Raw genomic sequence first — 288358 nt, 5'->3', positions numbered from 1 at the left:
ACAGTGGGAGGAAACCGTAGTACCAAGAGAAAACCCACGAGGTTGGACAGGCAACCCTACTCCTTGTCACCTACAACCAGGAAATCGAAACCACACCAGTAGACTCAATGACAGACCTTATGATACAGCGTGCACATGCTAATCATTTTGCCACCATCATCAAAGTAAGATAAATGGCCGTTCATATTCGAAATGCATGTACATGCCAGAACGAAGCTTATAATTTGGGTTTAAGACGATCAGATCTTCTGATCCAACGCGCATTTGTTATCCATTCGACCACCCGACTCCCCACTTTCATAATATATGTGAACAATTTCTTTTGTTGTGCTTTTTATATACAAATGTATAAAATTTCATTTCATGTCATATTTTGTTCCCCCTTGTCTAGTGTTGCAAGAAGGGGAGGGAATCAGCGTATATGAGATGTTGGCATGTAACATCCTTTATAGTTACTTTCTTGGCAATCTGATTACAATACAGATCTATATTTCGTTTCATTTATTTTACTTTCGATGGCCTACACTACATGAAGGTCTGACCATTTGTAGTGGAAGGTCGCGTCAGTTGTCATGCGAGCGGCTTTAGAACCTATGACGTCAGACATTCATTAATCAATCGATGTTGACGTTTCTAGTGGCTTAACCAAAGTTTTGTGCACCTCACCCCAAAAAGTTGCCGTAACAGACTGTTTCATTGGCTAATCACTCATATCATTCAGAACGCGGGTTATATAACAACTTTTCCAGATCCTAGTGTAGTAACGACAAGTAAAACGGAATTTTGAACTATAAAAAAAGGAAACGAACGCGGGTTATATAACAACTTTTCCAGATCCATGTGTAGTAACGACAAGTAAAACGGAATTTTGAACTATAAAAAAAGGAAATGAAATACGATCTGTGTTTGTCAGATTGCTTTCTCAGCAACCGCAGCTCAGTTTCAAAGGAGTACAACCCACATTCAGTATAAACATTTATATACATGAAAAATGGAAATGCCAAGAACTTCATTAGTAAATTCTTTCCATAATATTTTCAGAGCCAATGAAAAACTATATCTAAATCATCTTCTTATAACTGGTCCAACCTCGTGGGTTTTCTCTGGGTCCTCCGGTTTCCTCCCACCGTTAAAGACCCCTACACACAAGCGAATTATTGAAATAAAATTAAACCATATGTTAGTCCTGAAATGACCTAGTTTGTGTCGAGTGGACGTTAAACCCCATTTCTCTCTCTCTCTCTTACAACTGGTAATTTAATGTGGATAAAATTCAACAAGTGTCAGCCACCTGTGGAGAAAATCTATCCAGGAGAATGTTTTCAGAATATAAAAACAAATAGAGAGAGACTGGATGTTCTCAACTAAACTATAAACAAATAGAGACGGGCTGGATGTTCTCAAAAAAACTATAAACACATAGAGATGGACTGGGTGTTCTCTACTAAACTATAAATATTATGCTATGTCTAGTGTAGAATTTGATCCACTCGCAGACACTTTAGTAAAATAACGTTCAATAGTTTGTTATTGCACGTGTAGATTTACTGCGTGTATTTACTGTGTATATAAACAATAAATATCTCATACATACAATATATCTACCTGCTTAACTTAATTATTTATTTAGGAAATAAACTAATTTTGATAATGTTAATGTTTCGACAAACCAGTATTTATTTAGGAAATAAACTAATTTTGACAATATTAGTGTTTCAACAAACTACTATTTATTTAGAGAATGAACTAATTTTGACTCTGCAGCTAACAATATTAGTATTTCTAATATAAACGGAACTACTATCTTCCTAATTATTTATTTAGAAAGAAAAAAAACTAATTTTCACTCTGAAGCTACGAACTAACAAGCTAGTGGAACTACTATGACCAATGTGTAGGTCATAAGTTATATTATTATTTTTTAATTCTGTTTTTAATTTTGGATCTATATATTAATATTCATTAATGCTTGGTTAGTCATTATAGGCAGACGGCAATTAATCTGTCAGTCAATTTCAATTATTATAGACTGGCAACTAAAGTGGTTGATCTGTTATGTTTCTTCTAACTATTGTTTTAAATGCTAAGTGCTAAGATGGGGGGTCGGCAGTTTTTGATCAAACTTATGGTATGACACCCCCTAGGGGCAAAAGGTAACATGCTGAAGTGGTTACAGTCTGATGTCGCTCTAAAGGACTGTACAGGAATTATTCATTTTATGGGTAAAATTGCGGTTTTCACATGTGTATTTATCACCTTTTTTAAGCACAGACTGCATTCTATGGTGTAATAGCAACCTTCTAATTTTGACCCTGTCTGATAAAGCGGGTGGTCAACTTCTACCCCAGCACTAATTTGAAAAAAATCAGTACATACTAATTTTGTGTGGACTTGTTTTAGTGTACCATATTCACATTGTCCTTATAGTGCAGAAAAAGATACACTGTAACTTTTTCTTTCATGGTCGCAAGTAGAATTTCTTTGGATGGTTTTGAAGTGCTAAGCACATAGTATCCATAGGTGTAAAAAAAATGACCGGAATGCAACATACTTAAAATATACAGCTTATTGAAAAGTGCTAAAAGAAAGCTTTTGTGATACATTTTTGCGAATTTAATTAGAGAAATAAAATGTTTGACTTTTATACGTTTTCATCATATCCATAGCTATTATTTGTACCATGTTGTACTCTATATAAGTGTGTATTTCTATTTATTGTATATTTGGTATTGTCGTATTGTCCCTTTAACATATTTGTTGTATTGTCTCTTTAAGATTTCATTTTCAAACAAGTTACCGAAAATGGCTACAAAATGTTTAATTTCAGAGCATGTTTCCACTATTCATTTTGGGACACATCCACTGATTTCTACAATACAGAAATGTGGAAGCTTAAATATTAACGGCAACGAAGCCTAATTGCGTCGAAGTGGGTGACATTGAACAGTGTAGTATGGTAGCTACAGCTCTCGGGCACCGTCAGCTGCACCTTCAGGGCCGAATTAGAATAAGAGAGGCCCTAGGCAAACCCCCTGAACAGGGCCCACGACATGGACCTTGGGGACCTGGGACAAGCAACTCGCTGAGAGGGTGGGTCGGGGGAAGTCATGCGGTTGGTGGTTCGAATCTCACTTTTAGGTGAATTTTTCATTTTCGTTGGATTGTTTTATTTAAAATAATGTCTATTTGAGAGTAATGGATATGTTTGTTAAGATTTAGCACGTCGAAACTCCAATGGAAGGTCGTGAACAACTGCAGAAGTCAATTCCCGTTGACGCCAGATGAGCCATGAACGATTACAGGCCTTTGAAAGTATTTTTTTTCAAGATATTTTTATAAAACAGATACTAATGTATTTTAGGGCTGGTAGTAAACACCATATGAATGAAAAGGAAAACAAATTGTTAGGTTTTTTTTATCTACTACGGTTAATTATTTCCAAAATAGGGAAATTACAGGTTAATTTCATGGGTTATTGTTTCCTTTACCTAGTTTTTGTCAAGTCGATTCCGGTCATTTTTACTTTTTGTATCAAATGTTAGGAGGTTGCTTGTTCACGTGAGCATAAATTTTTTAAACCCACCCCATGAAAGAAGTAGCTATAGGGCGTCAAACTTTGGGTGACGAAAAATGGGGAATTTAGACAGGCTTTGATATCCAGTCCGTATACAGATCTCGTTCGCCAGAATCGTCTGAAGTTAATATTGGGGTAACAGCACCTAGTCATCGATAAACTGTGTGAGTTTGGTCTTTCTGTTACGTATAGTAAAGGTGTAAGGACTTGCCAAAGTTGGTATTTGAGAAAAGACAGATTTTGGCAATTTCACCATATGAAAAATGTTTTTTCAATTTTCTCATACAGGAATTGAAAGATTTATCTAATATTGCACATTTATGTGTTTTGGGACTATCCCAACTTATAAACCAAATTTGGTCAAAATCTGTGATTGAAGCCTTAGCACCTTCTGCATGGTTTTCTCGCGGACACGCTCTTAAGTCTTAAACCTTCAATAATTATATGTTTATGTCAACACCTTTTATAGTAACTAATTTATATAAATAGACAAATGTATTTAAAACGATTCATGAGTTGGAGAGACCAGCTTAGGGAACCTATATACTAGTCGGAGGTCCGATTGATAGGAAATTATAAGTTTTTTAATTGTTGCTGTTATTTGCTCCTGAAATAAATTGTTGAAGATCTATTCCAAGAATCTGTATTCATTTCCAATACTTACAGAACACACGTTAGCGAGCCACATTCCTTGAAAGTTGCACGATGTTACTATTATCGTCTTAATTTTTTATTTAGAAAGAAACTGTAGCAAACAATTTTCATGATTCTACGAAAGAAAGATAGCTAAATTTCACCCTGCAACTAACAACAACTTTTGAGATTCTACAAACTATCGGAGCCACGGTGGCTAAGTGGTAAGACGCTGGCTCGCTACCGTGGAGGTCGCACGTTCGGTCCCTGCATTGGCCGAGAAAGTTCATCCAGATTGTCAGTGGTGCAGGACAGAGGGCCTGACAAGGACAGATGTCTAGTCAAGGGAATGGGACTAAAAACTGAAGTCCTGGAATACATTGGGGTGCATGTAAAAGATCCCTTGGCAGTTGGAATTTGATATAAGAGTAGGCCTTAGTGCCGCTGCCCGTGCAAAATTTCCCTCCATAGCACACTTTATGGCGTATGCCCGTCTTCATTAGCCCAGTTTAAGACCAGGTAGAACGTTAAACCCTATTTCATTTCATTTCATTTCAACAAACTAGTGGAACCAGTACCTTTTTAATTATTTATTAAGAAAGAAAGCAAACTAATTCTCAATCTACAGCAAACAATTTGAGTGATTCTACGAACTAGTAAGTTCGACATATTGGTCGATATCTTTATTATGATACGAAACAGCAGGTTTATTTATTCCTTGAGGGGAAGAAAAGATAACAAAATATAAACACAAGCAGTCTAATGAGTAGAGAATTAAGATGTCTTAATTGACAGGATGATTGTATCTACTTCCTATCTTCATTTAATTACTTCCAGTCTTTTACAGTAATCACCTCTCTACCATGTAAAAATCTTTGGATCAAACTGTCAGTTGTGTTTACTGATCTGCCATCTGGTCAGACCGTTGAAAGAACAACATCTTTAAAACGGCTTAATTGTCGTTTGTATCTTTTGGACAAGATCTATTTTTTACGACTTAAATGTATTAAAATTTATTCAAATTTATTTTTTAACATTTGATTAAGGTGGTCATTTTTATTTTTCGGACAAGATCTACTTTTTATGAATTTATTCTGTCTTGCATAGATCCGTTGTCTCTTGAATCGCTTCCATGTCTCTGGTGGTCAGATATATTATGTTATTTTCATATAAACTAATTTAATCGAGAGAAATCTAGGAGGACGGCTACCCACTTATAGATAAATAAAATAAAGAGATTGGAATAGTTATTAGCGGATGATTTAACTGCCAATACAACTACTAATAGGCTACCAATACAAAAGGAGAGAGAGAGAGAGAGAGAGAGAGAGAGAGGACTGCTGCGCCATTGACAAGGGCGCACCATGCCTGATGAACTTTCTCTGCCAACACTTGCAAACCTGAGACCTTGAGAGAGAGAGAGAGAGATGGGTTTAATGTCCACTCGACACAAACTTGGTTCAATTGTATTCCAATACTTCGCTTGCACGTATAGGTCTTTATCAGTGGGGGGAAACTGGAGGACCCGGAGAAAACCCACAAGATTGGACAGGCTACGCTATTCCTTATCACATACAACATTGGAATCGAAACCACACCAGTTGACTCAATGCATGTGCTAACCATACGGCCATCCAACCCCCCCACCCCCAATACAAAAGGAACAGTTTTTAGAGTATGACAATGTCTTACCATTTGAAGATTTAACTGCCAATACCACTACCAGTACCAATACAACCATGACTAATAAAGCTAATAATGTGATCAGAAGACCCTCCAACTTTGTTCTCTTTCCAGCCCATGTTGGTGATGGACTTGACCTGTAAAAAGATGGAAAAGAAATAGAAACAAATGAAGCTAAACATTTTGTCATTAATCAAAAAGCAGAGCACAAAAAAATGCATCTATTGTCAAGTATGCCCTACATAACACATTTTGGATCGTGCAATTCACCGCCTATATTCCAAAAGCTATTTGTTTGGTACTCAGAGGTTTATCCGGGAAAGAAGCCTTTGACTAACCCCAAACAAGAACAATGGAACAAAAAGATTGGATCTTGAAAAAACAAACTCAAAAACATAAATGTCAGCTGATTTAGGCTTACATATCCCAGTCATATTGCCTTTTTTTGTTTTTTGAAAAATGTAATTTTTCTATGACAATTTATAACTATTGATTTCCCTTGCTACTGCAAGATCAAAACCTCACATGGCTCACAGAACAGTCTAAGGATTGATCTTGGTGTTGGTCAAAAAAGTTCCTCAGGTTTTTCTACCCTGGACAACCCTGTCAGTGGTGCAGGCCAGGGGGAAGCAAGGGGATGGGGGGGGGGGGGTAAGGAACAGTGTCTAGTCTTTCAAAGAGAGAGAGACACACACACAGACAGAGAGACAGAGAGATAGAGAGGGTTTAACATCCACTCGACACAAACTAGGTCATTTTTGGACTAACACATTGTTCAAACTCATTTCAATAATTTGCTTGCACCTTTGGTCTTTAGCAGTGGGAGGAAACTGGAGGACCCGGTGAAAACCCACGCGGTTGGACAGGCCACCCTGCTTCTTTACTTATTGTACTCAATGGCGAGCAAAGAGCCCTTGAAAGCAGAAATTTGAAATAAAATGTGGGCTGTAGTGCTGCTGTCTGGTCAAAATATGCCTCATTAGCACACTGCATGCTGTATGCCCATCTTTATTAGCCCAGTTAGTGCCAAAAAGTAGGACATTCAACCCCATTTCATTTCATTACATTTTCAATAATTAATTGAAAATAACATATTCAGTAAATATTTCAACAAAGACACGAGTAAAAGATATATTTTATTTACTCACCCTGCAATTATAACATGTGTTTTACCCTCCTCCGCGGTTCCGCTCATTGTTTTCTCCGTTGATGGCTTCAATTTTATTGATGGAGAATTCACAGGCACAGGTAGTTGCTCAAACGTTTCTACAGAGAAAAGAAAGTGAGATGAATCTCTGAATGCGATAAGTAAATATCCTAGAAGTTAAAAGAAATTTCTGATTCCAATAAAGCGTGAATTTTTTCCTAAGAACACAACATTTTTTCTCCCTTTTAAAAAGATTGTAAATGTGTGTTTAATGAGTTGAGAAAGTAACCTCACAAATTGTTTTACTTTTAGAGACAAAAGCAATGCTGATTTCTCACATTAAAGCGACTCATTTGTGTAAAATCCAGGCCAACTGTTTACAACCTTTTTAAACAAGGATGGCATCCATCCAATTTGAGAATATGATTAGAAATTATACAATTAATCTCAATGAACAGTCAGATAGAGAGAGAGAGGGAGAGAGAGAGAGAGAAATGTGGTTTAACATCTACTCAACACAAACTAGATTATTTTGGTACTAACATATGATTCAATTTCATTTCAATCTCATTTCTTTAGCAGTAGGAGGAAACCGGAGGACCCGGAGAAAACCCACCAGGATGAACAGGCTTCTCTACTCCTTGTCACGCACAACCAGGGAATCGAAACCACGCCAGTTGACTCAATGATAGACCTTATGATACAACGCGAACGTGCTAACCATTTGGCCATCCAACTCCCCCAATACAAAAGGGGATCGGAATAGTTTTTCGAATATGAACAATGCCTTACCCCCGCCTACTTTTTAATACACTACACTATCCACCAAATATGAAATCAGATGGGGTTTAACGTCTAACTGTTCTGCTCCGACTGGGCTAATGAAGTGTGCTATGAGGAATATTTTCCCCAGGTAGCGGCACTATGGCCTACTCTTATATCAAATTCCAACTGCCAAGGGATCTTTTACGTGCATTCTAATGTGTACACAGAACCTTGTTTTTTTATCCCATCCAAAGACTGGACAGCTGTCCTTGTCAGGCCCTCCGTCCTGCACCACTGACAGGAGGAAACCATGTGATTCAATGTCTGAACACCAAAAATGAAATGAAATGAAATGGGGTTTAACGTCCTACTTTTTACTCCTATACTGGGCTAATGAAGATGGGCATACACCATACAGTGTGCTATGAGGGAAATTTTGCCTGGGCAGCGGCACTATCGCCTACTCTTATATCGAATTCCAACTGCCAAGGGATCTTTTACGTGCATTCTAATGTATACATGGGACCTCGTTTTTTTGTCTAATCCGAAGGACTAGACAGCTGTCCTTGTCAGGCCCTCCGTTCTGCACCACTGACAAGGGGAAATTAGTCGGAAATTCCAGATGAACTTTCTCGGCCAATGCAGAGAACTGCTATACACACAATCCTAACAGTGATAGCAGGAGGACCGCTATACACACAATCAAAACCGATAAGACAAACCTGCGGACGACACAGACATGGCAAGAACTAGACATAAAATATTAAAACAAGTGAATGGATCCAGAGTATCTAGTTTAAAGTAGCTAAGTCTCTAACTCAATATCATCCAAAGTCTTCAACATTGAAAACATGAATTATTTGTGAACTTAAATCAACACTGATGTTGTGATCTTACCAGGAAAAGATGGGCTTCTGATATCTAATATTTAAGACCATGAATTGTGTACCATGATGCGTTTCAACGCCATTTGTAACAAGGTACTCAAAGAACGAGGCTAGATATGTTCCACAAGCCATGTCAAACAGTGATGCCATATTCTTATCTGGAGAGCATGCACAATAAATACTATCGGTGTAGACTGAAAAAAACAGACTCTAAAGATTGCCATTCACATGAGACTTGTGGCGTATTTCGCCAAAGATAACTGATCAGAAATTACAGTAAAAATCAGAAACGATTGAATGTCAATCAGTTTATATACAATCAGATTACATTATTATACGTGCTGCGACCCATTTGTGTCAATTTCTAAGTCCCAAATATTTGCGATTTAGCTCCTTTAAGGTCTTAGCAGACGCAGCATGTCCGGAGATACAGGGAGATCCTTGTGTGATTTCTAGGGCTGTTTATTGCGTGCAAAAACCATATTGCAATATTAATGATTTAGCTCCTAGTCTGAATTAGATGTAGAATACTATACAATATTGGCACTCGTTTCTTTTTCTCTATCATTTATTGATAATAATATATCTTTATGAGATTAAAAATAAATAGACCCCTGATTATTAATGACATATCCTCAGATAAAAACATCAAAAATACCTAATTTAACATATTAGAAACTTAATGTTTTAGCGATAACTTTATTCGGTACATTAAAGATGCCTTATAGTAATCTACAAGATAACCCTGCGGACAAGACAGAAAATAGACATTGCACCAAATAAACAAATATCAAATCAAGTGAATGGATTCGGGGGCCAGCCGTAAGCGTCCACTGCGCTCTCCAGTCCCGGGTGTAAGAGATAAATCTGCCAACTGCAGGTTTTTATTTTGGCTTCATATGTTATATAAACTATTATTTTGCCATCTGTCTGATCTGCTGTTCAACGTCTGTTGATGATTTTAATCAACGCAATAATGGATAATCGAGATTTTGTTGATTATCGTGACAGCAGTAATAATGACAATCGAGACTACAGCGGAAATTTCAACCGCTTAGTTCTCGGTTCATAGTGGATCAATTTGAATGAAATTTTCAGCATATTCCCTTCACATAATCTAGTTTTTAACTATTATAGTTAGAAATGTCAACTCTTTATCTAGTCTCCCATAATGTATCTTTAAGTGATGGATCTTTAAGCCCATAATCAATCCAATACCGATGTTACGATAATAAACAATCTACGATACATCTTCCAACAGTCAAAACTTCGCTCCGATAAAGTAATTTGAATGAAACTTTCAATATATTTACCTTTCATTATCTATATTTATACTATTATAGCAAACACAACATAATGCATCTCCAACTTAAATGCAATACTTGTCTGAACCAACCAGGCTTATAAAGACGGACATATGCCATGTGGTGTAATATAAGAGAGAGAGAAATGGGGTTTAACGTCCACTCAACACAAACTAGGTCATTTCGGGACTAACATATGGTTCAATGTTATTTCATTAATTTGCTTGTGCGTAGGGGTCTTTAGCAGTGGGAGGACCCGGAGAAAACTCACGAGGTTGGATAAGCGATCCTACTCCTTGTCACGTACAACCGGGAATCGAAACCACGCCAGTTCACTCAATGACAGACCTTATGATACAACACACACGCACTTATGATACAGCACGCACGTGCTTACCATTCAGACATCCACCCCCCCCCCTCCCCCTTGAAAAATAAAACCTATTTGGTGAAATGAAATTGTGGCTCCTCTCGTTTTTTTTTTTCATTTTTCATCCCATACAAAGAACTATCTTCTTTAATCAATATCAATTATGAAAATATTCTCCCATATTTGGAGTGCATGTGAAAGGACCCTTAAAAGATGGAATTTGAAATAATTGTAGATTGCAGCCTTGCTGTCAGGGCAAAATTTTATTATTATTATTGTTGGATTTATATAGCACTTCATTAAACTCCATTTCATTTCATTTCTCACTGTAGGTTTCAGTCACGGGAGTTGGATGGCCAATTCGTTAGTGTGTGTGTGCATTGTATCATAAGGTCTGTCATTGAGTCAACTGAATGGTTTTCGATTCCCCAAGGAGTAGGGTCACTTATCCAACTTTGAAATAAAATTGAACCATATGTTAATCCCGGTTAAACTCTCTCTCTCTCTCTTTCTCCCCCTCTCTCTCTCTCCCTTCTCTTCTCTCCCTCTCTCTCTCTCTCTCCCTCTCTCTGGTTTCATAGACTAACAACATTAAATCAAATTTATGTATTTCTTAAAAGGACACCTACTTTATAAAGCACTTAACTCATACTATACTGAGAGAAGTAAATGTCCTTGTTTTAAAATACAACAAATTCTTTTACACTGCTGACCGACATATCTTGAAGATATTTTTTTTATGTTGTTTTAGTTCTAGTTTTTAAAACTATCAATTATGTTAATTACTTCAACACATGATCAGAATTTTCTTTGTAAAGATCTTTTTTATGATATGAAACTAAACAATAACATTCATGTTTACAAATGGCCGCATCACTGCCATACAAAATGTATCTTTGCACTGACGGTGACCTTTATCTGATGAAATTGACTGTTCATATGTTGTCATAAATATCTACAAAATATTCCTCAAAAATTTTCAAAGTGGGGGGTTGGATGGACGAATGGTTAGCGCGTACACGCTGTATCATAAGGTCTGTCATTGAGTCAGCTGGCGTGGTTTCAATTCCCTGGTTGTACATGACAAGGAGTAGGGGCGTCTGTCCAACCCCGTTGGTTTTCTACGGGTCCTCCGGTTTCCTCCCACTTCTAAAGACCTCTACATGCAAGCAAATTATTGAAATAAAAATGTTACAGCAGAAATGATCTAGTTTGTGTTGAGTGGATATTAATCTCTCTCTCTCTCTCTCTCTCTCTCTCTCTCTCTCTCTCTCTCTTTCTTTGTACTGTTGGTTTGATTTTTATTCCCATCATGAAACACTTGCTTTTAAATAAATATGATATCTCGACTGTATCAATATATTCTTGAAATATCATCATTATATATCGTCTACAAGAATAGATTCTAGAAATGTAGATATATATACGAAACTAATTTATTTCTGTATCATATCATTTATAATTGTCGTGGTATATTTGATATTCAGTGAATTAATATTGTTTAAACCAAAGCAATAACTACATGTAGCAGTAAAAATTGGAGACCTTTGTAAACTATTGTAAAATATGGGAGATATTTGTAAATTGATATACAATATAGTTGTTCGGATGGGAAGGAAAACCGAGGTCCTGGTACACATTGGTGTGCATGTAAAAGATCCCTTGACAGTTGAAATTCGATACAAGAATAGGCCGTAGTACAAAATTTCCCTCATAGCAATACCGTATAACGTATGCCTGTCTTCATTAGCTCAGTTCGGAGCAGAACAGTAGGACGTTAAACCCCATTTCATTTCATTTCATTTCATTTCATTTGTATATTGTACAATATGTATACTAAACCACAGTTTTATGTCCCATTCGAAAAACTAGACAAGAGGCAGAGGCAGGAGAGAGAGAGAGAGAGAGAGAGAGAGAGAGACTGCTGCACTATTGACAAGGAGGCACCATGCCAGAAAACACTGAGGAACTTTCTCTGGCAACACTTGCAGCAAACCTAAGACCTTGAGGTAAGCAAGCAAGAAACTTAGTCACTGATCCACCGCAGCTTCGAGTATCATCATCATCCTCATCATCATCATTATCATCATCATCATTATTCAGTAATCATATCAATTTGCAACCAATAGCGGAATGGGTCTTAAAAGCGGCCCTGACAACCTTCGCCAGTCAGTTCGTTATTTATTACTTGTTAGGAACCCATTTGTTACCTTGCAGCACACTGAGCGGACAGCTGTCCTAGTCCATAATATGGCCAATCCTCCCCTATTGGTAACAAACTTTATATACCAAATGGAAAATTCATCAGCATTAAATTCTGTGCTTGATTAGCCGTCTGAGTATAGAATAATATAAACATTGTTAATAACGGTGTTTATTTTTACGTTAATATCCAACTAGTATGATAAGTAGATTACCAGACACGATGTATGCTCCATAAACTCCGAGAATATAAACACGCAATCAACATACCATAATATTATGATTTGGTTTTAATTACTGGCAATCAAACGGCTCTTCAGTCTACTCAATAACTTCTCTGTCTACTAGCTAATATACCAATGATGTTAGGCCTACTATAGGATACGATACACAGTAGCAACGCTGTCATTAATTTATGAAACTAAAATGAAATGAGAGAGAGAGAGAGAGAGAGAGAGAGAGAGAGAGAGAGAGAGAGAGAGAGAGAGAGAGGGAGAGAGAGAGAGAGAGAGAGAGAGGGAGGGTGTTTAACCCCCACTCAACACAAACTAGGTCATTTCGGGACTAACACATGGTTCAATTTTATTTCAATAATTCGCTTGCGTGTAGGGGTCTTTAGTAGTGGGAGGAAACCGGAGGACCCGGAGAAAACCCACGAGGTTAGACAGGCGGCCTTACTCCTTGTCAAGTACGTCCGGGGAATGTGAGTCAACGTCCTACTGTTTTGCACTGACTGGGCTAATGACCTACTATAGGATACGATACAGTAGCCACGCTTTTATAAATTTATGAAATGAACTAAAATGAAATGTGAATTTAACGTCCTACTGTTCTGCACCGACTGGGCTAATGAACACAGGCATACGGCATAAGGAAATTTTACATATACAAGGAGGTGGGTACTTGAGTCTGACTTAAGTTGCATCAATGACCCGACTTGCAACTCGACTTGAAATATTTATTGCGACTCGAGACTCGATACTTAATTCGGACTCGGCAGTCATGACTACTTGCGACTTGAAGGGGGCATAACTCTAATTTACATTATTTCCAATGAATTGCTAACTCATTTGAGGAACTGGCGACTTGAACATGACTTGGGATATGTGAAGACTTATCTTCATAATTCATATCAACAAGCTTACAGGGAGTCACAGGGGCTCAGTGAGTACTAATGGTGTCAGCTCGCTAACTTGGTGGTCCCGTGTTTGATCCCTGCATTAGCCGAGAAAGTGCATAAGGATTTTCCAGCGTGGTTACCCCCCTTGTCAGTGGTGTAGGACTGAGGGCCTGGCAATGGAGAATCCTACTGTCGTTCGGATGGGATGAAAAACCAAGAATTCTTGACGATTGGAATTCAATATATAAGAGTAATTCATAGAGCCGCTGTCAGGGCAAAATGTCACTCATAGCACACTGCATGGCCTATGGCCGTCTTCATTAGCCCAGTAAGAGCAAAACAGTAGGACGTTAAACACATTTCATTTTTTCACATGCTTACAACAATAAAAGTTTCCCTTAACACCTTCATTTATTCAAGGTCATGTTAAGCCAACGTAAATCCAACGAGAAGTCATGTTTGATAACATCCTAATCAATTAATTATTTCCCCCGACCCATCTCCAAACATCAAAGTACGCGATAAAACCTGACTATTCCTCGAGGAGTTGCGGTTAAAAGGCAAAGTGATTGCCACTTAGTTTTGATATGATTTAAAGAGAAGGGAATCATTCACTCATTAAATAAACGGACATGGAATGGCATCACCTTCGTTTATTACAAATACAATCCGTTCGTTTACGACCGCCATAAAGTATTAGAAATCTTGTGATGTTTTATCAGCTTATATAAGCCCTGTTAGATTCTGATAAACTCGATTAGAATATGTTAAACATACATTATGCAAGAACTAAATTTGCCTATTGCAGGTCTTTCTTTAGGCCTGAAATGTTGTATAAATTATTAATTAGACATTTATTAACAAAACAAGACCATAATCAACTCTCGATGGAATCGGATACTCGAGATTTTAACTAGATTAAAATGGTTCACCATTTAAAAATTTAATTCAAAAATGGGAAAGCGAGGCTAAGTCCCGATTATACCAGTGCCCTGGTTACCACTGTGCGCACATCTTGTCAAAACTACAAACAATGATAACTTGGCTGAGAATGAAGTAATTTGAATGAAATTTTCAATATTTTCTTTTTTTTATCATCTATTTTTGAATTATTATAGTAAGAATGACCAACTCTTTATTAAACTCTTAACTAATGTATCTTTAAGCTACCAGGAATAACCGTTAAAAAATTTATCGCCTAAATATTTATCCTCGGTGGAAGTCAATTATAATAAGAGAATAATAAACAATATGGCGCTAATTACCAATCTGTGAACGAACAAACAAACCAATAAATAAGTATTTGATTTGATTGGAGGAACGCACCATACATAAACAAGGCGATTATGTTTAATCCGACTCCCTTAATTATCACCAAAAAAATACTGAACACCCATTTTAACTCATAGCCCCCAAAAATATTCATGAGTTAGGGTTATGATTATCAACGTGCATGAGACTGACCTTTATGTCACAAAATCCTCTGTTGTAATATCATTAATATAATGAGAAGGTAGTCGGATGAAAAATAATCACCAATCAACAATTAAACAAGGCCCTACAGACACGATACACAGACATTTCAACTAATAAACAACTAACTTATTATATATATCATTATCAAGTCAAATGAATAGATTCGGGGGCCAGCTGTAAGAGTTCAATAAGATATCAAACCTTTCTACCACGTTTATTTTATTTCAAAATATTACCTGTCGGTCAAATTGTGATGTAATCCTGTATTTTGGATCATTATTTCCAAAGAATGGCACGTGCAAATTCTTGTTAACAAAAACCTACTTTTATACCTAGCTAGGGCCTAGCCTATATATATATATATATCCTGTAGATTCAAGTCTTTTTACACGTAAAAACTATAAATTGAACTTCATTTAATATGTGTTTTAATTACCGCTACATCTATTGGATGTTCAATATATGGGTTTACCAAGGAGAGCTCCATCTTGGTTGTTCCCAGTTCAGCAGATCATCACATATGAATTATATAGAAAAAGAGAGTTATCTCTCTTGTTTAGCCTAGTTGATAATCTTAATAAACTCTACAACAGAACTGAATTTCTTGCAAAACCCTTTCCAACCCAGACCCTTTTTTCTTTTCTTCTTGTTTTAACCATTTTACTGTTAAGAACGTTTTTCTATATTTTCAGGCTACTTGACAATGGCATATGTTTCCCTGAATCTAATGGGATGATGGAATAAGCCAAATGGAAATTAACTTAATAGTACGTGCAGGAGGACCAGTCACCACACTACAGAACATGCAAACAAAACCGATAAGACCAACTACACATGACACTGCAAGAAATAAAAAACAAAACCTCTCAAATCCAGTGAATGAATCCAGGACCAGTTTTTTCAACAAAATTGTTCAAGACAACAAATACATGTACCGGAAAGTAGGACTATTGTTTCACCACAGTACTGTTGAGGTGAATTGGTATGGAATGGAGTATAGGCTACTTTTAAGTGCCAATTGAATTAGATGATATTCCTGACTTGATTCCCAGATTCTTAGGATCAACCGATCAAGTCAAAGAAAATTCCTGTCATAACCCAGGATCACCTAATAATGTGTCCAAAATCTGAAATTATTGGTGTTTGTTAGTTTCTGAAAGATTAAAATTTGGTATGCTATGAAATAAATTAACCCAGTCGGAGTAGAGCAGTAGAACGTTAAACCCCATTTCATTTCATTTTAATACATGTATTTGTTTGATGTTCTTTCTTTAAATAATTAAAATTTTAATTGCATTATTTGCATATTGCCTATAAAATGATTGACAGGTAAGATCACCAGGTAAGTTCACCAGCCAGTTTATTTCACTGCCAATTAGTCAACAATGAATGATAAAACGGGAGAAGCTTAAATATCTAAAGAATTTTATTCTTAATAGATTTACGATGTTTTATACAGCTCTATTTTTATGAACCAGCAGATTATTAATTCTCAAGTCTGGCATATACATGTACACGATGTACTAGATTTTGGCCAAATATCATAATATAATTATTGTATGCTAAATGTATTATAGATGTTTTTCTATATAAACATGAAAATAAAAGTACTACAAGAGTTGAAAAATAAATTAATGTATTTTGTGCAGTGTGCAGGCCCAAGTAGCATGGGATACAGCCAGTACATCGCTTTGGATGAGCCCCCGATCTGATTCCATGTGAGGGAAGTGGGGCCAAAATATGTCTTGTTCTGGAACATGAAAATTGTCTCGGTGGCCCTGACTGTGTGGGATCTACCACTGCAGCACTGGCTAGAGCAGAATCAACACAAACTAGGTCATTTTGAGACTAACATAGTTTAATTTTATTTCTGTAATATGAGTGCCCGTAGGGGTCTTTAGAAATGAGGAATCCAGAGAAAACCCACATGACAGACAACCCTACTCCTTGAAATCCTTATACGGCTTTTAGTAACTGAACACATGATATAAAACACAAATTTATATGGAAAACAATCACTGGGTTTATTTCACACTACGTTTCAACAAAGTTCCTCTTGTCGTTCTCAAGTTTTAGACCCTACTCCTTGCAACGTAAAAGCTATGAATCGAAATCAATGACAGACCTTATGATCTAAATTGCATGTGTTATACCATTTGGCCACCCAATCCCATGAATTATAGAATTGGTAATTCACTCTATGCACATAACTCAGAATCTGGCCCCAGTTTCACGAAGCATTCTCAGACTTAAGTTGAGAATCTACTCAACTTTCAATCACTGTTTATGAGAAATATCTTTTATCCAGAAACACAAAAATTTGTACATAGTTTCTTATTGATGTATTTGATACATTTAAACAACAAAAGTTTAATAAAGGGCGATATTTAAGTTAAAATAAGGTGAACAATTTTGAGTAAATTCTTAAACTTAAGTCTGAGAATTCTTTGTGAACTTGGGACCTAATAACATAATATCAGAGGTCCAATAACAGATTCTTAATGGATACCCAACAAACATTGACCCTATTGAATTAACTGTTTTAATGCAATCAGGCTATCAAGACCAAGTTCTGAACCATTGAAATTTGCTGCTACAAATAATTTAAAATTAAACCATTTGTGGTAGTAAAAGAAATGAAATGAAATGAAATGGAGTTTAACGTCCTACTGCCATTTCTGGAAAAAGTACTATCTGTAAACGCTCAATACCACTCTTGTAACTGAATAATATGTCCCAATCTTTATTCTGGTCAACAAATTGCACTATTTTACAATATTCCAATTAATTGATGATACAAATTTCATCTTAACACCTAATTTAAAAAATTGGAAAAATTCAACTAAATGATTTGAAAAGCCTGACGTAAAGCTTTTCAAATGTGACTTGGATTTAAAAATATTGTTGATCCCTCTGGACAAGTAAAATAGGATTTAATGGATAATTTACACAACAGGTAGGACACTAACACATCTAGTACTTAGAATAAGGCTATTTTTTATTTTTCTGGAGCTATCAAGCCAGCAAGAGTGTTATTGTCCCTTTAAAGTGCATTTAGTGAAAGAGATATATTATAACAAACAGCTTTATGGATAACATTCATTGGATTATTAAAGATACATTACGGAAGATTAGATAAAGAGCTGGCAGTTCTCACTATAATAGTTAAAAACTAAATACTGTTAAGGGAATATCCTGAAAATTTCAATTAAATTGCATCACAATAAGACAAGGAAACCTTGTTTAAAAATCTCTGTAGCCTCGATTGTCATTGTTACCTCTGTCACGATAATCAGCAAAGTCTCGATTATCCATTTTTGCGTTTAATCATCAACAGATGTTGAACAGCAGATCGGATTCAAATCCAATGAAAAAACACACATAAGATGGCATCGAGAGTTGATTATATTCTTTTCATGTTAATTAATGTCTAATTAATAATTTAGATAACATTTCTGGCCTAAATAAAGACCTGCAATTGGCAGATTTAGCTCTTGCATAATGTATGTTTAACTGCAATGTTTTATTGTGGACACTATCATTGCTTGATAACAGTGAGAATGTCCTCATTGAAACGTTGCAGTTAATAAACTGCTTGAATGTTATCCATAAAGGTGTCGTTATTCTTGTAAAAGTACATTGGGTATTTGAATATCTCCTACAATATCTTTAAAATGTTACAAAAGCGTGATTTTTCTTAAATGTAGAAAAGGCAAAAAACATCAGTTGCACAAATACTTTGTTAATATCAACATTTCAGAAATTTGGTTATCTTTTCACAAATCGTGTCAGGTTTTTTAACAACATTACATTGTTTCACCTCATCATTACAAAAGCATGATTTTTCTTAAATGTAGAAAAGGCAAGAAACGTCAGATGCACGAATACTTTGTTAATATCAACATTTCAGAAATTTGGTTATCTTTTCACAAATTGTGTCAGGTTTTTTAACAACATTACATTGTTTCTCCTCATCGGGAATTGAGAGACACAAAAGATAAAAAAAACCCATTTAATTGTCAATTGTAGCCGCTTGTCGAATAAGTTTGTTTTTATTCAACCATATATTTAACCAGACCATGGAGATAATAAACATTTTATAAATATTTAACAAGATTTAAGGTCAATTTATCTCACATTGCCCTTTGAGTTTTTTTCATTGAAAACATTCTTTAGATTTCCAGAATTTGCTATTTATTGCGTTTTGGAAAAGAGCATTCCAAATGGAACAAACAGAAATTGAAAACTAGTTGATAGGCCAGACCAATTTTTCAGTTCCTCAAGGTGGTCTTGATCAATGATAGTCTGGAGGCTCAATGCGGGGGGGGGGGAGGGGGGGGTCCATCAAATGGGCACAAAACCAGACCCAACTTTTCTAGAGTAAAATTTTGCGTAGAATACGATGCTGAGTGGTAATCAGTCCGCCGTTGGGGCGTTTTCGAGATATTCGGGGTCAAAGGTCAAATGAGTTCATTTGCACTGAAAGTGAATTCGCAGTCATTTTTGTATTATGAAAAGAAGCTGAAAATGATCGAAAGAACAGTGTAGTCTCAGCATGTAAATAAATATCTAATTAATGATTTATATGAAATTTAAGGCCAAACGAAAGATCCGCTCTTAAATAATGAATCCTTACCATTTTTCCTGAAGAAATTGGGAGGCAGAATGTTTAATAGAAATTGAAATAGGTGTGGCCTCATAGACAGACCAACAAATGTTAAGTTGTAATCCATATCTTGATATTTAATTAAGAAAACAAAACCAAAATATCAGAGGTAAATATTCTCCTGGCTTGAATTCCAATTAAGGAGACACCCATCAAAACATGTTAGGGTCAACGTATAGATAGCTTTGGATTGGAATATGTTCAAATCACCCCACCTTTGTAAATACCTTAATTAAGAAAACAAAATCAAAATAATATTCCCAGAAAAAAAAAGGTCCATCAAAAGATTTTAGCAAAAACTACAGGTGACACTGGCTTGTTTTGTTCATACCATAGACAGAGGGTGCAGAATATTTACAAATTTTACATTCATCATATCTTTATAAATACTGAACAGAGTTGAGAGACAGAGAGAAATAGGGTTTAAAGTCCACTCAACACAAACTGGGTCATTTCGGGACTAACACGTGATTCAATTTTATTTCAATAATTCGCTTGCGCGTAGGGGTCTTTAGCAGTGGGAGGGATCCAGAGAAAACCCACGAGGTTGGACAGGCGACCCTACTCCTTGCCACTTACAATCGGGGATTCGAAACCAACCAATGACAGACCTACTCCTTGTCACGTACAACCGGAGAATCTAAACCCTGCCAGTTGACTCAATGATAGATTGTATGATACAGCGCAGCGCGCACATGCTAACCCCATTCGGCCATCCACCCCCCCCTCCCCGAACGGAGTTAAACCATTTTAAGACTGACATTTACAACGAATGATGACCAGGGGCATTAAATATTACTTCTCATTAAATATACCTTCATTTATATAACAGCTCATTAAATATACCCTTGTTTATATAACAGCTCATTACACATACCCTTATTTATATTACAGCATATTACATATACTCATTAATTATACCCATTTATATTACAGCTCATTGAGTATACCCTTGTTTATATTACAGCTCATTACATATACCCTTATTTATAGTACAACTCATTGAGTATACTCAAATTTATATTGTCGCTCATCAAATATATTCTCATTTATATTACAGCTCATAAAATATACTAATTTATATTACAGCTTATCAAATATAACCTCATTTATATTACAGCTCATTACATATACCCCAATTTATATTACATATACCCCAATTTATATTACATATACCCCAATTTATATTACATATACCCCAATTTATATTACAATTCATTAAATATATATAATACCTCATTGAGAATATCCTAATTTACACAGAAACTATGTCAAACAGAACTAAACATTACAAATCAGGGATTAAAACCAACAGCTCACCACAATTTGTATAATGAAATGTTTATATGATATCCTTTTATAAAATGAGAATAAATCTCGAATATCCGATAGTCAGGAATTCATTGTTCTATGATCTGTCCTAGTGGTTTAATTCTTAAATATAACAACTTTAGGCCATACAAAATAAATATTTTGGTTATCAGATAATCCTTACTAAAAATCTGATGCAGAAAGGAGGCTTTTATTGGGGCTACTGGCCGCTAAATGACTTCTCATAAACATCACATTTCAAGGGACTACATTTATTTCATCTTGTTGTGGTGAGAGAGGGAGGGAGGGAGGGAGAGAGAGAAATCGGGTTTAACGTCCACTCAACACAAACTAGGTCATTTTGGGACTAACATATGGTTTAATTTTATTGCAATAATTCGCTTGTGCATAGGGTTCTTTAGCAGTGGGAGGAAACCGGAAGACCCGGAGAAAACCCATGAGGTTGGACAGGCGACCCCTACTCCATGTCACGTACAACCGGGGATTCAAAACCACGCCAGTTGACTCAATGACAGGCCTTATGATACAGTGCACGGTAGAGGGAGAGAGAGAGAGAGATGGGGTTTAACCTCCACATGATACAAACTAGGTCATTTTGGGACTAACATATGGTTCAATTTATTTCAACGTTAGCTAGGGGTTTGTAGCAGTGGGAGGAAACCAGGGGACACAAGAAAAGGTTGAACAGGCGACCCTACGTACAAGCAGGGAATCGAAACCATGCCACTTGACTCAACGACAGACCGTATAATCAAATGTGCATGAGTTAACCATTCGGCCTCCCAATCCCCCTGTTATGTATAGGATATGATTATTCGGTATAATACTGTCATTCAACCAGGTTGTGTACCTGATAAATGAGCCATCACTATTTCCTATAACTGGGGTAAAACATTTTTATAGAGCTATTTCCTATAAACGGGGAAAAAAATTTATCTGAATACGATCCATGCAGCCCTTTTTAAGTGAGACAGGATTATCTGAGAACCATTGTCTACGTTATCCCCTTAGGTGGAAATGGACGTAAAACTAGAAACAAACGAACGAATTTGAGAACCAGAACATTTTTTTATATATGGCCTTATATGGTGACTTTACATGTGGGCATTACATTGATAAAAGTGCATTAAACATTTTATTCTAAGGAGGATTCTTTTACACACACGCCAGTGAGTACACACACATGGACCCTTGTTTATTTTCTCTATCTTAATCATTTGGCAACCCTTCCTTTAAACAACTTGTATTCCATAATTGTGTCATGTGTTTAACTCTTTCCTGGTCAATCCCAAAGTAGTAATCACGGACCCTCATTTTTTCCCCATATCTCATTAATTAGACAACTCTTTCCTATGAGGAGCCACAGTGATTGAGTGGGTAAGACGCTGGCTCGATAGCCTGGAGGTCGCGTGTTCGATCCCTGCATTGGCCGAGAAAGTTCATTGGGATTTTCCGCCGTGGTGTCCCCTTATCAGTGGTGCAGGACGGAGGGTCTGACAAGCACACCTGTCTAGTCATTCGGATAGGATGAAAAATCGAGGACCCGTGTATAAATTGGCGTGCACGTAAAAGACCCCTTGACAGTTGGAATTTGATATAAGAGTAGAACATTAAAATCCATTTCATTTCATTTCTCTCCTTCCTTGTCAATCATAGCGGAACCACAAGCAGTAAAGATAGGTTGCCAGGCAACGAAACATACACCTACGATGAAACAAGGGCCACAACACATTTCAATTTCAAAACAATCAGATGATAAATATAGTCTGTAGAGTGTTCCGTCCTATCTCAGTAATTAGACAACTCTTTCCTTGTCAAACCAAACGGTGTCAAACCCGACAAGTAGTAACAAAGCTTGTAAAATCGCAAACTACATCTCGGCCCAGTATCTGTACCACATGACTAACATAGTTCCCTGTAATATTCAAGCATGGGAATAAGGCACCTGTCACAGACAATGTCAGGAACCAATACAGACACTAAGCCTCTGGTGCCTGTCATTTTGTCCGGCACTGATTTGTCTTTTTTATTCATATTATAAATACATGTCCGGCACTAAGTTGAAAATGTCAGGTACTATTTAATTAGTGCCTGACATTTTGTCGGGTTACATCTAAAATCGTTATTTCCGGGCCTGGTAATATTATAATTATAGTAGACCTATATCAGATTTTATACAAAAATAAAATAGGAAAACAATTTTTGTTATTTCAAGGCATTTAATAATATTAAAATCATCCTATTTGACTTTCTCTTCTTTTGAAACACCTGTAAAAATATCCCTTATTAAATTATTTCTTCGAGAAAGAGATTTATTTAAAATCCAAAGGTACTTGGTTGTGCCGTTCGAAAGCTTTTAGTCCCAAAAGCTTTATAAGTTTTGAACTTTAAACAAAACAACTTTCACATGATTCAATTGGCTTTCTGTTTATCAGGACATCAAAGAATACAAAATCAAATTGGTTTAGTCTTAAAGATACATTATGGGAGATTAGATAACGAGATGGCAGTTCTCGCTATAATAGTTAAAAACTAGATAGCGTAAAGGTAATTTGCTGAAAATTTCAGTCAAATTGATCCACTATGAGCCGAGAAAGAAGCGGGTGAAATTTTGGCATAGTCTCGGTCATCATTACTAAAATCATTAATATAAACAGCTTAGTCTCGATTATCCACTTTTATTGATTTAATTATCAACGGCCGTTAGCGGCATATAGGAATCTAATCCAGCCAACATCGAAGGCTGGCCTTGACATCGAGAGTTCATTTTGGTCTGGATAAGTTAATTAATGTCTAATTGATAATTTAGATAACATTTCAGGCCTAAAGAAAGACTTGTAATAAGCAGATTTTGCTCTTGCATAATGCATGTTTAATTCTTTTTTTTTTTTTTCATAAAGAATATTTGATTAAAGTTGAATCAATGTACAGACATAGCCTATATATCACCCCTCCACTATACTATACTCTACAAAATAACACATAATAATATTTGTCGTATTTCTAATTAATACATTTAATTAAAATAATTACCTCTAACTGTGAAATAACTTTTCTTTCTAACGTGATCTTTTAAGATCAAGCATACACTTTGATTGTCGGCCATATTGTTTAGTTATTTGTCTATTCTAGTTTATATCTTACGTACATCTCTATCAAACGCTCTTTCTTAGGGCATAAAAGTGATGTCATAACAAATAAAGTAAACGTTGTTTTTCCTATTTTTTGTTTTTACCTGATCGGTATCAGTACCGACGTATTGTACAGGTACAACAATAGGTGGACAACATTCATTGAAGCATGGAAATGGGATGAACTTGGGTGTGTTTTGTCTGTCTATAAAATGTATGTGCACAGGTAAGTACAGGTCAATTACAGGTGTATTCTAACTAATTGAAATGAAATGGGGTTTAAAAGTCTAGCTGATTTTAACTAAATAAAAGGGATGAGCACAGGTGTGTCTATAGAATATACAGGAATGTACAGGTATTAAACAGGTTTATTTTAATAAATTTTAAAGTTAACCTTGATAATATCTACCTTTTTTTATTGCACCAAATATTGTGATGATATCAAAAGTTTATTGTTAATACTTTAGAAGTAACAATGCTTCTTAATGGGTGTATGGTTCTATGCTTTGGAACCTTAAAATAGACAAAAAGGTTCTAAAAGCACATATTAAAGATACATTATGGGAGATAAGATAAAGAGCTGGCAGTTTTCACTGTAATAGTTAAAAACTAGATAATGTAAAGGCAATTTGCTGAAAATTTCAGTCAAATTGATCCACTCTGAACCGAGAATTAAGCGATTGAAATTTCAGTCTAGCCTCGATCATCATTACTAAAGTTTGTACGATAAAAAACATAGTCTTGATCATCCATTTCATGATTAAATTATGAATGGAAGTTGAGCATCAAATGGGATCATAATCCAGTAAATATTGCAGGCTAGCGATGCCATCGAGAGTTGATTATGGTCTGGATAAGTTAATTAATGTCTAATTAACCAGTTATAGAACGTCCTGGACAACTGCCACTCACTGTGTGTAGGGCGTAATATAACGCCTTGGAGGTATTTTCCCCAACCTATTCTTAGAACATAGTTCGTCACTTGGGGGAATCCCTTTGGAATTCCCCCACCATCGCAGCATGTGTAGGACATTATATTACGTCCTGGACAACTGCCACTCACTGTGTGTAGGGCGTAATATAACGCCTTGGAGGTATTTTCCCCAACCTATTCTTAGAACATAGTACATAGTTCTTTGTCAATTCGTCAAATTAATTAAACAATAGGGGATAGTTAACATTTCAAAAACGTCACGCTTAACGGGTAAATAATTTATATAACATTTCAGGCCTAAAGAAATACCTGCAATTGGCATATTTAGCTCTTGCATAATGTATGTTTAATGTAATTTGAATGTATATAAAGTGATTTATTATCAATTTTTAAAAATTTGTTGTGATTTCTAATCAATTATGTTCAATGAAATACATATAAACAATTCAAACGGAATGACAGTCATTTACGCCTCCACTACAATAATCCAGGGGCCTGTTTCACGAAATTTTAACAAAGATAAAATCCAAATTTTAGTAATTTGATTGGATAATACTAGATTGATTTTAGTGCTTAGCCAATCAAAATTTAACTATCTACTAAAATTTGGATTTTATCTTTAGTTAAAATTTCGTGAAACAGGCCCCTGGTATCATTTATCTTTTAGTAGGAGTTTCAGTATTTAATGTTTAGTTTGAAACCGATGTTAGAAAACTGATCAAATCTGTTGAGAACCATAGAAAACTATTGGGTTTCTACTGTTGTGTAGTTTAAAATGTCTGGTGTTTAGATAGATAATGAGTTTTGGGTTTATAACTGTTTAGTTTCTACAGCAGTGTTGAGTAATTAATTAGTCTGTTAATTACTCAACACTGCTCCAGAAACTAAACAGTGGCTTTAACTACACAACAGTAGAAACCAAATGAGGTCTCTATCTTTTCAGTATTTCGATATGTAGTTTTTTTTTTTGATAATTAGTGATAATTTTTGGTATTTAGTGATGTTTTTTGGTATTTATTGATTTTTTGGTATTTAGGAGTTTGTTTAAGGTAATTAGTATCAACATTTTTTTTTTTCTGGGATTTTTTGGTGTATTTTCAGTACTTTTCATATTTAATTCGATATTTATTTTTTTATTTTGGGGAAATCTCAGTATACTTTACAGCACCTGACACCTTTCACCACACCTCACCCAAAATATATCTTAAGAGAATGAACCCAAAATATAGCTAAGGGAGTTGAAACAGGGAAGCTACACAAAGACCAATACCCACACCAACCCTCACCAAAAAGTGTCTTCAGAAAAGCTACCACAGTTCCTATAAGACAAATTTATATAATGTGTTTCAATATCCAGCGACATAAGCCGTTTTGTGTGAGAGAGAGAGAGAGAGAGAGAGAGAGAGAGAGAGAGAGAGAGGGGGTTTAACGTCCACTCGACACAAACTAGGTCATTTCGGGACTAACACATTGTTTAATTTTATTTAAATCATTCGCTTACGCATAGGGATCTTTAGCAGTGGGAGGAAACCGGAGGACCTGGAGAAAACCCACGAGGTTGGACAGGTGACCCTACCCCTTGTCACGTACAACCGGGGAATCGAAACCCCACCAGTTGACTTAATGACAGACCGTATGATACAACGCGCGTGTGCTAACCATTCGGCCATCCAACCCCCCAAGCCGTTTTGTCACTGGATACAACTAGATTTGCGAAATGTTTAGGCATTTAGTGTTTTCTTCAGCTCTCCTTTACATCATTTATGTACATAAAAATGGCCGAGGACTTTGTCGATAGCAACTGGACAACAAACACGTATTTATATTTAAAGAACAGATCATACCACGCAATAGCAGAACCAACTTTTAAGACATTTATTGCGAAACTTAGACGATAGCATCACCATTTTGTACTATCACATTGGTTTTCATTTGGTTTCTTTGACCTTAATTTGGGCCAGCTTGGTCAGTGGCTTACGATTGTAGTCAAGTGGTCAGTATTACCAGAGGCACACTCTCGCATCGGATTGCAAGGGCTGCGTAAGTGGGACTTAAGAGATCTAGGTCACATCGGATCGCAAGGGATGCATAAGTGGGACTTTTGAGATCTAGGTCGCCAGCTGCTGTGACATTTCCTTCCCACCATCTTCTTGCTCTCCTGATCAAGCTTATTGGTTCACATCCTTTAATTTTACAATCTGATTAAAACACAGATTCTATTTCGTTTCGTTTTTTATAGTTCAAAATTTTGTTTTACTTGTCTTTACTACACTATGCGATTGGGAAGAGTTGTTATATAACCCGCGTTCTGGATGATGTGAGGGGTTAGCCAATGAAACGGTCTGTTACGGCGAATTCTTGGCCTTTTGATGCATGGAACTGTGGGTCAACCACTATAAACGTCAACGCTGATTGATTAATCAATGTCAAAAGCCGCTCGTTTGACCCCTGACCTGAACGAAATATAGATCTGTACTTTAATCGGATTGTTAATTTTATCGCTGGGAACGTAAAAGATCCCTTGACAGTTGGAATTCGATATAAGATTAGGTTGTAATACAGCTGATCAGGCAAAAATGTCCCTCATAGCAAACTGTATGCCCATCTTCATTAGCCGAGTCACTGCAGAAAATTAGGATGTTAAACCCCATTTCATTTTTAATCTTCTACAGACAGAACTGACGTGTCAGCAAGATCAGATAATGGATGCCCATTTTGTAATTTGAAAAGAAAGAAAATCCAATTTAGTATATTGATACACAACATGTGCAGTGTAATTAGTTTTAAGTAGCTAATTTAAATTAATTGCCCTTAGGAAAAATAAATACACACAAGTATAAACACAAGCAGTGACTTCCTGAAATTCAATAATAACTGAAATAGAAGCCTACAGTCGGGATATTAGCTGGTCAACGAAAGTAGGATAATCTCTTGCACTATAAGGTAGTGCTTTGAATTCTGTGCATGAAAACATTACTGATACAGTAAACTATTATATGAAGTGAATTTAGCCCTATTGGGACTGTAACCCAGGTATTATTCAATCTTGTGTATCAGGAAATTAAATGCTTATTAATTTCAAACGGAGCTTTGATATTGAATGAATGTGAAATAAATTTGGGCTAAATACACAAGATAAAATGATACCTGGGTTACAGTGAGGGTGTAGACTTTGAGTTTTAATATGAGGTGAATCTCGCCCTGGGACTTAAATCCATTGGATATTTGACCCATGCCATTTCTGTATAGGAAGAGATAGAGAGCGAGAAATGGGGTTTAACATCCACTCGACACAAATTAGGTTATTTCGGGTGAATGGAGAAACTCGATGTTTTAGGTGAATGGAGAAACTCAATGTTTTAGGTGAATGGAGAAACTCAATGTTTTAGGTGAATGGAGAAACTCAATGTTTTAGGGGAATGGGGGAAACTCAATGTTTTAACAGAATGTTTTAGGGACGTGGAAAAACTCAATGTTTTAGGAGATCAATATTTTTGGTGAATAGAGAAACTCAATAATTTTTGGGCTGAAAACTCTATGTTTTAGAATGGAGAAACTCAATGCTTTAGGGGAATGGGGAACCTCAATGTTATAGGGGAATGGAGAAACTCAATGATTTATAGGAATGCAGAAACTCCATGTTTGAAAATGGAGAAACTCAATGTTTTAGGTGACTGATTAAACTCAGTGTTTTAGGTAAATGGGGAAACTCGATCTTTTAGGTGAATGGACAACTCAGTGTTTTAGGTGAATGTAAAAACTCAATCTTTTAGGTAAATGGAGAACGAATTGTTTTAGGTGAATGATGAAACTCAATGTTTTAGGTAAATGGGGAAACTCTATCTTTTAGGTGAATGGAGAACTCAGTGTTTTAGGTGAATGGAAAAACTCAATCTTTTAGGGGAATAGAGAAACTCAGTGTTTTAGGTGAATGCAAAAACTCAATGTTTTAGGTAAATTCAAAACTCGATGTTTTAGGGAGATAGGGAAACTCAATGTTTTAGGTGAATAAAGAAACTCAGTGTTTTAAGGGAATAAAGAAACTCAATGTTTTAGATGCATCTAAGTAGGCCAGTGGTTCGTTTTTTTTATATTTATCGCGATCGTTTAACTTAAGTGTTATTGTGAAAAAGATACTACATAACATTAATTACATTTACGTTCTGGATAAAAGTGATAACAATAACTCTTTGAATTATTTCTGTAATATGAGTGCCACATCAGTTTATATTTATTTCATCAACCATGGGGCAATTTCTTATCAGAAGTAATCTATGAGAACTGGAAATCTAAATTAAATCATGAGAAAATTATTATATAAAACACGTTATCAAAAATATAATTTCTTCATTTTTATAAAACAAAAATTTAATCAATTTTATAAAACAAAAATTTAATCAATTTTATAAAACAAATATTTAATCAATTTTATAAAACAAAAATTTAATCAATTTTATAAAACAAATATTTAACCAATTTTATAAAACAAAAATTTAATCAATTTTATAAAACATAAATTTGTTCATGTTTATAAGACAAAAATTTGTTCATTTTTTATAAAACAAAAATTTGTTCATTTTCATGAAACAAAAATTGGTTCATTTTCATAAAACAAAATTTTTTTCATTTTCATAAAACAAAAAATTTGTATAACAGGCACTTACCTTTTTTCTAAATATGATATACGTAATTATAAATCCTCACGAAATCTGTATACAAAATAATTAAACAAACAAGATGTCTAGCTTAATCCGTTTTGGTAGTTATAACTTGTCATCCACTTGATAATAATATCCATTTTCTATTTGAATTGATCAGGAATTATAGAACCACGAAGAATTATTCACAAACTGAGAAAAAAACAATTAAATGGATGGCACTTTTCAATCATCACCACATAAGAGTTTCAGATGGTACTACTCACTTTATGTCTTCCAATTGCGTCCATCTCTATGTAGTGGGAACTTTTATGTCAGGCACTCCGTTTCTAGTAATAATTACCTTTAGTTATTCTTGTGAGCTGAAAATTAGAAATACATTAGACGCTGAACAATAGTCTGACACTATATACAGGAGAATACGTGTAATTAGTAAGCACCTCATAAATAAAGCTTTATCATGGAGTAAACCAAGAGGAATTAAGATCTTGCAGTAGGAAGATAGGCCCCGACAGCGTAGATGATAACGGTTGATAAAGCCAAAGACAATACCTCTATCACTGGCACAGTAGCAGACACTAGTGGCAAGCTGTTCCGATTTGATTATAACGGCTAATACAGTCTTGTCACATCCAAAACACAGGCTTGAAGGAGATGGGTATGAGTTTGCCATCAAAAACACTTGGGACCTATCATTAGACTTAATTGGTCTTAAGGGTATCGAAGTAGGAACTCTGTGTAGTTTTAGTGAATAAGGTCAGATTTTCGACCATCTGAAGAATTTCTCTTCAGTTTCTGGGTCTCTGGATTTTAGATTATAAAATGGAATACTTGAATGGACTGTTTAACCACTCAATTTTATTCCCTATAGATCATTTCACACTAGCTGTTATAAAAACAACTTATATACGTACAATGAAATGAAATGGGGGTTGAACAAAAAGAAAAGTGAAGAGAAATTTTTGCAATTTACTATTTTGTTAATGTTCTAGAAAATTCGACAGAAATATTTAAAATCTACCTTTTAAGTTAGATTCTAGAAATGTCCATAGAAATATTTCAAATATAAGCTTAGTATTTAAGTTACTGGTAGTTTCTAGAAAAATCTACAGAAATAATTAAAACCTACTTTTTGAGTTATATTCTTGAAATTTCATAGAAATATTTCAAATATAAGCTTACTATTTAAGTTACTTTGTAGAAAAATCCACAGAAATATTCAAAAACTACCATTTAAGTTACATTTTATTAATATTTAAAACCTACTATCTTATTCATGTTCTAGAAAATTCTACTTAAATATTTAAATTATATTATAGTGTCTAATCAATAATTATGATACTTTCTCGAAAAGTCCACAAAATTATTTAAAATCTACTATCTAATTTACGTTCTAGAAAACCGAAAGAAAAAAAAGGATGCGTAAAGTAGAGCGGGGAAATTGTCCCCGTAATTGTCAGACATGAATCAATATTGTTTGACGGACCACTCTCTCTAAAACATAATCACAGTACAAGCAGAGCACCTGCTAAATTTACACAAATCTCATTATTATAGCCATAGCATTCACATCCAAGACACCGTGAGCGTAATTTATAAAACACGGCCTTCGCTCTCCTCACTAATAAATAAACTGAAGAATTTAAAAGAGGCGATCTACAAGTAATTGAATTATTTTTAATTATGGTAGAGTCTGCAGCACACACATTATCAGATAAACTTTTCTTTATAAAGCTTATTCTAGTATTAGTCGTAAGTTTGGAAGCACATTTATAGAGTGATAAAGGCTTTTTCTTTTCTTGAAGCATATCAAATAAAGATTCTCAAAGAACTGTTTTGTGTAAAAAATCTTCAGACGATCTTATAAGAGACATTGCAATGATTTTTCATACTGAAAATTTGTCCTTATATTCAAGGGTATTAAGATAAAATTGTCTGCTATACTGAATAGGTCTAAAAAAAAAAATACAGGGAGAGAATGGAGCACAACACCCACTTAACACAAACACAATCATTTTGGTTCAATTTATTTCAATAACTTGCTTGCAAGTAGGAGTCTTTAGCAGTGGGAGGAAACCAGAGGACACACAGCCTACTATTATACATGTATAGAATTCCAACTGGCAAGGGTATGTTAATGTGTACATGGAACCTGTTTTTCATCTTATCCGAACGACTAGACAGCTATCCTTGTCTGGCTCTCTGTCCTGCAACACTGACAAGGAGGAACCCTGCTAGAAAACCACCTTGGAAACTATATTTCTTCCTCAAGACAAGAGGCTTTATTTTACATACATAAATTACGGTGAAATCTTTTTAAAGGTTTGTGTGAACATGATATGGTGATTGTTCATTGGGATTTTCCGACATAGTTTCACTTTGTCAGTGGTGCATGACAGAGGGCCTGACAAGGACAGTTGTCTAGTTGTTCAAATGGGACAAAAAAAACAAGGTCCTGTGTATATACTGGAACGCACGTAAAAATCCCTTTTGCCTGGGCAAAATTTCCCTCATAGCACACTGTATTAGCCCAGTCTGCGCAGAACAGTAGAACTTTAAACCCCAATTCATTTCATTTCATGTTATCCATAGAACTGTGTTATGTTATTGTGTGTTATATTGCATTATGTTATGTTGTGTTATATTGCGTTATGTTGTGTTGTGTTATATTGCAGTATGTTGTGTTATATTGCATTATGTTGTGTTATATTGCATTGTGTTGAGCTATGTTGGGTTATGTGATGTTATGTAATATTGTGTTATGTTAAGTTCAATCATTAAAGGCTATTAAGAGACTATAATCAATGTAATGTTTCTTCAATCTCTGTTTAACTTAATATAAATTCTTCCTGACATTCCTATTAATCTACACAGGTATGTTTCTTTGTACCTGGATATAAATATCCTTATTAAAGAAGCTAAGTCTCTAACTCAATATCATCTAAAGTCTTCCACATTGAAAACATAAATTATTTGTCAATTTAAAGAAGCTAAGTCTTTAACTCAATATCATCTAAAGTCTTCGACATTGAAAACATAAATTATTTGTCAATTTAAATCAACTTTGATGTTGTGATCTTACCGGGGAAAAGACAGGCTTCTGATATCCAATATTTAAGACAAAATAAACATTTTACCATTGGTACACCAATCATGTACCATAATGCGTTTCAGCACCATTTGTAACAAGGGACTTGAAGAATGAGGCTAGACATATTCCATAAGTCGTGTCAAACGGTGACGCCATATTCTTATCTGGAGAGCATGCACAATGAATACTATCAGTGTAGACTGGAATAACTAGATGCTAGAGATTGCCATTCGATTGAGACTTCTGGCGTATTTCGCCGAACATAATTTCAACTGATTCGAAATTAGAGTAAAACGGAAACGATTGAATGTAAATCAGTTTATATACCTACAAATTACATCATTATACGCGTTGCGACCCATTTGTGTCAATTTCTAGGTCCCAAATATTAGCGATTTAGCAACTTTAACCTCCTACTGTTCTGTTACAACTGGGCTAATGAAGACAGGCATACGCCATACAGTGTGCTATGAGAGAAATTTTGCCCGGACATCGGCACTAAGGCTTAATATTATACTGAATTCCAATTGCCAAGGGATCTTTTACGTGCACGCAATGTGTACACAGGACCTCAGTTTTTCAACCCATCCAAACGACTAGACAGTTGTCCTTGTTAGGCCATCCGTCCTGCACCACTGACAAGGGAAAACCCCGCCAGAAAATCCTTAGCCATCACTGAGAGCGAGCCAGTGTCTTACCCACTCATCCACTGTGGCCCCTAAACTACTAAAATGAAAAAAAATCCAGATTATTGTATAAATCAAAGCATTATATTCTAGCAGATTTTATCTGAAGAAAATCTCATAAAATATTAAAACACGTGCCAGATTTAAATGTGTTTCAATGATTGCGCTCTTGACGTCATCATAGCGAAGAATTTTCTCCTGGGTATCATTGTTTTATAAATTTTTTGAATACAACAACATTTACTATTCATAGTTTATGGATTCACAAATCAATTATGTGTATTTGAGCGATTACCCTATGTCTTACGATTCTCGTATCTCGTAGAAGCTTCGTGCCCAGGGGATTACAACAACATTCTATTATCAACTCAAGCTGTCTTTAGCTGTTATTTCTTAGAACGCATCGGGCTTGACTAATTCCGATGAAAATCAGTTATTTATGTTTCAAACAAAACCAGTAGACTATGCCTGTATATATAGACTGGTTTCCAAATAAATATACCAGATTTTTTTGTTTTCGTTTCTCCAGCGTATGAAAGGCTTACATTAACAGAACTAGAAACGGATTAAGCTTTCAGTGGAAACGAATAATTGAATTTAATGAATTTCCTTCGTAATGTTCTCAGTAAATTTAATACGGAGACCATGCACTTGAGAATTTATGTATGCCTGTCCTTTGTACGCAATCATTTTCATGTCGTGATGCAGTAAACTTATAAATTAAGTCCATGCTTTGATCTTGTTTAATGTCTATCTCATTTCACATTACCAAGAAACCTCACCTCAGGCATTCCGTACTTTGATGCTAGAATTTAACAATGCAATCTAAGCTGGGTAAAGATCAGCGAGCAGAAAGTGCAACTCTGAGAGTATGCTATTGTCTTTTAATATGTTCCATATACACGATGGTATAGGTGATATATATTTAAATATAAAATAAATGTAGTGCACATTTGATAAATGTCACTGTGTCATGAAATTTTTCTCATGGAGAGTTTTGAGGTCACATGTACACAGAATTTTACCTATTAGCTTATACACGTACAATATATGAATTTGCCATTTTAGCCCCTGCCTTCCACATCCCACTCAACTCCCTCATCAAATTGAAAGATCTAAGCAAAAATATATTTAAAAAACACAACCCAATTTATATGGAAATCAATCACTGGTTTATAGACATTTAGCAGGATGTTTCAATAAATATTCTCTTATTGTAATCAAGTACGAGTTTTCCTCTCTTTTACTGTGATTTTGAACAAAAGAAACTTTGTTTTTATATATTTTTTGTTAATGTTCAATCATTTTTTACGCTACAAATGGATGTAAAATTGCACAATCCCTTACATGAACATAATTTCTTCTCAGGACATATGTGAATAAAAAACTTATTTCCGATGCATACTGTAGAACCACTGCAAGAAAATGTTAATGTACCAAAAAACCAAGGCAAGATAATGTCAATAAACTGAACAACCACTGCAGTGCAACATTAATGTACTGAACAACCACTGCAATGCAACATAAATATACAAAACAACAACTGCAAGGTGACAATGTACTGAACAGCCATTGTAACTTAACATTAATGTATCAAACAGAGAGAGAGAGAGAGAGAGAGAGAGAGAAATGGGGTTTAACGTCCACTCGACACAAACTAGGTCATTTCGGGATCAACATATATACTTCAATTTTATTTCAATAATTTATTTCAATAATTCAGAGAAAACCCACAAGGTTGGACAGGCGACCCTACTCCGTGTCATGTACAACCAGGGGAATCGAAACCACGCTAGTTGATTTAATGAAAGACCTCATGATACAGCGCGCACATGCTAACCATTCGGCCATCAAACCCACTCAATGTATCAAACAACCATTGCAGGGTGACATTACAACCATTGCAGGGTGATATTACAACCACTGCATAATGACATTACGACCATTGCAGGGTAACATTACAACCACAGCACAGTGACATTACAACCATTACAGGGTGACATTACAACCATTGCAGGGTGACATTACAACCACATCACAGTGACATTACAACCACTTCACAGTGACACTATAATCATTGTGGGATAATACAACCACTGCAGGATGACATTACAACCACTGCAGGATGACATTACAACCACTGCACAGAGACATTATAACCACTTCACAGTGACACTATATTCATTGTGGGGAATACAGCCACTGCACAGTGACATTACAACCATTGGAGGATAACATTACAACCACTGCAAAGAGACATTATAACCATTGGGGGGGGGGGGTAATACAACCACTGCACAGTGAAGTTACAACCACTGAAGGGTAACATTAATTTATCATAAAAATTATGTAGCAAATGTATGACTACAGAAGAGAAGTTGACTCTCTAGGGTTTCAAACAGCATTATATTCCCAACAAAACCCAATTCAACCCAATTTGTTAAAGCATTACACCGGAACCTGTTACATTTCAAACTCTTTTTGTTGCCCTATAAAGGTGTGGAAATTCATAATGTAGTTTTGATATTGCGTAAGAATTAAGAGTATATGTTCGTCTATCTGTGTTCTCGTTAATGATACTAATGACTGATAAAATACATTAAAACTACATTATTTTCTAATAATGATGCTGTAAATGGAGCCAGAATAAATGATAATCGTATTCTTGTTTAATATGAGTGAAAACAAGAAATCAACCGCCTGACACAGACATTGCCAGAAACAAATTCAGGATTCGTCATTTTTTTTCTCAGGGACAGATTCGCCTTTTTTTTTTCTCAAGTACAGATTTGTCTTTATTTTCTTGAGCACAGATTTTTATTTTTTTCTATGTTTTTATTTTTTATTAATACGGTCATGTCTGTCACATGTCAGGTGAAGAGAGAGAGAGAGAGAGAGAGAGTTTAACGTCCACTTCAACACAAACTAAGTCATTTCAGAACTAATATACCGTTCCACTTTATGTTGATTGTAATGAAATGGAATTTAACGTCCTACTGTTCTGCTCTGAACTGGGCTAATGAAGACGGGCATACACCATACAGTGTACTATGAGGGGGATTTTGCCTGTACAGCGGCACTACGGCCTACTCTTATATCGAATTCCAACTGTCAAAGGATCTTTTACGTGCACACCAATGTGTACACAGGACTTCGGTTTTTCATCCAATCTGAACGACAAGACAGCTGTCCTTGTCAGGCCCTCCGTCCTGCATCACTGACAAGGGGATAACCACGCCGGAAAATCTGGATGAACTTTCTCGGCCAATGCAAAGATCGAACACCCGACCTCCAGACTAGCGAGCCAGCGTCAAATTCAGTATGAGCAGATTTTAGTTCAAGTTTTTAACGTCATAGAAGTTTTTAACATCATACTAGTACCATGAAATGAAATGGGGTTTAACGTCCTACTGTTCTGCCATACTAGTACAAGTTTTTAACATCATACAAGTACCATTTTTTAACGTCATTCAAATATCATATATAATCTGGGTGCATATTCAAACGAAGAATAGCCCTGACCGTTGGTGATACAAGTACCAGTTTTTAACAACATACTAGTAAATGTTTTTAAAACCATATAAGTATGAGTGTTTAACAACATACGAGTACCAATTTTTTAACAACATTGGACTCCCTTCATAAAACTCATCAGAAAACTTTCACAGACATGCTACATTTCCAACAGTCCATCCTGAATAATTACAAGTGTTCGATTTTTTTTAGTGTCACAACACAATATGGTGTCTATGGATGTTCTGGAGCTAGTATAATGAACCATTGTCTAGGTGATTGAAAATGTCATAACCTTATGTTCATCACAAAACTTGGTCTTGTGTTAATCAATGGTCGCGTCTCTTACAACGACAAATCCAATATTCCGACACCCAATTTTCATCAAGTAGCTATTCTTCTTTTACTTTTTTTAAACAGTAGTATTATTAACTCCAGTGTTCATTGAAGAGAGAGAGACAATATATTCATTGGAAATGTCTTCTTCCATCCAAAAAAACCCTGTCTGGCAAAATCTTGAACTGTGTTTTGTATCGTGTCCTGTTTCGTTTATTATAACATGCAGCTGGAATCAGGGAATGGTCGGAAGGGTGGAGAGAGAGAGAGAGAGAGAGAGAGAGAGAGAGTTTATCCTCCACAAGAAGACACAAATTAGGTTATCTTTGTTCTAACTAACATGTGGTACAAATTCATTTCATTAATTTGCCTGCATTTAGAAGTCATTAGCAATCAGAGGAAACCAGAGTACCCAGAGAGACCCCAAAGGTTTAGGCAGAATGACCCTCGTGTTCCTGAAGCAACGACTGCAAGTTCTACAACATCTAGCTAGACATTTCAGTTGGAAAACGCGAGACTGGGTATTCGTGATGATATCTTCAATTGAGGAATCTGAGAGGTCGGGAGCTGGGTCAATGACCAATCGAAATTAGTGACGAAAAATATAGAGTATGAAGGCCTTGATAAGATGTACAGAGTTAAAGCAAAATAAAGCAGTCTATTGAAGATGGGGGACCCTACTCTTTGTCACGACCCCCCAACTCACCTATTGACATTTGAGGAATTTAGAATCCTTTGCTGAATATAATATATATTTCTTCCATGCTTATAATATAACCATATATCACCCAATAATATATATAACGCATACAATAAGGTAATGTGAATGTATATAAACTAATTTACATTCAATCGTTTCTGTTTTTACTAAAATTTCAAATCAGTTATGTTCGGCGAAAATATGCCAGAAGTCTTAATCGAATGGCAATCTCTAGCGCCTGGTTATTCTAGTCTACACCCATATTATTTATTGCGCATGCTCTCGAGATAAGAATATGACGTCACCGTCTGACATGACTTATGGAATATGTCTAGCCTCGTTCTTGGAGTCCCTTGTTACAAATGGCGCTGAAACGTTTATTTTGTCTTAAATATTGGATATCAGAAGCCCATCTTTTCCCGGTAAGATCACAACATCAATGTTGATTTAAATTGACAAATAATTCGTGTTTTCAATGTCGATGACTTTGGGTGATATTGAGTCAGAGACTTAGCTACTTTAAATAAAATATTATATGTTAGTCCCCAAATGACCCAAGCAAAGTTTTCATTCTTTTTCTTATATATAAAAAAAAACTAACCTATAAAATATTATATGTTAGTCCCCAAATGACCCAAGCAAAGTTTTCATTCTTTTTCTTATATATAAAAAAAAAACTAACCTATATTCGATTTCAATAATTGACACAATCAAAGTCTTGATTTTTATATGAAAATGCTAGCCGATATTCAATTACTTTAAAGGACTCAAAGCAAAATGCAAAGATTTTTATAAGAAAACATTAACCTATTTCTGCAAATGACACGTGTTTAGAAATGCATAATGTGTTTGGTTTTTAGCGCCTGAAAAAAAAAATCTCTTTTCATTTATCCAAAGACAATTCCGATTATAATAAATTGATAATTGGATGTAGGACAATACGAAGATGTAAAAAAATATAATCTATCACATTAATTGTTTATAAAGGAAACAACCGACCTATTTAATACAAATATTTATTTTCCACTCATTAGGCCAAATCTATTCAATTTTTAGTTCTTCCGGATTTGGGTCGATAAATCGACTCTTGATTCTTGTGAATGATGTTTTATTTCAATTTTTAAAACTTCGACAGAGATAGAGAGAGAGTTTAACGTCCACTCAACACCACAAACTAGGTCATTTTGGTACTAACATATGGTTCAATTTTATTTCAAGAGAGGGAGAGAGAGGTTTAATGTCCACTCGACACAGAGAGAGAGGTTTAATGTCCACTCGACAGAAACTAGCTCATTTCGGGACTAACATATGGTTCAATTTTATTTCAATAATTAGCTTGCACGTAGGGGTCTTTAGCAGTGGGAGGGAACCAGAGGACCCGGAGAAAACCCACGAGGTTGAACAGGCAACCCCAGTTGACTCAATGACAGACCTTATGATACAACGTGCACGGATAACCATTTAGCCATCCAACTCCCCTTGAAAATTTGAAACTAAAAGCTTTTTGTTTTTATATTACAAATAGAAAGAAAAATGCTCCTGAAGAAATGAAATGGGGTTTAACATTCCACTGTTCTGCTCCGACTGGGCTAATGAAGACAGGCATACGTCATACAGTGTGCAAAGTGGGAAATTTTGCCCGGACAGCGGCACTTCGGCCTACTCTTATAATTTATATTAAACTTCAACTGCCAAGGGATCTTATACGTGCTTGCCTATGTGTACACCGGACCTCAGTGTTTGTTCCCATTCAAACGACTAAACAGTGTCCCTTGCAAGGCCCTCTGTCCTGCATCACTGACAAGAGAGAACCGCACCGGAAAATCCTGCACCACTGACAAGAGGGACCCACACCGGAAAACCCCTATGAACTTTCTCGGCCAACGCAGGGCAATGTTTTACTCACTGAGCCAGTGTGACTCCTGTTCCGGAAGAACAAAAACTCAAACTGCTTTGGTCTAAAGTATGGCATTCACACCATTATATTGATGTTAACTCTTTTATAATCAGAGTTTTAAATATTTAATGATTGTTCTAGTAATATGTGATCTTAACACGAGAAATCTCTTTATTCTCGTGCTCACATTATATGAATGGTTGGAAGTGCTTTTATTTATTAATTTGTATCTTGCACAAATCCTGTAAACTACAACATACAGTGCAAGAGAGAGAGAGAGAGAGAGAGAGAGAGGGTGAGAGATAGATAGTGGGAGGTCGAGAGAGAGAGAGAGAGGGCGAGAGAGGGAGAGAGAGAGAGAGGGGGGCGAGAGAGGGAGAGAGAGAGGGTGAGAGATAGATAGCGGGAGGGCGAGAGATCGAGAGAGAGAGAGAGAGAGAGAGACAGAGAGAGACAGAGGGTGAGAGATAGATAGCGGGAGGGCGAGAGATCGAGAGAGAGAGAGAGAGGGTGAGAGAGAGAGAGAGGGGGAGGGAGATCGAGAGAGAGAGGGAGGGAGAGAGAGAGGGTGAGAGATAGATAGTGGGAGGGCGAGAGAGGGTGAGAGAGAGAGAGAGAGGGCGAGAGAGAGGGTGAGAGATAGATAGCGGGAGGGCGAGAGATCAAGAGAGAGAGAGGGCGAGAGAGGGAGAGAGAGAGAGAGAGAGAGAGATTAACCTCCATTTAACACATTTTAAGTCATTATGGGACTAACATATGGTTCAGATTTATTTTAAAAATTTGCTTGTATGTTGGGTCTTTCGCTGTGGGAGGACACTAACCCATTAGGTTGGACAGGCGACCCTACTCCTTGTCATCATCCAGAGAAAAGGTATTGAACCTACGCCACTTGACTAAATGACAGAAATGAAATGGGGTTTAACGTCCTACTCTTATATCGAATTCCAACTGTCAGGGACCTCAGTTTTTCGTACCATCCGAACGACTAGACAGCTGTCCTTGTCAGGTCCTCCGTCCTGCATCACTGACAAGGGGGAACCACGCCGGAAAATCTGGATGAACTTTCTCGGCCAATGCAGGGATCGAACACCCGACCTCCAGGCTAGCGAGCCAGTGTCTTATCCACTTAGCCACATGATCCCCGACTAAATGATCCAACGTGCATGTGTTTATCCAATCGGCCACCCAACCCCGAATAATTTCACACCTGGGCTAATAAAAGACAGACATCTGCCATGCAGTGTCCTATGAGGTAGATTTGGCTCGGACATTTGCGTTCCCATCTACTCTTCCTCAACTTCCAACAGGAAAGGGTTCTCTTAAGTGCATGCCAACAGGTTGTCAGAACCTTGGTTTTTCATTCCATCCAATGAACTAGACTTTGTTTCTTGACAGGTCCTCCATCCTGCATCCATGACAACAGTAAAACAATGATGAAATTCACCCTGAGACTTCCTTGACAGGTCTGGTCCTCCATCTTGCACCCAACACAACGATATAATGACGATACCCCCCCTCCCCCGGGTTCTCTTTGACAGGTCCTGCACCCTAGACAATGGTAAAATCATGATGAAACCCCAGACAATAGGTCCTCCATCCTGCTCCCTAGACAGTAGAAAAACCACAAAGAAACCCCATCCCCTGAGACCTCCTTGTTACCAAGCCGGTGTCACACTCCCTGAACCACTTTATTATAATAACAAACCTTATCAATTGCTTCAGGACTGAGTACATCCGATTCCTCCATTGGTGTGACCCACAAAAGTAAACAATCAAACATTCTCCTTCCTTTATGAGTTTTCAGGAAAAGACATTAGTAACTGGCCCGTAGGCAAGATAGAAAACATGGAACTGTTATTAAAGAGAATCTTGAGTATAAAACTGACCTGTATTATAAACACAGTTATAATTATATCCTGTCAATAACCGATCCATCTCAAGGTATCTTTCTAATGGTAGACAAAAAAAATAAAATAAAATGGGCTTTAATGTCCTACTTTTCTCGGCACCAATACCGAAGAAGGGATGAAGAGAAAGTCAAAAGAGTTTGGAAATGAAATGAAATGAAATGGAGTTTAACGTCCTATAGTTCTGCTCCGAACTGGGCTAATGAAGACGGGCATACGCCATACAGTGTGATATGAGGATAATTTTTCCCGTACAGCAGCGCTATGCCCTACTCCTATAATGAATTCCAACTGTCAAGGGGTCTTTTACATGCATGCCAATGTACACACGGGATCTTGGTTTTTCGTCCCATCCAAATGACTAGACATCTGTCCTTGTCAGGCCCTCCGTCCTGCATCACTGACAAGGGAAAACCCTGTAGGGAAATCCTGATCAACTTTCTCGGCCAATGCAGGGATCGAACACTTGACTTGTAAATTGGACACTTATTATCAAAATCAATAAGTCAGCTTTAAACTGGACACAAGTACAAATTAGATGAGTTTTAGTGATTTTAAATGATTTTTACAAGGTTTTAAACAAAGATTTGATATTAAAAGAATGTGAAAGAAATAGATAATCTCCTACGAGTCTTTTTTGATATCAAGAAATATCAACACAAGTCGATAAAGTAAAAAAAACAGGGCTCTGCCAAGTTTTTTTTTCTTTATCAATGAGTGTTGATATTTTATTATATCAAAAAAGACAAGTAGGAGATTTTATTTATCACCCAATCCTTTCTTACATGCACAAATAAATAAATATAATTCTTTGCTATAGATTTAACTTTTACTGAACCTGATTACATTACGGCGTAGTAATACATCATTTTTTGACAGTAATTCAACCATTGCAAAGTCCTTTATATTGACCCAGTGTTTCCATCAAAGTCAATTAAATAAAAATAGTTCCTTTTTAATAAAAATAAAGTTACTTTTAATAAAAAATGAATTGTTTTTTGAAAAAAAAAGGTAGTTCCTTTTTAATTGACCAATCAAATTCATGAAAAGCGATTTCTCCTAAGGAGATATCGCAGTAGAATATGAAATTTATCACACAAATGATATTTGCTGTAGAATGTGTTATTGGGTGATAAATTAGTGCTAAATGCACAAGATTAAATGATGTTCTGGTTACAGTGGTAGTTCCCAAAGAATTCAAAATCCTCAAATAACGATCAGAGATTCAAAAATTCAACAGAATTACATTGATCATTTTTCCTCTGTTTTTATCTAAATAAAATAACTTACCATAATTTCTAGTTCTGCTCTTGTTAAAAATGTCTAAATGATGATAATTCTAACCCACAGACACACAAAAAACGAACATGAAAGCAACGTAACAGACCTACATCTACAAAGCCAAATAGACTCAAAAAAATTTAAAATGGTTCTAAACAATAATATTGGTTATTTCCGCTTGGTCAATTGACTGGTTCACAGTTCATTATCACTTTTGACCTTTCATTCGATACTTCAAACCACTGAAAGATTTATCACTAAATTGACCTTTTAAAAAGATAATTTGATAAAATAGTTTAAGTTACTAGTGATCTATTAGGTTTAGAGAATTCAATATAATAATTTTTATAATAGGGCGTGAATCTAGTTGTTTTCCTGATTCCCAGGTAACGAACGACCAATTGAAATATAAAAACATGAGAAACTAGTACAACAGGGGGCTGTAATCTGTTCATGAGCTAGATCTGAAACGAGTACATCGCCGAGATGTAGTGAGCTAGATCTGAAACCAGTATGTAGTGAGCTAGATCAGAAACCAGTACAACATCAGGATGTAGTGAGCCATTTGTGAGCTAGATCTGAAACCAGTACAACACTGGGATGTAGTGAGCTAGATCTGAAACCAGTAGTACAACACCGGGATGTAGTGAGCTAGATCTGAAACCAGTACAACATCAGGATGTAGTGAGCTAGATCTGAAACCAGTACAACACCGGGATGTAGTGAGCTAGATCTGAAACCAGTACATCACCAGTGAGCTAGATCTGAAACCAGTACATCACCAGTGAGCTAGCTCTGAAACCAATACAACACAAGGTTGTATTGAGCTAGATCTGAAACCAGTACAACACCAGAATGTAGTGAGCTAGATCTGAAACCAGTAGTACAACACCGGGATGTAGTGAGCTAGATCTGAAACCAGTACATCACTGAGATCGTTATGAGCCATTTGTGTGTCATATCTGAAACCAGTAGGCTTGGCCCCACTTTCTCCATAAAGCATTCTCAGACTTAAGTTAAGAATTTACTCAAATTTCAATCACTGTTTATAAGAAATATCTTTGATCCACATAGTTTCCACATTGAGTTATTGGATACATTATAAAGGGCTATATTTAAGTTTAATTTATAAAATAAGGCAAATAATTTTAAGTAAATTCCCAAATTAAGTCAGAGAATGCTTTGTGTAACTGGGGCCAATACTGGGAGTCTGCCATTAAATTTTACATTTCATTATAAACATGGTTAAAACAGAAACCAGTACTAGTAGTGATGCTAGAGCAGAGTTCAGGGAGATTCAAGAACAGGGGGGTTGGGTGGCCTGTCATCCAAGGTTTGTCATTGGGTCAACTGGCTTGGTTTCGATTCTCTATATACCAACGCTAAGAATACTACAACTATGCTGTTTACAAATGGTAGAACATGCCTATACCATAACTATGCTTTGTGACAAATGATAGAACACGCTTTTAACATAACTATGCTGTGTGACAAATGATAGACCATGCTTATACCATAACTATGCTGTGTGACAAATGATAGAACCAATATGATTAAAATACAGATCTACATTTCGTTTCATTTTTTTATATACTTTCGATGGCTTACACTACATGAAGATCTGACCAGTTGTAGTGGAAGGTGACGTCAGAGGTTATACAAGTGGCTTTTTACCCTATGACATCATATATACAAATAACCAATCAGTGATGATGTTGCTAGTGAATTACCCACAGTTCCGTGTACTTCACGCCAAAAACTCACCATAACAGACCGTTTCATTAGCTAATCCCTCATACTAACCAGAACCTGTCTTATATAACAACTCTTCCAGATCCTAGAGTAGTAAACACAAGTAAAAGGAAATTTTGACCAATAAAAAAACGAAACGAAATTAGATCAGGGTTCCCGCGGCTTCGTCAAACATTTTTTCAAGGATAAATATACGTCAAATTCAAGGATTTTCAAGGACATTTTTTAGCCTAAAGTTACAATTTTTCATCTTAAAAATAACCAAAACATTACCAACTATCTCTATAATCTCATATTTAAAAGGAATTGAAGACTTTTGAAACAAAATTAAGGATCTCAACTGAAATTCAAGGATATTTTCCTATTTCCGTGAAATTCAAGGATATTCAAGACCTTGAAAATGAAATTTTAAATTTAAGGATATTCAAGGATTTTCAAGGACCGCGGGAACCCTGTAGATCTATGTTTTAATCAGATTGTTCAATAACCGAACCATGAGATGATTATACAAATTACCTAAATGATCGGTCAATTATTACAGATGTAAACCTAGTGTAGTAAACACAGGTAAAACAAAATTTTCAACTATAAAAAATGAAACAAAACAGGATCTGTGTTTTAATCAGATACCATGCTAAGAAGATGTCTTTACTGTCTGACAATTGATAAACCAAATAAAGTAGACCTATTTCATGGTCATCCAAAATATAAATTATTTATAGAAAACAACAGATCACAAAGAATATAATAACTCTCACATTATTAATTCTAACTCACTCTCAAATTCAAAGGACAGTTAAGCCTACCTGGACAAGGTGTTTGGAACAGAGTGACAAGTATTTAAAGCTTCCTACATTATTAATAGTTCAACAGTGATAATTAAATATCATATTTTCACAGTTATTTCAGATAACTGATAAACTTAAATTCTACAATAATATCTAAAAACATCGACGCTGATTGGTTAGTCGAATATGTCAGATGTCAAAGGTTCAAAAGCTGCTCGTATGACTTCTGACGCGACCGTCCGTCAAGGGTTCTTTTACGTGTATGCTAACATGGGGCCTTGGTTTGTCAGACCATCAGGGGGTCACGGTGGCTAAGTGGGTAAGACACTGGCTTGCTAGCATGGAGGTCAGGTGTTTGATCCATGCATTGGCCGAGAAAGTTCATCCAGATTTTCCGGCATGATTCCCCCTTGTCAGTGATGCAGGACGGAGGACCTGACAAAGGACAGCTGTCTAGTCGTTCGGATGGGACAAAAAAACGAGGTCCCATAAAAGATACCTTGGCAGATGGAATTTGATATAAGAGTAGGCCATAGTGCCGCTGACCAGGCAAAATTTCCCTGATAGCACACTGTATGGTGTATGCCCGTCTTCATTAGCCCAGTTCGGAGCAGAACAGTAGGACGTTAAACCCAGTTTCATTTCATTTCATTTCATTTCATGTATTTAGTGTATCATTTTTTGTCGAGAAAAATAATAGATGATTAAATTCCCGAATTAGTGTTATTCATTATTTTCAAAGGTTTAGGTTTCAAGTGTATCAACGTTTGTTGAGAGAGAGACACGGAGGACCTGAAGAGAACCCATAAGGTGGGACAGGCGACCCTACTCCTTGTTATGTGCAACATGGGTATCAGAACCACGCAAGTTGACTCAAAAGCATGCACTAACCATTTGGTCATGCAACACCCCGAAATGCCTTTCAAATCAAAGTTACTAACCTAAAACCCCCAAAAAAATTATATCACAAAGTATCGGTTGTCTGTGATCAAATTTAAAAAAAACTAACATGACACTTTAACACTCAAAAAAAAAACATTTATCACATCAGTACAAAGACAGGGGAACTGACAGAATGATGAGCTGGCTGTTATTACGACAGTACAAAGACAGGGGAACTGACAGAATGATGAGCTGGCTGTTATCTTAGGAGGGAAAAGTTTATTGATTAAAGTCAAGATTCTTCATTGTTCTTTTAACCTTGTTCCGAGTCTTCGGAGATTACTTCTCATTACGGCAGACGTGTCAATTGGTCTACGAGGAGTAGTCTTGGTCGTGTTACTCGTTGATCACCGATCGTGGCAACGTTAGCGTTAACTGTGCGATTAACTCGGCTACTAAGAGATTAAATCTAATCAATGATTAAAGAATAACGGAATCTACTCAAGTCCAAGTCATATTAGCCAATCAATCTCGTAAAGGTCAATGTCTATAACTCATGATATCAGTTTGTGTTTAAACGTGGTAAATGGTTTTCTATCAGAGATTCTTTATAAACTTCTCAAATGTATCAAGAAAAGATAAAGAGAGAGAAATGGGGTTTAACATCCACTCGACACAAACTAGGTCATTTCGGAACTAACGCATGGTTTAATTTTATTTCAATAATTCATGAATCTTTAAGCAGTGGGAGGAAACCGGAGGACACAGAGAAAACCCACAAGGTTGAACAAGCGACCCTACTCCTTGTCACATACAAGAAATGAAATGAAATGGGGTTTAACGTCCTACTGTTTTCATCCTGACTGGGCTGATAAAGACGGGCGTGTGCCATGCAGTATGCTATGAGGGTAATTTTGCCTAGAAATGGTACCACTACTGATGTCTCCCGCCTTACTCCAGCGTTTAAAGCTACATATTTATCATCTATTGTATTATATTTTTCATGAAGGGCAGGATGGTAGAAAGGCTCCCACAGCCTAATCCTTTACCATTCTTAAATAAAGATATTATTATTATTATTATTATTAAATTTTGCCCAGCTACTGTTATGTCGAATTCCAACTGCCAAGGGTTCATTTACATGCACACCAGTGAATGTGTACACAGGACCTCTGTTATCCTTGTCAGGCCCTTCGTCTCACACCAGGCACATGGAAATCACACGGGGAAATCTCGACCAACACCGGGGCCAGTACCTTACCCACTGACCCACTGTGACCCCCCTCAAATATATCAAACGCACTGCAATATTGCAATAAGGTATTTTAAATTTTAAAAGAATATTCTTTTTCCAAATTATAACTAAAAGGAGAGAGAGAGAGAGAGAGAGAGACAGAGAGAGAGAATGTTCCGCGATATACGCCAGAAGTGTCAATCGAATAGCAATCTCTAGCGTCTGGTTATTCCAATCTACACTGATAGTATTTATTGTGTATGCTCTCCAGATAAGAATATGAAGTATTTGTAATATTTTTCAGATTTTTTTCTGTATTTTTCGGTATATATTACAGCCAGGTGTGGGTTGTCGTACACCTATCTTCTGTCTGAGAGAGAGAGAGAGAGAGAGAGAGAGAGAGAGAGAGAGAGATATCAATGTCCACTTGACACCAACTAGGTCATTTTGAGACTAACTTATGATTCAATTTTATTTCAATAATTTGTGTCCGCGATTCGTTCTGTATTAAAAACACAAAAGTAAAAGCATTAAAACACAATAAAATAAAATAGTGGTTAATGTGTTATGAGGGAAATTTAGTCTGGACAAAAGCGCTACAGCCTACTTTTATATCGAATTCCAACTGTCAAGGGTTCTTTTATATGCACCCCAATGACTACACAGGACCTCTGTTTTTCATCCGATCCGAATGACTATACATTGTCCCTTGCCAAGTATAGTTTTAGCAAAGGACCAAGATATTCTTTCACTACAGGCAGTTATCTCATTTATTCACATCATGAGAGAGTGAGAGAGAGAGAGAGAGAGAGAGAGAGAGGTTAACAGAGAGAGAGAGAGAGAGCGAGAGAGAGAGAGAGAGAGAGGTTAACAGAGAGAGAGAGAGAGAGAGAGAGAGAGAGAGGTTAACACAGAGAGAGAGAGAGAGAGACTAGAGAGAGAGAGAGGGAGAGAGAGAGCGAGAGAGAGAGAGAGAGGTCAACATCCACTGACACAAACTAGGTCATTTCGGGACAAACACATGGATCAATTTTATTTCAATAATTCGTTTGCGCGTAGAGGTCTTTAGTAGTGGGAGGAAACCAGAGAACCCTGAGAAAACACATGAGGTTGGACACGCGACCCTACTCCTTGTCACGTACAACCAGGGAATCGAAACCACATTAGTTGATTCAATGACAGACTTTATGATACAGTGTGCACGTGCTAACCATTCAGTCATCCAACTCCCCTTCACATCATATGGAGTAAACCACATGCTTCAGCTTAAATCTACATAATCTGTACTTAATAATCCTATATATTTATGTCAATATAAAACTTGAAAAGAAATATGTACTTACATCACATGCTAACGGAAATCAATAGTGCTATTTCATTTATCCTTTCAGTGTGCAATTCTAGTTTACACTATAGCATATACACCGATGTATGTACATGCGAATTCATAGTAGGTACGTGTAGAAGTATGAAACGGGTGAAGAGAAACACATCATTGATTATGTCGTGGAGGATACATTCATGAAGAAAATAAAGTTGTAACTGAAATCAATGAGGAACTGTTGTTCTACCCAAGGCAGTAACATTTGGGCGTAATTTAATGATGTATGTCGAACATAGGAATCAATATTGGTGGGTAATGAACTAGGCTAATCATGATACAAGTAACCTTGAGTTGATCAACTACATGTCTAACTTCATCATAAAACATTATTCATTATAGTCTAAATATAAAATGTCCCAGTGCTGAGAGAGAGAGAGAGAGATAGCGAGAGAGAGAGAGAGAGAGTTTAAGTCCATGGTGAACCTTATAAATGCTTTTGAGCAAGAGTTTGCCACATGATGCACCATCTGTGGTAGAAAGGTTCAATTCCATGAAAATTTGGGAAAAAGTCAGAGTCGGTCAAAGAGACTAGAGAGAGAGAGAGAGAGAGAGAGAGAGAGAGGGTTTAACCACAACTTGACACAAACTAGGTCATTTTGGGACTAACATATGGTTCAATTTTATTTCAATAATTCGCTTGTGCGTAGGGGTCTTTAGCAGTGGGAGGAAACCAGAGGACCCGGAGAAAACCCTTGAGATTGGACAGTGACCCTTCTCTTTGCCACATTCAACCAGGGAATTGAAACCACACCAGTTGACTCAATGACAGACCTCATGATACAGCGTACACATGCTAACCATTCGGCAATCCAACCCCCCTTGTTCCAGTGCCAAACCTGATCTTGAACGTTAAAGTAGGTATTTAGTAGGGGATCACGCCGCTAAGTGGGAAAGACGCTGGCTCGCTAGCCTGGAGGTCGGGTGTTCGATCCCTGCATTGGCCGAGAAAGTTCATCCAGATTTTCCAGCGTGGTTCCCCCTTGTCTGTGATGCAGGACAGAGGGCCTGACAAGGACAGCTGTCTAGTCATTTGGATGGGATGAAAAACCGAGGTCCCGTGTACACATTGGCGTGCACGTAAAAGATCCTTGACAGTTGGAATTCGTTATAAGAGTAGGCCGTAGTGCCGAATGTCCGGGCAAAATTTCCCACATAGCACACTGTATGGCGTATGCCTGTCTTCATTAGCCCAGTTCGGAACAGAACAGTAGGACGTTAAACCAAATTTCAGTGCATTTCATTTCATTTCAGGTATTTAGTGTATCATCTTTTGTCGAGAAAAATAATAGATGATTAAATTCGGCAATTAGTGTTATTCATTATTTTCAAAGGTTTCAAGAGTATCGACTTTTGGTGAAAAAGTTAGATAAATTATTATATTTGCCAATTAAAATTATTCATGCCGATTCCAGATTTTCAAAGCAAGCCTCAAGTGTATCAGTTTTCCGTCGGAAAACTCATATAAATTATTAAATGCAGCAATTAATAGGGTTTCATTGTATCACCTTTTGGTTGAGAAACTTGGTAACATTATTAAATTTAGCAATTAATATTATTCATGTCACGTTCAGATTTTCAAAGCATGTATTCGATGTATAATTTTTCGGCTGAGAGAGAGGGAGTGAAATTGCGTTTAACATCCACTTGACAGAAACTAGGTCATTTCGGGACTAACATATGGTTCAATTTCATTTCAATAATTCACTTGCAAGTAGGGGTCTTTAGCAGTGGGAAGAAACCGGAGGACCCGGAGAAAACCCACAAGGTTGGACAGGCGACCCTACTCCTTGTCACGTACAACTGGGGATTCGAAACCACACCAGTTGACTCAATGACAGACCTCATGATACAGCGTACACATGCTAACCATTCGGCTATCCAACCCCCCTTGTTCCAGTGCCAAACCTGATCTTGAACGTTAAAGTAGGTATTTAGTAGGGGATCACGCCGCTAAGTGGGAAAGACGCTGGCTCGCTAGCCTGGAGGTCGGGTGTTCGATCCCTGCATTGGCCGAGAAAGTTCATCCAGATTTTCCAGCGTGGTTCCCCCTTGTCTGTGATGCAGGACAGAGGGCCTGACAAGGACAGCTGTCTAGTCATTTGGATGGGATGAAAAACCGAGGTCCCGTGTACACATTGGCGTGCACGTAAAAGATCCTTGACAGTTGGAATTCGTTATAAGAGTAGGCCGTAGTGCCGAATGTCCGGGCAAAATTTCCCACATAGCACACTGTATGGCGTATGCCTGTCTTCATTAGCCCAGTTCGGAACAGAACAGTAGGACGTTAAACCAAATTTCAGTGCATTTCATTTCATTTCAGGTATTTAGTGTATCATCTTTTGTCGAGAAAAATAATAGATGATTAAATTCGGCAATTAGTGTTATTCATTATTTTCAAAGGTTTCAAGAGTATCGACTTTTGGTGAAAAAGTTAGATAAATTATTATATTTGCCAATTAAAATTATTCATGCCGATTCCAGATTTTCAAAGCAAGCCTCAAGTGTATCAGTTTTCCGTCGGAAAACTCATATAAATTATTAAATGCAGCAATTAATAGGGTTTCATTGTATCACCTTTTGGTTGAGAAACTTGGTAACATTATTAAATTTAGCAATTAATATTATTCATGTCACGTTCAGATTTTCAAAGCATGTATTCGATGTATAATTTTTCGGCTGAGAGAGAGGGAGTGAAATTGCGTTTAACATCCACTTGACAGAAACTAGGTCATTTCGGGACTAACATATGGTTCAATTTCATTTCAATAATTCACTTGCAAGTAGGGGTCTTTAGCAGTGGGAAGAAACCGGAGGACCCGGAGAAAACCCACAAGGTTGGACAGGCGACCCTACTCCTTGTCACGTACAACTGGGGATTCGAAACCACAGCAGTTGACTCAATGACAGACCTTATGATACAGCGTGCACGTACTAACCATTCGGACATCCAACTCCCGCCACTTTTGGTTGAGAAACTCGGACAGATTACTAAATGCACAATCTGACCGTACTATTGCAATCTGATTAAAACATTGTACACCATCCTTCGCTTTCTTAGGGGGTTAGATGGCCAAATGGTTAGTGCATGCACGTTTTATCATAAGATCTGTCATTGAGTCAACTGGCGTGGTTTGAATTCCCCGTTTGTATGTGACAAAAAGTAGGGTCATCTGTCCAACCTCGTGGGTTTCCTCCCACTGCTAAAGAGCCCTATGCAGAAGGGAATTATTGAACTGAAATTGAACCATATGTTAGTCCCAAAATGATCAGGTTTGTGTCAAGTGGATATCTCTCTCTCTCCCTCCCCTCCCTCTCCCACACTGTCCCTCTCTACCTCAGCCCTCTCTCTCCTCCCTCGCTCACTCTCCCTCTCTCTCTCGTTCTCTTTCCCTCCCCCCCCCCCCCCTTGGTTCTTGTTGTAAAGGGAATATGGTATTAGTACAGAATAGAAATGCAACTAAAATGATCAATTTTGAGCTTATAAATGAAATTAAATACTTTACTTCATCAACCAACTGGACTAATGAAAACAGATGTGCATCATGTGATAAAAAAACAAACGTCCAGGAATTCTTATTAATAGTTATTAAAAGATATCATATTATCAGTTTATCGGTATTAATTACATAAATATAATCTTAGAATTTTTTAACATGCCCTGAAAAAAACAAATATGGGTTGTCAGGCAGCAAAGCGCAAACTCACAGCAGGCAAGTTTCCAAGCAATCTATAAAGGTTTTCAATTGAATGAAATGAAATGATGGAGTTTAACATCCACTCAACCCCAACTAGGTTATTTTGGGACTAACATATTGTACAATTTTATATCAATAATTCACTTGTGCGTCAGGGTCTTTAGCAGTGGGAGGAAACCGGAGGACCTGGAGAAAACCCCCAGGAGGTTGGACAGGCGACCCTACTCCTTGTCACATACAACCAGGGAATCGAATCCATGATTAACCATTTAGCCATCCAACCCCCCCACAATTAATAAAATACAAAACCTCTACAACAGTTTATGTGTAAAGATATGCAAAAAAAAAACCAGGACAGCATCCATGTCATGATCACTCCTTTTGATGCTGTTTGCCAGAAATGAAATGAAATGAAATGGGGTTTAACGTCCTACTGTTCTGCTCCGAACTGGGTTAATGAAGACGGGCATACGCCATACAGTGTGTTATGAGGGAAATTTTGCCCGGGCAACGGCACTCTGGCCTATCCTTATATCGAATTCCAGCTGCCAAGGGATCTTTTAATTTGCAGGAGGAAAGAAGTTAATATTGGGGGCTGATTAAGCCATGCTGATGTCATCCCTATCAGTGATTGTAGCAGCCTAGTGAATATTCACTGCTGATCAGTGTGATGTCATCCCTATCAATGATTGTAGCAGCCTAGTGAATATTAACTGTTGATCAGTGTGATGTTATCCCTATCAGTGATTGTAGCGGCCAAGCGAATATTCAATGCTGATCAGTATGATGTCATCCCTGTCAGTGACTGTAGCAGCCTATTGAATATTCACTGCTGATTAATGTGATGTCATCCCTATCAGTGATTGTAGCAGCCTATCGAATATTCACTGCTGATCAGTGTGACGTTTTGTTTATGTATAATGCGGTACTCCTGCACTTCCTATTACAATACGTTAACTGACTAATCAATCTTTGATTCCCAAGGTAATGATAATATATATACGCCCACCTAAAAACATAAAAAACTGACGGCACCTAAAAACTTGGCAGTAAAACGAAAGACAGCTACTCTATTAAATATTTTTCTCTTCACATTTTTTTTCTATTTCGTTAAAAAAACATTATTTCATTGATTTGTATGCCATTAGCAAATAATATTATGGAAAATCAAATTAAGATTGGAATTTAACATTTTACAACATTTTTTTTTTTTTTACTTTCATATCACTCAGTTTTTAAATTGAAGTTCATTTAATATCAAAGGATTATAGATCTTGCGATCACATAGACAATTCGTATTAAATCAAGTATTCACTATTCAAATTATTGACAGATTTATGGAGGGTTTATAATATGTTGTGTGTGTGTGTATCGAGATTGTTTCCAGCCTACTTCCTCGTTATCATCAATTTCCAAACCACAGTATATGTGCTAATGGTTTGAGAATTAAATATTTATGTTCAAATTACGTGTTGAAATTATCTGTTGCCCTGGTGTCTAGGAATTGCTCTTATTATTATGGCTGTCGAGTAATGCGTTCTTCTGCACCATTACTACAGACACTTAAGTGCAGCGTTTTTTATGTATCTACTTTCATTCTGATTAAAGATTTTCAAATAATAACACTTGAATAATGTAAGTATCTATTGATATATTAAACACAGTTCTACGCACCACACAACCACTAATTAAGGTCAAATATAAACCTTTTTTTTTCTATATTCATATAACTAATTCAAGTTGCCCCAGATAAAAATTTACCAATTCATCTAGTTTGTGGGTATGATTATTGTATCAATCGGTTGGGGGAGGGTTGGGGGAGGGAGGAAGGGAAGGGGAGGGGGGGAGAGCAGGAGGGAAAGAGGAGGTTTAAGGTCCAGGACTGAGTGTATGATTAGGTGGGGATGGACTATGTATATGATTAGGTTGGGGTGGACTGAGTGTATGATTAGGTGGGGATGGACTGTGTGTATGATTAGGATGGGATGGACTGAGTGTATGATTAGGTGGGGATGGACTGTGTGTATGATTAGGATGGGATGGACTGAGTGTATGATTAGGATGGGATGGACTGAGTGTATGATTAGGTTGGGATGGACTGTGTGTATGATTAGGTTGGGATGGACTGTGTATATGATTAGATGGGGATGAACTGTGTGTATGATTAGGTTGGGATGGACCGAGTGTATGATTGGGTGGGGTAGACTGAGAGTATGATTAATTGGGATGGAATGAGTATATGATTAGGTGGGGATGGACTGTGTGTATGATAAGGATAGGATGGACTGTGTGTATGAATAGGTTGGGAAGGACTGTGTGTATGATTAGGTTGGGGTGGACTGTGTGTATGATTAGGTGGGGTAGACTGAGAGTATGATTAATTGGGATGGACTGAGTGTATGATTAGGTGGGGATGGACTGTGTGTATGATAAGGATAGGATGGACTGTGTGTATGAATAGGTTGGGAAGGACTGTGTGTATGATTAGGTTGGGATGGGCTGTATGTATGATTAGGTTGGGGTGGACTGAGGGTATCATTAGGTTGGGTGCACTGAGGGTATGATTAGGATGGGATGGGATGGACTGTGTGTATGATTAGAATGGGATGGACTGGGTGTATAATTAGGTGGGGATAAACTGTGTGTATGATTAGGTGGGGGTGGACTGATTGTATGATTAGGATGGGATGGACTGAGTGTTCAGTTAATTGGGGTGGACTGTACGTGTATATGATAAGTTGGGATGGATTGTGTGTATGATAAGTAGGGTTGGACTTTGTGTATGATTAGGATGGGATGGACTGTGTATATGATAAGTTGGGATGGATTGTGTGTGTATGATAAGTTGGGTTGGACTGTGTGTATGATAAGTTGGGTTGGACTGTGTGTATGATTAGATTGGGATGGACTGTGTGTATGATTAGAATGGGATGGACTGTGTGTATGATAAGTTGGGATGGAATGTGTGTGTATGATAAGTTGGGATGGATTGTGTGTGTATGATTAGGTTGGGATGGACTGTATGTGATATTGTAGGTTAGAGTTAGCCGAGAATTTATCATGTGACTCACTTTAAGAGTGAGTGAGTGAGAGAGAGAGAAATGGGAATTAACCTCCACCTAACTCAGACTAGGTCATTTTGGGACTAACATATAATTTTATTTTATTCCAATTTTTATTTCAGCTGTGGTGGGAAACCAGAGGACCTGGAGAAAACCTAAGAGGTTAGACAGGCGACACGTCACGGACAAGCGGGAAATCAAAACCACACCACTTGACTCAATGATCTAACACGCATGCTTAAACCATTCGGCTACCCAATACTCCTTGACTCATTTTATGACCTCAGTTTTGATAGAGTTGTCAATGAAACAAATAGAAGACAAAGTATTGACGTTATTGTCATGGACAGACATATTTAACACTGTCTAAGTTTACACACAGAATCTACAGCTTTCGTTAATCTTCCTCGACACCACAGAATACCGGTAATAACACTACTCATTTTCTCTACAGTCCCAATACTAATTAACACCTTATGCAAATCGTTTCACAATAATTACAGCAATTATTTCTATTACCCGGTATGTAGAAAATTTAACAAGATCTTGGTAAAATAACATACATTTAGACTGTCAACATATCAATCAAATGTTTTTTAATTATCCCATGATTATTCTCGTACTCTTCACCTATATAATTATATTGTTGCTGCTTTGACTAGTAACGGTGTAGTAATCTTTGGAGGGGGGTTGAGAGAGAGAGAGAGAGAGAGAGAGAGAGAGAGGGAGGTAATTTCAATTCAATAATTCCCTTGCATGTGAGGATCTTTAGCAGTGGGAGGAAACAGGAGGACCCGGAGTAAACCCACAAGGTTGAACAGGTGACCCTACTACTTGTCACATACAAACAGGTTGCTTTAGCAGCGGGAAGGTTACTGTAGTAAAAAACATGTGGTTGGGCAAGTAGCCATCTTGTCTTTTATAAGGTATTGATTGAAACCACACCACTTGATTCAAGAACAAATCTTATAATCTGAAACCTATGAGTTTGATTACTTAAAGATATATTATGGGAGATTCGATAACGAGTTGGCAGTTCTCACTATAATAGTTAAAGAGTAGATAATGTAAAAGCAATTTGATGAAAATTTCATTCAAATTGATCCACTATGAACCGAGAACTAAGCGACTGAAATTTTTGCGTAGCCTCGATCATCATTACTCAAGTCGGTACAATAAACAACATAGTCTCGATTATCCATTTAATCATTAAATGATGAAGGAAAGTTATGCAGTAAATCGGCTCATAATCCACTAAAGATCGCAGGCTAGCGAAGCCATCTAGAATTGATTATTGTCTGGATAAGTTAATTAATGTCTAATTAACAATTTAGATAACATTTTAGGCCTAAAGAAAGACCCGCAATAGACAGATTTAGCTCTTGCATAATGTATGTTTAACCACCGACTAAGTCTCAAATATCCATTTTATCATTAAATTTTAAAATCCAACAGGTGTTCTAATCCATTTAAATCTCAGCCATCCAACGATCTAGTGATTGTCATGTGAATAAATGTCTAAATAATGATTAATACAACATTTAAAATCTCAGCCATCCAACGATCTAGTGATTGTCATGTGAATAAATGTCTAAATAATGATTAATACAACATTTAAAATCTCGGCCATCTGATGATCTAGAGAGTTGGTTATAGGCTCGTCATGTGAATAAATGTCTAAATAATAGTTTATATAATATTTGAAGCCAAAATAATGAACTGCAATTGGCAGGTTTAGCTCTTACATAATGTATGTTTAATAGTCCCCGGTTTTTTTCGAAACATGATGAAATCAACAAATAAATGTTATGATAAATAAATGTTATGTAAAACAAGAAATGAACAAATAAATGTTATGAACAAGTAAAGTAAATGTTATGAACAACAAGAAATCAAAAAATAAATGTTATGAAAAAGTAAAAATGTTATGAACAAGTAAATATTATAAACATGAAGAAATTAACAAGTAAATATTGGAGACCGCTGCAAACTTTCAATTCTGGTTTCCAATCGAATTACCCGCAAATATGTCAACATTTTCTTATTCCGTCGGCATGGATGGTCTCGTGAAAGGATGAATCGAGATCAAGTGTGGGCTATTCGTTAGGATGCAAGTGTTGAAAGTTTGTGACAGTCCTTTATGAACATGAAGAAATCAATAATTACCTCCCTTGGTTATTCCTTACAACATCAGAAACATGTGTTGGTCTACTGTTAAAACAATAGAAAGTGTTAAAAACATCATTGTCATATTACTAAAACATAGAGTGGTGTGCATCCCTAATTTATAGCTTCCACTGTTTGTTTAAATTCTCTTGTTACGTTTGTTAAAAGCTTTGAAACAACAATGTTAACCTTCAGAAATTTCCATTTAAAGATGTATATATATATATGCACATGTTGTGAACATTGCCTCGAATAGTATTTACCTAAGGCACATCTTGTCTCTGGCTGTCTTTCATCTTTCGTGGAATTTCAGTTCTATTAGCAATCCTAACTAACCTCTGGCCCAAGCAGCAGACAAAATCCATTTTTAAAAATCTTCACTCACATATGGAGTGACAGAAAAAATCCAGAAAACACAAAATTTAAGTTTGTTATGGAAATCAAATGAATTCTTTCAGTACTTCCTAAGTTCATCAGTTTTACTTTTGTTTTATGGCAATGACTTGAAGAACTTTAGGATCAAACGTTGGTCTTAACCCTCTTTGATGCGAGGTTAAAATATCTAAATATTGTGAGTGGATCGGGTTTAATTGAAAATAATTCATGGAGATAAATACAAAACCTGTCTCATGAATTATTGTGACCTATGACCTAGTGTGACCTTTGACCTAGTGTGACCTTTTACCTTGGCTTTGCATTTCCGACATTTTCACCAACCCATGTCAGTCTGATTAAGTCTGTAGCACTGAAAATGTCTTCTTCCACCAAAAACAACCCTGTCTGGCAAAATCTTGAACTGTGTTTTATATTGTATCATGTTTCATTTATTATAACATGCAGCCGGAATTGGGAAAAGATCGGGAGCATGGAATAAAGAGAGAGAGAGAGAGGGGAATAGGGTTTAACGTCCACTCGACACATACTAGGTCATTTCAAGACTAACATGGTTCAATTTTATTTCAATAATTCGCTTGCATGTGGGGGGTGTCTTTAGCAGTGGGAGGAAACCAGAGGACCCGTGTAACTAATTGTCATGTGTAACCTTACTTATGATATAACGCGTGCGCGCTAACCATTCGACCCTCACCGCCCTGCCCCACCCCCCACCCCCTGGATGGAATAGAGAATTATTCATATTTGAATGAACGGAACTGAAATGGTGATTAATGTTAGTGTTTATATATGGCCATCTGGTAGTTAAGATGAAGTACACAGCAGCGTGCAGAGAAGGGACAGAGGAACGTCCACTAACCATTCCACCACACAACCCCCCAATACGAAAAAGGAGGGAGAGCGAGAGAAACAGGGTTAACATCTGCTAACCATTCAGCCCCACCCCCTCCCACCCCCACCCCCACATTTAAAAGGAAGAAACATGATAGTTTATATATAAATATCTATAAAACAGAACAAACCAATTTAAAAATACAAACATAATTTTGTTTAATTAACACAGAGACAACAATTATTTAATAATAATATAATCAAACGATAACAGACCATTAGTTGTATATAACATATTTATTACAAGACAAACTAAATAATAACTTATTAGATCTCCTGAGAGTCTAACAATAATGGATAGTTTTAACAAAATAATAACTTATTAGATCTTGTGAGACTTTCATGTTAATGACCAGTTTTAACAAAATAATAACTTATTAGATCTTGTGAGACTTTCATGTTAATGACCAGTTTTAACAATATAATAACTTATTAGATCTTGTGAGACTTTCATGATAATGACCAGTTTTAACAATATAATAACTTATTAGATCTTGTGAGACTTTTATGTTAATGACCAGTTTTAACAATAAAATAACTTATTAGATCTTGTGAGACTTTCATGATATCACCAGTTTTAACAATATAATAACTTATTAAATCGGGTGAGACTTTCATGTTATCAAAATAATAACTTATTAGATCTTGTGAGACTTCATGTTAACAAAATAATAACTTATTAGATTTTGTGAGACTTTCATGTTATCAAAATAATAATTTATTAGATCTAGTGAGACTTTTATGATAATGACCAGTTTTAACAAAATAATAACTGATCAGATCTTGTGAGCACTAAAGGCAAGCAATACAAACTAAATCTTGAAATAGCTTTGAGTATTCAAAGTATAAATTAAGATAGGTTGCCAGTCAAAGAAATATACACCCACAGTAGCTAAGTCATCACAGAAGTCGATAAATGCTGTCACATTTTTATTCTTTTGAAGTTAATCGTCATCTAGCTCTATTCTTTGGGACTGTCAAATAGACGAAAATCGGTCTAAAGAGAGAGAGTTGAACCTCCACTCGACACAAACTAGGTCATTACAAGACTAACACATGTTCAAATTTATTTCATTAATTCGCTTGCGCGTAGTTTTCTTTAGCTGTGGGAGGAAACCAGCTGACCAGGAGAAAATCCATGAGGTTGGACAGGCGACCCTACTCCTTGTCATATACAACTGGGGAATCGAAACAACACCAGTTGACTCAATGACAGACCTTATGTTGTTGACAATAACTTTTTCCTTAAAGGAACAGCAACACAGATGATAACTTTTGGCTCTGTACTCTTGAGCGTCCACACGATTTTTTAAGTGATCGAAAACAGTATCAGTAATCGTTGAAAATCAATAGACTTTTTCGTCTTTTTCACATAAACGTACATAAATTTCAAATAACCCACCGACAGACATGGGTGATGACAATATATGATCACATTTCTATGTAGGCATATAAAAATATGTTGAAATTAAATATACTTTTGATATTAAACATCAAAATAAAGTAGTAACCAATTAAACAATATGGAAGAATATTAAATATTACATTTTTGAGAATGACTTATTCTTAATATTTAGTGTTATAAATTAAATTAACCAAAATAATGATCATTCATAAGATACTCAGTATGAGATAAAAATTCTCTAAACTAAATCACATACTTATAGAAAAACAATTACTAATTTATTTGGAGGATGTTTAGGAGTGAATTTTCTCAAGTAACGCTGCTGTAAAATGTCATTGCTTTAAATGAAATGAAATGAGAAAAACAATTACTAATTTATTTGGGAGATGTTTTGGAGTGTATTTGCTTAAGTAACGCTGCTGTAAAATGTTGTTGCTTTAAATGAAATGAAATGAAATGGGGTTTAAAGTCCTACTGTTCTTCACAGATGCTTTAAAACGTTGAGACAATTAATTTTGGTAATTGTACTTCTATAAGTATGTGTTTTAGTATATTGGTCTATCCAGTAAAAAAAATTCTTTTAGAGCATCATAAACAAAAAGAAAAAATACCCATATAATATTTTTCTTAAAAGAAATAAAAAACCGAGAGAATTAATAAAGTCTCTGAACGTCATAGGAGAGATTAATAATCTTTTCCAAACTATATTATTGTGAAAGTTGAATCTCTCCAAAAATGTAAAGTTCCGTTTAGTATTTACAAAGATAAGATGAATTGAAAATTTGTCAACATTCGGCACAACCTCTGCAGACGACATATATCGGATGTAGTCAACACAAGTCTGTTCCTCCTATAATTTCCGATGAAATCTTTTGATGAACCGATATATATGGAACCGATTTTTAATCTACCGGGTGATTATAATCTACTGATGATTTTTGAATTTGTTTTTTTTTAAACATACACATACATTATGTAAGAGCTAAATCTGCCTAGAGCAGGTCTTTATTTAGGCCTTAAATGTTAAATAAATTATTAATTAGACATTTATTAACATGACAAGACCTCAATCAATTTTCGATTACATCGCTAGCCTGCGATTTTAAGTAGATTAAACACGATTTGGTTACAATCAATGCACACATCTTATCAAAACTACAACCTTTGATACCAGTACCGTGGTTACAATAATAAATAATCAATGCACATATCTTGTTAAAATACAAACAGTGATAACTATGCTCAAAATAAAGTAATTTGAATGAAATTTTCAATATATTCATTTTGCGTTATCTATTTTCAAACTATTATAACGAGAACAGCCAGCTCTTTATCTAAATCTTACATAACGCCCCTTTAATTAAATGTTAAAAGATCCATTTGAGTCCATTTTAGTGTGGATTAATTCCTGGAATCTTTGATATTTTGTGAAATTTACAAATAACGCACAGAGACTTTTAACAAAAAACATCAACTAATGTATATTATATATAATGCACACTTAGTTTTCATTGTAATACATACCCTGTGTTCATTGACGCTACGTGATCCTGATTATTTATTTTGGCACTATCTATATTATGCGTAAAAGAAATAAGTTGATTTGATTAAATTATACATTTAACACAACCTATCTTGGGAAACAATAAGCCACATGTAACTAATAATAACTAATAATAATAATAACTAATAATAACTAATGATAACTAATAATAACTAATGATAAGTAATAATAACTAATGATAAGTAATAATACAAATTTATTTACCCTAAATCAAGTAACAAACATCTTAATAACCAAACAATATCTGACTAAATACGGTTCCGGATTTCAAGGTTTTTATGGTGGGTATCTTACAATTTTTAAAAATTATTTCAAAATTACGTTAACTGGAAAACAAAATTATGGTAGATTTGAAGGAAATAAAAAAAAAACATCCCCCAGCAGGTATCGTAACTTATTTAAGTAGTTGTGGTTCTTTTAAAAGGCACTTTAAACAAGTGCAAGGGTAATTACCCATGAAATCAATTATTGAAATTTCAACAGATCTATTCATAGTCATTTGGATGATACTCAGAGAACCTGGAGCTTCCACAAGAAAGACTTTTTAAAGAAAACAAGAGAAAAAACTTGTCAAAAATAGCTTCTTCATCTCATTAAAATAAATGCTCCATGCAAATTTCAAGTCAACTGGCCGCTAACAGTAGCCTCTAGAGCAGCCACAAGATTTTTTAACAGTGATAAAGGGCAACAAGTCTTAAAGCAAACATTAGAAATTGTTGAAAATTCAAGAATTCTTTAATTCGTTGCTCTAACATAACTAATGCATATTAATTTCAATCAAGCAATCAAGGGCAACAACACTGATAGTAATTATGTAAAATCAATGAACACCAACACTGAATAAAGCTGGCTCTACATTGATCAAGGGCAATAACTCTGGTAGTAATTATCTAATATCAATAGGCTTTTTCTTTTTATGAACGCAAATGCTGAATAAAGCTGGCTCTACACTGATCAAGGGCAATAACTCTAATATTAAAAGGCTTCTCCATTTCATGAATACAAACACTGAATTAACTGCTGGCTCTGCAGTGTCAACAAGAAATTGAGGACCATGGATGGCCAGACTGGCTAGATGACAATAAATACCACCACATTTAAACATGGACGTATAAAAAGGAATATTATCACAAACTGAGTTGTAAGCATTTCAAATTCTTTCTTTCGCACTCAATAAACAACACCATCAAATCAGTTGATATCATCACCATTACTGTCATGCACTATGTCGGGGTCATTCATTGTCATATCACACTAAACAATGGAAAAGGTCAGCCGTACCTACTTTGATTTTGCTAAAATTTGGTTTACATGCTGCATTTCGCTTAAAAAACAAAACCATGAGGTTTGACAGGTGACCCTACTCCTTGTCAAATCAAAACCACGACAGTTGACTCAATAATAGACCTTATGATACAGCATGCACGCACAAACCATTCGGCCATTCCCACCACCACCACCCGCAAAAAAAAAAGAAAACAAATAATGGCAGATTTGGTATCATGGATGCTGTTTGGAACCCTGGTGAAATTAACATTCGAATCGGTTACTGATGAGCTATTTTTATTTGAATATTGGGTCCCATTTTGACCGTATAATTGCCAAAAACTGAATAGGCCATAATCTCGGGAACCCTCCAAAATAAGTGAGAGAGAGAGAGAGAGAGAGAGAGAGAGAGAGAGAGAGATGGGGTTTAACGTCCACTCGACATAAACTAGGTCATTTCGGGACTAACATATGGTTTAATTTTATTTCCATAATTTGCTTGTGCGTAGGGGTCTTTAGCCATGGGAGGAAACCGAAGGACCCGGAGAAAACCCACGAGGTTGGACTGGCGACCCTACTCCTTGTCACGTACAACCGGGGATTCGAAACCACACCAGTTGACTCAATGACAGGTCTTATGATACAGCACGCACGTGCTAACCATTCGTCCATCCAAACCCCCCAGTAAAATTGAAGCGGGTAGGGTTTACATTATGGGTGATGGGACTAGTCGAATGACCTGTATACCAAACAAAATAGTAATCAAAGCTTTTGATCCATTTGTGCAGTAAGGTCAATATATAACAGAATTTATAACAGTATTTCTGTAGTAAGGTCAATTTATAACAGTATTTTTCTAGTAAGGTCAAACTATAAAAGAATCTTTTTTTCTAATCTTTACAAATATCATACATTAACTAAAACACAAATTAATAAATATTTATATATACATTGACTGTATTACTAAAAGTATACAAATAAAATCACAAATTATATTTATATTGCACTTTACAGACAGAATTTGACAAAACCAGGCACAAGCACAAACTTCCAACACGACCTTCTCATTTCTTATTAAACCTATCACATGTCCATTTTAAATGCTTGTTGGACAGAAATTCTTGTCATAACTTTTTAATTGACAATTTTTGAGAGATTGAGAGAGAATTCAATTCTGGAACATTCTAAACTTGTGTCCCATAAAGTCCTGAGTATTGACCTTGTGACCTTGTTTTGTCGAATAATTAGCTATTACTATTCTAATACGTACGTATATATATACATTATTTTTGTTCACATTGGCCCTGTAACATAATTTGTTCACATTGGCACTGTAACATATCTTGTTCACATTGGCCCTTTAACATATTTTATTCATCTTAGCAGGGTAACATATTTAATTCATACTGGGCCTATAAAATATTTTGTCACATTGGCCCTTAAACATAATTTGTTCACACTGGCCCTGCCACATATATTGTTCACATTGGTCCTGAAACATTTTTTGTTCACATTGACCCTGTAACATTTCTTGTTCACATTGGCCCTGAAACATAATTTGTTCACATTGGCCCTGAAACATAATTTGTTCACAGTGACCCTGTAACATGTTTTGTTCACACTGGCCTTGAAACATAATTTGTTCACACTGACCCTGTAACATTTTTTGTTCACATTGGCCCTGAAACATATTCTGTTCACATTGGCCCTGAAACATATTTTGTTCACAATTGGCCCAGTAATTCTTTTTTTTTTTTTGTTTACATTGACCCTGTAACATATTTTGAATAAAGATAAAAAAAATCCACTGGTTCTACTATTTACACAAAACGTAATAGTTCTAAACCTGGATTACAGAATAATTTATTGTAAAAGTTACATTTAACAAATAAACAAACTAAAACAAAAAGAAATGTTATGCCTTTTATGATATTTTTGTTCGTATTGCAAAAGAACGACATGTGATTTCGGACTCATTTGGCTGATACAGATCAATTAACATAAAATCAAAGAACGCAAATATAACAATACAACTTAATATACACGTTACTGAACATACAATTCTTAATGTTTCAGCCCATTCAATTCCTAATTTTTAAAAGCACATACAATTCTTAATGTATTAGCACAGTCAATTCTTAATTTTTTAAAAGCACATACAATTCTTAATGTTTAAGCATAGTCAATTCTTAATTTCTAAAGCACAAATAATTCTTAATGTTTTTTTTTTAGCTCATACAATCTTAAATCAGGAATGTTTACGGCAAAAACATTTGAATATAAGTGTAATTATAATACAAACTATGATTTGACAATAAAAAAAATGTTACATAAAAGAACAACAACAAAACACGAACATGTGTACATTTATATTGAGCAATGTGTTGGCCTGTTTACGTGATAAGCTTTAAAGTTTCATAACGTATAAACATGTACGGTACTGTAGCAATGGCTTTTTTACTTTACAAAAATACTTTGGTCGACAACAAAAAATACATGAATATATAGAATGCTTAATATTTAAATCCTTAACTGCGTAGTTTTTAAAACGTTAACTACCCCCTATTGTGTAATTAATTTGACGAAAAACGTAATTTTTGGACCTTTTTATTCCTGAATACAAATTTTAGTAGTCTCGAACCATATTAAAACTAACGGTAAAAAGAGTTGTCTCCCTTCAATTAGATTTCCTCGACCAGGCGTAATATAACGTCTTACACATGCTGCGATCGTGTTCGGACAATAGGTTGGGGAAAATACCTCCAAGGTGTTATATTACGTCCTACACACGGTGAGTGGCAGTTGTCCAGGACGTTATATAACGCCCTACGCAGTTAACGGGTTAAAGTCGGTCATGGTCATTTCAGGGATGTTGTTGAAGTTGAATCCTTAAAAAAGAATATGAGTTCAAAATGTTTCAACTCCGTTCAGTATTTACAAAGATATGATGAATTAAAATTTCTGCAACATTCAGCATTTTTGGACTAATATTCCTTTTTGAGATTCAATTTTCACATTTTAGTTTTCAATGGATTTCTAAATTGCTGAAATGCCATTCCGAGATTTTAACCATATGCATTTAATAAATTAGGACTTGTGAACAAAACGTGTTAATTTTTAGAAAATGAAGCCAGCACTAAGCACGTGGTACAAAATAGCAGTATTTGCAAATGATCTTGGCACTAAAAAGATAAGTTTTTATGTTTCTTTACTACTGGCAAGTTATAAAGTTGTTCATACGCGCGCATTTTGTCATGATTGAAAACAACGATAGTATTTAAGATAATACATATTGGCGCCACCATTCCAGAAGATTACCTTACTTCATTTCTAGTCAAGTTGAATTTTGGCATCGGAAATGCGAGATTGCTTTTTTTTATCACTTGAAGAACATTAATAATAGTGTTTATATCAGAGCTTGAAGGCAGCCATATTACATTCATAAATAATCCAAAATGGAGACTGTATGGACAATATTTTGTAACAAGTTTTGTAATATAAATATATGGATATGAAAAAGCAATAAGCTAATGCCAGTGGGACACTCGGCAAACCTCAGCAGATTCCAGTACCCTACATCTAGCCTCGGCTGTATGACGAAATCCGCCATTGGAACTACTTTCAATTTCCCGGATTACCAACGGCGTTGCCCATGACGACGTCTTTGAAGAATGTTTTATCATACAAATATTTCAAAGTCTGAAGCTGTTTTTCTTTCAAGTTTTTCCGATTTTCTTCAAACAAGGACATCTTTGCACTAAAAATTCTACACACGCTTCGAATGACGCAATTTTGATAACTTCTTTTTAAAAGCGGCAAGTTTTCCTAATAAGTAAACCGATGCCGCATCGCAATTGTATAGGCGTAGGTACATATCACTTACCGTCATACAGCCGAGGCTAGATGTAGAGTAACGGAATCTGCGGAGGTTTGCCGAGTGGCCAGTGGGAATAACTTGCTTCCTTTAATTAACCTTTACTCATAGTAAATATAGTTTAGACTCTTGTATAGAATACTTTCTAATAATATTCCTTTGTTTACGCCACAATAAATAAACACTGTAACCCAGGTATCATTTAATCATGTGTATTTTGCACTATTTTTCTTTTACATTCATTCAATATCAAATCTTTGTTTAAAAATTTGTAAATAATTTAAAATCACCCCAAATCATCTAATTTTTACTTGTGTCCAGTTTAAAGCTGACCATTTAATTTTGATAATGAGTGTCCAATTTACAACATTTTAATTTCCTAACCACTGTTCAAGAATTAATCATTATACATCAATAATCAATTAGTTTTTTTTTTTTTTTTTTGAACAGTGATCGAGAAATTAAATACTTGTAAATTGGACACTCATTATCAAAATTAAATGATCAGCTTTAAACTGGACACAAGTACAAACTAGATGATTTTGGGTGATTTTAAATGATTTTTTCAAATTTTTAAACAAAGATTTGATATTGAATGAATGTGAAAGAAATTAGTGCTAGATACACAAGATTAAATGATACCAAGGTTACAGTAAACTCTGTTAAATATAAAACCGTTTTTCAAAATACATAAAACAGGAATTAGAAATCTTTGGAATTGAGGCAGTGATATGCATGACATAAATAATTCATTAATTCATAGAAAATGACTATAAATTTGATATAATCATATTGTACTGATATCTGATTGGATGATTATTCTTCTTCTCATACCACATGACCTACAGATGACCAATGAAATCCAGAGATGATCCTTATATGAATTTATCTATCGAATAAATCTGTACAATTATTGCCCTTTTGAATATTATACAAACATCATCATACATCTAAATATTTTCATCTTAGGACAAACAAATTTAGTTTCCAGTTTCTCAGAGTCTTGATAAAAAGCCCCTTGAAGCACGTTTAGCTTGATAACAATACAAGGATACTTGTCGAAATGTCATGCTTTAAGAATAAAGTCAGTGATTCTGTCCCATAAAAACTGTGTTCTCTTCACATGATAAAGAGGTTTTGTTTAAAATATCAAAATTTACAAATTTAGAGAGAGAGAGAGAAATGGGGTTTAACATCCACTTGACACAAACCAGTTTATTTCGGGACTAACATATGGTTCAATTTTATTTCAATAATTTGCTTGCGCGTAGGGGTCTTTAGCAGTGGGAGGAAACCGTAGAATAGCACAACCAAATAATTTTGGTTATTAAATAAGACTTTTTCCTGGATAAATAAAAATGACAATTTTAACTCGTGTTCCCAAAGAAACTGGAGTGACGTAATTACTCTGTAATTCGAGGATATCATTTAATCTTGTGTATCTAGCACTAATTTCTTTCACATTCATTCAATATCGAATCCTTGTTTAAAAATTCGTACCATTTAAAATCACCCAAAATCATCTAATTTGTCTACTTTAAATCTGACCATTCAATTTTTATAATGAGTGTTCAATTTACAAGCGTTTAATTTATCGATCACTGTTAAAAAATAAACAACCCAATTGATTATTGATGTATAATGAATAATTTTTGAACTTGTCAATTAAACACTTATTATCAAAATTAATTAGTCAGCTTTAAACTGGACAAAAGTACAAATTAGATGTTCTTGGGGGAATTTTACAAAATTTTAAACAAAAAAGATTTGATATAAAACAAATGTGAAAGAAATTAGTGCTAGATACACAAGATTAAATGATACCCAGATTACAGTGATATTGCCCTCTTGAATATTCAACACACATCTAAAGATTTGCATCTTATTAAAGTTATAATTCTATTTTCTACAATTGAACGGGACGGACATTAAAGCTATTTGGTTTGTACCAGGAATAAAAACAACATTTTGGCAAATTAAATTAAAATAAACGATTTGAGTACACTTTGTGGATCTAGCACGTTACAAATGGACATTTATTATTTTAACTATGAACAACATGTATAGAGTAAAAATAAGTCCTAAATAAACAACCATGTGGATGTATACATATCAAATGTTACTATTTTACACAGAAGAAAAAACTTCCTCCTATAAATGTTTTTTTCGCTTCCGTTTGATTATTATGAATTCATGAAATAATCACATGTATTTACAACATTGTTCTTTTGTTCTGTTACGAACAAACAATATATCACACAAACGCAATCAATTAAATATCGTCCATCTTCGGAACACTTTATACCACTTCTTCGAGACAGACAGAACAAACATCTTCACCAGACTTCACATTTCTTCTTTGGGTTCATGGCCGAACCTTTACGACATTTGTACAAATCAGCAAACACTTTGGAATTAGATAATGTTCCCACAACTCTGTTTAAAAAAATTGTATGATTACGGCATCATTTTAAAAAAAAACTTTCCATGAGACCTGGTGACCAGAATCGTTTCTATTATTAGACTAGCCAAGGGGGTTTTTTAACATCCACTCGACACAAACCAGGTCATTTCGGGACTAACATATGGTTCAATTTTATTCTTTCTTTAGCAATGAAAGTAAACTGGAGGACCCAGAGAAAACCCACGAGGTTGGACAGGCGACCCTACTCCTTGTCACGTACAACCGAGGAATTGAAACCACACCAGTTGACTCAATGACAGGCCTTATGATACAGCGCACACATTCTAACCAATCGACAATCCAACCCCCGACAAAAATTCTGGTTCTCAGATACCACTTAATAAGGGCCATCTGACCTGGCCCCGGTTTCACAAAGCATACTCAGAATTAGGTTTTTATTTCAAAAAATAAAATCATTCTTATCCATCTGAATGCTCTCATTTCACCAGAGTATTAAAGCGAAGTAACTCTATTGAACTTGTCTTGTTGAAAGCAGAAGTAAATTTTAGCAGTGTAACACTAATTGTTGAAGTCAATCTCTATCAGAGAGATAGAGAGAGAGAGAGAGAGAGAGAGAGAGAGAGATTGGGTTTAACACAAACTAGGTCATATCGGGACTAGCAGATGGTTCAATTTTATGTAAATTATTCGCTTTAGCTGTGTGAGACTAAAATTATAAATTATTAAATACGGCAATTAATAGGGTTTCATTGTATCACCTTTTGGTTGAGAAACTTGGTAACATTATTAAATTTAGCAATTAATATTATTCATGTCAAGTTCAGATTTTCAAAGCATGTATTCGATGTATAATTTTTCGGCTGAGAGAGAGAGAGAGAGAGAGATTGGGTTTAACACAAACTAGGTCATATCGGGACTAGCAGATGGTTCAATTTTATGTAAATTATTCGCTTTAGCTGTGTGAGACTAAACCGGAGGACCTGGAGATAATCCACGAGGTTGGACATGTGACCTACTCCTTGTCATGTACAAGCAGAGATTCAAAACCACGCCACTTGACTCAATGACAGACCTTATGATCAAACGCCTCCCACCCCCATCAGAGAGACAGAGAGAAGAGGTTAAGGGTCCACTAGACACAAACTAACATCTGGTTCAATTTTACTTCAATAACTATAAGCACAGAAACCGGATAAAACCCTGGTAAAATATTCGCAGATGAAGAGATAAATGAAGAACCTTGAAATGAGATGTTTGTTACTAGTCATTTAGTACTGTGATCCTTTAAAGAGAGAGAGAGAAATATGGTTTAACTTCCACTCGACACAAACTAGGTCATTTCGGGACTAACATATGGTTCAATTTTATTTCAATAATTCGCTTGCGCATAGGGGTCTTTAGCAGCGGGAGGAAACCGGAGAAAACCCACGAGGTTGGACATCGACCCTACTCCTTGTCACTAACAACCGGGGAATTGAAACCACGCCAGTTGACTCAATGACAGACTGTATGATACAGCGCGCACATGCTAACCATTTGGCCATCCAGCGCGTAGGTGTCTTTAGCAGTGGGAGGAAACCGGAGGACCCGGAGAAAACCCACAGGGTTGGACAGGTGACTCTACTCCTTGTCACGTACAACCGGGGAATCAAATCAAAAAAGCTGGAAGGATTGTCTGGGAACTGGTATATATTTATTTGGTGAAAGAAAAAAGCAGGTCAGAAAAAATTACCTGATGTTAGCTGGACTATGTGGATCTGATACAATCTCTAAATGATCAGCTTCTTTAGTACTGGATGAGCACCATACCTAGAAAATATAACATATCAACACAAACTAGGTCATTTCAAGAATAACACATGGTTCAATTGTATTTCAATAATTAGCTTATGTGTAGGGGTCTTTTAGCAGTGGGAGGAAACCCGACAACTCGGAGAAAACCCATGAAGTTGAACAAGCAACCCTATTCCTTGTCGCCTGCGAATCGAAACCATGCCAACTGTCTCAATGACAGACTTTATGATCTAGAGTTCACGCTCTCATCAGTGCTGCAGAACAGAGGGTTTGACAAGGGTGAGATGTTTAGTCATTCAGATTGGATCAAAAACTAAGGTCCACCCGCATAATAGAACCCTTGACAGGATAACTTTGATGCCAAAATTTCCCTCATAGCACACTGCACAGCTGATGTCCATCTTTAATAAATAAATAAATAAATAAATAAATAAATAATAATAATAATGCGCTAAAAATCACATCACAATAGGGATGTGCTCTAAGCACTGAAAACACACCTAGCACACTACAACACATGACGCATACTAAACACCCTATTTCATTTTACAAAGACTTCAGAGATTTGACATCAATGATTCTTATAATACAATTATTCAAGTTGTGAATTGAAATGGTATGATAGTGCCATTAGTGCCAAGGGTTTTTAGTCTGACCAGTGGGCAAGACCTCTGAACATATTCTTAATATCAACTTACTTGAGCAAATGCTAAGAAAAACAGTTGTTTATGTGACAAGCCTACAGCTGGCAGTGGCATTTCATCTCCATTCGCCTCGATCCAACTTAAATAGGCCTAAAAAACAAGTAGAGAAATGATCAAATGCATAAGCATAAAGTAATCTCCATATTGTAAACAATGCATACACATATCGTAAACAATGCATATCAACTCTAAAACACTGACAAAGGGCTTGTTGTTGTGTGTTCCGTGTACACATTGGCGTGCACGTAAAAGATCCCTTGTCAGTTAGAATTCGATATAAGAGAAGGCCATAGTGCTGCTACCCGGGCCAAATTTTCTCCATAGCACACTGGATGGCGTATGCCCGTCTTTATTAGCCCAGCCAGTGCAGAACAGTAGGACTTTAAATCCCATTTCATTTTATTTCTGTTGTTGTTGTTTGTAGGGTTTAAAGTCCGCTTCCATCAAGATTGATATCGCAGAAGTGGTTTTATTACTTGGGGTCTTTTCTGTTGGATGAAATTGGAATACCCGGATTAACGCAACAAGGTTTAGAAATTCTTAAACTATGCATCAAAACAATGACCACAAACCACAGGTGACCGGCCACTACAATATTGTGATTGGGGAGAGAGAGAGAGAGAGAGAGAGAGAGAGAGAGAGAGAGAGAGGTTTAACGCCCATTCGACACAAACTATGTCATTCCGGGACTAACGTGTGGTTCTATTTTATTTCAATAATTTGCTTGTGTGTAGGGGTCTTTAGCAGTGGGAGGAAACTGGAGAACCCGGAGGGAGAAAACACACGAGGCTGGACAGATGAGCCTACTCCTTGTCACATACAACCGGTATTGTAGTTGGCAAAGGATTCCTATATCGCTTAAATCACATGTAACGATTTTAATTATTAAAATATTTACATTGTATGCTGATTTGAGACCACCGTTATCAGCTATGTTCTCTCCTAGGGTCTGTTTTCCTCTTATCTACAATAAAATGCATTAAAATAATCATATCAAATTATTGTAAAATTTACTCAATAATAGCCTAAACATAGGTTGCAAGACCTGGAAACATATGCCCATGCACGTTAAGGAACCCATGACAGTTGCAATTTGAAGAAAAGCAGGCCACACTCCGGACAAAATTTCCCCCATAATAGTCAGAACATAGGTTGCCAGACCATGCCCACGATTGTGAAAGAACGCTTAAAGGGACAATAACACTCTTGCTGGCTTGACAACTCCAGAAAATAAAAATAGCCTTATTCTAAATACTAGATGTGTTAGTGTCCTACCTGTTGTGTAAATTATTCATTAAATCCTATTTTACTTGTCCAGAGGGTTCAACATTTTTTTTAAATACAAGTCACATTTGAAAAGCTTTACGTCAGGCTTTTCAAATCATTCAGTTGAATTTTTCCAATTTTTTAATTGGAATATTGTAAAATAGTGCAATTTGTTGACCAGAATAAAGATTGGGACATATTATTCAGTTACAACAAGAGTGGTATTGAGCATTTAACAGTTTCAATTTGAAGATAGGCAGACAGACACACCACACTCTGGGCAAATTTCCCTCAAAACACACTGTATAGTGAATATATCAGTCTTGATGAACTCATTTGGCGCAGAAAAGTAAGACGGTTAACCCAATTTAAAAAAAATAAACAAACAAGCCAACAGTGAGGCTGATATGCCCCATCCATATCAAGTAATTGATGATGTGATAATTTTAAAATATTCAAATCAAACCAATAAGTATTTTTTTTTTTTAAGCTTCAATTACATTTCAGTAACCTAATCTGATTAAAATATAGATCTATATTTCGTTTGTTATTTTTTTACTTTCGATGGCCTCCACTACATGAATATCTGACCAGTTAGGTGGGAGGTCGCAACAAGGATCATACAAGCGGCTTTTGGCATATTAAGTGAGACATTGGATTAACCAATCAGTGTTGATGTTTCAAATGGGTATTTGGAAACACAACTTTTACTTCGACTTTGCTGCGAATGTCCACCCACAGTTCCTTGCACCGCATGCCAGGAACTCGCCACAACAGACAATTTCATTAGCTAATCCTTCACATCAACCAGAACATGGGTTATATAACAACTCTTCCAGATCCTAGTGTAGTAAAGACAAGTAAAACAAAATTTTGAACTATAAAAAAAACGAAATGAAATAGGCTCTGTGTTTTAATCAGATGGAATAATAACAAATACCGGACATGTGTATAAAAAACTCACATTTTCACCATTTAGTTTATAAGCTGAATACTGATTACTGACACAGTCGGCTCTTTCATTGAATTTAGTAACAGAATCATTGTTCCACCAAGGTCGTAAGTTACCATCTTTATCAAATTCACGTCCTGTAAATCAAACATACAACATTTCATACTGGTGCTGGATAATCTGGACAAACATACATTTCATACCCTGTGCTTGATAATCTGGACAATTTTTTTTGGCAGACATCTATAGATATCTATCACATGTACCTTAGTCATTATATTTTGAAGACTACTATTAAAAGAGAAATCGGGGACATTCCTTAATGAAGCAAGAGATGAGTTATATGAGAGTAGGTCATTTCGGGATTAACATATGGTACAATTCGTTTTCATTAAAGAACTTGTGCATTTGAGTCTTTAGCTATAGGAGGAAACCGGAGGACAGGCGACCCTACTCCTTGTCACATACAAATGTGGCTCAAAACCACACGACTTGACTCAGTGATAAACCTTATAATCTAAAGTGCATGTTAAACCGATCTGCCACCATCCCTAAAGGATGAGAGATAGAGAAAGAGAGAAATGGGGTTTAACGTCCACTCGACACAAACTAGTTCATTTCAGGACTAACATATGGATCAATTTTATTTCAATTTTCAATAGGGGGTATTTAGCAGTGGGAGGAAACCGGGGGACCCGGAGAAAACCCACAAGGTTGGACAGGCGACTCAACTCAGTTGACTCAATGACAGACCTTATGATACAGCACACACACGCTAATCATTCGGCCATTAAACCCCCAAAGATGAGAGATGTGACAATACACCTCTGTCACTAAAACAAACAATAACTACTCGTAGTGTTAGGTTTAACCTGTATCGCCCTTAAACAATTAATCTTTGCTATAAAATTTGAAATCAGCGTATCTAGGCTACACATAATTCTGGAATTAAAAGACATTCCATGTATTAAAGGTAAAGGGAAATAACTCTTCATTAAAAATAAGTTAGTAAAGGTTTATACAAATATTAGTAAATTTAACTACACAAATATATGAATGGTCTAAAACCATTTTGAAATCAAAGAATTATTGATATGATATGCTATTGTAATTTTAACAGTGCCTCGGAACACTTAAGAGATGGATGTCATGAAATGAAATGAAATAGGGTTTAACGTCCTACTGTTCTGTACCTACTGGGCTAATAAAAATGGCGTGTGTAATCCAGTGGGCTAGGAGGGAAATTTTGCCGACAGTTGCGCAACGGCCTACTCTTATATCAATGTCCAACTGTCAAGGGTCTATCTGTTAATTAAATGTAAGTTTGTTTGTTTACAGGTCTATTTTTCAATTAAAGGTAAGTCTATTGGTTAATCAAAGGTAAGTCTATTTGTTAATCAAAGGTAAGTCTATTTGTTTATTAAAGGTAAGTATATTTGTTAATTAAAGGTAAATCTATTTGTTGCTTAAAGGTAAATCTATTTGTTAATTAAAGGTAAGTCTATTTGTTAATTAAAGGTAAGAATATTTGTTAATTAAAGGTAGATCTGTTAATCTAAGGTATGTCTGTTAATTAAAAATAAGAAATAGAGTCTATGTAATAAACTTGTGAGATTAGACAAGTTGAATCGTTGTCATATAAGAGAAAATATTACGAGTAAAAAATCTTGAAATCTTGAAAATGGAAATTTTTACCATTAAGAAAAAAAATGACAATTTTTCAAATTTATGCTTTATTTCTTCTCTTAATATGACATCGATTCAGCTCCATGGTCTTAGGCTACTAAAATCAAAGATATTCAATTTTTTTTTCAAAGTAAAATTTTTTCTTTAAGTTCTTAGTAAGCAAAAGTGATAGTCTCTTCAAAGATCTAATCCAATTCAACGTTTATATGTCCCATCCAAACAACTAGACAATGTTCATTGCCAGGCACTCCGTCCTGCATCACGGACGAGGTCAAACCAGGATGGAAAATCCTTAGATACTTTCTCAGCTAACAATGGAATAGAATTCGGGATCTCAAGGTTAGTGAACCAGCGCCTGATTCGTGGTGTCACCTTGACTACCTGACTGATAGATCAAATTAAATGAATCAGCTTCTATTTCCAGATATTATTACGCTCACCATCTTTATTATTCTTTTGGGTACTTTCTAAAACAAAAGATTAATTTACCATCCACTCGACACAAACTAGGTCATTTTGGGACTAACATATGGTTCAATTTTATTTCAATAATATGCTTGTGCGTAGGGGTCTGTAGAAATGGGAAGAAACTGGAGGACCCGGAGAAAACCCATGAGGTTGGACAGGTGACCCTACTCGTTGTCACGTACAAGAGGGTAATGGAAACCATGCCACCTGACTCAATGACAGACCTTATGATACAGCGTACACGTGCCAACCATTCGGCAATCCAACCCCTTCTCTTTATATCTTTCTAAAACGCTAGATTCTTTGAAGAGACTATAACTTAAAGTTATCCCAATCACCTTGATCATCAAAACCGTGAGTCAGTTCATGACCCATAACCACACCCATAGCACCAAAATTCAGTGACCTGTTAAAATAGGCAAAAAAAAGCAATGAAGCAAAGCAAAAAGGATTAGAAATAAAAGCTGCCGATCATCATTGGCCTTTTTAGGACAATATCTAGATACATTGTGGGAGATTAGATAAAGAGCTGGTAGTTCTCACTATAATAGTTAAAAACCAGATAATGTAAAGGCAATTTGCTGAAAATTTCAGTCAAATTCATCCACCCTGAACCGAGTATTTAGCGATTGAATTTTGGGTCTAGCCTCGATCATCATTACTAAAGTCGAGTATTTAAAGGCTCAATGCATCATTTCCATTTTGGCTAGTATATCAAATTTCTCATGACTAAAAACATGTTAAATATGTACTCAGATTGATTATTTAAGATTTAATTAAGAAAACAAAATCAAGATACCAATGCTAGATTATTCGTAATAAAAGATGGCAGCATCTTGCTATGCTCGAATAGCAAATTTGTGTGACTTCAAGCATTCTTGAAGGAGGTAATTAATGCATCAAGAGGTTATAAGCTTTTAATATTTTAAGCATTAATATATACTCACTATCTATGGGTAACAATTACTATGGTTTATTACACTGTGATGTTTCAATAAGATTTCGCAAGTCATTAACAAGCATACAGAACATCAAAAATTAAATTTATGTGCTTGATAACAACTTGTTATACTAGTGTATTTAAGGCGATGTTTCGTAGAGTATTCTCTTAATGTTAGTGTAAGCCTTTGATCATGTTGTTGCTAAGTATGGCTTTGGTTATGTTGTTGTATTTTGTCTATATATATTTGCCTCATACCTGTTTTACTGTATTAGCTTGATAACGTTGAGAGAATACTCTACGAAACGTCGCCTTAAATACACTAGTAGCTGTTTTCCATAAGTATGTGTTTTGTTGTTACTCTACCCAGTTACTAAATGTCATTTAAAGAACAACTCGTTGAATGTCGTAGTGTAATAAATTTCTGTAATTGTTATCCATAAATAGTGTTTTAATTGACCAATAAAATATTGTAATTGTTATCAATAAATAGTGTTTTAATTTACCGATAAATCATAGTAATTGTTATCCATAAATAGTGTTTTGATTGATTGAGCCCCAATTAAATGCTATTCAAAGAAAGTTACTTACTTTGGGAATCTTTGATCATAATAAGGAGCTTGTAGTATTCCTGCTGGGAATACTATTTCATTTTTAGCAGGTGTGTAGTAAGCGTTAATAGTAGCTGGTGTCATGCTCCACCTATTAAAATTAATATCATATCATGGTAATAATGTCTATATATTATATCATGGTTATAATGTTTATATATCATGGTAATATTGTCTATAATAATGTCTATATATCATATGGTAATAATGTGTATAGATCATGGAAAGATAATAATGTGTATATATCATGGTAACAATGTCTATATACCATGGTTATAATGTTTATATATCATTGTAATAATGTCTACATATCATTGTAATAATGTCTATACATTACATCAATAATGTCAATGTGTTGTTTAAATTATTAAAGGACAATATTGGTGCCAGTCATTATCACAAAGTTGATAGAGCTGGTTAAACACATTCCAAATATAATTTTAACACAGAGATCATTGCTACGATAGCTGAGTAATACAGGTTTCCTGAATCGGAAGTGACAGTCTCACACAACAACTTTTGGTCTTGGAAGGAATCATTAGTGAGCAGAAATTCAGTCAGTTATATAGAGGGATGCCTAATGTTTTCCTTTGGCGTTCGTCACTTCCTATTCAGGAAACCTGTATTACTCAGCTATCGTAGCAATGATCTCTGTGTTAAAATTATGTTTGGAACGTGTTTAATTAGTTCTATCACATATGTGATAATGACTGACACCAATATTGTCCTTTAAATAAAAGCTTGGAAGCTGTAACCATTCACAATTGCTTTGCACATAAAGAAATTTAAATTATGCTCCAAATGAAATATAACATTGTCAGTGATATTACCTCGGTAGAAGCAGACATTAAAGCAATAATTTCATATTTTCTAAGAAAGTTAAAACATAATTATTTCTATGTCTTTTGCCCAGTAGGTTGTCAATTCACTATTATACGATCATAGGTATTATTCTCCCACCTAAAAATCCTTTGACCTCGGAAATAATAACACAATTACCTCCCTTGTTTTTCTATTCCTCCCATGGAATAGCTATCTTCAAACGTTTGAATTTTAAGTTGAAAATGAAAATGATATTTTTGCCAATTTCTTAACTGGCAATAGTGAATTATAGGATTAATAGGATTATTCTTTAACAAGGTAGGACTGTTTATAGATACCATCTATTTTAAGGCTTTATTTTAATAACTTTTAAAAATATAACTTAAAAATATGAAATTTCAACTTTAAATAGAGCTATTTCACAACTAAAATCACATTCTTCTCAATTATGTGTTATATACAAGACAATTTGTGTGCTAGAGTTTACAAGTTGTAAATACATATAACAGAAACTGTGCTTACGCTTTCGTCTTTGGAGGTTTCCTGAGAATTTCGAAGTTCTTCGCTAGTTGATATTTGAGATTCCTGACATTGTTATAGAAATATTCTGATCTATTTATCAATAACTGAAAAAAAAACACAAAACGAATCAACTCAACATTATGATGATTTACAACCACGGAAAATATGAAATATAAATTATAATTACTTGAAAAAGATATTTAAACATACATTATGCAAGAGCTATTGCAGGTCTTTCTTTAGGCCTGAAATGTTATGTGAATTATTAATAAAGACATTAACTTATCCAGACCCTAATCAACTCTCGATGTCAACGCTAGCCTGCAATATTTACTGGATTACGATCAGATTTGCTGCTCAACTTTCACTCATAATTTAATCATGAAATGGATAATCAAGACTGTTTTTTATCGTACCGACTTTAGTAATGATGATCGAGGCTAGGCCGAAAATTCAATCGCTAAAATCTTGGTTCAAAGTGGATCAATTTGACTGAAATTTTCAGCATATTGCCTTTACAGTATTTAGTTTTTACCTATTATAGTGAGAACTGCCAGCTCTTTAATTAATTTCCCATAATGTATCTTTAATACATGTGGCTATATGATCGAGAGTGAGACATTAAAGGGGAAGACCAACGATTTTCAACAAGGTTTCCATAAATCTTAAATATATATTCAGAAATAGTGCCCTTCGTAACTCAAGCATACAAGTTTTTGTAAGCGAGAAATTTAATTCTTATTAAAACCAGAAGTGATGTAGTTGGTTCAACACGCTCATTGGTCTCTATAGAAAGCATACCCAATTGGCGTATGTTTACCGATCTATTCACACATCGTCGTTACTCAATATGTACCTTAGTCTGAGTGGCATTTCAATATATGATGCGAGAGAGAGTGAGAAATGGGGTTTAACGTCCACTCGACACAAACTAAGTCATTTCGGGACCTACACAGAGTTCAATTTTATTTCCATAATTCGCTTGCGCGTAAGGGTCTTTAGCAGTGGGAGGAAACTGGAGGACCCAGAGAAAACCGACGAGGTTGGACAGGCGACCCTACTCCTTGTCACGTACAACCAGTTGTCAGTTGACTCAATGACAGACCGTATGATACAGCGCGCACATGCTAACCATTTGGCCATTCAACCCCCCAATATATCATGCAATGTTTAAACAACTTAAAACACAGACACCATCCTGCACATGTATTTCTACGAACTCGTCATGCAAAAATCAAATCCAATCTTTAAACTCGTATAAAATAATGTACGTTGAATACATTAACCCCACCCCCCATTTGTTATCAAACGATATTTAAGGGGTTTGGGGGACTGAATGGTTTAATGTGTGCGCTTTAGATCATAAGGTCTGTTTTTAAATTAAGTGACATGGTTTTGAGCCAACACTTGTACGTGATAGGGAGTTTGAGTTCAGTTAAACTCTATCTCCCTCTCTCCCTTTCCCTCTTTCGTTAGGTATCTGTCTTCCCCTCTTACTTCCACCTCTCTTGGGGGTGGAGTTGGATGGCCGAATGGTTAGCATGTGCGTGCTGTACCATAAGGTCTGTCATTGAGTCAACTGGCGTGGTTTCGATTCCTGGGTAATATGTGACAAGGAGTAGGGTCACCTGTCCAATCTCGTGGGTTTTCTCTGGGTCCTCCAGTTTCCTCCCACTGCTAAAGACCCCTATGCGCAAGCGAATTATTGAAATAAAATTGAACCATGTGTCAGTCCCTAAATGACCTAGTTTGGTCCAGTGGATGTTAAACCCTCTTTCTCTCTCTTTCTCTCTCTCTATCTCTTTCTCTCTCTCCCCCCTTCCACTTCTTTCCTCTCTACTTACCTTAGAATATTCTTTATCTAGTTGTGTAGCGTTGAGTATATACTGTGGAAATCCAATCATATCAACTACAGCATCAGCCTGTCAAAACAATCAATCACAATCATTCCGACACATAACCAAGCTTTTCATAAAATAAGGAAATGTAATGGGGTTTAACATGCTACTTTTCTGCTCCATCTGGGCTAATGAAAAACGGTATATGAAATCGTTCATATAACATGCGATGTGGTATGATGTAAATTTTGCTCAGATAGTGACGTTACGGCTAATCTTATTTCAAATTGCAATTGTCAAGATTTCCTTGATGTGCATAGCAACAGGTACACAGTATCTCTGTTTTTCATCTCAAGGGGAAATCATACTGGAAAATCTTAAGGAACTCTTTCAACCAACACTGGGATGGACCCTGGGCCTGTTTCACAAAATTTTAACTAAGGGTAAAATCCAAATTTTAGTAATTTGATTGGATAATATTAGATTGATTTTAGTGCTTAGCCAATCAAAATTGAAGTATCTACTAAAATTGGATTTTATCTTTAGTTAAGAATTCAAAAACATAATCTTATCGACCTTCACACAAAACACGAAAAAAAATTGTACCTTTTCAATAGCAGCCAATCTGGTTTCTCGATCCATCCACGTCAAATAAGGTAGATTACTCTTGAAAGCTTTTTTAACCATTTCTATCATTTTCTCTGCCTGTATACAAAAACAAACAAACAACTATGAACAAGGAACCAGCCATCTTGAAATTGTAACCTTGTTTGTATCAAAAATCGAAGTCCGTCAATCATTGCACAACTGTCCAAAGAACAAGCATACTAAGTGTCATGTGGATCGTACTCGATTTGGAGGAGAATTTAGACTCATTTTTCAAAAGTGTCACTCCAAAAAGGAGAACAATAAGCAAAGGCCAGCTTAAAGGGACCTGGGCCGTAGGCTAGACTAGAATCATGGGGCTGCTACCACTACAAAAAGATTATTTTATATGATTTTGATTGGCACACATATCCAATTAACACATGATTAAAAGGTCAGCAATACAAGAAGAAATTACATAATTACAGGTTAGCCATGTGTTGTAGTGTACGTGACTGGTGAGGTCCTATGAATAGCTGCTCATAATTAGAATTCGAGCCATCATGGGTTTCGACCAACCATAGAGAAGGCTGTGACAACAAGATTATGAAGTGTATGGCAACGGTTCCTGGTTTATATATAACAATTTTACCTTCAATTGAGTCGCCTATGTCCATTTAACACCATTAAGAATTAATGGTGTGTAGAGAGAGAGAGAGAGAGAGAGAGAGAGAGAGGGGGGAGGCAGAAAGAGAGGGGCAGAGGAAGAGATGTCAACAGTCATCCATTTCAGGGGGCATTAAATCAAGTTTTTTAAATTTGAAATTATCGCTGTTTATTAAATTGTACAAGCTTAAATTTGAATTTATCGCTGTTTATTAAATTGTACAAGCTGAGTATTAGGCCCAACTTGAGTCTTCGGGGCATAATATCAAGGAGTTAACCCCTTGTATCACCAACCCTCTGCATGCTACTCACAAATATCCAATACTTTTCCATCTGGGGCTACAATTTGTATAAATTATCAGTGTAGGTAGCCCTTACCTTTATTTTACTGTCTCCGTGGAAAGTTTCTCTTACAAACATGGCACCCAGAGCAAATCCTAGAACACTATTAGTATCTGTTATACACGATCTCCATAATTCATCATTACCACTAACACCTAGAAATATTAAATATACATCAATATATATATATATTGAGAGAGAAATTGGGTTTAACATCCACTGTCAAGGGGAAACCACGTCAGAAAATCCTGATGAACTTTCTCGGCCAATGCAGGGATCGAAAACCCGACCTCCAGGCTAGCGAGCCAGCGTCTTAACCACTTAAACACCGTGGCTCCCATAAATTTGAAGCCAATGAGATAACTTTAGCCTCTAGAAAGTTCACAAGCAATTGTGGACACTGGGCCGCTGGAAAAGGCCCACTACAATAATCGACCATGTGGCCGTATAAAATCTGAAAAAATGCTTTTACCTGTAATCGCCTCAGAAAACTGATCTTTTGCCTCTCGGAACTGTTTGGATAATAAAGGTGCAAAAGATTTAATTACATGCCATATAAGGTAGTTCTTCACAGTTCTGTAAAACATAATATGCATAAATATTTCAAAAGTTAGGTCCAAAAAAAGCAAAGTATAAGGTGTATACAACAGACAATAAATACCCCCCCCCCCACCTGACCCGACCCCACAACATAAAATGACAGCTATGTGAACTTCCCATGATATCAGTTGTCTCTATATGACATCAGTCAGTAGCTTACATCAGAGGAGAGAGAGAGAGAGAGAGAGAGAGAGAGAGAGGGTGATGTCCACTCACACAAACTAGGCCATTTCGGGACTAACATATGGTTTAATTTTATTTCAATAACTCACTAGCGCGTAGGAGTCTTTAGCAGTTGGAGGAAACCGGAGGACCCAGAGAAATCCCACGAGGCTGGGCAGGGTACCCTACTCCTTGTTACGTACAACCAGGGGAATCGAAATCACAGCAGTTGACTCAATGACAGGCCTTATGATACAACACACACGCGCTAACCATTCGGCCATCTAACCCCCCCATGTATAAGCAGAAGAAGAATACATACTTGATTCCATTATCATCTTGTAGAGCTGTTTTAAGTATCTGGGTGAGATTCTTTAAATAAGATGGAGAATAGACAACTATTGGTTCCTTGCTAGTTACGGATATATTCACAGTATTCATCAAACGATTAAAATAAGATAACCATTTTAACTGTAATATAAAATAAGATAACCATTTTAACTATAATATAAAATAAGATAACCATTTTAACTGTTATATAAATAGAGAATCTCCTACAAGTTTTTTTTTACTTTATCGACGAGTGTTGATATTTTTTGATATCAAAAACGACGAGTAGGAGATTTTATTTATCACCCAATCCTTTCTTACATGCACAAATAAATAAATATAATTCTTTGCTATAGATTTCACTTTTACTGAACATTACGGCGTAGTGATACATCATTTTTTGACAGCAATTCAACCACTGCAAGTCCTTTATATTGACTCAGTGTTTCCATCAAGATCAATTAAATAAAAATAGTTCATTTTTTAATAAAAAAGAAGTTACTTTTAATAAAAAAAAATGAACTGTTTTTTCAAAATAAAAAAAAGTAGTTCCTTTTCAACTGACCAATAAAATTCATGTAAAGCGATATCTCCTAGGTCATTTCGGGACTTACATATGGTTCAATCTTATTTCTTTCAATAATTCGCCTGCGTATAGGGGTCTTTAGCAGTGGGAGGAAATCGGAGAACCCAGAGAAAACCCATGAGGTTGGACATGCGTGCATGTGCTAACCATTCTGCGGTTCACCCCACACACTCCCCCACCCCCCCCCCCGATACAGAAATCAAAGCCTGTCAAAGTCTGTATTTTTTTAAAAATTGTATCAGAATACAGAATAGGAATTAGGAAACAGGTACGGCCTATATTAGACCCCTCCTATTCAAAGCCTGTATGAATAAAAAACGGTCACCATGACATTCTACATCTAATAAAACCAACAACTATATATACTGCTTACTTCAGCTAAAAGTTAATTAAAATGGCAGACGGTCATTTAGTTTTTAAACTGAATAATTAAACATTTTAATTAAACTTGGTATTTATACACACAGAAATCAGTCAAATAATCAATGAATAAATTGATTAAAATACAGATCCTATTTCATTTGTTTTTTTATAATTCAAAATTTCGATTTACTTGTCTTTAACACTAGGATCTGGAAGAGTTGTTATATAACCCACGTTAATGTGACGTTATCTGCAAGGTTTAATGGTGTTGAGAAGGTCTCTAAGGTATTGAGGTGAAGAATTGTCATTTATAGCAGAATACGTAATAGACAGTATTTTAAAATTGATACGTTGAGACAACATTGATCATCTGTCGCTTTTATTTTTGTTACATAAATTTATCGTCACACAATTCTTTTTAAAAATAAACCATGACAGCAGAGTAGATAATTCTCTTTGTGCAGACTGTCATTCTTTTTGTAGTTTTCATGTACCATTTCAAGTATAACTGCAGTCCCAAATGTTAAATATACATCGAGATAATTTTTAAGACTGATTAAAATACAGGGCCCTGATTCACAAAATCTAAACTAAAGATAAAATCCAAATTTTAGTAGACAATTCAGTTTTGATTGGCTAAGCACTAAAATCAATCTAATATTATCCAATTAAATAACTAAAATTTTGATTTTATCTCAGTTAAAATTTCGTGAATAAGGCCCCAGATCTATATTTCGTTTTTTTATACTTTCGATGGCCTACGACACTACATGAAGATCTGACCAGTTGAAGCGATAGGTCACCTTAGACGTAATACGAGCGGCTTTTGACAATATAACGTCAAACATTTGATTGACCAATAAGCATTGTTATTACTAGTGGATTACCCACAGTTCTGTGCAAAACACGCCTAAAGCTCAACGTAACAGACTGTTTATTTGACTAATCCCTCACACCATTCAGAACACGTCAACGATAACAACTCTTCCAGATCCTAGTGTAGTAAACACAAGTAAAAACGAAATTTTGACCTATAAAAACGAAACGAAATAGGATCTGTGTTTTAATCAGATTGAACTTTTAATTTATCCATTTAAAAAAATAAAGACAAAATATTACCATGGGAAATTCTTTCTGTATCTGGTCTATTGTCATTTTATGATATAGCTTCTGAATGCCTCGTCTTTCTGATGCTGGTACTGTAGCCTGTAAATAATAAATGTTTCTAGAAATAAAAAATTCTGGCAGCACAGTCGGTAAGCTGCTGGTGCGTTGTATCATAAGGTCTGTCATTGAGTCTGTCTTGATGATCCATTTTTACGGTAACGGCATCCACCAAAAAATGTATTTAAATCTACTAAATATTGCTGGAATCCAATGGCATCAAGAGTTGATTATGGTCTTGTCATGTTAGTAAATGTCTAATTAATAATTTAGATAACATTTCAGGCCTAAAGAAAGACCTGCAATAGGCAGATTTACCTCTTGAATAATGTTTAATGATAAATAATTAATAGTAATCTTACCTGAGCAAGTAAAGTTTCAAACTTGATAACTTCGATCATATTTTCTCTCGTTTCATTTCTCTGTTCTTCCTCGCTACCAGATAACAACATCTGAATATCCACCATGTACTTTAAATATGCTTTTAATACTTTATCTTCAGATATAGATTTATTTAAATAATAATCCCTCTCGGGTAATCCTAATCCTCCCTGATCCAGCTACAAAACAAACAAATATAATAATCAAGCAAAATTCTACACATTTTTTTAATCCATTCATCTGATTTGATATTTGTTGTTTATTTGTTGCAATGTCTGTGTAGTTTGTCTTATCGGTTTGTTTTGGTTGTAGTGTGTGGTTGCCCTGTATTTAGTCCTTGAACTTATTACCGAGAGAGCTGAGAGCAATGGTATGGGGTTTTCTAGAGAGAGAGAGAGAGAGGGAGGAATGGTATGGGGTGTTTTAAAGAGAGAGAGAGAGAGAGAGAGAGAGAAAGGAATGGTATGGTGTTTTTTAGAGAGAGAGAAAAAGAGAGACAGAGAGAGAGGGGAGAGAGGAATGGTATGATGTTTTTTTAGAGAAAGAGAGAGAGAGAGGGAGAGAGGAATGGGATTTAACATCCACTAGACACAACCCAGGTCATTTCGAAGACTAACACATGGTTCAATTTTATGTAATACTGTTAATTTATATTACTGAGTGATGTTTCGAATAATGAGAAAGAGTACCCGGAGAAAACCCACGAGGTTGGACAGGCAACCCTACTCACTGTCACGTACAACTGGGGAATTGAAACCACGTGTGTCCCGAAGAAACAACCAATTAAATTGCTTGGCTTATCCTAAACAGAAAATGTTAATCATTGAACTCTGTCATGTCATGATATAAGAAATAACTACACTAACAATCTACCTCAATTAATAGATGGGTGTTCCCCAAAAGTGTGACGGGCGAACTAAACGACAGAAATGGAAAGACAGTCTTATTTAAAGAAAATATTTGAACATTACTTACATGTAAGATATTTTTAGAAGAATTTTTATCATCTTCACCGACCCACACATTAAACAGAGCGTTGATATCTAACAGATGAATTTCCTCTACTAAATCCTGTATTTCCCAGCCAGAGTTACTTTTATTTTTGATTATCATGCTGAGGACACGTTTTAACGGTGTTGCACCTAGACTTTCTATTGTCTTATTAGCATCCATACAGGATTCGTAATATTTCTTAGCTTTTCTTTCTGCTTCACTATGCATACTTTCATCTGGTTTTTCTACAATCAGAGAAATGAAATGAAATGGAGTTTAACGTCCTACTGTTCTGCTCCTAACCTGGGCTAATGAAGACGCGCATACGCCATACAGTGTGCTATGAGGGAAATTTTGCCCGGACAGCGGCACTACGGCCTACTCTTATATCAAATTCCAACTGCCAAGGGATCTTTTACGTGCACGCCAATGTGTAAACGGGACCTCGGTTTTTCGTCCCATCCGAACGACCAGACAGCTTTCCTTGTCAGCCCCTCCGTCCTGCATCACTGACAAGGGAGAACCATGCCGGAAAATCTGGATGAACTTTCTCGGCCAATGCAGGGATCGAAACCCGCTCCTCCAGACTAGCGAGCTAGCGTCTTACCCACGTGATCCCCCTACAATCAGAGAGAAATATATTACAGGGAACGTGAGCTTGATTGTCAGATCGAATATTATTTGAAGTGAACGCAAGACTTAAAGCCTTTTCGTTGTGGTGGTGAGGGGTGCGGAGTTGGATGGGTGTGCGTGCTTGATTGTCAGATCGAATATTTTCGAAATGACGGAACTAAAATTGAGTGACACAGAATTGAAATGAAATAAAATGGGGTTTAACGTCCTACTGTTCTGCTCCGAACTGGTCTAATGAAGACGGGTCAATCCAAAACCATTCAAATGACAATTAGTAGCATCAGATTGGAACATTCGCAAGTTTAGCTTTTTACTGCCATGAGAATTTTTATATAAAAACTAGATTACATTCATAAAAACAAACTTACCAACTGCATTTTTCATGACTAATTGATTTTGTTGCCATAGATCTTCAAATGTTCCCCAATGGGAATGTCCAGACGGAATGGGATGCGATTTTATCCAACCACCACAAGCATATTGGAAAAAGTCTTCACATGGATCAACAGTTTTGTCCATGGAGGATAATAAATTACTAGCTACAGTTATACATTCTGCTGTTATACAATATTCTAGAAGAAAAAAATAAATAACATTTGAAATTAATAAATAACATTTGAAAACAATAAATAACATTTGAAAATAATAAATAACATTTGAAAGCAATAAATAACATTTGAAAATAATAAATAACATTTGAAAGCAATAAATAACATTTGAAAAGAATAAAATAACATTTGAAAATAAAAATAATAAAATAACATTTGAAAATAATAAAATAACATTTGAAAAGATTGAATGACATTTGAATTTGAAAATAAAAAAATAAAATTAAAGAGAATAAAATAACATTTAAAAATAATAAAATAACATTTCATTTGAAAATGATAATTTGAAAATAATAAATAATAAAATAACATTAAAATTTGGATTATTTGAATGTCCATTGAAATTTGGATTATTGAATGTCCATGAAAATTTGGATAATAGAGAGAGAGAGAGAGAGAGAGAGAGAGAGAGAGAGAGAGAGAGAGAGAGAGTTTAACGTCCACTCAACACAAACTAGGCCATTTCGGGAATAACATATGGTTTCATTTTATTTCAATAATTCGCTTGCGGGTAGAGGTCTTTAGCAGTGGGAGGAAACTGGAGGACCCAGGGGAAACCCACAAAGTTGGACAGGCGACCCTACTCCTTGTCATACCCTTAAAACAATAAATGTTTTTACTTCAGATATATCATTAATACTATTTGTAACATGGATGGAAAATCTTCCTTTGTTCTTTTCGTTGAATAAACAGATTGTTTTTCCTCTAGTACATTGGCTGGAGCTTAACCGTACAATAACTAGACATTTTCAATGTTATTGCACACTTTTGCTTGTTTACGCTAGTTTTAGTAGAAATCATATAGAGAAGTGGGTGGGTTTTCTGTGCAATAACAACAAGCATGCTTCATTCGTTAACAGGTTTAACCCCTCAGCCTTTAGCCGTGCTATAAATATATATATAGAGTGAGAAATGGTGTTTAACGTCCACTCGACACAAACTAGGTCATTTTGGGACTAACACATGGTTCAATTTTATTTCAATAATTCGCTTGCGGCTAAGTGGGTAAGACGATGGCTCTCTAGCCTGGAGGTCGGGTGTTCGAGATAAAGTTCATCCAGATTTTTTACGACGTCAGTGATGCAGGACGGAGGGCCGAAAAACCGAGGTCTTCGGCGTAAACGTAAAAGATCCCTTGACAGTTGGAATTCGATATAAGATTAGGCTGTACTGCTGCTGTTCGGGCAAAATTTCCCTCATAGCACACTAGCTGTATGGCGTATACCTGTCTTCATTAGCCAGGTTGGAGCAGAACAGTAGGACGTTAAACCCCATTTCATTTCTCAAGCAAGTACAAATGTGTTAATGTTTTCCTCTCGACCATTATACCACATTTCTTTGTATCAAACATCAAAGCTTTGTTCTTTAATGGTCTCAAGCCTGTATAAATATCCATTATATACCATACTTATATATTATCAAACATCGGGGGTGGGGGTTGGATGGCCAAATGGTTAGAGTGTGCGTACTGTATCATAATTTCTGTCATTGAGTCAACATCAAAGCTTAGTTCTTTCATGGTCACCAGCCAGTAGTATAAATATATTAATGTCTTCCTCTCGACTTGGATGGCCAAATGGTTAGTGCGTGTATGCTGTATCATAAGATCTGTCATTGGGTCAACTGGCGTGGTTTCGACTCGCCGGTTGTATGTGACAAGGAGTAGGGTCGCCTGTCCAACCTCGTGGATTTTCTCTGGGTCCTCCAGTTTCCTGCCACTGCTAAAGACCCCTATGGGCAAGCAAATTGTTGAAATAAAATTGAACCATATTTTAGTCCAGAAATGAACTAGTTTGTGTCTAGTGGATGTTAAAACCCATTTCTCTGCCTGTCTGTCTGTGTCTGTCTCTCTCTCCCTCTCTCTCTCTCTCAAACATCAGAGTTTAGCTTAGCTAGTTATAATTATATCATTGAAGTAAATTATATCAATCATTACTATCTCGGAGGAATTCAGATTACCTTTGAGATGTTATAATGAGAGATTATATCCATCAAAGTTAATATATATTTCTCCTATTGAGTCTGGAATAACGTGTAATCACATACATCTAAAACCATTAACTCTCCACATACCACCAGCTTACGATGTAGACTCAAAACGATTGATTTAATTTAATGCATTTGAATCTGGGCGATACAGACAATATACACAGCATTCATGATCAAGACGGTAGGTTTTTTGTTTTTAATGGGTCGATATCACGCTCTTAGTTGTTCACTGTGTAAGCTAAATAGAGGTTTAAATGATTGCAAGAGAGCGAGAGAGAGAGAAATAGGGTTTAACGTCCACTCAACACAAACTAGGTCATTTCGGGACTAACATATGATTCAATTTTAGTTCAATAATTCATTTGAATGTAGGGGTCTTTAGCAGTGGGAGGAAACCGGAGGACCCAGAGAAAACCCACGAGGTTGGACAGGCGACCCTACTCCTTATCACATACAACCAGGGATTCTTAATGTACCATTTCATAATATTTTTATAACTGTGGCCCCGGTCAGATTTAAATGTTAAGGCCACCTGTAGATTTTGTCAAGGTCACGAGATTTAAATAGAGTTAGGGCATGTGATTGTTGCAGAGAATTGTAAGATAGGGTTAGGGCTAGGGGTAGGGTTAACTAGTCTAACTTACCGTCCAAATAAGAACTTTTTTAACCATCCGAAGGACTATTAAATTTAATACTAATATTATAAATACCTGGTTGAACATTAACTTGTCTAATTTCTGTTTGTTTCACTGCCAATAAAGATGCTATAACAATTAAAGCTATTGATAATATAACCAACAACACTAGCAATATCCTCTCTAACGCCGTCTTTCTCTGCCAGACAGTCATTCCACCCTTAAACATTATTCCTGGCGCAAAGTCCATTGGTGGTGGGGTGCTGCCACCATTTGATAAAGTGTCCTCATCATCGAAGTTTGTTCTTTTATACCTTTGACCAGACATCTGAAAAATAGTTTTTAAATGTGGGTTAACTAGACATAAATAGCTTTAGGAAAATGATGTGTGCCTTTAGATTATAATGTCTATCATTGAGTCAAGTGGTGTGGTTTCAAATCCCTTGTGTTTATTTTCCAGTTTCCTCCCACAGCTAAAGACCTCTACAATAGGTTTGTCATGAAGTGAGAGAGAGAGAGAGAGAGAGAGAGAGAGAGAGAGAGAGAGAGTTTAATGTCCACTTGACACAGACTAGGTCAGTTCGGGACTAACATATTGTTTAATTTTATTTCAATAATTCGCTTGCGTGTAGGAGTCTTTAGCAGTGGGAGGAAACCACAGGAGCTGGACAAAACCCACAAGGTTGGACAGGCGACCTTACTCCTTGTCACTTCCAACCAGGGATTCTTAACCCCGCCCCTTGACTCAATGACAGGCTTTATGATACAGCGCACACTTGCTAACCATTCGGTCACCCACCCCCCTGTTTGTCATGAAAAGCACTGAATGGATTTGAACCATATTCAGCTTTTACAATATTGTAGTTGGTAAAATTGCAAGAGATTCCACAATCCCAAAATGGCGATAAGAATGATTAATTACACAATTCACAATAGCGCTGATACGATATATTGTTGAATCAATGTATCGGGATTCACCTTAAGATTTGTGTATTTAATAACCAGATGCTGGATCAATGTGGGGGTTGGATGGCCGAATGGTTAGCATGTGCGCGTTGTATCATAAGGTCTGTCATTGAGTCAACCCCCGGTTGTACGTGACAAGGAGTAGGGTTGTCTGTCCAACCTACTATGTGTCATTATTGCAATGCTATTTAAATATTCGATTCAATTTCAGATTCCTAGATATCTTCTTTTATCTGTTATTTGGTATCGAAAAACTCACAGCCAAAAAAAAAATCCGGTTAAATATCCTTGAAAAACAATTTGAATTCAATTGCCTAAAAAGGCAAGGAAATTAGAAAGAGAAAACATGAATACATGAATAAAAAAATTGATGACATCTTTGTATAAATACCACTGACAAATAAAACAACTTTGCAGAAACACAGCGCCTACACATTCCATCAAATCAATTTAGATTTTGACAAGATATGTTGATCTAACAGCTGAGGGGGGTTGAACAATCTTCACTCACGTCACATTCTTTATCTCACATGAATCTAATATTTTAAATCTAAAAGCAGCAACTCTTTTATCATCGAGAACAACCAATATCATCTTGATTTATCTAAATTAAATGCATGTATCATCCACACTAAGGTCAGGGTTGGGGTTAGTGGAGCATTCTATATTTTCTATAATAATAAATCAGTGGATGGACTTTCAGCGTGGAAATGTGCCCTTTCTATTTCTTGAGAAAAAAAATTTAAAAACTAAATTAAAAGTACCTTTATTTTTTTAAAATCCGCTCTACGTTGAAATGGGTCAGGGTTGGGGTTAGTGCATCATTCTATATTTTCCATAATAATAATAATAAATCATTGGATGGACCTTCAGCATGGAAATGTGCGATTTCTATTTCTTTGAGAAAAATAATAATTTGAAAACCAATTTAAAAGTACTTTCAGTTTTTTTAAAATCCGCTCTTGGTTGGGGTTAGTAGAGCATTCCATAATGATAGTTATAAATCAGTCAATCGATCTTCACCAAAAATTGTCTAATTTGTACTTGTGTCCAGTTTAAAGCTGACCATTCAATTTTGATAATGAGATGATTTTTGTGATTTTAAATTATTTTTATGAATTTTTAAACAAAGATTTAATAATAAACGAATGTGAAAGAAATTACTGCTAGATACACAAGATTAAATGAAACCCGGGTTACAGTGAGTGAAATCTCGATTTTCATTGATACCGTTGTTAGAATAATAAACAAAGTCTTGAATTTTAATTTTCTAAATTAAATTAGCTATATTAAATCGTTTTTCAATCCATTAAAAATCAGGACCAACCTATGGTCTTAAGAGCCAAATAAACTCCTATGTAAACTGCACCAGAATAATCCTCAGTTGCCATTTTTCAGCTCTGAATTTTCAGAATTTTCGTGGGGAGGCCTTACCCCTCCCTCCCCGCCCCCGGATCTCCCGCAGCCACACGCAGCCACAGAATCTGTGCTACGAGAATTTAACAAGTTAATATCTAACAAAGGTTAGATGTTTTATTATAACCTTTTAGCGTCTATGTGTGTCATTTGGTTTTTTCAGATCGGTGACATTAACAATGAAATCAGTAAATAAAATTAATTGGGGGAATTTATCACATCAACGCAAATAGTTTTTGTCTGCAAATAATATGTTTTAGTGCTAAGGGAATATCGACAATCTAGATGTCGCAGGAAGCCGATTTCTGAAAGTGACAGAAATGGTTAGAATATTGATCGAAAAGTTACTTAACAGAAAACTCCAGGGTTGAAAATTATTGTAACATAATTTGAATATAATCAGATACCGGTTGCGGAAATAAGCACCAGCCTTATTATGGCGTAATGATGGCCGCGTCAATCTTGATTCTTTTACATCCAGTTTTTTTTTCTCCTCACTGATCAGTCGAAAATCGACTTTGCTTTCTACAGATCTCCAATGAATCAATAATGTAATGGTAAAATTATTAGTTAGGGCATCAAGAAATCACGTTCAAGTAGGTTTCGGTCATTCATATTCTCTTCCACGAAAAGATTCTATTCACACTAATATGATTATTGTACATTAGGAGAAATACCAACGGGTTGGCATTGTTTATTCAAGATGACGGATATTAATCCGGCTATTAACGTGCATGACTGACTTGACCACCAATTTTGTCAATAATTTCATATCAATTTGACCTTATGGTCTTTGGGAACATCTATTTAAATTGTACGACATATTACCAGTTTTAAGAAGATGATTTAGATATTCTTCTCTTTTGTTTTTATAAGTAGTTTTCCACTGGCTCTAAAAATATTGTGGAGAGTGCGAGGGAGAGAGAGAGAGAGAGAGAGAGAGAGAGAGAGTGTCCACTCGACACAAACTAGGTCATTTCGGGAATAACATATAGTTCAATTTTCTTTCAATAATTCGCAAGCATACTGGTCTTTAGCAGTTGGAGGAAACTGGAGGACCCAGAGAAAACCCACAGAGGACCCTACTCCTTGTCACGTACAAGCAGGGAATTGAAACCACGACACTTGACTCAATGACAGACATGTGTGACCGCGAGGTCCGTCAGATATTACAAGAGTCTGGAATGGTTCTTCAAATCTTTAATACTGGAAACTTATAACAATTATCTACATACACTTACAGGACCGCGGATAACCGACTCGTACCTTATGCTACTAAGTCGGATAGACCAACGTATGACTGACGTATGAAGTACAATCACATATTTATATCGAATTACTTCTAATCACTTGGGTAGATCAAGTGTTGACATAAATGCATTTATGTAATAATGTACAATATAAGAAATAAAACAATGGTAAATAAAACAATTAATAGATTAATCATACGATTGGCATGTTCACCAGACAGGCCATATTGTCAGTAACTTTCTATCTTTAACAGTTTTATAAACAACAAGGGATTATAATAAATTAACATTTCACCCTTGGCTAGTCACCTTTTAATAGCACACATACAATTAATGTTTTAAAGGAATAGAATAGTTTTTGTCCCGAGAGTTTAAATAAATTCAATTTGAAGGTTTTCACTTTTAAAATTAAAGATACATTATGGGAGATTAGATAAAGTGCTGACAATTCTCGATTTAACAGTTAAAAACTAGATAATGTAAAGGTAATTTGTTGAAAATTTCAGTCAAATTGGTCCACTATGAACCGAGATATCAGCTTTGTAAATTTTCGCCTAGCCTCGTTCATCATTACTAAAGTTAGTACGTTAAAAAGCATAGTCTCGATTATCCATTGTTTTGATTTAATTATCAATGAGCGTTTGCAGCATATAGGATTCTAATCTAGTCGATATTGAAGGCTAGCCTTGACATCGAGAGTTGATTATGGTCTGTATAAGTTAATTAATGTCTAATTAATAATTTAGATAAGATTTCAGGCCTAAAGAAAGACATGCTATAGGCAGATTTAGCTCTTGCATATTGCATGTTTAATAATGCATTATCTTAAATATTCAAGATTTAAATTATAACATATAACTACTATAACCTGCACGGTTATACATGCATTAAACTATTCGGCCAACAAAGTTATTTATGAAGACCCAACAAAACTAAAAATTAAATTATAGGCATTATAGTCTAAACCTTGACTCTCATACCAATAAACCATTTGGTACTATTTCGTACCTATTTCATTTTAAACCCCTCGGGCGCCATGTTGAATCACACAGTATTTAACGTTCTAAAACCTAACTACTTCACGGAATCAACCACAAATCTAAACTTGGGCACTCCAACCATTTTTATTTTTGTATAAAAATTAAATCTGTTTGGCCTTAATCAAAAAGTAAGGCACAATCTCTTCCATTTGCTTGATTATAAATATAACCTTCTGATTATAAATATAAAATATGACTGTCTGATTACGAAGATGATTGGCATTTATTAAATGTAAACGGTAATCATAATGAATAATTTAAAGCCACTGAACGTCATTTGAGGGATTACGAATACTTTTTAAACTACAATATTGTGACAGTTAAATCTCTAGAGCAAAAATCGGCTTAAAAATAATTCAATTCTGCTTAGTATTTACACAGATGACGTATTGACATTTTCATTAAATCTGACGTCATCTGCAGATGATATAAATAATACAACAACATCTCATGATATTTTTGAATATCTACTGTTGATATTTTTTTTTTGAAGGGGGGGGGTTGCTTTCTTAAAACAGGCTAAATAAAATTAAACATGCATTATTCAAGCACTAAATCGGCCTATTGCAGGTCTTTCTGAAGGCCTGAAATGTTATATAAATTATAAATTTAGACAGTAATTAAAGATATAAGTGGACTCAAAACATATTCAAACTAATTAATCTATCAAACGTTTGCTTCAAATACTTCTCAAAACGTTGTAATTGTCAATGAATACCCCTGCTATAAAAAATCTATTTAAAAAGTCATGTTTGTGTCACGTGACTTGGCTGACCAGGTACCTAGCAATGTTGTCTTTAATCGCTGTCCATTTATCCTAAATATCAAAGCCTAATTAAATTCAGGGGGGTTGGATGGCCGAATGGTCAGGACGTGTGCGCTGTATCATATGGTCTGTCATTGAGTCAACTGGCGTGGTTTCGAATCCCCGGTTGTAAGTGACAAGGAGTAGGGTCGCCTGTCCAACATTGTGGGTTTTCTCAGGGTCCTCCGGTTTCCTCCCACTGCTAAAGACCCCTACGCGCAAGCAAATTATTGAAATAAAACTGAACCATATGTTTGTTTTGAAAAAAACCTAGTTTGTGTCAAGTGGACGTTAAAACCCATTTCTCTCTCTATAACCTGCATACACAATGTATGCTATAACCATGTACATTTAAAATGTACTGCGGGGGGTTGGATGGCTGAATGGTCAGGACGTGTGCGCTGTATCATATGGTCTGTCATTGAGTCCACTGGCGTGGTTTCGAATCCCCAGTTGTACGTGACAAGGAGTAGGGTCGCCTGTCCAACATTGTGGGTTTTCTCAGGGTCCTCCGGTTTCCTCCCACTGCTAAAGACCCCTACTCGCAAGCAAATTATAGAAATAAAATTGAACCATGTGTTAGTCCCGAAATGAACTAGTTTGTGTCGAGTGGACATTAAACCCCATCTCTCTCTCTCAGTCTCTTTCTCGCTCTCTTAAAATGTACTGGAAATTAAGATTAACAATTTAAGGCTGGATGGAGGGGTATCATGTTTTTTAAATTACCAGGCTTGAATGGTATACTTTAGCAATAATACTCTTTGGTTATCGTCTGCCACGGAACCAAGGTGTAATTTCAATGATTACACACCTTCATGGACCACATGTACGAATTCCATTTGATCCTTACTGCTAATTTATTTTTACAGAAAATGAATCTCCCACACATTATTGGAAATAGCTCTATGTTCACACATTGTAGCTGACTCGAAAAAATCAACTTTCAAGGATACTGAACAATACCAACAGAAAACGTTGAGTAAATTGACATTTTCATAGAATTGTACAAATTCAACGAATTTAAAGCATCTTTTTATCAAATAAAAATCAGCTTTAACTTTGTTGTATTTCCTTTATTCGTTTTAAACCACTGATTTTAGCAGCCTTATATTAAAGGGAGTAGGGGGAGAGAGGGAGAGAGAGAGGGAGAGAGAGATGGAGAAGAAGAGAGGGATAGAAGGAGGGAGAGGGCAGAGAGCAGAGAGAGAGAGAGAGAGAGAGAGGGAGAGGGAGAGGGTTTAGGTCTACTCAACACAAACCAGGTCATTTCAGGTCAAACATTTATGGTTTTTCGGATTTCAACAATTCGCTTGTTGTACACAGGGGACTTTATAAGCGGTGGTGGAAACCAGAGGACCCTTAGAAAATCCAGTGAAAAAGAGAGAGAGAGAGAGACAGACAGACAGAGAGAGAGGGAGAGAGAGAAATGGGGTTTAACCTCCACTCGACACAAACTAGGTCATTTCAGGACTAACACATGGTTCAATTTTATTTCAATAATTCGCTTGCGCAAAGGGGTCTTTAGCAGTTGGAGGAAACCGGAGGGCCCGGAGAAAACCCACGAGCTTGGACAGGTGACCCTACTCCTTGTCACGTACAACCGGGAAATCGAAACCCCACCAGTTGACTCAATAAAAGACCGTATAATACAGTGCGCATGTGCTAAGCATTCGGCCATTCAACCCCCCAAACCCAGTCAGAGAGAGAGAGACAGACAGACTTTATGGTCCACTTAACACAAATTTGGTCATTTCGAGACTAACACATGGTGCAAATGACCCAGAGAAAACCCTTGGGATAGAAACCATGTCATTTGACTCAATGACAGAGTCAGCTTGTTTACAAATAGGAGTCTTTTACAGTGGGAGGAAACCAGAGGTCCCAGAACAGACCCATGAGGGTTGCCATACACAAGCTGGCAATAGACTCAATGACAGACCTAGATAACAAACCTCATCTCTCAACCCTACGTGTTTTGAGATAAGTGAGGGTTGTATATAGTTCCACATAGCAAAGTCAAATGCAAATCACATCGGGCCTCAGTAAGCAAAATTGACAATATTTTTCGATGATTTTTGTTATTTATAACATTTCTGTCACATCCAACTAAAATTAAGCATATAATCCTACCTGAAACGGGTATAAATCATTGTATTTAAAATCGAGGCGTTAAGCTGTTTCTATAGGAACACCATTAATTTAAACACCAATATTTAGGGTTAGGCGATAGTTGGGCCACTACATTGGCCTCTGTAAGTTTAATTAGTCATAATAGTATAAAATTATCTTATTTTTAAGATGTTACATGCATTAATAAAGAAACTGAGTTTGCCACCCAATCGTAGCTAAAAACAAACATATTAGTATATCTCAACGTTTTTAGCTATGTTCTCGTAGGTATGACAGACCTTGTAATATAACTCCCATGACCACTATAATTACATTGTTGATTGTGTTGCCTTGTTAGACAGTAACTATCTACTAACACTATAAACATCTACATTACATTCACTTGATAAAAATAAATCAATTCTTAGACAAGAGAGGATTGTTTATATCACAGTTTGGGCACACTAATTGGAACACCTATTAAAAAATAATTTAAAAAACAAAAATACTTTGTTGATCTTCTCAAAAGCTTTTAGTTGGACTTTTATTAAAATACAGATATATATTTCCTTTTTCAATAATTCACTTTAGCAATTGGAGGAAACTAGAGGACCTGCAGAAAACCTACGAGGTTAGACAGTCGACCCTATACGTTGTCACGTAAAAGTGCAGAATCAAAACCGGATTATACGCGCACAAGTTAACCATTCGTCACCAGTTTCCTATAGTGACATCAGTGACTAACGGTAAACGTTAGCCTGGTCCGCCATTTATTGATTTAATTTTAAATGAACGACTGCTTAAATCCAAACTGTATCCAAGTCATCCGTACGAGTTGATTTTGAGCTTGTCGTGTAAATAAAGTCTAATTAATAATTTCTATAACATCTGAATCCTAAATAAAGACTTGCAATAGGCAGATTTAGCTCTTGCATAATGTATGTTTAAGCAACTGATATAGAAATTTTCACTGTAATTTGTGATATCAAGTGCCTGTTTACCAGACATGTTTCGGGAAATACAAGCCTGGTGATTTAATACGTTTGTACCTGAGGCTGTTCTGTATTAACAATGACGCCCAGGTTAGTTAGACGAAGATATCTCTCACGTCTAATGATCAGTTTAAACTAGTTATATCGCGCTAGGCTATGATATTGTGGCCAGTGTACTGACTGGTAAGTCGTCTGCTCTAACAATACCGCCATCAATCATTGGCTAATACAGATTGTTGCCTTCTGGCAGATTCTTCATCAAAGCTGGCCATCGTCACAGATTTATCACACTTTAATAACCTGTTGTGGTCTTATACTATAAACAATGAGCTGTATCCTATAATAGCTCTCTCTCTCTCTCTCTCTCTCTCCACAATATTTTTAGAGCAGGTGGAAAACTCCTTCCACTGTGCAAAGGACTTATTGAAATAAAATTGAAATATATGTTAGTCCCAAAATGACCTAGTTTATGTCGAGTGGAGGTTAAACTTCCTCTCTCACTCTGCCTCTCTCACTCTCTCTACTATTACTTATAAAGGACATCTACCGGTTCTTTTAAACTCAATCTTTACTGGAGAATTTCCCTAATGGCATACATCAAAGGTATGTTGACTTCATTAGCCCAGGTGGTGCAGATAGATAGGACATTAGAACCCATTTCATCTCTCTCTCTCTCTCTCTCTCTCTCTCCCCGAAAAATTTCCCTCATAGCACACACATGGGGTATGTCAGACTTCAATAGTGCAGATATTTATGTAGGACCTTAAACCCCTTCCTTTCATTTCATTTCTTCATATTGGGTTCAAATTCTAGCGTGGGCCAACAACATTCTTTAGGATTTTTCAAGTTTGGTTAGAATCATGCCACTGATTGTCATTTGCATTTTTGGAGAGAAAGAGAGAGAGAGAGAGAGAGAGAGAGAGAGATTCACTGACACAAACTAGGTCATCTTAGGACTAACATGGTTGAATTTAATTTTAAAAATTTGCATGCGCATATGAGTCTTTAGCAGTGGGAGGAAACCGGAGGATCTGGGGAAAACACATGAGGTTGGACAGGCGACCCTACTCCTTGTCACGTACAACCGGGGATTCGTAATGAAAACAGAATGTGCTGAAAATTTTAGTCAAATTGCGTCACTTTGAACCAAGATATTAGTTATTCAATTTTAGGCTAGCCTTGGTTGTCATTACTACCGTTGGTACAATAATAAACAATGCTAAACCCCATTTCTCTCTCTCTCTCTGTTTTCATTATCTATTTTTTAACTAGTATAGCAAGAACTATCAACTCTTTATTCAAACATACATTATGCAAGAGTTGAATCTGTCTATTGCATGTGTTTCTTTAGGCCTGAAATGTTATCTAAATTATTAATTAGACATTAATTAACCTATTTCAGACCATAATCAACTCTAGAAGGCATCGCTAGCCTGCGATCTTTAGTGGATTATAAGCCGATTTACTGCATAACTTTCCTTCCCGATTTGACGATTAAATGGATAATTGAGACTATGCTGTTTATAGTACTGACTTTAGTAATGATGATCAAGGCTAGGCGGAAATTTCAATCACTTAGTTCTTGGTTCATAGTGGATCAATTTGAATGAAATTTTTTAGCAAAGTGCCTTTACATTATCTAGTTTTTAACTATTATAGTGAGAACTGCCAACTCGTTATCGAAACTCCCATAATGCTCCTTTAATCTTACCTAATAGAAATGCCCCTTTAAATGAATACATATTTTAGAATATCTGTTAAATGACGAAATGGTAACAGTTACGGCAATCTGCTGATTGATTTACGACAATAATTGTATTTGGTAACACGCCTGCCTCGTGTGTAGCATACCATTGCAATCATATCACTGCTTTTCTCGTAATCTTATTACATATAAAATAAATACGGGTGTAATATGATAAGAAATGCAGACGGCTTCTAATCCAGTGGAATTGCGTTGCGGAGATATAAAGTGTAGAGATTGAACATGTATATCTGGAAGACAAGGTCTTCCATGCACGGTGTAGTGTACATACACATCAATACATTTACAAAGAAAAACACACTGAATGAACAGAACACACTACAGCAAATACATGCACAACAAAATCTATAGACAGGCATAGATTGTTCAAAGCAATGGAGCAGAAGACATTTTTCAGCAGAGAGATAAAAATATAAACGATGGTGGTAATGAAATAACGTTAAAGAAGCTTACTTCAGTCACAAGAATCTTGTCATCGAGTCAGCCTTGCACAAACAGTGAGATATTGATTCCTTCTGGATGTGGACCGGAAGTTAAATTTAGAGGCTGTCTGCATTCTCTCAGAATATATCAGATCCATCAAACTGAGAAGTAGCGATGTCAACACTGTGTTCATCTTTATGCCTTAAGCGTATTTAATATTATCACCATAACGATGCCACTTTATATATAAATTAATATTAGGCAGAAACGGTAGCAGTTATATATCTAATTCCACGTTAATATTGATAAGAGATTTTATATAAATTAAAGATACATTATGGAAGATTAAATAAAGAGCTGGCAGTTCTCACTATAATAGATAAAAACTGGATAATGTAAAGGGATTATGCTGAAAATTTCAGTCAAACTGCTTTATTCTAACCTGAGAAAACCTTATTTTAAAATCTCTGTAGCCTCGATTGTCATTGCTACAGCTGTCACGATAATTAACAAAATCTCGATTATCCATTTTTACGTTTAATCATCAATGAACGTTGAACAGCAGATTGGATTCAAATCCAATGAAAATCGGACACATGAGATGGTCTTTTCATGTTAATTAATGTCTAATTAATTAATTTATATAACATTTCAGGCCTAAAGAAAGACCTGCAATAGGCAGATTTAGCTCTTAAATAATGTATGTTTAACATTACAAAGAAACGGTAGCAGCCATCTAATACCCATAAACATTGATAAGAAATTAAAATATCGGGGTAAAGGTTATTAAAAATAATAGATTTTAAAACGACACCATAATCAAACGCATTCGGTCTTTTTTTTTAGATAAAATTAATGATTGAAATAATGTAGAAAATTTGAGTCCGCAAAAATCATTTTTTTATGGACGGAATAGTTTTGGATACATTGATTGGTTTAAATAAATAAAATGAAATGGGGTTTAACGTCCTACTGTTCTGCTCCGAACTGAGCTAATGAAGACGGGCATACGCCATACACAGTGTGCTATGAGGGAAATTTTGCCCTGACAGCGGCACTACACACAGGGATCTTTTACTTGCACGCCAATGTGCACACTGGACCATGTTTTTTTGCCCCATCCAAACAACTATACATTGTACCTTGCCAGGCCCTTGATCCTGCACCATTGATCACCTATTTACAGGGGGTGTAACTCTGTCTGTAATATAATAGGAGGCGCTTAATCATCTATTTAACAACAAAGTGGCAATGGAAAAGAGATACTAGATGATCGTGACAAAACTCGGTACTTTTATTTTATTCAATCAGTATCAAATAATGTATCGTTACGCGTGAAAAAAATGATCAAGTTAGTCGTTTAATAAAACAAAAGATTAATTAACAGATAATCCCGGGTTGATTGTTATTTTTACATTTCTTGTTACCTGATCAGTGAGGGTCCAGTTAATTAACTACTACTCACGGGATTAGCGGGGGTGTTACCAAGAACGACAAGATGGTATCATTCAACAATGGCCATTGAATGGGCGATGTTTTGTTGCATTTACATGTATTAGTAAAATAGTGACCGCTGGCCACGTTAGAGGAGTGACCGTTGAATAAAGAGATGAAACAATAGAATTTTTACCGAGGGGGGGGGGGAATTTATCGTGACCGCTTACGAGGAGATTTCGCTGAATAGGAGTGGCTGCTCATACAGATTCTACTGTAATTACTGTTACTGATTTTTTGGTATTTTGGTATTTTTCTGATTTTTTTAGTATTCAGTGTTTTTCTGATTTTTGGGGTAATTAGTATCAGAAAATATATTTCGGTATTTCTCAGGGGTTTTTTTTCTGTAGTTTTCAGTACTTTTTTAGAATTTTTCAGTATATAGTCCAGTCACTATTACCAAGATGGGAAATTTATGCATTTATATTCTTCACCTTTTTTCGAATTTGTATTAAAGAATATGAGTCTATGCATTGTTATAACCTGCCAAAGATATAGGATATAAAAACTGTCACATCAATGTTAACATAATGTCAGGAAGTTTCAAGATTATTAGAATTCTGTGCATGTTGAAAAAAAAATATAAAAAAACATGTAATGTTGTGTGAAAATTCTCACGGTATATACGATACAAGAGTTAATTTCAGCTTCAAGCATTCTTGCAAATTGCGTATTGATTATGTAAAGACAGCAAACTTTATTGACGCCCAACGCACAATCTGAATAGCTGTCACATCAAGTCAACACATACTGTACCTTCAACTAGTCTTCGTAGAGTTTTATACAGGGTATTGTTAAATTTGCTTAAACGCAATTAAAGAATGATATATTCGCGGGATCAATATTTATTGTTTAGAATTCGTCGAGATGATGTCTAATGACAAACGAGAACATGGCAATTACAAGAGAGAAGAGAAATGGGGTTTAACATCCACTCAACACAAACTAGGTCAATTCAGAAAAACTGTTTAATAACACCATAAATCATTTAATTTGTACTTGTGTCCAATTTAAAGCTGACAGATTAATTTTGATAATGAGTGTCCAATTTATAAGTGTTTAATTTCTCAATCACTGTGACAAAATAAACAACCCAACTGAATATTGATGTATAATGATTAAATTTTGAACAGTGGTCAGGAAATTGAATACTTGTAAATTGGACACTCATTATCAAAATTAATCAGTCAGCTTTAAACTGGACTCAAGTACAAATTAGATGATTTTTGGTGATTTTAAATGATTTTTAAACAAAGATTTGATATTAAACGAATGTGAAAGAAATTAGTGCTAGATACACAAGATTAAATGATACGTGGGTTACAGTGTTTATTACGATGTATGTAATTTTAATTGCTTGAAACTATAATAATGTGAAATATCAGCTCAAAATGGTTGAAAACTGTGTTTAGAACATAAATATAGTACCAATGGATTGGGACAAAAGTTACGAAAATTACTGATGCCTACCCTCTCTAATACATTGTAATTGACAGTTGAAGTCGTACAATTGATATGGAAAAAAAGAAAGGAAGAAAAAAGGAAGATAAAAATAATGTTGTGGTAGGAAATACCATTCACTTGTATATGTATGGGTCTTCAGCCTTGGGAGGAAATGAAATGGGGTTTAACGTCCTACTGTTCTGCTCCTAAACTGGGCTAATGAAGACGGGCATACGCCATACAGTGTGCTGTGAGGGAAATTTTGCCCAGGCAGCGGCACTACGGCCTCCTCTTATATCGAATTCCAACTGCCCAGGGATCTTTTACGTGCACGCCAATGTGTACACGGGACCTCGGATTTTCATCCCATCCGAACGACTAGACAGCTGTTCTTGTCAGGCCCTCCATCCTGCATCACTGATAAGGGGGAAACCAAGCCGGAAAATCTGGATGAACTTTCTCGGCCAATGCAGGGATCGAACACCCGACCTCCAGGCTAGCGAGCAAGCGTCTTACCCACTTAGCCACGTGGTCCCCCCGTGGGAGGAAATCAGAACCTTTAAAATATAACCAGACTTCAACAAAAAATAATTCTAGATGATTTGTTATGTAGAATGTTATTTTCTGAATAGGCTAATATATATATATATGATTACCACAGAAAATAACAACAAACAGATACACCTGTTCATAATTTTTAAAATAAAATTCACGTACCGGCTATCCTGAATAAATGACTAGTCTATAGAGATAGGTAAATATCTAACTTTATTATAACAAGCTCTCAGAGGAGTGAAAAGTACTTTAAAAATGTTAAAATATTATCTAAAGATACATTATGGGAGATAAGATAAAGAGTTGACAGTTCTCACTATGATAGTTAAATACTAGATAACATAAATAGAAGATGCTGAAAATCTTATTCAAATTGCTTTAATTTGAACCGAGATATTAGCTTTTGAATTTTAGGCTAGCCTCAATCATCATTACTAATGTCAGTACGATAAAAAACAAAGTCTTGATTATACATTTTTACATTAAATTATCAATCACAAAATGTATTCAAATCCAGTATCGCAGACTAACGATGGCACCAAGAGTTGAATATGGTCTCGATGAGTTAATTAATGTCTAATTAATAATTTAGATAACATTTCAGGCCTAAAGAAAGACCTGTAATAGGCAGATTTAGCTCTTGCATAATGTATGTTTAACCACTGTTAAAAAAAAGCTTGTGTCGACATGCCTTTAATCGTTTTACCGTGGAACAATGTAATGCAGCTTTACAGTTGTGGTAATCTTTTTGGATTATAATATCTATATATATATATATACTCTTCAAAAAAAGTAGGGGATATTCAGAAACAATACAAAACTGCGGAAATGCACTGCTGTTTTTATTAGAGGTAACCAGTGTATGTTAATAACAGGCCAATTGCCTACACATGAACATAAACAGTTCATATGGGCGGCTTATCTCACACTCGCAAAGAGATACACTGTCAAAAGTGAAAATGGACGTTTTTGATTTTTGTCTTAATAATGAGTAATTGCTCCATCAATCCTCAGATATTCAGCAATTCATCGTGGCATGCTCCTAATCAACCATCCAATCGCAATTTGGGGCAATCTGACCCACTTCTCTTGCAGTGCCACAGTCAATTTTTGCAGTGTTGTCGGCTGACGCTGACGAACACGTCTCCCGATCAAATTAAACGTAACACTAAAGTAAAGATGCGCTTAACAGTAAATCTTATGCAAGAACCGATAGGAAAGCAAACATGGATAGGATAAACCAGCACGCGGCAGTTTTCATCAACCCTTCCTTGAAGTGTCAAATTTGTCAATGAACCCCTCCCACGTATATGGCGCTATTGTGTGTCGCACGTGCAGCTCAGTGGTTCTGTTAGGGAGAAAAGTTCTTCATCTGTGAACATACTCTCAAAGCATGTCAAGTGTCCATGACTATTTATCATATCGCAACCTGCATAGGTATTTGCATTTCAATATTCCTTACTTTTTTTGAAGAGTATATATTTATATAGATGTGTAATCATGTTTTATATCTGCTTAAAGATTAGTACCAGTAATGGAAGAAAAATCAATTTATTTCTGTCAAGTACAAATATAGACAATTTATATTTACACGCTATCTAAACACATCCACAGCAGAAATTGACATTTTAAACAGTTCTGCTATAGGTAGAACAATAGATCTACATGTACAATGTATATGTCACCTGTGACAGCAGAATGGGTCTCAAGTTGCAGGTCGAAATAGGCTAATAATATCAAAAAAAATTTAGTTTGCTTTAATTTAAAGTTTTACCTTTCATAATATCTTCAGGCTCATTTTGCTTTCACAGAAATGAAATGAAATGGGGTGTAACATCCTACTGTTCTGCTCGGACTGGGCTAATGAAGACGAGCATACACCATAAAGTGTGCTATGAGGGAAATTTTGTCCGTGCAGCCACGCTACTAATTACTCTTATATATCGAATTCCAACTGCCAAGGGATCTTTTATGTGCACGCGAATGTGTACATTGGACCTCGGTTTTTCATCCCATCCATATGACTAGACTGCTGTCCTTGTCAGGCCCTCCGTCCTGCACCACTGACAAGGAGAAACCATGCCGAAAAATCCAGATGATCTTTCTCAGGCAATGCAGGGATCAAACACGCAACCTCCAGACTAGCGAGCCAGCATCTTACCCACTTAGCCACCGTGGCTCCCAAATACTTTGGTCATTTTGAAACTGAAATCTATGGTAACAACATGTGCAATATGTACGCAGGTCAAACTTAGTTTTTATATCCCATCTGAACAACTAGTCACACAGAATAACCTGATTAAAACACAGATCCTATTTTGTTTCGTTTTTAACAGTTCAAAATTTTGTTTTACTTGTCTTTGGAAGAGTTGTTATATAACCTGAATTCTTGTTGTGTGTGATGTGCGGAACTGGGTATCCAACTTGAAACATTAACGCTAATTTGTTAATCAAATGTCTGATGTCATAGGGTCAAAAGCTGCTCGTATGACCCCTGACGCGACCTCCCTCTACAACTGGTCCGATCTTCGTGTAGTAGAGGCCATCAAAAGTATAAAAAAACAAAATATAGATCAGAGCCCCGTTTCTCGAAATCTTAACTAAAGATCCAAATCTTAGTAGATACTTCAATTTTGATTGGCTAATAAGCACTAAAATCAATCTAATATTATCCAATCAAATTACTAAAATTTGGATTTTATCTTAGTTCAAATTTCGTGAAACAGGCCCCCTGTATTTTAATCCGAATGACAAATCGTAAATGTTTCTCTCAGCTTACGCTACGATTTAAGCAACGAACAATCTAACTGAGGGACTAGTGTCCTTACCACTTGACAACCTGAGATATTTCTGAAGTTCAAGGGCAATAACTTAGAGAATATCTGAAATATCATGTAGAATACAAATTCATCTTAGGTCACATGGAAATCAGAATATATACAGGGCATTAATTAAAATTAGAAATCATATCAGGTTCAACATTCTACTTTTCTGCACAGATTGGGCTATCAAGATCAATCTGATATTTCGTTTCGTATTTTTTTATACTTTCGATAGCCTACACTACATGAAGATCTGACAAGTTGTACTCGAAGGTCGTGTCAGGGATCATACAAGCGGCTTTTGATCCTATGACGTCAGACATTGATTAATCAATCAGTGCGGACATTTCTAGTGATTTACCCACAGTTCCATGCTTTGCATGCTAAGAAGTCACCATAACGAACCATTTCATTGGCTTATACCTCACGCTATCCAGAACGCTGGTAGCTTAATATAACAACTCTTCCAGATCCTAGTGTAGTAAAGACAAGTAAAACAAAATTTTGAACTATAAAAAAAGAAATGAAATAGGATCTGTGTTTTAATCAGATTGGCTATCAAGATGTGCATGTATAATTAGAAATCTACTTCTGCGACTTAAGATTCATTTTGTTATCACCGGTCACATATGTCATGCAGTGTTTTATGAGGGAAACTGGTGAATTATAAGAAATATATAAATGTTAATATATAAATATTTACCTGTTTCAGTTGAATCCCAAACATTCTGTGACCAGCTATGGTAAACTGTTAAATTAAAATTACAAATTTATATTAACAAAAGACAAATTACAAAAAATGAAATAGGGTTTAACATCCTACTGTTCTACTCTGACTGGGCTATTGAAAACAGGCATATGCCATACAGTGCGCTATGAGGGAAATTTTGCCTTATCGAATTCCAACTGCCAAGGGATCTTTAACGGACACGCCAATGTATACACACAACCTGGGTTTTTTTTTGTCCCATACAAACAACTAGACAGCTAGACAAAATCCTGATGGACTTTCTCAACCAATGCAGGAATTGAACACCTGACCTCCAGGCTAGCGAGCCAGCGTCATTGTGTTTATAGTTCAAACAATTACTCTCCTCAGATCACCGGAAATCACAGAACTAGTATACTAAATCAGAGATATTTGACATACTTCTTGTTTCCGTTGTTTTAAACAGTACAGGTGCTAATAGGCGTAATTGATATACCACGATTGTCAGAGAACTCTACACCATGTTTTGAAAATATAATATAGTTACTACCTTAACAATGTAATTAACCCGTCAATGCATAATAGGCCAAACATAAAAATATTCTCGTTCTCAGACAAATATTAAAAACTTAAAAGAATTCTAATATTATATTAATTATATTATTATTAGACCTATACAAAACTTGCCATACTTTTAAATAGAAATAACTACCGGTACAATACCCGATAAATATTTTCGTGGGAATATTCATCTTTTAATTTGAGGTGACCTTACTCAAAAAAGAGAGAGAGAGAGATGGGGTTTAACCTCAACTCAACATAAACTAGATCATTTCGGGACTCACATATAGTTCAATTTTATTTCAATAATTCCTTTGTGCAGTGGGAGGAGACTGGAGGACCCGTTCGACAGGCGACACTACTCCTTGTCACCTACAACCAGGGAATCGAAACCACGCCAGATGACTCAATGCCAAACGTAGCATTGACTATCTATATTCCAGTTGAAACTCTTTAAAATGTCCGTGGAGTTCTAATCTACTTAAAGTTACAATTTCATATTTTCTAAGAAAGTCAAAACGTAATTATTTCTATGTCTTTTGCTCAGTAGGTTGTCAACTCACTATTATACGATCATAGGTTATCTTTCTCACACTTAAAAATCTTCACAACAGAAATAACAACACAATTACCTCCCTTGTTTTCCTATTCCACCATGGAATAGCTATCTTCAAACGTTTGAATTTGAAGTTGAAAATGATATTTTTGCCAATTCAACTGGCAATAGTGAATTATAGTATTAATAGGATTATTCTTTAACAAGGTAGGACTGCTTATAGATACCATCTATTTTAGGGCTTTATTTTAATACATTTTAAAAATATAACTTAAAAATATGAAATTGTAACTTTAAAATCGGAGCCATCTGATGCCCAGAGAGTTTGCTTCTCATTTAAATAAATGTTTAAATAAAAATTTATATAGGCTAACATTTGAGGTAAAAAATCTACAAGACAAATTTAGCTCTTACATAATGTCTCTTTAACATCACCAGAAGAACATCATCATGTCCCTTTAAATGTCATTGTTTCACTAATCACAAAGGAAATTGTTACAGAAATCAATAAATTTATCTTTCCGGTCAACATTAACATTTTATATTACCATTTACTTTATACACTTATATATATATATATATATATATATACACAGGGCTTTTAGTATTTAGGCCACATCAGTTTAATTTTCTGTGTGTTGATAAACAAATAGCAACTTAAAGGAGCTAAATTGCTAACATTTGGGACCTAGAAATTGACAAAAGTGGGTCGCAACGCATATAATACTGTAGTATGAATGTATATAAACTGATTTACATTCAATGGTTTCCGTTTTTACTCCAATTTCAAATCAATTATGTTCGGCGAAATAAGCCAGCAGTCTCAAGCGAGTGCAAATTTCTAGCGTCTGGTTATTCCAGTCTATATACGCCGTTTGATTTGGTGCAATGTGTCTAGCCTCGTCCCTCGAGTCTCTTGATACAACTGGGGCTGAAGCGCATTATGGTACACGAATGGTAAAATGTTTATTTTGTCTTAAATATTGGATATCAAAAGCCCATCTTTTTCCGGTAAGATCACAACATGAATGTTGATTTAATTTGACAAATAAATCGTGTTTTCAATGTTGAAGATTTTGGATGATATTAAGTTAGAGACTTAGCTACTTTAAACATGCCTTATACTGATCTCCAAGAAAATCATCCGAAAATCTTCACACAGAATCTTATAATTGCATATTCTAAAAATAAAAATCTGAACGACATCCTAGTGCACAGTAAATTAGACTAAATAACACCAGTCGTCAACCTAACCCTAAGCAAAGAATTTATCAAGCCCTTAACCCTTAGTTAATAAAATCAACTAGTTATAAGAATCCCTAGCCCTAACCACGGGATAGTGAAAAAAACCTCATTTTTAGAAAATCCAATCCTTATTAAAAAAAACACTAATGTGGCTCTCACCCGAGAGCCTCAAATTTATTCCATTTTTTTCTTCTGAAACCAGAATACCACAAGCAGCACCAAAGGAAGACCATCAGCGCCCCCAACACAAAAAACAGCAAAACCAACTTTGTATATTAATCTAATGTATTTTATGTATTTTTTAATAAAACTAGGAAATATCACGAACCAAATTTACATCATCCTTGGTCAGTGCTTATGTGGAGACTTGACCTCTCCCTCAAATTCTTAAACCTAACCTACAATCTCGCCAACAATCATGTGCTCTAACCTTATTTACATCTCAAAATTGAGCTGGCCTTAACAAATAGATTTAGCCCATGCATTATGCAAGAGGTAAATCTGCCTATTGCAGGTCTTTCTTTAGGCCTGAAATGTTATATAAATTATTAATTAGATATTAATTAACTTATCCAGACCATAATCAACTCTCGATGCCATCTTGTGTCCGATTTTCTTTTGATTTGAATCCGATCTGCTGTTCAACATCTGTTGATGATTAAACGCAAAAATGGATAATCGAGACTTTGTTAATTATCGTGACAGTGGTAACGATGACAATCGAGGCTACAGAGATTTTAAAATAAGGTTTTCTTGGCTTAGAGTGAAGCAATATGACTGAAATTTTCAGCAAAATCCATTTACATCATCTAGTTTTTATCTATTATAGTGAGAACTTCTAGCTCTTTATCTAATCTTCCATAATGTATCTTTAAATCACACAAAAGTTATTTTGTTTAAAATTTCAAAACTTTAAATTTTGGAACTAAAAGCCTTTGAACCAAATACTTTAGGTTTTTAAATTAGTCCTTTTGCCGAAAAAACAAGAAGGACAATTTTTACAGGTGTTCCCGAAGAAATAAGAAATACAATTTTTACAGGTGTTCCCAAAGAAATAAGAAGTACAACTTTTACAGGTGTTCCCAAAGAAATAAGAAGGACAATTTTAACAGGTGTTCCCGAAGAAATAAGAAGGACAATTTTTACAGGTGTTCCCAAAGAACTAAGGAGGACAATTTTTACAGGTGTTCCCGAAGAAATAAGGACAATTTTTACAGGTGTTCCCAAAGAAATAATAAATACAATTTTTACATATGTCCCTGAAGAATTAAGAAATAAAATTGAAGAGCCCAGGGGAAGAATGATTTAAGTCACTTTTTCAACGAACCCCAGTTAATGGCTCCATCTGGTACCAAATTGTATAAGCTTTCCGTGGAACAATCAATTTCAGGTAAAAACAATCGAAGTCACATCAAACCAAGGTCCTTCTGAAATGGCCTCCCGGACAAATACAAGTCCATCGTACCCTTTATTTAAAGGCTCAATACCACTCTTGTTGTAACTGAATAATATGTCCCAATCTTTATTCTGGTCAACAAATTGTACTATTTTACAATATTCCAATTAATTGATGATACAAATTTCATCTTAACACACCTAATTTAAAAAATTGGAAAAATTCAACTAAATGATTTAAAAAGCCTGACGTAAAGCTTTTCAAATGTGACTTGGATTTAAAAATATTTTTGAAACCTCTGGACAAGTAAAAATTGGATTTAATGGATAATTTACACAACAGGTAGGACACTAACACATCTAGGCTATTATTTATTTCTGGAGCTGTCAAGCCAGCAAGAGTGTCATTGTCCCTTTAACCTTAATTTGCCTGAAAAGTTAAAGTCAGTTGTACTGGTAATTATGGTCTGTGTTAAACATCATTTTGAAGTTGTAATTAAACCCACTTGTTGTTCTGTTCGTGTCAAGCATTCTTGTCGAAAAGTCTGTTTTGGGTTTTATGCAAAGAGACAAAAATGTGACGTAGATCGTTCTTCCCTAGGGTCCTGTTTCTCGAAATCTTAACTAAAGATAAAATCCAAATTTCAGTAGATACTTCAATTTTGATTGGCTAAGAACTAAAATCAATCTAATATTATCCAATCAAATTACTAAAATTTGGACTTTATCTTAGTTAAAATTTCGTGAAACAGGCCCCTGGACTCTTCAATTTTTACATGTGTTCCCGAAAAACAGAAAATAAAACTGGTGTGACCTAATGGTACATTACACAGTCAATAGTGGAAATAACAATATCAGCCAATGAATACATTAGAATAAAATTAACATAAAGTTAACATAGAATCAGTCAAAATAGATAATCGTTTAAATGCTAATACCAATACGAACAAATTTGGACTGCAATATTTTATAATATATGAGTCAAAATGAGCTTCATGTAAAAGCTGTTAATTATACTTCAGTTCTACATTGACAAGACTAATGAAGACTGGCATACGCCATACAGTGTGCTATCGAGGAAACTGCCTGGACAGCCGCGCTGCGGCCTACTTTTATTTTGTATTCTGTCATGAGTTCTTTTACGTAAATTCCAATGTGTATATGGGAACTCAGTTTTCCGTCCCGTCCGAACATCTAGATACTGTTCTTGACAGCCCCTCCATCCTGCACCAGGGAGAACTATGCTGGTAAATTCTGAAGATTACCAGTGTGTTTCTCACCTTACTGATACAGAATCGGTTTTATTTGCGAACGTAACCGTAGTATAAAATTTAGTCACAGCTTATAAATGTCATTTTTGAAAGAGTTTTTCCACATATGACCTTTCTTAGCATTACCCCAATTTTCTTCGAGTGATTTTAAAAACAAAAAATATAAATGTAATGATTAAATTCTTTGAAAGTCTAATTTCATAAAGTGTTTATATTGACTAGCCAGTCAATTTGAATACCAGTTAGTCAAATCTGACAATAGATATGACTGTAACTAGTGCCCACCCTTGTGGGTTTCCTACGCGTCCTCCGGTTTCTTCTCACTGCTATTGAATGGAATTGAACCATATGTTAGTACCAAAATGACCTAGTTTGTGTCGAGTGGATGTTAAACCCCATTTTTCTCTCTTTCTCTGTAACAATTGCCCTGTTTTAAAGATACCTTATACAGGATCTAAATTTGCCTATTGCATGTCTTTCTTTACGCCTTTTATTCAATTCGATTAAAGACAGACCCATCAAAACAATCTAACCAAGAATTGAATACAGGTTGTGATGGTTTTTTAACCATGTGACATTTATGTCGTCTGCAGCTAGAGGCAGCCTAAGTTGTCAAATTTTCCAATCAGCATACATGTATCTTTTTAAATTCTGAATGATTTTTTTTTTTTTTTTGTGGTATTGCTTTTAGAGATGCACCTTTTACAATATTTTAGTTTGGAGGGGCTTTCCTCAATTTTTGAAATGACGTTCAGAGATTTTACAATATTCAAAATATTAAAATCAGTATTTGATGTGATCACTAACAGCAGTCCACCATAACCTGGTGTTTTCTATACAGGGTTTCAGATAGAAATCGCACATGGACATGTGACTGAAGATATTAACCATATTTGGTAATAACTGCTAGGCAAGTCAATGAGATCAGGGCATCGAGACTTTAAGAGACTATTATGACTTCGAAGCCACGAATGAGATAATTAGGTAGCACAGTATGTTTCCTCTCTTTTCATCTACCCTTGTTTGCTAAAGACAGAGAGAGGGAAAGGGGGAGAGGGAGAGGGAATTAAGTCCACTCAACACACACTAGGTCAATTTGGGACTAACATGTGGTAATTTATATTTCAATAATTCGCTTGCGTGTAGGAGTCTTTAGCATCGGGAGGAAACCGGAGGATGCAGAGAAAACCCACAAGGTTTGGCAAGCGACCCAACTCCATGTCACATATGTTTGCCTTGAGTTGAAACCATACCACTTGACTCAATGACAGATCAAACACCCCTCTTTCATTCCCATTCTGATTAAAATACAAATCCTATTTCTTTTCGTTTTTTTTATAGTTCAAAATTTCGTTTTACTTGCTTTTGCTACACTAGGATCCGGAACAGTTGTTATCATTGACGTGTTCTGGATGATGAGAGGGGATTAGCCAATGAAACGATCGGTTACGGAGAGTTCTTGGCCCTTTGATCTACAGATCTGTGGGTAAACCACTAGAAACGTCAACGGTGATTGATTAATCAATGTCTGACGTCATAGGGTCAAAAGTCGCTCGTTTGGTCCCTGACGTGTACTACCACTATAACTTGTCAGATCTTCATGTAGTGGGGGCCATTGAAAGTATAAAAAAACGATACAATATAGATCTGTATTTTAATCAGATTGGTTCATTCCTTTATGATGGGGACAGCTTATTGTTGGATGTTGCTTATAAATTGTATTTTTGATCCGCCTCTTTTCAATGTGAATGAAGCCAAGGAAGCAGATTAAATGTTAAATGACAATATTGGTGTCAGCCATTATCACATATGTGCTAGAACTGGTAAAACATGTTACATAATTTTAACACAGAGATCATTGCTACGATAGATGCTTTATGAAACTTTTAAGAAAGGGAAGTGACGAACGCAAAAGGAAAACACGAGTTATCCTTCTGTATAACTGACTGAAGTAACGAGCGATAACAGATACACTGACGGATTTCTGCTCACTGAAGACCAAAAGTTGTTATATGAGACTGTGAGAGGAAATTTGACAATTCAAAAGAATAATTGAATGTCACTAGATAAGAGAAAATGAGAAACATAGAAATAGTCCCTACATTTGTTGTTCTTATTCATTCTATACTTAATAAAAACATGGTAATGCTCGAACTTTTTCTATTTTTTTTTCTATTTTTTTGTTTGTTTTTATTACAGTATCATCGTAGAAACTGAAAAATTTGATTTTAAATCATTTGAAGTTTAAGCGGCTTTGAAGTGGAATGCCCTGCCGTTAGCTTTAAAATCTGTTCCAACATTTTCAATATTTAAATTTAAATTAAAGATCACTCCTGAGTCCTGTTTTCTAAATATTAAAAAAAAACAAACAAACAAAAATTTGAACATAACCAAGAATTAACTTTGTGTGTGCTTTGAGTAGTCTTTATTGTTTATAGTTTAGGTTTAGTGCTGGCCAGTATATAACTTACAAGAATTCTAATACTATACTATTATTAGACCTATACAAAACTTGCCACACTTTTAATAGAAATAACTACCGGTACAATACCCGATAAATATTTTCGTGGGAATATTTATCTTTTACTTTGATGTGACCTTACTCAATAAAGTATTAGATTGTACATATAATTTGAAACAAATCTGTCAATTGTCTCCGACCCTATATTATTTATAGGCCCTATTATAGCCTACATTTAAATATCTCTTAATTTATGACTGAGTTGTACAGTGGGCAAGTCTACAGGGTTAATCTGAAAATGATCATGCTATTAGGCTACTCAAAATTAATTATTTTCATTTTCTCAATGCAATTGATAATGTCATTTAATCAAATACAAACAAAAAAATATTATTGTATTTATAATATGCAATCAATTTTGTTACCATATTCTCTAAGAATCTTTAATTAAGTCAGTGATTAATTTGTCATAAACAAACAATCAACTTTCATAGGCTTGAATAATATTAGTTGGTTATTTTGTATTTAATAAAAAGACATGCATTCATAGAATTTTTAATTTTAAAGGAATGATGTGTAAGGCCTAATCATTTATTTAATAAGTCTAAGTCCAACTTTTTTAATCAATACCAATGTTTAATTATTATTATAATAATATATGCAATTGTTTAATTACTTTTTTTTAATCAAGATCTAAATAATTCACCGTTTGCGTTTTTTCTCAATCTATTCAGTAGTCATTATTTACACTCAAATCGTTCTATTCGTCTACTTTGAAGCTCGGGTTTCTGCCAGGTACAGAAGTTGGTTGCCAATAATGGCACTACACTGGCAACCGATAAAATTACAATTTCCTTGCAGAAAATCGATAAAAAGAAGGCAATTATAACGCGAGAGTAATTGTCATTACTTACCATCTGATAAACGGTTGATGAACTTTTCTTAAATAGGATCTTACACGGAAAATTTCAAAAACAAGGCATCGTTTTTCACTAATGTGTTGGTGCCACTTCGCCTGCAAGATGACTTGTTTTGGTCGCCATTTTACCTCTAGTCTCGATTGTAGTCTTGTTGTACAGGTCTGAAAGTCAAAGAAGGTGCGCTTCATTCACAAGGTGTTAACTCTGACGTCTGTTAGCTAATTAGATGCATTATTTGACATTTTCATCGCAATCGGTCTTCTATCGTAAATTATAGATTAGATGAGGGAAAACACTGTGATGTCTCTTTTTAGTCGGCATCTTTTTGTAACCGTCTTTAATCGTTTGTAGCTCACTTTATCGAAAGAAAGAAAGCATGAAACGTCTGCGGCTCTTACTCTTAGTCTCATGACAGACTGTTTCTGTATTTCCACTATATTCTGGCGGGTGCGTGCTTACTCTCTTACGGTTACCATATATTCGCACGTTTCCCTGACAGATTCCATGGCTCCAAAAATATAATACACAACATTGTCAGTTTGTATCAATTATGGACTTTAAATTATGGGGTTTTTTTTAATAAATTAATAAATAAAAATGTTACCATCACTACAACTCAGGTATCATTTTGTTGTGTTGTTTTATCCGGAGTTTCAAGCTGTATTTAATGTTAAGTTTCAAACCATAGTTGAGAATCATAGAAAACGATTGGGTTTCTACTGTTGTGTAGTTTAAAATGTCTGGTGTTTAGATACCGTAGCCTAATTATAGTGTTGGGTTTATAACTGTTTAGTTTCTCAAAAGGTGTTGATCGTAATTAACAGACTAATTAATTATTCAACACCATGAATATCATTTCTCTCATGAAGTTCCTGAAGAAAGACTGAAATCAAGAGTGTACAGTATATAAATAAAAAAATAAATTATACTATTCTTTGATATTGAATGGATTTTAATTTTGCTTGGATGTATTTAAGGATATAGAGTTCATGATTACCTTTTTGAACAAACTTTAAAAGCATTTGCAAGATTTATATTTAAAAATCATTCATTATACAAAGTAGCCAACGATAAAATTAAACTAGCCAATATAAATAGCACTATATTGCAAGTTAAAGATACATTATGGGAGATTAGATAAAGAGCTGGCAGTACTAGATTAATGTAAAGGGAATTTGCTGAAAATTTTAATCAAATTGATCCACTCTAAACCGAGTGTTTAGCAATTGAATTTTCGTCCTAGCCTCGATCATCATTACTAAAGTCGGTACAATAAAAAACATAGTCTCGATTATCCATTTCATGATTAAATCAAGAATGAAAGTGGAGCAGCAAATGGGGTCCTAATCCAGTAAACATCGCAGGCTAGCGATGACATTGAGAGTTGATTAGGATCTGGATAAGTTATTTAATGTCTAATTATATATTTTAGATAACATTTCAAGCCTAAAGAAAGACCTGCAATAGGCAGATTTAGCTCTTGCATAATGTATGTTTAACAAAAGTGCCTTTTATAGTTGATTGGATAGTAGGACAACCAAGGGCCGGAGCCACAGTGACTCAGTGGGTAGGACGTTGGCTCCCTAACCTGGAGGTCCCTACTTTGGCCGAGAAAGTTCAACAGGATTTTCCGACGTGGTTCCCCCTTGTCAGTGGTGTAGGACGCAGGCGCCTGGTAAGTGACAACATATAGTTGTTTTTATGGGGCAAAAAAAACAAGGTCTTGTGTACACAGTGCCGTGCACGTAAAAGAACCCTTGAAGTTCGAATTCGAAACAAGAGTAGGCCACAGTTGCACTGTCCGGGCAAAATTTCCCTGATAGCATATTTCATGGCATATGCCCGTCGTCATAAGCCTTGTATAGGAACAGAACAGTAGTACGTTAAAACCCATTTCATTTCATTTCATGAAAACCAAGGTCATTGGCGTACCTGTAAGACACTGCATGGTGTATGCCCGTTTTCATTATCCTAGTTGGTGCATTTTAAGTAGAACATTACCCCCCCCCCATTCAGTGGGTGAATCGAGTATTGCACTGGCGCCTCATGGCGTATGTCAGTGTCTTCATTAGTTCAGTTGGAGTAAAAAAGTAGCGTGTTGAAACCATATTAACCATGAATTTCATTTCCGAACTGCGACATAACTGTGGTGTCCAGGGATCATGTTAAAACAATGGCAACTTTGGAAATTTTGATGAGAATGCCCAGTTTGCTTACAGGACACTAGTCTCTAATTCAATATTGGTCAATTTAAATCAACATTGATGTTATTACCTTGCTATGAAAAGTTTGGCTTCTTATCAGTGGTGGCGCCAGGGAGGGCAAGGGGGGGCATTTGCCCCCCCATTAATCTGGTCTGCCCTCTGTTTCCCCCCCCCCCCCCCAATAATTTTAGAAAATAAAAAAAAGTATTTGTGATACGTTTCGGTAATCAATACCTTCTACGGAGAATAAATCCCACGTCCCCACTCAGTCATAAACTTGCATGTTGTCGAGCATTTCCAACAGTCTATTTTTCAAAATTTTTTTGGCGAGGTCCCCAATGGACTCGCTATTTTGGCGCTCAAAAGGGGAATTCGTTGAGGTTTGCAAGTCCGTTCGTTTGACATTTTGTTCTCTAGTCGGATAAACAAGTGATCAGGCGACGGGTCAGATCTATTTATCTCGACGATCCGTGCCTGACAGAATACTGTAAGACAGCCTTTCCGGCAGTCTATTTTTCAAAATTTTCTAGGGGAGGACTGCCTACTTTGACGCTCATAAGTGGGCTTTTTCGTGATTCGCAAGTCCATTCATTTGACACTTTACCTCACCGATCAGTGCCTGAAATACTGCCAGGCTGCATTTCTGCCAACCTGTTTTTCAAAATTTTCTGGGAGAGGCCCCCTACCCCTAGTTGAAGCTCGTGCCTTTGCCCCTTAACCTTGGACTTTGCCCCAGCTTTGCCCCTCCAATCACCGACAGCTGGTGCCGCCACTGCTTCTTATATCTAATGTTTAAGACAAAATGAAAATTTTAAAATTGGAACACGAATCGCGTGCCAGAATGCTTCTGGGCATCATTTGTAATGATTAGACTCAATGAACAGGAGTCCGGATGAATAACCAGACGCCAAAGACCGTCATTCAATTTGGACTCTTCGTGTATTTCACCGAACATAACTGATTTGAAATTAGAGTAAAAACCGAAACAATTGAATGTAAATCAGTTTATATACGTTCATATTACATTATTATATGGGACCGCAGTGGCTAAGTGAGTAAGACACTAGCTCGCAAGCCTGGAGATCACAGGTTCGCTCTCGGCGGTGTTGGCCTAGAAAGTTCTTTCGAGTTTTCCGACATGGTTCCCCCTTGTCAGTGGTGCAGGAAGGAGGGCCTGACAAGGACAGCTGTCTAGTTATTCGGATTGGACGAAAAACAACGACAATGTACACATTGGCATGCACGTAAAGATCCCCTGGCAGCTGGAAAATCAATATAAAATAGGCCTTAGTGCCACTGTCCAGGCAAAATTTCCCTCATAGCACACTGTATGGCGTATGCCCGTCTTCATTAGCCCAGTAGGAGCAATACAGTACGATGTTAAACCCCATTTCACTTCCCTTGCCCTTCCCCGCTGAGAAGGGGACACCAGGCTGATATATGATGAGAAACTCTTCCGCCAGAACTGGGATTGAACCCAGGACCTCCTACTTGGTGAACCAGCTCCTTACTCTTACTGAAACAATGGCCCAAGATATCCCAGTTAATAACTGCCTGCAAGATCACTGGCCATGAATCTGGTGTGCTCACCATCTTTATAGCATTCTACAGGCCCAGATTATATAGGTCCCCATTACCTGCCCGGGCCAGGGTACCCTGACGGAGGCAATTTCCTCAAACAGAACGAGGACGGACTGGGACCCCACAACACTAAGGCCCGAGTAGGTGGCTTATAGTTTTTAATTCTGTGTACTGTCAGAATCAAATTCTATCCTACCCACATTCACCGGTTTTATTTATTTTTTTTACAATCAAGTAATCCCAGATCTTCTGCTTGGGTAAGGCAGGACCTTACCGAGCCACTGTGGCGTTGAGGTGGCAACTGGACCTTGTATGGTGCGAGGACCCAGTTCTTTTACATGTATAAGTGAGGCTGTAGATTGGGTTAGAGCAATACACCTGTGGATTAAAATACATTTTAAATGTGTTTATTCATATGAAGAATGTGGGGACCCTTTGGAACTAAATCTTATGAAATTGTATAGCCATTTGTTACGAAAGTTCTTAAGTGTAAATCCATTTTGATTTAAAATGGTTTAAATTATTCATGTCTCAGTCGAGATCACTCGCGAAAAGCCCAATTATTTGTTTCGTAACATTTCTACTTGCATATATCAGCCTTCTAAATGATGTTGTTGACTTTTTTTTCGCTTTTTCGGTGAGTGTATTATGGGCTATTTCCGAATAGGTTAATAGATGCCATTTCTCTTTTTGTTGAACCATATAAGCATGATAAAGATTTAGTTACTTGTTGGGAAAGATATAGAGTACAGTGGTTTTCATTCATGTGGATCATTAGATTTTATTTATTTATTTATGCAGGGTTTTAGGCTAAAAAGACATTTTGGGGACACCAATTTTGTGTTAAAGGAGCTAAGTCTCTAAACTCAATATTTTCCTAATATTCCAAATTAAAAACACGAATTAGGTTCATTATTGATCAATTTCAATCAATATTGATGTTGTTATCTTGCTGTGAAACTAGAGAATCCTAATATCCAATATATAAGACACAATTAACATTTTATAATCAGTACACGAGTCGTGTGCCCTATGGTTTCGGGGGCCATTTTGTAATGAACAAAAAAAAACATATCCTACAACACAATGTGGAAGTCATTATAGTAAAGGCCGATTCGCAAACGATAAAATAATAATTTAAAAACCGTGTAGAATGCACCAGAAGGCGTAAACGACTGCCGTTCAATTTGAACTGTTCATGTATTTCACCGAACATAATTGATTAGAAAATACAATATTGTTTCAAAAAATGAACATAAATCACTTCACATACATTCATATTACATTAATATGTGCTTTTAGAATCATTTTTGTCTATTTCAAGGTTTCAAAAAATAGATCTCCATACGCCCTTTAAATATACCCAATTTATTATGCATGTATATTGGAAAAATATTAAATTGACGAAATATATTGAATCTCCTCCGCATTCATATCCCTCAGTGTCACCATCCTCATTAGCTCGGTCGATACAGAAAATTAGGAAGCTGCACTGAACCCCATTTCATTTCATTTTCTTCAATGCCATAATACGTGAATACGTCTGGGGTCTGATCCCTGGCAGATCTTTGCAAAGTTACTTCCCCTACACACTCTCCTGGTTTAGGAGTAGCATTAAAGGTTTTCCGGTTTCAATCGCGAGGTAAGCGTTTTTATTTAGTTAATTAGTTTATTTAATTTGAGTCGATTATTTAAAATAATTTCGTCATATATCTACAATTGTAACATATTAACACTTTTGGCGGAGTAAAGAAAGTAATATCTATGTTCACATTAATCACATTTGTTCATTGTATTATTATTATTTAGTATTTGTCACATGACAATGTTATTGTATTTGTCACATTCTGAACATTGGCTTGCTGATACTCAGATTGCTGCCTTCAGTTCTTGTGTTTTCAGACAACAGATTTGCGGGATTGTGTAACCCTTCCGCTCCACCCTACCGAGATCAGTTAGCGTAATTTGTTATGAGTATCAGTATGACTATCATCTATCTATGGTCTATGATGATAGATTTTATGGATGAACCGCGTTTATAACGAATACCAATATTTTAAAAATCTTTTTTTATCATCTTTTTTGTAATTACTATAGCAAGAATGGCCAACTCTTTATAAAACTCTTAACTAATGCATCTTTAATATTTGACATTAAACATTTTTTACTGTTATTTTCTTTGCCATTATCATTATGTAATCTAAGACTGACCTGACAACGAGAAAGCTTCTCATTAGCTGAAATTGTTGTGGCAACCAGTCATGAAATAAATGCTAAGGTTCAGTCTGACATCATGTGCAGTAATGGATATTAAGTAAAAGAAATTGCGACAGAACAAAATATTTTGATCAATTTCTTTCAGCTGATGAAATTTGTATGACATTGACCACTTAATTTTCCTTTGCCATTATCAAATATCTGATGCTGATCGTCATTTTCCTAGTTATTTAATCGAAACTAACTTGTACTCAAATTGATTGTTTAACATTTTCAGTCAATGCTATCTTTGTAAATACGGAATGTAATTGAACCTTTATCTGTCTGATGTTAGTTGTAGATATCCGAAAAACACATTAAATGAAGTTTGCAAGAAATCTTCAGTCCCAAAATTAACAATTAGCAACTTGAATATAAACAGATATAGAGAATCTCCTACGAGTCTTTTTAGAAATAAAAAAAATATCAACACAAGTTGATAAAGTAAAAAAAAACCGAGGCTCTGCCAAGTTTTTTTTACTTTATCGACAAGTGTTGGTATTTTTTTATTTAAAAAAAGACGAGCAGATTTTATTTATTTCACTCAATCCCTTCTTACATGCACAAATAAATAAATATACATGTAATTCTTTGCTATAGATTTCACTTTTACTGAACCTGATTACATTACGGCATGGTGATACATCATTTTATGACAGCAATTTAACCATTGCAAAGTCCTTTATATTGACCCAGTATTTCCATCAAGGGCAATTAAACAAAAATACTTCATTTTTAATAAAAAAAAAAAAAGAAGTTACTTTTAATACAGAATGAACTGTTCTTTAAAAATTATAAAAAGTAGTTCCTTTTCAACTGACCAATCACATTCATGTAAAGCGATATCTCCTAATATCGCAGTAAATTATGAAATTTATCACACAAGCGATATCTACTGTAGGATGTATTATTGTGTGATAAATTGAATTAAATACATGATGAAAATTAACAAATAAAAGACAATCTGTATATTTTGTAATCAGAATAATTTTTTTTTAGATGTCGGACGATAATAGTCGAAGTCCTTATGAACAGGGAGAACTGGAATCAAGTCCAGAAATTACCAGAGAAAAACCCAGCAAAAGGAAGGAAAGAAAATTGTCTTTATCTCCTGGTAAAACTGAAACTATTGGTGATATTGTTGTTATAGATAGGTAATTTATTTATTTCATTAACTGTCTTCATTAGCAGAACACAGAGAGAGAAATGGGGTTTGACTTTCACTCAACACAAACTAGGTCATCTCGGGACCAACATGGTTCAATTGTATTTCAATAATTTGCTTGCGTGTAGGGGTCTTCTTAAGCAGTGAAAGGAAACCGGAGGACCCAGAGAAAACCTACAAGGTTAGACGGGCGACCCACAACCACACCACTTTACTCAATGACAGGTATTTGAGTCCTGCATTTGAAATCTTAGCATATGTGTCCCGTGTAGCAAGTCTTTTACGATATGAACTAAAAATATTATCCAATGAAACGGTCTGTCACAGCGAGTTTTTGGTGTGAGGTGCACAGAACTGTGGGTAACCCAGATTGGTTAATTGAATGTCTGACGTCATAGAGTCAAAAGCCACTCGTATGACCTCAGATGCAACCTTCCACTACAAATGGTCAGATCTTAATGTAGTAGGGGCCATCAAAAGAATAATCAGATTGTGTGTTTATTTATATATTACAGAGATTCTGAAGATGACACGTTAAATATTAAACCTCCTCAGTCGCAATCTGGTAAGAGAGAGCGCTCACATAAACATAAACACAAGGATGATAAGCGAAGAGTTCGAGAGAGAAGACAAGATCGAGATAGGAACCGGGAGAGAGAGCATGGTAGAGAAAGAGACAGTATGTATAATGATGACGGTTTTTAATTTTCTGCTGCATACAAATTTCCCCCTTCTCCGTTTTGCTTTATTTATGAATAATAAAAAAACATGGATGCATTAGTAATAATCTCCAAGTAACAAAGTTGACAAGACTTTATCTGTCACAGTCTTGACAAGACTTTATTCGTCACAGTCTTGACAAGACGTTATTCATCATGGTCTTGACAATACTTTATTCGTCACGGTCTTGACAAGACTTTATTCGTCACAGTCTTGAAATATATTTTAAAAGTTATGCCCACACACGTATTTTGAAAATAAATGTTGTTTTTTTTTACAATTGTTAGCTATATAAACATCCCAAATCAAGTTGCATCCCATGTTTTAGAAACAGTAGATCTACAATTTACATTATTCGTCTCTAATTTCAGGGCCTAGAGCTATACATATAGACAGGCATAGAGTTCAAGATATCAGATCCGAACGACCAGAGAGGCCACAAGATCGTGTCCATTCTAATCGTGACAAAAGAGATGTCCGAGACACTAGAGAGAGGGATATACCAAGAGAAAGACTGGTCATCGAAAGAGAAAGACTGGTCGAAAGAGAAAGAGAGAGATTGGTAGAAAGGGAAAGACTGGTTGTCGAAAGAGAAAGACTGGTCATTGAAAGAGACAGAGTGGACGAAACGAGAGAAGAAAGAGAGAACAAGGAGAGTAAGAAGAGAGAACATTCACAGATGGAAAGGTAATATCACATGGATTACTAACAAAACCTAGGTCCCGTGTATACATTGGTGTGCACGTAAAAGAACCCTTGTCAGTTGGAATTCGATATAAGAGTAGACTGTAGTTGCGTTATCCATGTAAAATTTCCCTCATAGCACACTGTATGGCTTATCCCATCTTCATTAACCCATTCGGAGCAGAACAAAAGGATGTTAACTCACATTGCATTTCCTACAATGAGATATTAGTGAATAAAGGTCGTTACAGAGATCCTTGTTTTCAAAATAATCAGATGGCCGTGGAAGTCGAGTTGTTACATGTAGGTACTGGCCTTGTGACTTAGAATCCTAGTTTGGGGTTATTCAAGCCTAGTGCTTACTCGTTAGTGCCTATGGAAAGTGTAGCTAAGTGAGTACAATGTATTCATAAATTGTTCACATGTAGTATTCACATGTTTTATTCACGTGTTCACATGTTGTATTCACATGTTCACATGTTGTATTCACATTGTATTCATGTGTTCACAGTGTATTCATGTGTTCACATCTAGTATTCATGTGTTCACATGTAGTATTCACATGTTGTAGAGAACGATTAGAAGAAAAGGAAAGACAAAAACAGAGAGAAATGAGGGCAAGAGAAGATAGACAGAGAAAAGAAGAAAGAGAGAAAAGAAAAATGGAAGAAAAGAGATTGCAAGCTGCAAGACATGAAGGTATATTAATTTCCTCACTTACATAAGGAAAGGGGGTTGCTGAAGGGTTAGAACGTAGGTGCTGTATAATAAATTCAGTCAAATGGCATGGTTTCGATTCGCCGATTGTAGTGACAAGGAATAGGGTCGCCTGTCCAACCTCGTGGGTTTTCTCTGGGTCCTCTGGTTTCCTCTCACTGCTAAAGATCCCTACGAGCAAGCGAATTATTGAAATAAAATTGAACCTAGTTTGTGTCGAGTGGAGTTTAAACACTCTCCCTTTCTCTCTCCCTCTCTCTCTTTCTCTCTCTCTCTCTCTCTGAGGAAGCTTCTATTACTCAACACTTTGTCTACATAAACAAAATTCTTTTGGTTTGCATTGAAACATGTTTGGTAAAAGAGCATTAAACCTCATTAAGAATTTTATTTTGTTTCTATTTCATTTCACAGCCAGAGCTAAATCTCGCCAGGAGAGAGGGTATAGAAGCAGAAGTCGAGATAGAAACAGGAAACGAAATCCAGACAGGAGAGAAGAAAAGGCTTCACGAGACGCAGCAGAAAAAACATCAGGTATTATAATTATGTCTGTTTTCCACCATTTTATTATAAAGGGTATTTGCTAAAAATCGATCCACTCTGAACCGAGATTTTAGCCATTGAATTTTCGGCCTAGCCTCGGTCATCATTACTAAAGTCAGTACGATAAAAAACATAGTCTCGATTATCCATTTCATAATTGAATCAAGAATAAAAGTGGAGCAGCAAATGGGATTCTAATCCAGTGAACATCGCAGGCTACCGTTGACATTGAGAGTTGATTATGACCTGGATAAGTTAACTAATGTCTAATTAATAATTTAGATAACATTTCAGGCCTAAAGAAAGACCTGCAATATGCAGATTTAGCTCTTGCATAAGAAATTTGACATTTTAGCGAAAATACAAACTTTAATTATTCATTTTTTTAGGTCGTAAAAAAGGCCCACGAACACCAGAAGAACAATATATTGAACCCAAAGAAGAACAAATTGTTATCGAAGTGGATCCTCCTTCCTCTGAATTTGATCTACAAACTGTACACAGTGGATCTGAGGCTGGTACAGAATCAGAATCCGACACAGAATCAGGTATTTAAACGATCCGTCCTACGATTTACTTTTACTGAAATAAAATTGAACCATAAGTTAGTCCTGGAATGACCTAGTTTGTGTTGAGTGGACGTTAAGCCCCAGTTCTCTCTCTTGCTTTTGACCTATGACATCAGACATTTGATTAACCAATCAGCATTGATGTTACTAGTGGATTACCCTCAGTTTCGTGAAAAACACGCTTAAAGCTCGCCATAACAGACTGTTTCATTTGCTGATCCCTCACACCGTTCAGAACATGTCAATGTTAACAACTCTTCCAGATCCTAGTGTAGTAAAGACAAGTAAAACGAAATTGTGAACTATAAAAACGAAACGAAATAGGATGATGATATTATATATTATAGATAGCGGTGGTAGTAGTGAAGCTGTGAGTGATAATATAAACTGATGATATTATATATTATAGATAGCAGTGGTAGTAGTGAAGCTGTGAGTGATGATATAAACTGATGATATTATATATTATAGATAGCAGTGGTAGTAGTGAAGCTGACAGTGATAATATAAACTGATGATATTATATATTATAGATAGCAGTGGTAGTAGTGAAGCTGTGAGTGATAATATAAACTGATGATATTATATATTATAGATAGCAGTGGTAGTAGTGAAGCTGTGATAATATAAACTGATGATATTATATATTATAGATAGCAGTGGTAGTAGTGAAGCTGACAGTGATAATATAAACTGATGATATTATATATTATAGATAGCAGTTGTAGTAGTGAAGCTGTGATAATATAAACTGATGATATTATATATTATAGATAGCAGTGGTAGTAGTGAAGCTGTGAGTGAAGAGGATGAAAGTAAAGAAGAAGAAGATGAGGAGGAAGATGACGAAGATGAAGAAATGGCAGCAGATGATCATGGTCATGGTCATGGTCATCATGGTTAGTTAATTAGACCTGGGGCCTGTTTCACGAAATTTTAACTAAGATAAAATCCAAATTTTAGTACTTTGATTGGATAATTTAGATGGATTTTACTGCTTAGCCAGTCAAAATTGAAGTATCGACCAGAATTTTGATTTTACCTTTAGTTAAGACTTCGAGAAGCAGGGCATAGAGCAATTGAATTTTTATGCGGCCACATACAAGTGTGGGTGTGTTATGTCCATCCGGCAACAACAGACTCGTTAACACGATAGAGGTTACAGTTTTAAATCATTTTCCTTAAATTTGATGTGAAGCATTGAGGTCATCAGAGGTTTATTCTTATCGATTTTCAAAGCACTTCGACCTTTTAATCTGGAGTTATTTCCCTTTTCCGGAAACCTTGTTAACACAATAGTATAGTTTGAAACCGATTTCTTGCAAATTTTGTTTGGATAATCCTGTTAACTTTCAGCAATCCTTTTGGATAGTCTGATGTTTATACATAACTGCTGTGTGGACACTGCAGCTGTGTAGAATAAGGTCTGTCATTGAATCAACTGGTGTGGTTTCGATTCGCCAGTTGTATGTAACAAGGAATAGGGTCGTCTGTCCAATCTCGTCGGTTTCCTCAGGGGTTCTCTGGTTTCCTCCCACTGCTAAAGACCCCTGCGGGCAAGAGAATTATTAAAATAAAGTTGAACCTAATGTTCGTCCTGAAATGACCTAGTTTGTGTCGATTGGACTTAGGCCTGAAATGTCATCTAAATTATTAATTAGACATTAATTAACTTATCCACACCATAATCAGCTCTTGATGTCATATCTAGCCTGCGATGTTCATTGGATTAGGTTCTGATTCCCTGTTTGACTTCTGGCCAAAATTTCCCTCTTGACACACATTTACTAAACCCCATTTCATTTAGTTTCAATTGTTAGCTATGTGGTATCTGGTGTTCTTGACCAGTGGGTCGCCTGTCCAACCTCGTGGGTTTTCTCCGGGTCCTCCAGTTTCCTCCCACTGCTAAAGACCTCTACGGGCACGCAAATTATTGAAATAAAATTGAACCATGTGTTAGTCCCGAAATGACCTAGTTTGTGTCGAGTGGATGTTAAACCCCATTTCTCTCTCTCTCTCTCTTGACCAGTGGGCATAAATGCTCATTTTTGAAGTTAATCGAAATTTACAATTTCTGAAATCAATGAGATAAAGAGCTGGCAGTTCTCACTATAATAATTAAAAACCAGATAATGTAAAGGGGATTTCCTGAAAATTTCAGTCAAATGGATCCATTCCGAACCAAGGTTTTAGCGATTGAATCATATTACTAAAGTCGGTACGATAAAAAATATAGCCTCGATTATCCATTTCATGATTAAATTATGAATGGCAGTCAAACAGGAAATCAGAACCTAATCCAATGAACATGGCAGGCTAGATATGACATCAAGAGCTGATTATGGTGTGGATAAGTTAATTAATGTCTAATTAATAATTTAGATGACATTTCAGGCCTAAAGAAAGACCTGCATTAGGCAGATTTAGCTCTTGCATAATTTATGTTTAATGTTTTTTTATTTGTAGGTAAAGTCAAGTCGAAGTTTGATGAACATTCAGATCATGAAAGTGCTAATGAGAGTATATCCGATAATGAGAACAGAGCCTATATACAAGACTCACCACCTCTGTCTCCGATAGAACAGGAGATCAAACTACCCCCGTATCTCCCAGCTATTCAAGGTTGTCGTAGTGTAGAGGAATTTAGATGTTTGAATAGAATAGAAGAGGGTACATACGGAGTCGTGTATCGAGCCAAAGATAAGAAAAACGATGAAATTGTTGCCTTAAAGAGATTAAAGATGGAGAAAGAGAAGGAAGGTTTTCCCATCACATCGTTAAGAGAGATAAATACGCTGTTAAAAGCACAACATCCTAATATAGTCACAGTCAGAGTAAGTCTACTTACATCCTAATATAGTCAATGTCAGAGTAAGTCTACTTGCATCCTAATATAGTCACTGTCAGAGTAAGTCTACTTGCATTCTAATATATTCAGAGTAAGTCTACTTGCATCCTTATATAGTCACTGTCAGAATAAGTATTGTATCAGAAAATATTACTCAAAATTGTCCCCAACCCTGGGCCTTAAATAAAATACATATATAAAATATATATATTAATTCATTATATAACGGAATCAGCTATAGCATGACATCACTGCCTTACTCAGGTAGTTTTATTACTATGGTATCTGTTATATATTTTACAGGAAATAGTTGTTGGAAGCAATATGGATAAAATATACATTGTAATGGATTATGTTGAACATGATTTAAAAAGTTTGATGGAAGTTATGACATCACCATTTAGTGTTGGTAAGCTATCAATTTCTTTTAAAGGGTGTTTGGCTTTTTTCTTTCTTCATTAAAAATGGCAGCCGAAACCATAGAATATACACCTCGTGTTCATTGGGTCTTAAATGGTTAGCGCCTGCTCGTTGCATCACACGGTTTGTCATTGAGTCACCTGGCCTGGTTTCAATTCACAGGTTGTACTTGAAAAGGTTTAGGGTCACCTGTCCAACCTTGTGGGTTTTCTCTGGGTTCGTCGGTTTCCTCCCACTGCTGAAGACCCCTACGGTCAAGTGAATTAATTAATTAAAATAGAACCATATGTTAGTCCCGAAATGACCTAGTTTCCAATTTCTCTCTCTCACATAGAAATATGTCACTCTTATCATCCAAGGGTAAATGTTGACAAAACCTCGAACTTCATTCTTTTAATTCTAAGTTTACATGTTGTAGGTGAAACGAAAACTTTGATGAAACAGTTGATTAGAGCAGTGGAACATCTCCATGACAACTGGATTTTACACAGAGATTTGAAAACTTCTAATCTTCTCTTCAGTCATAAAGGAGTTTTAAAGGTAAAGTCATTTTATTATTTTCTAATCTCACATTGACAAGGACAGCTGTCTATTCGTTCGGATGGTGCGGAAAACTGAGGTCTTGTGTATACATTGGCGTGCATGTAAAAGATCCCTTGGCAGTTGCAATTTGATATAAGAGTAGGACAAAGTTCCACTGCCAGGGCAAAATTTCCCTCATAGCACATTGTATAGGGTATGCCCGTCTTAGCCCAGTCGAAGCAGAACAGTAAGAGGTTAAAACCCATTTCATTTCATTTAGAATGCTTCATCATTGCTTTAAAAGTATTATCAATCAGTTGTAATCTTTAAATACCATATTAACAAGGTGACAGATTCCACTGTATTTATCAATCAGTTGTTATATATAAATACCATATTAACAAGGTAGTCTTTATTAGTAGACACAGGCTATGAATAACGTGGCCTTTTGGTCTGTAGATGGGATATTTTGTGGACTGCTCAGATGATAATTGTGTTGTTCAAATTAGAAATGATTTAATAATGGACGTTCTCGCTTGAGATAAGGGGGCATAATTTATAGGTAATAACATTGAGCAGGTGGTCCCATGTGACCTCATTGTTTACCTTATAGCATTGTTTTCCTGTACATTCATATGAACTGGTGTGTTGACAAACGTTAGTTTTTGTTGTTAATATGGAATTTAATCCTAATACGTCGAAACCAGGGCTTCCACTGCCGATCATTTTTTCACTGCCGATCATTTTTGATAATGTACGAAAACTTTGCAAAGTAAATTCATATTTCGTGGGGTTTTTTTCATGGTAGGGTATTGTGAATTCACGTGTCTATACCACTTTGTCAGCATGGGGTACACAAAAAAAATTTCCGGCGTGCAAAATGATCTGGTTACGGTCATTTTTCATAGCCCTCAGTCCCGACCGGCATATACGGCCGACGTGGAACCCATGGTCGAAACACTGTTCTCTTACCATCAGTAAGGTCACATGGAACCAAGTTTTTACTAGCTACGCCTGGTGAGAATTTCTTCAGCGAGGTCGCCCATTGTAAACGGTGTATATCAAAATTTATTATTTTGTAGGTTGGAGATTTTGGTTTAGCTAGAGAATATGGTTCACCATTAAAACAGTATACACCGATTGTTGTTACCCTGTGGTACAGAGCACCAGAATTATTATTAGGTTGTAAGGTAAGCGATATTCTCTACCGTCTAATAAAAATATTCTATGAGAAATCAGTGTTGGCTTAGAAAGTTCCTGAAGATTTTTACAGCCTGCTTTTCCCATGTCGGGGGCACAGTGGCTAAGGGAATAAGATGCTGCTCGCTAGCCTGAAGGTTGCGGGTTTGCTGTCGGGGTTGGCCGAGAAAGTTCATAAGGATTATCAACCGTGGTTTCCCCTTGTCAGTGGTGCAGGATGGAGGGCCTGACAAGTACATTAATTAGACATTAATTAACTTACCAAGACCATAATCAACTCTCGATGCCATTTAAAGGATTTGAATACTTTTTGTGATAAATGATTTAATGTAAAAATGGATAATCAAGACTTTGTTTATTGTCGTACCAGCGGTAGTAATGACGATCGAGGCTAGCCGAATTGTATCGCTAATATCCCGGTTCAGAATGAAACAATTTGACTGAAATTTTCAGCATATTCTGTTTTCATTATCTATATTTTAACTATTATAGTGAGAACTGTCAACGCTTTATCAAATCTTACCTAATACCCCTTTAACAAGCAGTAATTAAATTTCTTAGAATTTTAATTTGTATATTCATTATTCCACCATGTGGAGAAAATGGGATGTTTAACCCCATTTCATTCCATTGTGTAGGAATGGTTGTTTATGTAGGTCAGTGGTTGTTTATCTAGGTCAATATGGTTGTTTATAAAGGGACAATATTTATATTTTAAGGAATATTCTACAGCTATAGATTTATGGTCGGTGGGTTGTATATTTGCCGAGTTCCTCACAAAGAAAGCGTTATGGCCAGGTAAATCGGAGATTGACGAGTTAAACAGGATATTTAAGGTAAGTTTTATAGCTACAGTAATAACACACCCTGTACAGCGCCAAACGAAGGAAGGGATATTGAAATGGCCTCAATTCGTCTTTCCATCAAGAATTTATTTTAGGAGTATATCATAAGCGGTAATATATCTTTGTGGGGGGGTAGATGGCCGAATGGTTAGCGTGTGCGTGGTTTATCATAACGTCTGTCATTGAGTTAACTGACGTGGTTTCGATTCCCCTATTTGTACGTGACAAGGAGTAGGGCCGCCTGTTCAACCGAGTGTGTTTTCCCCGGGTCCTCAAGTTTCCTCCCACTGCTAAAGCGTGTGCGCGGTATATCATAACGTCTGTCATTGAGTCAACTGACGTGGTTTCGATTCCCCAGTTGTACGTGACAAGGAGTAGGGCCGCCTGTTCAACCGCGTGTGTTTTCCCCGGGTCCTCAAGTTTCCTCCCACTGCTAAAGACCCCTACGCGCAAGTGAATTATTGAAATAAAATTGAACCATATGTTAGACCCGAAATGATCTAGTTTGTGTCAAGTTGATGTTAAACCTCATCTCTCTCTCTCTCTCTCTCTCTCTCTCTTCATCTCTCTCTCTCTCTCTCTCTCTCTCAATATATCCTTGTAAATTTATTACAGTTGTTGCTTCTCTTGCTAATTAGAAATTTCATTGAGTTATTACTATTTGTGTTTCCATGGACTTAGTTTTTGTACTGGCAATGGCCTAAATATTTTATATCAAAAACATCAAATTGAAAGTATTTATAATCGTTTTATTTTCCTCCCCAGGATTTAGGAACACCGGGTGAGAAGATTTGGCCAGGTGTCGGTGATTTACCAGGAATGAAGAAATGTACATTTACAGATTATCCGTACAATACTATACGTAATAAATTTGGCTCGTATTTATCAGATTTAGGTTTTGACTTGTTGAACAGGTAAGTTTATGAGGAATCCCTTGCAAACTACAATATTGTAAAATTGGAATCTGTAAAAGGATTATCGTGGATTGGTTTGGATAGGCGAATGGTTAGCCCGTGCACGTTCCATCATAAGATCTGTCATTGAATCAACTGGCGTGGTTTTGATTCCGCGCTTGTCATTGACAAGGAGTAGTGTCATCTGTCCAACCTCATGGGTTATCTCCGGGTCCTCCGGTTTTCTCTCACTGCTAAATACCGCTACGCGCAAGTGAATTATTGAAATATTGAACCATATGTTAGTCCCAAAATGACCCAGTTTGTGTCGAGTGGACATTAATTCCCATTTCTCTCTCTGTCTTAATTAAATGTAAAATCTTAGTCCATTTTAGTATGGATTAAAAGCTGTGAATAATTAGATACTGTCTCAAAAAGATGCTGATTTTAATTGTCTCCTACTTACTCCAACAGTCTCCCGCAAAAACAGTTAATTTGTGAAAATCTTGTTAGTACTCACAACGACAAAAGTTATACGATCTGTATGAAATATATGTGCATTATTAAGATGAAGAAGCCTATTGAATTAAAACAATTTCCATTGATCACCTCTTGTGTTGGGTGAATGTTGTGGGTATATGCTTACTGCGTGCCAACCTATATTTTTTTTTCATCTTGATGTCAGAGTCATCAATTGAACATAACATGCTTCCCATTTTTTGATTTGCAGGTTTCTAACGTACAGTCCCACCAGACGCATATCAGCAGAGGACGCTCTCAAGCATACTTACTTCACGGAGTCGCCACTCCCTGTAGATCCGTCCATGTTTCCCACGTGGCCGGCGAAAAGTGAGCAACCACGAAAACATGTCAGTTCACCGAAACCACCATCGGGAGGAAAAGCTTATTCACGATTAGTGGTAAGTAGACTAACATGTTGATAAAACATTGAACCGCGGAGCTGTAGTCTCGGTCACCCAGAACTGTTGTCAATATTTGACGAAAAGTTCCATTGCTCATGGTAACCATGAGTTTGGTTTTTTAAGTGGTTGATTATCCAGTATCTTTGGCTAAGTCAAGTAAGGGTTGCGCCCCTTCCCACAATAAATCCCATATTTCTAGAATTTATGTCAGTGATTCTCAACCAGTGTGCCACGAGATCTTCCTAAGTGTGCCGCGAAATTTTGAACGGCACACTAAGAAAATTTCTCACTAAAGAAGCCAGCTATTTGACTGAGTAAGTCCATAGCTGTGTTTTTCTATATTTAGTTTGAGTCACTCTATGTCTCTATGACTAGTCTCTGTCTACGGTTGTATACCGTCTATGACTTGCCATGTTTTTATTTTGCAAAATTCAAATATTTTTCATATATATTTAGCCAGGTGTGCCGCTATTTATTTCATGTGTTCCAAGGTGTGCCGTTGGCAAAAAAGGTTGATAACCACTGATTTATATAAACAAACGCGTGTGTGCGCTGTATTAAAAGGGCTGTCATTGAGTCAACTGGCATTGTTTTGATTCCCCGATTGTACGTGACAAGGAGTTAGGGTCGCCTGTCCAACCACGCGGGTTTTCTCCTGGTCCTCCGGTTTCCTCCCACTGCTAAAGACCAGTATGCTCAATCAAATTATTGTAATAAAATTGAACCATGTGTTAGTCCCGAAATGAACTATTTTATGTCGAGTGGACTTAAACCCCATCTCTCTCTCTCTGCAGGACGGAGGGCCTGACAAGGACAGCTGTCTAATTGTTCGGATGGGACGAAAAACTGAGGTCCTGTGTACACATTGGTGTGCATGTAAAAGATCCCTTGACAGTTGGAATTCGATAGAAGAGTAGGCCGTAGTCCCGCTGTCCGGGCAAAATTTCCCTCATAGCACACTGTATGGTGTATGCCTGTCTTCATTAGCCCAGTTCAGAGCAGAACAGTAGGACATTAAACCCCATTTCATTTTATTTCTCTCTCTCTCTCTCTGTGGATGGAGAGTGTACTATAATAGAATATTTTTATTATTTTCAGAGTGAAGAATGTGATCTGGGTTTTCACATGTCAACAGCAGCTAAAGGTGCTAGTGCTATGGGTGCTCCAGGATTTACTCTCAAGTTTTAAAAATACATTTCTTGTGGACCATCGCAAACTTTCCCTCATAACTCACTGTATGGCGTAAACCCAGCTTCATTAGCCCAGTTGAAGCAGAACAGTACGACGTTAAACCCTGTTTCATTTAATATTAATCGAATAATCATGGAACTGGGTTGAATGAAACTGTGGATAGAAAATAATAAATGAAATGTCAGTTATTATTTAATATTGAATCAAGAAGGAAAATATTTCAGTGTTTTCTTTCTCCGATGGCATGGGTGAGAAAGTCGGTGGGTCGTTGGGTGGGTGAGTTGCGATCTATCTGTGGTTTATTATTTGATTGGACGCATGTGTTGCAATTTTGAGATTGTCCCTGACATGAAGAGAAAAGAGGAAAAAATATACATAAATCTATGGATTTTAATCTTGTCCCGAGTTCACGAAACATTCTCAGATTTAAGTTAAGAATTAAGTCAACTTCCAATCACTGTTTATGAGAAATATCTTTGATCCAGAATTACAAAACTTTGCACATAGTTTGTTATTGTTATTTGATACATTAAAATAATAAAAGTTTTATAAAGGGCTATATTAATATTGGAGAAATCTGATGCCATTGAGAGTTGATTATGGCCAAGATCAGTTAATTAATGTCTAATTAATAATTTAGAAAATATTTCAGGCCAAAAGAAAGACCTGCAAATAGGCATATTTATGTTTAAGGCTGAGAATGCTTTGTGAACTTGGGGGCCTTGCGACTGTCCCTTACAAGTGAAAAAAAAACTATATAAATCTGTGCATTATAATCACTTTAAATGCCATTTCCATCTGTACATAATGTAATAATTAACCATAAATCATGAAATAAATCAGTATATTATTAGATAGATGTTATTAATTCTTTAATTAAAATCTGGGGGGTTGGGTGGCCAAATGCACTTTAGACCAAAAGGTCTGTCATTGAGTCAAGCAGCATGGTTTCGAATCACAGCTTGTACATGACAAGGACTAGGGACGCCTGTCTGACCTTGTGTGGGTTTTCTTCTGTTTCCTCCCACTTCACAATAAAATTGAACCAGAAATGACCTAGTTTGGTAATTAGCCCCCCCCCCCTTTCTCTATCTCTCTCTCTCTTGGACATCTAGTCATTCGGATGGGATGAAAAAAACCCCAACAAGGCCCATATGTATACACGCTAGTCAGTAGCATCCTGCACAACTTCTGAGTCGTGGTAAGTTGACAAAAGGACCTAGTTGTTAGGATGATACGACAATCTGAGATCCACCTATGTGCTCATTGGTGTGCACGTAAAAGATCTCTTTATAGTTGGTACCTGAGTAGGGGGATACACTGTCTTGGCTAAATTTTCCTTATAACACACTACATGGTGTAAAGATCCCTTGACAGTTGGGGGGTTGGATGGCTGAATGGTTAGCGTGCGCTGTATCATAAAGTCTGTCATTGAGTCGACTGGCGTGGTTTCGAATCCCCGGTTGTACGTGGCAAGGAGTAGGGTCGCCTGTCCAACCTCTGGGGTTTTCTCCGGTTTCCTCCCACTGCTAAAGACCCCTACGCGCAAGCGAATTATGTAAATAAAATTAAACCATATGTTAGTCCCGAAATGACCTAGTTTGTGTTGAGTGAACGTTAAACCCCATTTCTCTCTCTCTCTCCCTTGACAGTTGGAATTTGATGTAAGAGTAAGCCGTAGTGCCGCTGTGCACGTAAAAGATCTCTTTATAGTTGGTACCTGAGGAGGGGGATACACTGTCTTGGCTAAAGATCCCTTGACAGTTGGAATTCAATATAAGAGTAGGCCGTAGTGCCGCTGTCCAGGCAAAATTTCCCTCATTAGCCCAGTTCGGAGCAGAACAGATTGACGTTAAACCCATTTCATTAGCCCAGTTGGTAGAGAACAGTAGGATGTCAAATCCCATTTTATTGTTTCAGAAGTAGGATTAGGTTTTCAAAACAAAAAACACAAGGTATATTATGGATAGAAATATTTCTCTGATATTTATTAACGACTTTTTCTAACAGGTGATACAATAAAGGTGATATCAATTGATTTTTTGTTCTTTATGGTCTAGATAAATAAAAAGCCAAATGAATCAGATGAAAGATGTTGTGTTTAAAGTTCAAAATTTAAAAATTTGGAACTAAGAGCTTTTGAATAGTGCAAAAAAGTACCCTTGTTTTTTTTTTAAATTTTATTTTTCCTGAAGATATAAGAAGAAAAATTTTAACAGGTATTTTTAAAGAACAGAAAATCATTTTGTTGTGGCCTAAGGTGTATCAAGTCAAAATGAAGGGGGGTGGATGGCCGAATGAACGGAAGAAGAAAAGGAAAGACAAAAACAAATAGAAATGAGAGCAAGAGAAGATAGACAGAGAAAAGAAGAAATAAAAAAGAAAAATGGAAGAAAAGAGATTGCAAGCTGCAAGACATGAGGGTATATTAATTTCCTCACTTATATAAGGAAGAGGGGGTGCCGAATGGTTGGCGTGTGCGCATTGTATCATAAGGTCTGTCATTGAGTCAACTGGCGTGGTTTTGATTCCCCAGTTGTGTGTGACGAGGAGTAGGGTCGCCTGTCCAACCTTTTGTGTTTTCTCTGAGTCCTCCGGTTTCCTCACACTGCTAAAGACCCCTATGCGCGAGCAAATTATTGAAGTAAAATTGAACACATGTTAGTTCTGAAATGACCTAGTTGGTGTCCAGTGGACATTAAACACTCTCTCTCTCTCTCTCTCTCTCTCTCTCTCAGGACTGAAGGAAATATTCCAGATTCCCAGTAGACTATAAGAAAAAAAATCTTATGAAAAAGGAACAGTAAGACGTTAAACCCCATTTCATTTCATTTCTTATGAAAATATAAAATTTTCCCCAGAAATATCCAAAGGAACAACAAATCTGGCAAATTTTGGTGGGAGTTTGGAATTAACCACAGACACTTGAAGGGATTAAAATAAAACTTCTTACTACTGCTTGACTTTATATTAAGATAAATAGTCAAGCAGTAGTAAGAAGTTTTATTTTAATCCCTTCAATTGCCTGTGGAATTAACATATGAATTTCCTTGAAGTCAGCATATTTATACCTATATTGGTTAACAGTAACAATAATTTATAGTGATAATTATAAACAATTATAACATACAATAATAACCTCATTATTATAATTTATAGTGATAATTATATACAGTTATAATAACATACAATAATAACCTCATTATTATAATTTTGTTAGAGTTGAATCTAAAAGAAACATCTATCTGAAAATTGTTCAATTCCATTCAGTATTTACAAAGATATAGTGAATTGAAATTTGGCAGACGATATAATAGTCAATCCAACCAACGCGAGCTATGAGTTTCTCTGAAATCGCAGGGTTTTTTTTATTAAATGTTATATAGTCAACTTTGAGTCCATTTTAGAGTGAGTTTCATGTTTTCTGAAAAAATTCAAATGACACAGACTTAAAAGTTACAATGTATTTTTTGCTTAAATATTAAATTTATCACAGCTTTGATTCAGTCAGATTTAAAATAGGCCTATTAATAATAATAATAATGTACATTTATATAGCGCTTAATCCATCCATGAGCATGCTCTAAGCGCTGTAAGTTAATGGCTTCTGTGGATAATACATCGTGAACATATGCGTCTTAAGTCTAGATCGAGATTGAGCAACTGTTTCTGAACACTTTATTTTGTCAGGTAAGTCATTCCATAGTCCACCCACAACAAAATGGTGAGGTCTTATTACATAGGGAGCAATATAGAGCGATGAAATTTCAATTCAACCTATCTTTGTAGAAACAGAAGAAATTGAACCATTTTCAATCTTATTAAAATACAGATCTATTTTTTATATTTTCGATGGCCTCCACTACATGAAAATCTGACCAGTTGTAGTCATACGAGCGGCTTTTTGCCCTATCATGTCAGACATTTGACTAACCAATCTGCGTTGCCAACAGTTCCATGCAAACACTCCTAAAACTTGCCGTTACAGACCGTTTCATTGGCTAGGGGAAGATAGATCTAAGTCACATTTTTGTCTTTTTGCATAAAAGGCAAAACAGACTTTTGGACGAGAATGCTTGACGCGAACAGAACAACGAATGGGTTAAATTACAACTTCAAAATGATGTTTAATACGAATCATAATTACCAGTACAACAACGGACTTCCACTTTTCAGTCAAATTAAGGTCAAATAAAGAGTATGATGGACATATTTGTCCGGGAGGCCATTTCAGAAGGGCCTTGGTTCGATGTGACTCTGATCGTTTTTACCTAAAATTGATTGTTCCACAGAAAGCTTATACAATTTGCTACCAGATGGCGCCATTAAATGGGGTTCATTGAAAAAGTGTCTTAGATCGTTCTTCCCCGGGGCTCTTCATTTGCTTCTCTACCAACATGTCTGACTTTTACTTTGTGTGAAACAACCGTGAAAAGTTAATGGCATGATTTTATTTTCTGGCAGTGGTGCGCGGGCCAGTTCTGTCATGGTCTCGGCATCAAGAACAAGTATATATGATTTTCTTCCCGGTTGGTGGGCCATGACTAGAGTCAACAAAACACCTGGAAAAAAAGAAAATAACAATAAAATAACAGATATTGCTAAATTAATGTTTATAAACTAGAAACTGGTCACCTGTCTTCGACAGAATCGATCCATCTATTTCATAAACCTCTGCCCTGAATGGCCGCCATATTAAAAAATTAGTACACTGTTTTTTTAATGCGGTTCTACTCCCTTTCACATCTGTCATACACAAAAGGGAGAGAGAGAGAGAAATGGGGTTTAACGTCCACTCGACACAACTAGGTCATTTCGGGACTAACATATGGTTTAATTTTATTTCAATAATTCGCTTGCGCATAGGGGTCTTTAGCAGTGGGAGGAAACCGGAGGACCCGGAGAAAACCCACGAGGTTGGACAGGCGACCCTACTCCTTGTCACGTACAACCGGGGATTCGAAACCACGTCAGTCGACTCAATGACAGACTTTATGATACAGCGCGCGCACGCTAACCATTCAGCCATCCAACCCCCCCATACACATAAAGACTAAATAAACTTCTTCAATTTTATTAAATGGAAGCAGAATTAATAATTCTCAAAATTCTCGATTTAAGACTTAAAATGTCAGTCAACAAGCTTAGTGTCTGGTCTAAAGTGGAGCTAACTGTAGATAGACTAAGTTTAGTATGCAGTAGAATTGGAACCATAGTGGCTAAGTGAGTAAGATGATTCCTGCTGGCCTAGAGGTTTGAGGCTTCGCTCCCAGTGTTAGCCGAGAAAATTTATCGGAATTTTTAAGCGTGGATTCCCCTTGTCAGTGGTGCCGGTTGGAGGGTCTGACAAGGACAGCTGTCTAGTCGTTTAGATGGTAGAAACACATAGGTCCTATGTACACATTGGCATGCACCTAAAAGATTTTTCTGTGTGGTTCCCCCTTGTCAGTGATGCAGGACACAGGGCCTGACAAGGACAGCTGTCTGGTTGTTCGGATGGGACAAAACAGCAAGGTCCCATGTACACATTGGTGTGCATGTAAAAGATCTCTTGACAGTTGGAATCCAATATAAGAATAGGCCGTAGCGCTTCTGTCAGGTCAAAATTTCCCTCATAGCACACTGTATGGTGTATGTCCATTTTCATTAGCCCAGTTGGAGTAGCACAGTAGGACGTTAAACCCTATTTCATTTTATTTCACCAGAATGTCTGATCTTGCTTTAACTCGGTACATCTTATCAAGATGTCCCCAAGCAATAGTCATCTTAGTGTTGAATCTTCATGGGGGCGACACGTTTTGAAAAAAGCCTAAAACTCTGCCAATTCAAGCACAAACAACATGGAACTTGGCATGCTTATATTGTTCATTGGACAATTGTACATCGATTTACAGGCTTTGATATGACGTCACAATTTAAAGATGGCTGCAATCTTAGCAATAGGAGGTACCCAGAAAACTTGGAAAAACCAACGAGGTTGGACAGTCCATCCTACTCCCTGCCACGTACTTTGGCATCAATAACAGATCTGATGAAGAAAAGCACACGTAAGACCCCCTCGTCCACCCATATTATGGTATAGCCTACCTTCATCTTCTTTGGTTGAACCAGGTTTTGGTATAAAGAAAGATTCTCCTGGTTCATTGCCAGCATCAACATCGTTATATTCTTTCACTGTTCTTGATTTTAAATCTAGCTTTTTTATCTAAAAATAAAGTGAATTCAATAAAATTTCATTTGTTAGTCCTATATTTCAAAATTGTCAAATTGGATTGGAGAATTGCGTGTACCAGAACATTCCGAATTGACAGAATTATCACCAGAGTTCTGCCAGAGTTCATCTTTCTTGGTAACTGATTTGATGTAGTGCAGGAGACAAGCCTATAAACAGGACAATCTCATTTCTTCCAATACAAATACAGAGTTTATTTGAAACCGGTGGCAATCTGATTACAATACAGATCTATATTTCGTTTCGTTTTTTATACTTTCGATGGCTAACACTACACGAAGATCTTATGACATCATACATTTGATTAACCAATCTGCATTGATGTTATTAGTGGATTACCCACAGTTCCGTGCAAAACATGCCTAAAGCTTGCCGTAAAGGCCGTTTCATTGGCTAGTAGCTCACATCATTCAGAACACGTCAATGATAACAACTCTTCTTCCAGATCCTAGTGTAGTAAAGACAAGTAAAACAAAACTTTGAACTATAAAAACGAAACGAAATAGGATCTGTGTTTTAACCAGGTTGATAAACGGGAAAGAATATACACAATAAACAACAGATATCAGATCAAGTGAATACATCTAGAGGCTGGTCGTAAGTTTCCCCTGCACGCTGTAGGGGGGTTGGATGGCTGAATGGTTAGCGTGCACGCGCTGTATCATAAAGTCTGTCATTGAGTCGACTGGCGTGGTTTCGAATCCCCGGTTGTACGTGGCAAGGAGTAGGGTCACCTGTTCAACCTCGTGGGTTTTCTCCGGGTCCTCCGGTTTCCTCCCACTGCTAAAGACCCCTACGCGCAAGCGAATTATTGAAATAAAATTAAACCATATGTTAGTTCCCAAATGACCTGGTTTGTGTCGAGTGGACGTTAAACCCCATTTCTCTCTCTCTGCACGCTGTATAGTACCGTGCCGGTAAGTAGAATCGTGATGCTGTCAAACACTGCTGAAAACATGTTCACTGTCAGACTACCATGAATGAGAGAGAGTGAAAGATAGAGAGAGAGTTTAAATTTCACTTAACACAAACTAGGTCATTTCGGGACTAACATGGTTCAATTTTATTTCAAGAATTCGCTTGTGCACAGGGGTCTTTAATAGTGGGAGGAAACCGGAGGACCCCGAGTAAACCCAAGAGGTTGGACAGGCGACCCTAGTCTTTGTCACGTACATCCGGGGAATATCATGAATTAACTTCTTACTATAGGTACAATAAAATGGATGGATGAGCCCCTGGTATACTGCAAGTACAGTAAGAATGGATATCAGGTTGCACTGTTCAGGGTGGAAAAGAAAAAACCCTTTGAATAAACCGCAGGTAATCTATGGATTGTTTGAAGAATTTTTTTCTTTTCCACCCCAAACAGTGCGACTTGATATCCATTCCGCAAGAAACAAACTTGACATGACTGTGTTGAATCTGAAGTGGTTTACAACAGTAGGAGTCAAGGTGGATAAGTGATTAAGGTGCCGGCTCACTAACTAGGAAGTCTGGGGTTTGATCACAATGTTGACCAAAACTGATCCTCTGGATATTTTTAGCTCAATTTCCCCTGTGTCAACGGTGTATCCAGGTCGAGGGTCTGGCAAACCAAAGTTCTTTGTAAACATCAACATGCACCTAAAATCTGGATGAACTTTCTCTGTCAACACCAGGATCGAACACAAAACCTCCAGGTTAGCGAGCCAACATCCTACGCACTGAGGCACTGCAGCTCCCAGTTGGAAGATTAAGTTCTGTTTAAGACAAAATTCGGGGGGGTTGGATGGCCGAAGGGTTAGCAAGCGAGCGCTGTATCATAAGGCCTGTCATTGAGTCAACTGGCATGGTTTTGAATCCCCGGTTGTACGTGACAAGGAGTAGGGTTGCCTGTCCAACCTCAGGGGTTTTCTCCGGGTCCTCCTGTTTCCTCCCATTGCTAAAGACCCCTATGCGCAAGCGTATTATTGAAATAAAATTAAAACCATATGTTAGTCCAGAAATGACCTAGTCTGTGTCGAGTTGACGTTAAACTCCATTTCTCTCTCTCCCTGTTTAAGACAAAATTCAACTCTGACTACTTGTAGTTATTGTTATTAAGCATATTAAAATATCTCGTATTCAATTCTTATTACGGTGGCTAAGTGGGTAAGACGCTGGCTCGCTAGCCTGCAAGGTCGGGTGTTCGATCCCTGCATTGGCCGAGAAAGTTCATCCAGATTTTCCAGCGTGGTTCCCCCTTGTCAGTGATGCAGGTTGGACTGCTGACATGGACTGCTGTCTAGTCGTTCGGATGGGATGAAAAATCGAGGTCCTGTGTACACATTGGCGTGCACGTAAAAGATTCCTTGACAGTTGGAATTCGATATAAGAGTAGGTCGTAGTGCCGCTGCCCGGGAAAAATTTCCCTCAAAGCACACTGTATGGTGTATGCCCGTCTTCATTAGCCCAGTTCGGAGTAGAATAGTAGGACGTTAAACCCCATCACATTTCATTCTTACCATGTTTTTCTCTGTGAATATGCTAGCTCCGTAGACATACTGGTATTTCTTTCCATTGTAGCTTTCATAATTTATCTTGGGTAATTCCATCATGATGCCACCTGAATCTGATAAATAAAAAAAAGATATAGTAATTTATCTTGGATAATACCATCATCATGCCATCTGAATCTGATAAATAATAAAGATATATAGAGAATCTCTTACGAGTCTTTTTTGATATCAAAAAATATCAACACAAGTTAATAAAGTAATAAAAAACGAGGCTCTGCCTATCAAAAAAGACGAGTAGGAGATTTTATTTATCACCCAATCCTTTCTTACATGCACAAATAGGTAATATAATTCTTCAATTTTACTGAACCTGATTACATTACGGCGTAGTGATACATCAATGACAGCAATTCAACCATTGCAAAGTTCTTTATATTGACCCAGTGTTTCCATCAAGGTCAATTGAATAACAAAAGTTCATTTTTAATATAAAAAAAGTTACTTTTAATAAAAAAAAAAGTTACTTTTAATAAGAAATGAACTGTTCTTTGAAAATAAAAAAAAAGTAGTTCCTTTTCAACTGAACAATCAAATTCATGTAAAGTAATATCTCCTAAGGAGATATCGCAGTAGATTATGAAATATATATCACACAAGCGATATCTACTGTAGAACGTATTATTGGGTGATAAACTTCTTTATCTTGGGCAATTCCATCATGATACCATCTGATGTAACATGATATCCAGATTTAAATTAAAAACAAATTTAAAGGAAACGCAGTGGAGATGGACAACGGTGGTCGCGCCCGACATTGCTGCTCAGAAGAGATGCAAAATCAAATCCCCTGTTCTCTTTAAAAGAAGTAACATATATATTAAGTGCAAGAGGACCACAAGACAAATACGTGGACACTACACAGAATATATAAAATAAATGATCTGAAAAGGTCATAAGAAGAACTGTTCGACGATTGGGATGGAAGCTGTAGGAGTGGAGACATTGTCTGGGGTTCAAGACAAGACAGAATATAGACATAGCAAAATATAAACAAATCACGTGAATTGATCCAGGGGCCAACCCTAAGAGTTAATTGCGCTGTACAGTCCAAGGCCTGTTATGGTACAGGCACCATTTAAAATGAAAAAAACCCCAAATGATTTCCAAAAAAGACGTAACAGAATAATGCGACCGATCTTGACAGTGATGATACTTGGTAAGGGACATGTAAAATTTGACACAAACCAGGGTCTCCCGGTAACAATAAAGTTGGCTTGCCACTGAGGAAATGGATATGGTAATAATATGCAACATTCCAGGGCTCAAAAAGGCAGAAATATTTTGGGGCAATATTTCACTGCCTTGGCACAATTCTCCATTCTAACACCACAGTACAAAAGGTCAGTCGAAAATTGACTATCTATCTTTTAATAAAAGTTTACCTTCACTGTAAAGATCAGGCGTACAAAAAACACTTCCATCACTTTGTAAAACTGCTGTAGCTTTTGTATCGAGAGTGATTAGATTATTGTTTACTTCCGCCTGTAAATTAAAACAATCCGACAGATGATTAAATACAATCTTAATACAGACAGTTAATTAAATATACTGATAGTTAAATATAACTTTTAACATATCTCTGATAGTTAAATATAAATAAATATATCCCTGACTGTTAAATACAAACCGATATATCCCTGACAGTTAAATATAAACAGATATACCCTGGACTGTTCAATATAACTTTAAAAATATCTCTGTATAAAAGTTTATTTAGTTTTATTGCACTCTATACTAATATCACTTCCCCAGCAACAAAATGAACACATAAATAGGAGTTCGGGTTGGGGAGAAGATAAGGCCAGTCAGGGAGGAGATCAAGTTGGATGGGGAGGAGTTGTGGTCTTTGGGAGAGGAGTTCAGGTTGGCTGGAGAGATCAGATCGGTTGGGGAGGAATTCAGGTCGGTTGGGGTGGAGATCAGGTTGGGTAGGGAGGAGTTTAGGTCCTTGGGAAAGGAGTTCAAATCTTTGGGAGAGGAGTTGAGATTGGTTGGGGAGGAGATCAGGTTGGCTGGGGAGGAGATCGGGTTGGTTGGGGAGGAGATGAGGTTGGTCGGGGAGGAGATCAGGTTGGTTGGGGAGGAGATGAGGTTGGTCGGGGAGGAGATGAGGTTGGTCGGGGAGGAGATTAAGCTGGATGGGGAGGAGTTCAGGTTGGTTTAAGATTCATAAAAAATAAGGTATTTCATCAAAGATGTAATTTGCTCAGTTGATAATCCTATCAGGACAGTCACAGCTACAGTCTACTGAGTTCAGTCGACAGACGTATGATTAATACAGTTTAATCATCAGTAGTCAAACATCATACATAAAAATAACATTTTATACACGGTCAGGGGTGACAACAGCTACCTACATACCCAATGACATATATATAGTCAGGGGTGACATCACCCTATATACCCAATGATCTGATAGACACTCATCAACCGACATATATATAGTCACAATAGTCAAGGGTGACGACATCTCCCTACATACCCAATGATCTGATAGACACAGCCTACTCTTTTTTCATTTTAACAAGCTGCCAATGGTATAAATGAAACCTGTTTTTTTTTTTTTTGTTCAATCCAAAAAACTAGACAACTTTCCTTGCTTGGCCATACATCCTATACCACTGATAAGGGCGTTGGGTGGCCGAATGGTTGAACCCCATCTCTCTCTCTCTCTCTCTCTCTCTACCACTGAAAAGGAGGGGATTGGATGGCTGAATGGTTAGCACGTGCGTGCTGTATCATAAAGTCTGTCACTTAGTCAGTTTTGATTCACGGTTGTACGTGACAAGGAGTAGGGTCACCTGTCTAACCTCGTGGGCTTTCTACGGGTCCTCCGGTTTCCTCCCACTGCTGAAGAGCTCTATGCGGAAGCAAATTATTAAAATAAACTAGAACCATATATTAGTTTCGAAATGACCTTGTTTGTGTCGACTGGATGTTAAACCCCATTGCTCTTTACTTTTATACCACTGGCAAGAAAATATCATAAGGAACTTCCAGATCCCAAGTTGACTATATAAGAAACAAAATCTTAAGAAACTTTAAGTAAAACTTACCCCAGAGATATCCAAAGGAACAACAAATCTGGCAAATTTTGGAGGGTGTTTGGAATTAAAATATGAATTCCCTTGAAGACTGTCAAGATAAAGTTTTTTCATGTAATCCAAGTCTTTATAAATAGTCATATCAATAACCATCTGGTCCTCTTCTTCATAACAATTACAAAAATGAAACGCGAAAAATGGGTCCATGGTGTATTTTGTTTCAATCCTTGTTCCGTCTTTTTTAACAATATGAAACCGAGTCTGAAAAAATAAAGACAATAATGTGAGTGATATGGTATAGGCTAAATATTATTTCAATAATTTACAATGAATGAAAATGAAATGGGGTTTGATGTTCTATTTTTCTGCTCCAATAATCTAATGAAGATGAAAATACGCTGTGTTGTGTACTAGGAGAGAAATTTGTCCGGACAACATCTGAATTCCAGCTGTTCCATCCAAACGACTAGGGCTCCTCCTTGCCAGGCCCTCCGTCCTGTACCACTTGCCAGGCCCTCCGTCCTATACCACTTGCCAGGTCCTCCGTACTATACCACTTGCCAGGCCCTCCGTCCTATACCAATTGCCAGGCCCTCCGTCCTGTACCATTTAAAGACAAATCATGCCTAAAATAACCAAGGAGCTATCTCGATCAATAGAATTTCAAAGATTTAAACCTTACAAAACACAACAATTTTATAGAAGTTTTATGTGTAAAAATGCAAAAAAACAAATTGGTATAATGCTAAAAATTGTCATATTTCTTAATCCAAATTCATTTTTTATGTCCCCCCATACTGACAAAGTGATATAGATAGCCATATGAATTCACAATATTGTACCGCAAATTAAAACCATGAAATATGAAATCAATTTGCAATGTTTCCGTACACTATCAAAAATGACCGACTGACAAAATTTTGATATGGAAACCTTGCATATACAAAATAGTTTTAGAATTTAAGAGAGAGAGAAATGGGGTTTAACATCCACTTGACACAAACTAGGTCATTTCGGGACTAACACATGATTCAATTTTAGTTCGTCTTTAGCAGTGGGAGGAAACCTGAGGATCGGGAGAAAACTCACACGGTACAACTGGGGAATCGAAACCATGTCAGTTGACTCAATGACAGTCTGATACAATGCACACATGCTAACCATTCCCCCCCCCCCCATTTGTAGAAGAAAAGAAGTTAATATCAAAGGCCTAGCTAATATTCACTGCTGATCAGTGTGATGTCATCTCTATCAGTGATTTTAGTGGTCCAGTGAATATTCACTGTTGGTCAGTTTGCATTCTGCCGTCAACCGAATAAAAATTAAAAAAACAAATAAAATAATTGTTACCTTTTCTTTAGGGTAACTAACTAAAGACTTTTCTGAGGTGTTGCCAGCCAACTTTTTAATAAACACACGACCAAGGCTAATCACAAATGGCTGCTCCAAAATAACGAAATAATTCTCTGACATCCCAAAACTATGATTATAACTGATTTTCCATTTCCATCTGGATGGAGCAGACGCCACAATTTTTGAATTCTCCATATCAAGTCCACCTGATTCAAAATTAAAATCATTTTTAAGATGATGAATAAAAGTTTCATTTGTTTTATAATTTTCATGATTTGAGAAAACAAGAGCCCACATTCCCGTCAACAATCACATGCCCTAACCCTATTTATATCTCGCCGCTGTATGTGGCCTTAAATGAAATGAAATGAAATGGGATTTAACGTCCTACTGTTCTGCTCCAACTCGGCTAATGAAGACGAGCATACGCCCTACAGAATTCTCAGGGCAGTGGCACTATGACCTACTCTTATATCGAATTCCAACTGCCAAGGGATCTTTTACGTGCACGCTAATGTATACACAGCACCTCATTTTTTTGCCCCATCCGAAAGACTAGGCAGCTGCCCTTGTCAGGCCCTCTGTCCTACACCACTGACAAGAGGAAACAACGTTGGAATATCCTGATGAATTATCGTGGCCAATGCAGGGATCGAACATGGATGTGACCTCCAGACCAGCGACCCAGCATCTTACCCACTTAGCCACTGTGGCTCCCCAGGTGGCCTTAATATTTAGAACTGACCATGAACACACACAATATGCTATGAGGGATTTATCTTATGGAAAGCGGTATTCCAACTGTCAAGGGATCTTTTATGTGCAGATGCCAATGTGTACAGGGGTGAACCGCAGAATCGTCAAGCCTGCTTTCCCATTGTCAGTGGTGCAATACAAAAGGCCTGACAAGCCCCTTACTCGTTCGAATGCTATGGCCTATCCTTATTTCGATTCCAACTGTCAAGGGATCTTTTACCTGCACACCTATAAAATGAGGTTTAATATCCTACTGTTCTGCTCCGACTGGGCTAATGAAGATGGGCATACGCCATACTGTCTGCAATGAGGGAAATTTTGCCCAGGCAGCAGCATTAAGGCCTACCCTTATATCGAATTCTAACTGTCAAGGGATCTTTCACGTGCACGCCAATGTGTGAACTGGGATGAATACAAGGATATAGATATATAATAAAACAGTAGGCCTACCATCTGCTTTAGCTGGTATCTTTATAATGTTGTAGGCCATTTTCGATTTGAGGTTAGTTCCAAGGTTATAGATGGAACCATCTTTATCTTGATGTGGATGAGCAGTAGCCGCATGTACTGCTACATAGTTCTCATAATTAATCTGAAATTATCACAGAATTCATTCATTAATCATGACATTGTTCAATCTTTTTACGGCCATGCCAGGCCAGGCAAACTCTTGGACTTACTGCCCAAAACCCCTGTAACTAGTACTTCTTAGAGAATAGAGAGAGAGAGAAATGGGGTTTAACGTCCACTCGACACAAACTAGGTCATTTCGGGACTAACATAAGGTTTAATTTTATTTCCATAATTCGCTTGCGCATAGGGGTCTTTAGCAGTGGGAGGAAACCGGAGGACCCGGAGAAAACCCACGAGGTTGGACAGGCGACCCTACTCCTTGTCACGTACAACCGGGGATTCGAAACCACGCCAGTCGACTCATCGACAGACTTTATGATACAGCTCGCGCACGCTAACCATTCAGCCATCCAACCCCCCCTTAGAGAATAGCTTTGCGGTAGTCTAGGAGGGATTACCCCGGGTCGAATTAGGGGAGGGGGAACTTATTGGCTGCAGCCAAGAGAGGCCCTTATATTAAAGGGGCCCACAAAGTATTTCTAAAATTCTAAAAAATTATGTTATGTATAATTTTATTTATTATGTTTGTGCCAAATAAATCTATCTATCTACCACATTAACAAACTGCTTTGGTGTGAGTGTGACCAGAATATTCCCCTTTTCCACCGTTGATGCAAAGAGCCCCAGTGACATTTTCAGCCAGGGGCCCAATTAAAACTTAATTCGGCCCGGGATGTACCGGAATGAACTACACTACTTTTCTGTAATTTTCCCCCATGGAACTATAAAATGAAATGAAATGGGGTTTAACGTCCTACTGTTTTGCTCCTATACTGGGCTAATGAAGACGGGCATACGCCATACAGTGTGCTACGAGGGAAATTTTGCCCGGGCAGCGGCATGGCTAGTCAATATTAACATGCACCAAATGCTAAAGGATTAATTATGTTTTAATTACTTCAAATCAGATTAATGGGGGGGGGGAGCCAAATGGTTAGCGTGTGCGCATTGTATCATAAGGTTTGTCATTGAGTCAATTGGCGTGGTTCTGATTCCCGGTTGTACGTGACAAAGTGTAGGATCGCCTGTCCAACCTAACATGTTTCCTTCGGGTCCTCCGGTTTCCTCCCACAACTAAACCCTCCTACGCGCAAGCGAATTATTGAAATAAAATTGAACCATGTGTTAGTCTCTTAATTACCTGGTTTGTGTCAAGTGGATGTTAAACCCCATTTCTCTCTCAAATCTGATTAAAATTAGGCTACAATATATCCTCTGACATAAATGACAACGAAATGAAATGAAATGAAATGGGGTTTAACGTCCTTCTGTTCTGCTCCTATACTGGGCTAATGAAGATGGGCATACGCCATACAGTGTGCTATGAGGGACATTTTGCCCGGGCAGTGGCACTATCGCCTACTCTTATATCGAATTCCAACTGCCAGGGGATCTTTTACATGCATTCCAATATATACACAGGACCTCGGTTTTTCGTTTCATCCGAAGGACTAGACAGCTGTCCTAAATGACAACGAGAGAGAGAGAGAGAAATGGGGTTTAACGTCCACTCAACACAAACTAGGTCATTTGCTTGTGTGTAGGGGTCTTTAGCACTGGGAGGAAACCGGAGAACCCGGAGAAAACCCACGAGGTTGGAGAGAAATGACAATGAACTATAGAATGTTACATCTTTATATTACATAAATATTTAAGGGATAAATAGTGTTGAATAATGAAATGGCGTTTAATGTCCTACTTTTCTGCACCAACCTGGTTAAAATCTCCTATCATTATTGCCAATCTGTTTCACATAGTATTACGAAATGTTTCTATGAAACAGATTGAACCGAAACAAGATGGCCGTGTCAATTGAATCACACAATGAATTCAAATCACAAAAGGATTTTAACTATATGAGTCGTCACTTGTCCTGTCTTGGCATGCTGACAAAATAGTGATCACCAGTTCTACTGTTTACTGTTGTAACAGCGGTCCCTGATTTTCATTTGGCCGTCTGATATACTCTTCCATTTCAGACCATGTAAAAACACAATGGTATGCAAAAACTTTGGCAACACGGATACAGGCCCTTCCACTTCCATAGCTTTACAACATTTATCAATATTATTTGAATGACAGTAATTTTGCGACATTCCACATGGTTTTCATCACGACCAGCCTTTTTCAGCTTATACCCACAATATTAAAATGTCCAATATCCTTATTTTCTGGATGACGGTGGGCAGTTCAGTATCTAACGGTTCACTGCATATTGGAATTTGCCATGCGATAAGGAATTTAATTTCAATTGATAAGAACATTATGTTACAATATTCAAATTAATTTGAAATGCAGTAATATAAAAATCAACAAGCCAACAGTGAGGCTGATGTCCCCCGCCGAAATAGGAAAATAATTAGAGGACACATATAAATTTATCACAAATTATCTTTTACAAAGTATTGAACAATCAAACAGTATATCTTTACTTATAGTCTAACAATCAAAGTAGGAGAGTTATTGTTTTCCAAAGTCTCGACCAATCAAATTGCGTATCGCTCTGCTTACCCTGAGCAGAAAATGCTCATTATCAAACTTAGTCAAGGTATTACTGTAATGAAACTATACACCAAGTTTCATCAATCTCACTTAATTAGAACTAAAGTTATCGTGTCCCAAAGCATCAACCAATCAAATTGCTTATCTCTGCTTACCCTAAGCGGAAAATGCTCATCTTCGACCTCCATCAAGGCATTGACCTAATCAACACACACACCAAGTTTGAACATTCTAGCTCAATTAGGAAGAGAGTTATCGTACCCCAAAGTATCAACCAATCAAATTGCTTATCTCTGCTTACCCTAAGCGGAAAATGCTCATCTTCGAACTCCATCAAGGCATTGACCTAATAAACACATACACCAAGTTTGAACATTCTAGCTCAATTAGGAAGAGAGTTATTGTGTCCCAAAAAAAAAGTGTGACGGACAGACAGACGGACAGACAGACAGACAGACGGACGAACCCATTTTAATAGTCCCCTGCTTTCTTCGAAAGGCGGGGGACAATAAAAATGATAACAATATTTTCAATATAAAGATTAATTTGAAATGCAGTGACATAAAAAATAAAAAGCACATCTTGTAATTACGAGACACGCAGAATATTTTTTCTTTCATTTGATTGACCCTAATGGTCTTCAGTAATTTTTGTTTAATTTGTACCATAAAACCAACGTGGCTAAATCTATTTGTTAAGGCCAGCTGAATTTTTGTCAAGGTCCTTGAGATGTAAATAAGGTTAGGGCACGTGATTGTTAGCGGAACTGTAGGGAGGATTTAGGGTAAGTATTGGGGCTAGGTCCAAGGTTAGGGTTAGGGTTGGGATTACACCTCGTGACCTGTAATGAAAAATGGAGCTGGCCTTAGCATTTAGCACTAAGACCGTAAAACCTACCTGATCAACTCTAGACAATGATTCTGGATCTACACAGTTTATTTTGTTAGCTTCCCCTAATACCCACAGTTGATCCCCACTTTCAATGATACTAACTGACGTATTATCAGTCGTCGTTCTCGGCTCAAAATGGGAGAAGAATCTAAAATTAAATAAAATTAAATGGGGTTGAAGTAACGTCTTACTTTGCGGTGCCGACTGGCATAGATGAAGGTGAAATGAAATTATTTAAAGATAATAATATTTCAAAAATAGATAATGAAAAATAAAATATTGAAAATTTCAGTTAAATTACTTTATTCTGAGTGAAGTTATAAATGGTACTATTATCAGGTTTCAGACACCCGATGTAAATGGAATGAAATGGGATTTAACGTCCTACAGTTCTGCTCCGACTGGGCTGATGAAAACGGCCATACAGGCCTATTACAGGGTACTATGAGGAAAATCAGGTAAGGACAGCGGAGCTAAGGCCTACACTTCTATCGAATTCAAACTGTCAATGGTTGTTACATTACATGTTTGCCAATGTGTACACGGGACCTCATTTTTTGTCCCATCCGAAGGACTTTTATTATATAATGATTATAGAAAGATGTGGATATATCTATCGCCAGGCCTTTTATTGATATAGTCACTGACACTCGACCTGAGAAAAAATTAACCAGAAGTTGCTAGCTTTGTTAACACGACTACAGCAGCAATATCTACTCCCAGTGCCCTTATTCATGAAAACTTAAACTAAGATACAATCAAAATTTTAAGAAATACTGCAATTCGATTGGCTGACCAGTAAAATCAATTTGCATATATCCAATTTGCATATTGGTCAGCCAATCGAATTGCAGTATTTCTTAAAATTTCGATTGTATCTTAGTTTAAGTTTTCGTGAATAAGGGCCCTGTTTTTTAGCCGGTACTAAGGCCAACCATTTTAATTTTCTGTTTATCAGAGGCCTGATAAACCAAGAGTCGCTCGAATAACGTGAGAAATGTTTAGTTTAACATCTCAAAACTTAAAAAATAAAAATGGAACTAAAAGCTTTTGAACAGCGCAACGAACCGCTTTTTATTTCTAAATTAGTCTTTTTCCCTCGAAGAAATAAAACACGAAGAACGGAAAATCAGCTTGGTGTGGCCTTAGCCTACTGATATTTTATAAGGAAGTTTTTTTCTGACTTTACCTGGAAAAAATATTTTTACATGGATCAGGTAGAGCATTTGTTCCAAACTGACTAACCACCAAACGATTAGCTTTATGGCTGGCTTCCCAAGTTTCACTATTCAATATTTTACTTTGAAATTTCACTTCTCCATTTTCTATGATGAACTTTAGAAGTATAGCCATTCCATCAAACGCATGTACCAGCTCACTACTGCCAATCTGATAAATTCCAGAACTATTTTTATACAAAGATCCCTTCACCCAACTTGGTATCGTACCTAAAATAAAATGGAAAAAATCAAACCAGCATCAGTGAAATAATGTTCCTACGGACATTAATGGGGGTCTAAGATATGATCAAATTCTGTTAGGGGGGTTGAATGGCTGAATGGTTAGCGTGCGCGCGCTGTATCATACGGTCTGTCGACATAGGTACAGTATTCAACAATCGATTGATTCATATGTTTATTCGTTTTTATATCTATTGTTATGTCGAATCAGCACGATCGTTGATATTGTCAATTCAATAGATTGTTCTACCCCTCATACCTACTTCATCCATGAACCATATCGATACGATCTATACATGTGTCGTCGAACGAGTCGATCCAGTCAACCCTTCCCCGAGTTTGTAATGTCCTCGCACGATTGTATCGATCGAACTCTATCGATACGATCTATACATGTTTCGACGAAATAGTCTATCCAGTCAACCCTTCCCCGAGTCTCTAATGTCCTCGCACGATTCTATCGATCGAACTCTATCGATACGATCTATACATGTGTCGTCGAACCAGTCGATCCAGTCAACCCTTCCCCGAGTTTGTAATGTCCTCGCACGATTGTATCGATCGAACTCTATCGATACGATCTATACATGTTTCGACGAAATAGTCGATCCAGTCAACCCTTCCCCGAGTCTGTAGGCCTAATGTCCTCGCACGATCGTATCGATCAAACACTATCGATACAATCTATAAATTTGTCGTCTATGCAGTCGATCCAGTCAACCCTTCCGTGCGTCTAGACTGTCCTCGCACGATCGTATCGATCGAGCACTATCGAAACGAACTATATATTATGTTTCGTCGAAACAGTCGATCCAGTCAACCCTTGCCCGACCCGAGTCTGTATTGTCCTCGCACGATCGTGTCGATCGAGTACTATCGATACGATCTATATATGTTTCTTTCAACCAGTCGATCAAGTCAACCCTTCCCCGAGTCTCTAATGTCCTCGCACGATCGTATCGATCGAGCTCTATCGATACGATCTATACATGTTTCGTCGAACCAGTCGATCCAGTCAACCCTTCCCCGAGAATTTAATGCCGTTATGCAAATGACGTTGCTTTGTTTATGCAAATGACGTTGCGTTGTTTATGCAAATGACGTCAAATGGTTTATGCAAATGACGTCAAATGGTTTATGCAAATGACGTTACATAGTTATTCGGATAACGATGCATAGTGATAGAATAACAAGATAATTTGAAGTGGTGGCTGTTCGTTTATTCTACTAATTCTAGGTTTGGGTTCTATGGTTTGGGATACATTGTGTTAATGTGAGATTAAATTACAAAGAAGACCTAAACTGATGAAGAAGATTTTTCATCTCACACTGGTAGATATATATATTGCAGTAATTTAGGATGCGTTTTGAAATTAGTTATTCAAATTTAAAAACTTTACTATTTGCTAATCATCATTTTATAGAAGGAACTCCAAATAGGTGGTTTTATATATCAAAATATGTTTCTACAAATTCTGTTTCCATTGGACCGAAGGTTTTTCTTGGAGAATTGTGTGCTAACAAGAGATCATTAAAAGCATTTTTGCCAACAGATGAACAATTGTGTAAATCAGTTATTGATTTAATCAGAGACGAGTATAATTTCTTGTTAACTGATAATCTTTAATGGGACTTAGATCTATTAGATCTAACAGTGTTGCTAAGTGAACGAAACGGGTTTAAGTCAATTATTTTAAAACCAACATTTAATAACTGCTTATTATGTAATGGAGAAGTTGTAACAATTACAAAACCGAGTTTCCCTTTTATATATACAGAAAATGGAGTGTTTGTCGGTGCCAATTACACTTCTGAATGTCGTAACTCAGTAACTGTGAAGCAAAGCCTAGATATAAATTTTCGTTTTATACAACTGCAAACGTCGACAGAAAATGTAGATTCTACTATACAAAATGTGACATTAAAAGTAAACCAAATTTTTGTTTAAAGCTCTTCACGAGATACGTGTCATGGGTGCATCATTTGAGTCAATGGCGGAAGTGTATAATGTTTTCCATGATTCACAAAATATAAACAGTAATTATCTGTCTAGTTTTAACAGAGGAAGTGGTATTAATGTGTATGAAATGAATCCAGCACGATTAGAAGAGGCATGGTTTATGTACCGCATGCAAGAAATATAAAGTAATGATAGGTTGGAAATAGAGAGAAAGGCATCTGGATTAGTTAATATAGATAAAGTATGCGAAACAGTGATTGAGGTACGGTAATCCATTACTGTAACTATTTAACTATTTAGTAATTAAAGTTAAATGTAAACGTTTATGAAAACAAAAGTAAACGAATAGCCTAGATAGTAGTCTTATGTCAATATACCATTTTTTCTATATTTTACTGTTATTTATATTTTAGAAATTAGAAAATTTACAGAACAGATGGGTTATGCATACCAGTGAAATAAAAGGATGTGAGGAGGGTTACTGTACAATTGATGGAAATGAGAAGTTAAGAAGGGGTATATGTTCTGAAGGTGGCGAAAAGATTTTAAATCTGCGATGTATTGAAAATATTGTTTAATGGAATGGATGTAACAAATATGCCATATTTTTAATAATGAAATGATATATTTTACTTTAATAGTTAATGAATTTGCATTTCATTTCTTGCGAAAAAAAATATTACGGCCTTTTAAATTTTTCATCTTCTAGAATTGTGCATGAAGTTGACAGTAACGAAATCCAATTATTTAATTTGCTCCAAAAATGCTTTATTGCGTCATTGTAAGTTGGTTTGTGTTGGATGTATTCGCTACAGGATATAGTACAATAGGGGAATTTGGGGCGCCTGATTTTAAAATATCTCAAAGCTCCATTAAGGCCCGGATGTCGATATAGTTGTCGAATCAATTAATTGTCTTAAGTACAGCTGTAGAGCACCCTCAGCGACGAGAGCCATCTGTGAAGAATATTAATTTTTCTTCGAGAAAACACAAAGCTCTATAACCTGTTCAAAATATTGTGGGGGAGATCCCCCAAACCCCCCGCCACAAGAACCTGTTCAAAATATTATGGGGGAGATTCCCCAAACCCCCCGCCACGAAAACTGTCCAGAATTTTAAAATACTTCTGGGGGAGAACCCCAAATCCCGCCAATGTAGCCATCTGTGAAGAAATTTTTTTTTTTCGTGGAGAAAACACAAAGCTCTATAACCTGTTCAAAATATTGTGGGGGAGATCCCCCAAACCCCCCGTCACAAAAACCTGTTCAAAATATTAATGGGGGAGATCCCCCAAACCCCCTGTCACAGCAACTGTCCAATCTAAAAAAAATGGCCTTTGACGATGGACAGTCGAGGCTCTTAATTTTAAAAAAATGCTGGGATCGAAATTACAAATCAAGTATGGACGGTCATAGAGTTGATTGGATCGATATCATGTGTACGATCGTATCGATAGTGTACGATCGTATCGATCGTAAACCATAGTACACGGCCGTAGAGTTGATTAGATCGATAGAATGTGTACGATCGTATCGATCGTGTACGATCGTATCGATCGTGTACGATCGTATCGATCGTGTACGATCGTATCGATCGTGTACCATAGTACACGGCCGTAGAGTTGAATGGATCGATAGAATGTGTACGATCGTATCGATCGTACACCATCGTACACGGCCTTAGAGTTGATTAGGTCGATAGAATTTGTACGATCGTATACGATCGTGTACAATTGTGTATCGATCGTATAAAGTTGACTGGATCAAAAGAATGTGTACCATCGTATACCATCGTACACGGCCTTAGAGTTAATTGGGTCGATAGAATTTGTACGATCGTATACGATCGTGTACGATCGTGGTGGTGCGTATCGATCGTATAAACATTCGATAGAATGTGTACGATCGTATCGATCGTGTACGATCGTATCGATCGTGTACCATAGTAAACGGCCGTAGAGTTGAATGGATCGATAGAATGTGTACGATCGTATCGATGGTATACCATCGTACACGGCCTTAGAGTTGATTAGGTCGATAGAATTTGTACAATCGTATACGATCGTGTACAATCGTGTATCGATCGTATAAACCATAGTACACGGCCGCAGAGTTGACTGGATCAAAAGAATGTGTACGATCGTATACCATCGTACACGGCCTTAGAGTTGATTGGGTCGATAGAATGTGTACAATAGTAACGATCGTGTAAGATCGTGGTGGTGATAATATGCTCCTTTGGATTGATTCGACATTAAGAGTTTTTGCAGAGTTGATTGGATCGATACTAAAACACACATCATTACGATCGTATTGGGTTGATTGGGTTGATTTGATTTGCACGATCGTACTATGAACGAAACGAGTTGATAGGGTTGATAGGGTTGACACAGTTGATACAGTTGATACAGTTGATATATTTGTCGAATCAATCGATTGTCGTATACTGTACCATAATGGGTCTGTCATTGAGTCGACTGGCGTGGTTTCGAATCCCCGGTTGTACGTGGCAAGGAGTAGGGTCGCCTGTCCAACCTCGTGGGTTTTCTCCGGGTCCTCCGGTTTCCTCCCACTGCTAAAAACCCCTACGCACAAGCGAATTATGGAAATAAATTTCAAACCATATGTTAGTCCCGAAATGACATAGTTTGTGTCAATTGTTTTTCTTCGGGTCCTCTGGTTTTCTGCCACTGCTAAAGACCCCTACGCGTAAAAGAATTATTGAAATAAAATTAAACCATATGTTAGTCCCAAAATGACCCATTTTTGTGTGTGTCTGTCTCCCTTGCTCTCCTTCTTTCTCTCATAATTTTCCAGAAAATCGATAAGGCTCATCCTCACATTGCCACACGGATTAAAAACAAACCTGCTAAATAAATATAGCCTGTATTTCGTTCGCAAGTTTTTTGGAAAAGCGGGGTAACTTCGGAACGGAAATTGTAATATACATATTTGTATGAAGTTTCATCAAAATCGAAAGACAATCTTCTGCTTCCGATTCTTTTTAAAAAAATAGCCTCTGAATAAACTAGTAAAATAGAGAGTCCATCTTTACCTTTGACTTCCAACGGAACTGGATCCAGTTGTTGAGAATCTACTGTAAATTGCTGCCATGGTGGAATGCTACTGTCTTGTTTTGTCGCCATATTTTCTCTGTAATTATATATAACTTCAGTGAATAAACAGTCGTTTAGTTGATCAGTTCCCAAATCAATAGAAACACAGTAAACTTCCGAAGAACAGAAAATCGACTTGGTTTTCTTTTTCATTGGAGTGGAGTTTGGGTGGCTGAATGGTTAACGCTTGCGCGCTAGATAATAAGGTCTGTCATGGAGTGAAATTGAGTCATGGTTTCGATTACCCGGTTTTACGTGACAGGCCTTGTGGGTTTTCTCTGGGTCCTCCGGTTACCTCCCACTACGCGCAAGTTGAACCATATGTTAGTCCCGAAATGACCTAGTTTGTGTTGGGTGGACTCTCTCTCTCTCTCTCTCTCTCTTATAAATTTTATAAGAAATATATATATATAGAGAGAGAGAGGGAGAGAGAGAGAGAAATGGGGTTAGTCCCGAAATGACCTAAAATTGAACCATATGTTAGTCCCGAAATGACCTAGTTTGTTTCGAGTGGACCCTAAACCCCAATACGAAGTCAACGGTCAACGTGCTCATATCATTATGGGCGCCACATAAAGGCGAGTGACATTGGTTGGGTGCCCAAAACAAGATTACAATCGTAATGCGAATCGTGATAGTGCGGTGGGAATATACAGGGAATGTAGCATAAATAATACCCCCATCAGTCCGGAGTGGCATCTTTACTGTGCTGCTACGGCGACAGAATATGGTCTCAGAGCTCGCCAAGATCGCCATAAGTGTTATAAAAGCGTGGTGGAAACGGCAGATATCGTGCTGTATTCTCCATGGTCACCAAAGTTCGCCGAGTCAGGCGTTTATTTTCAGCATGTTCAAAACAAACGCCAAGGTTTGCGATCTAACCTGGAAAGCTGTGAGAACGCAACTTTTTTTCAAGTTTATAACTTTTTGGGATATTTTCTCGCATTGTCTTCACGTTTGCCGGCGACCTTGTGCATTTTATGGTCACCGTACTTCGCAGCAGCGCAGTAATGACGCCAGCCCGGTCTGACGGGGGCATAATAGAATAGCTTGTCGGGTTTGTAATAGGTTTATAGTTTGTAAATATTACTGGCATCAATTTAAAAAATACATTCATTATTACACAATAGTATTAAATATAGACATACCAAACAAATTTATAATCAAAATTAACAATGTGAATTATCATTAACTTATATAAAATAATTAATATTAAATATCATAGGTTACACATACCTGAATACAAAAGAATTGGCCAGTGTTATTAACTGAAGAACTGAATATTTTTTTCTCTTTATATTTCTTTTAGTTGATCAGTTCCCAAATCAATAGAAACACAGTAACTGTAAACAAACCTATAGTGTCCAATTACTAACTAGATGTCCTGCTTCAAACAATAAAAACAAGCATGTACATGTGTAACATGGGAGAGTATTTACAAGTCCAGGGAAGAATAGCTTCAAGATAACTTAAACACTAAACAATAGAGTAATTAGGGCAAGGATTAACCACTTTACCTAATGAAATGAAATAGGGGTTTGACGTCCTGCGGTTCTGCTCTGACTGGGTTAATGAAGACGGAGAGAGAGAGAGAGAGAAATGGGGTTTAACGTCCACTCGACACAAACTAGGTCATTTCGGGACTAACATATGGTTTAATTTTATTTACATAATTCGCTTGCGCGCTGGGGTCTTTAGCAGTGGGAGGAAACCGGAGGCCCCGGAGAAAACCCACGAGGTTGGACAGGCGACCCTACTCCTTGCCACGTACAACCGGGGATTCGAAACCACGCCAGTCGACTCAATGACAGACTTTATGATACAGCGCGCGCACGCTAACCATTCAGCCATCCAACCACCCTAAAGACGGGCATACGCCATACAGTGTGCTATAAGGGACATTTTGCACTATGGCCTACTCTTATATTGAATTCTAACTGCCAAGGGATCTTTTACGTGCATGGCGATGTATATACGGGACCACGGTTTTTCGTCCCACCCGAACGACTAGACAGCTGTCCTCGTCAGGCCCTCCGTTCTGCACCACTGACAAGGGGAAACCACGTTACGTATTTGTATGTCTTTCCTCTATTAACGATATTGAACCCGTGTAATATGCCTGATGATTCCCGTAGCGGGTGAAAGCGCTAGCTAAGATAAAATTTGTTTGTTTTCTTTCTAAACTTCATATTTCTATATACGTTTACGTGGAAGTAGAATCTTTTATAAACTTTATATATATATATAGCCTATAATATATCCCAAAATGTACTTGCTTGAAAACGTTGAGAGAATACTCTTCGAAACGTCGCCCAAATAAAACAGTAATTGTTCTTCCATAAGTATGTGTTATAGTTTATTGCTCTATCCAGTTACTAAATGGTTTAATAACATTTTAACATTTAAAGTGCTTGGGGGCTTTTCATAAATGATGCCATATATTAAAACAGATAATTAATTACATGTACTGCGATGTTTACGGTAGATAAATATACTAAGCAGCAAAAGAAACGTCAGGGTGGTGTGTTATTCTAAATTGACGCATTGCATAAAACTTGCCAAATGCTTTTATTGTATATTTGTGACCACATCTCGAACTTTACCTAAGCAATAAGGCGTCTTCCCAAACACAGAATTGAAGCCAGGAAATGTTCTCAAAAAGACAGCCTGACTTCTGAGATGGTAATGTGTTCTCCATGATTTTCATGTAACTCATGCTGCACGTGCTGTTCACCGGGACCAGCCCTATAAAATGCACCCCCATACCTGGTTGAATCATTCAAACTACAACTTCAGCAGCATGCCAAGACTCACGACAGCTCAGAGGAACCCGGCGCTTGGAAGACTCGACTCTTGCTCTGCCCCCAGAAATATTTGGAAAATAATTTTGCGTCTGAGGACAGGAACTATGAAGATGACGGAAAATTTCAATTTTGAATCTGAATTTGCATATTGGCTTATTATGATATTTTGATATGAACATTATAAAAATTTAAAGGAAGGAATACGACTTTAGCGTACCTATACTATTCAAAAAAAGTAGGGGATATTTGATTTTTAAGTGTTATTAAAGTCACCTAATGAAACTGACGAAGAAACAAATGACAAAATGAAATGAAGTTCACATTCATCGATTTATTCCAAATGATCGTTAGACTAAGTAAGGCACAGACTGACCATTATAAGGGTAAAATGACACCCGGGGTCAAACAGCAAAGTTACCACAGCATCACAACCAAGTCAGTAACGGGTAAATCCTCCTCTGTTTGCCGAACAAGCATTGATCCGACGTGGCATACTCCTAATGAGACGTCTAAGGTCATTTTGGTCCAGATTGTCCCATTCCTGTTGCAACGCAGCAGCAAGTTCTTGGACATTGGCAGGACGTTGTTGACGTTGACGTAACCTCTGTCCAAGCATGTCCCAGACATGCTCGATGGGGGAGAGGTCGGGACTCAGTGCTGGCCAAGGTAATGTGGTGATGTTCTGTTGTTGGAGGTAACCTGTAACGATCCTGGCCCTGTGACATCTTGCGTTGTCATCCTGGAAGATGAAACGGCGGCCATGACGTCGTGCGAACGGCACAACATGGACTGCCAAGATGTTGTCCCGGTAGTACTGGCCTGTAACACGCCCTGCAACAACATGTAAAGCCGTTCTTCCAGCAACAGTGATGCCTCCCCACACCATAACAGAACCACCCCCAAATCGATCATGTCTGATGACGTTAACGTCTTGGAAGCGCTCGTTTCGACGACGCCACACCCTCCTACGTCTGTCCAAAAAATCAACAGTGAACCTTGACTCATCTGAAAACATCACATTGCTCCAGCGTCGATTATCCCAGTGTTGACGATCCCTACACCAACGACGTCTTGCCTGAATGTGATGATCTCTCAAACAAGGGATCACGCGAGGATGTCGGGCGCGAAGGTGACCCCTATGCAGTCGATTCCGAATCGTCTGGCCACTCACTCTCACACCAGTGTCTGTTTGAAGACGAGCGCTGATCTGATTTGCTGTGATGACACGATTTCTCAAGGCCAAGGTACGGATAAATCGATCCTGGGCTTGAGTTGTCGCCCTGAGCGTGGTCTGTCCTGTACAGATTGTGTAACACGGTATCTGGACCATAGCCTGCTTATGACAGACTGAGAAACATTCATCGTCCGCGCCACAACCGCCTGTGTTGTGCCGATCTGTAGCATGCCAAGGGCACGTAACCTTTCATTTTGGGTAAGCCGACGCATATCAAAATTTGTTTTCTGGTCACTAAAACAATTAAACTGATGTTTCCACCCTGGAATTCAATGCCACAATGACTGTACCATTCAAAGTCAGAGTCGTGCAAATCTTGGGTTGGACCCCCATGATGATCCCAAGCATCACCTGCATTCCATGCGGTAGCTATTGGTGCGTTTGGGCGTCACACGTAACTGGAAATATTTCTTCTGTTAGGTTCTATAGTGACTTGTTTCGTAGTCATTTGCATATTTTAGTATTATGCCCCCAAAATCAAATATCTCCTACTTTTTTTGAATAGTATATAATAATTTATGAGAAAAACGAAAAGTTCGGAATCGGGATAAAGTGGGACTTGTTTGAATTGTGAAGATTATCACGCCTGGTGCGGGCTTGAATCAATCTCATCCCCATCTTGAATTTGACCTGGAAAATTTCCCGCAATCTCCATTTGGCTTTCTTATGGTAGATTTTGTTGTGGGCGGCCCATCGATCTCGGCATTATGGGCGCCCCTCCGGGATGAGGCACCACGCCAATCATGCCGTTTTGGGCGCCCCAATGGTTAAGTCGTGGGCGCCAAACCAATCACACTCGTCGTTATGCATTGTGTGCGGCCCGACAATCATATATTGTCATTATGTCGTTATGGTCGCCCCTCCGGGGTAAGGAACGCCACAGATCACGCCGTTTTGGGCGCCCCATTAATCAAGTCGTGGTATTAATTGCGGTAACCGCCCCCACCTCCCCCCCAATCAAGAATTACTTCCGCCAACCCAGCTATAGGGTGGGGGGGGGGGGCAATTCCGATTATTAGAATAAAAAACTATTCAGTGACTTGGGAGCATACAAATTGTAGTATGTACCACGCGTATACCACTAGATCGCGATTGTTTTATGCAAAAGGTCAAAAGAGCTAACTACCAACCCTACGATATGCTGCATTACAGACTCCAGAATCCGACATCACCTCTGTGGAATGGCTGGAAAGTAGTGAATAGGAATTGTTTGTCGATATGATACACACCGGGTGAACTATGTCTATGTATTAAAACACCTGCTCAGTCGATATCTCCCAAAAGGACAATACTGATCATTCCGGTAGTTGATTCAAAATACTCAGACTCGTTGCACATATTTTCTTTCTGAGATTTGAGAGTCATACTGCGGAATTCATTATTATATGTAGCATTATAGTGTATTATGATAGCTGAAATATAGGCAGGATAACATTCGTGGATGCCCCCCACACCCAGAGGCGTAGCCGTGAAATATATATGGGAGGGGGGGGGGGCGCAACCCTAAATCCTAACCCTAACCCATTTTTTAAAACCCCTAAAAAATATAAACAAACACCATGTGGCCATGCTACATGCAGGGGCAGCTTGAAAGAGAAATTGGTGTTGAAATACTTAAAAGTCAAAATGTTCCGTTATAAAAGTTGGCAATAGGTTCTGAATTTAGCTGCAGTCCATCATGAGTTTTGGGAGAATCAAGAAGTCCACAATGTCAGAATATGTCCATTCACAGTGCCAATTTCGGCGGCGTGCAGAGGTTTGATTATCATTATTAGTAGTATTATTATTGTTGTTCGATTTATAATAGCGCTTCATTACACGTTTGAAACTTTTTTTTTGAAAATATGTTTTCAAGTTAGTCTTAAAGCTTTGGATGGAAGAGGACTCTCGAAGAGTTTTTGGAAGATCATCCCATATTTTAGCTGTTCTGACGGAGAAAGCATATTCACCAGAACGTTTATTATATTTAGGAATCCTCAAAATGCTACGATCACCTGAAGAACGAAGGTTTGATCGCCGGGGAGTATAGGAATCAGTGTCAGTTTAAACACATTCACAAAAGCTTTAAATTAAATCCTCGCCCAAACTGGAAGCCAATGGAGTTTCTGTAACTTGTGTTTTAGTTATATGAGACGTGCAGCATTGTTTTGCGCTATTTGTAGTCTGTTTAAAGTTGATTCTGGTGCTCCTGATAGAAGGGAATTTGCATAGTCCATATGCGATGTTACTAATGCTCTAACAACGCTCTGGCAAGCTTCAGTATTAAGATTAGAGCGTATTCTCGGAGTATTTGAAGATGCATTTTCCGTATGATAATATAGTGTGGTATGACATGTCATCAAAACAGCTCCCGTAGGATTTTTATGCTAAAATTGATTTTTTTTTGTTGTTTGGGGTTGATTGGGGACCAAGCTATCCAAAAATGTTGGGGTTCAAATTTTCCGACCCCTTGTCCCCTCTGGGAGGGGCAATTTTAAAATCGGGACCCCTCTGAACGAGAACATGGCTATCTCAGCCAATAATGATTGGATTTTCATGATCTGAAGTCCATTATCGTGTTTTTTTCATCATGCCGATCCATTCTATGATATTAGAGATTGGAAGTAGTTTTCATTGACTTCCGGTGGAGAATACCAATTTCCGGTGCCAAACTCGGATTGATTTCAGCCAATAATCTTTGGATTTTCATGATCTGAAGTTTATTCTGGGTTTTTTTTTCATCATGCCGACATCTATGATACACTTAAAGCGAATGGAAGTTGTTTCTGTTGACTTCCGGTGGGAAATACCCAGAATGAATTTCAGATCATGAAAATCCAAAGATTATTGTCTGAAATCAATCAGAGTTTGACACCGGAAATTGGTATTTCCCACCGGAAGTCAACAGAAACAACTTCCATGCAAGATCTTGGAGGTTCTCAATGATGAGAACCCTGTGTGGTGTAGCCTTTGCTGTACCAAACAGTCTAGGATATGCCGTTGAAGGAGCAAAGGCTCAACCAGTGTCATATGCTAGCCTGGTTGATACAACACAGACTACACCACACAGGGTTCTCATCATTGAGAACCTCCAAGATCTTGCATCCGTAGCTGAGAGTTACTGGCGGGAAGCACGTGTTTGGTCACGTGACGCCGATGCCTACTCTTCTGGGGTCGTCTCGGTATTCGCAGTCTTATCAGATTTGTAACCGAGAAGGCCGCAAAACACAGAGATCTAGAGATAGATGTGATCGAGCGAGTGCGTGTCACTGGAAGTCATAATTAGTCTCAAGGTCTGATTGGACTTCGCAGCTTCTCTGGTGTTGACTGGAGAGGTAAACTTGTGGGCATCACAAAGAAAGCAAGGGCTGGTGCATCCATGAAGCTTGATGAAGATGACCCTGTTATCATCTGTTTCAAGAAATTTGGAGAAGGGTGACTTGCCTTCGCTGGTCAAGGAATTGGAGAGATTTGCCTGCCAAGTCTACTCTTCATCTGTTCCATTAAACCTACCGGCACTTAGATGACAATTGTTCAGTTCAGAAAATTTGGGAGAGAGAGAGATGCTTCCACTGACTCGTATTGCATTGTCGCCCCGTATCACAGGAACAAAGTACACCCCAATACCCGACAAGTCGTACCTAACCCGATCCCTGAACCTTCCTGCCATTTAACGACAGCGGCTGGCAGTTGGGCAAGGGCATTTATGTTCCTGTGCCCAATCTTGATCTGCCTGTCCGTCGTGCTGTAATTGAACTCACAAAATGTGGTAGTAAAACAGGCTGCTAAAGATGGTCTACCTTGTACATCTTTCTGCACGTGTTTTGATAGGGACCGTACCAATACGATTAGTGGTGTGCAGGAGGACGAGGACGATGAATAACTGATGTATTTATTTCAAAGATAGGATCTTTTTGTTTCGTTTCTGGCTTGTTAAGATTCTTTTTGTTTTTGATATTAAACTTGTTTACTTGTAACAAATGTGTGTCTTGAATCTCAGGACAGAAAATTCCAGTCACCCAAAAGTGACCATATCCACAAAAAGTGGTAGGCTGAAACACCGGAAATTGGTATTCCCCACCGGAATTCAATGAAAACTTCTCCCATTTGCATTAGGGCTATCATGATGACAAAACCCCAGGATGAACTTCAGATTATGAAAATCCAACCATTGTTGACAGAGATTGCCATGGACTCGGTCAGAGGGGTCCGGATTTCAAAAAGGCCCCTACCAGAGGGGTCAAGGGTCGAAAAATTGGAACCCTAGAATGAGGTCCGCATATAAACAAATCCCAGAGTGAACTTCAGATCATGAAAATCCAAAGATTATCGGCTGAAATCAATCAAAGTTTGACACCGGAAATTGGTATTCCCCACCGTATTCAATGAAAACTATTTGTAATCGCTTTAAGTTTAGCATAGATGGGATCGGCATGATGAAAAAAACACGAGAATGAACTTCAGAAAATCCAACCATTATTGGCGGAGATAGCCATGTCCTCATTCATAGGGAGCCCGATTTGAAAAATGACCCTCCCATTGGGATCAAGGTGTCAGAAAATTTGAACCCCAACATTTTTGGATAGCTTGGTCCAACATCAACCCAAAACAGCAAAAAAAAATAATTTTAGCATACAAATCGTACGGGTTGGCATCAGGCCCGTAGCCAGCTTGCTGGCGCAGGGGGGCAGCCCCGGCGGTAGGGGGGTCCGGGTCTCTCTTGCCGGGGGTACGGGGGTCTCCCCCCCGGAAAATTTTGAAAATTGAGTAGCTGTAAACGAGTTTCTAAGCATAGAAATCGACAATTATATGTTCTAAGAACGAACTATTCTGAGTGTTTTTCAAGAAATATATTCAAATCATACATAGGTAATTTATAAATATGGTCGACAACTTTTTGTCAGGGGGGGGCAAGATTATTTCCAGGGGGGGGGGGGGGCGAACCCCCCCAGCCCCCCCCCCCCCCCCCTTGGCTACTGGCCTGGTTGGCATGTCATACCACACTAATAGTGATTTGGGGAACTGCGGACATAAATTCATCAGTCACATTTTTTAGCCTGCTACTTGGGAGATATAGAGCAATCACCGATCTGAATGGAATCCACTTTAAATAATTTACTGGAGTGTGATTTTGATATGACAGGGTGATTATATTTGTCCCCACTGCCAATCCAATACCGAATAGGGCATACTACTGAGAAATGTGAGAAAAGTAACATTTCATATAATTATGTAAAATGGGATAAGAAATAAACCCTTTACAACAAAGGTAACAGCAATAATTTCAAATTTCAACAAACTTAATCTTGATTTCACTCTTTGACTGGATTCCGCCAGGTCACTCTGGGCCCTGGGTCAAAAGATTCAGGTACTATTTGATTGGATTCCGTCAGGATCCATGACAAGGCACTTCGGGCCCTGGGTCAGGTAAGGTCATTTTGGCGTATATCTGGGTTAGTGCTCATTGATAAGGCCAGCTGAATTTTTCGTCATAGGTCACGATATGTCAACAGAGCTAGCGATAATCCCAACCCTAACTATAACCCTAGCCCCGATGCTTACCCAAATCCTAACCTACAATCTCGCCCCCGTACCTTATTTACATCTCTGCAATCTTGACAAAAATTGAGCTGGCCTTAACAAATAGATTTAGTCGTATATCTGGGTTTAATTGGAGGTCACTTTGCTAAAACACACTGGTCGAGAAAAGGTCCACAATTTGCAAAAATATTGAAAAAAATTGAGATTTTTAGCCGTTAATGAAACGAAAACGAAAGTAAAAATTTGGCTTTCAGTTTCGTTTTTAATGATCAAATACCAGTTAGCCTACCTAGAACGACCGATACCCTGGTACATAATCACTGCCAGCAGAGCATGACACTCCCACCTACCATCTTTGTGGCGTTCTACAAGCCCCTATTACCTACCGGGACCAGGATACCCTGACGGTGACGAGATCCTCAAACGGAACGGTCAGGAAGGGGCCCACGACACCAAGACCCAGGAAGCTGGCTTTTCCTAAAATTGGGGACTGACAGAATATACGATTCTTATCCTACCCACGCCACTTGGTACACACATTCAAAAAAGTCTTTTTCTTCCTTGTCCATCCGTCTATCACACTATTTGGGGCACAATGACTTTCCTTGGTGTAGGTGTTTATTAGGTGAATGCTGTTATGGAGTTTGAAGATGAACATTTTCTGCTTTGGGTAAGCAGAGATAAGCAATGGGGGAAATTTTGCCAGGACAGCCATACTAGATCTACTCTTAAATTGAATTCCAACTGCCAAGGGATCATTTACGTGCACGCCAATGTATACATGAGACATCAGTTTTTCGTACCATCTAAACAACTAGACAGCTGTCCTTGTCAGTCCCTCCCATCCTGCATCACTGACAAGGGAAAACCACCCTGGAAAATCCTGATTAACTTTTTCAGCCAACACTGTGATCGAACCCGCGAACACCAGCCTGGCGATGCAGCATCTGACTCATTTAGCCACCATGGCTCCCCACCATCTTAGAACATTCTACTTTATTAGAAGGAGAGTTACTGTGTGCCAAATTGCTTATCGCTCTGCTTACCTCGAGCACAAAATGCTCATTATCGAACTTAGTCAAGGTATGATGTAATGAAACTCTACTCCCAAGTTTCATCATGTTGCGTACAAGGAGTGGCCATTTTGTCATGCAGTTTCCGTCCAACTTTCACAAAATTCAAACTCAACCGTCAATAGGGTGTCACAGTGATATATTCCCAATTTTTTTTAAAAATCGGATAAAAGTCCGATAAGCATGAATATCAGAAGTAACTGAGAACTTTGGGTATTTAACATACATGTACATTTTAAGTTTCATCAAAAACCGGATAACAATTAGGACCTCTGGAGTGCCACATGACAAAACCAATATCGAACGGAACCAAGATCCTTGGGATATAAACCTATATTTCAGGCAAACTTGGATAAAAATTGTGACCTGTAGAGTGACCACAAACAAAACCTACAATCAGGGGCCGTAATCCATCATTTAATTTACATGTCCGATACATGCCAATATTGAAAGGAACCAAAATCTTTGGGATATAAACCTATATTTCAAGCAAACTTGGATAAAAAATTGTGACCTGTAGAGTGACCACAAACAAACGTGAACGGACGTCATGACGGACAGGAACGACGACAATATACGTGTCCACCTGAAAAGGTAAAAAATCAACCACTTTACTTCATTATGATATACACCACATCATATTTTATTCTTGAGTAGACAAGATACAAGTTTAAGTGAATTATTCAATGAATGCCAGAATATGACAGTATGATTATGAATTTACAAGACAGGCTTATTTTTCTCTAGATTTTTCTTCTTGAAATTGGTAATGGAGTTCTTTAACATCAGTTTGTGAAACTTTGATCCAACCAGATTCTTTCATATGGTACAGGTTAACAACGCCACCACTGTAAGCATCTCGATGAGTAGCATGGTAAATAGCTCTTTTTCCTAGGTCATAGGCTTCTTCAACTGACAGGTCCCAAGCATAGCCACTATCCAAAACACCATATGCATATGTCGATCCTGAACCAACAGAAAAAATGTTATTAGTCAGTCTTTCGCCATCACTGTCGACGTAGTATAACCCTGGACCTTTTTTATCCCATCCAACTATCATTGTGCCCATTGATAGACCCATTCCTTTATAATTGTACACGGTATTCGCTAATAACTTTGAAGCAGCCGCCACTGAAATTCTCTCTTTATTTCTTAATTCATGCAATCTGCATTCTTTAGCAAGATGTCTTTCCCAGAATGAGCAATCCGCTGCACCGCCGGCCATGGTTCCTAACAGGTATGGGTTGATCTCGATGACTTTTTTCACTGTCTGAGAAGCTATGTAAGGTCCTGCTGTTGCTCTTGAGTCAACAGCCACAATCACTCCATGGTCGAATTTGAAGGCTAAAGTAGTAGTACCATGATCAAAATGGATCTTTACATTGGAATCTTTATCGGTCAAGTTTTTCTGGTTCGATAAAATATCAATGTCCCTGGGGGTGACAAAATTTTCGCTGCCATGTATTGCTTCATTGAAGAAAGCCGAATCCTGGCTATTTAATAGATTACAGTTTTCTCGAAGAGATGAATTCAGCTTAGTCATGTTCTGCAATCCACAAATCGAACCGAGAGCCATGTTTGTTGTATTCGGTGAATGCAAATTTTTTCTCTGTCCGGTACTGGTTTTTCCGGAACGAAAAAAATGTGTGACTAAAAAGTTGTAATCCGTAGCCAAAATCCAAGCACCAAAAACATTTAATCCTGAACAAAATGCGTATTAGCGACGGATAAACACTGGAATTGTCTTATAAACATCCGAATTCCGTAATGTCTCGAAAGTTTGATACCATGAGTTGCGCATGCGCGAGAGAAATCATCCGGTTGTGAATAATGACGTCTGTAATATTAATAAACATCATGCTCATGAACTAACTGTATGGCCACAGATCACCAATGATTTCCCCATTGACTTTAATGTTAATTCCCGTCTCTTAGACCGGCTCTAACGTTTTCCCAAATTTTCGTTGGGTAGAAGGCTTTCTACCACAGATGGAGCAATGAATATGTGGCAACCTCTTGCTCAAATTTCAAAAGCATGTGTATGATGATGAGGTTCATCATGGAAAATTTGAGATACACAAACTGGAAGAAGATATAACTAAACATGCAACTTTCCGCCCTACATTTCAACCTAATCAGGGAGCCACAGTGGCTAAGTGTGTAAGATGCTAGTTTTCCAGCCTGGAATTCGCAGGTTCGATCCCTGTGATGGCTGAGAAAGTTCATCAGAATTTTTCGGTGTGGTTTCCCCTTGTCAGTGGTGCAGGATGGAGGGCCTGACGAGGACAATTGTCTAGTCATTTGGATGGGATGAAAAACCAAGGTCCCATATATACATTGGCGTGCACGGAAAAGATCTCTTGACAGATGGAATTCGATATAAGAGTAGGCCGTAGCGCTGCTTTCCGGTCAAAATTTCCCTCATAGCCCTACTGTATGGCAGATACCCGTCTTCATTAGCCCAGTCGGAGAACAGTGGGATAATAAAATATTTTGATGAGCCTCTTTTTAATCCATCTAAATCCAACCAATTTTTTTGATTTCAAAATTAAATGTTAAATAATCATGTTGGTAGGGCTATTATAGCCTATTTTAAGGTGGAGAGGGAGGGTTTTAGGGTCATTTCGGGACTAACATATGGTTCAATATTATTTCAATAATTCACTTGCGCGTAGGGGTCTTTAGCAGTCGGAGGACCTGGAGAAAACACACGGCACTTGACTCAATGACAGACCTCTCAATCCTTGGTGCACCATCTTCAATAGAATGCTTGATCTTGCTTTAACTACGTACATCTTTTCAAGGCCGTCAGGTAATACCCAACATATTTCAGCACTAATTTCGATTGGGTACAAGCCCAACTTGTGAGCCTATCAGATTCCTCGATCTTCGCGAATACCAAGTCTCGAGCTTTCAAGCTAAAATGTCTACCTGTGTCAAGGTTTCCGCGGAGGTCGCGATGTCACAACCTCTGACTGAACACATTTCTGCTCACGTGTCTGTAGATAACATAGCTATAAGTTCGGGAATTGTGAAATCAACAAGCAACGGCCAGATGTTGTGAAACTCGCAGTCGTTGCTTCAGGAACATGGGGGAGTCCATGCTTTCCATTCAGCCATCCAACCCCCCACGGCTCACTTGGATTAAACATACATTATGCAAGAGCTAAATCTGCCTATTGCAAGTCTTTCTTTATGCCTTAAATGTTATATAAACTATTAATTAGAGTTAGACATTTATTAACATAACAAGAACATAATCAAGTCTGCATGCCATCGGAGAAGCCCAATTTTAAGTAGATTAGAACAGTTGAGCCATTTAATGACTTAATTAAATCTGAAAGCCTCAAACAACCAGTACGGTGGTTACAATAAATGCACAGAAATCCAAACGTTTTTTTGTTGTGATATATTTTATTAAATGTTGAAAGTTAAAAAATACAGTAATAACAAAATTATTATTCAAAAGTATGTCGAAAGCTTAAAAAATATAGTAACTAACGAAATTATAAAATCATTGGTGCAGGACAGAGGGCCTGACATGACAGCTGTCTAGTTGTTTGTATGGGACAAAAAACCAAGGTCCTGTGTATACATTGATGTGCACGTAAAAGATCCCCTGGCAGTTGGAATTCGATATAAGAGTAGGCTATAGTGCTGCAGTCTGGGCAAAATGACCTCATAGCACACTGTAAATGGCCTATGCCCGTCTTCATTAGCCCAGTATAGGAGCAGAACTGTAGGACGATGAACCCCATTTCACTCCATTTCATGTCCAGTTCATTGGCTATTAGGCTAGGCCATATTAGTTGTAAACAAACTTCATTAAAGATGTTGTTAGAGCTGAGGCCAAACTCTTGTAATTTTTGGTTCATCAGGGTGTAAATAAATAGACAGCCTCCCGAATCCCCAACAATGTTTTGATTAAAATTTCAACAGCTAAATCGTCCGGGCAGTCAACAAGAGTTGTCGCAAATTTTTACTTTTGTCGGTAATGAAACATTTATAATACACTAAAATCTGATTAAGAGTAACAACTCATTAAGTTATTATCAGAAAATCATTAGAATTTGTTTGGCCCATAGGCTTCTTTATGTGATGACCTTAATATAAATTTAAATTCAATAGGATATTAACTTAAGCCTCAAGAACATCCACAAGATTTTTCAAAGTGATCAAGGGCGTAACTCAGGCAGTAATTATCAGAAATCGGTGAAAATCAGTAGGCTTCTTTGTCTCTTGACCGTTAACACTGTGTATAAATTTAAAGTCAATCAGATATTAACTGTAGCCTTTAGAGCGTCCACAAGATTTTTCAAAGTAATCAAGGGCCATTGAAAATCAACACACTTCTTAGTCTGATGACCTTAAATACTGTGTATAAATTTAAAGTCAATGGGCGTCCTCGCTAAAGATAAAGGGACATAATCTATAGGCGATGCGGTCCCACATGACCTTATTGTTTACCTTATAGCACAGTTTTCCTGTGCATTCATTACGAACTGGTGTGTTGACAAACGTTAGTTTTTGTCGTTAATATGGAATTTAATACCGATACGGTTCTCTTACCATCGATAAGGTCACATGGAACCGATTTCTTACTAGCGACACCTTGGGTGGAATTCCTTCAGCGAGGATGCCCATAGGATATTAACGTGAGCCTCTAGAGCGTCCACAAGATTTTTCAAAGTAATCAAGGGCGTATAAAAATCATGTTTTTAGCTTGTGGACACACTAGAGGTCACAATTTTGATGAAACTTGAAATATATCGCCCATAACTACAAAAAATCTCTATCCATCTCTTGCAAAATGTGACTGTATCTTGCCTGGCATCCGCTGGTTTTCAGTAATTTGAGTTGATCTTCTATCATATATAGAGGGGTTGGATGTCATTGAGTCGACTGGTGTGGTTTCGCATATACGTGACAAGGAGTAGGGTCGCCTGTCCAACCTCGTGGGTTTTCTCCGGGTCCCCCGGTTTCCTCCCACTGCTAAAGACCCCTATGCGCAAGCGAATTATTGAAATAAAATTAAACCATATGTTAGTCCCGAAATGACCTGGTTTGTGTCGAGTGGACGTTAAACCCCATCTCTCTCTCTCTCTCTCTCTCTCTCTCATATATAATAAAGTAACCTGACAAACAGGGGCCCGTTTCACAAAATTTTAACTAAGATAAAATCCAAATTTTAGTAATTTGATTGGATAATATTAGACTGATTGTAGTGCTTAGCCAATCAAAATTGAAGTGTCTACTAAAATTTGGATTTTATCTTTAGTTAAAATTTCGTGAAACAGGACCCTAGTCATTTTAAAATACTTTAAAATTATTATATTAAAGTCTCTGAACATCATTTCAAGGATGGATCTTCCAAACTATAATATTGTAAAAGTTGAACCCTTATGGCAATATCAGTCGAATATTGTTCCTTCAGTATTTACAAAGACATGATGAATTTTTAGACGGATATAAACCTAAACACGCTAGCGCCACCTTTAATCACTTTAATATGATTGAATTTTGTTTTCTTAATTAAATGTTTTAAAACAAATCAATTTAAACGCCATTTTATTATTATTGTTTTGCAACATATTTATAGTGCGGCCTTTCATATAACATGTTCAGGGGCACTTTACAAAGTGACAATGTAATCATAAATAAACAACAAGATTATGGACATGTTAACAGTTGCATACACAGTCAGTTAAAAGCTTGATTAAATAAATGTGTTTTAAGTTGTTTTTTAAAAGAATATATGGAGGAGTGTTATACGTGGATGTTTAAATTCTCAGACTTCAGAATTTACTCAACTTTCAATCACTGTTTATGAGAAATATCTTTGATTCAGAAACACAAAACTTTGCACATAGTTTCTTATTAATGTATTTGATACACTAAAACAACAAAAGTTTTATAAAGGGCTATATAAGGCGAACAATTTTTAGTTAATTCTTAAGTCTGAGAACGTTTTGTGAACTCAAGGCCAGGTATTCTCTCTCTTTAAATATCTTTAAAAAATATTAACAAAAGCTTCAGGGCAAGATTCACATTTATCAATAAATTTACCGTTGTGACTATATTTGAACCTTTCAGCACTTTGACTAAGAGAAACCACCTTTACTAGGGCACCGTTTATTAGAGCAATCCAAAGTTTGAAGACAATCCATTAAGAATTGCGCCCTATAGGGGACCCACAGTCACACATACATACACACAGATAGCGGCGACAACATAATTATGTCCACTTTATGAATGTGGACCTTGGACGTATATAAATGATGCTGGAGAACGATTTTTTTTGCTTGTATTTACTAACTACATAGGTTTGAAGTATGAAGTAACCATGGAAACTACATGGGTTTGAAGAAACCATGAAAAGTTAATGTCATGATTTCTTTTGCTGGTAAAGTAGCACGAGCTAATTCTGTCATGGTTTCTGCATCCAGAATAAGTAAATAGGATTCTGTTCCAGGTTTGTTGGCGATGATTGGGGTCAGTAGAACACCTGAAAATAAAATTTTACAATTGTATTACTACTAATCCTTCAGAAGCGTTTAGTAACTGGATAGAAAGCTGTGTTTAACATCCCACTATTCTGCTCTGACTGGGCTAATGAAGAATGTGTGCTAGGAGGGAAATTTTGGACTTTTGAATGACAATCAGTGACAATCTATCCAATAGTATTGAGTTGATTAGAGGGAGGTAACTCTGCACCATGATCGTCAACCTCATATTATCTCCCCTTAGACCACAACCTTTCAAAATATATGAAATGAAATGGGGTTTAAGTTTAACATCCTACTGTTCTGCTCCGATTGGGCTAATGAAGATGGGCATACGCCATAGGGTCTGTTATTGAGTCAAGTGGTGTGGTTTTGATTCCCAGCATGTACGTGATAAGGAGTATGGTCATTTCTCTAAACTCTTGGGTTTTCTCTGGGTTCTCCGATTTCCACCAAGGAAATTATTGAAATAAAATTGAACTATATAAATTAGTCCTGAAGTTTGTGTTGAGTTGATGTTAAAATATCTCTCTTTCTCTCTCTCAATGAAATTGACAATTTGATTTATGGCCCCTAACCAAAGACGAGTCACCATTTTGAACCCTTACCTTCATCTTCTCTAGTTGAACCAGGTTTTGGTAAAAATATTGGTTCTCCTGGTAGATGGTTCACATCAATATCCGTACATTCAATAAATTTTCTTGTTTTTAAATCAACCTTCAATATCTAAAAATAACAAATTTTAATAAAAAAATCATTAGTAATTGTAGTTCTGAAGAAGTACAATCTACGAAACCAAGCTGGACACCATGGAATTAAATGAAATGGGGTTTAACGTCCTACTGTTCTGCTCCGAACTGGGCTAATGAAGACGGGCATACTCCATACAGTGTGCTATGAGAGAAATTTTGCTCGGACAGCAGCACTACGGCCTACTCTTATATCGAATTCCAACTGTCAAGGGATCTTTTACATGCATGGCAATGTTTACAAGGGACCTTGGTTTTTAATACCATCCGACTAGACGACTGTCCCTATCAGGCCCTCCGTCCTGCAAAGCCGGACACCATATTTTGCAAAGCCGCACACCATATTTTAGCTATAAATATATTCAATTCTACTGAACCGATTTTTCTTGTGAATTTTAAACAAGTACAAATATTCTTACTCTGTTTTTCTTGGTTAATATGGGGGAGGCATAGATATATCGATATTTCTTTCCATTGTATGTTTTATAATTTATCTGTGGTAACTCCATTATAATCCCATCTGAATCTGATAAATAACAATAATAATGATAATAACAACAATAATAACAACAAAACAACAAAAATAATAATAATTTATCCGAGCTAACTCCATTACAATCCTATCTTATTCTGGTAAATAATAACAGTAACAAAAACTACCACATCAACAACAATAAGTTATCAGTGCTAACTCCATCACAATCCCATCCGAATCTGATAAATAATAACAACAATAATAACAACAGCAATGACAACAACAACAATTTATGTGGTAACTCCATCACAATCCCATCTGAATCTGATAAATAATAATAATAATGATAAAAATAACAACAACAATAATAATAATAACAACAACAATCCCATCTGATTCAGATAAATAATAATAATACAGCCTACTTTTCTGAACCAACTGGGCTATTGAAAACAGAAATATGCCATGCAGTGAGAGACATTTTGCCTGGACAGCAAATTAATTCCTATTATTCATTTACATGCCTGTCAATGTGTACACAGGACCTCAGTTTTTTTTTTGTCCCATCCAAGTGACTAGACCCTGTTCCTTGCCAGGCTCATTCCCTTTCATTCTATTTCCTTTTTCAAAAGGGGGTTTTAGGTGGCTGAATGGTTAATTATTCCTTGCGTGTACGTGACAAGGAGTAGGGTTACTTGCCCTACCTCGTGGGTATTCACCAGGTTCTCCGGTCTCCTCCCACTGTTAAAGACCCCTATCCGCAAGCGATTTAGTGAAATAAAATTGAACCATGTGTTAGTCCCAAAACGACCTAGTCTCTCTCTTTTTTTTTGTTGACTAGTAATAAGTATTCTTTTAAAAGACTGTATCATACGGTCTGTCATTGAGTCAACTTGTGTGGTTTCGATTCCCCTGTTGTACGTAACACGGATTAGGCTCACGGATTAGTTTCCTCCCACTGCTAAAGCCCCCTACGCGCAAGCGAATTGTTGAAATAAAATTGAACCAAATGTTAGTCCCGAAATGACCTAGTTTGTGTGAGTGGAGGTTAAACCTTTCTCTCTCTCTCTCTCTCTCTCTCTCTCTCCCCGGAGGACTCGGAAAAAACCCATGAGGTTGGACAGGTGACCCTACTCCTTGTCACATGCGACTGGGTTATGTGAGTGGATGTTAACCCTCTCTCTCTCTCCCCGGAGGAGGACTCGGACTCCTTGTCACATGCGACTGGGTTATCGAAACGATTGATTTAATGACAGACCTTATGATACAGCGCTCACATGCTACACCCCCCCCCCCCACAATAAAATCTAATTTACGAAATGAAATGAAATGAAATGGGGTTTAACGTCCTACTGTTCTGCTCCTAACCTGGGCTAATGAAGACGGGCATACGCCATACAGTGTGCAATGAGGGAAATTTTGCCAGGGCAGCTGCGCTACGGCCTATTCTTAATTGAATTCCAACTGCCAAGGGATCTTTTACGTGCACGCCAATGTGTACACGGGACCTCCGTTTTTCGTTCCATCCAAACGACTAGACAGCTGTCCTTGTCAGGCCCTCCATCCTGCATTACTGAATCTAATGATACTTGGTAACGGACATGTAAAATTTGACCTAAACCAGGGTCTCCTGGTAAAATGACGATCTTTTAATAAAAGTTTACCTTTATTGTAAAGGTCAGGCGTACAAAAAATACTTCCATCATTTTGTAAAACTGCTGTAGCTTTTGTATCAAGAGTGATGAGATTCTTGTTTACTTCCGCCTGTAAATCAAAACAAACAATCTTAAAACAGACAGATAGTTGTCAAGGGTTCTTTTACGTGCACTCCAATGAATACAAGAGACCATGTGTTGTTTTTTTGTCCCATTCAAACGACTAGTCAGTCATGGCTGGTAAATAAACTGAAGATGAACCCTGATCTTACGAACACCTCAGATAAAAAGTGAATTTGCTACTTACCTTGGTGACATCCAAGGGAACAACGAATCTAGCAAATAATGGGGCATAACCTAGCTGCAAAATAGCATTTCCTTGAAGACTTTCCACATAAAGTTTATTCACGGAATCCACATCTTTATACCACACAAGATCAATGACAAGTTGGCCATCTTCTTCGTAACAATTCACGTAATGAAACACAAAAAATGGATCCGTAACGTATTTGACATTTATCTCCTTTCCATCCTTTCTAATAATATGGAACACTGACTGCAAAAAGAAATTATTACATAACTAATAACATTAATAGTCCCCCTTGTGTAGCCATAAAAATAATTTTTGTAACATGGATGGGAATTCCTCTTTTGTTCTTTTCATTGAATAAGCAGATTGTTTTCCCTCTAGTAGATTGGGTGGATCTTAACTGTGCAATAATTAGACATGTTCAATGTTATTGTACGCTTTTGCTGGTTTACACTAGTTTTAGTAGAAATCATATAAAGAAGTGGCCTTTGTGGTTAAACCTGCCAATTTGCCGATTTCAAAAAAGCACTGTTAAATTTGATGTAACAGTGCTATTTTGTCGGGGGAGGGGGTGTGGATGGCAAAATGGTTAGCACATGCACGTTGTATCATGAGGTCTGTCCTTGGGTCACCTGTCCAACCTCGTGGGTTTTCTCCGGGTCCTCCAGTTTCCTCCCACTGCTAAAGAAAGACCCCTACACACAAGCAAATTATTGAAATAAATTGAACCATGTGTTAGTCCCGTAATAACCTAGTTGTCTGACGCATCATATTAAACGATTACCTGTTCTTCGGGATAACTGACTAAGCAATCCTCAATAGTTGAATTTGTAAATTTTCTAAATATCAGACGCCCAATGCTGTACACAAATGGCTGCTCCAAAATAACGAAATAATTCTCTGACATCCCAAAACTATGATTATAGCTGATATTCCATTTCCATCTGGATGGAGCAGACGCCACAATTTTTGAATTCTCGAAATCAAGATCCCCTGATAAAAAATTGAAATGAAAATCATTAATTCTTAATTTAAATACAGACCACTTTAGAATGAAAATGAAATGAAATAAATTGGGGTTTAACGTCCTACTGTTTTGCTCCAAACTTGGCTAATGAAGTCGGGCATACGCCATACAGTGTGCTATGAGGGAAATTTTGCTCGGACAGTGGCACTACGGCCTACTCTTATATCAAATTCCAACTGTCAAGGGATCTTTTACGTGCACGCTAATGTGTACACGGGACCTAGATTTTCCGTCCTGCATCACTGTCCAGGGAGAACCACCCCGAAAAATCTGGATGAACCATAGTGACATGGTCAGGTCTAAATATTAAGGCCACCTGCAGATTTCGTCAAGGTTGCAAAATGTAAATAGGGTTAGGGCACGTGATTGTTGACAAGATTGTGGGTTAGGGTTAGTGTAGGGGTTAGGGCAAGTGCTAGTCCTCTTAAGATCTTATGACCTTTGATGAAATCTGCAGGTGGCCTTAATATTTAGAACTAACAGAGAGAGAGAGAAATGGGGTATACCATGTAACGCCTCCCAACCTCCCTTTTGAAAAAGGACTTATGCCCTAACATTGCATGACTGTCGAACAACTTCTGTTTTTAAATTCCTTTTAGAGGCAAGTGTACAATGTAGTTTAAAATTATTACCGTCAGATTTAGCGGGTATCTGTACAATGTTGTACGCTGCTTTCGGGTCAAAGTTGGTTGCTAGGTTGTAGATAGAGCCATCTTTTTCCAGATGTGGATGAGCAGTTGACAGATGTACGGTCACATATTTACCTAAATCAGCCTGAAATTATTCAACAAATCATTCCATTCATAATTTAAACTAATTTTACTATAAATATAATTATTCAACAAATCATTTCATTCATAATTTCAATATAATTTAAACTTTACTATGGATACAAATAGGTTCCTACTAATAATATGTTATTGCTTTGTGGGGGTGGGGGGGCTGTATGGACTGTCATGGAGTCAAGTCGCGTGGTTTTGAGCACACACTTGTACATGACAAGGAGTCAGGTTGCCTGCCCAATCTTATTGTTTTTCTCTAGGTCCTCCGGTTTCCTCTATGTTCAAACGAATTACTGAAATGAACATGAAGCAAATGTTAGTCCCGAAATGACCTAGTTTGTGTTGAGTGGATGTTAAACCCCATTTCTCACTCTCTTTACAAACTAGAAGGATTTTTTATACATCAAAGTTGACATTCATCCAAATGAGCAAGCCAATTATAGAAACAAAATTGAACTATATATTAGTCCCTAAATGACCTAGTTGTGTCATGTGTTAAACCATGGCCGAATGGTTAGCACGTACGCACTGTATCATAAGGTCTGTCATTGAGTCAACTGGCGTGGTTTTGATTCCCTGGTTGTACGTGACAAGGACTAGGGTCGCCTGTCCAACCTCGTGTTTTTTTTTTCGGGTCCTCCAGTTTCCTCACACTGCTAACTAAAGACCCCCATGCACAAGCGAATTATTGAAATAAAACTGAACCAAAATGACCTGGTTTGTGTCGAGTGGATGTTAAACACCATCTCTTCCCCTCTTTCACACTTGCTTTTTTATTAAAAAATACCAGATTCTTACATTTTTACCTTGAAAATTTTTATTTTTTTATTTTTTAACTTTACAATTTTATTTAGTTCTTAGATGATTTTACTGAAATATTTACTATGAAGCATTTAATTTCTGAAAAAAAATATACCTGATCTATTTTAGATAAAGTTTGTGGATCTACACGATTCATTTTTTGTGTTTCTGTCAGGGCCCACAGCTGATCGCCTCTCTCTATAATATTAACAGATGTATTGTCTGTTGGTGACTCTGACGTAAAAAGGGAAAAAAACCTGGAAAGAAATTTTTGTCCATATTCATAGATAGGTTGCCAGGTAACGAATTCTACGGGAAATGAAATGAAATGGGGTTTAACTTCCTACTGTTCTGCTCTGAACTGGGCTAATGAAGACGGGCATGCGCCATACAGTGTGCTATGAGGGAAATTTTGCCCGGACAGCGGCACTACGGCTTTCTCTTATATAGAATTCCAACTGTCAAGGGATCTTTTACGTGCATGCCAATGTGTACACAGGGCCTTGGTTTTTCATCCCATCCGAATGACTAGACAGCTGTCCTGCATCACTGACAAGAGAGAATCACGCCGGAAAATCTGGATGAACTTTCTCGGCCGATGCAGGGACCGAACATCCGACCTCCAGACGAGCAAGCCAGCTTCTTACCCACTTAGCCGCCGTGATCCCCACAAACAATAGTGGATAAAGGACGGACTGAAAACACTATAAGTCCTTATTTCAATATGGGCACACGTAAAACAGCACTATTGACCATAAAAAATATTTGTGTCTATCAATTCAAAAAAAAAAAATGTTTTCGTTATTTTCAAAGACAGTTGTTTTTACCTGGAGAAAATGCTCTTGCAAGGATCAGGTAGAGCATTTGTTCCGAACTGGTTCACAACCAAGCGATTAGCTTTATAGCAGGCTTCCCATGATTCACTGTTCAATATTTTACTTTGAAACTTTACTTCTCCGTTTTCTATTATGAATCGTAGAAGTACAGCCATTCCATCAAATAAATGTTTCATTTTACTGTCGCCAATCTGAAAAACTCCAGAACCGTTTCTGTACAAGGATCCCTTCACCCAACTTGGTATGGTGCCTAAAAATATCAGAGATGAAATTAAATGTGAGAGAGTGAGAGAGTGAGGGAGAGAGACAGTTTAACGTCCACATTTCGGGAGTAAAATATGGTTCTATTTCATTTCGTAGGGGTCTTTAACAGTGGGAGGAAATCGAAGGACCCGGAGAAAACCCATGAGGTTGGACAGGCGACCCTACTCCTTGTCACATACAACCTGGGAATCGAAACCCCACCAGTTGACTCAATGACAGATCTCATGATACAATGCGCACGCGCTAACCATTCGGCCATTCATCCCCCCCCCCACCCACATATAAATCATCTAGAATTATTTTTGTTGAAGTCTGGTTATATTAAAGGGAATGGGAGCTTACATGATATTAGACCGTCCTAATTCCTACCAGAAACTCATTTGACCCAATTCTGGCTGGTTCGTTTTAAATTGGATTAAGAATCCTGGTAATAGTATTTAATGGTATGGGTAAGTGCAGGAAGACCACACTACACACAAAACAAAACATATAAGACAAACCTGTGGATAAGACAAACTACACAGACATTACAATAGATAAACAACAAATATCAAATCAAATCAATGAGAGAGAGAGAAAAGTGGGGTTTAATGTCCACTTGACACAAACTAGGTCATTTTGGGACTAACATATGGTTCAATTTTATTTCAATAATTCGCTTGCACGTAGGGGTCTTTAGAAATGGGAGAAAACTGGAGGACCCGGAGAAAACCCACGAGGTTGGACAGGCGACCCTACTTCTTGTCACGTACAACCTGGGATTCAAAACCACGCCAGTTGACTCAATGACAGGCCTTATGATACAGCACGCACGTGCTAACCATTTGGCCATCCAACCCCCTATTCAAGTGAATGGTTCCGGGGACCAGCTGTAAGTATCTACATTTTACCTTTAACTGCTAATGGCACCGGATCTGGAAGTTGTGATTCTGGGTTATATTGCTGCCATACTGGCACAAATTCCTCTGTTTGTGACATGTTTCTCTCCTGTAAATATAAACACACACTAATAATAATAATAATGATAATATTAATAATAATCATTTTCACTGCTCTGTGGTGGCGCTTTACAATGAAAATATACAAAGACAACCAGTGATTACGTTTTTAGTGTAAGGAATGATTTGTAATAAAAGAATCTTCAATGAAAAAAATGGAATTAAACAGTTAGAAGGTTTAATGGATCCATGTGATTTAAAGCGTCGACACATGGATCCAAAATTTTCACAGTCTACAACAGAATACTGTAGCGTCCTCTAACCAGAGGTCTGCTATCAGTGAAGGTAATTCTGCCACCAGTGACTTCTTCCGGTGAGTCACGGACCAAGCTTTTCGGACGAGCGGTTAAGAGATTAGCCAAAAGGTAATCTTCCCTTGCTCAAAAACGAACAACAACTTGTAAATTAAATTACCATTTATTCGTAAAGAACTTCTAAACTCAGGAGTCTTAGATACAAACAATGTTGCAGTGTTTTAGATACCTATCAAGCATTCAGTAGCGAAAGGGGGCCCAGATCGCAATGATAACAATGGCACTATACAAGGCATTAAATTAATGTACATGAAACAACTAGTCAAAATCATAATAACAAAACAAACCGGGAGGAACTAAATGACAGTGTAAAAATATATACAATGGCATTAAATTAACATAACAACATACTACGTAAAACAATCACTATACATATTAAATGGCATATATTGCATAATTTGGTTTGATTTATATTAATATACAATGCATATAAATTAGGATATTAAATTATTATTTTAATCAATTATGGTGATAAGGAGCGAAAGAGACCTACCCTAACTTCCCACTAAACTAAATCCATGGCCTAAGGCCAAATGGAAAGATTGCAAAATCATATTCTAAAAAACAGGAATCAGCTCTCCTATGTCTTGTCTGCGATATCACTTCTGTGGAAGCAGACGTTAAACACCAAGAAGATAGATAGATACCACGATCCCGAAACCGAAACTAGACTTGCTAATTTGCTTCCTCAAAAAACTAGTCATAACTTATTGTCATTTCCTTCTAATCTACTCCGTATTTTTGTTATGTATTTTTATACATGCCTCATTAAAAACTAAATTTCTGTGCCAACAACCACTGAATATTGGATTCAAGCACTCCAAATTAAACGCTTACAATGTTAACCTGAGCTGCTTGCACCATATACTGTACTGCAAAGTGCAAGGAAGTCCGACTGGTCGTTTATGATTGCATGCGCGAAAGAGACCTACCCTAACTTCCCACTAAACCAAATCCATGGCCTAAGGCCAAATGGAAAGATTGCAAAATCATATTCTAAAAAACAGGAATCAGCTTCGGCTCTCCTATGTCTTGTCTGCGATATCACTTATGTGGAAGCAAACGTTAAACACCAAGAAGATAGATAGATACGACGATCCCGAAACCGAAACTAGACTTGCTAATTTGCTTCCTAAAAAAACTACAGTCATAACTTATTGTCATTTCCTTCTAATCTACTCCGTATTTTTGTTATGTATTTTTATATACATGCCTCATTAAAAACTAAATTTCTGTGCCAACAACCACTGAATATTGGATTCAAGCACTCCAAAATAAACGCTTACAATGTTAACCTGAGCTGCTTGCACCATAGAACTGTCGCATGCGCGTAAGAGACCTACCCTACAATACTTCCGGTATATTAACAACACCACCAGGTAATGTGTGGAGTTCGACTATTTCTGTGTATAATTTATTTCATTATGGTTGTTTGTGCTTTATATGGATGCCCAGCACGCAAGGCCAATAATCGGGGGCTATCATTTCACTGCCTGCCAAAGAACAATACAGAATGGAAAAATGATCTTTTGAGGGTTATTAAAGCAGACAGAGCAGATAAACTCAACGAAAAAAACTTGGTCTTGGTGCTATGCTCCAGACACTTCACGTCTGATTGTTTCGAAGAGCGTCAGTAAACATGTCAATATTATATTATAAAGGCTATACATACATAAAGATATGGTGTTGAATAAATAAATGCATTCCCACCATGAAGTATAAATGTAATACCATAGTATATCGAATGAAATAAGGTAAAAGTACAACTACTAACTACAATAACAAAGAAAGATCAGATGAAGAAAGTGAAGTTTGTTATTGTTTATAAAAAATCTGCTGTCGGCGTACGGTGGCACAATTTACCCAAATCCACCATTATTTCAGCTCACATTATCATAATTAGGTAATTTCTTATACATACCAAATTGTCATTTTTAATTTAATTTAATTTAATAACGTTTCTGTTTCAATAATAGTGCCAGTCGGCGGGGTACATTAAAATTTATTGCCAACTACATAAAATTTTCTGAAACGAAATAACAATTTTCATCGTAAAATAATATCCAAGGTTGTTTTTTTTGTTTTTTTTTAGATGTGAGAAAGAAAACGGGTTTAGCCTATCATGTATTGAAGCCAGGAAGTGTCCCTACCTTGAATCTCCACGTTAAAAGTATTGTCACAAAAAAGCTGGCTACTCGAAAGCCACCTGTAAGTTTGCATACTTTCATTTAAGCCTACTTTTTTCTGTTGCATATCTTCATTGTAGACTATTTGTAATAAAATAACATTCAATGTTTAATTATTTGAGAAATTGTCTGCCCCTTTAGTTTGATATACATTATGCATATTTTAGTAATTTTATTATATAATGATAAGCAAACAACCCTACATATGACCACGTGGTTAAAATATTATGGATCGAATCCTGTTGGGTTGGACGTGCCAATTGAGTGCTCCTTTAGTTTGATATAAATTATGCGTATTTGAGTGATTTTATTATAATGATAAGCAAACAACCCTTCGTATGACCACGTGGTTAAAATATGTAAATGGCACAACGTGATGTTATGGATCGAATCCTGTTGGGTTGGACGTGCCAATTGCTTTTATTTCATTTTCTTGTATACAACGATCAATATTGAAATAAATGATGTGTATTTAAGTGATTTTATTATATAACAATAAGCAAATAACAATTGCATTACTGAATTGAATTATGAGGTAGTTCTCCAGATGAGCCTTGAACACATGAATGAAAAGTGTGATGTTTATTGGGTTACTTACTCTGGTTATGACTGAGGGTTTAAGAGAAATTTACTACTTTAGTTAACCCCTAAAGATGACAATTAATAATTCAGTTAAATGTTTTGGTTGAGAGGGCAGTTATCATATGTAGTTATAAATCAGGGGTCACCAAACTTCGGCCCACGGGCCGAATACGGCCTGCAGCATCAGTTTGCTAGGCCCGCCATTGCATGCTGAAAAAAATAACTTTGTTTAAATGTTCTAACTTGGTGACATTTTGGTAAGATTAAGATATTTTAACATTTGTATTATTTTGTATATTTCATGTATTTATAAATAAATAGAATGATTATCCTTATTTTTTGTGTACATTCAGTGTATTCTGTATTCAGTGTATTGATTAAACATGCACATGAAAGAATGGTAATATTTCACAATAGAATATTGCAACTCTGAGCTTTATGTGGAGGTCAAACTATCATTTATTTGTGTTCATTACCATACATTTCAGAAAGAAAGAGCTGTACCGGATGTTCTCATTCAACCAGAACTTGAAAATGATTTAACCTTGAAGTTTAAAGACCTGCAGGTGTCTGAGTTACCTCCAGGGTGGCTTGTTTATTCTTCTAAGGACAGCAGTTATGAGTTTTATAAAGTTGAAGGTAGTGCCATCAACCTTCATCTTAGTGTTTATAGCGATCTACAGTGTCACGTCCGCTACATGAATTTTCTATTTCCAGAAAAACTTAAAGTAACATCAGATATCTATTCATTTCTTCAAAGTGTAGAAAATATGACCTTGTGCCCTGGAATTTCGTCTCCACATTTAAATACTGATATTGGTAGTACATCCACTAAACAGTATTTTCAACATGTTAACCTGTGTATGGTAACTCCACATCAAATTAGTTATGCAAAATGTGTTCGCTCCACAAACTGTAAAGGTTTTGTTGAAAACAGTAAAGACATGTATGTTTTTTGTAGACAGATTAAGCGTGAATTAACTGTAAAAAATAACCTATTGAATAAGTCAAAAGAAAAGAAAACTTTAGCTGTGAAGACACCTTTACAGAAGGTCAGCAAAGGTTTGCTGTCTAAGGCTTTGAAGGACACCCGTAAAAAAAATGAAGAAATTAAATAAACAACTTTTAACTATACGCACACAACTCAGTACAGAAAAAGTATCCATTGATTCTTCACAGCATCAGTCTTTATTTGAAATCATTAAAGATAATATCATTTCAGATCCTTTTATTAAATTATTCTGGGAAGAGCAGAAAAAAGCATTTTCAAGGGCAAAGCGTGGACATGTATGGCATCCTATGATGATTCGTATGGCAATACTGCTTCATTCACAAAGCCCAAGTGCGTATAGAACCCTGCAAGATATAGGAATACTAAAGCTCCCAGGTGAATCGACACTTCAAGATTATACCAACTTTGTGAAGCCATCTCCTGGATTTCATATAGAGATCTTAAAGGAAATTAAAGAAGCTGCTGACAAACTGACATCTAATCATCAGAAGTGGATAAATATACTTTTTGACGAGATGAGTATAAAATCTCATCTCGTCTTTGACAGAGAAAATGGAAATGTTATTGGTTTCATTAATAGGTAAGCACACATTTTCTTAAAACTTTTCTAGTTTCAATTTAAATCAGAAATTTCACATGTAGTATACACGTAGGTCTATGTGTAAGGTTACATTTTACAGCATTGGTAACATGTGCATTGTTTACATCAGACATAGTAGCACTAACTGGTCTGGGTAGAATTGGTGCCTTTTTAAATCATGGCCATTAGTCAATTTGTGCAATCAAAAGGAAATAGCTGGATTAAAAAGAATTTTAAAATTAGGTGTGGAAAAATAAACTCATAAATTTTCATCTTTCAGGTCCACTATTGGTGATCTCTCCAGTAATATCGCAACCCACTGTCTTGTCTTAATGGCTGTAGGAATAACAAGTAGTCTTAAATACAGTCTGGCATGGTTCCCGACTAAATCAACTAGTGCAAGTGATCTGTATACTATATTTTGGGAAGCTGTTGCCCATCTCGAAACCTACTGCCATCTTAAGGTTAGTCGAAAACTTTTATTACAGTACATGTACATATTTTAGAAAACCAAGGTAATATGTTTAGCTCTTGAAAAATGAAATCAAATGAATAAGTATTCAGATGTGACCCAACCAAAAGTGAAATGATCCAAATTCTCTCATTTACATGTACATAATATCACATTCATCTGTCAATGTTTTTTCTTGTAGGTTATTTCTGCCATGTGTGATAAAGTTGTATCAAATATGAAATTCATTGCCATTCATGGCAAAGAAGGAATTACCTATAAAACACCTAATCTGTTTGCTAACGACACTCCAAGAGATATTTATTTCATATCAGATCCCCCACATTTACTGAAAACAGTCAGAAACAACTTATCCACCTCTGGAAGTAACAAAAACACAAGATTCCTGTCTGTAAGGTCATTTTGATTATTACCATTATCTGTTGAAGTATTATTAGGAACAATTAACTCAGAATACTGAATATGATTGGAAAGGAATTATTACATTCTGTAAATAAATTAAGTGGATAAATGAATCATGTTTGGGAACATTGGATTTTATAATTTAAAACCTTTTGTGTCATTTCAGAAAAACGGAAAGAATATTCTGTGGAAACATATTGTTGATGTTTATAATAAAGACATACAGAATGAGTTAAGTCGAGCAAGCATATTAACATACAACCACATTCATTTAAATTCATATTCTGTAATGAAGGTGAATTTAGCTGCTCAGGTAAGTTTTTAATTGTCAAAATAGTGTACCTAATGAATGCAAAATAAATTTGAGATGTTAATGTAGTAAATGAGTAGTGATTTCCCTCATTTTCAGAAATTTGTTCCATCATACTTACTAATTGTCTTAAGAAGTTATCTATTTCCCAATATCTTTTTGGTCATTCTTGCTCAAAAATATTCTTAATTTTAGCTACAATGGCGTTCATTGACAAAATTAAAGTAGCAATACAATAATCTTGGGATTAATCAATTTTGGATTGTGAATAATTGTGAAGCCTTTTATTTATCTCAGGTAATGAGTATGTCAGTTGCTAAAATTATGGAGGAATATGGTGGAAATGAAGCAAGTTAAACTGCTAAGTTTGTGTCTTTGGTTGATAGATTTTTTGATTGTATGAATGTAAGGTCCTTAAATGAGGGTTTAAGAAAACGTAAGCCTGATTTAATGCCTTACACAAGTTTGGAAGATCCACGGTTTAAGGTATATGATGTTTTGAAGTCACTATTATTTAATGATCATTATAATCCTTTATAAATATAGGATGTGTAATTTTTTAATCTTGATGAAATTCACAAATACTCTGGTACATGTAACTTACGTAAACTAATGTCCAAAAGAAAGTATACTTACTAAAAATATGACTAAGTTTTGTTTAAATTAAAAACATTTGATAAAACAATATTGAACATGACATTTGCATCCAAACTCAATATTTCTGGGCAAAAAAACCCCAAACAAATTGACATACAATGGAAAAATGACATTGGTTGATGCAGCACGAAATGGACTGTGTATACTTTCTTTTGGACATTAGTGTCCTGTGTACTTTCAAAAGATACATTTTAACCCTCTAGTTCCTGTTAGATGATTTCCTTGGATACTTAAATGAATGGAAAAATAAAGTGGAGAGCAAAGAAGGCTTCAATAAATGAAATGAAATGAAATGGAGTTTAACGTCCTACTGTTCTGCTCCTAACCTGGGCTAATGAAGACGGGCATACGCCATACAGTGTGCTATGAGGGAAATTTTGAGGCTTCAATAAAACTGAAAAAGCAAAGCAAAGATGTTTCTAAGTCCCCAGACATTCAAGGGTTTAGTTATGACAAGTGAGCTTTGTGTTATTTAATTTTCTATCTATGAAACTCCTATCTTTGTTTGATTTTGAATTAGAGGACCTGGGTTCTTATTCCACTTGTGAGTAAATGGTGGAGGCTGGAGGGCTAACAAAAAATGTTTTGTTCTTCTGATGACATGGTAAGCCAAGGTCCAGTGCATTATGGGAGTGCAATATAATAACACCTTAATACTTGAAATTTGTAACAAGAGCAGGCAATAATATCCCTTTTCATTAGCGTTTATAAGTGCTATGTTCAAATTATTGGGTCAAATATTAAATGCAATTCTATAGTACAGTTTTGACAATTTAACTTTTGCTTTAAAATAGTCATTGTATTTTCTGATTTGAGATAATGAAAATATAAAATACTTCCTTTTTATTTTTTCAGCTCATGCAGTGGTAGAGGCCACACAGTTTCTCTTGAGAAGTGGTGTGAGTTTTGTTTTAACAAATAAATTTTGCCAGGATCTGGTTGAAGAGCATTTTGGGCATCATAGGGCATTGGGAAGACGGAATGAAAATCCTACTGTTTATCAATTTGGGTATGATCTTTTCTAAGAGGTTTATTATAGGAACTTCAAGAATTCACCTCCATTGAAGCCAATACGTACTGCACTTTTAGGTATTTATTGGGTAATAAACCCCATACATTTCATGTTCTCAAGGGAGGTGGATGGCTGAATGGTTAGCGCATGCACGCTGTATCATAAGGTCTGTCATGGAGTCAATTTGTTTGGTTTCAATTCCCTGGTTGTATGTGACAAGTAGTAGGGTCCCCTGTCCAACTTCATGGGTTTCCTCCCACTGCTAAAGACCCCTACGCACAAACAAATTATTGAAATAAAATTGAACCATATGTTAGTCCCGCAATTACCTACTTTGTATCGAGTGGACGTTAAACCCCATTTCGGATAATGATACAACCCAGTGGACAATAAGCCCCATTTCATATCCTGATATAGAATACACTGTACTTTTTATTTGTATCAATTTCAGATATCAGGAAAATAAACTAAGACAGCAGAGGAGTTTAACTTTATTATTAAAACCTAATGGCAATATAACAAAGAAGAGAAAAGAGAAATGTGTAGTTATTGATGACACTCCATTAAAAAAAAAAAGAAAAGAAAATTAACACCAGATAATTACTGCCCGAGTTATAGTCCTCAATCAGTACGAAAAGTCTTTTGGACGCTGTAGAGGTTAAAGTTATTCTGATTGACTTTTACCCAGTGTTGATAACAAACTTGATAGAATTGAGATATTCTGATACATTTACATATTGATTTAATTTACATTTTTACAGAGCTCTAAACTGCTCTGACCCATAACTTACTGACTTGAAATAGGCCAACTATGATTTGTGAAACATCATTACTGTGAAGGACTCTAGTAATTTTTTAAGTCTTTTCTTAAACCCTTTGTGAATTTTGAGACCTTGCCTTTTGATTTTGCAGTGAACTGTTCCAACATTCTTTTACATTTGTGATGTGCCCTAATAATAAAATATTTATTAATGCATAATTTCATTCCCTTAAGTAAATATCACTGTCATCATATTGTGGTGTACCTACAGTACCTGACGGAGATGACACAGCACGGATAAAATCTTTTGTTATTAACTTATTTGAAACACATGTTTTCAAAAACTCAGATATACTTATGTGCCTGGTAAGCTGGGATTTTGGGTAAAGTCGCCGAAAAGTCATTTCTAATCCTAAAAAAAAATCTGCTGTCTCTTTGTTAACATATGTTAAGCCTCCACGATCTAGAATCTTAACAAAATTAAATGATGCGCTCTCAGAAGATTGGTGTGTCTTGATATTTTGTAACATATTTACTAATTGTTCTTTTCCCTGCACCTTGAGAAATTTTTTTAAAAGCTTTGATATAACAGAACCAGCAATATAACATATAACTTCTTTCTCCACATTAGTGACGGGCTTGTGACTTGCATATGTTTAATTTTAAAAGCATCTCAAAGTATTTGATGAAGATTAGGGTAATTAAATGGCTATTAACATTTAAATTTTCAGCTATTTCAGATGATATCCTTGGTATGCATGCGTGAAATTCTGACCAAGAATCGATTGGTTTAGCAATACCATTTGTGCAAGATACCAGATGATCAAAGCTCTTTTGAAGGCTTGAGTATAGAGAGGTTACTGAAAAACAACGTAAAATTCAGTTACTCCTTTTTCATAAAAATGAAGTATTTAAAATACCACTTTAGAAATTACACAGTAATTGAAACATGAAGTCCTAATAAATTATAATCTTTCCTAAAATTACAATAGTAATATGAAAATGAAATGGTGTTTATAATCCTACTGTTTTGCTCCAACTGGGCTAATGAAGATGGGCATACGCCATGCAGTGTGCTATGAGAGAAATTTTGTGTGGACAGTCACGCTACAGCCCACTCTTTTGTCAGATTCCAACTGCCAAGGGATCTTTTACATGTACACCAATGTGTTCACTTGAATTCGATTTTTCGTCCCATCCGAATAACTAGATAACTGTCCTCGTCAGGCCCTCCACCCTGTACCACTGATCTGGGGAAACCATGCCAGAAATATGGGTATATTAGTACATAGCTAATCAAATATTTAAACATTATACAATATTAAAAATGCATTATGTAAGAGCCAAATCGAACTAATTACAGGGTTTTATTTTGGCTTCAAATGATGTATAAATTATTCTTTAAACATATAATCAACTCTCTAGATCATCAGATGACACAGATGTAAACATTAAAATACAATCTCCATTTAATGATTTAATTTAATAATGTGATCACCATTTAATGAATGAATCTAAAAATGGAAAAGCAAGGCTTAGTCTTGATTAACAATGCTACAGTAATAGACACTATTTGCCAGATCTTGTCAAAAATCCAAACATCGCTTAGAATAAAGTAATTTGAATGAAATTTTCAATATATTAATTTAATTTTGAATGATTTATTTCGGAACTATAATAACATGAACAGCCAACTCTTACCTAAATTGTGTATAATGGATCTTTAAAATTAAGAGTAATAAATACAACTAAAAATCCCCATCAAAATTGAAAACACTAGGACAAAATAGAAATAACAAGTTAATAAAACAAATTACATTCTTAGTTAACAAATTTATCATAATCGCATCAACAAAGCAACAAAACAAAGAATATTACAACACAATGAAGAAGAGTTTATAAGGATGCAATAACATTAAAAATAAGTAAACACAATTTTATCACAGTGTCAACAAATTACAAATTACCATTACACAACTGTACGTCCGCAAAAAAGGGGTTAGACATCTGTGCTCCAGCAACAACAGTCTCAAACTGGTCCAAAGTTACCAAAAGTAGCGAGTTCTTCAATTTCAAAATAAGAAAAAGGGATAATGCTTCCTATTGTTTTTTAACTACTGAGATCAATCAATCATGTAATAATATTTAATCTTAAAAAATGTCCAAACATCACAGAATTGATAATAATACATGAATGTAACTCAGTTACAATAAGTGGCGGGTGATATCTTTTTTCAGCTATTTCAGTGTTCATAATGCGACCTAATTACATGTATATATATATTGTGGGAATATGGAACAAGCTGTTAGTTGGGGAGATATAAAGCGTAATTATGAATGTCTATATCAATTTTGATAAAAACAACATTTGATTTAATTTAATGACAATATTTGCAGATAAACCAAAGTTGTCTCACTATTTATAGATCTAGAGTCAGAGAGGGGTGCATATGCCATATGTTTAATAAGTTCTAGTAGCCTATAAAATTAACTTATTTTCAAGATGTTACATGCATTACATTAATAATGAAATTAAGTAAAACATATTTTACATATAATTGTTTTACACATAGATTCTAACACACACACTTACAGCTGATCCATTATCATTTGTAGTACTACTAGCTGTTGACTTAATAATGGCAGTGGCTATTTGCCACATGTGGTAAGCAAGAATTTCAAAATAGCCTTACGACTACAGACCGCAATTGTTACCCGATTTTAATGAAACTTACAGAGTATGATAACATTGATAACATCTCTGAGTAGCCAAAATTTTCGGCCACTTCCGGTTAGCGGTTTCCGAGATATCAGGTTACCACACATTTCATGTGGCACGGCTACAGACCACAATTATCAACCGATTTTAACGAAACTTACAGATTATAATAACATTAATAATATCTCAAACTAGCCAAAATTTCGGCCACTTCCGGTTAGCGGTTTCCGAGATATCAGGTTACCACACATTTCATGTGGCACGGCTACAGACCACAATTATCAACCGATTTCAATGAAACTTACAGATTATAATAAGAGTATTAATATCTCAAACTAGCCAATATTTCGGCCACTTCCGGTTAGCGGTTTCCGAGATATCGGGTTACCATACATTTCATGTGGCACGGCTACAGACAACAATTATCAACCGATTTCAATGAAACTTGCAGATTATAATTACTTTAATAATATCGAAGAGTAGCCAACATTTCAGCCATTTCCGGTTAGCGGTTTCCGAGATATCAGGTTACCACACATTTCATATGGCACGGCTACAGACCACAATTATCAACCGATTTCAATGAAACTTGCAGATTATAATTATTTTAATAATATCTCAGAGTAGCCAAAATTCGGCCACTTCCGGTCAGCGGTTTCCGAGAAATAAGGTTCCCACGCATTTCATGTGGCACGGCTACAGACCACAATTATCAACCGATTTTAATGAAACTTACAGAATATGATAACATTAATAATATCTCAGAGTAGGCAACATTTCGACCACATTATATACGATCTATGATATTATATACGATCTATGATATTATATACGATCTATGCTTGCACTTCAGGAAGAGATTTCGACAAACTCATCCGCAGAGAATTTCCCTTCGGCCGCTCTAGTCACGAAGACAGGGCTATGGTCATTATGAACCAGTCAGTAGTAATTTCTTAGATAAAATTCAGAAACTATTTTCCAGTTTATTCAAAAATAAATCAAGCATTTTAAATTTGAAGCAACTAATTATCGCATGTTCCATTAAATGATACTAAGACTGACTCCGAGGTCACACTGCCGTCTTTCCACAGAGCTTGGAGAAGGCTTTGATAAAACTGTTTGAGATCGAGATTGTAAACAAAACCACGTGCTTCCGGTGACGTCATGATGTTTATTATTATTATTGGCGCATGCCAATGACAGTCTTTGTTTACAGCAGATAGGTGAGTAATATTTAGAAAGATAAATTATAATAAAGGAAAATACATCTCCAGCTTGTCTGCTTTCTAAAAGACAACGTCGACTAAAAACAAAATGGATTGAAAGGTAAACTGCATGTAGTTGTACTGTCTGCTTATCTCTCTAAACACATCTGTCAAAAATTCTTCCATTTTCTAAGTTCTTTTTCTTAATTTCTCTTGTAGGCCATGTCAGACAGCCAGTGCCAATAATGGTGCTGTGTCATGGTTACAGCATGCTTTTGTTATTTTGTGCTTCCAGAAACCGAACATAGTTCTCATAGAAATTTTTTGAAGGGATTTTTGATCTTGCAAGTTAATAAATATTAATGACTATATATTTAGGCCTGAAATTAGTTGCAAGACCTACTAGCCTACTTACAATTTTAATTGTGACAGTAAGATTATAATTAAATTTTAAAGAATTTACATAAAATTAATTATGAACATGAAGAGGGTTATTAGGATTTATAAGATGTGAAGAGATAGAACAACCCCGTTAAATGTTCCGAAATTGAAAATTATGTCGAACTCATGAACAATTAATTCCTTTAATGTATGGTACTTAAATAACATCTAGAAGTATGGTTATAAAATAAACAAAAACACAACACAACATGGATATAATTATGAGTTGGTATACATGTTTTTTGTTCATTGGTTGCGAGAGAGAGAGAGAGAGAAATGGGGTTTAATGTCCTCTCGATACAAACTAGGTCATTTCAGGACTAACACATGGTTCAATTTTATTTCAATAATTTGTTCATCTGTAGGGGTCTTTAGCAGTGGGATGAAATCGGAGGACCTGGAGAAAACCCACGGGGTTGGACAGGCGATCCTACTCCTTGTTACGTACAACCTGGGAATCGAAACCCCACCAGTTGACTCAATGACAGACAGTATGATACAGCGTGTACGTGCTAACCATTCGGCCATTCATCCGCCCTTCATTGGTTAGAGTGTTTGTGTGTCTGTTTTAGGAGCCACCTTGGCTAAATGAGTAAGACGCTGGCTTGCTAATCTGGAGGTCGCGTGTTCAATCCCTGCATTGGACGAGAAAGTTCATCAGAATTTTCCGATATGGTTTCCCCTTGTCATTGGTGCAGGACGGAGGGTCTGACAAGGGCAGCTGTCTAGCCATTCGGATGGGACAAAAGAAGATCCCATGTATATAAAAGTAGGCCATAGTGTCGCAAAATATCCCTCATAGTATAGCACAATGTGGTGCTATTTTTAGCACATAATAAGAAGCTACAATACAACATGATATTGAAATGTCAATCGGGTTTAATTGGGTCAAGGACAAAAAATTTAATCTCACGTCGGCATTTATACCCACCCACTCTCATTAGCCCAGTAGACCTTAAACCCATTTCATTTTATTTTGTGTGTCATGTCTGCAGGTTTTTCTTTTATCAGTTTTTTGGGGGGTAGTTCAGTCCTCCAACAAACTTTGTAAGCAAAATTATTACAGCCCAATTATCAGTTATCAAAATTTCCCAGCCCAATTATCAGTTATCAAGGTTTCCCAGCCCAGTTATCAGTTATCAAGATTTCCCAGCCCAGTGTTGTCAGACGAGAAAATTTTTCAAGATTGACCAACCTAGATCAATCTGATTAAAACACAGATCCTATTTTGTTTCGTTTTTATAGTTCAACATTTCGTTTTACTTGTCTTTACTACACTTGGATCTGGAAGAGTTTTTATCATTGACGTGTTCTGAATGGTGTGAGGTATTAGCCAATGAAATGGTCTGTTAAGGCGAGCTTTAGGCGTATTTTGCACTGAACATCTATGTTGATTGGTTAATCAAATGTCTGACGTCATAGGTCAAAAGCTGCTCATATGATCTCCGACGCGACCTATCTCTACAACCGGTCATATCTTCATGTAGCGTAGGCCATCGAAAGTATAAAAAAACGAAACGAAATATAGATCTGTATTTTAATCTGATTGAACCTGGTTTACCCATGCCTGGGAACGAAAAGCGTCTGGTTATTCGAGTGGAAGGAATACTCAAGATGAATAACTCACAGCTTGAATTGTAAATATGAGGATAATGCCCTGGTCGGTACAGAAAAATTAAAAACCACTTCATTTCTCATTTCTTTTTTCTTAGCGGTATTATATGTAGGTAAGATTACATAAAGAGAGAGAAATGGGATTTAACGTCCACTCAACACAAACTAGGTCATTTCGGGACTAACATATGGTTCAATTTTATTTCAATAATTCGCTTGCGTGTAGGGGTCTTTAGCAGTGGGAGGAAACCGGAGGACCCGAAGAAAACCCACGAGGTTGGACAGGCGACCCTACTCCTTGTCACGTACAACCGGGGATTTGAAACCACGCCAGTCAACTCAATGACAGACTTTATGATACAATGCGCGCACGCTAACCATTCAGCCATCCAACCCCCCAGACCCATCAGATGACATTGAGAGATGATTATGGTCTTGTCATGTTAATATATGTCTAATTAATAGTTTATATAATATTTAAGGCCTAAAGAAAATCCTGCAATAAGCAGATTTAGGTCTTTCATATTGCTTGTCATGGTGTTTTAAAATGCACCAAGCTGATGGCCATGTGAATGAAACAAAATGCCATAGCTCTTTGTTAATGTCAACCATATTGCTAGAAGCATATATTAATATTACAGAAATTTTTGAATACTGTATTTACGAAGCAGTTCAGTCAGTTCATTCTGAGGCTAAACCAAATTAATTTTTTGTTCTTTGTTAGCCTTTTCATCGGATCTGTTTGAAATTTATATGCATCAATGAATTTAGTGAAATGAAGAAGCCTATTGAATTTCAGCCTTTTTCGGTTTATTTCTTCCAGAGTTATGGCCCTTGTTTCACTTTGTTGAACCTTATAAACGCTCGAATGATGAAAGGTATCATCTGATCTGTGTGAAATTTTTATGGATCATTTAGTGAAACAAAGAATCCTATTGAATTTCAGCAATTTCTGTTAATTTGTTCTGGAGTTATGACCCTTGTTTCACTTTGTTGCACGCTCTAACGACAAAAGTTATCATCCAATCTGTATGAAATTTATATGCATCGCGGCAACATTTAAATTAGTAAAACTAGGAAGGCTATTTTTTACAGCAATTTCCATTAATTTCTTCTGGAGTTATGGCCCTTGTTTCACTTTGTTGAATCTTGTGAACGTTTGAATGAAAAAAGTTACCATCCAATTTGTATGAAATTCATATGCATTTAATTAGTAAAACAAAAAAAGTCTGTCAAATTTCAACAATTTCTGTAAATTACTTCCAGATTTTTGATTTTTAGAACCTTGTGAACCCACAAACGGCAAGATTTATAATCTGATCTGCATGAAATTGTCCGGTAAATGCCCCGAATTACCTACAAAAGAATAAATATGCAACAACCCTTGTCGACCACTCTGACGAATTATCTGCGGTGGGCATATGTTGTCTTGCCTGGCAACTTATCTTTGTTTTTAAATTATTTATTCCCCTGCAAGATATAAGAAGGAAATGTTTAACTTGTGATGGCCTAATTACCATAACTGATGGACTACTGGGTAAAATGTAATGATTTTAGATTTCAAAGAAAATGGAATACAGAAGACAATATTTGACATTAAGAACTTTTTTAATGGGGGAAAAAGCAAAAAACTTGAAGTCATTATCTATACTTAACATGATCATCAAATGTCACATCCTGTATTTATGACGTCAGGTAATATTCAATATACCATAGTTAACCAAATAAATGCCTCGGAAGTTTGGTGGTCAAGCGTTCTAATACCTACATTTTAGATCATAAGGTCTGTCATTGAGTATGGGGGTTGAATGGCCAAATAATTAACGTGTTGTATCATAAGGTCTGTCATTTAGTCAACTGCCGTGGTTTCGATTCCCCGGTTGTTCGTGACAAGGAATAGGGTAGCATGTCCAACCTTGTGGGTTTTCTCCGGTTCTTTTAATTTCCTCCTACAGCTAAAGACCCCCTACTTGCAAGCGAATTATTGAAATTAAAATTGAACCATATGTTAGTCCCGAAATGACTTGGTTTGTGACCTGTGGACTTTAAACCCATCTCTCTCTCTCTATCTCTCTCTCTCTCTCTATCCCTCTCTTTCGGACTAATGAATACGGGTCGCCATCTCTCTCTATCTCTCTCTCTCTCTATCCCTCTCTTTCGGACTAATGAATACGGGTCGCCATCTCTCTCTATCTCTCTCTCTCTCTATCCCTCTCTTTCGGACTAATGAATACGGGTCGCCATCTCTCTCTATCTCTCTCTCTCTCTATCCCTCTCTTTCGGACTAATGAATACGGGTCGCCATCTGATAGGAAGAGTGACATAATACCATTTTGTAATTTTTTATGTTCTATGGTGATTATGTTCTCTGCTTTGAGTTTTTGAGAAACATTACAATCAAGCTGCTTTAATTTGTGTCTTTTAAAGAATGTTTTATGGATTTGGCAGGTAATTTATACCAATAGGGAATTGTAATAATCTGGTTTTCAAATAGACCCATTAACCAACATGTCGCACAGTTGGGAATACCATTAATCTAGTTTTGTAACGTATCCATTAACCAATAGTTTATTTAGTGACTACATTAAAAGACACGGATCATCATTGGAATGTTTCGTATGCTAATATGTATTCATATTGATTAGGTAGCATTTAACTGAGTAAATAAAATATTAAACATACATTATGCAAGAGCTAAACCTGTCTATTGCAGGTCTTTCTTTAGGCCTGAAATGTTATACAATGTACATGTGTATAAACTATTAATTAGACATTTATTAACAAAACAAGACCATAATAGACTTTTGGTGGTATCGAATACTCGAGATTTTAACTAAATTAGAATGGATCGCCATTTAAAAATTTGATTTAAAAATGGGAACGCGAGACTAAGTCTCGTATATAACAGTGCCCTGGTTACCACAATGCACATATCTTGTCAAAGCAACAAACAATGATAACTTGGCTTAGAATGAAGTAATTTGAATGAAATTTTCAATATTTTCATTTCACATTATCTATTTTTGAACTGTTGTAGTAAGAATGGTCAGATCTTTATATAAATCTTACATAATGTAATTTTAATATTAACAGTACATGTAGCTAATCTCAGTGATCTGGGGGGTTGGGTGAACAAGGTGTTGTTAAGGCATGTACGTGACAAGGAGTAGGGTCGACTTCCTAACCTCACAACGTTTATCCAGGTTTTCTAGTTTCCTCCTACAGTAAGCAAATTATTGAAATAAAATTGTACCATATATTAGTCTTTCACTCTCTCTGGTTCCACAGCTATAGACCCCAACCAGCTAACTAATTATTGAAATAAATAGTACCATACATTAGTAGCCTACAGTAGCATCGAAATCTCTCTAGACACATGAACAGTCACATGGCACACTGCTTATATTATTTACTCATACATCACACATGCATCACACCACAGTGACACATGCATGTAGATTAAATGACAAAGTAAAAATTTATATTTATCATTGATTCCATGACGGGGGTTGGATGTCCGAATGGTTAGCACATGTGCGCTGTATCAAAAGGTCTGTCATTCAGTCAACTGGTTTTCTCCGGTTTCCTCCCATTGCTAAAGACCCCTACACACTAGCGAATTATTCAAATGAAATTGAGCTATATGTTAGTCCCGAAATGATCTAGTTTGTGTCGAGTGGACATGATAGGGGAAGGTTTGTAAACATGTATTCAGAGAAATGGGGTTCAACGTCCACTCGACACAAACTAGGTCATTTCGGGACTAACATATGGTTTAATTTTATTTCAATAATTCGCTTGCACATAGGGGTCTTTAGCAGTGTGAGGAAACCGGAGGACCTGGAAAAAACCCACGAGGTTAGACAGGCGACCCTACTCCTTGTCACGTACAACCGGGGATTCGAAACCACGCCAGTCGACTCAATGACAGACTGTATGATACAGCCCGCGCACCCTAACCATTCAGCCACCCAACCCCCCGGGCTAATGAAGACGGGCATATGCCATACAGTGTGGTATGAGGGAAATTTTGCCCTGGCAGCGGCACTATCGCCTACTCTTATATCGAATTCCAACTGCCAAGGGATCTTTTACATGCATTCCAATGTATACACGGGACCTCGGTTTTTCGTTTCATCCGAAGGAGTAGACAGCTGTCCTTGTCAGGCCCTCCGTTCTGCATCACTGACAAGGGGGAACCACGTCGGAAAATCCTGATGAACTTTCTCGGCCATTGCAGGGATCGAACCCCTGACCTCCAGACTAGTGAGCCAGCGTCTTAACCACCTAGCAACCGTGACTCCCCGGTAACTGGAAGAGGGTGACGACTGGTATGTGTCTCTCTTTTGTGGACTGAGGTGGGGCAGTTGTCTGTTAAATTCACTGGACGAGTAGGTCTGTCCTGAGTTCAACTTTCAACGGTATAATTTTTTGTTACTTGATTTGTTGAAAACTTTTACATGCATGTAAGCTTATTAGAGTATGTTAAATTATTTGGTTAAGAACGGTAAATGAGAGTTGAAGAAGCAAAAGAAAAAAAATAATTTTTTTTTCTACTGAGTGATTAAAAAGTATTTAAGAAATTAGAAAAGCGTTTTTTTTTCGCTGTCATATATAGTTCCTTTTATTTCAACAGCCAAGATGGCGGCACATGCAGTTGTCATTTCTATCTGTTTTTGTCTCATCCAAATAACTAGACAAGGGGGCACCACGCTAGAAATTCCTGAAGAACTTTTATGGCCAGCATCGGGAATTCCCAGGTTACCCAGACAACGACTTACATGTACTTATTTAGCCTTGCCTGATAGTGGATACCAGGATCCCCAGTTTAGCCAGACAAATTTGGTTAGTTATTCAACCATCATGGCTCCCCCAGACAATTTTTTTGTACTTTTGAGCCTTGCCCAATCTGATTAAAATACAGATCTATATTTCGTTTCGTTTTTTTATACTCTCAATGGCCTCTACTGCATGAAGATCTGACCAGTTGTAGTGGAAGATCTCCTCAGGTGACATACCAGCGGCTTTTGACCTTATGACGTCAGACATTGATTAATCAATCAGCATTAATCAGAGGTCATAAGAGCGACTTTTGACTCTATGACGTCAGACATTTAATTAACCAATCAGCGTTGATGTTTCTAGTGGGTTACCCACCTCACGTCCAAAACTCGCTGAAACAGACCGTTTCATTGGCTAATCCCCCACATCATCCAAAATGCGGGTTATATAACAACTCTCCCAGATCTTTGTGTAGTAAAAACAAGTAAAATAAAATTTTGAACTGTAAAAAATGAAATGAAATATGATCTGTGTTTTAATCAGATTGAGTCTTTCCTGATACTTTACGTAAAAGTCTGCTTCCCCTGAACTTTTCGACAATCTTTGACCCCAGACCATTTGTTTATTTTTAATCAAGTATATTATATATTAATTTTTATCTCAAACTTAAAGAAGCTAAATCGCTAACATTTGGGACCTAGAAATTGACAAAAGTCGGTCGCAACGCACATAATACTGTAATATGACTGTATATAAACTGATTTACATTCAATGGTTTCCGTTTTTACTCCAATTTCAAAATCAGTTATGTTCGACGAAATAAACCAGCAGTGCAAATTTCTAGCGTCTGGTTATTCCAGTCTACATATGCCGTTTGATTTGGTGCAATGTGTCTAGCCTCGTCCCTCGAGTCTCTTGATACAACTGGGGCTGAAGCGTATTATGGTACACGATTCGTGTACCAATGGTAAAATGTTTATTTTGTCTTAAATATTGGATATCAAAAGCCCATCTTTTTCCGGTAAGATCACAACATGAATGTTGATTTAATTTGACAAATAAATTGTGTTTTCAATGTTGAAGATTTTGGATGATATTGAGTTAGAGACTTAGCTACTTTAAATATTGTCAATTGACTTTTATTTTTATTTTATATTTGGAAATCAGTTTAATTCACTTTTATCTTATTTGTTGACTTCTGTAGTCAATTTTAATATCAATTACTGATAAACAAAATTTCCTATGAATTCGAAATCTTTGCATGGGCAAATGTCGGTTGTTAAAGATATGGAATCACCCAGGTGGAACAGTATAGTGTGATGTCACAATGTGGATCCGAGGTATAGAGAATGGAATCACCTGGTTGAAACTGGTTTATGAGAGTCAATGACCAGGATTCGTCACCCTTCTGAACAGGATAGTCGAGTCATGGTGATTAATGATTTTGTCCAAAACACTCAATATTAACCCACTTTCTTTATTGGTGATATATTTTTAAAAAAACAACCACATTAATGATTGTCTTCACAAGTTATTAAACCTAATTTCTTCCCAATATTTATGGGTTGTTGTGGATGCTTAAAGGAGGGAGAAATGGGGTTTAACATCCACTCAGCACAAACTAGGTCATTTCGGGACTAACATATGGTTCAATTTTATTTCATTAATTTACTTGTGTGTAGGGTCTTTAGCAATGGGAGGACCCGGGAAAAACCCATAAGATTGGACAGACGACCATACCACATGTCACGTACAACTGGGGAATCGAACAACGCCACTTGACTCAATGACAGACCTAATGATGCAATGTGCAAACGTTAAACATTTGGCCTCCTGAAAGCACTGTATGGCGAATGTCTAGGGCCAGATTAAGTCCCACAGAGGCATAGCTGAGGCTATTTGCCAGAAAATTCTCTTCGTCACCCAAATTTTCAGAATTAATCAATCATTAAAGATACATTATGGGAGATAAGATAAAGATATGGCAGTTCTCGCTATAATAGTTAAAAACTAGATAGTGTAAAGGTAATTTGCTGAAAATTTCAGTCAAATTGATCCACTATGAGCGGAGAAAGAAGCGGGTGAAATTTTTGCATAGTCTCGGTCATCATTACTAAAATCATTAATATAAACAGCATAGTCTCGATTATCCACTTTTATTGATTTAATTATCAAGAGCCGTTAGCAGCATATAGGAATCTAATCCAGCCAACATCGAAGGCTAGCCTTGACATCGAGAGTTTATTATGGTCTGGATAAGTTAATTAATGTCTAATTGATAATTTAGATAACATTTCAGGCCTAAAGAAAGACTTGTAATAAGGAGATTTTGCTCTTGCATAATGCATGTTTAACTAACACGAATTTTACACAAAGATGTGGTGCTTGTTTGTTTTTAATTAATAACACAGTTACACAACAATATAAATTTACAATATGTTAACCCGAAGCCATCACCCATATGATAAACCACAAACTAGACGTCAATTGTGACAAAATAGGTAACAATATGATAAGAGAGAGGGATGGGGTTTAACGTCCACTCGACACAAACTAGGTCATTTCGGGACTAACACATGGTTCAATTTTATTTCGATCATTCGCTTGCGCGTAGGGGTCTTTAGCAGTGGGAGGAAACCGGAGGACCCGGAGAAAACCCACGAGTTTGGACAGGCGACCCTACTCCTTGTCACGTACAACCGGGGAATCGAAACCCCGCCAGTTGACTCAATGACAGACCGTATGATACAGCGCGCGCGTGCTAACCATTCGACCATCCAACCCCCCTCAGTATGATAAGACAAGAACAATGAAAAACTAATTGATTTTTAAATTAAATTTTTTTTATTTGGCATCTAACAAAGCGAGCATTCTGTGGAGCCTCCATTACCATAGTGCCCTAAACGTGCTTATTTTGTGTAATGGTTAATCCAGTATTGCGTATGCTTGTCTTTATTGGCCCAGTTGGTGCTGTGGAGTAGAACATTAAACCCCATTTCATCTCTGATAGGATGACACCAATTAAATTACGCGATAATTGATGAATTGGATACTGGCTTTAATCACCATAATGTTATAATCCATTAGTGGCATTTAGCGATTGGAAACATTACTGAACTAACACAGTTATATGGGACAATAATCACTGGTTTATTATACGCAAGCACGACATTTCGATAAGTATTAACTTATCGTTATCAACCACGATGACATTTAGTATACTAGAAGGTCTAGATACATGAATATGTGCAATGTGAAGCCATACATTATTCAAGAGCTATATCTGCCTATAGCAGGTCTTTCTGCAGGCCTGAAATGTTATATAAATTATTAATTAGACATCTATTGAAGATACATTATGGGATATTAGATAACGAGTTGGCAGTTCGCACTATAATAGTTAAAAATTAGATAATGTAAAGGCAATTATTTGCTGAAAATTTCAGTCAAATTGATCCACTATGAACCGAGAAATAAGCGATCGAAAGTTCCGCATAGCCTCGGTCATCGTTACTAAAGTCGGTACGACAAAAATCATAGTCTCGATTATCCATTTAATCGTTAAATCGAGAAGGAAAGTTATGCAGCAAATCGGATCATAATCCAACAATTTTCGCAGGCTAGCGTTGACATCGAGAGTTGATTATGGTCTGGATACGTTAATTAATGTCTAATTAATAGTTTATATAACATTTCAGGCCTAAAGAAAGACCTACAATAGGCAGATTTAGCTCTTGCATAATGTATGTTTAACATGAAAAAATCTTAATCAACTCTCGATGCCATCTTATGTGTCAGATTTTCACGGATATGAATCCGGTCTGCAGCTGAATGCTCACTGATGATTAAATCCAAAAATGGATAATCGAGACTATGTTTTTTATCGTACTGACTTTAGTAATGATGATCGAGACCAGGCCTAAAATTCAATCTTTAATATCTCGGTTGAGAGTGGAGCAATTTGACTGAAATTTTCAGCATATTCCCTTTACATTATCTATTTTTTAACTATCATAGTCAGAACTACTAGCTCTTTATCTAAACCCCCATAATGTATCTTTAATCAATTAGGCAATAAGATTAGAAGGGTTCATACATTTTTACAATCATGTTTAACAACAAAGAATGGAGAGAGAGAGAGAGAGCGAGATATCCACTTGACATAAACTAGGTCATTTCGGGACTAACATATGGTTCAATTTTTTTTTTTCCTTAATTCACTTGCACGAATCGAAACCACGGTTTGGTGTCAGATACACATAATTTACTTCTTTGGTGCTATAAAATTTGAGGCTAGTTATATTGGAAATACTTATATATACCATAAAATGTAATTTAAAAGTAATTGAAATGTAATTGACCATTACATGATTTTTATAATGTAATTAATTACATTTCAATTACTCATTACTTTTGAAATCTTCCATTACTCATTACATGGCCATTACTTAAAAAATGTAATGATTACATTCCATTACCATTACCCATTACCATTACCCCAGCCCTGAACCACGCCAGTTGACTCAATGACAGACCTTACGATATAACTCGCAGACGCTAACCATTCGGCCACCCAACCCCCTTATATTCATTACAACTGTGTTAATTCATTATAATGTTACTTATGAAAGAATCTCAATCGTCAATCATTATGGACTGTTCGAATGACAGTAATGTTACGGTTTACGTATCTTTACATGTATGTCTATACATCTATTTATTTTACAATATTGTCATTACTGAGATGTTTATTATTTGTAAATATTGTTATTACTCAGCTGTTTATTATTTATTATTATTATGTGACATAATATGGGACGGGAGCACTAATGAACTGACTAACAATCTAGAATATTTACAATTAGATGCACTCAGGACTATATGCGGTGCTGTAAAGGGTACCAGTCATAAGTTAATATATCAGGAGACCGGGTTTATATCACTGCAAGAACGACGAAGGCGACACAAACTAATATTAATGTATAAAATTTTAAATCATTTTACTCCCGACTATTTATTTAAACTTATTCCTTGCAATCAATCATATTCATACAATCTACGAAACCAAAACAATTTACCAGATTATTTTTGCCGAACAACTCTCTTCTCTTCTACTTTCATACCATCCACTATTAAAGAATGGAATAACCTTGATAATGCTACCAAAAACGCACTTACCATTTCTTCTTTTAAATCAAAATTACGAGCTATAGACAACTCTGTTCCATCTGTCTACTATATTGGTTGCAGGAAGAATCAAATTCTCCATTCTCGACTTCGACTTTCTTGCAGTGATTTAAACGGACATAAATTTCTAAGGCATATTTCGGACATTCCTACATGCGATTGCGGTCACTTTTTTGAAGACTCTGAACACTTTCTGTTAGTTTGCTCCTTACATTCAGATGCCCGTTCTCAAACTATTTTTCAATTAGAACCAGAACATCACAATATTAACTCCCTATTATTCGGCGTAAAAGATAGCTATAAGGCAACACAGATATTTAATGCAGTTCATCATTTTCTCGACATCTCCAAGAGGTTTTAAAGTCATGAATTATGAATTTAAACATTGTTGTGGCTGTGAAATTTGTATATAATGTAAATAGCCATCAAATTTCAATTATCTTGTATATTTATTACTATTATTTTGTATTTTAATGTTTGTATTTGTATACTATGGAGAGGGGGTCCATAGGCTAAGCCTGTTCCCCAATCCAAAATTTTCTGAATAAAATATTGTTTAAAAAAAAAAAAAAAAATTTGTAAACATTGTGGTTGTTTCTCAGCTGTAAATATTGTGGTTGTTTCTCAGCTGTAAATATTGTGGTTTTTTCTCAGCTGTAAATATTGTGGTTGTTTATTATTTTAATTTTTTGAAAATGAGAGTCACTTTAAAGGGACAATAACACTCTTGCTGGCTTGACAGCTCCAGAAAATAAATAATAGCCTTATTCTAAGGACTAGATGTGTTAGTGTCCTACCTGTTGTGTAAATTATCCATTAAATCCTATTTTACTTGTCCAAAGGGTTCAAAAATATATTTAAATCCAAGTCACATTTGAAACGCTTTACGTCAGGCTTTTCAAATCATTTAGTTGAATTTTTCCGATTTTTTAATTTAGGTGTGTTAAGATGAAATTTGTATCATCAATTAATTGGAATATTGTAAAATAGTACAATTTGTTGACCAGAATAAAGATTAGGACATATTATTCAGTTACAACAAGAGTGGTATTGAGCCTTTAATGTTTACTGAGTGACATTGTAATAAATATAGTAATTGTGTATCCATAAAAATGGTACCTTAATTGTGTTTACTACATGTACTTTTTAAATTTAAGTCACTTTAACATTCACTGACATTGTTATTGACTGTGTAATGAATAATCACTGTGTAACCATAAAATCGTACCTTAATTGCATTTACTATTTTTTTAAATGGGAGTTTCTGTAATGTTTACTGACATTGTTATTGAGTGTGTCATGGAAAATCTTTTTATACAGGTACAATAGGTACACACCAGGTTAGCTTATAGTAGGTACAATTATAATAATCATGTTTCACATCAGTTAAGGTCCTAGTTTTCGACATTATCCGTGCTATATTACGTAAAGAAAGGATATGGGGTTTAACATCAGGTAATGTTTTTGACACCAACTATATGCTGTAATGTCAGGAAATGATTTCTGCATCACTCGTGCTATAATATAAGGAAATGGTTTTAGGTTTAACACCAGGTTATGTTTGCTACATTAACCTGTGCTATAATATCAGGAAATGATTTTAGTTTTAACACCAGTTAATGTTTGCTATAATATAAAGGAAATGATATATGTATGAGGTTTAACACCAGTTAATGATTTCTACACCAATCCGTGCTATAATATAAGGGGGGGGGGGTGAATGGCTGAATGGTTAGCGTGCGTGCGCTGTATCATAAAGTCTGTCATTGAGTCGACTGGCGTGGTTTCGAATCCCCGGTTGTACGTGACAAGGAGTAGGGTCGCCTGTCCAACCTCGTGAGTTTTCCCCAGGTCCTCCGGTTTCCTCCCACTGCTAAAAGACCGCTACGCGCAAGCAAATTATATAAATAAAATTAAACCATATCTTAGTCCCGAAATGACCTAGTTTGTGTCAAGTGGACGTTAAATTAAACGCCATTTCTCACTCTCGCTATAATATAAGGAAAGGCTAACTATGGGCTTCTAGTTTTTTTACACTAACCTGTGCTAAAATATAAGGAAATAATATGGGGTTCAACCATAGAGGTGAATAGATACACATCCAAGGGTAAAGCATTAATTACCCTTCTAGTTTCAGTTAATTTTCTAGGGAAAGAAAGAAAGTAAGGGAGAGAGAGGGGAGGAGGAGGAGAGGGAGGTCAAACATGAGTTAATTATCCTTCTAGTTTAAGTTAACTTTCTAGGAAGAGAGAGAGATAGGAGGAGGAGTAGAAAGAAGTCTAACATGAGTTAATTATCCTTCTAGTTTAAGTTAACTTTCTAGGAAGAGAGAGAGATAGGAGGAGGAGTAGAAAGAAGTCTAACATGAGTTAATTATCCTTCTAGTTTAAGTTAACTTTCTAGGGAGAGAGAGAGAGAGAGAGATAGGAGGAGGAGTAGAAAGAAGTCTAACATGAGTTAATTATCCTTCTAGTTTAAGTTAACTTTCTAGGAAGAGAGAGAGATAGGAGGAGGAGTAGAAAGAAGTCTAACATGAGTTAATTATCCTTCTAGTTTAAGTTAACTGTCTAGGGAGAGAGAGACAGTAAGAGAGAGGGAGAGAGAGAAAGTAAGAGAGAGGAAGAGGAGGAGAGCAAGGTCTAACATCAGTTAATTACCCTTCTAGTTTCAGTTAACTTTCTAGGAAGAGAGAGAGAGAGAGAGAGAGAGAGGAGTAGAAAGAAGTCTAACATGAGTTAATTATCCTTCTAGTTTAAGTTAACTGTCTAGGGAGAGAGAGAAAGTAAGAGAGTTGAAGAGGAGGAGAGCAAGGTCTAACATCAGTTAATTACCCTTCTAGTTTCAGTTATCTTACGAGAGAGAGAGAGAGAGTTAACCTAGTTTTCTATACCAACCATGCTATAATATAAAGAGCTGTTTACACCCGGCTAAGATAGTATAATTAACATAGTTTAATAATTTATGTTATAATTATATAAGGCGATGATGAGATACAGAAATCAATCAGATTTACATCAATCATCTCCGCTGTCAACACGTCAATTTAAGGAGAGGAAAAGTTTGATTTATGAATTTAATCTTCCTGATTCTATTGTATCTATTAAAGATAATTTTACACTACATGTATTCACGACCATTCAGTATCAGCTCATTAATTGATTATATATTCCTTTACTCTTGTTTTTTTCAGTGTACATAAAATGCCGTGTTGGCCTTGGAATTCAAGGAGCAATAATGGCTATCAGCTGGTTAGCACTAATGAAAGTGAAAGTAGTGAAGTTCTGGATGATAACACAATGTTTACAGACGAGGTGATACACAGTAACCCTCCAAGCCCTTGTGGCTGTACTTGTAAATTTAAAGGACCAAGTAAATGTATATGTGTGTTCGTTTCAGTACTTGTGCTATGTTTTATGTCCGGGACGAGTCTGTTTTTAGGATGGTACAGTTGGTTCGGTTTACCTGAACAACCAGTGATCGACAAATCTATTGATGCATTCAGTATACCAAATCACGAGGCCTACATAAAATATGATGCGCTGTCGCTCGCGAAGCAGTCTGCCTCTACGCGTCATAAACGAAGTATCAAAGAGGATAGCCCAAACGAGGAACTTTCCCGGCAAAAGCGATGTTTCTTAGACGTCCAGACTGTTCCCAGATGGAAGATGCATCTGATTTATTTAGCGAAAGGTGACGATGATCCGAACATGTTTACGAAAGAACGATTAGAATTGGTCCATCAAGTTGAAAAGAAAATCGTGAGTCATCCACGATTTGGTCAGTTTTGTTTAAAAGATAAAAGTGTTGCCAGGAGCGATCCGGCCATTTCTGCTAATTCAGGATGCGCACCACTAAACTCTCTCCTGACATATTTTTTTCCGACGCGTGACAGCGGTGGTAGAATTCATTACGATGGTTTAGGATCACATATAGATGATATTCATAGTGCTCTGAAGTTTGCCATGAATCACGATACTTTTTATTATTTTGTGGACGAGAAAATCAATCGAACCTATCCGAAGAGTCGTCTGATCCGAACTGAAGTTTTGTTTGGATCACCACTTCGCGGTAAGTAATAGATAAAAATCCATGTATTTTATATAAAATTATAAATGTCCCTTATAATAATTTCTAGAGAAATTGTAACAAAAGCTAAAATCCAAATTTTAGAAGATACTTAAATTTGATTGGCTAAGCACTAAAATCAATCTAAAATTGTCCAATCAAATTACTAAAATTTGGATTTTATCTTAGTAAAAATTTCGTGAAACAGGCTCCTGAACGACAGATAAACAAACCCGTATACAACACAAACAACCACAGCTACAGTGCATAATACTTGCCAAAGTTATAGGGTGTGCTCGATTGTCAGTCTAGAACATTCCAACGAATTGACGGAATTGCAATCGAGTAACGCGGAATTAAGTCCTGTCACAGTTCTGTCAGTCCCAAAACGTGGTGTGAGTAGAATCGTGGCGTAATTAAACCTAATGAATATGTTTTAGCTGTCATGGTTGGTCATCGCATGCATTCTAGCCCAAAATCCCATTTTCACTCAATTGTCACTATTGTTGGATTTGACCGAATTCAATTCCGGAACGTTCAACCGAGTATCCCCATAGTGATTATTAAAGTAGCTAAGTCTCTAACTCAATATCATCCAGAGTTTTTGACATTGAAAACACAAATTATTTATCAATTTAAATCAACATTGATGTTGTGATCTTACCAGGAAAAGATGGGCTTCTGATATCAAATATTTAAGAAAAAAAAACCATTTTATCACTGGTACACGAATTGTGTACCATAATGCGTTTCAGCCCCATTTTTAACAAGAGACTCGAAGAACGAGGATAGACATATTTCAAACGGTAACGCCATATTTCAAACGGTAACGCCATATTCTTATCTGGAGAGCATGCCCAATAAATACTATTGGTGTAGACTGGAATAACCAGACTCTAGAGACTGCCATTCCGTTGAGACTTCTGGCAAATTTCGCCGAACATAAATGATTTGCCTAGGTCCCAAGTATAAGTGATTCAGCTCCTTTAAGCCACACATATATACATGTATATATCTGAACTGCTCAATATACATGTAAACAAACATTGCAAACAATAAACAGTCCTTTCAAATAAGATGTCTAGAGTCTATATTTTGTCAAATCCATAAAAACGCCCAATAATTATGGGGTTTAATGTCAACACAAATAAGGTCATTTTGGGACTAACATGATGCAATGTTATTTCAATAATTCACTTGCCACAGTGGTCTTTAGCAGTGCGAAGAAACTGAAGGACCCAAGGGAAAGCCATTAGATTAATCAGGTGTTTTAATGTTTTCGACACGTCCCTCCTAGCAACGATACATAGTTACAATATTTACACATATTTACAAAGTGCATAGATATTGAAAAGACGTAAATGAAATGAAATGGGGTTTAACGTCCTACTGTTCTGCTCCTATACTGGGCTAATGAAGACGGGCATACGCCATACAGTGTGCTATGGGGGAAATTTTGCCCGGGCAGCGGCACTATCGCCTACTCTTTTATCAAATTCCAACTGCCAAGGGATCTTTTACGGGCATTCCAATGTTTACATGGAACCTCGGTTTTTCGTATCATCCGAAGGACTAGACAGCTGTCCTTGAAAAGACGTAAAATTTGAGTACATGTAATGAAGAATATTTAGCAAATAAACATAATACACTCAGGAGCAGATCCAAGTGTAGTTGAGGAGGGGTACCTACTTTATTTTACCCACTTTATTATCTTGAAAACAAAACATGAACATACAGGGCTGATCCCGGACTAGTTTGCGGAAACCTACATGTAGACACGAGCACTCCCCAACATTCCTAAAAACTCCATTGTTCAATTTTCAAAAACATGATTGGATGAAAAAAAAATCAAAAATCTTGATTTTTCTTAATTTAGAATCTATTCTATCATATCTAAAGGATGGCTGAATGGTTAGTGTAGAGCGTGCACGATGTATCATAAGGTTTGTCATTGAGTCAAGTGGCGTGGTTTCGATTCCCTGGTTGTACGTGACAAGGAGTAGGGTCGTCTGTCCAACCTCGTGGGTTTTCTCTGGGTCCTCCAGTTTCCTCACACTGCTAAAGACCCCTACGCACAAGCGAATTATTGAAATAAAATTGAATCACATGTTAGTCCCGAACTCACCTAGTTTGTGTAGAATGGACGTTAAACCCCATTTCTCTCTCTTTCTCTCTCTATTTCAAACATATTATGTTACATATATGTCTGTCTAATCCTTATAAATGAAATGAAATGAAATGGGGTTTAACGTCCTACTGTTCTGCTCCTAAACTGGGCTAATGAAGACGGGCATACGCCATGCAGTGAACTATAAGGGAAATTTTGCCCGGGCAGTGGCACTACGGCCGTCTAATCCTTATAAGACATATAGAAATAGATTATACTAAAATTAACACACTTACATGCAAATAACGATATCTGTATGTGTATTGAAACGTAGCATGTTAATAAAATTCAGAAGTAGTACATCCATATAAATGTGTTAATTTTATGTCTGTCTGTTATTTTTTTTTCACAGGTTTTGATTGCTTCAGACAAATGGGAGAACAGTCGGAGTTATTCAAGAAGTTTGAAATTACTTATATAGATTTTTTATCAAAGGCCTCTACAAGGTATGTCACATTTATTTGATAGGCATTTAGTAATTGAACCAATCTGATTAAAACACAGATCCTATTTCGTTTCTTTTTTATAGTTCAAAATTTCGTTTTACTTGTCTTTACTACACTAGGATCTGGAAGAGTTGTTATCATTGACGTGTTCTGAATGGTGTGAGGATTTAGCCAATGAAAAGGTCTGTTACGGTGAGCTTTAGGCGTGTTTTGCAGAGAACTGTGGGTAATCCACTAGTAACATCAATGCTGATTGGTTAATCAAATGTCTGACGTCATAGGGTCAAAAGCCGCTTGTATGACCTCTGACGTGGCACATCGCTACAGCCGGTCAGATCTTCATGTAGTGTAGGCCATCGAAAGTATAAAAAAACGAAATGAAATATAGATCTCTGTATTTTAATCAGATTGTAATTGAACATATTAACACAAGGTACAATTTTTATGGATATACAATTAATGAGTTATAATGGCCCCCTCATTTAGTTTAGTTTTAATTGTATTTAATTGTTATTTTTGTTACATATTCTGTATATATTTGCCTACTATTTACATATTTGTATCATTTGTTTGATAAAGATGAGAGTATCCTCGTCGCTTAGTATTAAACTCAGTAATTGTATATCCATAAAATTGTTACTTGTGTTAATAGTCACATTTATTATCATACAATGTACATATATTAAATGTAATAGTGATAATAATGGTAGTGAGTCCTGATATTACGCAGAATTTCATTAAAATTAATGCTCTCCACTTACCACAAAAACACAGTTAATGTTAATAAACAGTCAAAAAAAAGATGCGTGTCTTTAATTGCTTCTTAAAACACTCAGCATAGGGCCTTCAAAAAATATTGCCATATCGATATATTGCAATTCGACCGTCCGCAATACACTGTATCGATACATTTTTATTGTATCAATATTTTTCTACTTTTATTTTGTATTCAAATTTTAGATAGACTGTTTATAAAGACTTCATAATAAGTTATTTTTTTAGGCTTTGCAGTAAACAATAATTCTGCAAAAACAAGACCAAAATTGTAAAAACAAATAAAGTGAAATGTTTATTCACATAATCAGTCATATTATAGGCTTTGCAGTAAATAATAAGGCCGATATTGCTAATCATAGATTTAATCTCTGATTCTCTGACCAGTCATATTCTATAAGCCTAATCATTGAGTTAATCATTGTTCGAGAATACCATAAAATGGGTTATTCTGGAACGTTGACTTGTACTGAATCTTTGACTAAGTCACCTCAAATATTAGTCATCTCAGGGGGGGTAGTTGAAGGAAGGATTAAGTGCATGGATATGCCATTAAGATGCGTTCAGTTTCAGTTATGCAGTTATGCACCAAATAAGCATGAAACGACATCAGTTTATTTTATCAAGGACAGCAGCACTAACTTGATGGAGTTAGGTGATAAACATTGTCTGCTTACGGTGAGCAAAGATAAGCAATCTGATTGGTTGATACTTTGGGGAGTGATAACTTTGGTTATAAATAACCTTGACTTAGTTCGATTGCGATAGCAATTTGATTGGTCAAGACTTTGGAACATAACAACTTTGCTTTTAATTGAGGTAGAATGTTTAAACTTGATGTAGATGTTCATTAGGTGAATGTCTTGACTGAGTTCAATGATTAACATTTCAAGCTAAAGCTTGGGGTTCAGCCAAATCAAAGTCTTGTCGAGCGTATCAAGCATATTTGGTGACACTTTCAAGCGATCATGTAGAGAAAAAACACAAGGCAAAGTCGACTAGAAATGACATTCGTTGCATTAAAAGAGTTTGTTACAGTCTTTGTTTCAGTTTCACACAATATTTCCAACAAAGAGATGTAAGAAATGAAAAACAGTCAAGTTCTAAGTGGGGCGAAATCAATGATTGTATTGTAGGTCTTTAGAGCTTGATAATTACAAATATAATGTTCATGTTTTTATACATGTATAATAAACAATATTATATTTAATATATCTCATGAAATGTTATGTAGTTAGCATCCAGTTGTATGTATAAAAATTGCAAAAGCATTATCTAAACGGCCAATTAAATTCTTTCGAAACATGAAATAGACACATTTTATGTTTATATAATGACATGCTAAGCGGGGGGATGTGAACAAGTTTATTAAAAATGATATTTAAAGGGCCAATCTCGATTATATTTTGGAGAATAAAACTGCTTAATTTTGTGTTAAAAGCCCTTAAAAGCCTCTACCTTTTGACTGAGCAACTAACTCAATATACGTGATACATAAACCTGTCAGTCTTCATCTGGAAAAGGAGGCTGGTGTTCCAAGCAGTATTATACGGTATCTGGATAAAACCAGACTTTTATTTTATAAAAATAATGTGCAGGTGAAATGTACCTTTTGTTATCAAGTACAGCACGTGGGCCATGCACTGTATAGACCTTGAAAGGAACGGCAATGGATTATCAGGTCACCCAACAAAAAAATTGAATCGATATCTTAAAAGGGTTACATATCCAGATAAGCTTAAATTTCCTATGTACACTTTTGTTTCTGAGACTCTGTTGAAATCTGGGATGTTCCCTTTAAATAGAAATATTGTAAGTTTATACAAAATCGACAAATAATGATAAATTCTGATGTTAATCTGAGAGAATTTTCTATTGTAGTGAAGACAATTACACCTCCGCACCTCCCCATTGTGAACTCAACTAGGTCACTTGTGGGAAATGTGACGGATAACAATTACTGAAATTAACTGTCCCAATACTAAAAATTTCTACAATACCAAAAATTTCATACTCTAATTTACTTTGTGAACTCAACTGGGTCACTTCTGGGAAATGTGACGGAAAATAACAACTGAAATTCATGGTCCCAATGCTAAAAATTTCTACAATACCAAATATTTCATACCGTTACTCTTATTTACTTGGATGTCTTTTTACATGGACCCTCTTTTTCTCCCTGCTTACACCCTACTGATCCCTTTGAACCCCAGGTTGGGAAACACATTTCTTAAGCACAATGTCACGTTTTGGTAATCTACTTCCTGTAACTGGTCCCTTTCGTCAATGATAAACAAAAACTCTTTAATCAATGATTATATGAAATCAGTGATTTAAATGTTTGATTTACAATCATATTTAGAAACTTAATTTTAATCGTTGAATAAGAGAAATTCTAGTCTACTAAGATTAGCTAATCTTGTGGATTGCCCATATCGCATGTGTACCACTGCCCCCAAGGTTAAGGGCACCATTGTGGATTGCCCATATCGCACGTGTTCCACAGCCCCCAAGGTTAAGGGCACCATTGTGGATTGCCCATATCGCACGTGTACCACTGCCCCCAAGGTTAAAGGCAACTTATTAAAGTTAGAATACATAATATAGAATTCTTGAAAACAGTATGTGAATCGTGTCAGAACATCATGGTGTACATCAGTGGTTCTCAACCTTTTTTGCCAACGGCACACTTTGGAACACATGAAAAAATAGCGGCACACCTGGCTAAATATATATGAAAAATATTTGAGGTTTGCACAAAAAAACCATGTGATGGTAAGTCGGAAGACATACGACTAGTCATAGACACATAGAATGACACAAAGTAAAAAAAGAAAAACACAGCTATGAACTTACAGTAGACACCAGTGAAACTCAATTGGGATCACCTGATTTTTCGCAATTTCTTAGTGTGCCATTCAAAATTTCGCAGCACACTTAGGAAGATCTCGCGACACACTGGTTGAGAATCAATGGTGTACATTTATGTGTACAAGTCACTGAATGTTTTCCATATAAACTTCGTACTTGTTGTATTTTTTTATTATGCTCAATGCTAAATGCCACTCCAGGCTCCAAGTTCACAGACTTAAGTTAAGAATTTACTCAAAATTATTTGCCTTATTTTAACTAAAATATAGCCCTTTATAAAACTTTTGTTGTTTTAATGTATCAAATACATCAATAAGAAACTATGTGAAAATTTTGGTGTTTCTGGATCAAAGATATTTCTTATAAACGCTGAATGAAAGTTGAGTAAATTCTTAACTTAAGTCTGAGAATACTTTGTGAACTTGTGGGCTCTTTCTCCAGCTAGAACATAAGCTCTCTCTCTCTCTCTCTCTCTCTCTCTCTCTCTCTCTCCCTCCCTCTTTCTCTCTCTCTCTCTCTCTCTCTCTCTCTCTCAGATCAGTGTTAGATATTAACATGGACCTCTCTCTACACATGTATGCCTGTAGGCTTTTCATGTTTCTATGTCACTTGTCAATCTAATAGATTAATCAAAAAATATATTCATGGTTGAGTTAGTTGGTTATATAAATCTGTGCCTTTTTTATATAATACAGTGATCCTAAATATAGATAAACTATATACATGTACTTTACCCGATGATAAACTATGAGAGAGAGATAGAGAGAGAGAGAGAGAGAGAGAGAGAGAGAGAGAGAGAGAGGGGGTTTAACGTCCACGACACAAAACTAAGTCATTACAGGACTAACATATGGTTTAATAATTTTATTTCAATAATTCGCTTGCGCATATGGGTCTTTAGCAGTGGGAGGAAACTGGAGGACCCGGAGAAAACCCACGAGGTTGGACAGGTGACCCTACTCCTTGTCACGTACAACCGGGGATTCGAAAATACACCAGTTGACTCAATGACAGGCCTTATGATACAGCATGCACGTGCTAACCATTGGCCATCCACCCCCCCCCCCCCAGATAAACTATGTACTTTACACCATGATATGTTATCATTATTAAGGGCAAGAATTAATAAATCACTGAAGCAAAATATGCCCTGTCACGATCCTCAAACAACAACCAATACATGTACTTAAAGATTCAATTCAGAAATGAGAGGAAATGGAATGGGGTTTAAAGTCCTACATTCTGATCCAACTGGGCTATGAAGACAGGCATACCGTGTGCTATGAGGGAAATTTTGCCAGGCCAGCAGCATTACAGCCTACTCTTATATCGAATTTCAACTGCCAAGGGATCTTTAACTTACACGCCAATGTATGCGTGGGGGCTTGGTTTTTCGTACCATCTGAATGACTAGACAGCTCTCCCTGTCCGGCCCTCCGTCCTGCACCACTGATAAGGGGAAACCACGCTGGAAAATCCCAGTGAATTTTCTTAGCCAATACAGGGATCGAACACACAACCTCTAGATTAGCAACTTACCCACTAAGCCACCATTTCTTCATAGTTTTTTGGACGGGATGAAAAAAATACAAGCTGCCATGTACATGTTGGCAAGCACGTAAAATACCTGTGGCAGTTGGAATTCGATACATGCCGTAGCACCTCTATCTGGGCAAAGTTTCTCCCTTGGCACACTATATGGTGTATGCCCATCTTCATTAGACCGGGGGGGGGGGGATGTCTGAATGGTTAGCTGTATCATAAAGTCTGTCATTGAGTCAACAGGCGTAGTTTCAATTCCCCGGGTGTACATGGCAAGGAGTAGGGTCGCCTGTCCAACCTCGTGGGTTTTCTGTGGGTCCTCAGGTTTCCTTCCACTGCTAAAGACCCCTACGCACAAGCAAATTATGGAAATAAAATTGAACCATATGTTAGTCCCGAAATGACCTAGTTTGTGTCGAGTAGACGTTAAACCCCATTTCTCTCTCTCTCTCTCTCATTAGCCCAGTCGGAGCAGAACAGAAGGACTTGTTAAACCCTATTTCATTTCATTTCCCACTCCCTCTTACCTGTCTAGTTTTTATGTTACAGATATGAGAGAAATTTAATATTTTTACCCAACAAATATATACCTTTCTTTAATTAATCACAATTACAGGCGACCCTACTCTTTGTCACGTACAACAAATACATACCTTTCTTTAATTAATCACAATTGCACGTATATAAGTTAGAATCTTCTTTTTTCTGTTTTTATTTTTTTATTTATGAATTTTACTTTCCAATGAATAGTACTAGTATCCCAGTAATATTATTAATCTTTTTATACCCTTTGAAATGTCTTCATATAAAAATAACATATAAATAAATTGAGTTGGATATACATACATGTATTTTAGTTCAATTGCTTAGTTCAATTCTGTATTTAATCTTTAAAAGGGACCTTTAACCTTGGTGTACGTGCTATTGGTAATGCACCACATTTGATACACAAAAGTTAGTTTAATATATGCAAGTTGGAGAACGTTCATGTCTATAATAATTTACCGAGTGTAGTATTATATTAGTATTATCATAAGGTCTCTCGATGAGTCAACTGGTATGGTTTTAATTCCCCGGTTGTGTGTGACAAGTAGTAGGGGGCCTGTCCAACCTCGTGTATTTTCTGCAGATTTTTCCCGTTTCCTGCCACTGCTAAAGACGCCTACGTACAACTGAGTTAATGAAATGAAATTGCACCATATGTTAGTCCCCGACATGGAGTAGGGTCGGCTGTCCAACCTCGTGGGTTTTCTCCGGGTCCTCTGGTTTCCTCCCACTGCTAAAGACCCCTATGCGCAAGCAAATTATTGAATTAAAATTAAACCATATGTTAGTCCCGAAATGACCTAGTTTGTGTTGAGTGGACGTTAAACCCCATTTCTCTCTCTCTCTCACATGTGTACTGAAAATTAAAATGGTTTCGCTTTAGTATTGTACCTGATGTGTGCTAAGTTAAGATAACCTGTTGGATTAACTCAATGTCAGCTTAACTTACCTGTACATGTATATAGAATACACCCCCCCCCACCCCGTCATAAATCAAATAGTCTAGTACTTACCTTATAGTAGTATAAGTACAAATGTAGTAGTAAAGATAATCCACAGGTAAAGAAACGACTCTGTCTCTAGATAAATGACAATCCAAAGGTAAAGAAACGACTATTTCTTGGGTTACATATAAATAAAGACGTTTATGAATATACCTGTTATCATATGAAATATACCTCTTGTCTTACATCACTATAATACACGTAGTCACCTGACGATATAGTCATTTATAATTTATGTGTGTACATGTAACTACGTGTATGTAGCAGGATATGTCAAGAAAAAATCTAAATAATTTTCGGGGATTTTGTGATAAAGTGCAATCTCAAATATGATAAATAAATGGAATATTGACTGACCATTGCCAATAAAACGTGCTAAAGGGATGGGTATTTCAATAGCAAAGTGATATCAGGTCCCCCGCAAATTGATATCAGATGCCCCACAATATCTGGTTTCCCACTAAGTGATACCAGCCAGATACCTCAAACTATCTGGTCTCCCACAAAGTGATATCTGGTCTCCCACAAAGTGATATCAGATGCTCCACAATATCTGGTCCTCCCACAAAGTGATAGCAGATACCTCACACTGTCTGGTCTCCGACAAAGTGATATCTGGTCTCCCACAAAGTGATGTCTGGTCCTCCCACAAAGTGATACCAGATACCTCACACTGTCTGGTCTCCGACAAAGTGATATCTGGTCTCCCACAAAGCGATATCAGATGCTCCACAATATCTGGTCCTCCCACAAAGTGATACCAGATACCTCATACTGTCTGGTCTCCCACAAAGTGATGTCTGGTGTCCCACAAAGTGATATCAGATGCCCCACACTGTCTGGTCTCCGACAATGTGATATCTGGTATCCCGCAAAGTGATATCAGATGCTCCACAATATCTGGTCCTCCCACAAAGTGATACCAGATACCTCACACTGTCTGGTCTCCGACAAAGTGATATCTGGTCTCCCACAAAGTGATATCAGATGCTCCACAATATCTGGTCCTCCCACAAAGTGATACCAGATACCTCACACTGTCTGGTCTCCGACAAAGTGATATCAGATGCTCCACAATATCTGGTCCTCCCACAAAGTGATACTAGATACCTCACACACTGTCTGGTCTCCCACAAAATGATGTCTGGTGTCCCACAAAGTGATATCAGATGCCCCACACTGTCTGGTCTCCGACAATGTGATATCTGGTATCCCGCAAAGTGATATCTGGTCTCCCACAAAATGATATCAGGTGTCCTGTCAAAATGATATCAGGCGTTCCACAAATCTGGTGCCCCACAAAATGATATCATGTATCCCACAAATCAGGTGTCCCGTCAATTATATCTGGTGTCCCACAAAGAATAAGCATACTCTGTATTGCACAGCAAGTCAATGCATGAGAAATTTTAGATCAATATTCTACATGTATTACATTTTCATTTTCAAAAATTTAACAAACTCCACATGTACATGCAGTACCTAAATCAATCAAAACAGCAATCTTCTTGAGTAAAGTAAGTTTAATGCATTTAAACGCCCACGGGGAGCAGCATACAATTACAAAATGAAAGAAAGAAAATTCACATTAGAACAAACATACATAAACATAGATAAACGCTGCCTTGTTCAGTACTGATTCAAGGGTGTTGTTTAAAGAAGCCTACATCGAACAGTAGAAAGCAATCTCCTTGAGTAAAAATCAGCAATATCTGGGCCCTTATTCATGAAAACTTAAACTAAGATACACTCGAAATTTTAAGAAATACTGCAATTCGATTGGCTGACCAGTAAAATCAATTTGCATATATTCAATGAAGTTGCAGTATTTCTTAAAATTTCAGTTGTAACTTAGTTTAAGTTTTCATGAATAAGGGCCCTGATTTGTAAATGTTTATTTTTCTTGCAATAGATAAAAAGAAAATAATTCTGTGTGTAACATCAGCGAGGTTGAAGTCTTCGATTTTGTGTGAATTTTTGAAGATGGGCATTGTGTCGTGCAATATAAATACTAAATCACTGTATATTCTAATAACTACAACCTGATTAAAACACAGATCCTATTTCATTTTGTTTTTTATAGTTTAAGATTTCGTTTTACTTGTCTTTACTGCACTAGGATCTGGAAGAGTTGTTATCATTGACTTGTTCTGAATGATGTGAGGGAATAGCTAATGAAATGGTCTGTTACGGCGAGCTTTAGGCGTGTTTTACGTTGAAGTGTGGGTAATCCATTAGAAACATCAATGCTGATTGGTTAATCATATGTCTGATGTCATAGGGTCAAAAGCCGCTTGTATGACCTCTGACGCGACTTATCCCTACAACTTGTCAGATCTTCATGTAGTGTAGGTCATTGAAAGTATAAAAAAACGAAACGAAATATAGATCTGTATTTTAATCAGATTGCAATAACTACATACACCACTTATTCTGGTTTTTAATTGAGTAATTTCCTAGAGATATAGGTAGATTGATATCAACATTATATAGGTTGATGGCTGGTAGATTTATTAATCATATACACAGTTAAATATTTTAATAAACATAATCTTGAGTCCTGACATTAAGCTGATGTGTGGTGACATAACTTCCACTGATTAAAGATTTATTACCCAATTTACGCTGTATATTAAAGTAGTTTTCTCTTTATTACTTATCATTGTATGACATAATATAACTGAAACTAAAAACTGTAACTTGGGTATCATTTAATCTTGTGTATTTAGCACTAATTTCTTTCACATTCCTTTAATATCAAATTCTTGTTTAAAAATTTGTGAAAATCATTGAAAATCACCAAAAATCATCTTATTTATACTCCCCTCTCTCTCTCTCTCCCTCTCTCTCTCTCTCTCTCTCTCTCTCTCTGATCCAAAAGCACAAAAATTTGCACATATTATTATGATCTTATTGATGTATTTACTACATTAATACAACACAAGTTTTATAAAGGGCAAAATTGTAGTTAAAATAAGGCGAACAATTTTGAGTAAATTCTGTGAATGTTTTGTGAACTCGAGGCCAAGTCTCTTGTTTTCGTCATTGTTACCAGTCTTCACTGATCAGGGCCTATTTTCTTTGGCAAAGCACGGTTTCCGCGGTTTTGGGTTCCGTAATAATTTCCAGAATTTGACTTCCGAAAACACGATATCACGTTCACACTTTTATAACCAAAATATAACAGAATTAACATATTTATATTTATAACCATGTGTCAGTTTCATTACCTGTCCAAAGAAATATCCAAAGAAACGTCTAAATGCAAACGAACCTTCATTGTCACCTGCACCTGCCAATGTTCCGCCATGTAATATTCATGCTTTAGGTGGTGGGGGGAATACGTCAACAATACAAAACTTTTGAAACAGATATCGAAAGTGTCGATAATCATAATGATAGGTCTTGTCACTGATGGACAATGAAATTGACCAGCTGTGAAATTAAATTATAACATGCTTAAGGGTGAATCTTGTGTTTTGATTGGTCAATTAGACACCGTCGATTGGACAGTAACATCCATATGTTTTAGTAATTTCTTTTAAAATGCTAAAATAAAATGTCACAATGTCGATAAACACTTCCTGTTTCTTGGACAATAACACCCCTCTAAATGGGAAACAGTTAGTTTTTATCTCCTAAATAACAAATAATTTATCCCTTAAGATGTCATAAATACTGTTAAATTTATAGTGTAAAAAGATTAAAGGCTCAATACCACTCTTGTTGTAACTGAATAATATGTCCCAATCTTTATTCTGGTCAACAAATTGTACTATTTTACAATATTCCAGTTAATTGATGATACAAATTTCATCTTAACACACCTAATATAAAAAATTGGAAAAATTCAACTCAATGATTTGAAAAGCCTGACGTAAAGCTTTTCAAATGTGACTTGGATTTAAAAATATTTTTGAACCCTCTGGACAAGTAAACTAGGATTTAATGGATAATTTACACAACACATAGGACACTAACACATCTAGTACTTAGAATAAGGCTATTTTTTATTTTCTGGAGCTGTCAAGCCAGCAAGAGTGTTAATGTCCCTTTAAAAAACATTAAAAAATTGTCTGACAATCGAACACAATCTGAAAACCAAAATACATCCTCATACTATAATATAAATATCTTACCTTGTTTCTGATATAAAGTTGTCACTGTACTGAACAATAGTTTATATGTGTAACTCACCTTATGTAATGTTGAAAGTAATGAAGATAGATAGTTTGTTATCACATTGCATAAAATATTAGATAATAAAACTACACCCCCTTTTAATAAGATCACTTAAAGTAGAGAAAGGGAGAAATGGGGTTTAATGTCCGCTCGACACAAACTAGGTCATTTCGGAACTAACATATGGTTTAATTTTATTTGAATAATTTGCTTGCACTTGGGGGTTTTTAGCAGTGGGAGGAAACTAGGATCCGGAGAAAACACACAAGGTTGGACAGGTGACCCTACTCCTGGTCATGTACAACTGGGGAGTCGAAACCATGCTAGTTGACGCAATGACGCGCGCTAAACATTGGGCCATCCAACCCAGTGTGCTGATATGTATGTGGTAAAGCTTGCCGACTAACATTTGTTGGCGTTTAACAAAAAAAATGTTTTTATCTGTTTTAAATTTCCCGCACACAAAGAATGACCAAGATTTGTTCAAAAGAGACCAACAAATTGATAAAAATACATATTTATGGATAATTGATAAAAATACATATTTATGGATAATTGATAAAAATACATATTTATGGATAATTAATAAAAATACATATTTATGGATAATTAATAAAAACACATATTTATGGATAATTAATAGAAACACATATTTATGGATAATTAATAAAAAAAACCCACATATTTATGGATAATTAATAAAAAAAATTATATATTTATGGATAATTAATAAAAATACATATTTATGGATAATTAATAAAAACACATATATTTATGGATAATTAATAGAAACAGATATATTTATGGATAATTGATAGAAACAGATATATTTATGGATAATTGATAGAAACACATATTTATGGATAATTAATAAACATACATATTTATGGATAATTGATAAAAATACATATTTATGGATAATTAATAAAAACACACATTTACTGATTTGTTCTTATATTTTCGAACACAGTTGCCCTGATAGCACCTTATATGTGCATGGCATATGTCTGTCGTTATTAGGCTGGTTGATACAGAGATGTAGGACTTTAAAATCCATTTTATTTGGGAATTTATTTGTAGCGGACACTTACAGTTAAGTCAACTGAGAGAATACATGTACATGGTACCTAAAAAGTTCTGATAGAATAATGAACTTAAATGGACTTCTGAACATGACAGATACAATTTATTTACAATTTTAATCTTTGTAGAGAAGTTTAAAAATGTATAAAAATGTTTTCAGTAATTTCTTCCAAGAGAGAGATAGTATTGAACATCGACTTGACACAACTAGGTCATTTCAGGGTTCAATTTTATTTCAATGATTCACTTGCGCACAGGGATCTTTAGCAGTGGGAGGAAACTCGAGGACCCGAAGAAAACCCAAGCCACTAGACCACTCAGCACCTCCATAACCTGTTCTGAGTTGACAAGGAGTACGGTCGCCTGTCCAACATCGTGGGTTTTCTTTTTCCATATAAATTGTGTTGTGTTTTTTAAAAATCTAACACTTTCCCTAATGTTTGTTTCTTTGATATTTTTCAGTAAAGTTCAAGTTCTGTATGGAGGAAATGAAATATTCGATTATGAAATTGATTCAACTTTTTGGAGGGATATAAAAATGGCAGCATATTCGTTAGCATCCATCATATTTATAATGTTTATACTGACATCATTCTCACCTTGGTTGACTATATTGGGAATATGGAGCATCATGTTGAGTTTTCCACTCGCATTCTTTTTATACAGAATAGTTTTTAATATTAATGCTCTTGGAATTCTGAATGGTGCTGCAGCTTTTGTCATTATCGGAATCGGTAAGAATATTTTCATGCTATTATATTGATGAGCACAGGAGAACCGCACTACATGTACGTGAAAACAAAATCGACAAGACAACCCTACATCTGGCCACTAGCACATTCTGGAAATTTGATGTATTTTTTTTTATTATGTTTCTTTATACTAAAGTGACAGGGCAGGGCAGGGCAGGGCAGGGCAGGGCAGGGCAGTAACAAATGCTGTAGGGTTAACAACATGGAAATATAGTTGTATTTCGCTGTCACCTTCGCCCATCCAATGTCCACAATTTCTTGTGAACACTCTGCAGACTACATTTATTATCTGATCATTTGTAAATTTTTAGATGTTGTTTATACCAGTCAGTGGAAGAATCCTATTGCATTTCAAAAATTTCCAATAGTTACTTCTAGAGTTATGGCCTTTGTTGAACTTTGTTGAACTTTAAAGATTGGCATACGCCATACAGTGTGCTATGAGGGAAATTTTGCCCAGAGAGCAACGCTTCGGTCTACTCTTATATCGTATTCCAACTGTCAATAGATCTCTTACATGCATGCCAATGTGTCCATGGGACCACGGTTTTTGGTCCCATCCCTGAAAAGGCGGAACCACGTTGGAAAATCCCGATGAACTTTCTCAACCAATACAGGGATTGAACATGTGACCGTGACTCCCTAGGCCTGTGCCGATACAATCTTCACTCAATGATACAGTCTTCACTGAAAATGAAACAAGGAATGATTTACAAGAAAGATGTAAGGGATTGGTCAACTCCTGAATGGTGATAGTCAGCCAGTAGCCCGTCTTCATAGCCAAGTCGGCTACATGTAAAGTAGCTACATGTAAATCTCTAACTCAATATCATCCAAAGTCTTCGACATTTAACACACGGGACTAGACATAATCCACAGGGTCTCAAATATTAGCGATTTAGCTCCTTTAAAGGGACATTATGGGAGATTAGATAAAGAGCTGGCAGTTCTCACTATAATAGTTAAAAATTAGATAATGTAAAGAGAATATGCTGAAAATGTCAGTCACATTGCTCCACTCTGAACCGAGATATTAGTGATTGAATTTTAGACCTAGCATTCATCATCATTACTTATGATAAAAAACATTTTCTCGATTATCCATTTTTGGAATTAATCATCAATGAGTGTTCAAATCCAGCGAAAACTTGACACATAAGATGGCATCGAGAGTTGATTAAGGTCTTTTCATGTTAATAAATGTCTAATTAATAGTTTATATAACATTTCAGGCCTAAAAAAGACCTACATAGGCAATTTTAGCTCTTGTATAATATATGTTTAAACCACCTTTCATTTTATAAGTCAACCAGTTAATATGTTATTTATGTTATTATTATTTTTATGTTTTTCAGGAGTAGATGATGTTTTTGTTTTTATTAATATATTTCATCAAACTGGTGATGCCTGTATACCCACGGTCGCACATAAGATAAAACACACCGTTATTACAGCAGGAAAAGCAACATTTTTTACGTCATTTACGACAGCTGCTGCCTTCGCAGCTAACATGGCGTCATCTGTAAGCTTACATTATAGTTCATTTTAGATTTTAATCATTGTTATGTTGTCACAAGAGGAGGGAGAAGAGAGAGAGAGAGAAATGGGGTTTAACATCCACTCAGCACAAACTAGGTCATTTTGGGACTGACATATGGCCATTCACCCCAACCCCCATCATTATTTTTCGAGATTTTACTATGGTATGGTTATGTTGGTTCATTTTTCGACTGCCCCCGTTTATTTGGGGTGGGGGTGGGGGGGATGGCCGAATGGTTAGTGCGTGCATGCTGTATCATAAGGTCTGTCATTATTAATTCAATTGGCGTGGTTGTACGTGACAAGGAGTAGGGGTCACCTGTCCAAACTCGTAGGTTTTCTCTAGGTCCTCTGATTTCCTCCCACAGCTAAAGAACCCTACGCGCAAATGAATTATTGAAATAAAATTAAACTATATGTTTGTCCCAAAATGACCTAGTTTGGGTCAAGTGGACGTTAAACCCCATTTCTCTCTCTCTCTCTCTCTCTCTCTCTCTCTCTCTCTCTCTCTTATTTGGGGCAAAAATGATACAAGGGAAATCCGCCAATGTATAAGCTTATACAATTGTTTGTAGTTTTAAAGAGATCTAAGCTGTCATGAGTTATTTTAATTGACGATGAATATGGTGTTTATTTGTATTTTTAACCAGATACCAGCCGTGTATGAATTTGGATTGTTTATGTCGCTGATTGTGAGCTGTTGTTGGTTATCTGTAATAATAATAATGCCACCAACTTTATATCTGTGGCAGGTTCTCTTTAATAACTGTGAAAATAAATGTTATTTTTGGTGAGTATATTTATTTTAAAATAATATAGAGGTTATATCTTTGAGAGTCACTGGAGCTGTGGTGACTAAGCGTGTATGACGCTGGTTCGCTAGTCTGGAGGTTGCGATTTTGTCTGGATTTTCCGGCATGGTTTCCCCATGTCAGTGGTGCAGGACGGAGGTCCTTACAAGGACAGCTGTCTAGTCATTTGGATGGGACAAAAAACTGAGGTCCTGTGTACACATTGCGTGCACATAAAAGATCCCTTGGCAGTTGGAATTCGATATAAGAGTAGTCCATAGTGCCGCTGCCCGGGCAAAATTTCTCTCATAGCACACTGTATGGCGTATGCCCGTTTTCATTAGCCCAGCAAGTAGTGTGGTTTCGATTCCCAGCTTGTATGTAACGAAGGGGGGTCGGATGGCCGAATGGTTAGCATGTGCGCGCTGTATCATCAGGCCTTTCATTGAGTCAACAGGCGGGGTTTCGAATCCCTGTCGTACGTGACAAGGAGTAGGGTTGCCTGTCCAACCTCGTGGGTTTTCTCCGGGTCCTCCGGGTTTCCTCCCACTGCTAAATACCTAGTTTGTGTCGAGTGGACGTTAAACGTGACAAGGAGTAGGGTTGCCTGTCCAACCTCGTGGGTTTTTTCCGGGTCCTCCGGGTTTCCTCCCACTGCTAAATACCTTGTATGTGACGAGTTCCTCCAGGCCCTTTGGTTTCCTGCCATTGCTAAAGACTCCTACGCGCAATGACATTATTTGTTTCGAGTGATTGTTAAACCCCATTTCTCTCTGTGGGATATCCCGGTTCTCCGCACCCCCCGGTCAGTGGTAGATGACAAGTGTCTCGTGTATACCATGTACAGCAATAAAAGATACCATGATAGTTGGAATCCATATAAATATAAAAAATGAAATGAAATGGGGTTTAACGTCCTACTGTTTTGCTCCGAACAGGGCTAATGAAGACGGGCATACGCCATACAGTGTGCTATGAGTGAAATTTTGCCCGGACAGCGGCACTACGGCCTACTCTTATATCAAATTCCAACTGCCAAGGGATCTTTTACGTGCACACCAATGTGTACACGGGACCTCAGTTTTTCGTACCATCCGAACGACTAGACAGCTTTCATTGTCAGCCCCTCCGTCCTGCATCACTGACAAGGGAGAACCACGCCGGAAAATCTGAATGAACTTTCTCGGCCAATGCAGGGATCGAACACCCGACCTCCAGGCTAGCGAGCCAGCGTCTTACCCACTTAGCCACGTGATCCCCCATATAAATATAGGCTCTAGATAAATAGAGCTGCTGTCAGGACAAAATTTCCCACATAGCACAATCCATTGCATTTGCCGATCTTCATTAGCCCAGTTGGTGCAGAAAAGTAGGACGTTAAACTCTATTTTATTTTGTTTTATTTATTTTCCAACTTCCAATAAATGTGGATATGTGTTGTGTTCTAGTTGTATAAATGGAGGATCCAATGATTCCGAAGGAGATAGTAGTCAGACATCCAGTTTATCTGATGCTGATGTACCAATGATACAGATAGACGAACGTGAACACGGCATAGGTAATTATCTTTATTGTCAGATGATCTGGAACAAGGCATAGGTAATTATCTTTATTCTCAGATAGACAATCGCGAGCATTGCATAGGTAATTATCTTTATTCCAAGATGATCGTGAACATGGCATAGGTAATTATCTTTATTCTCAAATGATCACAAACACGGCATAGGTAATTATCTTTATTCCAAGATGATCGCGAACATGGCATAGGTAATTATCTTTATACCCAGATAGACGATCGCGAGCATGGGATAGGTAATTATCTTTATTCCTAGATGATCGCGAACATGGCATAGGTAATTATCTTTATTCTCACGAACACGCCATGACACAACAGGTAATTTTCTATATTACACATGACAGACCAAAACGATTGCAACATCTAGCGTCTCATTCTGCTAGAGTCAGTGAATATTTAGGGACTATGTTCAATATAACAAGGTCACTTTTGTCCAATGGATGATTATGACTTTTGGGTTTCTTGTATTACTGAATAGAAATCTGAATTATTTCATTATATCAGCTACCTTTACTACCATAGATAATATCGATGATCTTGATTGTAGCTATGTATTGTATATTTATATTATCAGCTACCTTGACTACCGTAGAGAATAATGAACCATAACATCGATGATCTTGATTGTAGCTATGTACTGTATATTTATATTATCAGCTACCTTGACTACTGTAGAGAATAATGAACCGATGTTAGCTTACTGTATTTTATATTAATATTTTCAGCTACCTGTACTACCGTAGAGTATAATGATGATCCGATGTTAGCTACCTGTATTTTATATTAATATTTTCAGCTACCTTTACTACTGTAGAGAATAACGATGATCCCATGCTAGCTATAGATCCTGTATTTTTTATTAATATTTTCAGCTACCTTTACTACCGTAGAGAATAATGATGATCCGATGTTAGCTATAGACCCTGTATTTTCACCTATGATTATACAAGCCCCTATAAAAACAACGCGTCATAGGTTTAATATAGGTCGATATATACAGGCGTTCCTGAATAGATGTATAGCACCGGTTATTACAAGTCAAAAAGGCAAATGGATAATTATAGGTAAATAAATGTATAAATATTTTGTTCTTTTTTTAAATATTAACTTTGTCTATATTTAGAAGCACATGTTATATCTGAAAAAAGGTGGTTGGGTGGCCGAATGGTAGCGTGTGCATTTGTATCATAAGGTCTGTCATTGAGTCAACTGGCGTGGTTTTGATTCCCCGGTCGTACGTGACAAGGAGTAGGGTCGCCTGTCCAATCTCGTGTGTTTTCTCCGGATCCTCTGGTTTCCTCCCACTGTTAAAGACCTCTATGCTCCAGCAAATTATTGAAATAAAATTGAACCATATGTTAGTACCGAAATGACCTAGTTTGTGCCGCGTGGACGTTAAACCCCATTTCTTTCTCTCTCTATATCTGAAAAATCGAGAGCCTGACACGGGAACAGGGTGTAGTAACTCTGAATGAACAGAAACCTGTGGTACTGTGTGCACAGGAGTAGGGTTACGAGGATTGTCAGCTCTTTGTCTAAATTTTACAGAATGCCCCATTAGCGGTCAGTTATGATAATTCCCTTTGAGTGGATTCTTATTACGGATTCTACTGTATGTATATGTTGATAATAATTATGTTTGTTTTTATAACGACAGGTTTCCATGTTTGTACGCTGATAACAGCTATAGGGTTAATAACACAGCTCCATCCAGCTTCACAGCCACCTCAGTTATTCCACCCAGATACCAATATACAACAACTACTAGATTTAAAGGCAAATTTCAGTATTATAGATAATTTACGTTGTGATAAATGTTCAGCCATGTATTCGGTAAGTTAATTACTCATTTGAACAAACTAGAATTCCGTTCTGTTAGTTGGTAAGTTATATGTACATATGTGATACTCAATGAGCGATCCAGAATTGAGTTCAGTTTACAGTGATACTGAATTGAGCATTGTGGTTTACAGTGACACTGAATTGAGCATTCTGGTATTGCATTTTGTTAAAGATACATTATGGGAGATTTTTATAAGGAGTTAGCCATTCTTGCTATAACAGTTCAAAAATAGATGATGAAAGAAGAATATATTGAAAATTTCTGTCAAATTACTTTATTGTGAACATAGTTATCACCAGTGTAATTTTTGACTAGAAATGGGATTGAATTCCATCTTCACCGATTCTTAGTATGGCCGATCGTTTGATTGACTGGCGTTAACTCCACCTACATAATCTCTGCTGTCTTTTGTCAGCTGTCATCATATCCGAATTTGTGTTTTACCTTTTTGGATTTTTATAACAATTGGACAAAATGAGTGAGAGGGTAAATTTTCATTCTTACTTGTATTTTGGGCATGCATTAAATCGATTGAATATAGGACATAATATTATAATACAATTATGATAAATCTATAGGTATTCACCAGTGGTGTCGTGCCTATTGGGGAAAAAAAATATTTTTATTGATATTATTAAGACAGAAGACCTGTCCATCTGTATTATTGCACTTTAAATAGTTTAGATGTCATTTGTTAAGGCATCACTCAACAGCGGCCTCGCTTCGTACACTCTATCATTTAGCCTCGATCCGGGAGTATGACGTCAATGTAACGGTTAATCTCTGCTCACGACGCCATTTAAAATTAAATCAGTCAACGAAATCCCATTTAAATCCAAGCTGAATCCAAGCCATCTGTGGGTCTACAGAGTTGATTTTGTGCTTGTTGTGTAAATAAAGATCTAATTTATAATTTCTCTGACATCTGAAGCCTAAATAAAGACTTGCAATAATCAGATTTAGCTCTTGCATAATGTATGTTTAACAGTCATGTATACAGTAAGTAATACAGGCAACACTGAATTGATTTCTGTTAGCAGCCTACGATACTGAATTGAACATACTGGAATTCAGTTAACAGCTCTTAATTTGATAAGTTACACCTACGCTACTCAAATTGAGCGTTCTGGAATCGAGCATTTGATGTGCAGGCAATACTTTATTGAGTTTACTAGAACTGAGGTCAAGTTCATCAGGTTTCCCCTTGTCAGTGGTGGAGGAAGGAGGGCCTGACAAGGACAGCTGTCTAGTCATTCGGATGGGACAGAAAACAGAGGTCCTGTGTATACATTGGCGTGCACATAAAAGTTCCCTTGACAGGTGGAATTTGATATAAGAGTAGGCGATAGTGCCGCTGCCTGGGCAAAATTTCCCTCACAGTATGGTGTATGCCCGTCTTCATTAGCCCAGTCGAAGCAGAACAGTAGAATGTTAAACCCCATTTCATTTCATTTCAGAATTGAGTTCTCTTAACATTTATGTATTCAGCTGACACTGAATTAATGATGTCATAAATTTTAAAACATATATCTCTTTTTACAGGAAGCTAAATCCCGATCCTCATCAGGAAACAGCAGAACACATGATAGTCACCCAGCTACCCCAAGGCCTTTTCCTCATCCTTATCATCAACCCCAGTTCCAGCCTACTACTACTACTACACCATCTCCTATCACCCATCTTTATCACCACCACCACCAAACATCCCCTCCTACTACTACCACTACTACTACAACTACTACAACTCAACATCCATTCAAAGGTACGTTAACAAGTTAAGGTACGTTAAAGGGCAATATTGGTGCCAGTCATTATCACATATGTGATAGAACTGGTTAAACACATTCCAAATATTATTTTATCACTGAGATCATTGCTACGATAGATGAGTAATCAATGTTTGGCACCAATATTGTCCTTTAACAAGTGAAATTTTACCGGTATATAAAAAGGGACTGGGGTCCCTAATCCCTTATAGTCAAGCTAGAAATGACCGCCTATCGGGTAAGAAAATATGTGATTCACCAAAAGTTTCAGTAACATTTAGTTCAGCCATTTTTTAATATGAAGCTTTTTACTATAGATTCAGTTTTTCAAATATATCCGGGATAATTTTGTCTTGGGCAAGGAAGGAGCCTAAAATCCTTCGAAAGATCAGAAATCATGAAATGGTTTGTCAGAAGATCGGGACTACGATATGTAATTGAATGATCTTAGACTTGCGATTCTATAATTTATAATCTTTAATTATCTTTATTTTTTTAGCGCAGACACGAAAACCTACTACTTATCATCCATTTTATCGTAACCTAGCAACCACCAAACGTCCATCCGACAAGCCTCATCCTGTATCTGGTGGCTTCAATTCCTGTAAGAATAATAAATGTAACGATTTGAAGGAAAGGCCTAGATTACAGTTAGGCACAACAGTGTTTGTCGTATTTGGTATCAAAGGATTACAGCAGACGGGCAAAAGAAGTGGTCATGTTATAAACGAGAAAAAGGTAACTAGACAATTTAGATCATTCTGATTCAATGTGCATGCGTTAACCATTCTGCCATCCCGGAGGGCCTGGCAAGGGACACATGTCTAGTCTATCAGATGGGACGAAAAGCCGAGGTCACATGTACACATTGGTGTGCACGTAAAAGAACCCTAGACAGTTGGAATTAGATATAATAGTAGGCCGTAGTGCCACTGTCTAGGCAAAATTTACCTCGAAGCACACTGTATGATGTATACCCATCTTCATTATCCCAGTCGGAGCAGAACACTAGTACGTTAAAAAAACTCCCTTTCATTTAGTCAGAGATAATTAGACAGTAACTTTTGTAAACATTCGGGTCAAATCAGAAAAGGCTGATTTATTTTAAGGATTGAGGTTACCCCCACTAAAAATTGCTTATAAATCCTGTGAATTTGGTAACGATATCTTACTAGTTACAGAAAGAGATATGAAGTTTCTAAGTTTGTCATACATTTTCCAAAAAGACATGTTACCATGGCACCAACTTTTTTTTATAGCTAGTAATTTTCCCTTATTTATTATAATTCCTAACTACTTATATCATTTTCAACTCAATAGCTTTAAAATTTAAAATACAATTTTTGGTTAGCCGATTGGTCACTGTACAAGATGATCTATTTTCAGGGTACTGTTATGTATAATGAAGATTTACCGAGAGCGTTTACAACGAGAGGTCAAGATATATTAAAAGATTTATGTCGGTTGTGTCATCTAATAAGTAATAATCGTGAACTTGTAAAAAATGGAAGTGCTCAATGTATACCCGCAGGTAAGAAGGCATAACCACTTAAACATACATTATGCAAGAGCTAAATCTGTCTATTGCAGGTCTTTCTTTAGGCCTGAAATGTTATCTAAATTATTAATTAGACATTAATTAACTTATCCAGACCATAATCAACTCTAGATGGCATCGCTAGCCTGCGATCGTAAGTGGATTGTGATCCGATTTACTGCATAACTTCCCTTCTTGATTAAACGATTAAATGGATAATCGAGACTATGCTGTTTAACATACTGACTTTAGTAATGATGACCGAGGCTTGGCAGAAATTTTATTCACTGAGTTCTCGCTTCATAGTGGATCAATTTGAATGAAATTTTCAGCAAATTGCCTTTACATTATCTAGTTGTTAATTATTATAGTGAGAACTGCCAACTTGTTATCGAATCTCCCATAATGTATCTTTAATTTAGCAATAAGATTTAGATAAAGAGCTGGCAGTTCTCACTATAATAGTTAAAATAGATAATGAAAAGGGAATATGTTGAAAATAAGATAAAGAGCTGTAAGTTCTCTGCAAAGTTATCTTCATTAACAGATGCATTATGTGAGATTTAGATAAAGAGCTGATAATAGTTAAAAAAAATGGATAATGAAAAGGGAATATGTTGAAAATTTCAGTTAAATCCCTTCAATCTGAGCGGAGTTATCATCGTTTGCAGAACAGAGTAGCATCGATTGTCATTGTTACCGTTGTTATGATAATAAACAAAGTCTTGATTATACATTTTTAAATTAAATCATTAACTGCCAATCGTATTTAAATCTGCTGAAAATCAGAACCATCCGATGTTCTGGAGAGTTGATTATCGACTTGGCATAATGAATTAATGATTTATATAGCATTTGAGGCCAAACAAAAGATCTGCATTAGGCAGATTTAGTTCTTGAATAATGCATCTTTAAATACAGGCCTGTAAATGATAGTTGCAGTTGGGACAGTGAGTAAGACATTGGTTTGCTAACCTGGAAGTCCTGTGTTCATTCTCTGTGTTGGTTGCGAACGTGTCATCAAGATTTTCCGGGGTGCTTCTCCCTTACCAGTGGTGTAGGGGGCCTGGCAAGAGACAATGTGTAGTTGTTGAGATGGAACACATTTGTGTGCATGTTAAAGATCCCTTGACAGTTAGAATTTGATATAAGCATAGGTTGTAGTGCCGCTGTCCGGGAAAAAATTTCCGTAAAAGATCCCTTGGCAGTTGGAATTCGATATAAGGGTAGTGTGCCACTGCCCAGGCAAAATTTCCCTCATAGCACACTGTATGTTGTACGCCCGTCTTCATTAGCTCACTTGGAACAGAACAGTAGGACGTTAAACCCCATTTGATTTCATTTCATTGTACCTGACAAATGTCAAACACGAACGAACTAGTACCTGATATTTTGATTTTTGTGCCAGACATGTTTTAATAACATCTGTAAAAAACAAAACAAATTTTTTTTTTTTTAAATATTGTTAAATGATTTGTTTTCGTTTTGTAGGCCTTCCTAGTTCTTTACGTCAGTCTATAGAAGCAATAAAAGAATGTCGAGATTTACCACATAGAGCGATTGTATATAATCATCAACTACCAGATCACGCTGTTGGTGGTTTAACCAAATATTATAAACTTAAATGGTTGGCTTTTGCTTTTGAATCTGTAAGTTTTCATAAATTGTATATCTAGTCAGAAATTGGACTTATGTTAGATTTTATTTCACAAAATGAAACCAGCACTGACATTTCTCCTTAGCTATTACGTCCTGTTTGCCTCAGTTTCGGGCTAACGCTTTTGACTGGTAGCCCTTGTATGTTAACATTAATTTTATCGAGATATGCTAATTGTAGGTCGGTTGGGGAGGTTGGGGGGGGGGGGATGGTTTGTTATTGAGTCAAGTGGTTTGAGTAAAATTGAACCATGTTAGTCCTAAAATGACCTAGTTTGTGTCAAGTTGAGGTTAGCCATGGTGGCTAAGTCGAGAAGATGCTAACTCGCTAGCCTGGAGGTTGCATGGCCGGGAAAGTTCATCAGGATTTTCTGACGTGATTTCCCCTTGTCAGTGGTGCAGGACGGAGGGCCTGACAAGGACAGCTGTCTAGGCTTTTGGATCTTACGAAAAACCAAGGTTCCATGTATACATTGGTGTGCACGTACAAGATCCCTTGGCAGTTGGAATTCGATATAAAAGTTGGCCATAGTGCCACTGCCCGGGCAAAATTTCCCGCTTAGCACACTGTATGGCGTATGCCCGTCTAAATTAGCCCAGTTCGGAGCAAAACAGCAGGACATTAAACCCCATTTCATTTCATTTCATTTCTGTCATTGAGTCAACTGGCATGGTTTCGATTCCCAACTTGACCATGACAAAGGAGTAGGGTCACCTGTCTAATCAATCAATAAAAATCTTTTTGTTTCAGACGACGTCAGAAGGTGATGCGTATTTTAAAGCGTACGAGAAATATCAAGCATGGGATAAATTTATCACGCATATTAAAGATCATGAACTATCAAAAAATTCACCATTGAAAGACATATTCCAGACATCGTCATTCTGGAAAAAGGTAAAAAAAATTATTTTGCATTTTAATTTACTTAATTTTTAAAGTTTCATCTACATAATAGTACAGCTGGATAGACTTAAATGCCCTGCCTGTATAACAGGGTAGACTTGAATGCCCTACTGGTATAACTGGGTAGATTAGAATGCCCTAGTGGTACAGCTGGGTATACTTGAATGCCCTACTAGTATAACTGGGTAGACTTGAATACCCTCCTAGTGCAACTGGGTAGACTAGAATGCCCAACTGGTATAACTGGGTAGACTGGAATGCCCTACTGGTATAACTGGGTAGACTTCTGCTACAGCTTGGTAGACTGGAATGCCCTACTGGTACAACTGAGTAGACTTGAATGCCCTACTGGTACAGCTGAGTAGACTTGAATGCCCTACTGGTACAGGTGGGTAGACTGGAATGCTCTACTGTTATAACAAGGTAGACTGGAATGCCCTATGGTACTGCTGGATAGACTCGAATATCCTACTAGTACAGCTTGGTAGACTGGAATGCTCTACTGGTACAACTGAATAGACTTGAATATAGTACTGGTTTCGCTTTGGAGTACATGTACATGAACCATTGGCTGTTGGAATGTGACACATAGCATTGTATATAGTGCTATATGGATGTATTTTGTATATTTGTAGGTTTTAATGGAAGTAGTTGCTGTATATAGTGCTATATATGGTTTAGTATTATCACTAGTTATATGTATTATAGCCGTTGCTATATTTACAGGACATATATTTCTACTATTAATAGTTGTTATTACTATTGTTTGTAAGTATCCTTTAACATTTCTAGTCTTCCAGAATGAGAGAGACAGACAGACAGACGGAGAGTTTAAGTCCACTCGATACAAACTAGGTCATTTTGGAACTAACATACATGTACGCTTCAATTTTATTTCAATAATTGCACATAGGGGTCATTAGCAGTAGGAGGAAACCGGAGGAACTGGAGAAACCCACGAGGTTGGACAGGTGACCCTACGCCTTGTCACGTACAACCAGGGAATCAAAACCACTCCAGTTGATTCAATGACAGACCTTAGGGTCGTCTAGCCAACCCCATAGGTTTACTCCGGTTTCCTCACACTATTGAAATAAAATTGAACCATGTGTTTATCCCAAAAGACCTAGTTTGTGTTAAGTGGATGTTAAACCCCTCTCTCTCTCTCTCTCTCTCTCTCTCTCTCTCTCTCACAAGCAGTTTAGATATCAATAAAAGAATAATGTTTAAAATATCATCCTGAGCCCTGTATTAACAAATTTAGAATACCATACTTACCTTTTTATGTAAATTTTAGAAATAATAATAGTTCAACCCCTTGTGCAGGTTTTACAACATACATAAATTGTTCTTGATTGTTGATATTTGATGCATAGTTTCAATCTTTCCAATAGTTTCACAGCTGTAATGTGAAAGCCTTTCTTTAGCTCTGTAGATGATGACTGACCTTTAAGTTTATGTGCTGTATAGGTTCAAGTTTTTCTGAAGAAAATTGTTAACGTATACACATTTAAAAAAGTAGTGTACACTCAGAATGGGTAACATTTTTTTTGGCTCACTCTGTATATTATAATTTGAAATTTCTCAATTTATTTTTATAAGAAAACACAGTAACATGGTTCAAGTCTGCCTCAAATTTCATTTAAACGCACTATACTATGCCTTAAATCACTCTCGATGCGATTTCCAGCAATGTACTACAGTAAACTTTGCATAAGTCGGATTCGTATAAGTGCCTTTGAATCAATTATTATCCGGCGAGCGAGCTAAGATTGAATTTCGATCTTTGGCTAACTTGGATCTTCACTTAACTCAGATAAAATTGGTCAGTCCACTTTGATACGACTTATGCAAAGTTTAGTGTAGTTACTACTTAATAATTTGGGATCAGAACCTCTCAAAATTTTCTAGATACCCCCCTGCATTGTAACACAAATTTTTCCGGGCAGAATGGTGCCTTTTACGACTTTGCATATGTACCCATTTTCAATGAATAGAAAATATTTTTTATCCATATATACTTCCATCACCTTGGGTTTTTTTCTTAATAATTTAAAAAATTGTTTTAGAATTAATAAGAAAAAAATATTGAGAGTTAATGAAATCACCCTATTGACATCCCTTTGATTAATAGTACACAGGCGGGCAAGCGATTATTTACTACTGATCAATTTAAAATAGTATGGGTGGAAAAAGCACACTAAAGGGGAGTAACTCTTGCTTGAACCTGATATCAGCCACATAAAGTTTCTTTCACTGAACAGTTATTCAAGATGAATATGTTGATTTTCTACGCTTTCATCCTTTTTGATCAATTAAATTATTATATCGCTGGCTAATTGTTTTTATATTTGTTTCAATTAAAATATTACAAAATTATTAGCGAGAAAGCACACTAATGGGAGGCAACTCTGCCTAAAATAAAATTTACTTTAAATCCATAAATCCATGAAATTTCTTGTTGAACATTCTGATGATCTTAAACTTAATAACAATAAAGAGTCCATCAAATAATAATATTGACAGGGGTTAATCGTTTGGATGTTTTTCAATCCTATCATAGGTGTTTTCCCTAATTCATGTCTGTTTACCTCCTTATCCTTCCACTTTAAAACAAAATCCTGGATGAACATGTAAATTAAACACTATCAGTCTGATTAAAACACAGATCCTATTTCGTTTCATTTTTTATAGTTCAAAATTTCGTTTTACTTGTCTTTACTACACTACGATCTGGATGAGTTGTTATATAAACCGCGTTCTTGTTGATGTAAGGGATTAGCCAATAAAACGGTCTGTTATGACAAGTTCTTGGCGTGGGGTGCACGAAACTGTGGGTATCCCACTAGAAACATCAACGCTGATTGGTTAATCTCAACTGTCTGACAGTGACGTCACAGGGTCACAACAACCGGTCAGATCTTCATGTAGTAGAGGTCATCGAAAGTATAAAAAAAAAACGAAACGAAATATAGATCTGTATTTTGATAAGATTGAAACACTATTAAAGGCTCAATACCACTCTTGTTGTAACTGAATAATATGTCCTAATCTTTATTCTGGTCAACAAATTGTACTATTTTACAATATTCCAATTAATTGATGATACAAATTTCATCTTAACACACCTAATTTAAAAAATTGGAAAAATTCAACTAAATGATTTGAAAAGCCTGACGTAAAGCTTTTCAAATGTGACTTGGATTTAAAAATATTTTTGAACCCCTTAGACAAGTAAAATAGGATTTAATGGATAATTTACACAACAGGTAAGACACTAACACATCTAGTACTTAGAATAAGGCTATTTTTTATTTTCTGGAGCTGTCAAGCCAGCAAGAGTGTTATTGTCCCTTTAAATGATATATTATTGTGATTTCAAGGCCAGATATCTATTATATTAAATGATGTTTTTACAGGTATGATATTTATTTAAATGATATATTATTGATGTTTTACAGGTAGGGTTAGGGTATTTTGCCTATAATGTTTTTTAGGACTTCGAATTCTGTCTTATGGTTTGGATTGTTCGTACTTGGTTTTATTTTATTAAATGATTTATTAATGTTTTACAGGTATGATATGTAGCGTAGTTGGTATATTTTATTAAATGATTTATTAATGTTTTACAGGTATGATATGTAGCGTAGTTGGTATATTTTATTAAATGATTTATTAATGTTTTACAGGTATGATATGTAGCGTAGTTGGTATATTTTATTAAATGATTTATTAATGTTTTACAGGTATGATATGTAGCGTAGTTGGTATATTTTATTAAATGATTTATTGATGTTTTACAGGTATGATATGTAGCGTAGTTGGTATATTTTATTAAATGATTTATTGATGTTTTACAGGTATGATATGTAGCGTAGTTGGTATATTTTATTAAATGATTTATTAATGTTTTACAGGTATGATATGTAGCGTAGTTGGTATATTTTATTTAGCTGGATGGGAGATGGGAGCAATAGAGGCCATCTCTCTATCAATATTAGTAGGATCTTCAGTAGATTATTGTGTTCATCTTGTCGAGGGATATATATTAGCAGGAAAATATATCAATTTAAATGGAGGCCTGGTGAGTAGGAATTTTTAACAGGGTTATTCTGTAGGGTTTGGGTGGACGAGTGGTCTAATGCATGCACTTTAGATCATAAGGTCTGTCATTAAATCAGGATCACAGTGGCTAAGTGGGTAAGATGCTGGCTCGTTTGCCTGGAGGTCGGGTGTTCGATCCCTGCATTAGCCGAGAAAGTTCATCCAGATTTTCCAGCGTGGGTCCCCCTTGTCAGTGATGCCGGACGGATGAGACGAAAAACCGAGGTCCCGTGTACACATTGGCGTGCACGTAAAAGATCCCTTGACAGTTAGAATTCGATATAAGAGTAGGCCATAGTGCCGCTGTCCGAGCAAAATTTCCCTAATAGCACACTGTATGACGTATGCCCGTCTTCATTAGCCCAGTTTAGGAGCAGAACAGTTGGACGTTAAACCCCATTTCATTTCATTTTCATTTTCTGTGGGAGGAAACCGGAGGACCCGGAGGTTGGACAGGCAACCCTATTCCTTGTCACGTACAACCGGGGATTCGAAACCCCGCCAGTTGGCTCAATGACAGGCTTTATGATACAGCACGCACATGCTAACCATTCGGCCATCCAACCCCCCGTAAATAAAATGAAAAGGGGATTATTGTTGTGGGCTTGATCCTGGTGTAGGCCTCGAAAGTTCCACAGGTTTTTTCCGTCATTGTTCCCCCTTGTTAGTGGTTCAGGAGAGCTGGTCACTTGGATGGCATAGAAAACTGAGGTCCCGTGTAAATTGTACCATATGCCTAAAGAAAGACATGCAATACGCAGATTTACCTCTTGCAACAATGTAGGTTTAAACCTGAAAAATATTTTTTTTTTTTTTCAGAAAAATACTGAACTACGTCGACAGAGAACTAAAGAAGCCTTACAGCATATTGGGGTTGCCATAATAAGCAGTGCCATTACAACAATAATCGCAGCTATACCATTAACTCAAACCTTGATTCAACCATTCAGTAAATTTGGAGACATTCTCCTGATTAATACTACTGTATCTATATTATTCACCATAACATTATGTGCTACATTGCTAAGTGCTATAGCTCCCGCTAAATTCCAGGCCAGTTTCAAATCTACGGTCAAGGCCTTAATTCTTACATGCTTGTCCGTGGGGGTTATTCTCGTTACACTTTTTGGAATCTCAAAAACCATTCATCCTATTCCAGGACCCAATGGAAACCCTTTATTTCCGTAAAACGAAGAAAAAGGAGAATTAAATGTATATGAAGTTTGTTTGCTTATATATTATTTGGAATCTTGGTTGGTACTCTCTGTCTATTTGTAATGTGATTGACTGCATACAGAGCTTTCTACTTTCATACTTAAACATTTCATTTTTATCAAGTTTTTTGATAACAGATAATTTTTTATATCGACCAACAAACGCTATTTAAATAAGAATGATAAGATAAAGTTGAACGACAATCTGGTTAAAATACAGATTCTATTTCGTTTCGTTTTTTTCTAGTTCAAAATGTCGTTTTACTTGTCTATACTACACTAGGATCTGGAAGAGTTGTTATATAACCTGCGTTCTGGATGGTGTGAGGGATTAGCCAGCGACTTCATGGCGTGCGATGCACGGAACTATGGGTAATCCCCTAGAAACGTCAACGCTGATTGATTAATCATTGTCTGACCTTTTACTACAACCGGTCCGATCTTGATGTAGTGTAGGCCATCGAAAGTATAAAAAAAAACAAAAGGAAATATAGATCCGTATTTAAATCGGATTGGTTGAACAACTAAATTTTAACCACAGGTTAATTAACGACTGGTTAAATATATAACCCTTGGTTTTAAAATATAAATAACCACATGTTTAAATTTATCGACAAGTCAATTCTGAATCTCATTAACTTCACATGTTCGTTCATATTAAGGCATATAATGTCCATCATTTTAATTATAGAGGGCTGTGCCGTGCCGAGAGGGGTGTGGACGGGGGGCATCCAATCAAAGAGTTATATTAAATTTAAGTATTTTAAATTTGAAATTTTCTGAATGTTGATAAATCATACCACCTGTCAGCCATTGTTACTAGGGATACAACCATTAAGGCATTTAGGTCAACTGGTGTGGTTTCGATTCCCTGGTTGTATGTGACAAGGAGTAGGGTCGCCTGTCCAACCTAGTGGGTTTTCTCCGGGTCCTCTGGGTTTCTCTCACTGCTAAAGACCCCTACGCACAAGCAAATTATTGAAATAAAATTGAACCATATGTGGACATTAAACCCCATTTTTCTCTATCTCTCTCTCTCTCTCCATGAACCTGTTAAGTGCGTAGGTCGTTATATAACGTCCTGGACAACTGCCACTCACTGTGTGTAGGGTGTAATATAACGCCTTGGCAGAATTTTCCCCAACCTATTCTTAGAACATAGTACATAGTTCTTCGTCACTTCGTCAAATTAATTACACAATAGGGGGTAGTTAACGTTTTAAAAACATCACGCTTAACAGGTTAAGGCATTTAATGTTGCTGATGCCCCTCTACCACCACCACTTTCATATCCAATAATGAGAGATAAATCCATGTCATACATGTCAAACAATGTTACTAGGGGGGTATAACCATTAAGACATGTAATGTCCTTCAATATAAATATGTGTATTTTGGTGAATTATCATTATAGCCTAGCCCCTACTCATTATAGCCTAGCCCCTACTCATTATAGCCTAGCCCCTACTCATTATAGCCTGGCCCCTACTCATTTCTTGGTCAAACTATCATGAAATAAGAGTTTAATCTTGATATCAACACCCTAAAACAACCAAAAATATCAACTCAAATCTTTAATCTTTATATCAACACCCTAAAACAACCAAAAACTCAACCCTTGAATCTTGATACCAACACCCTAAACAACCAAAAATATCAACTCAAATCTTTAATCTTTATATGAACACCCTAAACAACCAAAAATATCAACTCAACCCTTGAATCTTGATATCAACACCCTAAAACAACCAAAAATATCAACTCAACCCTTTCATCTTTAAATGAACCCCCTAAACAACCAGGAATAAAATGGGTATGCATAAATACAACTCAACCCTTTGTGTACTCGCAGATGTTCAATGTATATAATATCGATCAATTTTTTCTATATTGTGGCTTTGTATCAAATGACTATTGCCATGTTTTTTTGTGGAATTTATTTTATCAAATGGATTTATTTTTTACTAAGATTGTGATATATCGCTTTTAGAAGTATTTATTTACTAGATGCATTCATTTTTGCTGATCTGCTTTCTTTTAAATTTTGGCCATACAAAAAAAATTATTCTGGTTCTCAGACTATCCTTCCCCCCCAAAACCTGAAGGGAAATCTGTCTAGTCATTTGGATGGAACAAAAAAACAATGTCCCATGTACACATTGGCAGTTGGAATTTGATTTAAAAGTAGGCCACAGTGTCGCTGTATGCCCGTCTTCATTAGCCCAGTCAGAGCAGAACAGTAGGACGTTAAACTCAATTTCATTTCATTTCATTTCTCTTCATGCTGGTTATTAGGAATGTATGAAATAAAAAGAGGTCATGTGACCTTTTTAAAGGGGCATTATGTCAGATTAGATAAAGAGTTGACAGTTCTCACTGTAATAGTTACAAAATAGATAACGCAAATAGAATATGCTGAAAATTTCAGTCAAATTGCTCCACTCTGAACCGAGATATTAGCTTTTGAATTTTAGGCTGACCTCAATTATCCATTTTTACCTTTAATTATTTTTCAAAAAAAGAATTCCAAAAGTGACATCGGAGTATCTTAGAACCAGAATAGTTATTTTTGTGCAATAGTTCTATGAGTATTTATCAATCATTGTGTTCATGTTGGTTATATTTCTATACAAATTTTACATTATGTGATATTTCACTTTTATTTATTTATTATCAGCTTTTTATTTTTTTTCTTAACTAGATATTAATTGTTAACAAGTGACCATAATAACCTTATGTGATTCAAGTTTATTTTTAGATTAAGTTAAATGTTAAAATCATAATCTTTTATATAAACCACTACTCTTCAATCTTAACACAATATGATACTGGGTACAATGTGTCTGTCCAACCTCGTGGGTTTTCTCCGGGTCCTCTGTTCTCCTCCCACTGCTAAAGATCCCTACGCGCAAGCAAATTATTGAAATAAAATTAAACCATATGTTAGTCCCGAAATGACCTAGTTTGTGTCAAATGGATGTTAAACCACCTCTCTCTCTCAATGTGTGTGCTTTAGATCATTAGGTCTGTATGTGACAAGGAGTAGGATCACCTGTCCAATCTTGTGGGTTTTCTCCAGGTCCTTGGGAGGTTGGATGGCCGAATGGTTAATGCGTAGGCGTTGAATCATAAGATCTGTCATTGAGCCAACTGGTGTGGTTTCGATTAGGGTTGCCTGTCCAACCTCGTGGGTTTTCCCCGGGTCCACCGGTTTCCTCCCACTGCTAAAGACCGCTACATGCAAACGAATGATTTAAATAAAATTGAACCATATGTTAGTCCCAAAATGACCTAGTTTGTGTCCAGTGGAGTTAAACTCACTCTCTCACTCTCACTCTCTCTCTCTCCTTTTGAGGGATTAAAAGAGAATTCAATAGCTGAATGTTCAGTGGAGTATCCAGTATGGGTTACCAATATGGACGTAGAGTAGATGTCAGTGTTTTGAGATCATCCTTTTATCGTAAAACAAGATGTGATTTATATTTGCATAATAGATTTATTTCTTCCTACTATATGGAGTTTGATTCTGTTTGAATATTCACCAAGTAAAGCAAATTGTTTCAATGGTGTTTAGTAATTCAACTGGGATACACAGGTTACAATTCTATGGAATACAATTACTGCTAATTACTGAGCGACGTTTCAATTTGAGCTCTAGTCTTTATTCTAGGCTTCTCTAGTCTTTGTCGAACAATAAAGACTAGAGAAGCCTAGTCGCAGCGATGCTCAGTAATACACAGTAATTTCTATTCAATAGTGACCTGTGTATGTTTAAAGATACATTATGGGAGATTAGATAAAGAGCTTGCAGTGCTCACTATAATAGTTAAACACTAGATAATGTAAAGGGAATTGACTGAAAATTTCAGTCAAATTGATGCACTCTTAACCAAGATTTTAGCGATTGAATTTTCGGCCGAGCCTCAATCACTGTTACTAAAGTCGGTACGATAAAAAACATAGTCTCGGTTATCCATTTCATGATTAAATCAAGAATGAAAGTGGAGCAGCGACTACTATCCTAATCCAGTAAACATCCCAGACTAGCGTTGGCATCGAGAGTTGAGTATGGTCTGGATAAGTTAATTAATGTCTAATTAATAATTTAGGTAACATTTCAGGCGTAAAGAAAGACCTGCAATAGACAGATTTAGCTCTTGCATAATGTATGTTTAAGTATAACAACAGCTAAAACTATCTTAACCAAGCTTGTTTTTTTAGGGGGGGGTTGGATGGCCGAATGGTTAGCACGGGCGTGCTGTATCATACGGCCTGTCATTGAGTCAACTGCCATGGTTTTGAATCCCCGGTTGTACGTGACAAGGAGTAGGGTCGCCTGTCTAACCTCGTCTGTTTGCTCCTGGTCCTCCGGTTTCCTCCCACTGCTAAAGACCCCTACACGCAAGCGAATTATTGAAATAAAATTAAACCATATGTTAGTCCCGAAATGACCTAGTTTGTGTCGAGTGGACGTTAAACCCCATTTCTCTCACTCTCTTTTTGTTTTTTTAGTAGGCCTAATAGAAAAGTTTACCTTGAAATAACTCAAACTTTGTCAATATTCACCCAGCTGTTTTCTACTTCAGAACTTTGCTGGACATCGTCTTTAACCAAAGAGTTAACACTCTTTTTAAATTATTAACCCTTTGAGTCCTCGAATGTTTCGCAGCGTATACACCATGACAGTTGTTGTTGTCTAAACATCCGACATCTGGATGCACACAAGCCAAGAGAACCGTCCACTCGTTGCTTTCTAGGTTGATCTCAATTTTCTACCTTGTCGAGGTGTTGTTTGGACGTCCGACGTCTGGTCGTTAACAAACGATTGTCGTTTTCAATGTCAACACTACAAGGCCACGGCTGAAAATCTGACCAGTCAGGTAGGCCTACCTTGAAAGGGTTAACAAACTTAACACTGCTAGTTTTATTGACTGAGATTTGACAAAAGTTCAAGTTATCCTTGTTTTGCCCCGCCCAGAGGATTGTTGCCTCAACAAATCTGACTAGTCAGCTGACCAGTCAGGTACCTTGAAAGGGTTAACACTGCTAGTTTTACTGACTGAGATTTGACAAAAGTTCAAATTGTCCTTGTTTTGCCCCGCCCGGAGGATTGTTGTCTCAACAACTCTTTATTGTAAATATGATGTACATGTATTTAAAGAAGGTTTTATTATATCCTGCTCAATTAATCTATAGGTCTAACATTTTACTAATCTATTTCAATAGTCAAATTATTTTTACAACCATCTCTACTTTCATTTTGTCACAAACTTCTACTTTCATTTTGTCACAAGTCTCCACTTTTACTTTGTCATAAACAGGACTGGTTGTAGAAAATGTGGGGCCCAATTTGGCAGGCCCGAAGTTACAGGATATGAATACATTACAGCCCTGCTGTCAGATATTTTTAAGTTGGTGAGCTGTGGGGCCCCTTTGTAGTGGGGGGCCCAATTTGGGGAAATTGATCCAATGTGCCAAAAACCGTCCCCATCATAAGTTTCTACTTTTATTCTATCATAATGTCTCTACTTTTATTTTGTCATAAGTCTCTACTTTTATTTTGTCATAAGTCTCTACTTTTATTTTGTCATAAACCTCTACTTTTATTTTGTAATATGTTTTGTCATAAATCATTACTTTTATTTTTATCACAAGTCCCAATGTTTATTTTTATTTACTAACATTTTGTGGTCTTAAATCTTTTAAACTTTCTTGTATCAAAACCAAATATTTTTTTAAATTATGAATGTAAAAAAAAAATATGTTGTGGCAAATCATATGATGAGGTTTTAATGAATGTCTAAATGGCAATTTATGAGACCATATGTTGCAGTATTTGTACGAGCATTCGATGTTTTCAACTTTTATCGCTTTAATTTATTTTTAATATCCAGAATTGATATTTGATTGGTCTTTGAATATCTTAGCATAAAGTCTTAGATATGCTGTACATAAAAGGTGAGAATAAAAATGGTGTTTAAATCGGTCTGACATGACTCCGTCTTAATTTGATAGGGTTTAATATGAAATATTTTTTTTCTGTGATACAGTAATATTTTAGCATTGTTTTATGTATGATGTATTATTTATTAGCAGCTTTGTGTACACGTGTCTGTCATTATTAATATATACCAGTGCTATATTGTAAATTGTAATACATAATAAAACTTGTAATACATAATAAAACTTGTATTCATACATTGTTTGTTATCTTTATATCTTTAGAATATCTAATAAATGTGAGTGACAGGGGGCCTAGTGGTTAACGCGTGCACGTTGCATCATAAGGTCTGTGATTGATTGAGTCAAGTGGCGTGGTTTCGATTTCCCGGTTGTACGTGACAAGGAGTAGGGTCGCCTGTCCAACCTCGTGGGTTTCCTCCCGGTCCTCCGGTTTCTTCCCACTGCTAAAGACCCCCAACGTGCAACGAATTAATGAAATAAAATTGAAACATGTTAGTCCCGAAATGACCTAGTTTGTGTCGGGTTTGTGCCTCGTCCCCCCCAGAAAAATGCATCGATAAAATTTCAAAAATGTTATTTTCAGCCCGGGAAATGTAGCCTAGATTTCCGAACATGCCCAGAAATGGTCTCAGATAGCATTTTGAGGCATCCTAATTTTAAAAAATCTTCCGGGGGAGGCACCAAGACCCCCGCTAAATGCGCACCTGTAGCGCACGTGGCGTATGCCTTCGCCCGCTGTACTCCGTCAGCGTCTCCCAAAACTTGAGTCCTATTTTCAGGCTGAGGATATTTCCCCTTGGTTCAAACTGCCCGGTCTTTGATGTAACCCAGATCTGAGAATGATCTCTTCATGACCTCAGCAGCTTATGCTCAGAGCTGGCCACTTGAGAAATTATTCATCACATTTTCATCCGTGACCGGCAATTTAGTAACCTCCCTATATTGCGAGGACTTCTTTGATTAATCAGTCCATATCATCTGTGGTTTACTGTTTATATGTTTAAAGTTTAATAATAAATATTTTTAACTTTTGTAATATAACCAGTCCGCCTGCACTCTAAGCCCTCATAACTACTTTTTACCGTATTCGTATTAGAAATGTCCAAAATATTTATATTCCTCATCCCTTATTTGTGTAGTTATTTGATTATTCTCGCTCAAAAACGACAATTTATTCTCGGTACACGTTCATCTCTGCAGAATGCTCAGAAATTGTCTCTGATAGCGTTTTCAGGCATCCTGCTTTCAAAATTTTCAGGGGGAGGACCCCCAGACCCCCCACAGAACAGTTCGCGCTTGCGGCGCCAAAAACAAAGTTTGAAAAGGAACAAAGAGCATTACTTTAACGAAAAGTGCATTTTGGATATTCTGTATTTGGTGTCTCAAAAACCAAAATATGATGCCAGAAACCTTTAATAATTACTAGGATTCGTCTTGCCCTTCAGAGTGTTCTTGTCAATAACTTTTTGAGGGTTCTTGAATATCTCAAAACCACGAACAGATGTAGGAGGTCGTATCGTGTCTGCGACTGAAAACATACTAAAAGAGAAAAACGAAAATATAAAAAAAAGGATCAACCGAAAACATAAAACAAGGGAAACCCGATTTCAACTGCCAAGGGAGCTTTTAGGTGCATGCCAAACGCTTAAACGGGACCCCGAGGTTTTCGTCCCATCCGAACAACTAGACACTTGTCTTTGCCAGGCAATTGATAACTTGGTGTTTTGTATCAGATGATTTGACGAAGATCTGGAACTAGTGGAAGTTGATGATGATTTTTTTAGATTTGTAGGAGCAAAAGATCAAAGAGATTTACTGTTATAGGTTTATAACTTAACAGAAGTAAGAGAGTGGGGATATTACACTGTAAAGTGCAACTGCTGCAGTAACAAACCGTAGATCTAGAAGATATGCAATGCTATTAAATTAGATACGCTTGAGAAATGTCAAAATACATTCTTTAACGCTCGCTAGACCATTCTCAAAAAAAATTAAAATAGGGAAACGAAATGTCAAAATATGTTACATAATGCACTCGAAATGTCAAAACACGTTGGATAACGCTCTCGATATGTCAAGGTATGTTAGATAACGTGCGTTAAAGTCATAATACGTAAAATGAGGCTCGCGAAATGTCAAAATACGTTAGATAAATGTCAAAATACGTTAGATAAATAATGTCAAAATACGTTAGATAAATGTCAAAATACGTTAGATAAATGTCAAAATACGTTATAGATAAATGTCAAAATACGTTAGATAAATAATGTCAAAATACGTTAGATAAATAATGTCAAAATACGTTAGATAAATATCAAAATACGTTAGATAAATAATGTCAAAATACGTTAGATAAATGTCAAAATACGTTATAGATAAATTTCAAAATACGTTATAGATAAATGTCAAAATACGTTATAGATAAATGTCAAAATACGTTAGATAAATGTCAAAATACGTTTAGATAAATGTCAAAATACGTTAGATAAATGTCAAAATACGTTAGATAAATATCAAAATACGTTTAGATAAATGTCAAAATACGTTTAGATAGATAGATAAATGTCAAAATACGTTAGATAAATGTCAAAATACGTTAGATAAATGTCAAAATACGTTTAGATAAATGTCAAAATACGTTAGATAAATGTCAAAATACGTTTAGATAAATGTCAAAATACGTTATAGATAAATGTCAAAATACGTTAGATAAATGTAAGAATACGTTAGATAACCCTCGCGAAATGTCAAAATACGTTAATTAGATAACGCCCACCAAAGTCTAAAAAGAATCGCGCCACAGGGAATCAGTATTTAACACCATGTAAAATATATGCATGGTTCTACATGTAAATAAATCCTAATTTCTAGAATTTGTATGGCTCTTAAGGTAACTAAATTGGAGCTAAGTGTATGTAAATAGGGGAGACTCCCTTTCCCTCCCGCCGGATCCCTAATGGCCCCATATACCAAATACTAAAACACAATTAAAGCCCCCCCCCCCGCCACCCCGGATATACGGGAATAACGTCTTTCTTTACCTGTATACAAGACCTTTTGGGACTAATATATAGTTATTTTTTATGGTCATTTGAGTAGTGTTGGTCGGGTGTTCGATCCCTGCATTGGCCGAGAAAGTTCATCCCGATTTTCCGACGTGGTTTCCCCTTGTCAGTGATGTGGGCGGAGGTCCCGTGTAAACATTGGAATGCACGTAAAAGATCCCTTGGCAGTTGGAATACGATATAAGAGTATGCGATAGTGCCGCTGCCCGGGCAAAATTTTCCTCATAGCACACTGTATGGCGTATGCCCGTCTTCATTAGCCCAGTTTAGGAGCAGAACAGTAGGACGTTAAACCCCATTTCATTTCATTTGTGTAGTGTTACAGAAGAGAACTATTTTTCCAGGTCAACAACGTTCCAGCAAAGATTCTTTGTGTACACTTCAACGTATAGTCTACACCGGCGGGCCAATGTTTTTGTCCCCTTCGAACCGCTAGGCACATTTTACTAATGCGCACCGCAGACACTCCCCCTGACAAGTGGAACCCGGACATAAATGGGATGTGTTCAATTAGCTGATCCTGTAGTATTCCGGTATAACTTCCACTTGTCAGTATACGTTATTGTACCAAAACATCCATTGAGGACATACAATACAAACCTAAACTATCTATCAATGTACTCTGACTTTATATGACAAAGTTTCTATTTTATAAAATAGAAAATTAAGCACTTTGTCATATTTATGCCCGTCCATATTATTTTGTGTACCTGTCTATATTTTATGCACTTGTATTCAATACTTTGTAAATGGGGTTTAACGTCCTATGGTTCTGTTCCGACTGGGCTAATGAAGATGGGCATACACCATACAGTACGTGCTATGAGGTAAATTTTGCCTTTTCTTATATCGAACTCCAACTGCCCGGACAGCGGCACCCCGGCCTACTCTTATATCAAATTTCAACTTTTACGCGCACGCCAATGTATACACGGGATCCCGGTTTTTCGTCCCATCCGAAGGACTAGATAGCTGCCCTTGTCAGGGCCTTCGTCCTGCACTACTGACATGTGGCTAATATTTTGTAGGCTATATTGTGTGCTGTCATCAAAGGGCATTTCAATGCAATAAAATTCTATCTATCTATCTAATGCATGAGGGATAAACGGGGCCCTTACAAGGGAAAAAATGTGCTGGGGCGAGACTTTTTTGCCCCCCCCCCACCTTTCCAATACTAGCCATATCTAGTAGATGATTCACTAGCAGATTGGATAAAGCGAAAACTTTTGTACATTCGTATATAAGCTTCAAAGAAACAATAAAAAAATTCATGCATAATTGCCCATTTAAATTTTGAACTTTGATATTCATAGACGCCCATAGTTAAGGGCCCCCTGGGGCAGCGCACCTGCTGCACCTCCTCTTGTGAGGCCTGGGGATGAACGTGGGATGTATATTGTACCATTTTATGATGAGGTTAGTGGAACTTTAGTAGAATGGTCAAACATGCCTGTAGTCATTTCACCATAATACTTGACATTTCTGCAGACTGACAGCTCCGGGATATTGTTGTAATCTTCAGGCGCGGGAAAACGGAAGAGGGCGCTTTAACTGTGGCTACTACAGTCAAATCTCTATGGAATACACCGGTATGATTGTGCATCAAATGGTTGCTGAAAACGACGGTGATTATATGAACTAGACTAATGTCAATCTGTTATAAGTCAATCAGTCATACAATACCGTCAAACACGCGGCCTTTTCAGGTTCCGGACACAACTTGGTCAGTGTTGAAGGCATTTTTGATTAATTCACGCATGTATAGGGTCGTCATCGATTTTTTGCTGTGTGACTCGAGCAGTGCCTCCGAATCGAAGAAGTTGATGAGCTTATATATATGCCAACATCAGCTAGAAATTTGGAAGACAGGGAAGAAGCAGGCGGTCACGACGTTAGTATATTATTCTTATATATTCCAGGCTTTACGCTCTTGTGCATTATACGATGCATTTGCACGATACGATCATTATTATTAATTGTTAAATATTGTTATTTATATGACGGTACACGATGACACAAAGGTACGTCATATAATATACTAATTAATTACTACCTGTGGGAGAGTTTTTATTGCCATTCATTCATATGATCCTATCAGATTAAGACTTATATAGCCTACATTTAAAAATAGCTGATCAATTATTCAAAAATAATTCTGATATAACTTCAAATGAAATTTATGTAGGTATATGCATTAAATATTTACTTATATGTTGAATTTATTGTTATACACAATATTATAGTTTCTATTTGTATAGATAACACATGTTATGTTGGACTGTTGGTTTATTTGGTTAAAGTCATTCTGCACACAGAGGACTATTTGCTTTCAGGGGAGGGGGTTGGATGGCTGAATGGTTAGCACGTACGCGTTGCATCATGAGGTCTGTCATTGAGTTAACTGGAGTAGTTTCCATTCCCCGGTTGTACATGTACGTGACACGGAGTAGGTCGCCTGTCCAACTGCGTGGGTTTTCTCCAGCTCCTCTGGTTTCCTTCCACTGCTAAAGATCCCTACACACAAGCAAATTATAGAAATAAAATTGAACCATATGTTAGTCCCGAAATGACCAAGTTTGTGTGGAGTGGACATTAAACTCTCTCTCTCTCTCTCTCTCTCTCTCTCTCATAGTTTATATATATCATCATCATATGATAATATATCATCAGGTAAAGTGGTTTTGAATCCCCAGTTGTACGTGCCAAGGAGTAGGATCGCCTGTCCAACTTTGTGGGTTTTCTCTTGGTCCTCCGGTTTCCTCCAACTGCTAAAGACCCCTACACTCAAGCGAATTATTGAAATAAAATTAAACCATATGTTAGTCCCAAAATGACCTAGATTGTGTCGAGTGGACGTTAAACCCCATTTCTCTCTCTCTCTCTGTAATGCTTTCCTACTCCATTTCACATGTGTCATACTTAGATACAAAATAAACCTTTTTAATTTTATAAATGGAAGTATAATAAAAACTTCTCAAAATTCTCAAAGTATACTTACTAGTTGTGTTTTCGAATAAAATCATTGATTAAGGAATTAGATTCGTTGATTTCACTTAATTTGATATGTTCGTTTGTTTTTGATTTCTGCTTATTGTGTCTTGTCCATAGATTTGTTTTTGTGTAAACTATGTGTGGTGCAGTTCCCCTGCACTTACTATTAGGAATTTAAATCGTCGATTTAGGAATTAAAATGTCCGTCAACTGGCTTAGTGTCTGTGTTCTCAAGTGGAGCTAATTGTAAATACATGTAGACAGTGTAAGTTTAGTATGTGTAAGAGTTATGGGATTCAGTGAGAATTGATATTTAAAGGGTATCTTCATTGCCTTGTTGACAGCTTGTGATAAATGGGGATATTGCTTGGAACAAATAGTTGGAAGAGATCATTACACAGAACTAGTCATCCATTTACGATAAATCGTTACTTCTAGATTGTTTAAGTGTTTTTTTTCGATCAGATTCGACAAATCTTCAAACCACATCAGTAGTGTTGTTATTTGTTCAATCATTTATATATTTTTTGAGAATATTTATCAGGATTTTCTGATGTAGTTTCCCCTTGTCAGTGGTGCAAGATGAGGGCCCGACAAGGACAGCTGTCTAGTCATTCAGATGGGACAAAAAACCAAGATCCCATCTACACATTTGAGTGCATGTAAAAGATACCTTGGCAGTTGGAATTCGATATAAGATAGTGTGCCACTGCCCAGGCAAAATTTTCCTCATAACACACTGTATGCCGTATGTTCATCTTCATTAGCCCAGTTGGAGCAGAACAGTAGGATATTAAACCCCATTTTTTGAGAATAAAATAAAGATTTAAACCAAACTAGGAATACATGTACAAAAGAAATGAAATAAGGTTAAATGTCCTACTTTTCTGCACCAACTGGGCTAATAATGACAGGCATATGCCATATAGTGTACTATGAGGGCCGTACTAGCTCAGAACGAGGGAGGTGGGATGTGTTGTCAGGGGTCGCTGTAAAATTGAAGGACAATGTACATCTACGGTCGGCAAAATTTTCAGGGGGTGGGAGCACGAAACTTTTTGCCGGGGGATTTTGCTCCCCCTGCGTCCCCCTAGTTAGTCTTATTTAAAATTCCAGCTGTCAAGGGGTTCTTTTACATGCATGCCGATGTGTACACAGGACGCCTTTTTTCTACCCATCTGAACGACTAGATAACACTACCTTCTAAGCCCGTCTGTCCTGCACCACTGAAAAGGGGGAACCATGCCGGGAAATCCCAGTGAACGATCTCAGTCATCAAGGGGATCAAATAAGGGACTTCCAGGTTAGTGAGCTAATGTCTCACACATGCCATTGGTTTTTCTACCCATTCGAACAACTAGACCCTTTACCTTGTAAGACCCACCGTCCTGCACCACTGAAAAGGGGAACCACGCCAGAAAAGCCAAATGAACTTTCTCGGTCAGTACAGGGATCAAACAAGGTCTTACTTACTGGGCCACCGTGGCTCCCATTTTTTTAAAAATGAATTGACTATTAAAACAAATTATCAATCCATGTAGAAATTGTATTTTTTATATGTGGGCTGAGTATTTCTCCTACTTACCTGACAGATATATAAAAACTGGTAGAAATAATAAAGGCAATTACTTATAATAATGGATCTTATTTGATTAACTTTATTTGTGTGAGAGAGAGAGAGCGAGAGAAAGAGAGAGAGAGAGATGGTATTTAAGTTCCACGGTCACAAACTAGGTCATTTCGGGACTGTCATATGGTTCAATTTTATTTTAATGATTTGCTTGCATGTAGGGGTCTTTAGCAGTGGGAGCAAACCGGAGGATGCGAAGAAAATCCTTGAGGTTGGACCCTACACCTTGTCACATACAACCAGGGAATCGTAACCACGCCAGTTGACTCAATGACAGACCTGTCTGGGCAAAATGTCCCTCATAGCAAACTGTATGGTGTATGCCTGTCTTCATTAGCCCAGTTCGGAGCAGAACAGTAGGACGTTAAACCCCATTTCATTTTATTTGTATGTTTACTATAGAAACAGCTGGAGAAGCAGCTAGCAAATAAAAGCAACATTACAACAGACGTAATTCTATCGTACCAATTATATTGGATTGATATGTTAAGGAGCCATGTAATTTGAAATAGACTATAAATTATATAATTATCAGATTATGTAATCAAATTGCCAACGAATTACAGGTTTAGAATTATTTAATACTAATAAATAACGCTTAACTTCATCGCGGCCGTAACAATGCACTTCTGATATTATATACTCAAATTACAGCCTTGTTAATTACAAAAAACATGTTTAGAATTAGATAAATGGTTATAATAAAAGCGTCTGCAGTAAGAACGCACTTCTGCTGTTATTCTCGTTGATTTAATGTGTTGGTGAATTAGATTGTTTTTTATACCTTTAATCAGGTACTTTATTCAGGTACTTGAAATAGGATGTGCTTTCAGAGGTAATTATGCTATTAATGTTTTAACTCTATTGATTAAATGATTTATTTATTATTCACAAAAAGTAACTTAATTGATTTGAAGTGAGCTAAGTTGTAAACAGAGCAATATATATAGAATTAAAAAAATGAAATGAAATGGGGTTTAGTGTCCTACTGTTCTGCTTCAACTGGGTTAACGAAGACTGGCATAATGTCATACAGTGTGCTATGAGGGAATTTTGCCTACTCGTATATCAAATTCAAACTCTCAAAGGTTCTTCCACATGCTCGCCAATTTGTACACATGAACTCAATTTTTTTGACCCATCAGAACAGGTATACATTTTTTTGTCCCATCAGAACAGCTATACATTGTTCCTCGCAAAGCCCTTCGCCCTGCACGACTGACAAGGAGAAACCAGCTGGAAAATTTCCAGTGAACTTTCTCAGCCAACACAGGGATCAAGCACAAGACCTCAAGTTTAGCAAGCGTGAGTCACCGTGCTCACATGACGGAGCGAATAGTACTTTAACGGTGTTAAAATGTTATTAAACCAGTGTTGTGTCGTTTATAGTGCAACAAAGTAGTACAGCTTCACGGTTGTGCCGATTTGTTCTGAAGTCCCGTACAAGTAACCTTGAGTAGGGAGTACACAGAAAATATCCTTGAGTAGGGAGTACACAGAAAATAACCTGAGTAGGGAGTAAACAGAATATAACCTTGAGTAGGGAGTACCGGTACACAGAAAATAATCTTGAGTAGGGTGTAAACAAAAAAAAATAGTTGGAAATCGACAAAGAGTAGGTGGAAAAGCCACTGCCTAGGTAAAATTTCATTCGTAGCACACAACTTCATGAAGGTCGGTCTACATTGGCTCGGTTGGTATAGAGCAGTTAGACATTAAGCCCTTATTTCATTTTATTAATTTTTAGAGTTATAGCCCTTGCTCACTCTATGGAATCTTGTCATCTTTAAAAAAATATTTAGGGAATATAGAACCCTAGAAAATGAAATGAAATGAAATGGGGTTTAATGTCTTACTGTTCTGCTCCTATACTGGGCTAATGAAGACGGGCATACGCCATACAGTGTGCTATGAGGGAAATTTTGCCCAGGCAGCGGTACTATCGCCTACTCTTATATCGAATTCCAACTGCCAGGGGATCTTTTACGTGCATTCCAATATATACACAGGACCTCGGTTTTTCATGTCATCCGAAGGACTAGACAGCTGTCCTTGTCAGGCCCTCTGTCCTGCATCACTGACAAGGGGGAACCACGCCGGAAAATCTGGATGAACTTTTTCGGCCAATGCAGGGATCGAACACCCGACCTCTAGGCTATAGAACCCTAGGAATCGACGATTCTTCATTAAAGATACATTATAGGAGAGTAGATAAAGAGCTGGTAGTTCTCACTATAATAGTTAAGGGCCGGTCACACAGGCTTCCGCGAGTTGATCACGAGTGTATCGCGAGGAAGAACTGTCAAACGCGAAGTAAGCGCGGTCACAAGTGAATGACACGTGAATGAAACGTGGTGGACTCGCGAATAACAAGTGCGCACACGCGCGAAAAATTTTACACGCGCACGGAGTCCGATTTTATTTTTGAGCAGCACAAAAATTAGGCGCAACGGCCACCGCGTGTCGCACACGTGGTGTAAACGCTGTACAAACGCGGGCCAAACGCGATAACACGTGGTACACTCGCGGATCACAAGTGGACGACAAGTGGTCACTCGCGGGCAAACGCAAAATTTCTTCGTGTGACTGCGTGTGTAGCACTTGTCATCCACTTGTGATCCGCGTGTCTACAGCGTTCCTACCACCTGTGATAGCGTGTGCTCCACGTGTAAAAGGCTTCCTCAGGGATTGTGTCACGAGTCATCCGCGGGCCATTCGCGTGTTTTCGCGTTGAATCGCGATTGAACCACGACTGATTCGCGTGTCGTCCACGACCCAATCTCGTTTGTACCACTAGTTATTTCTGCTATAAAAAGATCGCGTGTGGGCCATTTTTCATCAGTTGTGATCAAGAACACCGGACGCGGCGGCTTTTATACACGCGGGCGGCAAGCGGAGCACAAGTGATCGGCACGTGATTCACACGCGGAGCACATGTGGAGCACAAGTGATACACACGCGCTGCGTGTGACCCCATTTTCTGACCACAAGCGCTCACACACGGAGGACTCGTGGTGGACACGCGATGCACACGCGCGCGTGTGGTCCACTTGTCATTCGCGTGTCCAGCATGTCTGAGACAAATTGGTTGATTTTCACCGCGTGTAGAAAAAATTTGCAAAATTTATAGCAAAATTACACGTGATCAACTCGCGGAAGCCTGTGTGACCGGCCCATTAGAAACTAGATACTGTAAAGGGAATATGCTAAAGATTTCAGTCAAATTGCTCCACTCTGAACCGAGATATTAACATTTGAATTTTGGGCCTAGCCTCGATCATCATTACTTAAGTTGGTACAATAAAAAAAATAGTCACGATTATCCATTTTTGGATTAAATCATCAATGATCGTTCAGCAGCAAATTGGATTCAAATCCAGTCAAAATTCGACACATAAGATGGCATCGAGAGTTGATTATAGTCTGGATAAGTTAATTAATATCTAATTAATAATTTAGATAACATTTCAGGCCTAAAGAAAGACCTGCAATAGACAGATTTAGCTCTTGCATAATGTATGTTTGATTCCTTCAAACAGGTTTTCTTCTCTTAAACCTGTTTCTGTCAAAGTCAAATAATGTTATAATTTATAATAGTCTAGTTCTTATGTACATGGATGGGAGTTCATTCTGCCTTCTGTTTTATTTCTCACCGCTTTTTGCAGTCCGACTTTAGTCTACAACCCAAGAACAGAAATATCAACAAAATTAAATTATTAGGAAATAAAACAATTTGCCATGTCATTTTTTTACGTAAATATTTGGAACATATACATCAAGGTTCCAGTCTTTGAATGATGTAGTATTCCTGATAATAGATTCTGGTTTTTTTATGGCACCTTTCTTGCACTTGCAGTTATTTTGAGATTTCTGTTTGCAATGAATCTTTAACAAGAATTAGCTTTAAGACAGTTTATTTGAAATTTATTGAATTCAGTTTAGCTGCTTGTTAATGAAGACAGGAATATAGACAGACATTTCAAACAATAAATAATAGACATGTATTTATCAATTTAAATAAAAACCAGCGGCTGCCAGACAGGATACGCCCTCAATTTGCAATAGATGGATAGAGAACAAGCTAAAAACAAACAGATTTTTGTACAATTAGAGGCAATAATCCAGAAAGTTATAGTATGAAATGCGCCAATAAAGTCTCAACTATTTTATTAATCCATTTATAAAGAACTTTATATATTAAAGGTACTGGTGAGATTGTTTAACATCTCTGATCATGGTCACAAACTTTATTATTTGGAAGTTTGGAGAGAGAGAGAGAGAGCGAGAGAGAGAGGCAAGAGAGGCCAGAGAGAGAGAGGCGAGAGAGAGAAAAGAAGAAAAGAGGAAAAGAGAGAGAAAAGAGAGAGAGAGAAAGAGAGAGAGAGAGAGAAAAGAAAGAGAGAGAGAGAGAGAGTTTAGTGTCCCTTCACATAAATGAGGTGATTTTGACACTGACATACTGTTCAATTTTTATTTCATTCATTCAGGTGGGGGTAGGAGTCTTTAGCAGTGGGAGGAAACCCAGAGAAAACCCCAAGGTTACTACTTGTCGTGTACAAACGGGGAAACAAAACCATATCTCTTTGCTCTTAAGGTACATGTTAAACCCTTTGATCTCAAGCTCACACTTTAGACCCTTTGATCTAAAGCGCACACATTAGACCCTCTGATCTAAAATGCACACATTTAGATCCTCTGATCTAAAACGCACACATTAGACTCTCTGATCTAAAACGCACACATTAGACCCTTTGATCTAAAGTTCACACATTAGACCCTTTGATCTAAAGTGCACACACAAGAAGTAGGGTCCTCCGGTTTCCACCCACTGCTAAAGACCCCTACGCGCAAGCGAATTATTGAAATCAAATTGAACCATATGTTAGTCTCGAAATGACTTGATTTGTGTTGAGTGGACATTAAACCCTCTCTCTCTCTCCCTCTCTCTCTCTCTCTCTCTGTGAAGACATGACAGCTAGATGCACTTATTTATTTAATTCATTGAATATTTTTTATCTCAAGTTTATATTTCTTTTTCTTTCCGTAATGGGGGGTTGGATGGCCGAATGGTTAGCACATGCGTGCTGTATCATACGACCTGTCATTGAGTCAACTGGCGTGGTTTTGAATCCCCGGTTGTTCGTAATAAGGAGTAGGGTCGTCTGTCCAACCTCGAGGGTTTTCTCCAGGTCCTCTGGTTTCCTCCCACTGCTAAAGACCCCTATGTGCAAGCGAATTATTGAAATAAAATTAAACCATATGTTATTCCCAAAATGACCTAGTTTGTGTCGAGTGGACGTTAAACCCCATTTCTCTCTCTCTCTCTCTCTTTCCATAATGTCAGGTAGTTCTAATTTTTAGAGCAAAATAAAAGAAAAAAAAGAGAATAACCCAATGATCTGGGTCAACAAGTCATATTTTCCCATCTTTTCAGCCTCTGGCTTCACGCTTTTTAGTTTTTAGCAGATCAAAGACTCCGCAGCATTGCCCATTAAGAAAGTTGAAAATGATGTATAAAATCGTAATTGTGACTAGTCATGTGTAAAAATAACATGATATAATTAGAAGGGTATCATTTCATTCAGAAATATTTGAGAGTGTAAAAGCATGATGGAATTATTTAGAGTACTAGTAATTTAAAGGAGGCAAGTCGGTAACTCGATATCATCCTTAGTCTTCGATATTGCAAACACGACTTATTGGTCAATTTAATTCAACATTGATGTTATCTTACCATGAAAAGATGGGCTTCTGATCTCCAATATTTAAGACAAAATGAAAATTGGCACACGAATCCATGCCAGAATGCGTTCGAGCGTCATTTGTAATGAAGCAATTCGATGAAGAAGGTTAAACATATCCCACAGCAGATACTACCGGTGTAGACTGGATGCCAAAGACTCTATTCAATTTGGACTCTTCACTTAGTTCCCCGAACATAACTGAATAGAAATAACTGTAAAAACAGAAATGATTGTTGAATGTTAATCAGTTTATACATATTGTGTCCATTTGCATTGACCGAGAAAGTTCATTGGGATTTTCCGACGTGGTTTCCCCTTGTCAGTGATGCAGGACGGAGGGTCTGACAAGGACAGCTGTCTAGTCATTAGGATAGTATGAAAAAAACAAGGTCCTGTGTATACATTGGCGTGCACGTAAAACATCCCATGACAGTTGGAATTCAATATAAGAGTAGACCATTGTGCCGCTGCCCGGGCAAAATTTTCCTCATAGCACACTGTATGGCGTATGCCCGTCTTGGAGAAGAACAGTAGGACGTTAAACCCTATTTCATTTCCATTTCTAGTTGCCAGAGAATATAAATTAGCTCCTTTAAACATACATATGACAATTTTAGGTCTTTCTTTATGCCTGAAATGTTATCTAAATTATTAATTAGACATTAATTAACTTATCAAGACCATAATCAACTCTCAATGTCATCGCTAGCCTGCAATATTTACGGGATTAAGATCTGATTTGCTGCTCAACTTTCATTCATGATTTAATCATGAAATGAGTAAACAAGATTATGTTTTTTTATCGTACCGACTTAGTAATGATGATCAAGGCTAGGCCGAAAATTCGGTCACTAAATTCTCGGTTCACAGTGGATCAATTTGACTGAAATTTTCAGCAAATTTCCTTTACATTATGTAGTTTTTAGCTATTATAGTGAGAACTGCCAGCTCTTTATCTAATCTCCCATAATGTATCTTTAAGAAGAATTTCATTGAAAAACATTTGTGGGTTTTGTATTTGTAGATCAGATATGACTTTCTGAGAACTTCAGTAGTTTAAATAGAATTTCATTGAGAAACAGTTTTGAGTTTTATATTTATTACACAGACATGGTTTTATGAGAACTTTTGTGGCTTAAATAGAATTTCATTGTGAAATATTAAAAAGTTTTGTATTTGTAGTACAAATATACTGTATAATGAATTTATTAATACTTCAGTTTCTTAAAGCTACGTTCCCGGAAAAGTATTTATCGGGTGGTTATTTCGAATAAAAGTATGACAATTTTGGTATATATGGAAAGTAGAAATATCCAATCTTACTAGAAAAATACTGGATTCCCTGAAAAACACTCATGGAGCGCATACAGGACAAAAATGTAAGGGTTTCCCTAATCAACAGCCCAACGATTAGGAGTGTCTGCACGCGTGACTTTGAAGGTTGCACGCGGAGATTGACCGCTTGATGTGCATTTTGATAAACTTTATGAAGAATTAGACGTACAACACTTTCTGAGATAAAAATCACGGAAAAAGACGCTGGCAGTGGATAATCCGAAAATTTAATTAGGCTTCGATATCTATACTAATATTTGTGACTGTCGTTTGTTTGTCTGTCTGTTTGTCTGTCTGTCTGTTCGGGGTTGGCGCCTACACTAGGTCTGACCCGAGTCTGAAATTTGGGGTATAGGGGTAGCTTGGCCAGGGAGTAACATAAGCCAGGTGGCGTTAGTCTACCACTTCTGGTTTCGGGGTTATGACCCCTGAGCGAAGCCGGGCATTCTGCTAGTTTGTAATAAATAGTCAGCGATTAAAGACATCGTCTTGTGTATGCAATGAATTCTCCTCCGACTTCGCTTGCGTTGCTAGGTACCGAGAGAGGTAAGTCACGTGACACGAACATGACCTCTTTTGATCGATTTTTTATAGCCATGGTATTCCCAGACAATTGCAATGTTTTGAGAAGGATTTGAAGCAAAATTATGATAAATTAATTAGTTTGAATATGTTTTTAGTCCAAATATATCATCAAGTCACCCAGTTTGTACCTGGGAAGGTATCTTTAAAGAGGCATTAGGTAAGATTAGATAAAGAGCTGACAGTTCTCGCTATAATAATTAACAATTAGATAATGAAAAGGGAATATGCTGAAAATTTCAGTAAAATTACTTCACTCTTAACTGCGTTAACATGGTTAGAAGAACATTGTATCCTTGATTGTCATTGCTACCATGATTACAATAATAAACAAAGTATCTGTTGTCCATTTTTACGGTAAATCATCAACAGAAAAACATATTTAAATCTACTTAACCCATTAAGCGAGATGTTTTTAAAACGTTAACTACCCCCTATTGTGTAATTAATTTGACGAAGTGACAAAGAACTATGAACTATTTTCTAAGAATAGGTTGGGAAAATACCTCCAAGGCGTTATATTACGCCCTACACACAGTGAGTTGCAGTTGTCCAGGATGTAATATAACGACCTACGCACTTAACGAGTTAATATTGGAGCCATCCGGTGGCACCAAGAGATGTTTATGGTCTTGGTAAGTTAAAGGTGCATTATGGGAGATTAGATAAAGAGCTGACAGTTCTCATTTAAATAGTTGATAAATAGATAATGAAACCAGAATAGGCTGAAAATTTCAGTCAAATTGCTTCACTCTGAACCAAGATATTAGTGATTGAATTTTAGGCTAGCCTCGATCGTCATTACTAACGTTGGTACGATAATAAACAAAATCCTGATTATCCATTTTTCCGTTAAATCATCCATCACAAAACGTATTCAAATTCACAGGCTAGTAATGGCATCAAGAGTTTATTATGATCTTGACAAGTTAATTAATGATTTGTATAACATTTGAGGCCTAAAGAAAGACCTGCAATAGGCAGATTTAGCTCTTGCATAATGTCTCACTGATCAGCAGTGAATTTTCGCTAGGCCGCTACAATCACTGATAAGGATGACATTGATGCGACTTAATGAGCCAGAAATATTAACTTTTTTCCTGCGACAAATTAAATTCTAAAAAATTTTTTTTATTTATTAGAAAAATAAATAAAGGCGTTTGACGTATTTGTATGTAAAAATTATTTCCTATTTAGTGGGTATTAAAATGACAGAAAGGCAGCATTCCGCCCAAAGCAGTAACGTCTTATGTAAACAATGCACGCGCCATTCAGCCAATGATTGACGCCGCGTGATGTGACGGCAAGTGTTAAGGCAGTCATCTTTGACAGAGATATTACTAGACTCGTAATTTTCTGTGAAACAGATTGGCATAATTCATCTTTAAATAGAATTTCACTGAGAAATTTTGAACTATAAAAAATGAAACGAAATAGGATCTGTGTTTTAATCAGATTGATAGTGTTTAATTTACATGTTCATCCAGGATTTTGTTTTAAAGTGGAAGGATAAGGAGGTAAACAGACATGAATTAGGTGAGAGAGAGAGAGAAATGGGGTTTAACATCCACTCAACACAAACTAGGTCATTTCGGGACTAACATATGTTTTAATTTTATTTCAATAATTCGCTTGCGTGTAGGGGTCTGTAGCAGTGGGAGGAAACCGGAGGACCCGGAGAAAACCCATGAGTTTGGACAGGCGACCCTACTCCTTGTCACGTACAACCGGTGATTCGAAACCACGCCAGTCGACTCAATGACAGACTTTATGATACAGCGCGCACACGCTAACGATTTAGCCATTTAACCCCCCTGAGAATATTTGAGAGTTTTGCATTTGTAGCGCAAATTTTATGAGTATTTCAGTAGTTTAAAGGTACCTTCCTGCATACGAACTGTGTAATTTGATGATATATTGGGACTAAAAACATATTAAAATTAATTAATCTATCAAAAAATTTGCTTCAGATCTCTCTCAAAAGTTTGTATTCGCAAGGAGATACCCCAAGCTATGAAAAAACTTTTTATAGAAGCTATATTTGTCACCTAACTTGATTGAGGGAGAGCCTATTTTTTCAGATTGTATTGTCATTACTTACTGTCCATTTGCCAAACATATCGAAGCCTAAGTGAAATCTTGAATTATTTTCTGCCATCTTCTTTTACCGCCGTTTAATTGCAGAATCGGTTTTCTGTTTACAACCCTCAATGTTACCAAAACTGCCTAACTATTTGATCAAGAGATAACAACTGCTCCCTAAGTCAAGCTGGCAGAACCCCTCATTGTTCCCAAAACTGCCAAACCATTCGATCAAGAAATAACATCGGGTTGCCAGTTAGTGACACCCATACGTTTTTGCCCCATGGGTGTTTTTTCGGTTAATCCAGTATTTTTCTAGTAAGAGTGGATGTTTCTACTTTCCATATATACCTCATTTGCCATACTTTTATTGGAAATAACCACCCGATAAATACTCTCTTAAGAATGTATCTTTAGATAAAATGCGATTGAAAGCAATATTTTAAACAAACATTATGTAAGAGCTAAATCTGCCTATTGCAAATCTATCTTTAGGCCTGAAATGTTATCTAAATTATTAATTATCCAGACCATAATCAACTCTCGATGTCATCTTATTGGTCAGATTTTCTCAGGATTTGAATTTGATTTGCTGCTCAGTGCTCATTAATGATTTAATCCAAAACTGGATAAGCGAGACTCGGTTTTTTATCGTAATAATGATCGAGGTTAGGCCTAAAATTCGAACGGTAATATCTCGGTTCTGAGTGGATCAATTTGTCTGAAATTTTCAGCAAATTGCCTTTACATTGTCATTATCTAGTTTTTAACTATTATAGTGAGAACTGTCAACTTGTTATCTAATCTTCCATAATTTATCTTTAAGAATTTTGTACTTGTAGCACGAATATATATTATTTTAAAACTTTATAAATACTTGATAGAAATTGTGTAAGTGACCATTTGAAATGTGACAGCTGGTTGCAATTTAGAATTGATTTAAATTCAAATTAGTATCGTAAAGGTATATAAAGTAAACCTAGAATTACATTAAAATAGTATTTTAGCTGACCTGGTTTTTGGATACAGCATAACTACTGCTGACAGGGGATCTACAGGGGTTAGGGTTAGAAGGTGGGGGGAGAGAGAGATGGGGTTCAACATCCACTAATATATGGTTCAATTTTATTTCAATAAATCGCTTGTGCCTAGGGGTCTTTTACTAGTGGGAGGACCAGGAGAAAAAACCATGTGGTTGGACAGACGACCCTACTCCTTGTCACATACAATCTGGGAATTGAAACCATGCCAATGACAGACCTTATGATACAATGCGCTCACGCTAACTCACAGAGTTATATGAAGGCCTACATGTCACGGAGGGGAGCCTACATAGCTAGATTTCTAAGGGGGTCAGTTTGCTCCAGAACCTCCTGCCAGAGGGATCCCCCACATTGCCTTTATTAGAAAGATGTGATGTTTACTAGTTTTATTGGGGACGTCGGGGAAATAAAAAGATGGAACATAAAAAATGTAGTGAACTTTTTTCATGATCAGGTTTTCTACTCTAGAGAATCTCACATAATGGTTGTTTTTAATAAATCATTTATCAATCATTTTATTTTTATTTATTTATTTTTTTCATTGAATTTAATTTCAATGTTGAATTACCTGCACCCCCTACCCCCGCACCAATGTCTAGTTAGTCATTCTAGAGATTTAGCTTTCCCAATATTGGAATTGATTCCCCAGCCCCTAAAATGATGGCCATGCACTTAAATATATAATTTTAATAATCCCAAATGTAAAATGTTTGCCTGAATTTTAGTTGATCATGCTACTTTTGTTTGAAATTCTCTTAATTATTGTCGGGGACATTTTTTTTTTTATACGGCACTAAAAAGTTGTATCTCTGGACATACTGCCTAATAAGTCGCTGAAGAAGAACAAGACATGATAATAAGAGATTTATTGACATTCTTGTATAGTTTAAGGTTTCCATTATTAACAGTTAATGGTCGATATATAACCAATTTAGTGTTATATAATAAGTTTTTAATTAGGAACAGGTATGTATTGATATTTACCGTGCATTATAGCCTATATCTACCGGTGTATATTAGGTATATGTATATATGGATATACAGTACACACCTGTAGTAATAGTATATATATATAACTTCTGTTATTCACTGTGTTTACAGGCTTCTAGTGTGTTGTGTTGTGTTGGTCTAGCAGAAGTTACTATGCAATGAGAATGGAGAGAGTTGATTGAGCAGGAGTGTCGAGTTGGGAGATAGAATGACTGCGTTAGTGCAGTACAAGTAAGTCTATTTATTAGTCCGTAATTCAAATTATCACTTAGGAATATTTGTTTTACATTTAGGTTGTTGATCGAAGTTTTATTTAAAGTGATGCAGAACCTGGTGTGAGATATTTATGACATGATTTAATAATTTACCAACAGTATTTTTTTTTAGTTTCATTTTATTGATATTGATGTTATTGTATGAATACGCTAATGCTCACACTTTATCTGTGAATACTTGCATTTAAGTGATTTATAACAGTTAGGTTGTTCAATAAGTCTGCAATGGTTCTTCAATCTTTTAATTACTGGAACTTATCTCTTACAAACGACAATAATTCAATACATACAACGTACACTTACAGCACAGTGGATGACTGACATAGCTTCTACTATAAGTCGGGTGACTTAATGACTTGCCTATTGATGCACATTAGCCTTTTTATATTCTAAAAAATGGATAAGCTCAAGTGCTGACATCAAAACATATACTATACAGGATTATCACTAGAGACAGTAACATTAATAAACAATAATGGATTAAATACTTAACTAATTAGCTTCTACCCTGATGGATATCAAACCATGACACATTAAATACTATCTTAAACTGTCTGCTCATATAGGTTTATCAAAACTATAAGAATGGATTTTATGCTATTCAATGTCATTTAAAACTTGTACTATATGATGGACTTGATCCTTTATCAACAACATTATTCTAATTTTCTAATATTTGAATTCAAATAGTTAATTATTTTATGGTATTCAACTAAAACTTGTTGAATTTGATTTTTTTGTATTTTATAATAGATGAGATTATTTAAGTCATGGACCTGACACTGTAACCCGGGTATCATTTAATCTTGTGTATTTAGCACTAATTTTTTTCACATTCATTTAATATCAAAACGTTGTTTAAAAATTTGTAAAAACCATTTAAAATGCCCCCTAGTCATCTAATTTGTACTTTTGTCCAGTTTAAAGCTGACCAGTTAATTTTGATAATGAGTGTCTAATTTACAAATGATTAATTTCCTGACCACAACCCAATTGATTATTGATGTATAATGATTAATTTTTGGTGATTCTAAACGATTTTTACGAATTTTTAAACAAAGATTTGATATTGAATGAATTTGGAAGAAATTCGTGCTAAATACACAAGCTTAAATGATACCTGGTTTACAGTGTTACACATCCATGGTTAATTCAAATCGACTGATGTTTAAAAATAAAGGAAATGTATTTTGTTTACGGTATCCCTAACTACTCAAAAATACCATGCCATTTTATTGGTGTGAAAATGTCATTTATTGAATTAATAGACAAAGACATAAATTTATACGTAAAGAAAATGAGTCCTTATTTGTAAATAGACACATATTTAAATGTGCACAACACCTAAAAAAAATGTTAAAATGTTATTAAACCGGTGTTGAATTTTACCGTGAAACAAAGTAGTGCAGCTTTGGATTATAATATTTTTGGATACATAAAGACATACATGTGTACATTACATGAATTTTATACACAACAAATAACTAACATGGATATAATTTTATGGATACACAATTACCAAGTTTAATACAAAACGACGTTTCGATGAGCATACTCTCATCTTTATCATTTGCTTGATAAATTACTAAATGCCAATCAAAGAAAAAATAACTAAAATACTACTAATTGTTGGACTAAATAATTCCCCTCAAAATACGCCAAACAGAGACGAGTCTGAGATGTTATCATATATATAGTCTGTCATTTGAATGGGATGGTCTAGTGATCTAGAGTGTTGCACTTCGACCTCTAGCTGGCCGGTCACCTATGGCTTGAGGTTGTGATCTCGATCCCTGCTGTGAGCGCATGTGGTTTCCTCGCACAAGAAAGACCCATGTGCGTGCGGCAAGATAATAAAAATGAAAATAAGACTTGTCTGCGATATCACTGTCCTGTCTTCTTTTAACGCTAAAAAAAAGTAAGACATTGTTAAACCAATTCATTTATATTCTGAAATGTTTTCTATGAAAATGATTGTGTACACTGTCATAATATATTAATGATTGGTGGGTTGGAAATAGTCTCCCTTGAGACGTCATTTAATTCTTTATTGATACACTCGGAAAGTTTTCTTTGAAAGACATTGTCGTCTGCTTGACATATTAAGTTACCTGTGTAAACACTGACAAATCTGCATTAAGTCTTCAAAGACTGCCTGCCAATGGAGTATGAGGCAACAGGTGGTTCTATTATAGAAATTTATTTCTTTATTCTAGAATAGAAATATCGGCCGGCTATTATTGACAACAAATTGACTTCACTTTTATCATGTGTAGACGCAGGCAGAAATGTTTGTTTTTTGATTGCAAGGCAGGTCGATATTACGCATGCAGCACTTTCTGTACGAGGATTGAATTCTATTTACACACACTATTAAACCTAGTTGGCACTTGTTTGCATTAAACTCATTCCACAATATAATAAATCTTAAATATGCACCATTTTTCATATCTATATGTCTATATTTGATTCAGTTTCAGACCGGCCTGTTGAAGGTCTTTCTTTATCTAAATTATCAATTAGACATTAATTAACATATCCAGACAATAATCAACTCTCGATGCTATCGTTAGCCTGTGATATTTAGGGAATTGGAAGTACATTTTTTAAAAATAATTAAACATAAAAATGGATAATTCACACTTTGTTTTTTTGTCATACCGACTTTAATAATGATGATCCAGGCTAGCCTAAAATTCAAATGCTAATATCTCAGTTCATAGTGGAACAATTTGACTGAATTTTTCAACATATTTTATTTACATTATCTATTATAGTGAGAACTGTCAACTCTTTATCTAATCTTCCATAATATATCTTTAAAGATGCATTATGGGAGAGCTAAAATCGACCTATTGCAGGTCTTTATTTGGGCTTCAAATGTTATATAAACTATAAATTACACTTTTATTAACAAAACAGACTAACTCTCTGAGATTTGAATGGATTAGATCGCCATCGAGATTTACAAATTTAACGATAAATTGGATAATGGAGACTTAGTCTCGGTTTTCCAGTACTGTTGCTATAATAATAAACAATCTACGATACATTTTCTAACATTTATAACTTCACTCAGAATAAAGTAATTTGAATGAAATTTTCAATGTCTTCATAAACATCAATGCACACATCCTGTCAAATCTACTTACATTGATAACTGTGCTCAAAATAAAGTAATTTGAATTAAATTTTCAATATATTCATTTATCTATTTTTAAACTAAATGTAGTATGGCAAGAACAGCCGGTACCCTCCCATTTCGACTACAGCCTATAACAACAGATTAAATGGCCTTCTTATCCTTTAGGATACCCTCCCATTTCACCTACGTCCCATTTCTTATTATGTATTTTTGTACTACATGTATTAAAGCAAGAACTGTCGGCTCTTTATATCTAAATCTTGCATAATGCTGCTTTAAACCTAGATAGCACTTGCGTGCATGAAACTCATTCCATTAAATGATAAATCTTGAATAATATTAACCGTTTCGCAGATCTATATTTTATTCAATTCCTAAAGGCTCCGCATTCCTTTAACAATAGGATAAATGGAGCAAATGGCTCAGTAGCCCGGATTCTTGAAAGCAACATCTCCATCCCAAATTAACAGAATAATGACCTTTTATTCGCATTGATTATTGATTTATATTATAGATGAAAGGTTGATATAACTCTTTAGATTAAAACTGTCTAGCTAGACGACTCTATTTTAATATTACACTAAGATATTGTCTTTGTTTTAGTTTTATTTTTTCTTCATGATCTTAGGTTAAGATCGTAATGGTGCATATTTCTATAGAATAAAAAAAAAACATGGTTGAACAAGTGTTTGAGCTCTGGTTATAGTTAAAGGAGATGAGATAAGATAAGAACAGCATGCATTACATTTAGAGTGGTTCACGTACATTTAATTATACACTTAATAATGCATGACATAAAATACACATACATGTAATAAATATATTATATATAGAATACATGAGCTATGAGCAGACAGACAGGGTGGAATACTGCTACACAAATGTTCATATTATTATTATTATTAATATATGTTTATACAAGTAATAATACAGTGGTTCCCAGCCTTTTATTGCCAACGGCACACCTTGGAACATATGAAAAAATAGCCGCACATCTGGCTAAATATATATGAAAAATATTTGAGTGAGAGAGAGAGAGAGAGAGAGGAGAAGGAGAGAGAGAGTTTTTGGGACTAACATATGGTGCAATTTCATTTCATTAATTCAGTTGTAATAATGTTGTTGAACATCCACTCGACACAAATAGGTTATTTCGGGACTAACACGTGGTTCAATTTTATTTCAATAAGTCACTTGCGCGTAGGGGTCTTTAGCAATGGAAGGAGGACCCGGAGAAATCCCACAAGGTAATTGGACAGGAAAAATCTGATTGAATTCAAGCAATCTAGGACATTAACTAGTATTGGTATTCTTATTTTGTTTTTTTAATTAAATGTTAAATAATCAATCTGAGTTCATATCTTTTAGCGTGGATTAAGCAGTTAATAATTTTATATTTTAACAAATGATGTATCATAACCTTAAGTAGCCATGAAGAATCTCTACTACAAGACAGGGGATCACGTGGCTAAGTGGGTGAGACGCTGGCTCACTAGCCTGGAGGTTGGGTGTTCGATCCCTGCATTGGCCGAGAAAGTTCATCCAGATTTTCCGGCATGGTTCCCCCTTGTCAGTGATGCAGGACGGAGGGCCTGACAAGGACAGCTGTCTAGTCCTTCGGATGAGACGAAAAACGAGGTCCCGTGTATACATTGGAATGTACGTTAAAGATCCCTTGGCAGTTGGAATTCGATATAAGAGTAGGCGATAGTGCCACTGCCCGGGCAAAATTTCCCTCATAGCACACTGTATGGCGTATGCCCGTCTTCATTAGCCCAGCATAGGAGCAGAACAGTAGGACGTTAAACCCCATTTCATTTCATTTCTACCACAAGACACTTATAAAGCCAAAAACATATAGGGCCACTGCCTTGGCAACAATGCTTAAAACTGTAGCAAATCATCTAGTAGACAATTGATTGATCTTTTTCTCTTCGACTTAGAAATTTATCGGATAACGCTTGTCTCTTTCTCTCTATAACATCAAATATTTATCATACCCACAAAACTCCACTAAGACATTAGGTCTAGTTTTAACTTAGCTTTAAATTATTTCTTTATCTAGTTTAAAGTAGCTAAGTCTCTAACTCAAAATCATCCAAAGTCTTCGTCATTGAAAACACAAATTATTTGTCAATTCAAATCAACATAGATGTTGTGATCTTACCGGGATATCCAATATTTAAGACAAAATAAACATTTTACCATTGGCAAAAATCGTGTACCATAATGTGTTTCAGCGTCATATGTAACAAAGGACTCGAAGAACGAGGCTAGACATATTTCACAAGTCATGTCAAACGGTGACACTATATTCTTATCTGGAGAGCATGCGCAATACATACTATCGGTGAAGACTGGAATAACCAGGTGCTAGAGATTCCCACTCGATTGAACTTCTGGCGTATTTCGCCGAACATAACTGGTCAGAAATTACAGTAAAAACAGAAACGATTGAATGTACATTATTATATGCATTGCGATCCATTTGTGTCAATTTCTAGGCCCCAAATATTAGCCATTTAGCTCCTTTAAGAGAAAAGTATTTGAAATCACTGTAGTGGAAATACAAATATAGGCTAAACCAATTTAATTTTCAAGTTTTCAAGGTCTGGGTATATAGCCAGTTCAATAACATGAAAGACGTTTTGTTTAAAATTTCAGTTATTTATAAATATTTCAAGACAATTCACTGTAGCAGATCAATGAACATCCAGTTTGAACAAACATCAATATTAATAATGGGATAATCAATGGGAAAGACTGAATGAATGAATGAATGAATGAATGAATGAATGAATGAATGTTCTGCTCCAACTGAGCTAATGAAAACAGCCATATACAGTTTACTTACTACTATGAGAGAAATTTGCTTGACAGCAATTGAATTCTAACTATCAGGGGTTCTTTTATGTGCATGGGGTGTTGGATGGCCAAATGGTTAACACGTGCATGCTGTATCATAAGCCTGTCATTGAGTCAACTGGCGTGGTTTCGAATCCCCGGTTGTAGGTGACAAGGAGAAGGGTTGGCTGTCCAATCTCGTGGGTTTTCCCCAGGTCCTCCAGTTTCCTCCCACTGCTAAAGACCCCTACACGCAAGCGAATTATTGAAATAAAATTAAACCATATGTAAGCCCCGAAATAACCTAGTTTGTGTCGAGTGGACGTTAAACTCTCTCTCTCTCTCTCTCTCTCTCTTATGTGCATGCCATGGCCTAATTTTTTCGTCCCTTTTGAACAACAAGGTGAAACCATGCGGGAAATTCAAGAACATTCTTTGCCAACACTCGGATCGAAACCCCGATCTCCATGGCTTAAAAATAAATAAGAAAGGCTTGAAGATACAACATCTATTATTTATCCTGATTCAAACCACCCGAACGACTGTGCACCTTACAAGGACAGCGGTTTAGTTGTTCGGATGGGACGAAAAACCAAGGTTCCATGTACGGGTATACTATATACTGGAAAACACCTATTTAGGGTGGTTTCCGTTATTTAGTGTGTTTTCCGGTATTTAGTGTTTTTCCAGTGTTTTCCGGTATTCAGTATAACATGGTGTTTTCCGGTAGTTTTCAGGTGTTTTCCGGTTGTTTTCCGATGTTTTTCGGTATATAGTATAGCCCTTTCATGTACACATTGGCGTTCACGTAAAAGATCCCTGGCTAGTCTGATTTTATATATAAGAGTAGGCCATAGTGCCACTGTACGGGCAAAATTTCCCACATAGCACACTGTATGGCGTAAGCCTGTATTCATTAGCCCTGTTCGGAACAGAACAGTAGGACGTTAAACCCCATTTCATTTCATTTCATTTTATGCCCCCCAAAATACTAGAGCTGCCACATGTGTAGGAAGCAGATTGATTGAGGCTGTCCAGACTTATACAAGTTTCCCATATATCACGTTATTTTTAAGGAATCCAAATAGTCGAGATTTATATTTATCAAGTACAAAAGGGTTAAGATAAGACAATAGAGAATAGAGAAAGATTCACGGATGAGAATCAATTTAATTCAATCTGCATGTATTCAGTTATAGAAACTATCTGTTGAGTGAAGGTTACAGAAATAAGAGACAACTGATATGGAAAAAAACCCTGAATATTGATTTTAACGACCAAGTTTCTAAATGGGCTAGGTTATTGTTACAGCATACTATATTATTAAGAATATCATACCACAAGTTTGCATATACTAAGCTAGTGTGCATATACCATGGTAGTTTACATATACCATGGTAGTTTACATATACTATAAGCTAGTTTACATATACCATGGTATTTTACATATACTATAAGCTAGTTTACATATACCATGCTAGTTTACATATACCATGGTAGTTTACATATAACATGGTAGTTTACATATACCATGCTAGTTTACATATACCATGCTAGTTTACATATACCATAGTATGTACCATGGTAGATTACATACACCATGGTAGTTTACATATACCATGCTAGTTTACATATACCGTGCTAGTTGACATATACCATGGTAGTTGACATATACCATGGTAGTTTACATATACCATTGTAGTTTACATATACCATGCTAGTTTACATAATACCATGCTAGTTTACATATACCATGGTAATTTACATATACCATGCTAGTTTACATATACCATGGTAGTTGACATATACCATGGTAGTTGACATATACCATGCTAGTTGACATATACCATGCTAGTTGACATATACCATGCTAGTTGACATATACCATGCTAATTTACATATACCATGGTATGTACCATGGTAGTTTACATATACCATGCTAGGCTACATATACCATGCTAGTTTACATATACCATGGTATGTACCATGGTAATTTACATATACCATGGTAGTTTACATATACCATGGTAGTTGACATATACCATGGTAGTTTACATATACCATGCTAGTTGATATATACCATTCTAGTTTACATATACCATGCTAGTTTACATATACCATGCTAGTTTACATATACCATGGTAGATTACATACACCATGGTAGTTTACATATACCATGGTAGTTTACATACACCATGGTAGTTTACATATACCATGGTAGTTTACATATACCATGGTAGTTGACATATACTATGCTAGTTGACATATACCATGCTAGTTGACATATAACATGATAGTTTACATATACAAAGCTAGTTTACATATACCATGGTAGTTTACATATATCATGCTAGTTGACATATACCATGGTAGTTTACATATAACATGGTAGTTTACATATACAAAGCTAGTTTATTATTACAGCATACTATACTATCAAAAACTGTAATATGATACAAGAGATAAATTTTCTAGTTTCATGTTTTGTTAATTATTATTTTATCATATTTCTGTTTTCAATAAGTTTCCAGTTTTGTTAAAAATAAAAGTGTCATTTTACCACGTAATATCTTTTACATGTAGGATTACAATTACTCTTTTTTAAACTCAGTGATTATTATAAATTTTAGGTATTGTTAAAGATACATTATGTACGATTTAGATAAAGAGCTGACCATTCTTGGTGTAATAGCTCAAAAATAGATAATGTAAAATGAAAATATTGAAAATTTCTTCGAATTACTTCATTCTGAGCCAAGTTATCACTGTTTGTAGTTTTGACAAGATGTGTGCATTGTGGTAACCAGGGCACTGGTATATACGAGACTTAGCCTCGCTTTCCCATTTTTAAGTTAAATTTTTAAATGGCGAACTGTTCTATCTAATCTAGTTAAAATCTTGAGTATCCGATGCCATCAAGAGTTGATTATGGTCTTCTTTTGTTAATGAATGTCTAATTAATAGTTTATATAACATAAATAAGGACTTGTAATTGGCAGATTTAGCTCTTGAATAATGTGTGTTTAATCTCTTGTAAACTAGAATATTGTGAAAGTCGAATCTCTACAAGGAATATCAGTCCATAAATGGTTAAAGATACATTATGGGAGATAAGATAAAGAGATGGCAAGTCTCGCTATAATAGTTAAAAACTAGATAGCATAAAGGTAATTTGCTGAAAATTACAGTCAAATTGATCCACTATGAGCCGAGAAAGAAGCGGGTGAAATTTTTGCATAGTCTCGGTCATCATTACTAAAATCATTAATATAAACAGCATAGTCTCGATTATCCACTTTTTTTGATTTAACTATCAATGGCCGTTAGCGGCATATAGGAATCTAATCCAGCCAACATCGAAGGCTAGCCTTGACATCAAGAGTTTATTATGGTCTGGATAAGTTAATTAATGTCTAATTGATAATTTAGATAACATTTCAGGCCTTAAGAAAGACTTGTAATAAGCAGATTTTGCTCTTGCATAATGCATGTTTAACTTCTGTTCTGTATCTACAAAGATATGGTGAAAGTAATTTCAAGGAAATTTTCAATATATCATTTTGAACTATTATATAGCAAAAACGGACAGTTCTTTATATAAAAGGAGGTTGGATGGTTGAATGGTTAGCGCATGCCTGTTGTATAAGGTCTGACGTGGTTTTGATTCCCCGGTTGTCTGTGACAAGGAGTAGAGTCGCCTGTCCAAATTCATGGGTTTTCTCTCCGGGTCCTCTGGTTTCCTCCCACTGCTAAAGACCCCTATATGCATTATAGAAATAAAATTGAACCATATGTTAGTCCCAAAATGACCTAGTTTGTGTTGAGTGGATGTTAAACCCCATCTCTCTCTCTCTTTATATAAATCTTACATAATGTATCTTTAAGGATTCATGCAGAAAGATAGAAAAAAAAAAACAGGTTTTTGACCCTCAGATTTTTTATTTTTTAGAGACTGTATTTAAGGCTTCAAAGAATTTATATCCTTAGAAGTTCAAACTGTATTTCTTTAGGCCATTTGTTCTTACTGTACTTAATTCTCTCTCAATCTAGCGTATCTCTGTCAATACACAACCATTCAACCCTTATTGATTCCTTTAATTTTTCATTCTTCACTGATATCTAAAGAAGAGATTTCCGAAACTTTTTGTAGTTTTTCAATTGATTAGTCTTTTTCAAACCAAACCCTGAAGGATCGTGAATACATTAATAGCTACTTGGGTCCTGTAATCAATTTCAAAACTGAGAAGAGAGGGAGGGGAGATAGAGGGAAGAAAGGAGGGGTGAGAGATATAGAGAGGAAAGGAGGGGTGTGAGAGAGAGAGAGAGAGAGAGGGAGAGAGGTGAGAAATAAAGGGAGAAAGAGGGAGGAAAGGTGAGCAGATAGAGGGGTGAGAGAGAGATAGAGGAGTGGAGATAGAGGGGTGGAGGGAGAGAGATAGAGGAGTGGAGATAGAGGGGTGGAGGGAGAGAGATAGAGGAGTGGAGATAGAGGGGTGGAGGGAGAGAGATAGAGGGGTGGAGGGAGAGAGATAGAGGGGTGGAGGGAGAGAGATAGAGGAGTGGAGATAGAGGGGTGGAGGGAGAGAGATAGAGGAGTGGAGATAGAGGGGTGGAGGGAGAGAGATAGAGGAGTGGAGATAGAGGGGTGAGAGAGAGATAGAGGAGTGGAGATAGAGGGAAGGAGGGAGAGAGATAGAGGAGTGGAGATAGAGGGTTGGAGGGAGAGAGATAGAGGAGTGGAGATAGAGGGGTGAGAGAGAGATAGAGGAGTGGAGATAGAGGGTTGGAGGGAGAGAGATAGAGGAGTGGAGATAGAGGGGTGAGAGAGATAGAGGAGTGGAGATAGAGGAGTGGAGATAGAGGGGTGGAGGGAGAGAGATAGAGGGGTGGAGGGATAGAGGAGTGGAGATAGAGGGGTGGAGGGAGATAGAGGAGTGGAGATAGAGGGGTGGAGGGAGAGAGATAGAGGAGTGGAGATAGAGGGGTGGAGGGAGAGAGATAGAGGAGTGGAGATAGAGGGGTGAGAGAGAGATAGAGGAGTGGAGATAGAGGGGTGGAGGGAGAGAGATAGAGGAGTGGAGATAGAGGGGTGGAGGGAGAGAGATAGAGGAGTGGAGGGAGATAGAGATCACACAATTTGATTTTCCATTCTTTGGGTACAACTGTAAAATAATTTCTTCTAATTTCTTTGGGAAAACAGACTTATTTAGAAACTACCCTAACAGATAAGATGCTTTTCCTGGTCAGGATTTCAATCCTGCACCACAGAAACCAGGCTGGAAAATCCTAAAGAACTTTCTGGGCCAACTCCAAAAATGAACCCAGAACCTCATGCCTGGTTACTGAAACAGTGCAATATTAATTGAGCCTCCGGAAAGTTTAATAACCTTGAGATAATAATAAAATAAAACCAAGTACGAACAATCCAAACCATAAGACAGAATTCGAAGTCCTAAAAATTGTTATAGGCAAAATAGTGTATTAAAGCAAAATAGTGTTATCAGCAAATGGACTGCTCCTCGTGTACAAAATACACGACAAACAGTGGTAACAGGTGTCCGGAAGAGTAAGCTTACCCTGCCTGGTGCCACACCCGCCATAGCTGCATCCAAACTATTAGGCGAAATGTCGGTAAAATAGCGTGATTGGCCAATAAACTATCGGTATGCAAAATGCACGCGATGAACTGTGTTAACGATGTAGTAGACATTATCAGGGAGATAGTAATAGTATACGTGTCAATTAAATATATCTAGAATAATAGCCGAGAGAGACACGTTATATTTACCAATCAAATCAATATGACGGCCATAAAACTTTTTAAAGGTTTTAATAAGTTTAGTGCGCAAGTACCCTTGTAGTTGAAGCTTAGATGACAAATGCCTCGATCTACTTAAAAAATCAGAATAAAAGGAACAAGCTCTCGCGTAACGAATTGGCTGAGACACAAACACTCCATAAACTGGTGATATTGGAATGTTACTACTAATAAATGGAAAGCTAACATACATTGCGGTGTCTTTATCTGTACTTAAAAGCTGCTGCCCTTGTCCTATCTAGTCAAAACATAATGGCCATACGAGGTCTACTCTGAACTCATAAATGAACAGCTTAAATGATTGACATGAAACTCCAAAAGCTCCCATAACCACAGGAATTATTTTGATAAACTAAATTTGATGAGCCTATGAATATAGGAGAATGGAAGAGATATTTAAAGCATGTAGGTATTAAACGAAGCATGTCTGATATTAAGTGAACCGTGGGATACATGGAGGTTTAAATTAACGCACTGTGTACACCATATGGCGTTACAATTTGTTGATACCATAGACTTTCATTAGTAGTATATATATATCAATTTGACCTTGGACATACAATTATGATGGATTTCATTTTTGACATCTGTCTTTTAGTAATAAAATATTCACAATATAATTAAAGTTGAGCCCAATTAAAGTTAAAGCTAGTTATTAAAGCTCAAACTAATTAAAGTTCAAACTAAATGAAGTTCAATCAAATTAAATTTCAAACTAATTGAAGTTCGATCTAATTAAAGTTCAAACTAACTGAAGTTCGATCTAATTAAAGTTCAAACTAGTAATTAAAGTTCAAACTAGTAATTAACGTTCAAACTAATAAAATTCAAACTAATTGAAGTTCAATCTTATTAAAGTTCAAACTAATTAAAGTTCAAACTAATTGAAGTTCAATCTAATTGTCAGAATACAAGGGAGTCAGAATACAAGGGAATGAACATTGTCAGAATAAAAGGGAGTGTAGCACTATCGTCGTTGCAACATTGTTTTTTTAGATTTATAGACAAGGAATAGAGAAATAAGATAGGTTAAACAACATTTTATCTTTACAAATTATTCTCTATTGTTAGTATAGTAGCTATGGTATGAGTTTATTTAAAACGCAAACTAATTGTTTGTGAAATAGTGTGAGAATAACAGGAAAGGGGTTCTAAGTTCAAGGATAGATTGTGTCGAAAAAAATGTGATGGAAATTTACGATTGCATCATTTGGCTTATTTGACCAATCTCTGTAATTATTTACATCATATTTGACCAATTAGATAATTGAAGATCCAAAGCCAAAAGCTACAAAACTATTATACTGGTGAGAATTCTTTAGACAACAGACAGATTCTGGAAGGGAAAAGATGTAACCATTTCTATCAGCAGACTCGCTAGGGTTTGAGATTGACTTTAGTATTGTAATCTATACTATGCTTATATGTATCCAGCTTGATATATAAAATTTAAAAACGAACAGTTGCATTGTTATAACTACTGAGAAGACAAACGTCTTCAGAAAACAGTAAGAAGTAAATACACAACGTGAAGCAGAAGTAAAGACAGCTAGAGGCAAATTCTAGACGATCACAAGGCCACTAAGATATGTAGTAAGAAAAGATGCATGGGTCATACGTAGGATGTGGCAACCGGTTTCCATCGCCTGCTCTCAACGTCAGACCAAAAGGCCCATGGTGCTACAGGGTATCAGAATGCAAGGGAATCAACATTGTCATAATACACTTATTTACGACAGCAATTTCATGTAAACCTCATTACATATATATCATACAATTTTTAATGTTATTGGTTCATTTCGACACGAGATCAGTGAAATGGCACATCATGGTTATATCAGCATATAAGATCAATACTTGAAATTGGGAGAAGGCTCGTTATAGTCTGACAGCTATTGAATAATGTATCTAATTAGCCATTAAATTTATTGGAAGTACCTCGCTAGATCCCCAGTGAATCCCATAATCAAGTTAATTTGTATAGCATCGACATGGAATATGTTTAATGCATGTTATTGCAATCAGTATCGCGCATCTTCTAATATCTCCTGTCAGTTGTTATACGTATATTTGATCTCTTCAGTCAGATGAAATAACGAGATATGAGATAATCGTAACAAAGCATCATTAGAGATCAAAATGAAATGAAATGAAATGGGGTTTAACATCCTACTGTTGTGCTTTGACTGGGCTATTGAAGTTGGGAATATTCCTTTGTATGCTATGGGGGAAATTTTGTCCGAAGAGTGGCACTATATAGCCTACTCGTTATTTCAAATTCCAACTCGGCTACTGAAGAATTTTGCCCGCACATTGGCACTTTAGCCTACTCTTATTTCAAATTCCAAATTTTATGGGGTTTTTCTTTTACGTGCATGCCAATGTGTACTCAGGACCTTGGTTTTTTGTCCCATTCGAACAACTATATGTTATACAATACCAAAGTCATCCATCCTGCACCACTGACAAGGGAAAACCATGCCAGAAAATCCTGATGAACTTTCTCTGTCAACACAGGGATTGAACACAGGACCTCCAGGTTAGCGAGCCAATGTCTAACTCACTGTGGGGGGGGGGGGAAGGGCCGAATGGTTAACATGTGCGCGCTGTATCATAAGTCCTGTCATTGAGTCAACTGGCGTGGTTTTGAGGCCCAAGTTGTATGTGACAAGGAGTAGGGTCGCCTGTTCACCCTTATGGGTTTTCTCCGGGTCCTCGAGTTTCCTCCCACTGCTAAAGATCCCTACACCTATGCGAATTATTGAAATAAAATTAAACTATATGTTAGTCCAGAAATGACCTAGTCTGTGTCGAGTGGATGTTAAACTCACTGAGTCACTGTGGCTTCCCGGTCATCGAGCTTCATTAGAGATAACGAAACACAGTTATGTAGAGTTACAGGCCTGGGATTGAACGCTTACGACGGGTCTCTGGATCCATTCACTTGATCTGATATTTGGGGGATCACGTGGCTAAGTGGGTAAGACGCTAGCTCGCTAGCCTGGAGGTCGGGTGTTCGATCCCTGCATTGGCCGAGAAAGTTCATCCAGATTTTCTGGCGTGGTTCCCCCTTGTCAGTGATGCAGGACGGAGGGCTTGACAAGGATAGCTGTCTAGTCCTTCGGATGAGACGAAAAACTGAGGTCCCGTGTATACATTGGAATGCACGTAAAAAATCCCTTGGCAGTTGGCATTCGAAATAAGAGTAGGCGATAGTGCCGCTGCCCGGGCAAAATTTCCCTCATAGCACGCTGTATGGCGTATGCCTGTCTTCATTAGCTCAGCATAGGAGCAGAACAGTAGGACTTTAAACCCCATTTCATTTCATTTTGATCTGATATTTGATGCAATATCTGTGTAATTTGTCTTGTCTGCAGGTTTGTCTTATCGGTTTTGTTTTACGTGTAGTGCAGTTCCCCTGGACTTACTATTAAAGTGACAAAAAATGGCGTGATTAATTATCGACTTGATCTGTTTACTTTAACATCCATTCATCACAAACTAGTTAATTTAGGACTAACATATTGTACAGTTTTATTTCCAAAATTT

At 36.6% G+C, this 288358-nt stretch overlaps 9 protein-coding genes across 26 annotated transcripts in view; 4 read left to right on the top strand and 5 right to left on the bottom strand.

Moving 5' to 3' along the window:
• Window positions 1-30663, bottom strand: part of LOC126827118 (neprilysin-4) — a 73966-nt gene extending 43303 nt beyond the window's left edge. The window contains exons 1-4 of one of the 3 annotated variants that reach the window (XM_050556319.2): window positions 30435-30663; window positions 29889-30244; window positions 7039-7156; window positions 5900-6027 (exon numbers count right to left, since the gene is read on the bottom strand). In XM_050556319.2, the coding sequence (XP_050412276.1) occupies window positions 5900-6027; window positions 7039-7085 (175 nt within the window). In that variant the 5' untranslated portion in view covers window positions 7086-7156; window positions 29889-30244; window positions 30435-30663. Of the gene's footprint in view, window positions 1-5899; window positions 6028-7038; window positions 7157-29888; window positions 30405-30434 lie in introns of those variants that run through there. The other 2 variants (XM_050556320.2, XM_056102414.1) reach the window with 2 other exon arrangements.
• Window positions 30664-79775: 49112 nt separating this feature from the next.
• On the bottom strand, window positions 79776-118101 carry LOC126827119 (endothelin-converting enzyme homolog). The gene is made up of 13 exons (XM_050556322.2): window positions 117907-118101; window positions 109498-109542; window positions 91790-92042; window positions 88851-89054; window positions 87832-88094; window positions 86838-87035; window positions 86431-86517; window positions 84355-84503; window positions 83743-83846; window positions 83307-83425; window positions 82284-82382; window positions 81684-81761; window positions 79776-79943 (listed from the first exon to the last, which is right to left on the bottom strand). The coding sequence occupies exons 1-13, from the start codon at window positions 117907-117909 to the stop codon at window positions 79836-79838; spliced, it is 1710 nt and encodes a 569-aa protein (XP_050412279.1). The 5' UTR covers window positions 117910-118101; the 3' UTR covers window positions 79776-79835.
• A 5129-nt stretch (window positions 118102-123230) lies between these two features.
• On the top strand, window positions 123231-138043 carry LOC126827115 (cyclin-dependent kinase 11B). Of its 2 annotated transcripts, XM_050556315.2 has the most exons (16): window positions 123231-123339; window positions 124953-125107; window positions 125634-125797; window positions 126210-126525; window positions 127094-127221; window positions 127651-127770; window positions 128169-128327; window positions 129122-129247; window positions 130815-131182; window positions 131500-131605; window positions 132035-132156; window positions 133221-133328; window positions 134058-134174; window positions 134949-135097; window positions 135807-135996; window positions 137098-138043. In XM_050556315.2, the coding sequence occupies exons 2-16, from the start codon at window positions 124953-124955 to the stop codon at window positions 137185-137187; spliced, it is 2418 nt and encodes an 805-aa protein (XP_050412272.1). In that variant the 5' UTR covers window positions 123231-123339; the 3' UTR covers window positions 137188-138043. The 2 variants fall into 2 exon arrangements, with proteins under 2 accessions (XP_050412272.1, XP_055958479.1); XM_056102504.1 differs by lacking the exons at window positions 129122-129247; window positions 130815-131182; window positions 131500-131605; ... (4 more) ...; window positions 135807-135996; window positions 137098-138043 and adding an exon at window positions 128758-128816 and having other exon boundaries at window positions 123232-123339.
• Window positions 138044-141027: 2984 nt separating this feature from the next.
• On the bottom strand, window positions 141028-163217 carry LOC126827130 (beta,beta-carotene 15,15'-dioxygenase). Of its 2 annotated transcripts, none has more exons than XM_050556349.2 (11): window positions 162910-163217; window positions 161613-161710; window positions 156328-156586; window positions 155145-155286; window positions 151563-151704; window positions 150354-150562; window positions 149016-149264; window positions 147342-147441; window positions 145906-146012; window positions 143278-143395; window positions 141028-141752 (listed from the first exon to the last, which is right to left on the bottom strand). In XM_050556349.2, exons 2-11 carry the CDS (start codon window positions 161701-161703, stop codon window positions 141580-141582), a joined length of 1590 nt encoding a protein of 529 aa, XP_050412306.1. In that variant the 5' UTR covers window positions 161704-161710; window positions 162910-163217; the 3' UTR covers window positions 141028-141579. The 2 variants fall into 2 exon arrangements, with proteins under 2 accessions (XP_050412306.1, XP_050412305.1); XM_050556348.2 differs by lacking the exon at window positions 162910-163217 and adding an exon at window positions 162556-162720.
• A 9697-nt stretch (window positions 163218-172914) lies between these two features.
• On the bottom strand, window positions 172915-174117 carry LOC126827142 (proteasome subunit beta type-5). The gene has a single exon (XM_050556377.2). It carries the CDS (start codon window positions 173878-173880, stop codon window positions 173038-173040), a length of 843 nt encoding a protein of 280 aa, XP_050412334.1. The 5' UTR covers window positions 173881-174117; the 3' UTR covers window positions 172915-173037.
• Window positions 174118-177855: 3738 nt separating this feature from the next.
• LOC126827127 (beta,beta-carotene 15,15'-dioxygenase) lies at window positions 177856-224501 on the bottom strand. 8 transcript variants are annotated; one of them, XM_050556347.1, is made up of 11 exons: window positions 224364-224501; window positions 186597-186693; window positions 185434-185692; window positions 184722-184863; window positions 183656-183797; window positions 182781-182989; window positions 181994-182242; window positions 181696-181795; window positions 179976-180082; window positions 179416-179533; window positions 177856-178809 (listed from the first exon to the last, which is right to left on the bottom strand). In XM_050556347.1, exons 2-11 carry the CDS (start codon window positions 186682-186684, stop codon window positions 178655-178657), a joined length of 1569 nt encoding a protein of 522 aa, XP_050412304.1. In that variant the 5' UTR covers window positions 186685-186693; window positions 224364-224501; the 3' UTR covers window positions 177856-178654. The 8 variants fall into 8 exon arrangements, with proteins under 8 accessions (XP_050412304.1, XP_050412297.1, XP_050412300.1 ...); XM_050556340.2 differs by lacking the exon at window positions 224364-224501 and adding an exon at window positions 188305-188356; XM_050556343.2 differs by lacking the exon at window positions 224364-224501 and adding an exon at window positions 188232-188316.
• On the top strand, window positions 188389-195177 carry LOC126827139 (uncharacterized). Of its 2 annotated transcripts, none has more exons than XM_050556370.2 (10): window positions 188389-188647; window positions 189111-189226; window positions 190275-191378; window positions 191659-191842; window positions 192032-192241; window positions 192419-192565; window positions 192860-193048; window positions 193423-193675; window positions 194075-194228; window positions 194683-195177. In XM_050556370.2, exons 3-7 carry the CDS (start codon window positions 190888-190890, stop codon window positions 192917-192919), a joined length of 1092 nt encoding a protein of 363 aa, XP_050412327.1. In that variant the 5' UTR covers window positions 188389-188647; window positions 189111-189226; window positions 190275-190887; the 3' UTR covers window positions 192920-193048; window positions 193423-193675; window positions 194075-194228; window positions 194683-195177. The 2 variants fall into 2 exon arrangements, with proteins under 2 accessions (XP_050412327.1, XP_050412328.1); XM_050556371.1 differs by lacking the exon at window positions 188389-188647 and adding an exon at window positions 188862-188921.
• LOC126828125 (protein dispatched homolog 3) lies at window positions 198560-248249 on the top strand. 3 transcript variants are annotated; one of them, XM_056102493.1, is made up of 17 exons: window positions 198560-199036; window positions 214130-215007; window positions 217524-217617; window positions 230082-230353; window positions 231727-231893; window positions 232561-232700; window positions 234150-234259; window positions 235150-235341; window positions 235935-236110; window positions 237663-237882; window positions 238386-238624; window positions 239273-239417; window positions 240915-241072; window positions 241831-241974; window positions 242619-242751; window positions 245901-246067; window positions 246907-248249. In XM_056102493.1, the coding sequence occupies exons 2-17, from the start codon at window positions 214140-214142 to the stop codon at window positions 247273-247275; spliced, it is 3594 nt and encodes a 1197-aa protein (XP_055958468.1). In that variant the 5' UTR covers window positions 198560-199036; window positions 214130-214139; the 3' UTR covers window positions 247276-248249. The 3 variants fall into 3 exon arrangements, with proteins under 3 accessions (XP_055958468.1, XP_055958467.1, XP_050413662.2); XM_056102492.1 differs by lacking the exon at window positions 198560-199036 and adding an exon at window positions 212325-212394; XM_050557705.2 differs by lacking the exons at window positions 198560-199036; window positions 234150-234259; window positions 235150-235341; ... (7 more) ...; window positions 245901-246067; window positions 246907-248249 and adding an exon at window positions 212325-212394 and having other exon boundaries at window positions 232561-232757.
• A 9659-nt stretch (window positions 248250-257908) lies between these two features.
• The window catches only part of LOC126827140 (voltage-gated potassium channel subunit beta-2), a 98917-nt gene continuing 68467 nt past the window's right edge, over window positions 257909-288358 (top strand). The window contains exons 1-2 of one of the 4 annotated variants that reach the window (XR_008788750.1): window positions 257909-258221; window positions 272839-272958. Coding sequence is in view for 2 of the 4 variants with exons in the window: in XM_056102268.1 (XP_055958243.1) it covers window positions 272936-272958 (23 nt within the window). In the remaining 2 variants the exon portion in view is untranslated. The remainder of the gene's footprint in view (window positions 258222-272838; window positions 272959-288358) is intronic. The other 3 variants (XR_007682578.2, XM_056102268.1, XM_050556372.2) reach the window with 3 other exon arrangements.

This window comes from Patella vulgata, chromosome 7 (assembly GCF_932274485.2).
Source record: "Patella vulgata chromosome 7, xgPatVulg1.2, whole genome shotgun sequence".
Taxonomy (NCBI): domain Eukaryota; kingdom Metazoa; phylum Mollusca; class Gastropoda; family Patellidae; genus Patella; species Patella vulgata.
Note: the sequence above shows the minus strand (reverse complement) of the source record. Positions and strands in the feature narration are given on the sequence as shown.

What these genes read in the sequence shown, in the direction of transcription:
- LOC126827127 (XM_050556340.2), bottom strand. Translation starts at nt 188,331, where the DNA reads ATGGTGCAAGCAGCTCAGGTTAACATT. An exon ending in TTCCCTTGGATGTCACCAAG is followed by an intron (nt 181,796 to 181,993) that starts GTAAGTAGCAAA and finishes TTTGATTTACAG; the next exon opens with GCGGAAGTAAACAAGAATCT. An exon ending in TATTAACCAAGAAAAACAGA is followed by an intron (nt 179,534 to 179,975) that starts GTAAGAATATTT and finishes TGTTATTTTTAG; the next exon opens with ATATTGAAGGTTGATTTAAA.
- LOC126827119 (XM_050556322.2), bottom strand. An exon ending in TTGAAACTTTACTTGCTCAG is followed by an intron (nt 86,518 to 86,837) that starts GTAAGATTACTA and finishes TATTATTTACAG; the next exon opens with GCTACAGTACCAGCATCAGA. An exon ending in TAGATAAAGAATATTCTAAG is followed by an intron (nt 79,944 to 81,683) that starts GTAAGTAGAGAG and finishes TTTTTTTTTCAG; the next exon opens with TTATTGATAAATAGATCAGA.
- LOC126827142 (XM_050556377.2), bottom strand. Translation starts at nt 173,880, where the DNA reads ATGGCTCTCGGTTCGATTTGTGGATTGCAGAACATGACTAAGCTGAAT.
- LOC126827139 (XM_050556370.2), top strand. Translation starts at nt 190,888, where the DNA reads ATGAAGAAATTAAATAAACAACTTTTAACTATACGCACACAACTCAGT. An exon ending in AAAACACAAGATTCCTGTCT is followed by an intron (nt 192,242 to 192,418) that starts GTAAGGTCATTT and finishes GTGTCATTTCAG; the next exon opens with AAAAACGGAAAGAATATTCT. An exon ending in AGGTGAATTTAGCTGCTCAG is followed by an intron (nt 192,566 to 192,859) that starts GTAAGTTTTTAA and finishes TATTTATCTCAG; the next exon opens with GTAATGAGTATGTCAGTTGC.
- LOC126827115 (XM_050556315.2), top strand. Translation starts at nt 124,953, where the DNA reads ATGTCGGACGATAATAGTCGAAGTCCTTATGAACAGGGAGAACTGGAA. An exon ending in CGCAGCAGAAAAAACATCAG is followed by an intron (nt 127,771 to 128,168) that starts GTATTATAATTA and finishes TCATTTTTTTAG; the next exon opens with GTCGTAAAAAAGGCCCACGA. An exon ending in TCATGGTCATGGTCATCATG is followed by an intron (nt 129,248 to 130,814) that starts GTTAGTTAATTA and finishes TTTTATTTGTAG; the next exon opens with GTAAAGTCAAGTCGAAGTTT.
- LOC126828125 (XM_056102492.1), top strand. An exon ending in CGAACGTGAACACGGCATAG is followed by an intron (nt 234,260 to 235,149) that starts GTAATTATCTTT and finishes TAATATTTTCAG; the next exon opens with CTACCTTTACTACCGTAGAG. An exon ending in TCAATTTAAATGGAGGCCTG is followed by an intron (nt 246,068 to 246,906) that starts GTGAGTAGGAAT and finishes TTTTTTTTTCAG; the next exon opens with AAAAATACTGAACTACGTCG.
- LOC126827130 (XM_050556349.2), bottom strand. Translation starts at nt 161,703, where the DNA reads ATGGCGACAAAACAAGACAGTAGCATTCCACCATGGCAGCAATTTACA. An exon ending in GATACCAGCTAAAGCAGATG is followed by an intron (nt 150,563 to 151,562) that starts GTAGGCCTACTG and finishes ATTTTGAATCAG; the next exon opens with GTGGACTTGATATGGAGAAT. An exon ending in GCCTGATCTTTACAGTGAAG is followed by an intron (nt 146,013 to 147,341) that starts GTAAACTTTTAT and finishes TTTATTTATCAG; the next exon opens with ATTCAGGTGGCATCATGATG.